The 270591-nt window shown below is 42.7% G+C and overlaps 6 protein-coding genes across 7 annotated transcripts; 2 read left to right on the forward strand and 4 right to left on the reverse strand.

The window, feature by feature from the left end:
* Window positions 1–7521: 7521 nt before the first annotated feature.
* Window positions 7522–35257, reverse strand: LOC120027296 (zinc fingers and homeoboxes protein 2-like). Its single transcript, XM_038972216.1, has 4 exons — window positions 35144–35257; window positions 25681–25816; window positions 8833–11829; window positions 7522–8539 (listed from the first exon to the last, which is right to left on the reverse strand). Exon 3 carries the CDS (start codon window positions 11656–11658, stop codon window positions 8836–8838), a length of 2823 nt encoding a protein of 940 aa, XP_038828144.1. The 5' UTR covers window positions 11659–11829; window positions 25681–25816; window positions 35144–35257; the 3' UTR covers window positions 7522–8539; window positions 8833–8835.
* A 7391-nt stretch (window positions 35258–42648) lies between these two features.
* On the reverse strand, window positions 42649–118222 carry LOC120026807 (collagen alpha-1(XIV) chain-like). Its single transcript, XM_038971521.1, has 43 exons — window positions 118210–118222; window positions 110119–110271; window positions 109678–109797; window positions 109237–109401; window positions 108756–108932; window positions 107879–108148; window positions 106073–106218; window positions 104380–104509; window positions 99210–99349; window positions 98724–98850; window positions 98211–98350; window positions 97553–97685; window positions 96578–96720; window positions 93600–93729; window positions 92079–92201; window positions 89808–89957; window positions 87188–87304; window positions 77975–78121; window positions 75627–75701; window positions 73752–73891; window positions 73089–73212; window positions 71868–72011; window positions 71540–71704; window positions 71395–71433; window positions 70857–70995; window positions 70116–70258; window positions 69678–69787; window positions 67696–67854; window positions 66840–66917; window positions 66479–66565; window positions 66176–66229; window positions 64738–64833; window positions 63090–63143; window positions 62194–62247; window positions 60600–60653; window positions 60243–60314; window positions 59196–59231; window positions 58457–58523; window positions 58055–58243; window positions 56854–56931; window positions 55437–55607; window positions 49291–49301; window positions 42649–42927 (listed from the first exon to the last, which is right to left on the reverse strand). The coding sequence occupies exons 1-43, from the start codon at window positions 118220–118222 to the stop codon at window positions 42649–42651; spliced, it is 5142 nt and encodes a 1713-aa protein (XP_038827449.1).
* A 7939-nt stretch (window positions 118223–126161) lies between these two features.
* On the reverse strand, window positions 126162–138985 carry LOC120026809 (collagen alpha-1(XIV) chain-like). The gene is made up of 5 exons (XM_038971522.1): window positions 138895–138985; window positions 132034–132150; window positions 128183–128322; window positions 127916–128021; window positions 126162–126229 (listed from the first exon to the last, which is right to left on the reverse strand). Exons 1-5 carry the CDS (start codon window positions 138983–138985, stop codon window positions 126162–126164), a joined length of 522 nt encoding a protein of 173 aa, XP_038827450.1.
* Window positions 138986–144552: 5567 nt separating this feature from the next.
* On the reverse strand, window positions 144553–147655 carry LOC120027326 (DEP domain-containing mTOR-interacting protein-like). Its single transcript, XM_038972246.1, has 5 exons — window positions 147413–147655; window positions 146457–146588; window positions 146260–146330; window positions 146004–146108; window positions 144553–145823 (listed from the first exon to the last, which is right to left on the reverse strand). The coding sequence occupies exons 1-5, from the start codon at window positions 147429–147431 to the stop codon at window positions 145695–145697; spliced, it is 456 nt and encodes a 151-aa protein (XP_038828174.1). The 5' UTR covers window positions 147432–147655; the 3' UTR covers window positions 144553–145694.
* Window positions 147656–162439: 14784 nt separating this feature from the next.
* LOC120027499 (ectonucleotide pyrophosphatase/phosphodiesterase family member 2-like) lies at window positions 162440–199594 on the forward strand. 2 transcript variants are annotated; one of them, XM_038972450.1, is made up of 25 exons: window positions 162441–162715; window positions 164146–164251; window positions 164695–164850; window positions 165414–165539; window positions 165962–166022; window positions 166295–166392; window positions 166764–166843; window positions 167106–167225; window positions 167461–167516; window positions 168181–168246; window positions 168835–168907; window positions 169247–169355; window positions 169817–169942; window positions 170079–170110; window positions 170242–170369; window positions 170502–170586; window positions 170693–170780; window positions 170950–171119; window positions 176479–176524; window positions 177953–178092; window positions 178774–178915; window positions 179150–179227; window positions 180096–180228; window positions 191115–191268; window positions 198765–199594. In XM_038972450.1, exons 1-25 carry the CDS (start codon window positions 162698–162700, stop codon window positions 198933–198935), a joined length of 2562 nt encoding a protein of 853 aa, XP_038828378.1. In that variant the 5' UTR covers window positions 162441–162697; the 3' UTR covers window positions 198936–199594. The 2 variants fall into 2 exon arrangements, with proteins under 2 accessions (XP_038828379.1, XP_038828378.1); XM_038972451.1 differs by lacking the exons at window positions 191115–191268; window positions 198765–199594 and adding an exon at window positions 184635–184939 and having other exon boundaries at window positions 162440–162715.
* A 50356-nt stretch (window positions 199595–249950) lies between these two features.
* On the forward strand, window positions 249951–255383 carry LOC120026810 (tumor necrosis factor receptor superfamily member 6B-like). The gene is made up of 4 exons (XM_038971523.1): window positions 249951–250058; window positions 253881–254262; window positions 254768–254950; window positions 255046–255383. The coding sequence occupies exons 1-4, from the start codon at window positions 249951–249953 to the stop codon at window positions 255381–255383; spliced, it is 1011 nt and encodes a 336-aa protein (XP_038827451.1).
* Window positions 255384–270591: the final 15208 nt, after the last annotated feature.

Below are 270591 nucleotides of genomic sequence, written 5' to 3' on the forward strand. Positions count from 1 at the left end.
TGATGCGGCACGCTGCAAATAAAGCATTCCCAACGTCTGTCGCACAGCGGTCTGCAGTGCACACAGTTTTTTTATCCAGTTAATCCCCGATCGCCCCCACCTGGGATGTAGCCTATATGTTACGAATACAGAACACAGTTCTTTTTTTTCTTTCTTTTTTTCAGGGGGTAGATCAGCTTAAATATTGCAGATAGATTGTGGATTCCATCAATGTAATTGTCTACATCATTTCTAATCCCACATATATATTTTGGTGTCAATATATATATATATATATATTTTGGTGTCAATATATATATATATATTTTGGTGTCAATATATATATATATATATATATATATATATATATATATATATATATATATATATATAGTACCAGTCAAAAGTTTGAACACACCTACTCATTCCAGGGTTTTTCTTTAATTTGACCATTTTCTACATTGCAGAATAATAGTGAAGACATCTATGAAATAACACATGTAGCAACCAAAAAAGTGTTAAACAAATCAAAATATATTTTATATTTGAGATTCATCAAAGTAGCCACCCTTTGCTTTCCACAAGCTTGGTATTCTCTCAACCAGCTTCATGAGGTAATTACCTGGAATGCATTTAAATTAACAGGTGTGCCTCGTTAAAAGGTAAGTGGAATTTATTTCCTTAATACGTTAGAGCCAATCAGTTTTGCTGTGACAAGGTAGGGGTGGTATACAGAAGATAGCCCTATTTAGTAAAATACCAAGTCCATAATATGGCAAGAACAGCTAAAATAAGCAAAGAAAAACGACAGTCCATCATTACTTTAAGACATGATGGTCAGTCAATCTGGAAAATTTCAAGAACTTTGAAAGTTTCATCAAGTGCAGTCGCAAAAACCATCAAGCGCTATGATGAAACTGGCTCTCATGAGGACCGCCACAGGAAAGGAAGACCCAGAGTTAACTCTGCTGCAGAGAATAAGTTCATTAGTGTTACCAGCCTCAATAAATGCTTCACAGAGTTCAAGTAATAGACACATCTCAACATCAACAGTGCAGAGGAGACTGCGTGAATCAGGCCTTCATGGTCAAATTGCTGCAAAAAAAACATTACTAAGGGACACCAATAATAAGACTTGCTTGGGCCAAGAAACACAAGCAATGGACATTAGACCAGTGGAAATCTGTCCTTTGGTCTGATGAGTCCAAATTTCAGACATTTGGTTCCAACCGCCGTGTCTATGTGAAACAAAGAGTAGGTGAACGGATGATCTAAGCGTGTGTGGTTCCAACCGTGAAGCATGGAGGAGGAGGTGATGGTGCTTTGCTGGTGACACTGTCAGTGATGTATTTAGAATTCAAGGCACACTTAACCAGCATGGCTACCACAGCATTCTGCATCGATACACCATCCCTTCTGGTTTCGCTTAGTGGGACTATCATTTGTTTTTTAACAGGACAATGACCCAATACACCTCCAGGCTGTGGAAGCGCTATTTGACAAAGAAGGAGAGTGATGGAGTGCTGCATCAGATGACCTGGCCTCCACAATCACCCGACCTCAATCCAATTGAGATGGTTTGGGATGAGTCGGCCCGCAGAGTGTCAGAAAAGCAGCCAACAAGTGCTCAGCATATGTGGGAACCCCTTCAAGACTATTGGAAAAGCATTCCTCATGAAGCTGGTTGAGAGAATGCCAAGAGTGTGCAAAGCTGTCATCAAGGCAAAGGTTGGCTACTTTGAAGAATCCAAAATATATTTAGATTTGTTTAACACTTTTTTGGTTACTAAATGATTACGTGTGTGTTATTTCATAGTTTTGATGTATTCACTATTATTCTACAATGTAGAAAATAGTAATATTAAAGAAAAACCCTGGAATGAGTAGGTGTGTTCAAACTTTTGACTGGTACTGTATATATATATAAAATATATATATGTTTTTAGATATTTTCCTTTATTATTTTCTCCTAACCCTACCACCCCTCCCCTAATTAGAGTAAACTTATGGACAACAACACTTTAGGCTTTTACTTCCAGTTTATACATACTATATGCATTTTACGGACACAGTATATTTTACAATAGTTATCTCTTGTTTGTTTTTAGTTCCATCCTTCAGCTACCCTCAACCACTCCCATCTATCTCTGAAGACCATTCAGTTTTGCTTTCTATTTGTCATATAATTTTCAACTGTGCTGTTTCACAAAAGTTCTGAACCTATATATATTTTACAGACACTGTATATTGTACATTAGTTATCTTGTTATTTTTAGTCCCACCCTTCAGCTCCCCTCAACCCCTCCCATCTTTCTCAGAACACCATCCAGTTTTGACTTCTATTTGCCATATATCTTTCAACTGTGCTGTGATGTTTTACAAAAGTTCTGAACCTTTCTATTCTCATAGTTTCTACAGATTGTAAATTAAAAATAAATATTTTTGCTAAGAGTTTTATTATATTATTGTTCGATTGATTATGACTTTTCAAATCACCCAGCAGTGCTATTTGCAGAGTTAGCTCCAGGTAAATGTTGCAATTCTTCAGCCATTCCTGAACCTGCGACCAAAAACAAGCTACATACGAACAGTACCAAAACAAATTATCTAATGATTCTGTTTCTTCGCAGCTAAATCTGCAGATCTGGGATGGTTGTATCCCCCATAAATATAACATTCTATTGGTTGCAAGAATTTTGTATAATCATTTAAATTGAAAAACTCTTTTATGTTTTGATGCCGGCATCGTTTTGTGTATCAGTTCATAAATCATGTGCCATGGAATTGGTACATCCAAAATATCTTCCCCAACTATTTTGCAATCTATATGGCACATCTGTAAATGTTTTGGTCCTTAAATGAAACGTGTATACTTTTTTATCTATCACAACTATCTTTAACCAATTTTGGTCTTTAATGCAGGGCCGACAAACAAGTTCCTTACTTTCAGTTCTTTACTGGGCTGACTCAAACCACAACGTGAGTGACACAGCTATGGCAGTGTCCAGAGATGCCCCTCCCCTGCACTTGTCCTCACAATACCCTGATTCACAAGGCAAAGGGAATTCATGCTCTATAGCTGTTAACAGATATACCATTAGGCCACCATCTCTAGACTCCCGAACAGTTCTGCCCACGCACGCCACTCATCAGACCGAATCCAGTCTGTCGTCTCATATTTGCCTTTGTCTTCTGAGTTTGAAACTGGGGTATGATCCAGGGTAGAGGGTTCACTGCTGAACAGAGGTCTGTTCTCAATGTACTGCGCAGCACTGCTGAGCCGAGCCTAAAAAAACTGGGCTGAAGACACCACAGATGGATCTCCCTGTCTGAAAAGGGGGCTGTTACACAATTGAGGGCATTGAAGTCTGAAGTGTACAAAGAACGTATTCAAGCAGTGCGTTATTTTTCGGCCAGAATGTTCTGTTTAAAATCACATTTGCCATCTGGTGGCTGATGGACATTGTTCTCGGCTGCATCAGTTTCTTACCTGAATAAGGCTGCATGGCGATCCCATTCAAATCGGTAGGAGACCCCCCTTCAATGTATCGCAGTGGAACGGTCTTGAAAATGACTTGGCTGAACGAATAAATGTGTTGTTACTGTAATGACTGTACTGTTGTGTAATGATGTAATGTTTTTGTGACTCTTGCACAAGCTTTACAGTTGGACACAGGAAGCAGGTATTTTCATCTCACCATTTATAGTTTGGGACATTGTCTCTGTTATGGTTCCACTAGTCTCAAATATTCATGTTGAAACCAATGTAAAGAGTACAAAGACAAAAATAAAAGTAATCCTGACCAGGGTAGTGACCCAATTTCAAGTTCATGTCTAGCTTTAACTTTGTCTTCTCTCTGCTCACAACGTCATATCCCATTCTTCATCGATATACTGACTGACTGACATGTATGCATTCATTGCCCCAGTGATACAATCCAATAATATTGATGTTCATATGCTGAAGTCATGATACACTATATATACATATAAGTACGAGGACACCCCTTCAAATGAGTGGATTCGGTTATTTCTGCAACACCGTTGCTGACAGGCAGGTGTATAAAATCGAGCACACAGCCATGCAATCTCCATAGCCATACATTGGCAGTAGAATGGCCATACTGAAGAGCTCAGTGACTTTCAACGTGGCACCGCCATAGGACGCCACCTTTCCAATACGTCAGTTCGTCAAATTTCTGCCCTGCTAGAGCTGCCCCTGTCAACTGTAAGTGCTGTTAAGCCTAAGTTCACTATGCGCAATGCCAAGTGTTGGCTGGTGTGGTGTAAAGTTTGCCACCATTGGACTCTGGAGCAGTGGAAACACGTTCTCTGGAGTGATGAATCGCGCTTCACCTTCTGGTAGTCCGACGGACAAATGTGGGTTTGGCAGAGGCCAGGAGAACGCTACCTGCCCCAATGCATAGTGCCAACTGTAAAGTTTGGTGGAGGAGGAATAATGGTCTGGGGCTGTTTTTCATGGATCGGGCTAGACTCCTTAGTTCTAGTGAAGGGAAATCTTAATGCTACAGCATACATGACATTCTGTGCTTCCAACTTTGTGATAAGAGCTTGGGGAAAGCCCTTTCCTGTTTCAGCATGATAAGGTCCCCATGCACGAAGTGAGGTCATACAGAAATGGTTTGTCCAGATTGGTGTGGAGGAACTTGACTGGCCTGCACAGAGCCCTGACCTCAACCACATCAAACACTTTTGGGATGAATTGGAACACCTGGCCAACATCAGTGCCTGACCTCACTAATGCTCTTGTGGCTGAATGAAAGCAAGTCCCTGCAGCAATGTCCCAACATCTAGTGGAAACCCTTCCCAGAAGAGTGGAGGCTGTTATAGCAGCAAAGGGAGGATCAACTCCATATTAATGCCAATGATTTTGGAATGAGATGTTTGACGAGCAGGTGTCCACATATTTTTGGTCATGTAGTGTATGTTCTGAATAGTTTGTGTTGCGTCTGACGTGTTCTTTCAATGCAGTCAGTGCTGACAGCAAAGTTCCTCTTGGGGTTAGAGAAATGCCACACCCTAACCCTCCTGGTTCCGGTAGTCCACCCTGCATTGCTACCTGTACACGTTAGTCTGCCTGACGTTTGTGTTGTGTCAGTGAGGTACCTTGCCAATCCCACCAAGTCACACCACACAGTGTGCAGGTTTATGTACAGACATTTTAATCACACTCGCTGTAACCAATCCTTCAATGCCAGTTTTAATAAACTGTTCCCAGACGTTTGAACAATGTCGTACCGCCCTCTTAGTTTCGATGTCGATGCATTTCCTGCACGGCCACCGATAGTAAAGTCAGCCATTTGGTCCTCAAGAAAGCAGTGTCCTCAAAGCGCCTTTGACATTCTCCGGTGCAGTTTCCTCCTGTGGTGCATCTGTTTACGGTCAACTATATATTTTTTCTCTCATTTTGATCAAAGTCACTAGTCCCTGAGTTTTTCTTTGACATTGTAGATTGTTTCCTGACTTCAGAAGCCCCGTTTATACCTGCAGCTTACATGTGTCCTCATCTTTCCAGTTTACACTTGTAAGATCTGATCAAAATAAGTTCACAATGCGTTGGTCTACACCGGTCTAAAAATTTGGGCACAAACAACATGAGGACAAGATCATGACAAAGAGTGCATGTTAGAAGCAGGTATAAACGTGGATAGAGACCCGACAAATACATGTATACTTTGTCCCTCATGTCTCAGGTCAATACAAATATTTAGATTGATTTTCAGCAAGTCACACGAATTAGTCTGTGACATCTGAAAAATGGACCAAGAGATCCATAGCCAGATCAATGATTATGTGCCACTCCTAGGATCCTTTAGCTGTGTCGATGACAGATGTACTTGGTTATTAGTCCATTAACTCTAATCATCAACAAATTCATACCCTTATCGTTCACTTTCAGACGTTGGACCAAAACATTACGATAGGGGTTTAAGTATCAATTCTTCCAGTTTTGTTTGGGAGCCGATGAGGGACCACCTGCTCACCTTCCTAATGTTTGAGTAGACATGGGCGGCAGCGCCTTTTTGTTGACACCGAAGTTCCTGTGAGCTCATTATCACTTACTCCTGTTAAGCACTTCGCAGTGTTGGCCGACCTTGGCTCGGAGGCCCAACAGTGAGCAGCCTGGAGGGGTATCTGATTTCTGTTCCACCTGGCCCATTATTCCTGTGTTTGACCAGCCGAAATATAGGCCTGTAGGTATTGCAGACGATTTTGCTGGATCCCTTTTCTTCTTCTTGATATCGTGGCAAAATAACAAGTGAAGCACACTTCAAAACTAAGGTTTTGCTAACTTTGTGTACTCACTGGGACAACTTGTGGTGTAACGTATGAGAATACTATAAACAGGAGGCTTGCTGTTTGCCTAAACGAATCACACTGGTGTATTGGGTTCTGTTGGTGGGCCCATGGCCAGTCAGTCCATAGGGATTAGCTCTGTACTGTACCATTCACATCTCCAGCTAAACCTCCCGAGACACATTAAATCTGCCAAGAGTAGAGGAGAGAATGCCAGGCCAGTGCACTCTGTGCCCCATTACAGCTGTTACTCTCCTCTCTAAGCCTCTCATGACATACTTTAAAATTAGGTTGGTAGATGGTATACCGACATCCCAAAAAGATTTTTGTTAAAAAAATGGTCCTGGCCATCAGGAAGTGGAAGATTTCCAGGAGGCGAAACACCACTATATTGGATGTCAAAAAAATTTCCCCCCAGAAGTAGTTGGCAAAGGCCAGAAATCACATTCCCGTCCAATAGTGGCACCAGATTAAAAGCTGAGCGGAGTTATATGTATCATCATTGTGAAGTACAGGCTAAATAGTCCCCTCTCGTGCCATGAGATTGGCAAAGTGGTTAATTTAGAGCAGGAAGCTGTGTTTTGGAAATCAAATAAACAATCTGCAGATTAGCGCATTAGCACTGAAACAGTACAAGTTTCCTGCAATAACAGTAAAGTCCCATATGGTCTGAAGTGGTAAAATGTGTTATGGGTAAAAGCTTAAAAAAATAAGTCCTCATTGATACACCCCATACAAGCTTGTTCGATCCAAAAGGAGAATGCACACTTCCAATATGCATGAATTACTTAATTCACACAGTATGTTTAGGTAACATTACAAGGTGGAGCTTGTACAAGTTTAAATTATTTTGTTTAGATATGACCACATTACACTTTTCCCCCCAAAATAAATGCAATAGATCAATTACGTAATGATAATTGCATACGAACTAGACTGTTGGCTCACAAGCTTTGTTGTGGGCTACATGGAAAGATGGCCACTATTAACAGCCCTCTCAATTATAACCACACAAATAAGATGGTTACATAATGGTTTTCACACAGGACTAATAGTGAAAGGTTAGTGAGCCATGGGTAATTTGATTGGTAGTCCAGCCGAAAGCACTCACAGGATTTAACACAAGATCCAAATTTAGCTGATCTCAAAGTTTTTACAATACACCGCATCCAAGAAACCTCATGACTTGCTGCATACATATGACAAAGAGTAAACACTGTCTGCTACCTTTAAAAAAAGGCTTCTGTTTTATTAGATTACAGCAGACAACTGGTTTTTGAAAAGAGTAAGCAGGACCTTGGAATAAATACAGTATTTATTGATACAGTATGTCTTGACCATGACACTACGGCGGAAGCAGTACATAAAGAGTTTGTATTGGTTTGTTTCTACTGTCTGAATAGAACTAGCACTAATTCTATTAAGCCAACATGTATAAAGGCTATTACACATGTGTATGTTCATCTGCAGAAACAACAAATAAATCAAATAGAGAAAGATATTAGAATATGATGCAGGCAGCATGATTCCGGATTTGTTTCAATGTGATTATTTCTTTCTGGATTTGCCACTGACCGTTCTTTTCCTCTAACGTAGGTCCACAACATCACATGGTCAAACAAGCATGTTCCTTACAAGAGTGCAGGTTGGCTTTGAGGCCAAAAATAGCACTTCAGAACAGTAAATAGTTTGATTTGATGTGAAGTAAGTCCACTTGACAAGAGGGAACTGCAACGGAAGTTCAGCATTAGAAAACTGACTGAAGTATTGCCAACAATTGTAGTGGTTCATTGTGTTTCATTACAAAATGTAAGACAGACCACTAAGACCAACTGGAGCGAAAAAAAGGGACGAGTTGCTCCCATTATAAAATGTAACAAAATTCCCCCAAAATTTTACAAATCTGTAGCAATACAGAAAAAATATTTACAATAACCTTTTTTTAAAAGTGTAATAATGCAGCAAATCCAGCTTTGGCACTCTACGATCACCACCTGGTCAGTGCTTCAGGCACACATTCAGTGCTCTGTGTCTTCTACTTCATCCTAAATCACGCACAACATTACCACCATGTTTCTTTTTAAACGTTCTACGAAGTTAGCTCAACCTTGAGGAAATGTTGGGCACAAACTGGGATGGAACAAGCAAGAAATAATTTGTTCAGAAAATACAATATTCAATAATTAAACTCTTTCCTTTTCTTCTCAGCTCCTGTGTGCAACTGAGTGGCAACTTTTCTCACCTGCAAGGAAGAAAAATTGTACAGTCATTACATTTTACACAGTTGGAATAACACTTTTACAAGAGCTCTGATAATTCCCAAAAGGGATTAAAAAGCTATTCTACTGCCAACAGTCAGGGCTTTCAATGCCTTGGTCCCATTGGTAACTAGGACATGTTGTGAAATGCAGCTACTATGGTAAAAAACATGCACCATTCTATAAAACCTGTGACTACTCCCAGACATCTATTAGTAAGAGACTGATTTCTATGTTTTGGGAATGTTATTTAATCAAGTTTGATACACTTTCTTACCCTTTATCCAGTCACCCTTCCAGAAGCATCCTCCATCACCCTGTCTTTGTCCGAGACCAGTTCCTTAGCACCCATGAGTGCATCCATCCCCTTGGTTTCATCCATCCAGCTCCCGAACCCCTCTCGAAAGCCTCCATTTTGGCCACCATCAGATGTGTTTTGTTTAAATTTTCCAGCAAACCATTCTTTGATCTCTTGGCTGCCAAGACTGGCATGCTCTGCTAGCCTCCCAATATCCTCCACCTTGGGTGCTTTTACTTCCTGGTAGCGCTTGATTATGCTGAAAGCATTCTCTGTGCTCAGTAGCACCCCCTCTCCATTTTGCCCACTGCTGTTCAGTTTATGGAAAAGCTCCATCCACTCCAAGGTCCCACTCTTCAGGGCTGACCTGCTGTCCTTGAACCAGCGGACGATTTCTGTGCGAGCCAGGCCTGTCTGGTCCTCAAGCTGATTGTATTCTTCAGGGGAAGGCCACTGAGTTTGTGCAAAAACATCCTTGAGAAGCCCCAAGGATTTGCTGTCTAGAGGCACTGAGCAAGTGGTGGTTGGGGCAATGATGGCAAGGGGAGAGCTTCTTGGATGGCCACCTTGTTTACACACACCATTCAGCAGTCCATGTTGTTGCTGCCGCTTATCAATGTACAGTCTCTTTGAGCCCATGGAGTTTAGAAGGGCTTGGTCAAGGTTGTCACGCAGCGCCCGGCGCTCTAAAAACCAACTGTCAATTTCCTCCCGTGACAGTCGGGATGCATTTACCAGATTGTCAACGTCATTGTATGTTGGAGAGCTGTTTCTCTGGAAGTTCTCTTCTAGAATCTTCAGCTGCTCAGAGGTCTTTCCTTTCATTCTCTCCAAGAGTGGAAATTGAGTGGGGACTGATTTTTGCTGCTCTGGCTTCGATGCTAGCTCATTGTCCAACTGTAGAATGCCGTTGTCTGCATGAGGCCCTTGGTCATGAACCCACTTTGCATCCCCTCGAGAGACACCATTGGCTTCCCCAAGAGGGGTGAGCACTTTGTCCTCTGAGAGACGTCCTCTGATATATCCGGCTTTCAGCTCTGTTAGTTGCACTTTTGTTTCCTTGCTGTCGGGGCAAAGGCTAGGGAGCTGGAACGGGCCCTTGAGGGAAGTCCGTGCTGACTTGATTATGGTTGGCCTCCTCACTTGAGGGGCAATGAGAGGGTGTGAGATTGGTAACTTTAAGTCTAAAGCCAATAGAGAGTGGGTGATCGGAAGCTTGTCTTTAGAGACTAATGAAGGAGGCAGCATGTAACTCTTGAATTGAGGGGCGACAATAGGGGACACAATAGATCTCTTCATCTCGGGGAAGACTGGAGAAGGTGCCATTGGCAGCTTGTTTTTGGGGTTCACATGTGGAGGTGCCATGGACAGTTTTCCTTTAGATGCCATGAGAGGTGCTGCCGAGGACCTCTTCATCTCAGAGGCAATAATAGGAAGAGCTACAGATCTCTTCAGTTCAGGTGGGACTGGGGGTGGGGCCATGTGAAGTTTCTCTTTTCGGGGAACTGGAGGAGGGGCCATTAGTATCTTCTCTTTTGGGTCTTCTGCAGGGGCCGCCATGGGGCGCTTTAAATCTGGGGCGAATGAAGCAGTTGTCAAGGGTCGCTTGAGAGGTTGCACATAACTGGCTACAGTCACTGCAACAGGAGCACAGGTCATGGTTGATCCATTAGCAATACTTGTCAGTACTAGACTAGACTGCCCAAAGCTAGTCTGAATAAGGGGCTGGGTGGCTTTGGCAGGCTGAGAGATTGGGGTAGGCAGAACGGTGAAAGTCTGATGCTTGGGTGGGATGGAGCCATTGAACATTTTCTTCCTGGCTTCCTCAACTTCCTCTGGTGACCAGGTGATGCCTTGCTTTAGCCGTTGGGTAGTGAACCACACCTTTATTTGCTCTTCTGGGTGCTTGGACGCAGCAGTGAGCCAGGACAGCTCAGCATGGGTTGGGTAAGGGAATTTGTTAAACGATGTCATTAGGGTTGTATTATTGTCCAATGAAGTATTATATTGGGTGGAGTTCAGAGGAACAGCAATTGTTGGTACAGAACTGAAGTTGGGTGGTCGTTGGAGTAATGGCATTACATATGAGAGACCTTGAATGATCGTTGGTTCAGGGATGATCATCGTGCCGTTTATGTTCACAGCTGTGATTTGATCTTTTGGGATAAGGTTTTCCAATGGGTTCTCCAAATCATTCCCTTGGTAGAGGGACTGTATGTTGTCCATTTTTGGCTTGCTGTTCTTCACCGTAGTTGGTTTTCTCGGTGGAAAAGTGACAAAGCCGTTACCACCTTGTCCGTCTGCAGTATCGCAGACAACTGAATTGGTCTTGCCTTCGATTGTCTGCTCCAAGATGGTCTGGTTACTTACTTTTACCCTCTTGAACTTGAAGTTGGTTTCTCCAGGGTGTTGGGTCTCATTGTGGTCTGTTAGAGAGTCAAACTTTTTGGTGCTGAAGTTGCACACGGCACACAGGTAGAGGGGGTTGAGTATAACATTGGGGTGACTAGAGTCTACGTGCTCTTTAAAGTCATTCAGGTTCTGGGTGGAGAAGGTACAGTATTTGCACTCATAACCTCCATGCTGCCTCCGCCGGGGCATAGGATCAGCTTCAGCCACAACCTTTGCTTCTATAGTGTCTTGGAATGTCTGGTCCTGATTTTCAACAGACTCTGAAGACCCATTTTTAGTCACATTTTTAGTCACAATGTCAGTGGACACTTCCATTTCTTCCGAGTCATCCTGCTCCATCATGTCACTTACCCGGATCATGCAGGGGGTGGAGGATTTCCTGCGTCTGGACATTGCTGGTGACTGCTATGGGATGTTATTTGGGTCAAGGGGAGGGTAAGACTCCAGTGTTTGAGGAAGACCCTGCTCCACTACTGTCCTGGGTTTGCAGTGGTGTCTCCTGCTGACTGTGGCCGTCAGCTCCCGTGTGCGGCTTCATTAGAGTTCATCACAGATGGCATTCACCTGGAATAAAAGTGGAAAAAATGAAATGTTAAAGGGGAAATCCACAGTTCAAAAAAGCTGACATCAAAATGATAGTTTTAGACATGTTGAGGCTATACAGTGTTTGTTTCAATTTACTTTGTATACAAACATTGGAGTTAACAAGCTTATATTTTGGGTTCTGTTGGGGTACGACAGTAAAAGTTAGTTCATGAAGTATTTATAAGTTATATTCTTCATGAATCAAATGAGTACATATCATTCATTGATAAGTCCAAAAATGTATATAGCAATGCAGATTGGCCCTGACATCACCTTCTAATCTCACTCTTGTAAAACTAGTTCAAAACTACAGCTATACAATAGCTCTATAAATTCTACATATCATTAAATATCTACAGAGAGTGGGCCTAAACTGCAGTGCTGAGGTGTGACTTTCAATACAAAGTGTAACTTCAAAGAATATCCTTGTGTCATTTTATGGTAGACTCTTCTGACATTCACACAAAATCAAACGTTTTTGAGTGCCGAAAGAGTCATATTTAGGCATTCTGAAGCGTAACATGTGCGCCAATGTTAGCACAAAGCAGAAAAACTAGGCCAGGGCCTGAGTGAGACTTGTGATGGGGGGGGGGGAGGGAGAGAAGTAAAATCTAAGACAACTTACTTATCTAATAATGACAGTATCCGAAACCTTAGTGTATTAGCCATTTTAAGTTATTGAACTTGTAGCTTTATCATTTTAATTAAATTTGTAGGCTACATGCAATGGTTCTACCCAAGCTAGCCTACAGTAACTAAATAACATTAATTAGGCCTATAGTATAAGTATATTTTATTACCAACAAATTGAATTGCCCCTAGCAAAACCGCGAACGTTTTTTGTTCAGGTTAATAGACAAAAGGTATCATTATGCCACAGCGTGGTTTTATCAATTGCATACCTAAGTCTGTCTTGACAAACTTTACATCTAGTTTAAAATACTCAACTTAAAAGACGCCTAAAACTTTCAACACCAGTCTGAAAATAGCATGACTATGCTCTGTAGGAAAACAACCATGTTAAATATTCATTAGCACCATGAGACGCGTGTCTAAAAAGCATTCATTAATCAATCATTCATTCATTATCCACACAGGGCCTGAAACAGTAAATAGGCTACATAGTGTCAATGTGCCTAAAGGCACATGACACACCAAGAAATTGACCATATGACTTCCTTCCTGAAGTTTGCATACAGTATTGACTATTCATGTGACGCAGAAAAACACAGCATGTTTTTAAAGCAAAACTGACAGCTCTAGGCCAATATTCTGTAATCAAAGTAATATTGTATAAAAAGTTTGGCAACAGTGTCCTCCACTCTATGTCTGTCAACATGCTGGGCTGCAGGGATCATGTTTACTTGCAGTTTAAGAATGCAACATGCCATGCATCTCGTCACTTCTACCTGAACAACAGTCTATGGCATGACCACAAAAGATTCTCCTTAAAATATGGAAGATTATTCAAACACACTTGCCTCAAACATTATTCAGCCTCATCAAGGCAGGCTGAATTCTACTCAAACTTTATTTTTCATGCCCATATTGCCCAGAACTGAATAATAAACTCAAAGATTAATAAATAATTCTTATATTCGTATTTTATGGGCACATCCTCCTTCCTAAATGAAATAGATTCAGTGGCTCCTTATAAAACGTACAAAATTAAGACTGCCTTAATTTCCATGGTGTCACTATGGCAACAGCAGAGAAAGCGAGGTGCCCTTCTGCTACCTCACCGCTGCATATTAACGATTTCTTCTCACAGGTGCTAATTAGGCGAGGAGGGCTTGCTGTCGAGCAGAGCTCGGGCCAGCCACAGTGAACAGCGTGTGGCGAAGGGTCCTCTGCAAACCCCGTCGGGACGATCCGTTCCGGCTGATCAGTGATGCTCGCCTGGGCAGGCCTTCACCACGCCACGGAGGCAGCAGGACTGGGCTGATCAAACATGCATGAGCCTGTCTGTCTCGTGTCCTCGGGTAACTCTCAAAGCGCCAGTCAGCCAAGGGGGGACATAAGCCGGCCTCCAGACTGCCTGGGATATGACTTAAACCTCATCTGTGCATACTGGCAGATTAACTCACTTCATAAATGGTGGCAACACCGACTGCCTAAAATCAAGGCAATTCCCTCTAAAGAAGACTGACAGTGACATATGCCAGGGATGTTCAGGGATCTATACAGTGCAAAAGGGTGCTGAAGATTCCTAAGTGGTGCAGGGAACTCCTCCGGTGCCAGTTGAGAGAACAAATGCAATGAATCATCGTGGATGATCAATGTCCTGTGCAGCCAGAGCCGACTGGGTAAAACCCCTGAGGCAGCCTCTACTGAGTCACATACACACAGCCCTGCTCCGCAGTCAGCTCTCCATCACAACAAAGAGAGAAAGTAAGAGGGGAGAAGAGGGGACAGAGAAAAACAAGAGACTGAGCATGTTATGTAGGGTCCAAACCAATTCTACAACTGGATAACGGTATTTGTGATCAGACTGTAAGCTAATTACTAACACAAAAAGGAACTTCCTATTTACTATGAAACTATGATTATATCCTCGGAATATTAACACCAGTAAGGATACCTGTAGGATTTTAGACTACACCCCCTAAAGACAATGAAGCATCATTTTTTCTCTCAAATGAAAACAGGTTTTCATTTGTTGTCCTCAAACACCGATAGCCGAGTTCATTCAGCATCATGCAATCCAAACAAGCAGTTCTAGAAAGGATCATGTTCTCTTTTCCCCCTGTAGAGTCATTTCCAGATCAAAAGGTGGTGACTGACTGACATTCAATATCAAAGTCTTCAAATAGTGCAGTGCACTGAGGAAACATTGCATGGGTCTGATTTCAAAAGCATGTTAAATATAAGCTCATTGGCTAAATCTTGCTCCATTTGGTTAAACGTTTTGTTAAGAAGTGCTTTGCCAGTGAGAGGAAACTAAACCCAAATAATACAGCAGCTCATCTCAATGAGACAGGAAAATTTGAATGAGCACAGAATTAATTTAAATCTCATCAGGCCGCCCTTTAATACCTTATCAGTTCTGCATGGAGACAACAGACGTTATCGCATTAGTCCCCCTTTGGTGTTTCGTAAGTCAGTGTAGCCTAATTGAAGTGGTTAGACCGTTACCTTTTAGGGGAATAGCTCATGGGAAGTTATGCACTGTGCTGTTGTCTTTGGCAACATAGGTCGGTTTAATATCTTCAGTGTAGAACTGTACAACATACACTACATGACCAAAAGTGTGTGGACACCAGCTCGCCGAACATCTCATTCCAAAATCATGGCCATTAATATGGAGTTGGTCCCCCCCTTGCTGCTATAAAAACAGCCTCCACTTCTGGGAAGGCTTTCCAAAAGATGGTAGAACATTGCTGCGGAAACTTGCTTCCATTCAGCCATTAGTAAGGTCGGGCACTGATGTTGGGCGATTAGGCCTGGCTCGCAGTCGCCATTCCAATTCTTTCCAAAGGTGTTCGATGGGGTTGCAGTCAGGGCTCTGTGCAGGCCAGTCAAGTTCTTACACACACCAATCGACAAACCATTTCTGTATGGACCTCGCTTTGACCATGGGTGCTCGACTATGGAAACCCATTTCATGAAGCTCCCGACGAACAGCTCGTGCTGACATTGCTTCCAGAGGTAGTTTGGAACTCAGTAGTGAGTGTTGCAATCAAGGAAATTTTTAAGCGCAGTGCACTTCAGCGGTCCCATTCTTTGAGCTTGTGTGGCTTACCACTTTGCAGCTGAGCTGTTGTTGCTCCTAGACCTTTATACTTCACAAAAACAGCAGATCTAGCAGGGCAGAAATTTGACAAACTGACTTGCTGGAAAGGTGGCATCCTCTTCAGTAAGACCATTCTACTGCCAATGTTTGTCTATGGAGATTGCATGGCGGTGTGCTCAATTTTACACACCTGTCAGCAACGGGTGTGGCTGAAATAGCCAAATCCACTAATTTGAAGGGGTCTCAACATACTTTTGTATATATAGTGTCTTCAAATTCTTACAAAACCAATGTGCTACAAGTCAATAAATACAACTAAACACACACAACAAATGATACAAAACAAATGCAGTCATACAATGTACACCACACAAAGTGTAGGCTATTCCATACTATTATATAGGGATGTAATAAAACACATTTTTTAACTTGCTACTAGATAAGTATTTCCCCTAGAAAATGTTATTTTTTGGGGGGGGGGGGGGGGACATATCCATATAATGATAGGGAAAAGATCGTAGTAGCATCATTGTGCAAGGGTTCATTCCAAACAACTCTTACCATGTTCAATCGTTATGCTCAGTTTGATGCCCCTGAAACTTTGATGGCAGATTTGGGTCCAGGCTACAGGGGTGAATTCTCTTCAGACGGCCATGGGACTGGCATGTTGCTATGGAAACCGCCAAACCGGAGATAAGAGTGATTCAATCTACTCCAAGACCTTTTGATGGAAATTGTTTCGTTCCGATTAAATTCAGCAACGCGAGGGGCTTCTTTTTTATACTGTTGAAGGACATTCATTTATATTTTGGTTCGGAGTGTAACTGTCAATTTTTTGGCCAACAATTGTGATTAATATTCCTATTGCTTCTTGTCCCTTGTGTTTCTTCACGTTTATTCTCCTGCGACTATATCACAAACTGATGTTTGACGTTTTTATGATCTAAGAGACAATCTCTAAACTTAGTCTTTGAAATGAAAAGTACCAACACAACCACAGCCAAACACACACGAACAGACAAAGGATTAGAACCGTTTAGGCAGAATCCCGTCCCGCCCACCTGTGAATAAAAAGGACCAGACCACATGACATCCACAGGGACTGCTGTTCTCAGAGAACTGAGGACTCCATCTTGTCCACAAACTCCACACATTAAAAGAAGTTTATTTAAAAAACACCAGCCAAGCAGGAAAATAGTTTGGCTGCACATTCTGTGCTGCTTGTTTAAGCTCCGATATGGAAAACTGCAACATTTTTTTTTTTTTTTCGTGCTTTCCTGCTTACACCCCTGCAGACAAAGAAACAATTGATCCTTACATTGTGGTAAAGCAGGGTTTGTGGTCACTAAACAATGGCAAAAACGCAGTAAACAGTTTTCTGCTGACCACTGACCTGCGGATGAAAGGCTAAAACGTCAACCCACTCAAATTTGGAGCTTGCTTATGAAAAGTTATGAAACAATACATTAGCCCATTACAGTGTGATGCTGTAATCTGTGGTGGAGAAACCATTCATTTGTAAGTGCAAACAGACTGGGAAAAGGGCTACGTAGAGGAGAGGCACTCGTGTGTGTGTGTGTGTGTGTGTGTGTGAGAGAGCACGCGCTGGAAGGGGTGTGTGCTGAATCACTCTGTGTGGTAGCCAGCTGCTTCTCTACATGTGGGGATGTCCAGCAGGAACTGGAGCCAGTGAAGCGGCAGACTCCATGGCTTCTTTCCCAGAGAGTTTAGAGGGGATGTCTGGGGGGAGAGAGAGAGGGGGACATGGGGGTCTGATGGAGACAAGGCGGAAGGAGTGGGCAGAGTTTTCGGCTGTTGTTCGACAGCAAATACATATATTTTGCCAGACATGGTCTAGGGAGTAAAACGGTATCAGAACTCGTAGCAAGGGGCCTCCTGAGTGGCGCAGTGGTCTAAAGCACTGCATCGCAGTGCAACTAGCGATTCTGGGTTCGAGTCCAGGCTCTGTCGCAGCTGGCCGCGACCGGGAGACCCAATCGGGCGGCGCACAATTGTTCCAGCGTCGTCCAGGTTAGGGGAGGGTTTGGCTGGCAGGGATGTCCTTGTCCCATCGCGCAGCGACTCCTGTGTCAGGCCGGGCGCAGTGCATGCTGACACGGTAGCCAGGTGTACGGTGTTTCCTCCGACACATTGGTGCGGCTGGCTTACGGGTTAAGTGGGCACTGTGTCAAGAAGCTTCGGAGGATGCACGGCTCTCGACCTTCGCATCTCCCAAGACCGTACAGGAGTTGCAGCGATAAGACAAGACTAACTACCGATTGGATACCACAAAATTGGAGAAAAATAAAATAAAAATAACAGGGACAGATTCTCCTGGCAGGTCTTTTTGTCTTTATAGACAAATGAAGGAGACTGATGTATGTCTGAAATATAATGTTCATCCAACAATGTATGCATGTAGGATACATGCGAGATCAATTTTCTAACACTGTCCACGCAAGGTGTAAGTGAATTATGAGAGCAGCCAAAAATATGGTTAAACATAGGCAAACAAAGTATGGGAGTTGAATTAAGCCTCCCATGTACCAAGGACAAGCACACAGGTGAGATTCAAGGAGAATGACATAGATCACTTGATGCCAGAGAACACATTGGGGAGAGCATCTGCCATTAAGGTGTGCTTGTCATCAGGTATGAGATATACATTGTGTGTGAGTGTTTACATTGCAGTTCCTTGCATGGCTTTTAACATTGGGCATTCTTCATGGTTGTATGTGAAGCTGTTGAATGACCTAGTCTAAATCTGCACCAGAATCACTGTTTTCTTGACAGATATGAATTATTCTATTACCACTGGCAGGGTAGGATACATCACTTGGGTGAACTGTTTTAATGGCGGAGGTCGAGGAGAACTAACGTAGTGAAGTGTGAGACGGATCAAAGACTGTCATGACCCTTGGTGACACGCCATTGCACAAATAAACAAACCCCAGATGGGTCTCGCTCCAACATTCAAATAAATACTGAAAAGTGCAATTTGTTACACGGCCCATTAATTCCAGACACAATATTCACTTAAATGTACCAAAAATCATTATTTATAGTAGATGGAAAAACAGACTAAATGCGGTATATTGTATGCTTGTTTCCCTGAAAAAGTCTGAGGCATCTACAATGAACTTGAACCAGATGGGAGAAACAAAGAGGTGTTGTCAAATTTTAGGTTAATGAAGCATCTACTACACTTTAATAAACCCTGAATGAACCCTTTGAGACACATTCATCTTGAAAGAAATTACTGAAAAATGTCATCCATGTGTGTAGTGATTACTGTGTACAGTATTCGAGAGGTAACACTGAAATTCCCTTTGCTGCATGTTCAACCATCTGACTAACCATCACAGGGATTTTTCTGTTATTGAAATCTTTGGGTGGGAAACCTAGGCTTTTTTTTTTTTTTCCTTCTCAGGCCACCTCAGTCCAAAAAAAAAAATATTTTTCAGGATGGAAAAACACTGTGTAAACTTAAAAGACCCCCCCAAAAAAAAACGTAGAAAGTATGTAGAAAATACAATGGACACACAAATTTTGGGTCACTTGAAATGAGTTGCAAAATGAATAGTCAAGACATTGACAAGGTTATAAATAATGATTTTTTATTGAAATAATTGTGTCCTTCAAACTTTGCTTTCGTCAAAAAATCCTCAATTTGCAGCAATTACAGCCTTGCAGACCTTCGACATTCTAGTTGTCAATTTGTTGAGGTAATCTAAAGCGATTTCGCCCCATGCTTCCTGAAGCACCTCCCACAAGTTGGATTGGCTTGATGGGCACTTCTTACGTACTATACGGTCAAGCTGCTCCCACAACAGCTCAATAGGGTTGAGATCAGGTGACTGTGCTGGTCACTCCAATAGACAGAATACGAGCGCTGCTTCTTCCCTAAATAGTTGTTGCATAGTTTGGAGCTGTGCTTTGGGTCATTGTCCTGTTGTAGGAGGAAATTGGCTCCAATTAAGAACTGTCCACAGGGTATGGTGATAGCCTTCCTTTAAGATCCCTTTAACCCTGTACAAATCTCCCACTTTACCACCACCAAAGCACCCCCAGACCATCACATTGCCTCCACCATGCTTGACAGATGGCGTCAAGCACTCCTCCAGCATCTTACATTTTTTCTGCATCCCATGAATGTTCTTCTTTGTGATCCGAACACCTCAAACTTAGATTAGTCTGTCCACATAACACCCCCCCAATCTTCCTCTGTCCAGTGTCTGTTCTTTTGCCTATCTTAATATTTTATTTTTATTGGCCAGTCTGAGATATGGCTTTTCTTTGCAACTCTGCCTAGAAGGCCAGCATCCCGGAGTCACTTCTTCACAGTTGACGTTGAGACTGGTGTTTTGCGGGTACTATTTAATGAAGCTGCCAGTTGAGGACTTGTGAGGCGTCTGTTTCTCAAACTAGACACTAATGTACTTGTCCTCTTGCTCAGATGTGCACCGGGGCCTCCCACTCCTCTTTCTAGTCTGGTTAGACCAGTTTGCACTGTTCTGTGAAGGGAGTAGTACACAGCATTGTACGAGATCTTCAGTTTCTTGGCAATTTCTCGCATGGAATAGCCTTCATTTCGCAGAACACGAATAGACTGACGAGTTTCAGAAGAAAGTTTTGTTTCTGGCCATTTTGAGCCTGTAATTGAACCCACAAATTTCCACGTTACATCACTCCAGATACTCAACTAGTCTAAAGGCCAGTTTTATTGCTTCTTTAATAAGGACAACAGTTTTCAGCTGTGCTAACATAATTGCAAAAGGGTTTTCTAATGATCAATTAGCCTTTTAAAATGATAAACTTGGATTAGCTAACACAACGTGCCATTGGAACACAGGAGTGATGGTTGCTGATAATGGGCCTCTGTACACCTATGTAGATATTCCATAAATTATTTTAAAAAAGACATTTCCAGCTAAAATAGTCATTTACAACATTAACAATGTCTACACTGTATTTCAGATCAATTTGATGTTTTTATAAATGGACAAAAAAAGTGCTTTTCTTTCAAAAACAAGGACATTTAAGTGACAAACATTTGAACGGTATTGTAAATATTTTAAAATACTATCATCGTTGAGAACTAACAATTACAAAATAAAATGCTAGCCAGTCAGGGAGAATTGAAAATTCCCAAAACAATGAATTTGGCAGTTTATAGTTATCATGTTTGAGCTATGGCTAAATGCATAGAATCAGTGGAAATTTGCTTTAAAAACTGCCAAATTCTCTCAGCTCCATGCCAGAATACGTAGAATCGCAGTAAATTAGCTTTAAAACCGCAACATTTTCTCTCTGGTCCATGGAAATATGTGTAGAATTGCAGGAAATTAGATGTAACACTGTAAACATCTCAGCTCAATGGATACATTTGTAGAATTGCAGGAAAAATTGGCTTAAAATGCTAAAATGTCTCTACACCGCCAATACGGGGGCCTCTAAAATGATATATAAATTCAGCCGCACCGACCATTGCCATACCCCTCCCGTCACACCCACCACCTAAACCTCTTTTTGACCCCACTCTGTTAGAATGTAGTTTGATAGTTATGTATTAGAATAAATAGCCTGCCCTACTCAATGCATGACTAAGAAGATTAAAGCAGCAGGCTAACGTTAACTATGCTAGTTAGCATTAGTAGCTAGTAATCAACTTTGTGATGTGCATTGTGTTAAGTTTGCTGAATGGAAAATGTTAGATTTTCAAATTACGACAAGCTTCTGAATCGTTGCATATACAGTGCATTTGGAAAGCATTCAGACCTTCACTTTTTCCACGTTACAGCCTTATTATTTAAATCGATTAAATACACCCCCCCCCACCCCCATCAATGTATACACAATACCCCATAATGACAAAGCGAAAACGTTTTTTTCTCGAAATGTTGGCAAATACATAAAAAATTAACTTTAGTCCATCTGTGCTAAATTCAACTTACTGGAAATTATTTGGAACGGCACATACCTGTCTATATAAGGTCCCACAGTTGACAGTGCATGTCAGAGCAAAAACCAAGGCGTGAGGTTGAAGGAATTATTATTATGTTTAGGCACAGATTTGGGGAAGGGTAGCAAAACATTTCTGCAGCTTTGAAGGTCCCCAAGAACACAGTGGACCATCATTCTTAAATGGAAGAAGTTTGGAACCACCAAGACTCTTCCTGGCCGCCTGGCCAAACTGAGCAATCGGGGGAGATGGGCCTTAGTCAGCGAGGTGACCAAAAAACCTGATGGTCACACTGATAGAGCTCCAGAGTTCCTCTGTGGAGATGGGAGAACCTTCCAGAAGGACAACCATCTCTGCAGCACTCCACCAATCAGGCCTTCGTGGTAGAGGGGCCAGACGGAAGCAACTCCTCAGTAAAATGCACGACAGCTCGCTTGGAGTTTGCCAAAAGGCACCTTAAACAAATCAACATATATATATTTTTGAATTTCTTAAAGTAGCCACCCTTTGCCAGCTATGCACACTTGCCACTCTCTCAACCAGCTTCATGATGTAGTCACCTGGAATGCATTTCAATTAACAGGTGTGCCAATCAGTTGTATTGTGACAAGGTATGGGTCGTATACAGAAGATAGCCCTATTTGGTGAAGACCATGTCCATATTATGGCAAGAACAGCTCAAATAAGCATTTCTATAACTTTAAAAGTTTCTTCAAGTGCAGTCGCAAAAACCAAGCGCTATTATGAAACTGGCTGTCATGAGGACCGCCACAGGAAAGGAAGACCCAGAGTTACCTCTGCTACAGAGGATAAGTTCATTAGAGTTTACTGCACCTCAAATTGCAGCCTAAATAAATGCTTCAGAGTTCAAGTAAGACACATCTCAACATCAACTGTTCAGAGGAGACAGCGTGAATCAGGATTTCATGGTCGAATTGCTGCAAATAAACCACTACTAAGGGACACCAATAAGAAGAAGACTTGCTTGGGCCAAGAAAACAGGAGCAATGAACATTTTACCGGTGGAAAACTATCCTTTGGTAGAATGAGTCCAAATTTGAGATTTTTGGTTCCAACCACCGTGTCTTTGTAAGACGCAGGTGAACGGATGATCTCTGCATGTGTGGTTCCCTCTGTGAAGCATGGAGGAGGAGGTGTGATTGTGGGGGTGCTTTGCTGTTGACACTGTCAGTGATTTATTCAGATTTCAAGGCACACATGACAAGCATGACTACCACAGCATTCTACAGCGATAACCCAAACCAGATGGGATGGTGTAAATGGGATTATCATTTTGTTTTTCAACAGGACAATGACCCAACACACCTCCAGGCTGTGTAAAGGCTATTTGACCAAGAATGAGAGTGATGGAGTGCTGCATCAGATGACCTGGCCCCCACTGTCACCCGACCTCAATCCAATTGTGATGGTTTGGGATGAGTTGGACCGCAGAGAGAAGGAAAAGCAGCCAACAAGTGCTCACCATATGTGGGAATTCCTTCAAGACTGTTGGAAAAGCATTCCAGGTGAAGCTGGTTGAGAGAATGCCAAGAGTGTGCAAAGCTGTTATCAAGGCAAAGGGTGGCTACTTTGAAGAATCTAAAATATATTTTGATTTAACACTTTTTTTTTGGTTACTACATGATTCCATATGTGTTATTTGATCGTTTTGATGTCTTCACTGTTATTCTACAATGTAGAAAATAAACACTTGAATGAGTAGGTGTCCAAACTTTTTTGACTGGTACTGTATAAGGGTAAAATAACTAAAGCGTGATGTTAGCTAGGTAAGCTAACGTTAGCTGGCTGGCTCGCTAGCTAACCTTACAAATAATATTGCTACACAGATCATACACGCATCTCGGAGCCATTTGCGTTACTAGTTGTAATGTTAGCTACCTAGCAAACATTGAACCTGGTTGGTTAGCTACCTGCAGATTCATGCAGGGTAGTAACGTTATGAGTTGGGATTTTGGTTAATTGTTTAGCTAGCTAGGGGGCCTCCCGGGTGACGCAGTGGTCTAAGGTTACTACCCTGTGCCACCAGAGATTCTGGGTTCGAGCCCAGGCTCTGTCGCAGCCGGCCGTGACCGGGAGGCCCATGGGGCGGTGCACAAATTGGCCCAGCGTCATCCGGGTTAGGGAGTGTTTGGCCTGCAGGGATATCCTTGTCTCATCGCGCACTAGCGACTCCTGTGGCAGGCCGGGTGCAGTGCACGCTGACCAGGTCGCCAGGTGTACGGTGTTTCCTCCGACACATTGGTGCGGCTGGCTTCCGGGTTGGATGTGCGTTGTGTCAAGAAGCAGTGCGGCTTGGTTGGGTTGTGTTTTTGGAGGACGCATGGCTCTCGACCTTCGCCTCTCCCGAGTCCATACGGGAGTTGCAGCGATGAGACAAGACTGTAACTACTACCAATTGGATACCACGAAATTGGGGGGGGGGGGGGTAAAAATAAATAACTGTTTAGCTAGCTAGCTGTCTAAACAAAAGACTACTATGCAAGTAACCATTTCACGACACCTGTATCCTTTGCATGTGACAAATCAACTTTGATTTGATGTAGTATGGGTTTACCAGAGACAGTAATGTGAAGAACATGACCTGCACTAAAGTCAAATAGGATATGACATTAGGCCACAAAGACCGTGTCAAAGTTCTAAAATTCTCAGGTAGAATGCCCTGCTTTTATTTCGTCGCACTCACAATCGTAAGCTATTTTCTGTAATTGGCTCGCCATTAACTTGTAAATAATGATCTTGTTGTGAGTTTATTTTCTTGTAATAATGAAGACAAATGAACTAAAGCTAAAATGTTTTCAGCTACAGTGCCTTCGGAAAGTATTCAGACCCCTTTACTTTTTCCACATTTTGTTACGTTATAGCCTTATCCTAAATTTGATTTAAAAATATATATTTATATATTTTTTTACTTGATCAGTCTACTCATAATACCCCAAAATGACAAAGCAAAAACAGGTTTTTAGAAATGTTCGCAAATTTATATACATCTCATTTACATAAGTATTCAGACCTTTTTCTCAGTATAGCCTCAAGTCTTCTTGGGTATGATGCTACAAGCTTGGCACACCTGTATTTGGGGAATTTCTCCCATTTCTTCTCTGCAGATCCTCTCAAGCTCCGTCAGGTTGGATGGGGAGCATTGCTGCACAGCTATTTTCAGGTCTCCAGGAATGTTCAATTGGGTTCAAGTCCGGGCTATGGCTAGGCCATTCTAGGACATTCATAGACTTGTCCCGAAGCCACTCCTGCTTTGTCTTGGCTGTGTGCTTAGGGTCGGTGTCCTGTTGGAAGGTGAACCTCACCCCAGTCTGAGGTCCTGAGGGCTCTGGAGCAGGTTTTCATCAAGGATCTCTAACTTTCTCCGTTCATCTTTCCCTCGATCCTGACTAGTCTCCCAGTCCCTGCCACTGAAAAAACAGCCCCACAGCATGATGCTGCCACCACCATGCTTCACCGTAGTGATGGTGCCAGGTTTCCTCCAGACATGACGGTTGGCATTCAGGCCAAAGAGTTCATTTTGTGTTTCATCACACCAGAGAATCTTGTTTCTCATGGTCTGAGAGTCCTTCACTTCTTATGGCTGCAGGGGCAGTACTGATTTCAAAACTCAGTCCTCCAGAAAGTGGAGAGCAACACCTTTGCAGTTCCACTACGTGATATTTTTCAAAAAAGCTGAGTTAGAAAGGACCACCTACACATGCTGACCAGCTCATGTTATAGACAGAAGCCTGCTACATGGCAGACCAATCTATGGCTAAACCAACTAGGCTCATAATTTAACAATTTTATTAATATTTACAGATGGCATACAAATTGTTATTAAGGCAAATGAAAGTTCACATGTTCCAGAAGGCAAAAAAAGTAAATTTAAAATGCCTCTCCTAGGAAGTAGTGACACGTGACAAACACCTAGTTTCCTGAAACGAGTCATATATAAAATTGAAAAAGTGCACATCTTATGTCAATGAAAGGCAGAGCCGATTGTAATCGCTAAGTCTAAAGAGGGCCTATTTGAGCAAGCATAGACAATACAATTGTACTAGACTGGTACCGGTTTCCCCCCTGTGCATCCCACCCCCACCTGAGTGTTGCCCCGTGGTGAAAAGGTACTCACTGCACTTCCGCAGTAGGGTGGGGCTTCCCTGGGTGGAGGTGTCCTATCTGGCTCCAGTTCCGCCTCCACTCTCTTCCCTCTCCAGCTCTCCTTTGGTCTCCGGTCCAGCGGCACTCTGGGTAGCCTCTTCTGGAATCTGAGACGAGAAAAGAATGTCAGCAGCGGAGAATGGTCGGGGGGGGGGGGGGGGGGGCAGCTCGGAGGCAGAGCCCCACAAAGGCCCGGAAAACTGCACCGCTTTGTGTTTGCCGAAAAATAGAAGGTTGTTACCTTGGAAACATGTTCCAAAAGAAAGAGACAGACAGCTTCGGAAGGTTATTTGAATGACAAACACCACCTGGGATGTATCATTTCATTGTGCTTCACTTATTAGAATTAATCACATTACGACTTGTCAATGAATGCTGTTACAAATTAAAACTCATCGTCGATACAGTTAGGCTACTTTAAAGAGTGTGCAAAAGTGGGATAAAACCAGGACCAGAAAGTTCCGTTTTATAACAAACAAATCAGCCTAAAGGGATGATGATGGAATGTGTGTAAAATGGTGCTAGGCAGCAAGCCACATTATCCTACTAGGAGGGAACCATCTTGTTTTTGCTGCTTGTTCGAAGATAGCAATTACAATACACAGTACATGTAGGCCTATGTTCTAGAAAATATACTGTAAGTTACAGGGTATCTATGACAAACAAAAACATCATAACAAAATGGAGTCATCCACCTAGGGCCAGGATGATACCAGTATCTCAAATGTTTTTTCCATGGAAAAAATTAAAACACGAAGCAGACCAATATTTGGTCCTTTAAATACCTGCTGAATGTTAAATACTTTGTGTGCTATAGCTTGGAAAATAAACAACTGACTCTGGATGACAACATAATGATTTGTTTCCAACATTAGTTCTCCTAAAAGTTAAATCTGCTTCATCTGCTTTTTGTTGCCTTGCCACGATACTAACGATATCGCGATACTGGTTTTGTTCCGGCCTATGATCCACCCCACATACTGCACTTGTGACGAAAGGGGTTGTAGACTGTACAGTACAACCAGACAGCCACTGAGAAGCTCCCCCTCAGGATGAGATCATCGCTACAGACGACAGAGTACAACAACGTGGCTTTCAAGGGAGCTTAAACCCACAGGAGTAACATCATCCGTCCACCTGAAAATGCTGCTTAGTCACCAAAAGCATAGCATCCACATGAGAACCGTAGCAAGTAGTTGCCACATAGAACTACCAACTACTCCCATTCAATGTATTGATAAACAAGTAGGTCATGTAGATGGTCATGTAGATGCACTGAAATACATTTTCATATGTTTTGCATATCTTAAAAATCAGCACAATGCGCAATATGCATTTTTTTTGTTCTGGCAATTAATGGACTATGGTATTCAAAGGGGGTGAGCAGACTAGCTGATTATTTTTCTGTAAACAGGGCTAACTATGCCATGAATGATGTTTGTGAACCTGCGGTAGATGGCTCTACACTACAGACTCCATGGCTACAGTAGCTCCCACATGCAGCTCTCTGGAAAGAAACAGACACTTGATTCAGTGAGAACTGAATGCAAATACATTACCTGGAGCATTAAATATTAATCTAATGCAGCATGCAGAAGTTGTCTATTCTATATTCTACATTTAATTATTTAACTAGGCAAGTCATTTAAGAACAAATTCTTATTTAAATTGACGGCCTACACCGGCCAAACCCCGACGACGCTGGGCCAATTGTGTGCCGTCCTATGGGACTCCCAATCACGGCCGGTTGTGATACAGCCTGGATTCGAACCAGGGTGTCTGTAGTGACGCTTCAAGCACTGAGAGGCAGTGCCTTAGACCACTGCGCCACTCGGGAGCCGTAGTCTTATGAAGTACATTATATGTACAAAAGTATTTCAGTCACACCCCTTGCTGACAGGTCTATAAAATCGAGCACACAGCCATGCAATCTCCATAGACAAACACTGGCAGTAGGCATTACTGAAGAGCTCAGTGACTTTCAACATGGCACCGTCATAGGATGCCTCCTTTCCAAAAAGTCATATCAAATTTCTGCCCTTCTAGAGCTGCCTCGGTCAACTGTAAGTGCTGTTATTGTGATGTGGAAACGTCTAGGAGGAACAACGGCTCAGTCGCGAAGTGGTAGGCCACACAAGCTCACAGAATGGGGCCGCCAAGTGTGTAGCGCATAAAAACCGTCTGTCCTCGGTTGCAACAATCACTACCGAGTTGCATTGTCACTTGTGTACATACTACCTCGACTAACCGGTGCCCCCGCATATTGACTCTGTACCGGTACCCCCTGTATATAGCCTCGCTATTGTTGCTTTACTGCTGCTGTTTAATTAGTTGGTACTTTTATTTTATTTTTATTTATTTTTTATTTTATTTTTACTTAAGAAAAATTTGTGTTAAAGCATTGTTGGTTAAGGGCTTGTAAGTTAGCATTTCACTGTAAGGTCTACACCTGTTGTATTCGGCGCATGTGACAAAGACAATTTGATTTGAGTTCCAAACTGCCTCTGGAAGCAACAACAGCACAAGAACTGTTCGTCTGGGGCTTCGTGAAATGGGTTTCAACGACGAGCACCATTGGACTCTGGAGCAGTGGAGTGATGAATCACCATCTGGCAGTCCGACGGACTAATCTGGGTTTGGCGGATGCCAGGAGAACGCTACCTGCCCCAACGCATAGAGGCAACTGTAAAGTTTGGTGGAAGAGGAATAATGGTGGTTTCATGGTTCAGGCTAGGCCCCTTAGTTCCAGTGAAGGGAAATCTTAACGCAACAGCATACAATGACATTCTAGACGATTCTGTGCTTCCACCTTTGTGGCAAGAGTTTGGGTAAGGCCCTTTCCTGTTTCAGCATGACAATGCCCCCGTGCACAAAGCGAGATCCATACAGAAATGGTTTGTCAAGATGGGTGTGGAAGAACTTGACTGGCCTTCACAAAGCCCTGACTTCAACCCCATCGAACACCTTTGGGATGAATTGGAACGCCGACTGTGAGCCAGGCCTAAAGGGCCATCATCACTAAAGCTTGAGGCTGAATGGAAGCAAGTCCCCGCAGCAATGTTCCAACATTCAGTGGAAAGCCTTCCCAGAAGAGTTGCAGCTGTTACAGCAGCAAGGGGAGGGGGGGGCAACTCCATATTAATGTCCATGATTTTGGAATGAGATGTTTTATGAGCAGGTGTCCACATACTTTTGGTCATGTAGTGTATTTACAGGCTAGGTATACTACACCTTGCTTGGTCTGATTATTACAAAATGGAGTAGCCTATGCATGTTAAAATCCAAATTAGGCAAGCCTGGCACAGCGGAGGAAAGAGGGTAAGAACCAAGCTGCCGAATTTGGGCTTGGGGGGGGGGCGTCGGAGCACATTGTTTGTATTTGCACCACATGACTTTCACATTTTTGGCACAAATGCATGCTTGCCAAGCAGCCCTCTGTAGCTCACATTAACCCAGAATTATGCAAGCAGGAAATCCAAATAAGATGCAGATGAATTAATTCCTTGAGCTGGAACCAGAAATCGAGTAGCACCAGATTTTGCAGCAAAATGTTCAGTAAGGGCTAGTCTGAAGACAAAATGGAAGCATCAGTGTTTTTCTGATTATTGCTGAGCACCACTGATAAGAATAGTACAATACTTATATCACTCAAAACTAACAAGTAACTGATCACCATAATATTACATTTTAAAATGATTAACACCATTTTGCATAATTTATCCATGAACCGAGAATCTCTCGCATGGAACACGATACTTGGAAATGACAGGTATTACTTTTGTTTTGGCACAGAGACTCCGAGGCTTTAAAAACTAGTCGGCAATCAGCCTAGCTCCAATTGTAATTTCTCCACATTGTTGCCATTTTAGAAATATCTTTCAGCAGAATGGATTTGTTTAACACCTTGTATTGAAATAAGGGGAATGAGTGACAGAACAGTGTAGGCCTACGGTATGTTGCAATGGCTTAAGGAAATGGGGTCCTGTCAAGAACCCTTACATTTCTATTATTTGGCCTACATAATTAAGGCTACAAAACATGACACCAAACTACAACAACGTAGACTTACTACTAGCCTCTTACCATATCTGGCCATGGCTATAAGAGTGTTGAGCCTACTTTTGAGTGAAGGGACAGTGATACCGATAATTCAAAGCGGGCCTTAGAGATACAGCATAAAAGTAGCCTGAGCCTGACAACCCTAGTGCTTTGTTTACTCGCAAACGGGAAAGCATGTTTGACCATTTCCAGCTAAACCTTCCCATACAGTAAGCCTTATCAGTAAAATAGAATGAGCTGTGGGCATTGAACTCCACAGAGTGACATCAGCTTCTGTGTTGTGCTTGTGTCAAAGGAGCATTGTCATTCTGAAAAAGGCAGTATGATACATGTCGGCTCCCCTCTGACTAGCCTATAGCAGGGATAATCTTTTAGATTTCTCTGACATCATTAACTAACGTCATGACCAAAAGGTACATCAAGACCAGTGGATGTTCCTCTGTTTCCCCTAGGATTTTCTTCAGCAGTGGCAGCAAAGGTAGTGGAGGGGGTGTTTCTGCCAAGATGCTCAATTCAAAAGAGCATCTCGGCAGAAACATCTATATACATACACACACCATTGGGCAGTATTAGGGACACATCCAATAAGTGGATTTAACATTATATATCTTTTTTTATAGCCCTACCCAATGGCATTCACCTTATTTTTACATTCTAAAATGTCAGAATAATGATGGCCATTGCCTGACTAAATAGACAGCATGCTCCCGACAAACACACGTGGTAGATAGTGTCCACGTGGTAGATAGTCTCACCATTTGAGATGTTGAAGAGTTATTGTATCATGTTTTAAAACGAGAAAGTGACCAAAAACCAGGTTCCCTTTGTATGGAAATCAAGTTGATGCCAACATTCAATGTTGTCTTGCTCCTAATAACTGCACGTGGTTTTACCGCAACAGACAAGTGCAACACAAATCAAATCAAAGTTTTCAAATCAACGTTAATTTGTCACGTGCGCCGAATACAACAGGTGTAGACCTTAAAGTGAAATGCTTACTTACAGGCTCTAACCAACAATGCAAAAAAGGTTTTAGGTTAACAACACCCTTCAATTGAAACGGCAGGAAACAAACGAAAGCGGCTACATCTCTCATAAAATCGGATCAGAAATTAAATCACAGAATAATTATATTGGAGCAGTAGAAGGTATAAATATACTATCATAATTTCAATGACTTTTCAAGAACCAAATAGCCTAGAGGAAAAGTCTGATTTTCAATGTATGCTAATCCATGATGACTGAATTGTGCATCGCATATATTCAACCAAGACTATGAACTTTTGAAATACCTGGTTTGCATACCCATTATTGACTTTGCATTTACTGGTAGATGACTTGAAACATCTTTCCTACCCCTATTGGTCTTCAGTGAGCTGCTCCACATAACAACCAGCTGTTTGAGAGCTGCGCACTCTCTGCACAACAGATTATTTATTGGATGTATGTGTGCAGCGTGCAATAAATAATCAACACAAGGAATGGATTCAGGAATCCATCCGTTTATTAATCAATTATATAGCTTAGATTAAAAATTGCATTAATATACAGAACAAAATTATAAACTCAACATGTGAATAAGTGTTGGTCCGATGTTTCATGAGCTGAAATAAAACATCCCAAAAATGTTCCATATGCAAAAAATAGCTTATTTCTCTCAAATATTGTGCACAAATGTGTTGACATCCCTGTTAGTGAATATTCCTCCTTCGCCAAGATAATCCATCCACCTGACAGGTGTGGCATATCACGAAGCTGATTCAACAGCATGATTATTACACAGGTGCATCTTGTTCTGGGGACACAACACAATGCCACTGATGTCTCGAGTTGCGGGAGCGTGCAATTGGCATGCTGACTGCAAGAATGTACATCAGAGCTGTTGCCAGAGAATTTGATGTTAATTTCTTTACCATAAGCCACCTTCAACACCGTTTTAGAGAATTCGGCAGCACGTCTAACCGGCCTCACAACCGTAGACCATGTGTAACCAGGCCAGCCTAGGACCACCACATCCGGCTTCTTCACAAGCGGGTTCGTCTGAGACCAGCCCCCCGATCAGCTGATAGAAATTATTTGGTTGTACAAACCCACAGTTTTATCAGAAACCGTCTGACAGGCATCTCAGGGAAAATCTGCATGCTTGTTGTCCTCACCAGGGTCTAGACATGGCTGCAGTTCGGCGTCGTAACAGACTTCAGTGGGCAAATGCTCTCCTTTGATGGCCACTGGCACACTGGAGAAGTGTGCTCTTCACGGATGAATCCCGGTTTCAACTGTACCAGGCAGATGGCAGACAGCGTGTATGGCGTTGTATGGGCGATGTCAATGTTGTGAACAGTGTGCCCCATGGTGGGGTTATGGTACAGGCAGGCATAAGCTACGGACAAAGAAACACAATTGCATTTTATCGATGGCAATTTGAATGCACAGATACCGTGACAAGATCCTGAGGCCCATTGTCGTGCCATTCATCCGCCGCCATCACCTCATGTTTCAACATGATAATGCACGGGCCCACGTCGGAAGGATCAGTACACAATTGCTGGAAGCTGAAAATGTCCCAGTTCTTCCATGGCCTGCATACTCACCAGACATGTCACCCATTGAGCATGTTTGGGATGCTCTGGATCGACGTGTACGACAGCATGTTCCAGATCCCACCAATACCCAGCAACTTCGCACAGCCATTGAAGCAGAGTGGGACAACATTCCACAGGCCACAATCAACAGCCTGGTCAACTCAATGCAAAGGAAATATGTCGTGCTGCATGAGGCAAATGGTGGTCACATACTGACTGGTTTTCTGAACCACGCCCCTACTTTTTTTAAAGGTATCTGTGAGCAACAGATGCATATCTGTATTCCCAGTCATGTGAAATCCATAGATTAGGGCCTAATGAATTTATTTCAATTGACTGATTTTCTTATTTGAACTGTAACTCAGTAAAATCGTTGAAGTTGTTGCCTGCTGCGTTTTTATTTTTGTTCAGTGTACAGGGATGATCGACTGGCCAGGAAATTCCCAAAACCTCCCCAGGCCAGCCCTGAATGACTTTAAAAGATGATTACTCATGATTTGGATCCAACCAAATCATGGACTGGTGTCACCAACAGTAAAAGTTAGTGGCACCAGTGACTCCAGGGAAAAATGTTAGTCTGGAACTCTCTAATAGTAATAGGTGTTGATTCAGAGGAACATATGACAGGCACTGATTTGCAATATAGCTTAAGTCGTAGGCTTGGCTTTTATAACTTAAGGCTTAAGCAGACAAGCAGACAGACAGAGAGAGAACAAGAAGCACAGAGTGACACAGAGAAGATGCTGAGACAGATAGACAGCGCAACAGGGAGTTAAACAAAATGGCTAGGGCAGAGGCACAGTTATAGTGTTGAGTTGTATCTCTAGCGTAGGGCCGTGCACAGACCTATGGGGGGCGGGCAGGTGCAAAAAGAAAAAAAAGACACCCCTCTTTTTTAACATTGGCCTATTTATTTTCTGCAACACACTCATCACTCATTATAAGGAAGCTAGTGCTAGTGACTTCTAGTAGGCTACTAACTAGAGATGAGTGACATCAAGAAAAAAGGGGCTATCAGCTGATAGCAAATTAATAATGAGGTAAATCTGCTAGTTTTTCACTTGATTGGAGTTTGTTCTGCTGCTGACATCTGCCTCTTACTAAAAACACTTGAATTTCCCCCTTCTCCGTCTATAACAGTTTTACAAACATTACAGGTCCAACTCATATGTAGCCTACCAGTATTCAAAATCACTGCCCGGCACCCATAGCCAGCACAAGGCACTAGCATGCAGAAGTCAGGAGAGTGCGCGCTTGAGGCAGGAGGGCGGGTATTTTCCAAGATTCAAGGGAAATTAAATGAGCTTGTTTGACATGAAATTTGTTACATTTAAAATATATATATTTAAAAAGAGACTAAATAAAATTAAGTCATAAAATTAACAAAATCCAGAGCCGATAGGAGGCTAAAAGGGAACTTTCTCATAGGAGGGAAAACAGGAAGGTGTTTGCGCACTGGTTGAGCTCCATCTGTGAAGTGCATGCTCCAGTTGTTTTTATTTTATACATATAGTACTTATTTTAAAACACGAGCCTCTTAAAAAAAAAGAGGAAAAAGAGGACAGTGTCTCCCCAGTCACTTCTACAACAACGGTTGAAAAACGCAGTACTGTAAACTGACAATGTTGTGTGTCAGCACTTCTGCCTGTGTCTAAATTGGGTGTGTAGGGTCAGGGTGTATGTGGTGTGTGTGCATGGCTGGTGGCCCACCAGGGGGGTGGGGTGAGTTGGCAGTGATGTAGGCTGGTGTGGATAAAATGCCAAGGCCGAATTCTTATCCCAGTCCGCCACTGCTGGTGGAACTTACCACACTGCTGTCACTGGGCAGCATAGCCGCGCGCGCTGCCTGTGCCAACACCAATCCATACCGCGGAAGGCTTCACCTCATTTAACCTATCTGCCTGGCTGGCTAACTGCTATAGCCAGGCTGCTAACATGCTAGCGTCAACCAGCTACGCAACAAAAAACAAAGCTATATAGCAACAATTAACATTTACAATAACTAAATTAGCTACCTAATTGTGCCTCTTCATACACATGACTTTAGTTCAATTAAACTATCTCGAGACAAAACGAATGCACTTCGTGACAAAAGACGAGAAAATATTCACATAGCTAGTTAGGTACGTTTCGCCGGTGATAAGATAAAGGCAATGGCTGGGCTGTCTAATATGTAGGATGGTTCCCATTACTGTCCTATAGCTTGCTACCAGTAGCTAGTATAAACTCAAAACTAGTCAACAAGCTCGACAAACGTAGGCCAACTCTTCAAATAATTATGGGACTATTTAACTATGTAAAACAGACAATGTATAACTAACCAGTTCGGAAGCAGTTTTAAAGTACGAGTCTTTAACACGTTTTCAAACTTCAGAAGTGAGCTGGGTCGCGAACTAGCAAACTAGCTAGCCAGCTAGGTGACACGGCAAGCTAAATGTCTTGCAACGATACATTCAGGTGCCCATTTCAAATGGGCACAAAAGTTAAACGCCTAACTATTTTTTTTTACCAAAAAAAAGTATATTTACCTAAACGTCAAGTTAGTGTAGTTAGTTAAAGAATAAACTAGACGTTAAGGTTTTCTTGGCATGATTTGATGCCAAGCTGATTCTAAATCAAGTGTGACAACAACGCGCGAGTAGTGATGGAAGGGACGTCGCTAGCACAGCCACGCGAGCTGGGCAAGCCAGGCGGCTAGTCTCGCTTGCTACCAAACCGGTTATAACTTAATCTTTGAAATTTGTTTTGTCCAATATTCTTCACCATTCTTGAAAAGGTATATAGTATTCTTACCTGCCTAGAGCCTTTCGGTGCTGGGACGATAAACTAGCAGTAAAATTCCCAATTTTAAGAAGTCTGTGGTGACGCGCATATAGCGCTGGTAATTCTAAAGATTCTGGCATAACCTAAAGACAACAGTAGGAAAAAAAAAAGGTCGACGTTCATAGATCTACGACAAAAACCACATGATCTTTTACGTCAGCATATATTTGCATACGACGCCAAAAATATGTTTAATTCAAGTGCCATGAAAATGTACTTCAAAGTTATATATGGCAATATACATTTGCCAATTTAAGACAAGAGAAATTGACAAAATGTGCGAATTACTCTGGTGAGCAGATTATATTCGCATGCATCTTCAAACATTGTCTATACTACATATCAACAAACTTAGTGTGTATATAACATAACATACATAAGAAATAACACGCTGAAATACACAATCTGAATTCAAGTCATTTTCACATTAACTCCAGTGATTGGTTTTATCCAATAAATCTTCATAAATCATGTTTTATTCATTGGATTCTATGGGCATAGATTGTGCCAAAACCCTGTTAATTCATAATGTAGACTACGATGAACTGAAATAAGATATAACAAATAAATATAAGGAAAAATAGACTATTTAGACATAATATTAATATTATAAACCTAGCATAAAAAATATTATTGGGCATCAATCACATTATAGATATGTTATATTAAATGTATAGACCTCCTATGGAAAATTGATTGGCATATATGGTTATCAATGCAATTGACTTTGATGGGAGAAAGGCATCAGCCTATAGCTCAGTGTATCTCAACGTTTCAAATATCTACTTTTACAATTTCTATTGTCTGTGAACAGGAACTTAATGTACATGACCAAATTCAACATAATAATACGACGTCAACGTAGCCACTGTCCCGCTCTAGTACAAACATGACTGACAGCGACATCTTCTGTCCATATGGAGAACAGCAACCAATATGTATATACATGTATACAATACACGCAGCCAAGTCTAGGGATACCACCATACCATAATATTTTAACTCTTAAAAGGCTTATTTTTATATGAACACATTGAAGAGGAGTATGTAGCTGCTTGTCACTGATGATTAGGCATTGATACTACAATAGCAACGTGACAAACATGCTACACCCCTTAGAACACCTACAACTGCTGCACACCTACAGTCAGTCTTAGGCTACTCCTCTGGATTCAGTGACCGTAGGACCAGGGGTGACATTGAATAAGCAGAGAGAGGTGGATGACTACACTTTTGATGAAGTACAGTGAGTTGGCCTCTAACTCTTTCTGTTATGAGCCGATGAATTACAAGTGGGGGGGAAATACACATGATAAATTGTGAGAAAAAGTTATTTGCACTCCACTGCAGCATGCTCGCCTCATGCATTATTCATGAGGCAAAACTGGACCGCCATGGTGTCTGGGCACATTTACATACAAATGAGCTGTGAATTCATTATTAATACACCCCTCTGCTGCTGTCTTTGGCCCGGCGTTTCCACGTCTTTTCTTCGGCGCCACTGATGTAGTGGATGCCAATTATAAATGTCACTACCCAATACAGCATCGGTGTTATTGTAAGGCAAAGGAGTATGCACTCCGCTAGTGTTTTTTGAGCACTTCATCAAGTTTGTTGAAGTGATCATTTGTCTTCTTGCTTACGTTACCCTTGTAAATGTGTTGGTGCATGGAGCAGGTTGAAGGCACTGTGTATTTTCTGCACTGTTGCATCATTAGTCTTTTGATATTGTGTTTATTCAAATTCTTTCATGGATCCACCTGGTCTGTATAATACGGCCTCCCTCACCAGGCACACACACACACACACACACACACACACACACACACACACACACACACACACACACACACACACACACACACACAATCAAGTGCTGTTTAAATGTTTATGATTGCATGCACTGTGTAGGGTCTATCAATATTTAATCTATACAGTGATACCAGACCAAAGAGAAAGTTTTGCTTTGTAACTTATTTTTTCTATGTATGTTACATCACATTCACATGCAAGTACATTTGGCACATCAAGCATGTTCTCTCCTTTTTGGAATATCTGAAAATAGACTATTTATCTTGATATATCAATCACAACCTTCTGATATTTAGTGATCTGAGATAATGAAGCTCTTCAAAATGTACGTCACCCATACACATCCAATATATATCAAATAGAATAATATAATATATACAGTATGTATGTATAGCGCAGACATTTCTTTCCAGATCATGCATCATCTGAAAATACACACTAGGTGGGGCACTAGGTCCAAACTTTCCAATCCTTTCTCAAGCTGATTTTCAAGGCTGCACGTTTCTTACGTTCTCTCACAGTGAAAGTAGAACAATAACATTTACATTTACAAGATACTTCTCTACAACCGGACAACACAAGTGACAAATATTGGTGTAAAACAGGGTGATTGTGGCATCTTTATGTAACGCCGTGACTAAATATGTCCTCGGAATGTACCTGTAAATTACCTGGTTGTTTGCTTTGACAGCTCGCACAGTAGAGAGCGAAACATCTGCCACTCTATATTCTTCCCCCGGATGATACTTCTCTTCCTTCACTTGACCTAAATACTTAGTAACCTAGAGGTGATCGTGACATAACTTGTCTGAAATCAGATAAAACATTCCTTATAGGGTGTGTATGTTTTTTGCGTGTTTGAGTTTGTGAAAGTGAAAGAGGGAGAGGGGGAGAAGAGAACAGGGGAGAGAGAGCAGGAGAAAGTGATTTGTAACTTTGCCTTTAGGGGATCCTTTTTTTGTGTATGGAGGCAGTTATGTAGGCAGGCTCCTCTTCACATTATCGGTGTTTGTATTACGTTTCAAACGCCCTTATATCCCACAAGTTACTGAATGAAGTCTAAGGTTAGACATTAGTCAGGCATTCTCTCTTGAGATGAAGTTCACAGGTACACTTTGACAATAATGTTATTTTATTGCCAGAGGTGTGTTATGATGAACCCAAAGCCTACATTATGCATTGATAGACCAACGTTGAGCTATCTGAATTTCTATCTGAACTATTACAGCCTGTAAATAGCACATTGCAGTAGTCTACACTTGTATCCAAACTCCAAAACTGTAATTGCACTTACATCCACCAAAAGGAAGACATTTAACCATGATCTTTCCCAAAAATTAGCCAGATGAATGATCTACCATCTACAGTTGAAGTCGGAATTTTACATACACTTAGGTTGCAGTCATTAAAACTCGTTTTTCAACCACTCCACACATTTCTTGTTAACAAACTATAGTTTTGGCAAGTCGGTTAGGACATCTACTTTGTGGATGACACAAGTCATTTTTCCAACAATTGTTTACAGACAGATTTTTTTCACTTATAATTCACTGTAACACAATTCCAGTGGGTCAGAAGTTTACATACACTAAGTTGGCTATGCCTTTAAACAGCTTGGAAAATTCCAGAAAATGATATCATGGCTTTAGAAGCTTCTGATAGGCTAATTGACATAATTTGAGTCAATTGGAGGTGTACCTGTGGATGTATTGCAAGGCCTACCTTCAAACTCAGTGCCTTTTTGCTTGACGTCATGGGAAAATCAAAAGAAATCAGCCAAGACCTCAGAAAAAAAATTGTAGACCTCCACAGGTCTGGTTCATCTTTGGGAACAATTTCCAAATGCCTGAAGGTACAACGTTTATCTATACAAACAATAGTACACAAGTATAAACACCATGGGACCACACAGCCGTCATACCACTCAGGAAGGAGACATGTTCTGTCTCCTAGTGATGAACGTACTTTGTTTGCGAAAAGTGCAAATCAATCCCAGAACAACAGCAAAGGACCTTGTGAAGATGCTGGAGGAAACAGGTACAAAAGTATCTATATCCACAGTAAAACGAGTCCTATATCGACACAACCTGAAAGGCCGCTCAGCAAGGAAGAAGCCACTGCTCCAAAACCGCCATAAAAAAGTCAGACTACGGTTTGCAACTGCACATGGGGACAAAGATTGTACTTTTTGGAGAAATGTCCTCTGGTCTGATGAAACAAAAATATAACTGTTTAGCCATAATGACCATTGTTATGTTTGGAGGAAAAAGGGGGAGGCTTGCAAGCCAAAGAACACCATCCCAACCGTGAAGCACGGGGATGGCAGCATCATGTTGTGGGGGTGCTTTGCTGCAGGAGGGTCTGGTGCACTTCACAAAATAGATGGCATCATGAGGTAGGAAAATTATGTGGATATATTGAAGCAACATCTCAAGACATCAGTCAGGAAATTAAAGCTTGGTCGCAAATGGGTCTTCCAAATGGACAATGACCCCAAGCATACTTCCAAAGTTGTGGCAAAATGGCTTAAGGACAACAAAGTCAAGGTATTGGAGTGGCCATCACAATCCTACAGAAAATTTGTGGTCAGAACTGAAAAAGAGTGTGCGAGCAAGGAGGCCTGCAAACGTGACTCAGTTACACCAGCTGTCAAGGGGAATGGGCCAAAATTCACCCAATTTATTGTGGGAAGCTTGTGAAAGGCTACCCAAAATGTTTGACCCAAGTTAAACAATTTCAAGGCAATAATACCAAATACTAATTGAGTGTATGTAAACTTCTGACCCACTGGGAATGTGATGAAAGAAATAAAAGCTGAAATAAATCATTCTCTCTACTATTATTCTGACATTTCACATTCTTAAAATAAAGTGGTGATCCTAACTGACCTAAAACAGGGAATTGTTACTTGGATTAAATGTCAGGAATTGTGAAAAACTGAGTTTAAATGTATTTGGCTAAGGTGTATGTAAACTTCTGACTTCAACTGTACCTGTCACATGGTATATAAGGGGGCTGTTTGCTTGTTATTGGGATGGTGGAGGCCTGTTTGTTATTGGGATGGTGGAGACCTGTTTGTTATTGGGATGGTGGAGGCCTGTTTGTTATTGGGATGGTGGAGGCCTGTTTGTTATTGGGATGGTGGAGGCCTGTTTGTTATTGGGATGGTGGAGGCCTGTTTGTTATTGGGATGGTGGAGGCCTGTTTGTTATTGGGATGGTGGAGGCCTGTTTGTTATTGGGATGGTGGAGGCCTCCAGAGAAGATAAGTACTTCCGCCTTTGTTTCAGAAGCAGCCGCAGAGATTCTCACACCAAGGGACAACAGAACACACAGGAGGAGTGTGACACCCGTTTCTTGATGCCATCTCTGTGATTGTGCTTTTCTTTTGATGGCCTCAAAGCTCCATTGTAAAGCCAAGTGTCATCACCTACTGTAGTTTTCCTTAAGGCATGGTAGTGGTTCCCCTATGGCTATGAAGCACTTGAATGGAGGTAAATGTAGTAAATGCCTGGGCTGGGCTAATCATCTGGAAATTAAGCTTTGTCCCAAGGTGGGTTTGAGGGCAAGTTGCTCAATCTGGGCTCTGGCTGGATGTTGGGAAGCAGCAGGATGAAATGGAGGAAGAGCATGATTGGAGATCGTAGAGGAAGAGGAGTGCGATTTTATCAGATACTACTTACCGAAAGCCTTGCACACTTAATTGCACATATTTCGGTGTGTATTTTTCATGACTCTGGCAATTACATTCAGTCCATGGTGTTCACAGCAACGATCTTTCATCACCTGGAGAAAAAAGGCAGACCTGTGTACAGGGGCACCTGTCTGTCTGTCACTAGGCCCCACTTAGCAGCGTGATCCCAGGGGATCTAACATCTGGCCTGGAGACTTCCTGGGTGCAGATCATTTAATTACACCTCCCCTCGGGAGGCGGCAGAAATAATAGCGAGGCAGACTCTACTCTCACTCTGCAATTAGACAGAGGGAGAACGTTTCTGGCGTCACACCGTTTCGGTGTGTGTCAGTTCCATCAGTTCATTTGGTTGTAAGTCCTATGTGGAGTGCAAGATGCTGATGACAAAGATAGACAAGGGAAAAAGGCAATGTACTAAAAAAGCTGTGATAGTGTATAGTTTAATGATTCAAAATAAGAAAGTATTGCACACTGCTTGCTTGCAAAGTTTCAGTGCATCCCTTTTCAAGTGCCGATTGCTAAGAAAACCACGACAAGGATTAAGGATGTCATCTAGAAGACTCTCAGCTATAGCAAGTACACATTGCTTTGGAGTTGCCATCTGTGTGGGTCCTTTAGTAATGAAAAGTATTTTAACTGAAAATGTAATTTAAGTTCTACCATTGGTTCAATTGAAGTGCATGCTATTAGGCCTGCTAGTCGGAGAAAACAAACACATCCATATGAACAAAGAAGCAGTGTTGAGAGTACCCACCGTGACTAATGGTTATACTTCAATTTTATTGTTTGAAAAATCAATACCAAGTAAAAAATAAATTACTTCCTTGATAGAACCATGTTCTGATGAGAGGGGCCACAGTGGCCAGTTCCACATAGTTTATCTCTTGATCTCTGCCAGGCTAATAGACCACAGGCCTAACAACTCATCACAATACTTTAGGGGTTCTGGAGACCATAGTCCGAGACACTTGCAATAAAACAAACATTTATTCAAAAATAATTTAACTAATAATCTTGTTATATTACATGTTTAGCGCCTTCTCAAACACCCTTTGAAGACATATCCTAAAAATACAAAGAGAGAAATGTTTGTAGCGAACACGGCAATGGAGGTATTAGTTGGGATATATGGCTTGACCCTGTCAAGATATGAACGCATATATGTGGTATCCTTTGGCTGGGGACAAAATAGCACTATAAATTGATATGGAATGATTAGATGATAAACAAACACACATGCAAATATTACAATATGGGACATTTCATCAAAATAAATAATAATAATTGGAGAATAACTGGTCATACTGAGTCTATTTATAATGTTAGTTGGGTAGTTATCAATATAGGTAGTTATATTCACTACTAATATGACCAGTAGTAGATCGTTAATATTCTATTCTATTTTCAAAATGTTCAAATAGCACTTGCTATCCATTCTTGAGTAATATTCTAGCCATAAAAGCTCCCACTGAACTGAAATATTACTACTATACTATAACATACTAAACTATATTATATTATACTACACTACACTGTAGGCCTTCCAGTATTTACTAAGATCATAAACGAGCACTTGAAGTAAACCGCGACCAGGAAATTGATAAATTGCATTAAATGAGATTAGGTGGTATGCTGAAAACGAAAAGAAAACAACAATACAAATGTATCTCTTGATGTAACTGATTTACACACACAAAAATCTGACCACACTGGGACCAACAGTACATAACCCCTATCTACACCACCAACCACAACACTTCCAGAGAGAAGAAAAGGAGAAGATGGTCCCTCCCACTCTCTCCTCCAACCTCCGCCACCCTTCCCCTCCTATATGTCCCTTTGACATTGACATCAGGCACTTTATGATAGTCCTTAGACCCCCCTTTGGATATTTCTCACTCCAACTGAACAGTCCCAACTCCTGTCGTGTATCCCCGACTTCCGCAAGGCTCTCCTTAGCTTGCTCTCCCTCATGGGACGACCATCTTCCTCTCCCCCGGCCCTTCTTCTTCTTTCTTATCATTCTTGTCAGCCAGGCTCCTGTAGGAGCGGTGGATCCCGGGGGACCTCAGCACTTCGTCGCCCTGGGTGAGGGCTGGGTCCTCGGGCACGACCGGTCGAGGCGCCGGGTAGTTGGGCTGATAGTACTCGGAGGGGTAGCCCCCCTCGCCATACCTATAGGGGTCCTCCTCCTCCACCTCGTCATAGTTCTGGTAGGTGTTGGGGGGCAATTGGACTAAGGGAAGATTGTGGCGGTCAGAAGTGTCACCACCGATGCCACCCTCTATAGCCACCGTGGCCACCCCCGAAGTGTGCATGTGTTTGTTTGTTTTTGATTGGGTTAGCGGGACAGGACAGGAAGGAGGCAGAGACACACAGGAAGAACAGTGTTAGCGACGACATCAAAGCGGCCAGAAGAGTTAAAGAGGGGTAGGGAGGAGCAACACTGACAGGGTAAGGAGATCTAAGTGGTTCTCTTATTAAATATACACTGCTCAAAAAAATAAAGGGAACACTTAAACAACACAATGTAACTCCAAGTCAATCACACTTCTGTGAAATCAAACTGTCCACTTAGGAAGCAACACTGATTGACAATAAATTTCACATGCTGTTGTGCAAATGGAATAGACAAAAGGTGGAAATTATAGGCAATTAGCAAGACACCCCCAAAAAAGGAGTGATTCTGCAGGTGGTGACCACAGACCACTTCTCAGTTCCTATGCTTCCTGGCTGATGTTTTGGTCACTTTTGAATGCTGGCGGTGCTCTCACTCTAGTGGTAGCATGAGACAGAGTCTACAACCCACACAAGTGGCTCAGGTAGTGCAGTTCATCCAGGATGGCACATCAATGCGAGCTGTGGCAAAAAGGTTTGCTGTGTCTGTCAGCGTAGTGTCCAGAGCATGGAGGCGCTACCAGGAGACAGGCCAGTACATCAGGAGACGTGGAGGAGGCCGTAGGAGGGCAACAACCCAGCAGCAGGACCGCTACCTCCGCCTTTGTGCAAGGAGGTGCACTGCCAGCGCCCTGCAAAATGACCTCCAGCAGGCCACAAATGTGCATGTGTCTGCATATGGTCTCACAAGGGGTCTGAGGATCTCATCTCGGTACCTATTGGCAGTCAGGCTACCTCTGGCGAGCACATGGAGGGCTGTGCGGCCCCACAAAGAAATGCCACCCCACACCATGACTGACCCATCGCCAAACCGGTCATGCTGGAGGATGTTGCAGGCAGCAGAACGTTCTCCACGGCGTCTCCAGACTCTGTCACGTCTGTCACATGTGCTCATGTGCTCAGTGTGAACCTGCTTTCATCTGTGAAGAGCACAGGGCGCCAGTGGCGAATTTGCCAATCTTGGTGTTCTCTGGCAAATGCCAAACGTCCTGCACGGTGTTGGGCTGTAAGCACAACCCCCACCTGTGGACGTCGGGCCCTCATACCACCCTCATGGAGTCTGTTTCTGACCGTTTGAGCAGACACATGCACATTTGTGGCCTGCTGGAGGTCATTTTGCAGGGCGCTGGCAGTGCACCTCCTTGCATAAAGGCGGAGGTAGCGGTCCTGCTGCTGGGTTGTTGCCCTCCTACGGCCTCCTCCACGTCTCCTGATGTACTGGCCTGTCTCCTGGTAGCGCCTGCATGCTCTGGACACTACGCTGACAGACACAGCAAACCTTTTTGCCACAGCTCGCATTGATGTGCCATCCTGGATGAACTGCACTACCTGAGCCACTTGTGTGGGTTGTAGACTCCGTCTCATGCTACCACTAGAGTGAGAGCACCGCCAGCATTCAAAAGTGACCAAAACATCAGCCAGGAAGCATAGGAACTGAGAAGTGGTCTGTGGTCACCACCTGCAGAATCACTCCTTTTTTGGGGGTGTCTTGCTAATTGCCTATAATTTCCACCTTTTGTCTATTCCATTTGCACAACAGCATGTGAAATTTATTGTCAATCAGTGTTGCTTCCTAAGTGGACAGTTTGATTTCATAGAAGTGTGATTGACTTGGAGTTACATTGTGTTGTTTAAGTGTTCCCTTTATTTTTTTGAGCAGTGTATGAGAAAGCTCAACTGAATAACGCATCAAATGACAATCAGTATTAGTCAACCACTGGCTCCTTTTGGAATATAAAAACTGTACACATTCACTGCAGAAGCAAAGAGAAGCCTTGGATAAAATATATACTAAACTCAGCAAAAAAAGAAACGTCTCTTTTTCAGGACCCTGTCTTTCAAAGATAATTCGTAAAAATCCAAATGACTTCACAGATTTTCATTGTAAAGGGTTTAAACACTGTTTCCCATGCTTGTTCAATGAACCATAAACAATTAATGAACATGCACCTGTGGAACGGTCGTTAAGACACTAACAGCTTTCAGACGGTAGGCAATTAAGGTCACAGTTATGAAAACTTAGGACACTAAAGAGGCCTTTCTACTGACTGCCTTTCTAAAAGGGCATTGCAGGCAATCTCAACGCTGTGCGTTACAGGCAAGACATCCCCCTCCCTCATGTGGTACCCTTCCTGCAAGCTCATCCTGACATGACCCTCCAGCATGACAATGCCACCAGCCATACTGCTCGTTCTGTGCATGATTTCCTGCAAGACAGGAATGTCAGTGTTCTGCCATGGCCAGCGAAGAGCCCGGATCTCAATCCCATTGAGCACGCCTGGGACCTGTTGGATTGGAGGTTGAGGGCTAGGGCCATTCCCCCCAGAAATGTCCAGGAACTTGCAGGTACCTTGGTGGAATAGTGGGGTAACATCTCACAGCAAGAACTGGCAAATCTGGTGCAGTCCATGAGGAGGAGATGCACTGCAGTACTTAATGCAGCTGGTGGCCACACCAGATACTGACCGTTACTTTTGATTTTGACCCCCCCTTTGTTCAGGGACACATTATTCCATTTCTGTTAGTCACATCTGTAGAACTTGTTCAGTTTATGTCTCAGTTGTTGAATCTTGTTATGTTCATACAAATATATACACATGTTAAGTTTGCTGAAAATAAACGCAGTTGACAGTGAGAGGACGTTTCTTTTTTTGCTGAGTTTAGCTTGTATGCGCTGAAACATAACAATGCATTTATGGCTAAATGAGTTATTGTCTCAGGCTCAGGTAGAATGTGTTTCTACAAAGAGAGGGACTTTGAACATCTTTATAGGAAACAAAGCAGTAGTTGTTGTTGACCGAAAAAAAACAGGGGATATTGCAAGGGGGTAGAATCAAGCGACAAGCCCGTCTAGCCTCACACCTCCACTACAACCCTTTTTGAATGCTGCTCGCTACCAATACTTTTGTTGGACTTCAGTAAGAGAAAGTAGAGGGAGAGAGAGGGAGACACACACATACCACAGGTCAGACAGACGAGACAAAATCACATGCTGGTATTACTCACACCGTGGAGTACATGGAGAACACCGCCGGCCTTTCTAGCCGTACAGTGTGCTCAACGTACCGTCTTTTCCTCAGAGAAAAGGGTGATAGAGACAGACATCATCGATGGTCTAGGTGTCCATGCACACATGCATTTACAGTTAGGGCGCTACAGATTGTATTCACACTCACAATATCCAGTATATTAGATGATGAACCATCTAAGAAATAAGGCAGAGAGGGTGTGGTATATGGCCAATATACCACAGCTAAGGGCTGTTCTTATGTACGACAAACGCGGAGTGCCTGGATACAGCCCTTAGCCGTGGTATATTGGCCATATACCACAAACCCGAGGTGCCTTATTGCTATTATAAATTGGTTATCAACGTAATTAGAGCAGTAAAAATACATGTTTCTTCATACCCGTGCTATACGGTCTGATATACCACGGCTGTCAACCAATCAGCATTCAGGGCTCGAACCACCCAGTTTATAATGTTGAATAAATCATGATCACATGACTGTAAAGATGCAGAATTTTCTTTTTGAAACTTGGTAAAATGTGGCCATACTTGATGCAATAGAGTGGTCTGTACATGAACATACTGAAATAAGACTTATCGTGATAAGGCTTTAAAAGTTGATAGATATTTTGTCGGAATAACTATATTTTACATAAATACATGTCACAGGCATTTACAAATATCTATAAGGTCTATAGAACTTTAAACAAGCAAGATTATTTGAATTCAATTCCACAAGCTAAGATACTGGGATAATGACATGGCGGCAAAACATTTTTTTTCTCACATACCATTGTATGAATTCATTGTTTCCAAGCTGAATTCTGCATCTTGGGTGCATTTTGTATTTCAAGGTGCTTAAATGACAACAAGAACTACTGGATTCATAAATAAACCATATGCTCACAGACATCTTACTGTAAAACCATCAGATAATAGAATGGGACATTTCTTTATCCACTCATTTATTTTAATGAGGTTCAGTCCTGAGGTTAATCAAGTGAGTCTCAATTGATATGAATTCGAAGTCTATTAAGTATAAAGTAAATCAGAAAACAAATGCCAATTACTTAAATATATCTCAGTATGGGCATACAAATGAAATTTGGGTAACTGGTAAGTTAGTACTACAATAGAGTAGATGATTCTGAGAACTTTCTTTTCAAGATATGTCATGTTTAGGGTTGAATATTTTCCCGGTATTTTACAAATGTTCCATTGCGAGAATAAATCAATTTTCTCCCGGGTAACCCGGTATTTCCCACCAAAACCGTACGTGTCATTCTAAAGCATATAAATATGTCTGGATTTGATTAGAGCGTTGATCAGCATGAACATTCAAGCCTGATGCTACCTGAGCCTGATGAGCCATACATTAAATACATGTTATGAACCCAAGCCCCAAAAAGCCCAAATGACAGTGCCATTATCAAATCAAATCAAATTGTATCTGTCACATACAAATGGTTAGCAGATGTTAATGCAAGTGTAGCGAAATGCTTGTGCTTCTAGTTCCGACAGTGCAGTAGTATCTAACAAGTAATCTAACAATTCCCCAACAACTACCTAATACACACAAATCTAAAGGGGTGAATGAGAATATGTACATGTCAGTATATGGATGAGCGATGGCCGAGCGGCATAGGTGCAATAGATGGTATAAAATACAGTATATACAGTTGAAATTCGGAAGTTTAAATATACCTTAGCCAAATACATTTAAACTCAGTTTTTCACAATTTCTGACATTTAATCCTAGTAAATATTCCCTGTCTTAGGTCAGTTAGGATCACCACTTTATTTTAAGAATGTGAAATGTCAGAATAATAGTAGAGAGAATGATTTATTTCAGCTTTTATTTCTTTCATCACATTCCCAGTGGGTCAGAAGTTTACATACACTCAATTAGTATTTGGTAGCATTGCCTTGAAATTGTTTAACTTGGGTCAAACATTTTGGGTAGCCTTTCACAACCTTCCCACAATAAGTTGGGTGAATTTTGGCCCATTCCTCCTGACAGAGCTGGTATAACTGAGTCAGGTTTGTAGGCCTCCTTGCTCGCACACGCTTTTTCAGTTCTGCCCACAAATTTTCTATAGGGTTGAGGTCAGGGCTTTGTGATGGCCACTCCAATACCTTGACTTTGTTGTCCTTAAGCCATTTTGCCACAACTTTGGAAGTATGCTTGGGGTCATTGTCCATTTGGAAGACCCATTTGCAACCAAGCTTTAACTTCCTGACTGATGTCTTGAGATGTTGCTTCAATATATCCACATAACTTTCCTACCTCATGATGCCATCTATTTTGTGAACTGCACCAGTCCCTCCTGCAGCAAAGCACCCCCACAACATGATGCTGCCACCCCTGTGCTTCACGGTTGGGATGGTGTTCTTCGGCTTGCAAGCGCCCCCCTTTTTCCTCCAAACACAACAATGGTCATTATGGCCAAACAGTTCTATTTTTGTTTCATCAGACCAGAGGACATTTCTCCAAAAAGTACAATCTTTGTCCCCATGTGCAGTTGCAAACTGCTTTTTTTATGCCGGTTTTGGAACAGTGGCTTCTTCCTTGCTGAACGGCCTTTCAGGTTATGTCGATATAGGACTTGTTTTACTGTGGATATAGATACTTTTGTACCTGTTTCCTCCAGCATCTTCACAAGGTCCTTTGCTGTTGTTCTGGGATTGATTTGCACTTTTCGCACCAAAGTACGTTCATCTCTAGGAGACAGAACGCGTCTCCTTCCTGAGCGGTATGACGGCTGCGTAGTGCCATGGTGTTTATACTTGTGTACTATTGTTTATACAGATGAGCGTGGTACCTTCAAGCTTTTGGAAATTGCTCACAAGGATGAACCAGACTTGTGGAGGTCTACAATTCTTTTTCTAAGGTCTTGGCTGATATCTTTTGATTTTCCTATGATGTCAAGCAAAAAGGCACTGAGTTTAAAGGTAGGCCATGAAATACATCCACGGGTACACCTCCAATTGACTCAAATGTTGTCAGTTAGCCTATAATTTTCCAATCTGTTTAACGGCACAGTCAACTTAGTGTATGTAAACTTCTGACCCACTGGAATTGTGATACAGTTAGTTATAAGTGAAATAATCTGTTTGTAAACAATTGTTGGAAAAATTACTTGTGTCATGCACAAAGTAGGTGTCTTAACCGACTTGCCAAAACTATAGTTTGTTAACAAGACATTTGTGGAGTGGCTGAAAAACGAGTTTTAATGACTACAACCTAAGTGCATGTAAACTTCCGACTTCAACTGTACATGTGATATGAGTAATGTAAGATATATAAACATTATTAATGTGTCATTATTTAGAGTGGCATTGTATAAAGTGACTAGTGATTCATTTATTGAAGTGGCCAGTGATTGGGTCTCCATGTAGACAGCAGCCTCTCTGAGTTAGTGATTGCTGTTTAGCAGTCTGATGGCCTTGAGATAGAAGCTGTTTTTCAGTCTCAGGGTCCAAGCTTTGATGCACCTGTACTGACCTCACCTTCTGGATGGTAGCGGTGTGAACAGGCAGTGGCTCGGGTGGTTGATGTCGTTGATGATCTTTTTGGCCTTCCTGTGACATCGGGTGCTGTAGGTGTCATGGAGGGCAGGTAGTTTGCCCCCGGTGATGCGTTGTGCAGACCGTACCACCCTCTGGAGAGCCTTGCGGTTGAGGGTGGTGCAGTTGTCGTACCAGGCTGTGATACAGCCCGACAGGATGCTCTCGATTGTGCATCTGTAAAAGTTTGTCAGGGTTTTGGGTGACAAGCCACATTTCTTCAGCCTCCGGAGGTTGAAGAGGCGCTGTTGAGCCTTCTTCACTACACTGTCTGTGTGGGTGGACCATTTCAGTTGGTCTGTGATGTGTATGCTGAGGAACTTAAAACTTTCCACCTTCTCCACTGCTGTCCCTTCGATGTGGATAGGGGGGTGCTCCCTCTGCTGTTTCCTGAAGTCCACGATCATCTCCTTTGTTTTGTTGACGTTGAGAGAGAGGTTGTTTTCCTGACACCGCACTCCGAATGCCCTCATCTCCTCCCTGTAGGCTGTCTTGTCGTTGTTGGTAATCAAGCCCACTACTGTTGTGTCGTCTGCAAACTTGATGATTGAGTTGGAGGCCTGGGGGCGGCCCGTCAGAAAGTCCAGGACCCAATTGCACAGGGCGGGGTTGAGACCCAGGGCCTCCAGCTTGATGATCAGCTTGGAGGGTACTATGGTGTTGAATGCTGAGCTGAGGTCAATGAACAGCATTCTTACATAGGTATTCCTTTGGTCCAGATGGGATAGGGCAGTGTGATGGCACAGTGCATCATCTGTGGAACTGTTGGGGCGGTATGCAAACTGAAGTGGGTCTAGGGTGGCCGGTAAGGTGGAGGTGATATGATCCTTGACTAGTCTCTCAAAGCACTTCATGATGACAGTAGTGAGTGCTACAGGGCAGTAGTAATTTAGTTCAGTTATCTTTGCCTTCTTGAGTACAGGAACAATGGTAGCCATCTTGAAGCATGTGGGGACAACAGACTGGGATAGGGAACGATTGAATATGTCCGAAAACACACCAGCCAGCTGGTCTGCGCATGCTCTGAGGACGCGGCTAGGGATGCCGTCTGGGCCAGCAGCCTTGCGAGGGTCAACACGTTTAAATGTTTTACTCACATCAGGCCACGGAGGAGAGGGGGAAGCGCAGTCCTTGTTACCGGGCCACAGAGAAGGAGCTGGGGAGGCGTAGTCCTTGGCACTGTATTATCCTAAAAATAATTATATTATAACATAACTCAAAAGAAAGGAGTTTGCATTTTGGCGCAGTCCAGGCAGTGCTGAGAGGGATATTTTGGCCTGCTCTTTGTTCGGGGAGCCGCGACGGTGGCACTATATTATCCTCAAAGCGGGCAAAGAAGGTGTTTAGTTTGTCTGGAAGTGTGACGTCGGTGTTCATGACGTGGCTGGTTTTCTTTTTGTAGTCCCTGATTTACTGTAGATAATGCCACATACGTCTCGTGTCTGAGCCGTTGAATTGCGACTCTACCTTGTCCCTGTACTGGCATTTCGCTTGTTTGATTGCCTTGCCGAGGAAATAACTACACTATTTATATTCAGTCATATTCCCATTATCCAATACATACAGTGCATTCGGGAAAGTATTCAGACCCCTTCCCTATTTCCACATTTTGTTAAGTTACAGCCTTTTTTCCTCTTCAATCTATACACAATAACAGGTTTTTAGACATTTTTGCAAAAATAAAAAATGTATTTACATAAGTATTCAGACCCTTTGCTATAAGACTCAAAATTGAAGGGCCTTGGTCAGGGAGGTGACCAAGAACCCAATGGTCCCTCTGACAGAGCCCCAGAGTTCCTCTGTGGAGAACCTTCCAGAAGGACAATGATTTCTGCAGCACCCCACCAATCAGACCTTTATGGTAGAGTGGTCAGATGGCAGCCACTCCTCAGTAAAAGGCACATGACAGGTCGCTTGAAGTTTGCCAAAAGGCATCTAAAGGACTCTCAGACCATGAGAAACAAGATTCTCTGGTCTGATGAAACCAAGATTGAACTCTTTGGCCTGAATGCCAAGCGTCACGTCTGGAGGAAACCTGGCACCATCCCTTCGGTGAAGCATGGTGGTGGCAGCATCATGCTGTGGGGATGTTTTTCAGCGGCAGGGGCTGGGAGACTAGTCAGGATCGAGGGAAAGCTGAACGGAGCAAAGTACAGAGAGATCATTGATGAAAACCTGCTCCAGAGTGCTTAGGACCTCAGACTGGAGAGAAGGTTCACCTTCCAACAGGACAACGAGCCTAAGCACACAGCTAAGTCTCTGAAAGTCCTTGAGTCGCCCAGCCAGAGCACGGACTTGAACCCAATCAAACATCTCTGGAGAGACCTGAAAATAGATGCTCCCCATCCAACCTGACAGAGCTTGAGAGGCTCTGCAAAAATGAATGGAAGAAACTCCCCAAATAACACAACTGACTAGGTTTCCCAGTGCCAAGCTTGTAGCGTCATACCCAAGAAGACTTGAGGCTGCCAAAGGTGCTTCAACAAAGTACTGAGTAAAGTGTCTGAATACTTATGTAAATCTGATACTTAATTAATTTTTTGGCAAAAAAATTAAGTAAAAACAGTTTTTGCTTCGTCATATTGGGGTATTGTGTGTAGATTTATGAGGGGAAAAAACGATTTAATCCATTTTAGAATAAGACTGTAACGTAACAACAAAAAGTCAAGGGGTCTGAATCCTTTCCAAATGCACTGATATATTTTATTTTATTTAACCTAACTAAGCAAGTCAGTTAAGAACAAATTCTTATTTACAATGGCAGCTTACCCCGGCCATACCCGGCTATGATATACTGTAGACTACTGCACATTATGCACGGCAGAAAAATATAAAAGCACATAGATGTAGCTAGCTATAGGCTATGCTCTCTTGGGGAAATAAATGTAACTAGCTCCAGTAGGCTAATCTTTTTGAGTGTGTATTGTACTGTAATATACTGAATTACACACATCGTTCAAACCATGGTAAAGCAGAAGAGAACATGCGATTCTGGTGCGAAACATGAGGCCTACAAAGTTACAAGTATAGGCTAGCAAATTTGATTTTAATTTTGAAATATAAATCAAATCAAATGTTATTTGTCACATGCGCCAAATACAACAGGTGTAGTAGACCTTACAGTGAAATGCTTAAAAAAAGGCCAGATTCAGAAAAGGCCAGACAAGCCCTTAATTAAAAAAAGGCCAGATTCAGAAAAGGCCAGACAAGCCCTTAACCAACAATGCAGTTTTAAGAATAAAAAAATAAAAAAATAATACATTTGTATAATTAGTAGGTTGACGCATATATAGCGTCAGAGGAAGGCCCCAAAAATTGTCAAAAACTCCAGTCACCCAAGTCATAGAGTGTTGTCTCTGCTACCGCACAGCAAGCGGTACTAGACCGCTAAGTCTAGGACCTAAAGGCTCCTTAACAGCTTCTACCCCCAAGCCATAAGACTGCTGAACAATTAATCAAATGGCCAGCCGGACTATTTACATTGACCCCCCCTTTGTTTTTACACTGCTGTTACTCACTGTTTATTATCTCTGCATAGTCATTTTACCCTTACCTACATGTACAAATTACCTCGACTAACCTGTACCCCTGGCGCACATTGTCTCGGTACCGGTACCCCTTGTATATAGCCTTGTTATTGTTATTTTATTGTGTTACTTTTTATTTAATTTGTAATTTTATTTATTTAGTAAATATTATCTTAACTCTATTTCTTGAACTGCATTGTTGGTTAAGGGCTTGTAAGTAAGCATTTCACGATAAGGTCTATACTTGTTGTATGTGCATGTGACAAATAAAATTTGATTTGATATATCTTTCATAATATTTCCCCTAATGTTATTAGCCTACATACTCTTTCTCACTCTATTTTTGCTTCATTCCTTCCTCGCTTTCAACAGTTAAATGAAAAACGTTTCGTTGTCATAATCTTCATCATTCTAATGTCATCCTTGAATAATATAGGACTAGAATTAGATGCAGAAGGCTAAATAACTGCTATAGCCTACCACCATCGCGCGTTCGCTCTTCTTTCAAACTACCCGTGTGTCACGCCCTGACCGTAGAGAGCTTTTTATGTCTATATTTTGGTTTGGTCAGGGTGTGATTTGGGTGGGCATTCTATGTTCTTTTTTCTATGTTTTGTATTTCTTTGTTTTGGCCGGGTATGGTTCTCAATCAGGGACAGCTGTCTATCGTTGTCTCTGATTGGGAACCATACTTAGGTAGCTTTTTCCCACATGGTTTTTGTGGGTAGTTATTTTCTGTTTAGTGTTTTGCACCTTACAGGACTGTTTCGGTTTTATTTATTCTCTTGTTATTTTGTGTTCAGTGTAAATAAAAAACATGAACACTTACCACGCTGCGTTTTGGTCCGACTACTCTTCTTCAGACGACGAAAACCGTTACACCGTGAGTTCTATCGGTTGGAGGTTTTTATCATTCAGCAAAAAAGAGCTTGCGCCCCTCTTCGAATAGTCTATTGGTATAAGAAATGCTAAAAAAGTTACGTCCAGCAAGCTATTTAGTCTAGCTTTTCCTGCATGGGACTCCAAGAGCTAAGGAGCGTTTATTAAGGAGAGGTCAGCGGAGCACAGGTGCTTGCGTACTGCGCAAGAGACAGAGGCTATAAGTTAGAAGCTTATTATGCATAACCCATCACTAATTAGCTAAATATAAGGCTAATAATGTATTGAATTTATTACCTGAAAGAGGTAGGCTAGAACATATATATAGGGCTATGTATCAAATCTAGGAGAGGATTATCTATTTTGTATGCAATTTGAATGGAATTGATGGAGAGAGAGAAAGACTGCGAGAGACTGCTTACACATGTTTTGATTTAAAGCAAAGATATTCGAGTGATAGGCTTTTTTTTCTGCAGCTGCAAAAAATAAATACAAATCTTTACAATTACAAAACAAGGTGACACCCGAAAAGTCAGATGGAGATGGGTAAATTAGAGGCGCATTCGGTCTTTATATTACTGTAGCATAGGCTATGCTGCAGCAAATGTAGGCCTACCTGTCTCACGAAAAAAAGTGACCATGATGAGATGATACAGTAGGTCTACATGCACTGTGAATTGCGCTCCATACAGAGATGGGATGTCTGTCCCCACCCTGAGCGTTGATTCATCATGCAGAGGCTGTAGAGAGGCCAGATTTAGACATTGCATATCCTTTAACAGTTCCATTTCACGCCATGCTGTTCAGACAAATAATTTATAATAATTTACAGTTTTCTCAGTTATTTATCCCGGGAAAAGGGAGTGATTTTGGGAGGTAACCGGGTTCCCGCCATTCAACCCTAGTCATGTTGTCTTAGCTTCACCTTGAAATACAGTGAGTGTGGATAAAGGTGTGATTCGGGTCAACCCTCTGGCGGATTTAACCCAATGAGAGCTCTTTGCTCAGGTCTCCCTGTCAAAGAACTTCTGATGGATTAAATTCGTTAGTGATTGTTTGACAGGGTATGATACAATACATCAGATATAAAGACATAAAAAAAGGCCAGATTCAGTCCGAACCCTTTGACTCTGATTACAAACCCTCAGCCTTGCTCAAGACTTTAGGCTTTTTAAAGCATTCTCAGAGAGTGTATCCCCAGGTAAGTGTTATCTACAAAACAACATGATGGGAATGACATTGGAATTCTCTATATATGGCAAAAACATTTAGATCTAATGTATTGGACTTTGTATTTTATATAATTTTATATAATTTATAAATATAATTTTATGTTGCCTTGTTGTGTTTTGGTGTGTTTACAGTGGTAGGGGATGACGATTGCCATAATTACCTCCTACGTTGTAGCCCACACAGGAGTTCTGGTCACAGTATCCAGGAGGTCCAGCCGACCCCACTGGTCCAGGGATACCCGGCCGCCCAGGTGTTCCAGGGTTCCCCGGCCGACCAGATGGACCCTGGCTACCTGTCCGGCCCTGACCCGTTGGTCCTGGAGGAGAGAAAAATGTGGTGAGGAGAAGGCGGAGAAAGGGAGGAGTGTGTTTTAATACAACAAATACATTTTCAATTAACAATGAAGGTTTTAACTTTGAGCTACATTCCGAAGTGAAATCATCATGTGAAATGTTAAGGCAAACCTTTGAAACATGATGGCATTATTATTGTCTTCATTGTGACTAAGAACACTGCATATTGAGGTAGAATTCACCAAGTTAAAGGGGTAGTTCACCCAAATTACACATTGGTTTCCTTACCCATTTGTGGCGCAAATCCCAAACAAGTCACGGGACCGATATTAGCATCATGTCCAAATCATACGAAAGTATCTAAAATGTATTATAAAGCTCAACAAAGTCATTTATAGATGTTTTGAAGATAATGTGCGAAAAATGCTAATATCGGTCCCATGACTTGAATGCGATTTGTGCCGCAAATGATAAAACATTAGCATGTGGAAACAGTGCCAGAGAAACTAAACCAAAGTATGGATTGCTGTCATATCTTATCCATAGACTGCTTACAGGGTAAGGGAACCAATATATAATTTTATAATTTGTGTGAACTATCCCTATAAATCTAGTAGTGTGCTTAGAATCCATGATTAGTCCACTGATTGGCCAGACTTCCACAACTCTCCACAAAAGGAAGATAATCAGCACATTTATCATTACCCAGCAGTCTGTACCAATAAGCATAAGCTTTTGTGTTTTTTCCTCAGACCCAAAATGCTATTATTACTGAGCTGTCTCCATCAGGAAATGCTATGAATATCCTTTTTCAAATATCCTTGGGGACACTCATCTCCCGCATGCCAGATTCCGAAGTGTTCTCTCAGAGTTCTCTCCTGTGGCCCAACCTGGCAACTGCTTCAGGATTTCAATCAACACACTGTATCAGCTAGACTACAATCAATACAGGAGTCAATAGCTATGCCCTCTAATAAGGTTTCATTAAACCAGTAAGGGAAGCTTAATGAATAACAACCAAAGTAAATTAAATAAAACTCAAGCTACCTTCTCCATTTCATATGTTACCCTTGAATCAAGACGGGAGCGCTTAATCAAAAACAGATCGTATGACTTCCTATTTTCTAATCCACCCGCTCAACAGATGTTGATTTCCCCTGCAGAGGCTCGGTAGCAAAGGAAGTCCCTCGAGGAAAATTGAAGTTGGAACTGTGCATTTTTTTTGGGGGGGGGGGGGGGGGGGGTTTCAGCGGGCATTGTTTTGGTTACCTGGGGGTCCGACAGGGCCTCTGGGACCCTGGACTCCTGTGCCTGGGCTTCCCTTGTCGCCCTTCTCTCCTGACAAACCTGGACAGACAGAGACCAAGGGGACACACACTTTGAAAAAATGCAGAGAAGTGGGCATGCTTATCTCCTTTCCGTATTATATCACCATCAGCACTAAAAGTGTCATGAACAATATTGTTGATCTACCTGTGTAATCATTTTATTCTGATTATATTAGTGTGTCACAACCTTATCTTTTCACCTGTCTTTGTGCTTGTCTCCACCCCCTCCAGGTGTCACCCATCTTCCCCATTATCCCCTGTGTATTTATACCTGTGTTCTCTGTTTGTTTGTTGCCAGTTCGTTTTGTTTCATGAAACCTACCAGCGTTTGTTCCCCTGCTCCTGTCTGTGCTTGCTCCTGTTTTCTAGTCCTTCCCGGTTTTGACCGTTCTGCCTACCCTGCCCCTGCCTGCCATTCTATACCTTGCCCCACCTCACTGGATAAATGTTTTTTGTTATTTTAATATTTTTTTTTACCTCTTTCGTGGTATCCAATTGGTAGTTACAGTCTTGTCCCATTGCGGCAACTCCCATATGGACTCAGGAGAGGCGAAGGTCGAGAGCCGTGCGTCCTCCCAAACACAACCCAACTGAGCCGCACTGCTTCTTGACACAATTCCCGCTTAAACCGTAAGCCAGCCGCACCCTTTGTGTCGGAAGAAACACCGTACACCTGGCGACTGTATCAGCGTGCATTGCGCCTGGCCCGCCACAGAAGTCGCTAGAGCTGCGACCGAGCCTGGACTTGAACCAGGATCTCTAGTGGCACAGCTAGCACTGCGGTGCAGTGCCTTAGACTAATGTGTCACTCGGGAGGCCCTGCCTCACTGGATTATTGACCCCTGCCTGCCCTGTCCCTGAGACTGCCTGCCGTTCTGGACCTTTTGCACCTTCTCTGGATTACTGACCTCTGCCTGCCTTTGACCTGTCGTTTGCCTGCCCCTGTACTAGAAATACATTTTTGTTTCTTCGACACTGTCTGCATCTGGGTCATACCTGAAACCTGATAAATGATGTTTTCTCACGTTACCTGGCAGTATCATTTACTGTAATATCGTCTCCCACAAGCTTATGGCATAAGTTACATGACTATATCTTCACTTGAAAGCTTAAATTAAATCAGAGTCTTCTCTATACAGTACCTCTGGCTCCTGGTTGTCCATTTTCTCCGTTGGACCCGGGGAACCCTGGTCTGCCCGGGGGCCCCTGCTCTCCCTGTGGTCCTGGGCCGCCCTGCCGCCCGGGCTCTCCTGGGGGACCTGGAACGGTGCGGACAGAGACGGGTGCGCTGGGGATGTGGTTAAGGATGGAGCTGTAGCGAGCCATGTGACCTGTGGGACAGACGTCAGACAGAGGTCAGTGGTGCATGAATGGATGCCAACGGCAAAATACCCTTACACTTTCATAGACAACACTCACATTTTCATGTACTGTATACCCCTTCCACAGAATACACTTACACTCAAAGACACAAGACCTGTGCAATCACACATCCACACACACACAGGAAGAGAGCCAGATGGAGGATTAAAAAAATGACTCACTCTGTATCAGCTGCTCACAGACCTGCCGGGCGATTGCTTGGACCGATGCCTGGGATTGCAGGTCACCCTGGAGAGGAAAAAACACATGGTGACACCAAGTCCATGGCTACACTCCAACCTGTTTTATCGTCCCCACAGGTAAAATATCCTCCACCATTACTTAGGTAGAAATCCTGCCAGCCATGAATTTGACATCAACTCTTTTAATTGGAAAACATAGCTGTTGTGGCCAAGCCTAGATGTTGCCTTTTGAGCCTTGTCTAAAAACCTTATTAGCAATTCAATGTTTGCTGTTACGTGCGACACCAATCCGTAAAGTACTTAACACTAGAACAATAGCTCTTTAAAATAGAACTGCTGTGAAGTAGAAACCCTTTTTCTACAGCTGAGTAACACGGCTCTAAAGCTTTAGCTTATAAGGTATGCAAAATGTGTTCTGGTTGCAGTACAACGTGTGATACTTCTCTTCAGAATATTTGTTGTAATGGCAATTGTTTACTGTCAGACTTTCAGAGAACCCCTATAACCAAAAGCTGAGGAACAACAATTACTTGAAAGGAGGGCATTACTTGTTTTGAACATTGATGTTAAGAACAGTACTTACCCCACATAATTATATTATACAGAACAAGGTAAGTATCATAAGATATCTCAATTCAATTTAATAAATGCTGTTTTGGCATGAATGGGTGGGTGCCACTGCTGCCAAAGCAATATGTTTGGTATCTCTATGACTTACTCTTTCTCCCTTCTCTCCTTTGTTTCCGGCAGGACCCTGCAACAGAACAAAAGGCAGAATGACAATGGACAGAAAAGAATGAAGTAAAACTGTACAAATTGTTTGAGTTGTCAATTGCTGTTGTCATCTTTTTCCTTTTTGCTAAGGTCATTATTTGAACCCTGGCATAACCATTTATCTGCAAAGGTCATATAATAACTATGCAGTACCAGTAATTACATAGAGGCACTACTATGTAATAACTGCTAACCTTCTCTGGCTCTTGGTCTTTGGTTGGACGATAAGCTGTCCTACAAAATTCATGTCGATAATCTTGCGAGGAAGTTGACTGAAATTGTGATTTTATTCTCGTAACAAGGCTTGCTTCCCATTTGAGGCTAGAAAGATGCTTGTTCAAGACACCTTTCTTTCTGAAATTGATTATGGTGACTTAATATACAGTGCATTTGGAAAGTATTCAGACCCCTTGACTTTTTCAACCAATTTTTTTCATGTTACAGCCTTATTCTAAAATTGATTAAATTATGTTTTCCTCATCAATCTACACACAACACCCCATTATGACAAAGTGAAAACAGGTTTTTACTTCACTGTATAGTTCCTTAAATGATTTTCCCTGTCTCTAAATATCCACATCGAACTGTTACCCTCTCTCCCAGATCCTTACACATACACATAGAAATATGGCATATTCCTGACCATGTGACCTGCCCTAGAATAATGCCTTGTGTTCGTTATAGTGTGTAACTTTCATTGGTCAAGACATGCAGTCAGGAAAAACTCTGGGTCTAATTATGATAGATACACTGTACTGTAGGACTATGTACAATATATTTATATACTATATGGCTTTGCTGTCTCTCAAGACCTCCCTCCCTAATCCTACACAAAGCGGGCAAAGCTGATTGAAATGACATCATACTGACGTATCTTGTTGTAATGATGCAATTTCAATCAGTTCCGCTTGCTGGGTATTTCCTCAGCTAGTGGGTCAGCTCTGCTTCAGTAGTAGTAACATGCATGGACATAGAGGTTCAGATAACTCACAGGAGGTCCCTGGTTTCCCAGTGACCCTGGAGGTCCACTTGACCCTGGTGACCCAGGAGCTCCTGGAGTGCCCTGTGGGTGAAACACAAACAAACAAATTGTTTGAGCAATCACTCAAACGTACAACGTGTAACTTTAGTTTTTCCAGTGGTAACTTGAGGTACTACAAAACATTTGGCCAAGAAGCAAAAAAGAAAACAGTCACATTCGCCAAGGAGCAGAAACAATTAACCTACAGGGACAATACCTTTGACAAGGACGTATTGTAAATTGCAGATTTAATTTTACAATTCATTTACATTAAATCAAATTAATTAATTAGTTCCTGATGCTAAATCCACAAACAATCATACTCACTATAGTCCCTGGAGGTCCTGTTCGCCCCTGGGGTCCATCTTTACCAGGAAGTCCCTGTGGAAAGGTGTTACAAGTACATATTCATGCCTATGAGACTGTGCTATTATGGCAGCTCATATACCACGACTTCATATTCACATAAATCTATTCCTTTTGATTACAATGCTTTCAGAAAGTATTCAAACCCCTTGACTTTATCCACATTTTGTTACGTTACAGTCTTATTCTAAAATGGATTAAACTTTTTTACCCTTCGTCAATCTTCACACAATACCCTATCATGACAAAGCAAAAACAGGTTTTTATACATTTTTACAAATTTATGAAAAATAAGAAACTGAAATATCACATTTACATAAGTATTCAGACCCTTTACTCAGTACTTCGTTGAAGCACTTTTGCCAGTTATTACAGCCTTGAGTCTTCGTGGGTATGACGCTACAAGCTTGGCACACCTGTATTTGGGGAGTTTTTCCCATTCTTCTCTGTAGATCCTCTCAAGCTCTGTCAGGTTGGATGGGGAGCGTCGCTGCACAGCTATTTCCAGGTCTTTCTAGAGATGTTAGATCGGGTTCAAGTCCGGGCTCTGGCTGAGCCACTCAAGGGCATTCAGAGACTTGTCCCAAAGCCACTCTTGTGTTGTCTTGGCTGTGTGCTTAGGGTCGGTGTCCTGTTGGAAGGTAAACCTTTGCCCCAGTCTGGGGTCCTGAACGCCCTGGAGCAGGTTTTCATCAAGGATCTCTCTGTACTTTGCTCCGTTTATCTTTGCCTCGATCCTGACTAGTCTCTCAGTCTCTGCCGCTGAAAAACATCACCACAGAATGATGCTGCCACCACCATGCTTCACCGAAGGGATGGTGCCAGGTTTCCTCCAGACGTGATGCTTAGCATTCAGGCCAAAGAGTTCAATCTTGGTTTCATCAGACCAGAGAATCTTGTTTCTCATGGTCTGAGAGTATTTTAGGTGGCTTTTGGCAAACTCCAAGCGGGCTGTCATGAGCCTTTTACTGAGGAGTGGCTTCCGTCTGGCCACTTTACCATAAAGGCCTGATTAGTGGAGTGCTGGAGAGATGGTTGTCCTTCTGGAAGGTTCTCTCACCTCCACAGAGGAACTCTAGAACTCTGTCAGAGTGACCACCGATTGCTCAGTTTGGCCGAACGGCCAGCTATAGGAATAGTCTTGGTGGTTACAAACTTCTTCTCTTTAAGAATGATGGAGGCCAATGTGTTCTTAGGGACCTTCAATGCTGCAGATATTTTTTTATACCTTTCCCCAGATCTGTGCCTCGACACAATCCTGTCTCAGAGCTCTACAGACAATTCCTTCGACCTCATGGCTTGGTTTTTGCTCTGACATGCACTGTCAACTGTGGGACCTTATATGTCCAATCAATTGAATTTACCACAGGTGGACTCTAATCCAGTTGTAGAAACATCTCAAGAATGATCAATGGAAACAGGATGCACCTGAGCTCAATTTCGAGTCTCATAACAAAGGGTCTGAAAACTTATGTAAATAATAACAAAATGTGGAAAAAGGAAAGAGGTCTGAATACTTTCCGAATGCACTGTAAACAGACCGACAAGACCTTACCCTTGTTCCTGTTTGTCCCGCTCGACCTGGTGACCCAGGAGACCCAGGAATGCCCTACAACCGTAGAGAGAGAAAACAAAAAGGTGAAAACAAAAAGGCCAGTTAAGGGTGTCAGCATGAATACATTTGTATTGACAGGCTCGGATGGTTGGACCATTATCCTAACTCATTACAGATAATTAATGTTGTGAAGCCGGAGCTGTTTGTAATACACAGTCTCTTGTATGACCTTCACAGCCGTCAAAGTCAAATTCCCTCACTCAGACACAACGAGTACTGAATGCCAATGGCATGGCTCAAAGCCTATTACAAACAAAAGTATACATCTCCCAACCTCTACAGTTATTGACAGGATCCATCTTAATTGGCTCAGAGATTGATTATAATGAAAGTGTATTGCATCTTAGGCATGAGTCATTACAACAGAGGGGAAATAGCTATTGTTTTGTAAAAACTGCTGTGATGTCTTGTTACAGTCCAGGCAGGCGCTGCCCATATCCACAGATCTAGGATCAGATTACCCTACCGCCAATGCTCAGATTTACCATTAGGAGGATGGAAAGATATCTGACCCTGTATCAGTGGTTAAGACCAACTTCTACCTTCTCCTCTTATTACCTGTGCAAATCCTTTAATGCATTGAAATAAATCTGACATCACATCAACCAAATGGTAGCAGAAGCTTTCACTCAAATTATGCAGCAACTCTCTTACCAGAATTCAGAATGACATGTTCCCATTAACAGCTACCTTACAGAGATAGATATTCAATATGCCATTCAAAAGATCTCCCTTTGGTGCAATGGTGTCATTTGAATGTCATTTGAAGACTGAATGCCATTTTGTGATGAGGGTAAGTGTATCTGAAAGGGCAGGAAGTGAATGGTGGTCTTTACCTGTATTCCTGGAGTGCCAGCTGCACCCTTCTCACCTCTTTCTCCTGGACCACCCTGAAGTTGGAAAAAACAACAATAAATATCAACAGCAAATATCAAGCTTATTTGGAGGCTATTTCATAAGTTGGGGTCGTCACTATCTGGTCACAGTGTGCGTTCTAACTACAAATGCCATTTGTTTCCCAAACTCTTCCAGTAGCTGTACCTTTACTTATCCCCTACCTGTCACCATAATCCTGAATTAACAACAAATAGATCATGTCTTCAATATAGCACTTCTGTATGTTATACCATCGAATACTTTACCATAGGCTAGCTTAAACATGGCCTTAGTAAAGTTAAGACATCTGGGCGTATCCTTTAATGTTTTACCTGTCATTCATTAGTCATTGATCTGTTAATGGGTTGGCGCCCCCCCTTGGGTTGTGCCGTGGCGGAGATCTTTGTGGGCTATACTCGGCCTTGTCTCAGGATGGTAAGTTGGTGGTTGAAGATATCCTTCTAGTGGTGTGGGGGCTGTGCCTTGGCAAAGTGGGTGGGGTTATATCCTTCCTGTTAGGCCCTGTCCGGGGGTATCATCGGATGGGGCCACAGTGTCTCCTGACCCCTCCTGTCTCAGCCTCCAGTATTTATGCTGCAGTAGTTTATGTGTCGGGGGGCTAGGGTCAGTTTGTTATATCTGGAGTACTTCTCCTGTCTTATCCGGTGTCCTGTGTGAATTTAAGTATGCTCTCTCTAATTCTCTCTTTCTCTCTTTCTTTCTCTCTCTCGGAGGACCTGAGCCCTAGGACCATGCCTCAGGACGACCTGACATGATGACTCCTTGCTGTCCCCAGTCCACCTGGCCGTGCTGCTGCTCCAGTTTCAACTGTTCTGCCTGCGGCTATGGAACCCTGACCTGTTCACCGGACGTGCTACCTGTCCCAGACCTGCTGTTTTCAACTCTCTAGAGACTGCAGGAGCGGTAGAGATACTCCTAATGATCGGCTATGAAAAGCCAACTGACATTTACTCTTGAGGTGCTGACTTGCTGCACCCTCGACAACTACTGTGATTATTATTATTTGACCATGCTGGTCATTTATGAACATTTGAACATCATGGCCATGTTCTGTTATAATCTCCACCCGGCACAGCCAGAAGAGGACATAGCCTGGTTCCTCTCTAGGTTTCTTCCTAGGTTTCGGCCTTTCTAGGGAGTTTTTCCTAGCCACCGTGCTTCTACACCTGCATTGCTTGCCGTTTGGGGTTTTAGGCTGGGTTTCTGTACAGCACTTTGAAATATCAGCTGATGTACGAAGGGCTATATAAATAAATTAGATTTTGATTTGATTTAATACCAATGCAGGTGTAACCCAGTACTTCATATTTGACTGTTCTGTTTACAGTCTATTAGGTTAAGATACATCCTCCCACCTTTACGGCTTACGTTTAACAACATCCCTTGGGCGAGAAAGAATCAACATCTGAGTATTACAACAGCTTTTAAAAGGTAGACTTTATAGCATGCCTAGGTAAATCGGGGACTGTAGCTACTGTATGTTATGTGTGTTGGGATACTAGACTCCTCTAATATGTGCAGTATTAGATGGTGTGTGTCTGAACTAATGTATGTGAATGAATGTGTGTGTGTGTATGCGTGTTTTACCGGAGGGCCCATGATGGTACGTCCGCTGGGCCCCTGGGGTCCAGGAGGCCCCTGCAGCCCAGGAGTACCAGCGTCCCCAACTGGACCTATCGGTCCCTATCACAGAGACAGAAGAACACATTGATAAAGTAGATTAGAATATAGTTAACATTTTACTGTAGTTCTAGTTAAATTCCCTGCTTTCTACAGTTATTACAACAATCTAGTATCACTGGAACAAACAGAGGAAATTCACACCAAATTACAAAGTACAATCTCACTGAACAGTAGAACTGTAAAAAAAAATGTATTTACATATAGGCCAATAATAAGATAAGATCGTCACCAGACAACATTTTAATCCACCATCTCCCTGACCACCTTCCTCTGATCAAGCCATAAACTGTCCCTCTCCATCTTTGGAGGATGCATGCACTCACATGATCTGGCCACTATTGGTTAACCTAGCCAGTGGTGGAAAAAGTACCCAATTATCATACTTGAGATAAAGTAAAGATACCTTAATAGAAAATGACTCAAGTAAAAGTGAAAGTCACCCAGTAAAATACTACTTGAGTAAAAGTCTAAAAGTATTTGGTTTTAAATATACTTAAGTATCAAAAGTAAATGTCATTGCTAAAATATACTTAAGTATCAGTAAAAGTAAAAGTATAAATCATTTCAAATTTGCTTATATTAAGCAAACCAGACGGCATCATTATTATTATTTTTTATGGATAGCCAGGGGTACACTCCAACACTCAGACATAATTTTATACACCTGTCAGCAACGGATGTGGCTGAAATAGCCTAATCCACAAAATGGTATATATTTTATTCCATACAACTGCCTTCATCCTTTACATTACCTGACCCAGGTCTGGGTGTCTGAGAGGGGGCTTTAGTCTAACTCAGTGATTTAACTGCAAATCAGAGACCCGCGAGGCTGCTCTCTGTCTGTCTTGTCGTGAGCCTACCAGTCGCAGGTCATTGACTTTCATGGGGGCACGTTGCATCTCCAATGAATATGAAATTCATGAGAGTAGAAAGACCGCATGGGTGCACTGCGAGGACGGCTGCATTACAAAGACCTTTACATGCTATAATAACACCCCATTCAAACACCAGTACAATTTTCTGGGACTTTCAAGACCCATGCAATCCAAGTCTAATAGCATGAGAGAGTGAGAAATGAATAAAAGATTAGAACTTTGCAAAGGGCATTTACAGAAAGAGTGGGTTTTCAGCCTAGCAGTATACAAGGGATATTTTATGGAAGAGAGGTATCCAAGAGGGTATGTGTCTGGTATCCATCAATGAGGGTATGTGTCTGTCCCCCCACCCACCCACCCACCCACTGAGTGCTTGTGGAATTGTTACAAGCTGCATTGACTTTCATTGTGTTTTTATTTACATGAGTATGTGTGTGTGTGTGTGTGTGTGTGTGTATACACTGTACCACAGCTCCTGGTTCTCCACGGTCCCCTCTCCCTCCTCTGATCCCAGGTCCTCCCTGTTGATAACACAAACACCCATACACCCTCTGTCACACTCCATCAACATAAGGACCACAGACCTTAAAGACACACACTATCAACACATCCTAAACACACTATCACACATCGGGTGTATGTACTCTCCATCCCCATATGTCACACTGTGTTCTGTTCATCAGCCACTGAATGCAATGAATGAATTCCTAGCTCAACAACAGCTGTAAGTAACACATGATGCTGATTAAGGAGAGAAGGAGGGTCCTCACAGGGGGTCCAGTGGGGCCAGGGGGACCTTTGCTTTCCTGGCTGCAGGTGCAGGCACGGGGCATGGCAGGACAGTCCTCCTCCTTCCTCTTAGAGATGAGACAAATACCACCATGACATGACAATACATGCAACACAAGAGTACAATGGCCTAATGATTATGATAATGACCAAAGCATAATGATAAGGACGATAATGCTAAAACAAATAATAGGATAAGGAACTTATGATAACACAATAACAAGATGACACAATATGACATCTATGACACGATCCTACAACATCCTACGACACATTACAACAAAGGTTAAGGTCATCCCACGTCAGTCAGTAGATGAGATCAGTAGTGAGGCGTGAACTCACCAAACCAGGAAGCTCACAGCACTTGTCTCGGCTGGCCCAGGACGTGCTGCAGACGATGTCAAACGACTGCAGTTGAAACTGAGGACAAAAAGAGCAACAAACACACATACATCTTTTTTTACATTCACTACAAACATGTTGTTACTTGACTAATAGTATCTTGATAGAACTAGCAGCAAGCTGTGAATCTCCTAAATAAGACCTGAGAGAAAGTATGATAATCATTCAGTATTACGCATTGCTAACAGAATTGTTGCACATCTCTTATTGAGGAGGAAGAATCTATCAATAATTGGTCTCTCAAAACAGATTGCTCTGTTTTCTCCTGTGCTGAAAAGTGTGAAGAGTTTTTGTCTAAGAAAGAAAATGATCAAGCCTATCAGAGAGTACTATTACTACTAGAGAGCTATTAGAGTACTACTAGAGAGCTATTCCTGTATGAGGATATCTGGGCTATTTATGGAACTGGGAGATTGGATATGAAAAGTACAGTTGTTTATTTGACTTGTTTCTATTTAGTGGAAAATAGATCTTGACATGCTGATGTGATTATACTTCATTCAAACTCTCTGTCTTAATGCTGTTATAAGAATTCATAACCTAGGTCATAGGTAGTTTATCACCACTCTATTGAATACTCCATGACACTAAACACCATACTGTATGTTAGAATTCACCCCGACTGCACATAAAATAAGAAGAATCAAGGGGTAAAATACATAGAAATCTAATTACGGAATATTGACATGGATATTGAATGGGGATGTCCAAAGAACTACAGTATATTCTAGTAATTCTACATCGATGTCAAAACATCTTCTTGTATACCCTCTCTGATCTATCTGTCACAGCTTACCGGTGCAGAGCTGTCCTTCTTCCCCCTGGAGCGCACCATGCGTCCCAGCACCTCCAGGCCATCCGTGGTGATGTTGCCCGCCGCGTTGATGGCCTTCTCCCCTACTAGCTTACAGTCAATGACAGCCTTGGCGCTGGTCTTGCTAATAGCCATGTGTAGCTACAGGGAAAATGAAGAACCAGGCCTGGGTTCAAATACTATTTTAAATTTTTCAAATACTTCGAGCATTTGCCAAAGCCTGCCTGGTGTGCCAGTTCGGCAGGGTTTACACTTTTGCGGCTATTCTATTGGTTCCATGGTGCCAGGCAAGCTCAATCCTAAACACAGCTAAATTATCCTAAATGATTTGAAATAGTATTTGAACCCATGTCTGTTTGGAACACAGACGCAGTGCGATTGAAACATCTTATATGCGCGTCTCAATAAATCACTGGGGAGCATTAAAGAGTTACGGTTTCAGAAAACAGACTGAGGTTCAAAGAGACACAGGCTGTAAAATAAGGACAGATTTCTGTGCGAGCATTCCACTAGTCACCCGAAACAAAAGAGTCAGTTTTGAAGTCGGGGGATTTCAGATGTTTTTCTACCTTTGACACGTCAAGCTTCTACTGTATGCTTCGTTGGAAATGGGATGTCTCGTGGGGGAAATATATGGGGGAATTTCAAGACATTACTCTAGCAAATATCTATTCATACCTGATTATCAACTGTGAACGTGTGTCTTTATGAAACAGCACTTTCAGCTTTGTTTGACATTGGTGCATTACTATGTTAAAGCGCTGATAAGGATGGAACTGTAGCATTTCCTTTGTATTTACCTATTTTTTTCGACAAAAACAGATTCCCGATGAATCATTTGAATTAAGCGTCTTTAAAAAAACACCCACTGCAATGCAAGGAGTCAGAGAAGTATCTAGCCGTTAGTCAAGTCTTCTTGAGAGGTAATCTAAAATATTACCACATTATCACCAAGCCTGATGGGCGAAGTGCTGACAAGATGACACATGAGAATACTTATGGATTGGCAGGGGAAAGAATTGCAGTAATCACTGGTGATAATTTGCTGAGGAAAAAGGCAACAGTGGGTTACATGAATTCAGGCCATAGTCACTTTCAGTCACATCAAGTTCCTCCTCTCTGCATAGTTTAGTTTGTTTAGCTTGTTTGAAAGTGGCTATGATTCAAATTTGCATTCATTATCCTGGCAATATTTCGGGTGCCAGCTTCATTCCACATGGTTAGCATTTTTTTAAATATGTTATTTTATTTCAGCAGATAGCAAGTGAAATATGATGGCCATTTCTTATGAACATCATAATGGCACAGTACTACCCACACTATATATTAATGCTACAGCTACACACTGTTTAGTGGTCCTGTGTGGCTCAGTTGGTAGAGCACAGTGCATGCACCACTAACGGTTGTGGGTTCAATTCCCACTGGGGGAACCCATATGCATGAATAAAAGCATCTGCTAAATGGAATATTATATTATTATTGTGCAGCAAAAAAGTTGAAACTATTTGAATACTCAAAACATAAGTGATTTAAAAACGGCATCAAAAAAGGTAGGTGTTTGTTTCAGGTGCTACGTCTCACTCATGGATGATAATGTAAGTTGCCAAGCAAAGTTTTGGCATCAATAGAAAGAGGATGATTATGACATTGGCAAGTGGGTGAATATCCTCATTCACTTAAGCAGCAGGCCATGGATGTGGGCAAAGGTATTGTTAGAACATAGGAGTCTACAGGCATGTCTCAGGCCTAAGGTATTGTTAGCCCTGATAACATTGGAGTCTACAGCCATGTATCAGGGCAAAGGTATTGTAAGCTCCACTGATAGCCAGACAAGAGTGACTTAACATCACTCAACAAGCTGGCTTACAGCCAGGAAGCAGGACATCCCCTGAGGTGTTAGGGTGATGTTGCAGCAGCGTTGCACTGAGGAAGTGAGATAACAAAGAGTGTTTTTGAACTTTGACCTTGTGGAAACTGCCGTAGAAGAGCTTCTTGATCTCAGGTCCCTCGAAGGTCACAGTCTGAAACTGTCCTTTGTAGTCATGGTTGAAGAAGGTGAGGGTCTTGCCACCGTCTAGCGTTGGAAAGAGAACGTTTGCCTAACTTTCTGCAGTTCCATAACATATTCAGTACAAACTCGAAAATAGTGAGGAATGTTCTCGTTTCAAATAGAGGAGGCATGGACGGTTTACTAGACATGTAGCCTACTATACATAAAGAAAATGTTTCAACATACGAATGATTTACACACAAATCATTGTGCTGCTCACAATTGATATATTAGCAGAGACACCATACAAAATGTCCATTGCTTTGCCTATCTTATGACAGCAACCAAACAATGGGAACTTGACACACGGTCCCAGCTAAGACCCAGCCCCGTCCCCCGGCATCCTACTCACTGTCCAGAATGAGGCCCACCAGGGGCTCGTTGTCCTTGTTGAGGATCTCCCACAATGCAAAGGGCTCCTTGGGCGTTTCAGGCAGCAGGCGGAACAGCATAGTGATGGTGTAATCGGAGGGCAAACCCTCGGGGTGGATAAACCTGGGGTGGAAAGTTCCCAGAACAATAGGCTCTAGTCTGAACATACAGTGGCTTTTGTTGTAGCACCTTCACAGAGTTCAACTGCTATCAAACACCATTTCAAAAGCTGTTTCAACTTGCCAATTCAATTCTTTCAATAGTGTCATTCAATTCTAAAAAGAGGTTAAGCGCAGGAAGCTATTGTTTCTTCATACTGTATATGTACCACATTTGCTGCATTATAATTTGAGAATGAGACACAAAATGACTATGTTTTCTGTGATGTGGGATTGTTGCAGAAATACACCAGGTGAGGGCAGCTGTCTGTCATTATCACCATCTCTTCATTGTAATAACAGCATTTTCAGGCCAAGTGACAGGAAAAGAGGATTCAATTCAGGGGAGTAGAGTAAGTTGTATGTTGTAAGGTGTTGTTTATGTTATCATTGGGTAAGTGGTGCCAATACTTACCGCTGTCATAGAGTAGCTTTACCTGTATCATGCTCATTGTACTCACTGACGTTTTGTCGCTTTGGACAAGAGTGTCTACTAAATTCTACATGATTGATAGAAGGCAATGTACTGTTATGCCTTTTAGTTAAGATGCTAGTGTCCATACTTGGTGGGCTGGGCAAGGAGGGAGTTGTTGTGCAGGCGGAAGCAGGGGAAGCTGTTGAAGGTGCCAGGCTCCATGGACACTCCTGATACATGTCCATACATACCCTCCACCAGGCCAAACATCTCCATCATCCTGAAACCTGCAGCCACAACATAAACAACCATGAGTTGGTTTAAAAGCAGACATGTCCATGCACAGTACTACTGACAAGTAAAAATAATCCGTTTTTTAATTGTGACTGGCTGTTTTCATCATGACTTCTCAATTCTGAGCTTCTACTTCTTATCATTAAGATATTCTGACTTACATGTGCACTCAGAAAGAGGCCATTTTACGTAGTCTTAAGTCCAGAGTTTGCACTTATCTGATGTGCAATTAGCAGGAGTCAACTGTACTGTACCTGTTCAGTTTACAGTGATTTTGTGCATAACAGTTATACTGGGGTCATAACTAGTCAACGGGTCTGAGAGTAGAGAGGCCTTGACTGTGCCCTGTGTGCCAGGACACATGAATAAGTAAGTATGCTCCAGTCTCTAACCTGGCAAGGTACTGCCACTCATCGCCACCGAAGGACAAGCTGAAAGACAAAACATTTATGTCACTGCATGGATAAAAATACACACAATAATATGCCCCCTGTGCTTTTAAATAACAGATTTAGATTTTGCTCCTGTAGGACTCACTGGCAGTGGCAGCCTCACAAACAAAAGTGACCAGCTTTTCCTCAATTTTCTTGAAGGCGTCTAAATCATCCACAAAGAAAACGTGTCTCCCGCTAGGCTTGCTGGCGATGCTCACCAGCTCCCCGTAGTCCGCATCCGCAAAACCAATGGCAAAAACAATGTACCCTGTGAAGAAGGTAAGCATACAGTATTGCCAATAGTGTGTTATGTACATGCCTAACTAAAACATTTTGTTGGATTAACATATACAGATACTTTTTTGTGTTGTAGAATGTTCTTTTCATGTACCACAATCTATTCAATTAAATTATTGCATCATGTGCCTCACCTTCCATCTGCATCTCTTTGGAGACCTTGTTGACATCGTCCTGAGAGCGCCCGTCAGTCAACACCACCAGCACTTTGGGGATGCCCCTCCGGATACCACCTCCCACTGTGAAGATGGTGTCTTTCACATGCCGGATGGCTAGCCCTACAGTAAGAGAATTAGAGGGAGGGATGGAGGGAGAGAAAGAGAGAGGGAAGAAAGGAGGGGAAGATAAAGAAAGGAGTTACACTCACAGCGATATCGACAGCAGGATATAGCCAGGTTCCTTGGTAGAGGATCGTGGTGTTGGGTTATCACTATCACTGCAAAAATATTCAGCAACAACACATTTTCTTCGTTATTATTCCCACCCCACCTGCAACAATACACATTACACACAAATACAGCATATTCAAAGGAGAACACAATGCAACAATTAGCATTACCAAGCGGACTTCTTCGTTGCACCCGTTTGAGAAAAAAAACATTGTTAGATGAATGCATTATCGTTCCCCTTGGGGATCCACTGATTAATGACAGCATCTCACTGTTCTTCGGAAGCCGGGCTTGATTACTCTGGCCTGCTTGATTACAATGACTGATTATTTTTCAGCAGGTTACAAAAGGAAAGTCAATAAAGGGTATTTCTGTTCATCTGGCATCTACAGCTGTCTCAATGGGATTCAGTCATCCTGTTACTTTACTGTTATGGTAGTCCATTTAGACATACAAAAAAAAAAGAAAAGAAAAAGAAACTTAAAGGGAAACTCCAAAATATTTCTACTTCATATTCATCATCTCCAGCACCACCCCAACATCAACATACTATGTCAAAATGGTGCGTTTCTATGTTTTGTCGAAAAGAAGATAAGTGTTTCCAATGACTTCATCGGTGTGCGTCGTGTGATTTTGACCAATTGTGAGTAGGCATGTACTACTAATAACCTACTAATTGTCTACTAATTGGTTGATGATGTCATTGGAAGCACTTACCTTCCTCTATTTTTTTTACTACAAAACATAGAAAAGTGCCATTTTCACATATGTTGATGTTGGGGTGGTGCTGGAGATGTTGAATATGAAGTAGAATTTTTTTAAATTTTAATTTCCCTTTAATGTATGCTTCAGAGTAATAGTATGAAACTCTACATTGGTAGAGAGTGAATAAGGTTTGACAAAGGTTTGCCTTGATGGTCAAAACATTGTTTTTAATATAGTGAATAAGGCCCGTTGTCCACTTGCCTGTCTTGGTGTTCCCTCCCTTATAGGAGATGCGGTTAATGGCCTCTAGCAGCCTCTCCTTGTTGTCGTACGAGTTAAGTTTGAACTCGGTTCTGGCATCGTCACTGAACTGGACAATGGCAACCTGATAGGAGAAAGATATTTTGAGTTCAATTGAAAATGTGGCATTTCAGAGTTTTGTGCGTGTGTGTGTGTGGGGGGGGGGGGGGGTTGTAAATGAGTGGACTAATAATGGACAGCATAAATGTATTGTTCATAAAAGCACACATGACAAATAGTCAAACATAGGTGTTCCAAGACCATTTATGACAACTTATTTGAGTATATCACTTCCAAGATAAAGTAAAATACTGTACAGATGTAGGATCGTAATTTGAGCCAGTTTGGTACAGCAGGAAAATAATCCTGCAGCAACAGGAAATAGGAAGTATTATGTGGATTATAATTAATGGACATTTTTGTAGAGATTGGTACAATTTACAAGGGAAAATAAAGTCTGAAATGTCAAACTTCAGAAGCCTTTTTAAACCTCAAATACACTACAAGTTTTATATTTCCTGGATTGCAGGAATGTTCTCCTGCAACAGGGGGATCCAATTAAGATCCTACATCTGTAAGTGCTAGCTGGCCACAGAACCATTGGTTGGTCTAGTCAATATTTACCTGAGTACCATCTGGTCCAATGATGTCGAGGGCTCCTGTGGTGCTGTACAGGAAGCGGATGATTTTCAGGAAGTTGTCATCCCCGATGCTCCAGGAGCCGTCCACTAGGAATGCTAGGTCTGCCTTGGCCGCCTTGCAAACTGTCAGGAGAGAAAAAGGGAGAGAGAGGAGAGAGAAAGAGAGAAGTACATAAAAGTAGGCGCAGGGAGGAGGAGGAATGTTGAGATGAGGAAAGAGGGGAGAGGGATGAGGAGTGAGAAAAGGAGAAGAGGAGAGGGTAGAGATTGGAAGAGTGAGAGAAAGTAGTACACAAACAGAGAAAGAGACAGAGGGAGACAAAAAAGGACATTTACATTTCCAAGCCAATTAGAACATGCTCTTATCAAGGGCAATTTAAATTCAGTGCATACAATAAGAGTTCTGATAGACAGCATATATTGAGGTAATACAAACGGACACTAGCCTCAGCAGGCAGCAGTGGAAGAATCACAATGGAGAGTGGAGAGAGCGTTCTCTTTCTCCACAGGTTACGAGAGAGGAGCTGTGATGATTGGCAATTATCTCAACAACTTCCCTCTCATACCAGGGCCAGCCAGGGTCAGATTGACCAGTATAACACCTAAGTTCCTGTTGTTTGCTTTCTTTTTTTGTTCTGTTCTGCTCTGTGATTTTCAAAGGAACCAAAGATAATAACCAAGTTGCTAGTAGGTGGGATGCAAAGTGAACTAAAAGTTGCATTTGTTGATATTTCCCATGCCAACAATAACAATAACAAAAAAAATACGAATTACAGGCTTTAAAATGGACTTGGGCTAAGTTCCAACAGAAAGGGGAGTGAGTTTTCAATTCACTTTTACAAAACTCATCCCAGAAAACTGTGTAGGAAGAAAGGAAACTGCTAAGATTATTGTTGTCAAAAACAGCAAATAAAGGTAAACTTTTACTTATTTTCTACACGTTATATCTTCAGATAATATTATGTTGAATGTGTTCGTTGGAGAATTGTAAACTCTGAAATATTCTGACTTGATACAAGACTGTAACACAAGTTCCGGCTTACAGTATTATCTCAGACTCAAAAGCTCATAATGGGACCATTTTTGGAAGTCTGAAAAGATTTGTGATTATTCCAAAAGCACATTAAACAGCTTTACTATCATTTCAGACGTCTGTAGTCATGACTGCAATAGACACTGCGTATATGAACTTGTATTAGATACACAAATTTGTGTCAGGAGTCATTTGACGTTTGAATGTCAGTCAGGGACCGGTTGAAAATTGACCCAGCAACTTGACAGAGTGATTTCCATGGTAACTGCCTGTTCTGAGGGCTCTCTGATTTCCCTTCAATATCTTTAGTCCTGACTCCGCTAGTGCTAGTTATTCCATTGGGGGCATTGCCTGGAAGTCAAAGCCCTTCGAATTTCCTTGAGCACCAAACAAAATGATGTTAAGGTTAATGCCACTCAAAGTGAGTTGCACACAAATACATGTGTAGATAATCTACCATAGGGGATATCTCTACAGTATATATTCGCCAATGCCTAGTGACTTGTGAGCATTCGGGTGCAAAATGGCTACGATACACCACCCAGGTAGATGTTTACAGTGGTGGTGTACAGTATGAGTTCCCTTTACCCTATTTATGTACATGAAGTGATTTTGAGACAAAGCAAAAAGCACTATAGCTTACTAAATAAAATACAGACCTAAAGTATTTCTCTCCAGCAGCCCACCCAAGATATTACTAGGGAAAACACTGATGACATAAGTACTGGTCACCAGATAGGAATGGAGTGGAAATACCCTCTTATTAGAAGAGTGCACCACAATAGGACCCACAGGTATTTGTTAACAACAGGTCTTTTGTCTTACCTTCCTTGACTGAGGGTATACTGGGAGGAGCGGTCGTAGTGGGTGGTCTGGTGGGTGCCGGGGTGGGAACAGGGACTGCATGAAAGCAATGACATAAGACACACACACATCATTATAACATCCTTATTACATGTCTATGTCACCTCACCTGACAAACATGCTTGGTGATGCTTTCATTTACAGTATAAAAAAATATCTTCACACAGAAGATACCTCATTGATACTACCATCAAACATAATATATATAATCAGTCGGATGATAGAAGAATCAGAAGGAATTAAGAGAGTAAATCCGAGATGGTAACTTATGCTTAGCAGCATGTTGAGTTTATGATTAAGTTACCCATGTAATTTTCTAGCTTGATCACTACCAACAGCGGCAGTCAAATTGAAATGAATTGTACCGTTTTTTTCTAGCTCAGAAAAACCCTGCTGAAAACCACATAGACTTTATCGCCGTAGTAATTCAGCTACCTCAAACTGGGAATTACTTTTGATGGCAGCTTGGGGAAACGCAGGGCAATTTAAAAAGGCCTTTAAGCTGTAATCTGTATCAAAACAAAGCTATAAATCGGTGTCTAAACTCAACGTAAATCAACTCAATGCAAACAAATGCCTGGTCGAGAGTGCCTTGATTACTGTTGTGAGTTGGCCACACACCCAATCACAATTCACTCTTAATCAAATCAAATCAAATATTATTGGTCACATACACATGGTTAGCAGATGTTAATGCGAGTGTAGCGAAATGCTTGTGCTTCTAGTTCAGACAGTGCAGGGAGGCATTAAAGTGCCTCCCAGGAGGCTAATAATGTTGTGAAAATGTTGTGATTGTCTGTAAATCATGCGGCTGTATGTTTGGTTTGGATAATGTTCTAAGAATGTTGCTACAGTCTTGAGGGAATCATTTTTAGTACAAGTATGTTCTCAGTGTTTTGTCCATGTTGAGAAATGTGTAAATTGTTCTTAGGCTTCTTATCAGCTCCCTGTGGACTGATGTTGTAACTAATGTTGTCACAACATTGTGACAATGTTGTAACTATGCTGTGAGAATAGTATGTCTCAAGTTGGTTGTAGTAGTACTGTATGTCGCATGTAGAGTAAAGAATACTAAGCATCTAGACCAGGGGTAGGCAACTAGATTCAGACACTGGCCGTTTTTTGTCGGAAAGAATGGTCGGAGGGCCGGAACACAATTCTAATAATTTGTACACTGCAAATTGACCACAACTAAGCCCAAAAAGAGATTGTATTTCAAAATAACAATCATTTCATACCGAGATTACATTGAGACACGATCACATACGTCTATGTTTTTATGTGTAGTGATGGGGGTCATGATATGGGCTGCACCAAATGATTGATATATTATAATAATTGATAATGCGTATGTTGTATTAATAGAAGGGGAAGGGCTATAAGACCCTTCCCACTACATGTATAGGGTCCTGGACCACAGATTAGCAATATATGCATTATAAGGTTTAATACTGTTCCAAAGTTCTTTTCTAGTCTCTGCCTCTTATAGAAACGGTCTGAGCAGATGTGTGAGCCATTGCGGTCAAAACTGGGTGTCTGTGAGAAAGCGCGTCAAGGCTAAAAGAGATAGACACAGACCCCTGCAGGGGAGTAAATAGATAAGAGACAGGTCAGACATACCACTGTAAGCCACACGTGAATGAAAAATTACCGCTGAGCCCTTAGTAGTCCCACTGGACTATTGTTTTCTCCTGCAAGTTTGTATAACTGTATATGCATGGGCTTGGTCTCATGAGTTGAAGGTGTTGACGTAGGCAGTTACATCACTAGGGGTTGACTGCAAGTATATTAAAGCAACTTTGACCTGTTTTATTTTGCAGAACTTACTCTGAAACATACGTGCTGTGTTTCCGTTGTCAACTTCTGTCTGCAATTGCATTAATAAAGGTTTGATTGATTTACTTAAAGAAGATATTGTCTGACTGCTGATTTCACCAATAAGCCAATGATTGACAAGAAATAAGGAACCTACCCCGACAGTGGGGATACTTAGGAATAGATTTCGTAAATTAAACACATTTTTAGCTAGTGATTTTACAGTCTTTATTTTTTTTTACTAAAAACTTTGGGGGGGGGGGACAAAATACATTTTGGGTGCCAGTTATGGCCCGCGAGCTGCCTGTTACCAACCCATAAGCTAGAATGTTGAGGCCGGGCGACAGCGACAGGTCTTTACAGTGGTGATGTTGGAACTTATGTTGTCACAATATTGTCACAATATCGTAAGAAACCTTTCTGAGAATAGTAGCAAGTCGGTTGTAGGGCTATCGTAGAGTGTACACTAAGCAGCTGTTGAGGAGGACACCTACAGGTCTTCTCTGTGGTGGAGACTGCAGGTCCCTCTGTGTCCTGGAGTTGGGCGTACACACTGATCTTGTACTGCGTGTTAGCTGTCAGGTCATTGAAGCAGTGCCGGGTGGTTCCTCCTCCCAGCCTTGCCTCCTGCTTATATCCATCTAAAATGAAGACAGAATTACCATCACATACTGTACATAGTTTACCACTAGTTACCATCACAATCAATGCTGTTGTCATCAGCAGGAGCATGTTCACCATAGAAATGTATGTAATGAATTCCAATTCCTAGATTTCCAATTCAAAGATGTCCACATTCTATTGTACAACCTCTCTTCCAGGGTTTGGGTCTACCATATTTCTTTAAAGGGATACTCCGGGATTTTGGTAGAGGCCCTTTATCAATTTACCTAGAGTCAGATGAACTCGTGGATAAAAAATGTGTGTCTCTGTGTCCAGTATGAAGGAAGTTAGACATAGTTTCGCGAGCCAATGCTAACTAGCGTTAACAAAATTAGTGGAAGTCTATGGGTATCTAGCAAAGCAAGCTAGTAGATACACATATACATTTCAGTCATTGCACTAATGCTAGCTAGCATTGGCTCGGAAAACTACCTCTAACTTCCTTCATACTATACACAGAGACATAACATCTGACAGTGCATTCGGAAAGTATTCAGACCCCTTGACTTTTTTCTAAATTTTGTTACATTACAGCCTTATTCTAAAACGGATTACATTTTAGTTTTTTTCTCATCAATCTACACACATTACCCCATAATGACAAAGCAAATACAGGTTTTTAGACATTTTTACAAATAAAAATTTGGGCAGCGATTACAGCCTCGAATCTTCTTGGGTATCTAAGATGGCGCCGACAGAGAGGGCTGCCTCGCTTCTTGCTCTTAGGAAACTTTGCAGTATTTAGTTTTTTTATGTATTATTTCTTACATTGTTAGCCAGGAAAATGTTTTGTGTTATTTCATACAGCTGGGAAGAACTATTGGATATCAGAGCGGTGGTAACTCACCAGCACTACCAGCATTATGACCAGGAATACGACTTTCCCGAAGCAGATCCTTTGTTCACACCCCCCAGGGCAATTGAACTGATTCCAGAAACCGACCAAAAACGATGCCGGCGGAGGAGAGGTACTCGAAGTGGTCTTCTAGTCTGATTTAGGAGGCGCACACACCACCCACCGCTTCCGAGTATATTACTCGCTAATGTTTAGTCTCTGGATAATAAAGTTGACGAGCTCAGGGCGAGGATCTCTTTCCAGAGAGACATCAGGGATTGTAACATACTTTGCTTCATGGAAACATGGCTCTTTCGGGATATACTGTCTGAAGGGCGGGGGTGTATGTTTCATGATTAACGACTCATGGTGTAATTGTGATAACATACCTCACAAGCAAATGCAGACCGTATTATCACCGTATTATCTTTGGTTATAGTCACGGCCGTGTATATCACCCCTCAAGCTGATACCACGACGGCCCTCAAAGAACTCCACTGGACTTTATGCAAACTGGAAACCACATAACCTGAGGCTGCATTTATTGTAGCTGGGGATTTTAACAAAGCAAATTTGAGAAAAAGGCTGCCGTAGTTCTATCAACATATCGACTGTAGTACTCGCGCTGCCACAACACTCGACCACTGTTACTCCAACTTCTGAGATGCCTACAAGGCCCTCCCCCGACCTCCTTTCGGCAAATCAACCTACCCTAACCAGAAACCGTGGATAGATGGAAGCATTCGTGCAAAACTAAAAGCGCGAACCACCACATTTAACCTCTCTGACCAAGGTCCTTCTCCCCCGATCGCTCAGTTTGGTCAGGTGGTCAGCTCTAGGAAGAGTCTTGGTGGTTCCAAACTTCTTCCATTTAAGAATGATCCAATCAAGTAGAAACATCTCAATGATGGAAACAGGATGCACCTGAGCTCAATTTCGAGTCTCATAGCAAATGGTCTGAATAAATATGTAAATAATTTCAGTAAAAAAAATTATATACATTTACAAAAAAAATTTAAAACCTGTTTGCCCTTTGTCATTATGGGATATTGTGTGTAGATTGATGAGATTTTGTATTTTATTTAATCCAGTTTAGAATAAGGCTGCAACGTAAACAAAATGTGAAAAAAAGTGAAGGGGTCTGAATACCTTCAGAATGCACTGTAGATAAAGGGCCTCGTTGCCAAAATCCCGAAGTATCCCTTTAAGCATCAAGTAAATATCAATATCTGAGCGTGACACAAGTGAAGCATCTTCTGAATTGGAGGACTAGTATTATTACAGCCATAATGACAGATGATACCAGGGGTACAGTTGGCATATTTTGTAATCACTGACAATGTAGCCGAGTAATACATAGAACTTGAAGGTGGGGAGATTCTGACAAAGTAACAGCCTCATATCAAACACATCCTATACAGTCATTTCCAATGACTACTGTCTCTAACACTGTATTAAGTCATCAAAAAGCACAGAGCTGAATATGCACACAGTATTAGCACCTATTGAACATACTAAAGCTGTGTCTTAAACATGTATCAAGACCTGTGCCTCTTACACAAACTGTGGGGGTTATTCAAATATCTGGCAACCCAAGCGGTGGCCTTAATCTGAATAGAATCTCATTATTAGGTCTCCTGTATAGGTGGCGGGCTCATTTCTCACCCCATACATTTTTTCCCGGAACATTCCCCTTAAGGCCTCAATTCAAGCCATTTTCCCACATACACCGAGGTGGTATTTTCTCTGGGTAATTATATATTTATCTAGCCATCATAAATCCTAATTTGGGCCTAATGCCGGCTGATAGATCTAATATTTCAGGAGCTCCCAAAGGTAATACTGCGAAATTGCAATTTGCGAAACGCTACATGATAATAATGAAATTTAGGTCTCAGTGTTAAACTTGATGAATTGCTTGCATTATTTCCCTATCTGACAGATTATACTCATATTTGGATTGACACAGCATTGATGTGACATTGACATTTTAAATGTTCTATAATTGAAATATTCCACCTGTTGCATAAATCCCACTAAATGCTAACTGTATATTAGGAGAAATTGTTAATTGGATGTCATTAATTGGCTAGAATTAGATTAATGCCAGGTTATCTCATTAATTCAGGATTTATTTCGTATAATCCTATGGAAGGGCATACAATATGGAATTTAGACCAATTTGAGGGCATTAAAACTTCTCATAAACTTTAACTATCTATTTAGGACTACGGCACTGACTGAGCAGCAAACTCTCACTTTGACATCAGGTTTAATTTCACTTCCAGACACCCACCCACACTGACTTCACGTCTGTGAAGTGATAATTATGACTTAGAAGGTAAAAGGCTCCTAGAATCTTTTCCTGAATATAATTGTTTTGCCTAATAATGTGCTGCTTCGATGCAAATTCAGTATCTAGTTAACTACAATCTGGAACAAAAGTGTCTGGAACTCCCTGTCAGAGCACGTTGAACAAGAAACCCAATTGTTTTTCTTTCTCATCCTCACTTGTTTTTAAATTAGGTGCAATTACGGTCATCCGCCTAACAAGTACAGTGCCTTGGGAAAGTATTCAGACCCCTTGACATTTTTCACATTTTGTTATGTAACAGCCTTATTCTAAAATTGATTAAATAAATACAAATCCTCAGCAATCTACACACAACACCCTATAATGACAAAGTGAAAACAGGTTTTAGAAATGTGTGGCAAATCTATTAAAAATAAAAAACAAAAATACCTTATTTACATACGTATTCAGACCCTTTGCTATGAGACTCGAAACTGAGCTCAGGTGCATCCTCTTTCCATTAATCATTCTTGAGATGTTTCTACAACATGATTGAAGTCCACCTGTGGTAAATTCAATTAATGGGACATGATTTGGAAAGGCACATACCTGTCTATATAAGGTCCCACAGTTGACAGTGCATGTCAGAGCAAAAACCAAGTCATGAGTCAAAGGAATTGTCCGTAGAGCTCTGAGACAGGATTGTGTCGAGGCACAGATCTGGGGAAGGGTACAAAAAAATGTCTGCAGCATTGAAGGTCCCCAAGAACACAGTGGCCTCCATCATTCTTAAATGGAAGAAGTCTGGAACCACCAAGACTCTTCCTAGAGCTTGCCGCCCGGCTAAACTGAGCAATAGGGGGAGAAGGGCCTTGGTCAGGGAGGTGACCAAGACCCGATGGTCACTCTGACAGAGCTCTAGAGTTCCTCTGTGGAGATGGGAGAACCTTCAAGAAGGACAACAATCTCTCCAGCACTCCACCAATCAGACCTTTATTGTAGAGTGGCCAGACAAAAGCCACTCCTCAGTAAAAGGCACATGACAGCCCGCTTGGAGCTTGCCAAAAGGCACCTAAAGACTCTCAGACCATGAGAAAAAAGAATCTCTGGTCTGATGAAACCAAGATTGAACTCTTTGGCCTGAAAGCCAAGCGTCATGTCTGGAGGAAACCTGGCACCATCCCTACGGTGAAGCATGGTGGTGGCAGCATCATGCTGTGGGGATGTAAGCACACTGCCAAGACAACGCAGGAGTGGCTTCGGGACAAATCTCTGAATGTCCTTCAGTGGCCCAGCCAAAGCCCGGACTTGAACCCGATCTAACATCTCTGGAGAGACCTGAAAATAGCTGTGCAGCAACGCTCCCCATCCAATCTGACAGAGCTTGAGAGGATCTACAGAGAAGAATGGGAAAAACTCCCCAAATACAGGTGTGCCAAGCTTGTAGCGTCATACCCAAGAAGACTCGAGGCTGTAACCACTGCCAAAGGTGCTTCAACAAAGTACTGTGTAAAGGGTCTGAATACTTATGTAAATGTGATTTCAGTTTTTTATTTTTAATACATTTGCAAAAAATTCTAAAATACTGTTTTTGCTTCGTCATTATGGGGTATCGTGTGTAGATTAATGAGGGAAACAAACAATTTAAACAATTTTAGAAATAGGCTCTAACGTAACAAAAAATCAAGGGCCTGAATAGTTTCGAATGCACTGTATATCTTGTCCCCACTCACACTTGGCTAGCCATTGTTCACTCTTTTAACTATAGGATATGTAAACATCAAATCAGCTCACCTTTTAAAAAGCCTTGTAGGCCTACTGTACTGTATATGATTCTAAACCAAAACTCTAACCCCAAATACTAACCCTGTCACACCCTGGCCTTAGTTATCTTTGTTTTCATTATTATTTTAGTTAGGTCAGGGTGTGACATGGGGAAGTTTGTGTGTTTTTGTATTGTCTAGGGTGTTGTATGGTTTAGGGGGTGAAGTAGAGTAGATGGGTTAGTGTTCAGTGTAGGTGTCTAGGAAAGTCTATGGTTGCCTGAATTGGTTCTCAATCAGAGACAGCTAGTTATTGTTGTCTCTGATTGGGAGCCATATTTAAGGCAGCCATAGGCTTTAGCTGTTTGTGGGTAATTGTCTATGTGTAGTGTTTGTGTCAGCACTATCTGTCTTTATAGCTTCACGGTCGTCAGTTTTGTTATTTTGTTAGTTCGTGATTAGTTGTTCGTTTCTTGTTTGTTTTTTCTCTCTTCTTAAAATAAAGAAGATGTATTTTGCACATGCTGCGCCTTGGTCCAATCTCTCACAGCAAGACGATCGTGACAGAATTACCCACCAATCTAGGACCAAGCGGCGTGTCAAGCGGCAACAGGACCCACCTACACAGGATTCATGGACATGGGAGGAGATACTGGATGGTAAGGGACCTTGGGCACAACCGGGAGAATATCGCCTCCCTCGTGAAGAGCTGGAGGCAGCTAAAGCCGAGAGGAGGCGATATGAGGAGGCAGCACGGAAGCAAGGCTGGAAGCCCGTGAGTACAACCCAAAAATTTCTTGGGGGGGGCCTTAAAGGGAGTGTGGCGAAGTCAGGTAGGAGACCTGCGCCTACTCCCTGTACTTACCGTGGAGAGCGAGAGTACGGGCAGACACCGTGTTACGCAGTAGAGCGCATGGTGTCTCCTGTACGCGTGCATAGCCCGGTTCGGTACATTCCAGCTCCACATATCGGCCGGGCTAGATTGAGCGTTGAGCCGGATGTCATGAAGCCGGCCCAATGCATCTGGCCACCAGTGCGTGTCCTCGGGCCGGCTTACATGGCACCAGCCTTACGCATGGTGTCCCCGGTTCGCCTACATAGCCCGGTGCGGGTTATTCCACCTCCCCGCACTGGTCGGGCGACGGGGAGCATACAACCAGGTAAGGTTGGACAGGCTCAGTGCTCAAGGGAGCCAGTACGCCTGCACGGTCCGGTATTTCCGGCGCCACCTCCCCGCTCCAGCCCAGTACCACCAGTGCCTACACCACGCACCAGGCTTCCAGTGCGTCTTCAGAGCCCTGTGCCTCCTCCACGCACTAGCTCTATGGTGCGTGTCTCCAGCCTTTTACCACCAGTGCCTACACCACGCACCAAGCCTCCTGTGTGTCCCCAGAGTCCTGTGCGTCCTGTTGCTGCTCCCCGCACTAGCCCTGAGATGCGTGTCCTCAGCCCGGTACCACCAGTTCCGGCACCACGCACTAGGCCCAATGTGCGTTCCCAGGGTCCAGCATGCCCTGTTCCTTCTCCCCGCACTAGCCCTGAGATGCGTGTCCTCAGCCCGGTACCTCCAGTTCCGGCACCACGCACCAGGCCTACAGTGCGTCTCAGCCGGCCAGAGTCTGCCGTCTGCCTGAACTGCCCGTCTGCCCAACGGCGCCTGAACTGCCCGTCTGCCCAACGGCGTCTGAACTGCCCGTCTGCCCAACGGCGTCTGAACTGCCCGTCTGCCCAACGCCGTCTGAACTGTCCGTCTGCCAAGCGCCGCATGAACTGCCCGTCTGTACTGAGTATTCAAAGCCGCCCGTCTGTACTGAGCCTGCAAAGCCGCCCGTCTGCCATGAGCCTTCAGAGCCGTCCGCCAGACAGGAGCCGCTAGAGCCTTCCGCCAGACAGGAGCCGCTAGAGCCTTCCGCCAGACAGGAGCCGCTAGAGCCTTCCGCCAGACAGGATCAGCCAGAGCCTTCCGCCAGACAGGATCAGCCAGAGCCTTCCGCCAGACAGGATCAGCCAGAGCCTTCCGCCAGACAGGATCAGCCAGAGCCTTCCGCCAGACAGGATCAGCCAGAGCCTTTCGCCAGCCATGAGCAGCCAGATCCGTCAGCCAGCCATGAGCAGCCAGATCCGTCAGCCAGCCATGAGCAGCCAGATCCGTCAGCCAGCCATGAGCAGCCAGATCCGTCAGCCAGCCATGAGCAGCTAGATCCGTCAGCCAGCCATGAGCAGCCAGATCCGTCAGCCAGCCATGAGCAGCCAGATCCGTCAGCCAGCCATGAGCCGTCCAGCCAGGATCCGCCAGAGCCGTCCAGCCAGGATCCGCCAGAGCCGTCCAGCCAGGATCCGCCAGAGCCGTCCAGCCAGGATCCGCCAGAGCCGTCCAGCCAGGATCCGCCAGAGCCAGCCAGCCAGGATCCGCCAGCCAGCCAGGATCCGCCAGAGCCAGCCAGCCAGGATCCGCCATTCAGTCCGGTGCTGCCCCTCAGTCCGGTGCTGTCCCTCAGTCCGGAGCTGCCCCTTATCCTGGTGCTGCCCCTTATCCTGGTGCTGCCCCTTATCCTGGTGCTGCCCCTTATCCTGGTGCTGCCCCTTATCCTGGTGCTGCCCCTTAGTCCGGTGCTGCCCCTTAGTCCGGTGCTGCCCCTTAGTCCGGTGCTGCCCCTTAGTCCGGTGCTGCCACTTAGTCCGGTGCTGCCCCTTATTCCAGTGGGGTTAAGTTGGCGGGTGGTCAGTTGGAGGAGGCTACGAAAGCGGGTAGTGACTATGGTGGGGTGGGGACCACGACCAGTGCCAGAGCCGCCACCGTGGACAGACGCCCACCCAGACCCTCCCCTAGACTTTATGCTGGTGCGCCCGGAGTTCGCACCTTAAGGGGGGGGTTATGTCACACCCTGGCCTTAGTTATCTTTGTTTTCATTATTATTTTAGTTAGGTCAGGGTGTGACATGGGGAAGTTTGTGTGTTTTTGTATTGTCTAGGGTGTTGTATGGTTTAGGGGGTGAAGTAGAGTAGATGGGTTAGTGTTCAGTGTAGGTGTCTAGGAAAGTCTATGGTTGCCTGAATTGGTTCTCAATCAGAGACAGCTAGTTATTGTTGTCTCTGATTGGGAGCCATATTTAAGGCAGCCATAGGCTTTAGCTGTTTGTGGGTAATTGTCTATGTGTAGTGTTTGTGTCAGCACTATCTGTCTTTATAGCTTCACGGTCGTCAGTTTTGTTATTTTGTTAGTTCGTGATTAGTTGTTCGTTTCTTGTTTGTTTTTTCTCTCTTCTTAAAATAAAGAAGATGTATTTTGCACACGCTGCGCCTTGGTCCAATCTCTCACAGCAAGACGATCGTGACAAACCCCCTGTACCAAACCTGTACAGTCTGTCCTACTGATGTTATATCTTATGCTTTATACTGTATATAATATAGCATAATATAACATGGTATATCATAGCATTTGAATACTGTTACAAATGACTATCCCCCAGTTCCTTATTCAGTTCTGTTGGGATGTGTGAAATCTCTGTCAGGATTACAAGTGAATCCTCCTCCTGGCAGGCTTCTGTGTCCCGACCGAGATTCCCTGCCAGGAGCATAATTCCTGACCGGGATCACATGTGGATTTTAGGGAGGAGCTGACAGCCTTATCCACATGGAGACGTGTGGCCGCATGGTAATCACCTCCTTCCACTAGAGTGGCTGTGTCAGTGTGTGGGAATACCAATGTGGATTTGGTTGCATATACTGTACAGTGTAAGTCTGCACACAGCATTGTTAATGCTAAATTATAATTATTTAGCCTCTATGGCCTATTTATTGCCTTACCTCCCTACTCTTCTACATTTGCACACACTGTACATAGATTTTTCTATTGTGTTATACTGTACGTTTGTTTATGTGTAACTCTGTGTTGTTGTTTTTGTCGCACTGCTTTGCTTTATCTTGGCCAGGTCGCAGTTGTAAATGAGAACTTGTTCTCAACTGGCCTACCTGGTTAAATAAAGGTGAAATAAAAAAATAAAATACTGTCAAGGAGAGGGTGTGGATATTTTCCTGCCATGACAAATGACTTGCTTTTAGTAACCTCAATACTGTAAACAAACTGTTGTTGGTTCAAAAGGCACAGGGCAAGTTGATAATAGTGTATGTTTGTGTGGTGCTCGGTACTCACTGAGCAGCGACTCGATGACCACACGGTATAGAGTGGCATGGCGGTGGGCACCCCACTGGGCACACACGCTGGTCATCCTCACCTGGTAGGTGTTCAGATTGGTCACTCCAAGGTACACTGTGACAGAGAGAGACAGGCACATTATTACTGTAATAGATCCACCACATCACACTGGAAACCATATCACTCCTCTGAAGGAGATACATAGTGTGAGCATGGATGCCAGATCTGCCTCTGCTTGAGCCAACTCCTTTGTTGTTGTCCTGCATGTGGCAGATCCACCATATCATACTGGAACCCATTTCACAATGGGCCTAAGACTGAAAAGCATGTCTATGGATCAGTATCTTGTCATCATGACTTGACTTTAACCAGAGCAGCGAGGGTAAAAACACCAGTGATAAAATGATACAGCACAAGACCTGCATATCCTTAACGATACTGAGCAGACATTTACCGTCAGGCAGTACATCTATCGCCACACAGCATATGTCTCCATTTGGGTTGGACTCTAAACATATGGAGCCTTGGCTTCCGTAACCCACGCATGCATTTTTCATTGCGTAAAAGTTATTTTGGGAGTTGAAATATGGTGCCGGTATGTTACTCCTAACGATCGACAGTACAAACCATTTATGCAAATATATGCATACATTTCTTAATCTCATTATTGCGTGCTGCTATGGGTTTGAATATTTCAGTGGGACATAGTACAGTTTCATTCCAAAATGCTACATATCCATTTTCAGAAATATTAGTAAATTAGGTTTTATTGTTTAAAGAAATATGAAACCGTGGATAGATTGGTATGTTTTTTCACTATTTAATCATGGCATGGAGTTGTTCAATGACAGACAGATATTCGTTTAAAATCTATCACTTGATGGTTTCATTACAGAGAGACAAATAATTATGTTTTTTTGCAAAATGCTATATATCCGCCTCACTCTCAGAGAAATAAGTAGTACAGCTATGTTTACTAGAGTCAAATGTAACAAATAACTCAATTTTTAACAAAAATGTACAAATTATACATTTGTGACATCAATATTAAAATGTTAAACTAATAATAATAACTCAATACAGTAATATGAGATTTGTATGTATAACATTTGCATTTGACATTGTTGTCGTTTAACAGACGCTCTTATCGAGATCGACTTACAGTAAGTGCATTTATCTTACAATAGCATACATATATAGCATACCTACATATCACAGTCAAATATACAGGATACGAACATTGCATCCAGCTAAACAATGGATATATAGCGTTTTGCAAAAATAACACATTTTACTACACATCTAAAATATATGCATACAAAATCTGAGAACAGCTATATTTTACACACACATGAAAGTACCCATAAGCAATAATTTCTGAGGAAAAAACACAAATGTGAAAAATTGGTGGATATAGTGTTTTGGGGAGTTTTGAGTAAATTATGTCCATGTTTTGTACTGAGAGTCACAAAAACAAATTTACCCACAAATGTTTGGTAAATAATCTCATCTGCATATCTTAGAACATGCAAATTTCACAATGCATATGAATAAATTCATAATGTTTAAGGTAGACTGCGTTACATACTACATAACATTAAATATAGCCATTCATTAACTTTCACAACACAACTATATTTAAAAATAACAGTAAGACAAGGAGATCTTGAACATGACATTGAGCCATCCCCATTTTCTCTTATTATAGTGCCGTGTTCATTAACATGCTCACTGTATGTCAGTCAGGCATCAAACTCCACCCAAGAGACACCCTATCCTGATGGCTATATTGCTATCTATGCCCTTCAAAATCATGCGCTACCCAAGCGTGCTTTGCTTAATTATTATGCACAAGGTGATATCATAGTCTTAACGCAAACAAATGCGAGTCTCTAGTCTCCACTCCTCCCTACAATCTGATTATCTGGGAGCTGCCAGCTCTAATAAGACAATGATCTCTGTTACAGTGCTGAGTCGCTGACACTGGTACTACATTAGGCACGTCTGCCTGGCCACTTGATATCATTGTGGCGTCTTCAGTCTCTGATGGAGTGAAGCTGTGCTACTCAATAATTCACACTGACTCAGACAGTTCCAGTCAACCTACAGGGGCGGCAGGTGGTCTAGAGGTTAGGAGCTTTGGCCCAGTAACTGAAAGGTTGCTGGTTCGAATCCCTGAGCCAAATAGGTGAAAATTGTGTTGACGTGCCCTTGAGCAAGGCACTGAACCCTAATCACTCTGGGTAAATGTAGAGAGGGGTCTAACTCAACCTTACATATGCATGGAAAAAAGATGATGACTAACGAAAGTGGTATAATATCTAAAAATGTCTATATTTTATGTAAATTGTCTTGTTTCTGATGAGCGATCAATGTGACCAAAAATCTTGTAGTAAGTATTAAACTGTTTAGTATAAAGATTTGTTATGTTCTGTAGGCACGAAGAGGGTAAGTAATTATGTAGTTACAGTATACACAGTGTCCATTCTGGAGTCCCGTTCTACCTGGAGGCGCTGAGTTAAATAAGTTAAATAAGTTGAATAATCGATTCATTAACTGTTTATTATGCAAAGTATCCATTCTCAAGTCCCATTCTACCTGGGGCTAGTCTACTCACATGTCCTGGCCTTGCCGGTGAGGGTCTCGCTGGAGCCGGTAGTGTAGGAGGCGATGACCCTAACGCCGTACTCAGTACCGCTCATCAGGTTCAGGATCAGCATGGTGTTCACGTCCTCGCCCACAAAGGTCTCCAAAGCAGGTCCCGGAGCTGTGGAGAAGAGAGGTATGTGTGTGTGTGTGTATATGTGTGAGAGAGAGAGACAGCTCACATTCACCACCACACATACTACCGCACACTGCTTGCAGAACTCGTAGGCTACTCTCGCCTAAGGAGCATTTAAAACATTATTGATTTTTTTTCAGCTGTCCGTGATTGCTTGAATTTCATGAATACTGCATCGTATTAAGGGTGAAGTGGAGTTGAGTGTAGTGGCTTGTCAGTCAGAAACCAGCTTTAGACATAATTGTGTGGAAAGTTTTAAACATGTTTTGTGTCAATGCGGTTTTGCCCTCTACCAGAGGGCATCCTAACAATAGCATGATAGGTATTTCTCTGTTAATAAGCATGTTGTGCTTAGAAGGTGATGAATTGGACAGATCACATGTGAATAGGATCACAAGCGTAGAAGGGGGCCCAGAAGATCATCCTTTGTAGTTAACAAAATATATTGAATGAGGATTCATGCACTTTTCCACTGTGTGTGTGCAGTAGTAGTAATATTAGTAATAGTAGTAGTAGTGATAGTAGTAGTAATAATAGTAGTACTAGTAGTAGTAGTAGTAATAGTAGTAGTAGTGGGAGTACTGATAGTAGTAGTAATAGTAGTAGTAGTGATATTAGTAGTAATAATAGTAGTACTAGTAGTAGTAGCAGTAGTAATAGTAGTAGTAGGAGTACTGATAGTAGTAGTAATATTAGTAATAGTACTAATAGTTGTAGTAGTAGTAGTGGGAGTACTGATAGTAGTAGTAATAGTGGTACTAGTAGTAGTAGTAGTGATAGTAGTAGTAATAAAAGTAGTAGTACTATACTAATAGTATTAGTAGTAATATTAATAGTACCAGTAATAGTAGTAGTAGGAGGAGTACCGCTAGTAGTGGTAATATTAGTAGTAGTGATAGTAGTAGTAGTAATATACTAATAGTAGTAATAGTACTATTAGTAATAGTAATAGTAGTAGGAGTACTGATAGTAGTAGTAGTACTAGTATTAGTAGTGATAGTAGTAATAATAGTAGTAGTAGTAATATACTAATGGTAGTAGTAGTAATAATAGTAGTAATAATAGCAATACTGTAGCAGTAGTAGTAAAATTAGTAGCAGTAATAGTAATAGTAGTATTAATAGTATTATTAGTTGTAATAGTAGTAGTAGTAGTGATAGTAGTAGTAATAGCAATATTAGTAATAGTGGTATTAGTAATAGCAGTAGTACTAGCAGTAGTAGTGGTAGTAATAGTAGTAGTAGGAGTACTGATAGTAGTAGTAATATTAGTAATATTACTCGTGGTAGTGATCGTAGTAGTAGTAGTAGTAGTAGTAATATTAGTAGGAGTACTGGTAGTAGTAGTAATAGTAGTATTAGTACTAGTAGTGACAGTAGTAGTAATAAAAGTAGTAGTAATATACTAATAGTTGTAGTAGTAATATTAATAGTAGTAGTAATAGTAGTAGTAGTGATGGTAATAGTTGTAGTAGTAGTAATAGTAGTAGTAGTACTAGTGGTGATAGTAGTAGTAGTAAAATACTAATGGTAGTAGTAGTAATAGTAATAGTAATAGTAGAAGGAGTACTGATAGTAGTAGTAACAGTAGTAGTGGTACTAGTAGTAGTAGTAGTAGTAGTGATAGTAGTAATAATAGTAGTAGTAGTAATAGACCAACGGTAGTAGCAGCAATAATAGTAGTAATAACAGCAATATCAGTAGTAGTAATAGTAGTACTATTAATAGTACTATTAATAGTATTAGTAGTATTAGTAATAGTAGTAGTAGCAGTAATAGTAATAGTAATAGTAGTAGTAGTAACAATAGTAGTAGTAGCAGTAATAGTAGCAGTAGTAGAGTAATAGTAGTAGTAATGGTTGTGGTAATAGTGGTAGTAGCAATAGTAGTAGTAATATTAGTAGTAATAGTAGTAATAGCAGTAGTAGTAGTAATATTAGTAGTAGTAGTAGTAAAAGGAAGAGATGGACTGTGTAATATATGCTTTTAATAGGCAGTATAGATAATGTTGGGTTTATGTGGGTAAGATGGGCTATCTTTAGAAATAATCAGTACTGTGTGTGTGTGTGTGTGGGGGGGGGGGGGGCATGAATGTGTGTGTACATACCAGAGATGGGGTTGTAGACGACCCTATAGCCCATAGTGGGGGATGGGGGCGTGTCCCAGGTGATACGGAAGCGGTTGTACCATTCCTCCGACACTCTCAGGTTCCTAGGAGCGGACAGTGGCACTGCAGGATGAATGAAAGAAGAGATGGATAGATGGGAAATAAGTATTGAGACATGAGACAGATAGATATAGAGAGAGTTAAATGGAAAAAGAACAAAAGAGACAGACAGACAGAAAGTTAGAGGGAGAGAGAGATAGAGGTATAGAGTGAGTGAGCGATGGACAGAGAGAGAGAGAACAGAACTCACTCAGTAATAAGGTACATTTTCATCAAGCACAGTTATGAATTGTAGATGAGAAACTCTGCGTACATATGAGTCACGCCGTCTCCTGTCCTAAAAAGAGAAGCACACTGGGGAGTTCTTAAATTAAACACGATACATGTCTGATGGGCTTTAAGACGACTAACTTTGAGTCAGACTCACAGCGTTGGACTGAATTACAACTGGATTCAGTAGAGTTAGCATGACTTCTCCAGACCTCAGACCTGTTCCATACAGTACAAATCATTCACACACACACGTATACACACACACACATTCAATGTGACATGTTGTTTGAGGGATTGCCTCATTTTTCATTCTTAAAGTGGACAATACATTTCAAATTGGTGTCCAGGGACTGTTCTTTTCAGAGCAGGGAAAATAATCAGTAACTACTCATGTAAGCTTTTGAGGAAGATAAAGAATGAAAATGTGAATTCCATTCAAAAATGTTTGTTAATGATGTGAGTGCTTTCAGCTTCTGACAAGCACCGGGGGCGGGCTGCTGGCCATGTTGACTCCAATGCTTCCCACAGTTGTGTCAAGTTGGCTGGATGTCCTTTGGGTGGTGGACCATTCTTGATACACATGGGAGACTGTTAAGCGTTAAGAACCCAGCAGCATTTAAGTTCTTGACACACTCAAACCGGTGCGCCTGGCACCTACTACCATACCCCGTTCAAAGACACTTACATTTTTTGTCTTGCACATTCACGCTATGAATGGCACACATACACAACCCATGTCTCAATTGTCTCAAGGCTTAAAAATCATTCTTTAACCTGTCTCCTCCTATTAATCTACACTGATTGAAGTGGATTTAACAGGTGACATCAATAACGGATCATAGCTTTCACCTGGATTCATTTAGTCAGTCTATGTCATGGAAATAGCAGGTGTTCTTAATGTTTTGTACACTCAGTGTGCAAAGAGCGTACAAAGCTGTCATCAAAGCAAAGGGTGGCTATTTTGAAGAATCTCAAATATTTTGATTTGTATAACACTTATTTGGTTACTACATGATTCCATATGTGTTATTTCATAGTTTTGATGTCTTCACTATTATTCTACAATGTAGAAAATAGTAAAAATAAAGAAAAACCCTGGAATGAGTAGGTGTATCCAAACTTTTGACTGGTACTGTATATCTCAGAGTCAGTGTCACCATGGAGAGAAGGTCATGCAGACAGACTTACAGGTGCGTCCCATGCGGCTGACACCGGGGCCGTCTCCGTCGGCGTAGACCGGGGTGACCGTCACCTTGTACTCCATGTCAGACAGCAGTGGCTGCAGCAGGAGGCTGTTCTGACCACCTGGGACCATTTTCTAGAACACACACACACAGTTGCCAATCACAATATGAGGACGACAAGGTTCTGGTATTGTCTGGAGTGGAGGTCGGTGAAGGGACATGCTGGGTCAATGTGACTGGTGATTAAATGTACTGGAGTTGTATCAGAGGAACAGATACAACTAGTAGGTAGCCTTGTAGCAGACCTGTCTGTGCGTCATTGCTTGGTCATTGTGAACATGTGAACACTGTGAATTCGTAATGTAGGCTGTCTAATTTCAGAATCACCTAGAATGTCTGTCATTTCTGGACTGCAGCCACTCCTCCTCCTCTTCCCTCTCTCTCTGTCTCTGTTTCTCTCTCATCCACTCTCCATTCCTCCTCTCATTCCTGTTTGCATTCCGAGCGTCTAGCCTCGCCTCCATCCCCAAAAGTTCCACAGCCGTGACAAGTGGCGAGTTTGATAAATCAATTTCAGGCCAACTGGATGAAAATAGCAGCTATCTTTTTGAAGGGGGGGACCGCAGGACGGAGTGTGACCCAAGTAGCCAAGTCCCAGTGCCACCGCCGTTGCCAAAAGAAATTATAACTTGGTCGCTCCCTCAAACTATTTATAATTTATCCGGTTCAAACTAGTTGGGAATGAAGTATCTGTGAAGAATGCAAACTCTCAATCCCCTTGACTTTACTACAAAGTAGGGCTGTGGGTTCCACTCTACTGCTCCTATTCCTTGGCTGGCCTTCAATAACCTGTGTTCGGATGGGAGCTGTTCAGGCTGTGGTGCTGAAAGTTGCCAGTGAATTCAGAAACCAAATGCGAGGCTTCAGTGGCTTTTCCCAGTTTTCCTGTACTACTAGCAGTGGACTAGGAATGAATTGGTGTTTTGTCATTGAAAGTCATGATTGCATTGTATAGTTATCTTTCAATGAGGCTGTAACATTGGTTTGGGATGCCGCATTACAAAACCAGCAAGGTTTATACAAGAGATAAGTATTACTTATCGACTACATTCCCACCACCAGTTTTCAAATACAAAGCGGACTACAACATTCTGATATCAATAGATAAGGAATCTGATTAAACACTAAATCACTATGCATCTGGCACAAACGCTTAAAGACTACCATACAACCCCAATTTCTCCCATACATACATATCTAATCATTGGAAGGTCACCAAGAGCAGTGCGTTCTCAAGAGACACTGGCTGAATGACTGGCGTCAATACAACACTAATCCATTCAGACAATGTAAGCTTATCGCTAATGGAAGAGCGAGGGGCTGGTTTTATTGTAGTGGCCGTATAAGACGGTCATACTAGTGTCATGACGCTGGCCTGGGGGTAGTCATAAATACCTCTCCCCCCCTTTTTTCCTCTCGCTACCTTACTGATGTGATTATTGAAAATCCCTTGGTTAACATAGAGATTCTGGGAACATCAGAAGGTGGGGGGAAATGAACCATATTTTGGTAATCCGACCAGTTGAACATATGCGTTGGTACTTAATTAATATGATGTCAGTTCGGTTGTCATCTGAGACATTCTCATCAATGATAGGATGACATAAACAGTACAGTGGAAAGTCTACACATTATAGTTATCAGATTCACATGGAATTGTTGTGCAATTCAAATGTTTAAATATACAATTATTGGTGAAAAGATTAAATGTAATTTTAGCTTCCAAATGAGAGAATTGGGTTTTCATAAGGTTAGGGCTCTGCTCAATCAGTGGCCCGCCCCTGTGAAGAGACATGGGTTATAAAACTATGAAAACACACCCTTCTCCCTCCACTATATAAGCCCTTGACGAAAATGTAACCTTCTGTTCCAGGTACATTAGGATGACGATCCGATGTCAGAAGGGTTCAGATAATAACTACAGAACGAAGCCAACCTCAGCGTGAGCTTTGGTTGCGAATGGTATGAACTTTGAACTTTTATTCACTACAGAAGTGATACCTCCTAGCCGTTGAGTTAGCAACAGCAGCTGCAAACGTGGGCTAGGAAAGAACAGACCGAGTATCCCGTCTACCACACAACGACGTTACTACAACGTATCCAATTTACCACCAGAGACATTCTTCAAAGGACAAAGGACTCTGTTGGGCAACACGGCCTTCCATCTACCACCAACCTATTGAAGCGCAGCTCAGAGTAAATATTTATTGCATTTTCCTTTTCCAAATGGGCGGTAATTTAGAATGCATAGGATATTGTATTTACAATAGCACAGCTTCTCCCTTTGTTCCTCAGTCTTCCCGCTCTTTCACTCAAACCCAACCCACTTTCCTTTGTGTAACCCGCTGTCATATCTGCTCCGTCCACCAGGGACGTTTTCCTTTATGACATAATTGGTAATCAAGGTATGATTCATTCTGTGTATATGTAATTCTGTGTGATTAGTTAGGTATTTAGTAAATACATAATTAAACCCAATTTTGTATTGCTGATTCAACTTGTTAGCCAGGGTTCATGAAGATAACCAAGAATTTACAACTTTCAGATGAGACTGAAATAAGGTGACGATTAATATTGACTGCTATTGATGTAATATATTACTAGGTCTTTAAGAGTTTATTTGGAAGATAACAGCTCTATAAATATTATTTTGTGGTGTCCCGACTTTCTAGTTAATTACATTTACATGATTAGCTCAATCAGGTAATATTAATTACAGAGAAAGGATTTTATAGAATAGCATGTCATATCACTTAATCCGGCATAGCCAAAGACACGACACTAGGAAGCATGGGGGGGTCATACTCTGTTTATCTTAAATATGAATTAGAGGAAGGGCTGACATTGTAAAGAGCTAGGCTGTGGAGATATTGGAAATCATACTAACGGAGAAGAAAGGAATTCTTCTTGTTCGCGTCTTACCGTCTCCTCGGCACGATCGCCCCTGGCGGTGACATAGGCGACGCGGTACTGACGCACTTTGCGGTCCTGCAGCTCCCAGGACACCTCCATGCTGAAGGTGGTGTGATCGCTGAGCAGGAGTTTCCTCACACCCAGACGCACAACTGGGTGAAGGAGGGAGGGAGGAAGGGAGGGAGGGAGAGAGGGTACAGGAGGTTGGAGGAAGGTAGAAAAGAGGGTAGTGAGGGAGAGTAAGGGTGGAGGGAGGGGGAGGTTGAAAAAGGATGAGTTGAGAAAGGGAGGTGGAAAATGGGGCGAGGAGAGAGACACCAGGTGGCTTTACTATGCAGACGGTGTGGGTGGATGCATACATTTGAATAAACACAATATCATTAGACTAATGATGCAACAGTGCAGAAAGAGACAGCAAACAAAAACACAGAGGTCATTACCATCACTATTATAATCAACAGGATAAGTTGGGGGAAAATACTATTAAAAGCTCCCACAAAAATCACTTTATAAAAATCTTTACAGTACATGACTGAAAAAATCTAATTTACCTGCTTTGGTGGTAGCTTGTGTGGTAGTTGTGGTAGTAGTAGCTTTTGTGGTAGTCGTTGTTCTTGCAACTGAAAAACAGACAAAATGGTCAGATCAATTAAGTAAATGTGTATATTGAGCCTTCAAAAGAAGAATAAGAGGGGAGCCTATAGTTTAGACTGTTTAATGACAATGTTTCAGCACCAAGGTCTTTCTCAAGACCAGTCTCACTGTAGCAAACATACAAGACATGGGTATGTATCTAAGCTGTGTGTGGTGGACATGCACGATTTTAACAAATGCATTGAAAGTCACAAAGTGCTTAATCGTAACCCGCCTCAAAGCGCCCAAAGAGCAAGCAGTAGCACAGTGGCAACACTAAATCAATACAATAATCAATACAATCCCCAATGTTCAATTAACCCTGATTGGAGTGGAGTTTTCTTTAATTACCTGTTGACTCTGTGAGGGTCACGGCGTTGCTTTCTTCCTCGTTTCTGAAGACAGCAATCAGAGAGACCTCGTACTCAGTGATGGGCCTCAGTCCAGTCAGCAGGTGGCTATTCATTTTACCGTTCACTAGCATCTTCACCACAGAGGGAGGGAGGGGAATGTAGAGTGAAGTTGAGTCAACGTCAGATATTTCTGCTGCTACCAAATACACTTACGGACTGGAATTCTACAGTCACCAAAAGAGCTTCAAAATAACACTTCAAAACACATACTGTAGAAGGTAAGTAAGCAATCCATATTTGTATCTAGCATGACTGGCTTTGTGTCAATATCCAATGAGTGCCTGATAAATGGTCAATCTTTAACTGCTCAGGGATGTGATAGAAAGTATGCCAAGCATTGTGGGAGGTGAGTCGTACAACTTCCAATACAGCATGCATAACCTGAGAAAAATCACGTAGCTGAAAACTCTTCTAGCAGAGACAATTCAATTGCAGTCATAGATTCTTTAGCTGATGTGAGACACCAGAATGAAACATAATTGCAGTAACAGACAGAAAGAGAACTGTACATCCATTCAACCAGCCAGCCAGCCAGCCAGTCAGTCAGTCAGTCAGTCAGTCAGTCAGTCAGCTAGATAAGACAGCCAGACACAGACCTCTTTAGTGTCTCCTCCTCTGATGGGGGTCCATGTGAGTCTGTAAAGGACCACGTCGTGGGCTGAGTGTTCCCAGGTGATCCTGAAGCTCTCTGTGGAGACTTCACTGCTCCTCAGGTTCAGAGGCTCTGGGACCGTCTCTGGTTTAGACACAAAGGGTTAAGAAGCCTCAAAATAATGGAAGGAGTTCCACATCATTTTGGCATCCCACATATGAGTGGTCATATTCAGTCAGCACTCTCTTTTAGATACACTTTATCACATGTAAGAAAGTGTTCATGACTTACATCAGTGTTTCCTCTTCAAATGCAGCTAGATAATTTGGTAGCACTTTCCAGAATGCCCATCCATCACGGAACGTTGAATTGAATGGTAACGTCCGTTTTAGTAATTATATTTCTATGGCACCTTCTACAAGCCACAGCATGTATGGCCTTTTTTGTATTATAAAGGCTGTTGTTGAAAGCCAAGAGCTGCCAATATCATTGCTTATACAAGTAGAGGCAGTCTTACTAGTGGTGAAGCTGTCAGTCAAGGGCTCTGCCTGGCCCTCGTCATAGATAGCAAAGATGGCCACCGTGTACTCGGTCAATGACGTCAGGTTCCTTAGCAACAGGGTGGTGATGCGGCCAACGTCCATCTACGGCCACCGAAGAGAGAGGTCAGGGTTAACGGTCAGTGTGAGTCCCTCTATGTGACAATAAAACATATATACTGTATATAAATATATTTCTTTATTGCATTTATCTCATCTCATAAAGGTGGTATCCTTCTAGTGATGCCTACTTTTCTATACATCAGGCAAAATCATATATCAGATTATATATCACATTCTATAAGGTTTATATGTTAGCAAGATGCTAACTGTTTTTTGAAAGTTATTTATTTAGGGGGAAAGTCTGCGACATTAACATTAACACATTAATTGTGTTAATGTGCCCATCTATTCATGGGCTTAAAGTCCAGCTACATTATTGGCCAAGTGCCGTGAGCACTAACCTCATTGGTCTGCACTCCATTGGTCTTGACGTACATGATGCGGTAACCGTTGGCCTTCTTGGACGTCGCCTCCCAGGTGAGTCTGGCCGAGCTGTGGTCGACGTTGGAGAAGCGCAGGTTCCGCGCCGGGGTCAGGGGTACTGGGAGAAGAGGGGGGCAGAGAACAGGAACACGGCTCACAGGTCAACCCTAATACGGTTCCAATTAAACGCAAGAACCTGAGTCACCCTCCCGCCGGTGCATGACATGACTCTTTTTGTTGGAGAGTTCCTCTCCGAGGAACAAAAGGGCAGAAGAATGGCCTTTTGCGCTCAAAACTCTGGCAAAGTTAAAATTTAACAAGGAGCTTTACTTTAGGTAGGGCTAGAAGTCCTGCTTAGAATTACTCCCTGGATTTTCTTGCTGTGCTTCATTCACCTTAATTTAAATCAGGGTCAGCGTTTAGTTTTAGACGCAGGGAGCATGAAAATAATGCAGTGAAGGTGAACTGGGTTCATGAGGGAATTGGAAATAAAGTTGGAGAGAAAGGTTTTAAAGTTTGGCAAGGATCTACACTACCATTCAAAAGTTTGGGGTCACTTAAATATGTCCTTGTTTTTGAAAGAAAAGCACATTTTTTGTCCATTAAAATAACATCCTAGAAGGCCAGCATCCGGAGTCACCTCTTCACTGTTGACATTGAGACTGGTATTTTGCGGGTACTATTTAATGAAGCTGCCAGTTGAGGACTTGTGAGGCGTCTGTTTCTCAAACTAGACACTCTAATGTACTTGTCCTCTTGCTCAGTTGTGCACCGGGGCCTCCCACTCCTCTTTCTATTCTGGTTAGAGCCAGTTTTCTCTGTCCTGTGAAGGGAGTAGTACACAGCGTTGTACGAGATCTTCAGTTTCTTGGCAATTTCTCACATGGAATAGCCTTCATTTCTCAGAACAAGAATAGACTGATGAGTTTCAGAAGAAAGTTCTTTGTTTCTGGCCGTTTTGAGCCTGTAACTGAACCCACAAATGCTGATGCTCCAGATACTCAACTAGTCTAAAGAAGGCCAGTTTTATTGCTTCTTTAATCGGACAACAGTTTTCAGCTGTGCTAACATAATTGCAAAAGGGTTTTCTAATGATCAATTATCCTTTTAAAATTATAATCTTGGATCAGCTAAAACAACGTGCCATTGGAACACAGGAGTGATGGTTGCTGATAATGGGCATCTGTACGCCTATGTATATATTCCATAAAAAATCTGCAGTTTCCAGCTACAATAGTCATTTACAACATTAACAATGTCTACACTGTATTTCTGATCAATTTGATGTTATTTTAATGGACAAAAAATGTGCTTTTCTTTCAAAAAACAGGACATTTCTAAGTGACCCCAAACTTTTGAACGGTAGTGTATTCCAATGCAGTTTGCATACAGGAAGAGCAGTTCAGTGGAGGATGCAGTCCTGACGTTGTTGCACAGTGCCATGACACACCTGGAGAGGGCTCACTCTTATGTGTGCATCCTTTTCCTAGACTTCTACTCTGCTTTTAACTGCATGCAGCCTCACCTTCTCTCCTACCTATAGATTGACCCCAGCATTACCTTGCGGGTGCTGGTCTTCCTGCTGAACAGGGGGCAGTATGCCAAGTTCAACAACACAACATCCCTTCCTCTGTGTTCATCTACCGGTTCCACCCAAGGAACTAGCATCTCTCCAGTCTTATTCTCCATATACACCAATGACCTGAGTGTCACCGACAGGGACTGCTTGGCAGTGAAATATGTAGGTGACAGCGCCCTTGTCGACCTCTCAGATGACTGCATTTCCCAACAGAAGTAAACAGGGTTCATGACTGGTGCAATAACAACTACCTCACACTCACACTCAACATCAACAAAACAAAATAATTGCTCATTGATTTCAGGAGGAAGGCAGACCCAGTGAGCCACCTAGTCCTGGGTGCTAAACAGGTAGAGAGAGTGGGGAGTTTACCTGGCCACTGGGCACATAAGTCAGTTCAGTGTCTAGTTTTGATGTACATTTGGTTGAATTGTCAACTAGTGTGAATTCAATGTCAAATCAATAACAAGTTTCACTATGTCATTGGATTTAGATTAAAAGTAGTGTGAAAAAAATATGAAATTCCCTTACGTTGATGACTTTTCTCAAATCCAATCAGTTTTCCACGTTGATTCAACGTCATCACATTGCATTTTTGGGTTGAAATGACGTGGAAACAACATTGATTCAAACAGTTTTTCCCCAGTGGCTGGGAATCATCATGGACAGCACACTCTCGTTTAATGCCAACACCCAGAACATCAATAAAAAGTGGCAACAACTCCTGCGCAGACTGAGACAACTGAAATGTCAACACCCGGAAACTCTCCAACTACTACACTTGTCATATAGAGAGTGTGCTGACTTTCTGTTCCTGGTCTGGTACAGAGGGCTGTCAGTGGCTCATAAAGGTGTCCCCCGGAAGACTATGAACCTGGGTTCCAAGCTCTGCGGGCTGCAGTGCAAGGGGCTTCAGGGCCTCTACGATAAATGTGCAAGGGCCAATGCCAAGCGCATCAGAGAGGACCCCACCAACAATCTTGCCCAATGTTTCGAGGCGCTGTCCTCTGGAAGGAGATTAAGGGTCCCCACTGTTCACCCCACTGTTCATCAGGCTGCTGAACAGTGGGACATAGGACAGATGTTGAGATGAGTTGAGAATACACAATATGTTATTTAGATCATGTTACGTACCTCAATTCTAACAGTGTTTAAGACAGTGTTTATCTTTCCCATTCTATTAGGATTGAGACATATAGGCTGGATCTACACCACATCCAACAAAGTTTTATTTTGAGTGAACTATCCCTTTAAGGCACTATCCTGTAGCCTTAAAACAGACAAAACGTGTAAGGACAACTACTTTCTAAACTGTTTTTAAGTCTCTGTATGGGTCGTTCCACCAATTCCGTGCCTTTTGAGAAGTATAACTTGGTCCAAAAAAAACGTTTGATTATACTATATTTTAACATTCTGTCATAAAGAGCACATGTTCAACTTAATAAAAAACATGTTTTCCCATCTCAAGAGGTTACATACAAAAAATGACTATAGTAAGTGCCTATTAAGTGCCAAATAATGTAACTGGGTTGACCGTAACAAGGTTGACAATTTCATCTTAACTCAGCCATAAATCCTATTGTGACAGGTGGAATGGAAACTTGATGTGTGAAACAGGGAGTGGCAATTGAATGTAAGTTTTACAAAACAAATGAAATTGTTAAAACATTTCTTGCCAGTCTATCTAGGGTTGATGTGTTATGCTCGACCGGCTGTTTTCCACCACAAAACACAAAAAAATTGACAAAAACAATAGATCCAGCTCACCTCCTTTAACACACAAAATTAAGGAATAGTTTCACAATATTAAAACGAGACTTCAGTTCACGTAACAGGGTTGAAATGAAGGGCACACGTAAATGAATCACTAATCACATTAAATAAATAATAGTCTTCAGAAATGACTTTGTCAAATCAACAAAATATCTAGGGCTTTACAATGATGGTGAAACGTGGAGGAATTCTGGTGTTAAGTGGGTTTACATCTTCCTAGAAGTGACAGAGGGTGCATGGAGGGACATGTCAGAATGCTGAATATTGGCACTTTAGCAAGTCTTTATTCATATAAAAAAATCTGATTGATTGAATTCTCCATGTGGTCTATATTAAAGGACACTTCATTTAATATAACAGTTTTGTGGGCCTCCCGGGTGGCGCAGTGGTCTAGGGCACTGCATCGCAGCGCTAGCTGTGCCACCAGAGATTCTGGGTTCGCGCCCAGGTCTGTGGGGCGACGCACAATTGGCCTAGCGTCGTCCGGGTTAGGGAGGGTTTGGCCGGTAGGGATATCCTTGTCCCATCGCGCACCAGCGACTCCTGTGGCGGGCCAGGTGCAGTACGCGCACCTGGCCTGCCAAGGTTGCCAGGTGCACGGTGTTTCCTCCGACACATTGGTGTGGCTGGCTTCCGGGTTGGATGCGCGCTGTGTTGAGAAGCAGTGCGGCTTGGTTGGGTTGTGTTTCGGAGGACGCATGGCTTTCGACCTTCGTCTCTCCCGAGCCCGTACGGGAGTTGTAGCGATGAGACAAGATAGTAATTACTAACAATTGGAAACCACGAAAAAGGGGGTAAAAATTCAACAATTTCTTTTTTTTATATATATAACAGTTTTGTAAAATGTAATATGGGTGCACAATTTCTACTTAAAATACCAAAGGGACGCAAAAGGCGCTCATTTCGTGGAACGACACATACAGTTGAAGTCGGAAGTTTACATACACCTTAGCCAAATACATTTAAACTCAGTTTTTCACAATTCCTGACATTTAATCCAAGTAAAAATTCCCTGTCTTAGGTCAATTAGGATCACCACTTTATTTTAGGAATGTGTCAGAAGTTTACATAGACTCAATTAGTATTTGGTAGCATTGCCTTGAAATTGTTTCACTTGGGTCAAACGTTTTGGGTAGCCTTCCACAAGCTTCCCACAATAAATTGGGTGAATTTTGGCTCATTCCTCCTGACAGAGCTGGTGTAACTGAATCAGGTTTGCAGGCCTCCTTGCTCGCACATGCTTTTTCAGTTCTGCCCACAAATCTTCTATGGGATTGAGGTCCGGTCTTTGTGATGGCCACTCCAATACCTTGACTTTGTTGTCCTTAAGCCATTTTGCCACAACTTTGGAAGTATGCTTGGGGTCATTGTCCATTTGGACCAAGCTTTAGACCCATTTGCGACCAAGCTGTAACTTCCTGATGTCTTGAGATGTTGCTTCAATATATCCACCTAATTTTCCTTCCTCATGATGCCATCTATTTTGTGAAGTGCACCAGTCCCTCCTGCAGCAAAGAACCCCCACAACATGATGCTGCCACCCCCGTGCTTCACGGTTGGAATGGTGTTCTTCGGCTTGCAAGCCTCCCCCTTTTTCCTCCAAACATTACGATGGTCATTACGACAGCTTTATCTACTAATGTTGTTACAAGCGACACACCTGTTTTCTTACGGGTAGCTCAGTGTTTCTGGAATTCTCATGTGTGTGTATGTGTGTGTGTGTGCCTGCTTATGCATGCGTGTGTGAATCTGTGCATGCACGTGCATGAGTACGAGTGTATGGGGCGGTTACTCACGCGTGGTCTCCTGACTGGTCATAGGATCACTGGCCTCCTCTCCGTACATGGCGTACACGGTCACTGTGTACTCTGTGTCTGGGGTCAGGTTCTCCAGTTCCACTTCGTTCACGGTCTCAGCCACTTTCACCTGTACAAACATTCATCAGAGACCTTAGACGAGGTGACAGACAGGTACTCAGAGAAGTTTGCAAAGGAGCAAGATATATACAGGGGGTTGATGGAGACAGAATCAAGCATCAAACAGACGAGGGCAAGGCGGTCAGACAGCCAGATAAAGTGGCAGCGAGCCAGCCAGCCAGACGTGATACATAAGAGTGTGAAATAACTGCTTTTCCTGGTTTTTAGAGAATGGAGCATTCTGCCCTAGAATTACTTTTGTTTTATGCTAATCTAGCTAGAGGCTGCAGCATTTAACTAAACAACCGAGATATGCACTTAAAACCTGTCTGAATCGATCGACAACAGCCAGTGTAACTTTATTTGAAAAAGGATTCAAGTGTTGTGCCCCTACAGGCTGAGCAAGTGAAACTGTGAACCTGAACTGATGACTGTGCCTGGAGAGTGTTATTTTTTAATGAGCACTAACAGGATGGGTGGAATTTGTTGGGTGGCAGAACTTCTCTCTCCATCTCACCTCCCCCCTTTCCATTGCACTAGTTAGAGCAGTGGTCACCAACTGATCGATCTCCAAGCCATTCCTAGTCGATCACCAAACATTTCTGTAAAAAAAACAACGATAAAGCCTTGCGTTCCTATTTTTTTCTTTGTTTTGTGCTGTTGGTGGTAGGTGCACTTGATTCAGCAGCCCTAGCAAGAGAAAAAGGTTATGAACCATTTCATGTGTCTGAAGGTAGAACTCCGCCTACCTGGCAGGCCCAGAGAGTAAAGCAAGTGCACCTATAGGCCTACACCTGGCCAATCAGATAGCTCAGATCACTGTGTCTGCACAGTTTCCTTGCACCATAGACTGTAAAAAGAAGCATCGAACGCACAGCGATGTTGATCATGTGAGATTTCTAAACTTTTAAAATCATGACTAGAGACTTGCTGTCTTTATGACTAAGTTCATGATTAAGTTGGTATTCAGCACTGTCAACACTTTGTTCAACAGTTTTATAAGCCATAAAATGCCTGCTACTTCCTCACTAAGCTGTGCCTCACAAGTAATAAAACACATTATCTATTACCAGTGTGATCATATACCTACAATTTATTTTAGATAATTTCCAAATGTCTGAGAAGAACAACATTGGCAGGGCAATTCAAGTATAGTCAATATGCAGTGATAATGTATTGGGCCTATAGTCTACTGCACAAACCTCATTCCTACAAAACTGTTTTTAGTTGGTTAATGTTGCATAGGGTTACGTTTTTTAAGTAATGTAAAGAAAATAATTGGAGCGGTAAATCTCGGCTTGCATTTTGACTGAGAAAAGGTTGGTGACCACTGAGTTAGAGTGTATTCTAAGAGTGAGTCTAAATTCCCTCTCTTACTACTTCTTTACTTTCCTCTGTATTTAAATGTAACCACTCTTTCTTACATCCTCTTCTCTCTCCATCTGTCTTCTCTCCTTTTATTTTTGACAGTCTTTTCTCCTACCCACTGTCTTTATTTTACCATCTCATTCCTCTTCCCTCTCATTTTCTCATCCTCCTTTCTCTATCCTCCCTTCTGTCTCCTTTTTTTCACCTCCTTCTCATCGGCGTCGTTTCCCTCGGTCAGTGGGGCATAGAGGATCATGTAGCCAGAAGCCCCCTCTGCGACCCTCCAGCGGGCCCTCATGGTGTTGTGGGTGATGTCAAACAGCTCCAGGTTGTTCACCATGGGCAGGGCCACTGTAACACACAAGGGTCACATAGGTCATACATGGGTCACACCATAGAATTACTAGAACAGGCAACAACATTCAAGTCAACGTTCAGGATTACAATTCCATATCAGTCAAATTGAGTGTACCCATGAGGGTGCAGTCAAATTGCTGAGGTCAGAGGGGCTTTAGCCTGTTCTAGTAATTTTATTTCTATGGGTCACACAGAGGTCACACACAGTTCACGCAGGGTTAAGACTAGGACATGACTTAAACCAGTAGACCAGGGTTAGCAAATCCTCCTTATGGAGAGCTCAAATAAAATCACATTTTATTCATCACATGCTTTGTAAACAACAGGTGCAGACTAACAATGAATGTTTACCTACTGCATATGCAGGTTTTTGCTCCAGCCCTGTTCTGTCTAATCAGGGGTTAGAGGTAGGGAGGAGGTTAGGACACAGTTAGCAGTCCATTTTCCCTCTTCACATCCCAGCAGCAGCCTTGCCAGGTGCTTGGAGTGCCGGTAGGGAGTGATTGCTCACAGGTGGGAGTGATTACCTAGCTGAGACGCTGATTGAGAGTGGCCTCCTGACCAGGAAGGGTTTTACCATTTGTGTCTGAATCCTTTTCCTTAGTTTGGCATGCCTTTTTGTTTTTCTTTTAGTAAACTATTATCTTTGTCACCATTTGAACATAATAACCTGCTTGGGCTGGCCGACTACAGAGTCCCAACTGAGCTCTCCCTGGACCCTGGTGAGTAGGCTATGCTGTCTCCACTAGGGACAAAGACATAAAACACCATGTTCGCTTACCTCGACTCAAAGGTTACAGACTTGTTAGTATGTCCTAGCTTCCCTTGATTGGCCAGAGTTTATAAATAAGGTGCTATCCAGAACCTAAAATGGTTCTTCAGCTGTCCCCATAGGATAACCCTTTGAAAACCCTTTTTGGTTCCAGGTATAACCCTTTTTGGTTCCAGGTATAACCCTTTTGGTTCCAGGTATAACCTTTTTGGTTCCAGGCATAACCCTTCTGGTTCCAGGCATAACCCTTCTGGTTCCAGGTAGAACCCTTTTGGGTTCCAGGTAGAACCCTTTTGGGTTCCATGAAGAACCCTTTCACAGAGCGTTCTACATGGAACCCAAAAGGGTTCTACCTGAAACCAAAAAGTGTTTTTCAAAGGGTTCTCCTATGGGGACAGCTAAAGAACCCTTTTGGAACCCTTTTTTCTAAGAGAGTAGGTTTGCTAACCAGTTTTGTAACATGGTAAATGGAGAAACAAAAGTAAAATTGTAAACAATTAAATCAACAGGCATAACTCATAATTCACACAGTAAAGTAATCTTCATTTCCATTAACCTGTTTGGCCGAGAGTGGCCACATCCCCTCCTTTAAATTACCGGTCTATAGAAATACATAAATATAGGCCTAAATGCAATAAGGGATACTTAAGCCCTCCAAAAGTGAGAGCATTTACAGCATCACTGGATGGCGTAAATTGTCTTTCTTCTCCCTCCATCTGTATGTCAGTCTGACAGCGGTAGGTTACTCACCACCCCCTTTAACCCCTTTAAGGTCAATTGTGTACTTAGTATTCACAGATATCCAAGGGGGATTTCATTGTCCTTCATCAACTTCTATCCCTCACTAAATCAGATGAGATTCAGTTTTGTAACTAGACTTACATGTGGTGGCACTGCCTCGGAGGGCCTCGCTAGCTGAGCTGGCGTAGATGGCGAACACGGCCATCTGGTACTCAGTCAGGGAGAGGAGGTAGTTGAGCACCACCGTGTCCACTGTGCCCTGCACCATCTTCTCCTCGGGCTGGCCCCCGCTGGCAGGGTAGTACACCACCCGATACTTCTCCACCGTCCCTGGGGCGTGGGTCCACGACACCCGGAAACTCCTGGCTGTCACCTCTGAGGTCACCAGGTCTCTGGGAGAGGCCATGGTGACTTCTGGGCCTCTGTCGCCTGAGAGGATGTAGGGTGTGTGAAGAAAGAGAAAGGGTGAGAGGATGGATTTGTTTGCTTTCATGTGGATTTTTCCAAAATGACTGAAGTGACACATTTCAAACACTGTTTGTTTGTAAAAAGGGATACTATATGACTAAATGTCTATAATGCTCACCTGTGATGTAACCAGACCTGGGTTCAAATACTGTTTCAAATATCTTAATTACTTTCACATACATTCGAAGTAGGTATTCAGATAGATGTTTGTTGAAAAGACAAGTAGTTGAATATTTTAATGTATTTGGAAATAAACTTGAAAAGTATTTGAAAATACTCAAATACACTCCCATGCATTTAACCCGGGTATTTGAAAATAGTATTTGAAATAAGTATTTGAAAATACTGTCAAATACAATTTGGTAGACTATTTGGTTTTTACAAATAACCATTCAATTAATGACTCAAATGGAAGTACTTGTTTTGGGTTGTGCATTTGAAAATACTCATAACCACAGATTTTAAATACCAGATACTGAAATACACATGTACTTGAACCCAGGTCTGGATTTAACCTTCTCAATTCTCTTTTCTGAATCTACTACTCTACTTGAATCGGACTCACCTTTGATGGCCTTGTCGAGCTGTTCGACCCGGTCGCAGACGGTCCTGGTCAGACGCTCCACGATAGAGCTCATGGCGCTGAAGTCGGCCACGTTGTAGACATGCGTCTCCTCTGGAGGCGAGCCGATGGCCTTCAGCTCTTTCTCATCGGCGTTCTTCACACCTTTGCAGAGAAAGAGGTAGAGAGCGTGAAGGAGGAAAAGGGGGAGAGAGAGAGCGCGTGAGAGAGAGAGATACCGACATTAAGAGAGGGAAAGCTGAGTAGAATGAGACATCTCTAGATTACATATCACTACACTGAACAGGTGTCAGAACACGTGGCTTCACACTCAAACCAGTTTTCCTAAATATAAATGTTGAAGGTGAAAAAATGTCCTCCATCTGTCAAGAAAAGTGCATCTGCATCCCTTTAACTACAGAAATATATGAGCATTTAGAGAGAACTAAGATGAGGCTTTGTCTCATACCAATGGCAAACAGCTCTATTCCCGCCTCTCTCAGACTCTGAGCCGGGGGTTTGACATCGTCTTGAGACTTCCCATCTGTGATCAGGATTCCAATTTTGGGAACGCCGGCCCGGGATCCGGACTCAGGTTTATAACTGTTCTCCAGGATGTACGTTAATGCAAGACCTAGAGAGAAAAAGATCAGCATACTGTCTAACTCCTGCATACACAGCAGTTGTTGAGGAGTGTCACATACAGTATTAGCATCTTTGTTAGATTATTGGGTTACCTGTCTAAATCTCAAAATGTCATGGAAAACAGATGAATCATGTTATCGGGACATCTAATACAATGTGGTAGAATAACATAATGAATGTAATTTGTGCCGGGTGTGTAATGTGTATTATGTGGAGTTAAGTAGTATTACAGAGTACAGAGTACGAAAGGATTATTTTCTAGTACCCGTCAGTGTGTTCCCCCCTTTGTAGGGCAGGTTCTTCACAGCGTCGATGACTGCTTCTTTGGTGGTGAAAGTGTTCAGGTGCCACTCAATCCTGGGGTCACCACTGTACTGGGCCAGACCTGTGCACAGGGTAACACTATGAGCTTCTCTCAACACACTTTCACACTCCATTATTGTACTGACGATAATCATTTATTACCCAGATGAAACACAGCAACACAACAACACAGAAACTACAGTACCTGTGACTCCAGTGGGTGGAATAGACAGGATATGGCCATGGCCATATGGCTAATTGGCTATCACCATCTAATCATGAGCGCTTTAGCAATACTGCTTTCTCATAATTATAATGATAATGACAATGATAGGGAACAAACATCACCGATGATGATGATGATAAAGAAACCAGTAAAATAGATGACAGATTGTTTCCTTACCTATCCGTGTCTTGTCAAACTCCACATGGAAGGCGCTAACCAGATTCTCCAGGAACATGCGGACCAGACGGAAGTTTATCCGTCCGATACTCCATGATCCGTCCACCAGGATCACAATATCCGCTATGGCCGGGGTCTTACACATGAACTGCTCTGTAAAGGAAAGAAATACAGACCAAATATGTTTATACCAACATACTAATGACAAAGCATTAAAACATTAGCCTAGATAAAACACAAGAATGCACAACACACCACTACTGTCGCATAAAAGGGGAAGTAAGGTCACCGAAGAGAGTAACTTATCAAATAGAGGTAAACTGAATCAAACAATTAAAATGTTATCATGATTTTTTTTAAATTAGTTTTTCATTATTTGAAGTGCAGCTTAGGTCCAAAGCATTTGTTAATTCAGTTCAAACCATCTTCCCACAACATTCCCTGAAGGACAATTTAGAGTATAATTAATGCTAAATTATTCTGGTGCTTACGAATACACCCAGTCAATGAAAGAAAATATGCCTTAATTAGGTGACATTTTATTTCAACACTATGCTACATAGCCTTTCACATAATAATATATCTCATTATGCCTCCTCTCACAATCTGTGCCAATCCATTAAAGTAGAGACAGGGCTGTCATTAGAGCACAAACAGACATGACAGCAATGCGCTATTATCCTGATCCAACACACTCAGTGTGAGGGAAAAGCATTGACCCAGAACTCCCTGTGTGGATTCAGAAGGTTTCTGCAGGATATGCACAAACCTGCATTGAATATGCTTATGTCTCTTAAGTTCAGGAAAAAACTCTTGACTTTCACAGTTCAGAAAACTGTCAGACTTTCAGTCTACGCAATAAATAATATACCCGGAATCAAGATTATAATTGTTTTGTACAGTATATTTCTCCTATACCAATTGGTGTGTGTGTGTGAAAATTGTGAAATTGTGTGACCAGCAAAGACACAAATAAGAAAAGGGCAGCAGTTTATTGATTAAAAGCAAAATACTGTAAAAGTGATCCAACATTCCATAACCCTTTATGGTGGATTACAATGATTGATGTCAGATTCTGAATGAGCTGTAGGTGGTATAGTGCCTTCAGAAAGTATTCACACCCCTTTACCTTTTCCACATTTTGTTGTTACAGCCTGAATTTGAAAATTGATTAAATTTAGATTTATTTTGTCACTGGCCTACAAACAATACCCCATCATTTCAAAGTGTATTTATGTTTTTTTTTTTTTTTTTTTTTTACAAATTTGATTAGAAAAGAAAAGCTTAAATGTCTTGAGTCAATAAGTATTCAACCCCTTTGTTATGTCAAGCCTAAACAAGGTCAGGAGTAAAAACGTGCTTAACAAGTCACATAATAAGTTCCATGGACTCAATCTGTGTGCAATAATAGTGTTTAACATGATTTTTTTAATGACTACCTCATCGCTGTACCCCACACATACAATTATCTGTAAGGTCCCTCAGTCGAGCAGTGAATTTCAACCACAAAGACCAGGAAGGTTTCCAATGCCTCGCAAAGAAAGGCACCTATTGGTAGATGGGTAAAAAATAAATAAAAGCAGACATTGAATATCCCTTTGAGCATGGTGAAGTTATTATTCACACTTTGGATGGTGTATCATAACACCCAGTCACTACAAAGATACAGGTGTAATTCCTAACTAAGTTACCGGAAATTAAGAAAACCACTCATTGATTTCACCATGAGGCCAATGGTGACTTTAAAATAGTTAGTTAAACAATGGCTGTGATAGGGAAAAAAAGGATTGATCAACAACAGTATAGTTACTCTACAAAACTAACCTAATTGACAGTGAAAAGAAAGAAGACTTATACGGAATAAAAATATTCCAAAACATGCATCCTGTTTGTAACAAGGCACTAAAGTAATACTGACAAAAATGACTTTTGTCCTGAATATAAAGTGTTATTGTAACGGTCGTTCTCCTCGTCTGAGGAGGAGCAAGGATCGGACCAATATGCAGCGAGGTATGAAGACATAATGATTTATTTAAAGAAAGACGAACACGAAGCACACTTGATAAATGACAAAACAACAAAACGACGTAAACAGACCTGAACTTGAGAACATATAACAATGAACGCACGAACAGGAAAGAACGAACGAAACGAAACAGTACCGTGTGGTGCAACAAACACAGACACAGCAACAATCACCCACAAACAAACAGTGTGAACAGCCTACCTTAATATGGTTCTCAATCAGAGGAAACATAAAACACCTGCCCCTGATTGAGAACCATATCAGGCTAATTGAAAAGAACCCAACATAGAAACACATAACATAGAATGCCCAACCAGCTCACGTCCTGACCATACTAAACAAAGACAAAATAAAGGAAATAAGGTCAGGAACGTGACAGTACACCCCCACCCCCCCCCCCCCCCCCCCCCAGGTGCGGACTCCGGCCGCAAAACCTGAACCTATAGGGGAGGGTCTGGGTGGGCATCTGTCCACGGTGGTGGCTCTGGCTCTGGACGTTGTCCCCACCCCACCATAGTCAATCCCCGCTTCCGTGGCCTCCTCCTAACGGCCACCCTCCATATTAACCCCACTGGATTAAGGGGCAGCACCGGACTGAGGGGCAGCACCGGACTGAGGGGCAGCTCCGGACCGAGGGGCAGCTCCAGACTGGCTGACGGCTCTGGCAGGTCATGGCTGGCTGACGGCTCTTGCTGGTCATGGCTGGCTGACGGCTCTGGCTGGTCATGGCTGGCTGACGGCTCTGGCTGCTCCTGTCTGGCGGGCGGCTCTGGCTGCTCCTGTCTGGCGGGCGGCTCTGGCGGCTCCTGTCTGGCGGACGGCTCTGGCGGCTCCTGACTGACGGACGGCTCTAGCGGCTCAGGACAGACGGGCGGCTCTGAAGGCTCAGGACAGACGGGCGGCTCTGAAGGCTCAGGGCAGACGGGCGGTTCAGGCGGCTCTGGGCAGACGGGCGGTGCAGGCGGCTCTGGGCAGACGGGCAGTGCAGGCGGCTCTGGGCAGACGGGCAGTGCAAGCTCTGGCCGGCTGAGGCGCACAGTAGGCCTGGTGCGTGGTGCCGGAACTGGTGGTACCGGGCTAAGGACACGCACCTTAAGGCTAGTGCGGGGAGCAGCAACAGGGCGCACAGGACTCTGGAGACGCACAGGAGGCTTGGTGCGTGGTGCCGGAACTGGTGGTACTGGGCTGGAGACACGCACCACAGGGCGAGTGCGTGGAGGAGGAACAGGGCTCTGGAGACACACTGGAAGCCTGGTGCGTGGTGTTGGCACTGGTAGTACTGGGCTGGGGCGGGGAGGTGGCGCCGGATATACCGGACCGTGCAGGCGTACTGGCTCCCTTGAGCACCGAGCCTGCCCAACCTTACCTGGTTGAATGCTCCCCGTAGCCCGACCAGTGCGGGGAGGTGGAATAACCCGCACTGGGCTGTGTTGGCGAACCGGGGACACCATGCGTAAGGCTGGTGCCGAACCGAGGAGACGCACTGGAGACCAGACGCGTTGAGCCGGCTTCATGGCACCTGGCTCAATGCTCAATCTAGCCCGGCCAGTGCGGGGAGGTGGAATAACCCGCACCGGGCTAAGCACACGTACAGGAGACACCGTGCGCTTTACCGCATAACACGGTGTCTGCCCGTACTTTCGCTCTCCACGGTAAGCTCGGGGAGTTGGCGCAGGTCTCCTACCTGACTTCGCCACACTCCCTTGTAGCCCCCCCCCCCCAAGAAATTTTTGGGCTTGACTCACAGGCTTCCAGCTTCGCTTCCGTGCTGCCTCCTCATACCACCGTCTCTCGGCTTTAGCTGCCTCCAGCTCTTCACGAGGGCGGCGATATTCTCCAGGTTGTGCCCAGGGTCCCTTACCGTCCAGAATTTCCTCCCATGTCCAGAAATCCTGCGATCGCTGCTGCTGCTTTTTCCCACGCTGCTTGGTCCTTGGTTGGTGGGTGATTTTGTAACGGTCGTTCTCCTCCTCGTCTGAGGAGGAGCAAGGATCGGACCAATATGCAGCGAGGTATGAAGACATAATGATTTATTTAAAGAAAGACGAACACGAAGCACACTTGATAAATGACAAAACGACGTAAACAGACCTGAACTTGAGAACATATAACAATGAACGCACGAACAGGAAAGAACGAACGAACGAAACGAAACAGTACCGTGTGGTGCAACAAACACAGACACAGCAACAATCACTCACAAACAAACAGTGTGAACAGCCTACCTTAATATGGTTCTCAATCAGAGGAAACGTAAAACACCTGCCCCTGATTGAGAACCATATCAGGCTAATTGAAAAGAACCCAACATAGAAACACATAACATAGAATGCCCACCCAGCTCACGTCCTGACCATACTAAACAAAGACAAAATAAAGGAAATAAGGTCAGGAACGTGACAGTTATGGGGTAAATCCAATACAACACATTACTGAGTAAAACTCTGCATAGTTCAAGTATAGTGAAGGCTGCATCATGTTATCGGTATGCTTGTAATCGTTAAGGACTGGGGAGTTTTTCAGGATAAAAAATAAACGTAATAGAGCTAAGCACAGGCAAAATCATAGAGGAAAACCTGGTTCAGTCTGCTTTCCACCAGACACTGGGAGATTAATTTACCTTTCAGCAGGTCAATAACTTAAAACACATGGCCAAATATACACTAGAGTTTTTACCAAGAAGACAATGAATGTTCCAGTGGCCGAGTTACTGTTTTGACTTAAATCTACTTGAAAATCTATGGCAAGACCTAAATGTGGTTGTCTAGCAATGATCAACAACCAATTGACAGAGCTTGACAATTTGGGGAAATAATAATGGGCAAATGCTACACAATCCAGGTGTGGAAAGCTCTAATGCCGTGTTCACATTGGCAGTTTGAAGTGACTCAAATCCTATTTATTTGCATATCCAATTTGAATGTGTTACTTTTCCTGCAGTCTGAATAGCCAGAAAGCACATGGAATCTGGACACATTTCAAACCACCCATGAAGGTCAGGTACAAATCTGATTCCTGGCCATCTGATTATTTGCCCTCAAGTGGTTTTTAGACTGTTATTTGGCATATCTTGTTGCTTGCTAGCTAGGTTACTGTGTTGACAGTTAGACAAAAACATGTGGTAGCTAAAGAGCTTGTTAATTTTTTACAAACAAATTAGTGAATGTGCTAGAAAGCTAAATAGTTAACTAGCTAGGACTCGTTTTGAAAGTTGGATCCTCTTATCCTTTTGAGGCTTTAAAAGTGGCCTTTTCTCCCCAATTTTCCATCTTGTCTCATCGCTGCAACTCCCCAACAGGCTCAGGAGAGGCGAAGGTTGAGTCATGCATCCTCCGAAACATGAACCACCTAACTGCGCACCTTAAAACCCGCCAGCTTAACCCGGAAGCCAGCTGCACCAATGTGTCGGAGGAAACACCGTACAACTGGCGACCGGGGTCAGCCCACAGGCACTCGGCCCGCCACAAGGAGTCACTAGAGCGCAATGAGCCAAGTAAAGCCCCATCGGCCTAACCCTCCCCTAACCCGGACAATTGTGCACCGTCCTATGGGACTGCCGGCCACGGCCGGTTGTGGCACTACCCGGGAATGAACCCAGGTCTGTAGTAATGCCTCTAGCAGTGCGATGCAGTGCCACTCAGGAAGCCCCGCTGCATAACTTCTGAGTGACAGGAAGCATGAGCACCACCACCAATCAACCTACACCACTGTACACACACCCGTTACTATGACAAGTAGCATAGCCAAATCCGATTTGGTCACTTGTAACTTGCTGTTTGGATAGCCAGTAGTCCAAAACGGATTTGAAAAACAAAACTGATTTGAGCATTAAGGCCTGAACAAGGCTTTAGAGACTTACCCAGAAAGACTCACTGCTGTAAACGCTGCCAAAGGTGATCCTACAAAGTTTTGACTCAGGGGTGTGACTACTTATGTAAGTGAGACATTTCTGTATTTCATTTTCAATAAATGTGAGAAAAAAATAACTTTGTCATTATGGGGTATTGTAAGTAGATGGGTGAGAAAAATAGATTTAATCGATTTTGAATTCAGGCTGTAACACATCAAATTGTGGAATAAGTCAAGTGGTATGAATACTTTCTGAAGGCACTGTATATGCCACTGTTCTCGTTGAGCATTCCATGCACACAGCTGCAGTGGTACACAGATTCAGTCTCAGAGTTCAGTGAACAGATATCTTCTGGAAGTTTTGCTCATTATCTCTGGGGAGAGAGAACGTACAGAACATCAAGGCAATGTAGAGATCATCACTTAAACATTGTTTGAATCAAAAAGGTGTTGTTTCAGTTATCAAATCCATGCAAAACATATACAAATTAAACAGTTGTACATACTTTTTTCGTTGGAAAAGAGAGAATATAACTCTATAAAAATATTATCCCCCAGATAAAAAGACTGCTTATCAGGCTGGAACATTTTACGAAACCAAGAGTGGAACTGCATTTTTTTTAGAGTAATTACATTAGCCATTGACAGAAACTGAGTGGTCTACCTACAAGTCTGTACAACCCTTCAATTTCAGTTTCCAGATTATACCAGAAAACCAATCAATATCTCAGCATAATAGACCTTAGTAAAGGAAAACGCCAAATAACTTTACAGTATGAAGTGCTTTGTGTGTCAACCTCATAAAATAACCTTCCACAATTGAATTCTGTTTTCTGAACATTCAATTGAAGGGAACAATTTTGGACTGAGTGAAAGAGCATTGTCTGAGTGCCTTTAATAGCAGGGCAACAAACATAGCCAGGTGGATAGATAGGGGGGAGAGCGAGAGAGAAGGATACTGAAAACTAGAGAGTTGGATAGTAAGAATGGGGTGAGGGAGAGATTATTTTAGAACATAGCTATTAGTGGAGAACCTCAGGCACTTGTGGCTCTGACGGGTCACAGTGTCAACAGTCAAGGCCAAGGCGGGGTCAGGGTTAAGGCGACTGCGGTAACGCCTAGGGGGAGAGAGAGCCAAGAGTTCCCATTTCTCCATGTCAAAGCTGGTCCATGCACCTTTCTCTCATCCCATCCAGATTTATAACGTGTGTAATTTACACATACAGAGGAGAGAAGACACCATAACCTCAAGCTAAGGGCCTAACATTCCTCTCCAAAGACATGAAAGGGCAAAATAGTTGTGTGCAGAAGCCAGTTGCAGATTCCACACGTGTGTGTGTCCACTAGGCAGGTACCCTCAAAGGTCTGCTCATTCATCTACAGTATGAACAAATTGCAGCGTTAAAGTGATGGATTAGTGAAAGCTACATATGACAAAAGTGACACGTGCACACACATACGCACACACATATTTATTCCTATAAATAATCAAATAAGAAGAATATAAAATCCTGTCACATATACCATGAATATATGCAACTACAACTACTGCAACGACTCCAAACAAACTACTGTAGCTCCCTCTGACAATAATAGATGTGATCAGCCAGTGGAGCTCAACACCAACCCTCCCCCCATACCCAAGTAGCAAATCAAACTCTAATCATCTCATAGGGTTGACATTATTCACAGGAGCTGTCTTCGAGGAGCTCCACCATACAGGAGAATAATTCAATCATGAGGAATCTCCATGCTTCCCTCCCACAGGCATCTCACAGACAAGAGGCAATAATACAAGCCTCAATATAGCAAAGCTAGTTGTCTCTTAATTCTATACTAATATATGGAATATTGGAATATGTGGCTGAAATATGTAAGGGTTTAGATACGGGCAGTGCCTTATTAATAGTGATGGGATGGTGTATGGTTCATAGTGGTCCAATGATATTAGATTATGAAAGGTCTCTATGGCATTCATTATTCCGTAAGGGGTCGAGGTGGATTTTCCCTCACGCATTTCTATAAACAATGCAGGTATAGGCTAATGTCTTTCGATGGGTAATTTTAAAAAGAATCAACTTAAAATCTACTTCATCATCTGTCTGATAAAGGTTGTTGTGACAGAAAAATCACCTTGTTTAAAGCGTTTTGTCCAATAAAATCCAAAATGTGTCTACAGAATGTATGGCCTTCTGTCTGCATATTTTCCACCATACCTCCTCGTACCATAAGCCTATTTGTGAAGATGTTAAGCTGAGAGGCCATACGGCCCCACTCCCAGTGAGTGATGGGACTACAGCGACTGGGGCAGAGTGGAACAGGTAAAACCTCACCTCTGGGTATTGGCTTTGTGATTGTGAGGCGATGCGACATATGGAGAAAGGGCCACGCTGTCGATCGAGCGAAGATTAACAAGTAACATCTGTCAGCATCATCCGGCAGAGAACAAACAATGAACAGATAATGTGACAACGTTCAGACGTTGTCGTGGGAACCCGGGGGAAATTACTGTAAGTCAGATGCATCCTGTGAATATTCAAATGCACTTCTGTCGCTAGAAACAATTAACAACAGACTGGAAGAGTTGGGTGATGTGACAGGAACTGTGTGTGTGTGTGTGTTTAAGAGTGAGAGAATGTGTGTGTGTGTGTGTGCGAGTGTGTGTGTGTGTGTGTGTGTGTGTGTGTGTGAGACCTCTCAGAAAGTGTAATGAATGATGAATGATGCTGGTCAATAGAGGCCAATTCCTCCTGACCATATGGACGTAATCACGTGGGATCTTCTCTATGGCGGGGGTTAACTAGGTGCCTTTAAACTGGTGCCTGCCTACCTGCCTGAGAGCATCCGTCACCTGTCACATTCCTATCCCCTCCAAATGACTCTGTTTCAATGTCAAGTTACATTGATGGAGCTTTTGCTCAATGCTTCATAACTCAGTAAAGCCTGCACTTACATTAATGGAATCCCAGACTCTCTCTGGCTAGGCTACAGCCCTATTTTGCTCACTTTCAATTTGGCTATATGAACAGTGCATCCATCTGCGATGAGGCATGCTTTGTTGATTCATCATGGTTTTGTAGCATGGGGAAATTAAATTGCGTTGAGTTGTTTATTTATTGCTGATTTTGTACATGATGAATGCTGTACGTTTGCAGTGGTCTGCAATGTATCCATCAGCTAGAGCGGGGATGGGCAACTGGAGGCCCGCGGCTCCCCTTTTGTAAGCCCGCGGATCAATAGTAGAATACACGAGGTGCAATTTTGAAAATTGGTTGTGCATCAGCAGTTTTTCTCTTGTTATGTCAGTCACTGACAGTCACTCAAATAGCCCGACAAAATTTAGTTTAGAGCCCCCAAAAGGCTACGGCCGACTCTGACTGCATGTGTTGGTATGGATGTGGGTACGCAGCCCCCCACGAGCCACTGCGGCCCCTCAAGATGAGTTCAGAATTTTTTGTGGCCTCCAACCCCATCAAAGTTGCCCATCCCTGATCTAGAGCCATGTACAGTAAACGGGTTCCTGTCACCACAAGCTGACTGACCGAGCCAGCCAGGTATTTTTTGTTTTGCCATGAAACTGTTATAAAACCTGTTATAACACCATCCTATGAATGACACAATGCCTGTCACTCAATAGGAAGCAGTATCCCTATCTCACTCATAATTTTTTGACTGATCGCTGTCATACGTGTCATTTCCGGTCACAACTTGCAGACTTGTTTACGTGCTGCTGTGCGTTTTGTTGCTAGCCTTACTTTGCTATCTGACAACTTTACGGTTTTTACTTTTTAATTACCGTGTATATTTTTAGTTTTCCCCTCACTCAACTTTTTTTCATTCAACTTTTTTACTCCGGACGCTTTATCTGGACATGGTTCGTCAGGACCTCCAACAGCCGAAGCTAAGTAGTAACATTAACATGATGCCTTCTAATTGCAATCGCTGTACTCATAATATACAGGAGAACGATCGCCTTACGGCGAGGATAGCTGTGCTGCAAGCCCAGCTTCAGACGCAATCGTTAGGCAAGGGTAATTTCAGTGTAGGAAAGGATGAAACAGCGCCTGTGCCACCAGTAAGTACAGATTGTAGTATAAATCCCCTCGCAAGGTCCCCGCAGCCGGGCAACATTCTCATGCTTTCTGGAGGGAAATGTCACTCATTCAGCCGACAGAAGCTTTCAACCGGTTCTCCCCATTAAGCAGCGAGTCGGAGTCAGAGGCTGAGCCTTCTCTGGTCTCTACTCCTCCCGTTACGGGGTCTGAGACACCGAAGTCTCCCACCATTAGCTCTGACAAATTGAAAACCCTTGTCATTGGCGACTCCATTACCCACAGTATTAGACTTAAAACGAATCATCCAGCGATCATACACTGTTTACCAGGGGGCAGGGCTACCGACGTTAAGGCTAATCTGAAGATGGTGCTGGCTAAAGCTAAAACTGGCGAGTGTAGAGAGTATTCGGGATATTGTTATCCACGTCGGCACCAACGATGTTAGGATGAAACAGTCAGATGTCACCAAGCGCAACATTGCTTCAGCGTGTAAATCAGCTAGAAAGATGCGTCGGCATCGAGTAATTGTCTCTGGCCCCCTCCCAGTTAGGGCGAGTGATGAGCTCTACAGCAGAGTCTCACAATTCAATCGCTGGTTGAAAATTGTTTTCTGCCCCTCCCAAAAGATAGAATTTGTAGATAATTGGTCCTCTTTCTGGGACTCACCCACAAACAGGACCAAGCCTGGCCTGTTGAGGAGTGACGGACCCCATCCTAGCTGGAGGGGTGCTCTCATCTTATCTACGAACATAGACAGGGCTCTAACTCCCCTAGCTCCACAATGAAATGGGGTACAGGCCAGCCTGCCAGCTTAGTGGAGTCTGCCACTAGCACAGTCAGTGTAGTCAGCTCAGCTCTCCCAATTGAGACCTTGTCTGTGCCTTGACCTAGGTTGGGCAAAACTAAACATGGCGGTTTTCGCCTTAGCAATGTCACTAGAATAAAGACCTCCTCCATTCCTGCCATTATTGAAAGAGATCGTGATACCTCACATCTCAAAATAGGGCTACTTAATGTTAGATCCCTCACTTCCAAGGCAGTTATAGTCAATGAACTAATCACTGATCATAATCTTGATGTGATTGGCCTGACTGAAACATGGCTTAAGCCTGATGAATTTAATGTGTTAAATGAGGCCTCCCCTCCTGGTTACACTAGTGACCATATCCCCCGCGCATCCCGCAAAGGCGGAGGTGTTGCTAGCATTCATGATAGCAAATTTCAATTGACAAAAAAAACTGCTGAGTTTTTGTCTTTTGAGCTTCTAGTCATGAAATCTATGTAGCCTACTCAATCACTTTTTATAGCTACTGTTTACAGGCCTCCTGGGCCATATACAGCGTTCCTCACTGAGTTCCCTGAATTGAGGTCATGGCAGATAATATTCACATTTTTGGTGACTTTAATATTCACATGGAAAAGTCCACAGACCCACTCCAAAAGGATTTCGGAGCCATCATCGACTCAGTGGGTTTTGTCCAACATGTCTCCGGACCTACTCACTGCCAAAGTCATACTCTGGACCTAGTTTTGTCCCGTGGAATATATGTTGTGGATCTGAATGTTTTTCTTCATAATCCTGGACTATCGGACCACCATTTTATTACGTTTGCAATCACAACAAATAATCTGCTCAGACCCCAACCAAGGAGCAACAAAAGCCGTGCTATAAATTCCCGGACAACTCAAAGATTCCTAGATGCCCTTCCAGACTCCCTCCACCTACCCAAGGACGTCAGAGGACAAAAATCAGTTAACCACCTAACTGAGGAACTCAATTTAACCTTGCGTAATACCCTAGATGCAGTCGCGCCCCTAAAAACAAAAAACATTTGTCATAAGAAACTAGCTCCCTGGTATACAGAAAATATCCGAGCTCTGAAGCAAGCTTCCAGAAAATTGGAACGGAAATGGCACTACACCAAACAGGAAGTTCCGACTTGCTTGGAAAGACAGTACCGTGCAGTATCGAAGAGCCCTCACTGCTGCTCGATCATCCTATTTTTCCAACTTAATTGAGGAAAATAAGAACAATCCGAAATTTATTTTTGATACGGTCGCAAAGTTAACTAAAAAGCAGCATTCCCCAAGAGAGGATGGCTTTCACTTCAGCAGTGATACATTTATGAACTTCTTTGAAGAAAAGATCATGATCATTAGAAAGCAAATTACGGACTCCTCTTTAAATCTGCGTATTCCTCCAAAGCTCAGTTGTCCTGAGTCTGCACAGCTCTGCCGGGACCTAGAATCAAAGGAGACACTCAAGTGTTTTAGTACTATATCTCTTGACACATTGATGAAAATAATCATGGCCTCTAAACCTTCAAGCTGCATACTGGACCCTATTCCAACTGAACTACTGAAAGAGCTGCTTCCTGTGCTTGGCCCTCCTGTGCTTGGCCCGCCTCTCTTGAAAAAGCCAAACCTTGAACTCCTATAACCTATAAAAAAAAACTATCGGCCTATATCGAATCTCCCATTCCTCTCAAAAACAAACTGAAAAAGCTGTTGCGCAGCAACTCACTGCCTTCCTGAAGACAAACAATGTATACAAAATGCTTCAGTCCGGTTTTAGACCCCATCATAACACTGAGACTGCACTTGTGAATCGTGGTAAATTACCTTTTAATGGCGTCAGACCGAGGCTCTGCATCTGTCCTCATTCTCCTAGACCTTAGTGCTGCTTTTGATACCATTGATCACCACATTCTTTAGGAGAGATTGGAAACCCAAATTGGTCTACACGGACAAGTTCTGGCCTGGTTTAGATCTTATCTGTCGGAAAGATATCAGTTTGTCTCTGTGAATGGTTTGTCCTCTGACAAATCAACTGTAAATTTCGGTGTTCCTCAAGGTTCTGTTTTAGGACCACTATTGTTTTCAATATATTTTACCTCTTGGGGATGTCATTCGAAAACATAATGTTAACTTTTACTGCTATGCGGATGACACACAGCTGTACATTTCAATGAAACATGGTGAAGCCCCAAAATTGCCCTCGCTGGAAGCCTGTGTTTCAGACATAAGGAAGTGGATGGCTGCAAACTTTCTACTTTTAAACTCGGACAAAACAGAGATGCTTGTTCTAGGTCCCAAGAAACAAAGATATCTTCTGTTGAATCTGACAATTAATCTTGATGGTTGTACAGTCGTCTCAAATAAAACTGTGAAGGACCTCGGCGTCACTCTGGACCCTGATCTCTCTTTTGACGAACATATCAAGACTGTTTCAAGGACAGCGTTTTTCCATTTATGTAACATTGCAAAAATCAGAAATTGTCTGTCCATAAAAGATGCAGAAAAATGAATCCATGCTTTTGTTACTTCTAGGTTAGACTACTGCAATGCTCTACTTTCCGGCTACCCGGATAAAGCACTAAATAAACTTCAGTTAGTGCTAAATACGGCTGCTAGAATCTTGACTAGAACCAAAAAATGTGATCATATTACTTCAGTGCTAGCCTCCCTACACTGGCTTCCTGTTAAGGCAAGGGCTGATTTCAAGGTTTTACTGCTAACCTACAAAGCATTACATGGGCTTGCTCTTACCTATCTTTCCGATTTGGTCCTGCCGTACATACCTAAACGTACGCTACGGTCACAAGACGCAGGCCTCCTAATTGTCCCTAGAATTTCTAAGCAAACAGCTGGAGGCAGGGCTTTCTCCTATAGAGCTCCATTTTTATGGAATGGTCTGCCTACCCATGTGAGAGACGCAGACTCGGTCTCAACCTTCAAGTCTTTATTGAAGACTCATCTCTTCAGTAGGTCCTATGATTGAGTGTAGTCTGGCCCAGGAGTGTGAAGGTGAACGGAAAGGCACTGGAGCAACGAACCGCCCTTGCTGTCGCTGCCTGGCCGATTCCCCTCCCTCCACTGGGATTCTCTGCCTCTAACCCTATTACAGGGGCTGAGTCACTGGCTTACTGGTGCTCTTCCATGCCGTCCCTAGGAGGGGGGCCCCCCCCCCCCCTGGGTTGTGCCGTGGCTGAGATCTTTGTGGGCTATACTCGGCCTTGTCTCAGGATGGTAAGTTGGTGGTTGAAGATATCCCTCTAGTGGTGTGGGGGCTGTGCTTTGGAAAAGTGGGTGGGGTTATATCCTGCCTGTTTGGCCTTGTCCGGGGGTATCATCGGATGGGGCCACAGTGTCTCCCGACCCCTCCTGTCTCAGCCTCCAGTATTTATGCTGCAGTAGTTTATGTGTCAGGGGGCTAGGGTCAGTCTGTTATATCTGGAGTATTTCTCCTGTCTTATCCGGTGTCCTGTGTGAATTTAAGTATGCTCTCTCTAATTCTCTCTCTATCTCTTTCTTTCTTTCTCTCTCTCTGAGGACCTGAGCCCTAGGGCCATGCCTCAGGACTACCTGGCATGATGACTCCTTGTTGTCCCCAGTCCACCTGGCTGTGCTGCTGCTCCAGTTTCAACTGTTCTGCCTGCGGCTATAGAACCCTGACCTGTTCACTGTGATTACTATTATTTGACCATGCTGGTCATCTATGAACATTTGAACATCTTGGCCATGTTCTGTTATAATCTCCACCCGGCACAGCCAGAAGAGGACTGGCCACCCCTCATAGCCTGGTTCCTCTTTCGGTTTCTTCCTAGGTTTTGGCCTTTCTAGGGAGTTTTTCCTAGCCACCGTGCTTCTACACCTGCATTGATGCTGTTTGGGGTTTTAGACTGGGTTTCTGTACAGCACTTTGATATATCAGCTGATGTAAGAAGGGCTATATAAATACATTTGATTTGATTTAGTGTCCAGCATAAAAGTTCCAATGCTCCATTTGTCCATCAAATTATTTTCACTTCATAACAGTTTTCCTGCAAGTCTTAAATGGACAGCATTATGGCTGGATATCAAAGGTACTGTACAGCCTGTTACCAAACAAATTAATTAGAAGGAATTATAAATGAACATTGATGGAATCCTGTGCCTTTGACACCGAACAGAGGAGTCCAACAGTTGTACTTGTTCAGCCTTCAAAACCATGTCTGTGACTGTGCCCATGGTTACAGAGATACTGTAGCTATATTATTTTACCTTGGGTTGCTCTTATGTCTTATGAAAACACTGTGTTTTCCAGACAGCCAAGATAATTAGGAAAGTAATCCATGCCTGTTAGTGCTGAATTAGTGCAAACTGTCACATTTTTATCCACTATTGCACAGATATTCAATTACATCTTAACCAACAGAAAGGCAAGATAACGACCTCCTCCTTCACTAAACATTGCCTCAAACGATACCACTACCATTACATCTTCTGTCCAGATCTCTTAGCTGTTATTCGTAAGCCTAGAGAGAACCTCTCTGTCCTCTAAGCAGCCCTGTCTGGCTACCGGAGACCACTAAAAGTCTTTCATGCTTAAAATATAACCTGTGGTTCCTGGGGGCGACACTACAGCTCGTTAGGGTACCCTGATGAGTGGGGGACATCAGGAGCAAGCTGTGATCTCATTATCTCGCCGGCCTCTCCGGATACGGTCCAATTGCCTTCGTGTTAACAAATGACCGTGTAATTAAAGTTAAACAAATGGGACATGTCATCGCAGCGTAATACTGTCTGGTTGTACCACTTCTCCAACCACCTGCTAGTTAAGGGACATTGAGGAGGCGTAATATTTTCCTTGACCCTAACGCGACAGGGCAGATAAGCTAATGCTAACTTGAGCAGGTAGCAGGAACTGAAAGCAGTCTAGCTAAAAGGTAAAGGATATGGTCTGGTACTGGTTGCGGTTATCGGTTCAGATATACTGGTAACTGCTTATGCTGCTACATATAGAATATACCTAAAAGCTGGCATGGGAAGCACAAACTGAAATGAAATTAAGAGGTTAAGTAATGCCTATGATAATGTTATGGCACTGTAATATACCACACAGCACAAGCCCATAACCGTCTATTCCTCTTGAGCCAAAAGGGGCTGAAAATCAATTTGTCATACATAAACTACTCCATTTTATCCTTTAACTGACTGACACCAATAATTTTCCAGCTCCATAATGTGTCAATGAACCCCGAGTCTCGGTCCCAAACCCCGGCCCCTGTACAACAAAAGCGCTGCCATGGTGACGCATGAGTCATCTGGCCTTAATCACCTGTATATGTCCCTTATGACACCACCGCCACGCCGGATGTGGCCCCAGAAGATTCATCAATATCAGGGTCCAATATCCTTCCTGGGACCAGTTCAGAGAGGATATACATGGAGCTAAGTGCTAGGTTGTGTGGGACTGAGGTGTCTGCCAGGCCTTGGGCACACCTGTATGCCCTCTGGCATCCCTGCACACCCAGGCAGGTAGGCAAGCAGGCAGGGAGCTACAGGGGGTTTACTTACCAAGGCTGGAGACATCCTTGAATGGGCCCCACGATAACATAGCAACGGTATTCTGCAAGTGTGGGCAAGGAGATAGCTGTCTATGTCAATTGTCTACATGCAATGGATAGAGTGAGGGAGAGTGCAGAGGGAGAAAGAGAAAAAGGAGAGAAACAGCGAGGAGGAATAAATGAGAGCTTGAGAGGAAAAGAGAGAAAGAAGATGGAGTGAGGGAGAAACCAAAGCAGCATCATTATATCTGAGTTAGTTTCCCCCTTCTGTCTTTTACCCATAGGCATTTTAAGAGACGGCAGGTGATCCATCGCAGATCTCAAAGCACCACAGGGATCCTTACACCACATTCCATAACTGCAAAGCCTTCCCTCAAATACTTTTTGACACCTCGGCCAAATCATAGCTCTTTATGCCAGAAACACAGACGAGGTCCAAATCGCCATGAGACACACACACCACAGGAGTTTTATAAACACTGTTACGCTCTTTGTCTGAAAACAAACTCCTAAATCTCCCACTAATAGCCTGTTTCAGCCCACCAACAGCTCTTACAAAATCCCTGTTTTTTTTAAATAACGCTGAATACAGGCAAGTTGCAATAATGTGGCAGAAAATAGTTTTCTTGCAGACAACTCTTATGTTCAGACACTTTGAGATCAATCCGTTGCAAATAATCAATACTTAGTCCCTTACGTCTCTTTTACCTGTTTGAATGCGTGTTAAAACACCTCTGCAACTATTGCATATATAACATCTGTAAGGGTAAAGGTTATTTCAGTTGGGGCTGAATCCTCCTATTCAGTATTAGCCCTGAGACATAGCTGTAGACTCCTATGACACTACAGCTTTCTATCAGGGTTAATGCACTATTTATTTGATGTAATGTATGTGTGTATTCTACTGTTGTATCTTCTCTGAACATTGTATAGACATCTACAACCATGTTTGGTGGTTCGTGATGACTGTTGGTAAACTTCCGTCATTCCTGTTTTTAGATCCTGGGCGATCATTGGTCATGACAGATTTATAACAACGTCATGCTCATTTTAAAAGGAAAATAGTTAAGGTTTACCTTGGTTTTGCTCAACACAGCATTCACAAGTAGATCATTGCTCCAAAATGCTTTGAAATGTCCAGTGCTTATTTTTGACCATTTTCCAACCCTGAACTTTCCTTCAAAGTCTACTTGAAATGAAGCACATTGCAGTTGTTTCTCCAAAGAGCGAGTGGGAATGAGGATCACATTCAAGGCCTTTCTTCTTCAGAAAAGTTCAAACAAAAATATCACAAGGGCAATGTTTTCTAATTGTCGCATCCACTCCCAATGACAAATGTACAGCAGTCCACTCCACCGCCAGGGATAGCCTCAGCACCAACCAAGAGGCCTCTGGAGCTCCAACTTACCTGTGTGTCGTCAAGTGAATCTTCTATATGCTGAAATCCTGGTTGAAATCCAGGTTTTGAATTGCGATTTGAAGACAGCCACAGCAATTTCCAGATTTCAGAGGTTGGTCACTCATACCTTCGACCTTACCTTCAGATATCTCATTGTTCTCCTCAGTGACACTGGTGTCTTTCTGGTTTTTGGGTCGTACATTCTGGGGCTGTACGTTCTCATTGTCAGGCTCTGAAAGTTGGGCAGAAACAAACCAAACACATTTCCATTGACACATTATACTGTAGAATACATTTTGTCAAAGATGTTAGAACAATGTCAATCACACAGATCAACTATTTCCTTTGATAAACAACCTCATGAAATCATAGAATAAGTTGTAAAAGTTAAAAGGCTCTTCTCACTCTTAAATGTTCCTTGAAGTGGCTTGCTCTTCTGAGCACCTTTCACAGCAGTGACCTTGACTATGTACAACTTTCTGGGGTCAAAGTCTATGATCACTTTGGCTTCCTTCTTTGTCACCTCTAGTTCAGTCTCCTCTGCATCTGTAATTGGAAGAAAGTAACAAACAAGACCAAACTTAGAAATTGGTTTCACTTGTGTTCTGATTTGTTTATTAAATGCATTCTATTGAAAATTAGTTTATCATAATAAAAGTAGTTTAAAAAAATAAAATTTAAATTAGACTTTTTTGAAATCTCCTTTCCAGGTGAAATGTCAGGAATGACAATGATGTTGAGTTGACGTGCTAGTCGCAATGAAGGATACTACTGCTACGGGGGTATATTGGCAGTAAACGAACTAGTCAGCGGCTAAACGGGTGCTGCAGGACAAGTAAAGAGAGGCCTCCGTGATCCAACACACCTGAATTATTTTAAGCAGTACCCACAGCACATGAAGAACCTCAGTTGGACTCACTCAACTGTCTCTCTCTTCAAAAACAACTTAACAGGGCTGTTTGTAAAAAAAAAACATGAGAATGCACTCACTGTGTTGCCTACTGATTCAAAATCCATTTAGATCAATTGACACTGGTTGAGCATTGAAGCACTTAAGGTAATGTAGCTAAGTAGCTCAAATGTACTATTTATGCATTGACCTTAGGTTTCATCATTCTTGTTCTGCATATCAGAACAGAACTACGGAATTACAATTATCATGACATTTAACACTCATATTTCACGGTTTCACTGACACGTACAGTTCCTCCTTTATTACAATGATGGTACATCTGCTTTGCATGGCCTGAAGGCAACACGTTGCAAATGGAAGTGAGTGGGCATGTTGTAGAAATGGGGGTGTCATACCTTGTCAGATCTTGTTTAAAGATGATTCAAAAAATGATGTAGTGGGGGGGTGTGTCCATCATAGGTCATTCATAGGCATTATTGACCAATACTTCCGAATGTACCACAGCATACTTGAAAACCACTGATTGTTTTATATTTTTCAGCAAAATGTCTGTGTTGATACAGCACACTCCGTATACATGATACATAATCCATCAGAAACGCACAGTGGTCACACTTACCTTACCCTGTATCTTATAACGGTCAAGTCAATGTGCATTTTGAAACCTGATGAAGATGGGAGTGTAAGGGCTCTATTTTGGCTGGTGTTAAGCCAGCGCAATGTCAAAATCACGCTCATTGGCAATTTGGACCGGTGCTCGGCAACTTTCAAACACTTGCGCCAGGATTGGTAATTTACCTTTCTTATATGAGCTCTCCTGCGCTGAGGTGGGAGGGGTGGCAATATCTGGTGTGTCCTTAAAAACGTGCACCAAAGTGCCAATTTCAGGCAGCGCTGGTGGGGATATTTAAGACCAACCAAAAGCTGGTCTTAGCAGTAACGACATGGATTTTGACAGCGGAAGCGCAGCCTATTCTTCCGTGATGTACAGAGCCCATATGCGCAAATATGCACATGGAACAAGAGAGGTGTTCTTTTTGTGTCCCTAAACCTCAACCTCATTTCCTTTCATTTGATTAAAATCCAACCATTGCCTCCCCTCCGCTCAATGAAGGCTGTTTTTTTTCTGTCCTGCCCAATGCATTCAGCAAGTACTCAAGACTATTGATTAAGGGTTTGGCCCGTGAGATCGCTTTGAAATACATCTTAATCACCAAAGCTGTATTAAAAGATAATATTTGGGAGCAGCAAAAATGTGAGCGGATATCCCCTTTTTATTTGTATTTCTTATCCTGGCCATGCATTAGCCAAGGAGACTATCGATTAAGGGTTTCTAAAAATAATGGTCTACTTGTGAGGCTTTTGCCATCATGCTTTTGCATTATTCACAATTCACATAGGCCTAACTGCAGTGAGACTCCATTCAGCTTGTATTCATCCCCATTTCCAAAGAGCGCCTCTTGTCTGGCTACCAAAGACGTGCTCCGCCAAACATATTCAAATTATTCAGTCAGTCCTATAACACCATATCAAGGGTAGGCCTAGGCTATATCTTGCTTATTAAGAACATGCCTCACACATACAAAACAATTTATGGGATGCATAAATACATTTAGGCCTATGCTTGTTGAAGCCAATTTCAACAATGTTGACTGTCAATTACTCATTACTGTAGCCTATGCTATTTAATAAATGTAATATCAATCCACAATAGATTAGGATGAGAATATTTCGTGCCCCCTGCCAAATTGACAACAACGCAAAGACTGTCAATAACCTATAGAACTTGTCACTGCATGCAGTATTAGGTGGCCAAGCCCACGTCACACCTCCAATTTATGTATTAATCAAACCCTACCCCTTTCGTGCCACTACCAGCTACTACGCCTATAATTCTGGTTGTGAAAATAGCAAAAATATTTCTGACACACCCCTAAACCTATAGAGCTACTGCCAGCGCTAAGATTTACCATTGCATTGGGTTTGTTAAAATAGAGCCCTAAGTGTTGGAGAAGGGAGTAAGAGTTACTACCCACAATCCAGTGCTGCATTCAATTCCACCCCAATCATGATGATTTGTGTATGTCTGCGGGTGTCACCCTCTGTCAAAGTAACTCTTCTTCAACGAACAAAGGCTCACTGACTAGCCTCTCTCAGGAGCTCCCATTTCAACCCACACGTAATATAAAAACTCTGACTGACTCCGCAATTGGAATGCCATTCTGAGCAATGACAAACACTGAACTGCAGGGGTGGAGAGAAAGAGAGAAGAGGGAAATCATACCTGGTTTCAAATAGCATTAGTTTTCTTTAAAATACGAAAATACTTCAGCTGCGCAAGATTGAGCTTGCCTGGTGCAAAGGAACCAAAGGAATAGCCCCAAAAGGGCAAACCTCGCCACCCGTACTCCAGGTAGGCTCGATCAAAAGCTCATAGCATTTAAAAAGACAAACAAATACTATTTGAACCCAGGTCTGGAAGAAAAGGTTGAAATATCCTCCATTCTGCAGCTGGCATGAAGAGAAGTTCACCAGAGGAAGCCAGCTTGTGGGGGAAATGTGCTCGTTCAGCAGGGTGCCAGGGGTGGGATGAGATTGTGTCCCATGCCCTGGCTGGCCTCAGGCAGTTTAGATACAGCTGCTTCTGCTCTGCTCACTGAGTCTTATCTGATGAGTACTCCATTATCTTGATCAACACCAGCTCAAGGCCAGGCAAGCCACTGAAGCTACAGCTTCAAGTAAGGACAAAGTAAAAGCCATGGTGGAATGTCATGGAGTCTATCTATACATTGAGAATGGGCCATGTATTAATATGTTTCCTTAAGAACAACTTGAGAAGCGAAATGGTAGGCTGTACTACACAGTGAGTCAATCGCCTAATAGGTGTATCAATCATAGTGATTATTATAGATTACAAAATGGATGTTTGGAGTTCATTTCTCATCATGACTATAAAATACAGGAAAATCACACACTCTGAAGTACTCCTATTTCTTTACTGCAAGTGCACGCCAAAAACATTGGCTCTCTCACTGCAATAAGAAAATGGGTGTACAAAAGTGTGTGCCACTCTCCTCTTTTCTTCATGATTATTACCCATCAGTCTGTGTGTTCTTCAACTCCTACTCCAATTGTCATGACTATAGTCAAACCTCCAGAAGACATTCATGTCATAGGAGACGAGTAATAACCCGATTACATTATCATCTGATGTTTAGTTGATATGTAATTATGTTTTCTACACTGCAAGTATAAAGCTGTTGTGAAACACGCAACATAAGTTAGACAGCCTCCTTCAGGGCCGAATCGTAACTTGATCGTTCGTTCTCATTGCTGGACCTTACCTGATTGTGTGCTATAAATAAATCTGTAGCTTTCAAAGTCTCCTTTCGGTTCTTTCCATGACACATGCAGCTGGGTTGCGCTCAGGACTTTGAAACGAAGTCTTCGTGGGGTGGCAACTAGACAAAAAAAGACAGAAAACACAGTTTTACAATAACTGACTAACTCAAGAAGCGTTTGTATATAGTATTCAATAGTAATATTGAATGCATGGTTAATGACACCAAGACAGTGGTTGGAGTTCAATGAGGCGTAAAAACCAATTGTCACGTTCCTGACCTATTTCTGTTAGTTTGTTGTATGTGTTAGTTGGTCAGGACGTGAGTTTGGGTGGGCATTCTATGTTTTCTGTTTCTATGTTGGTTTAAGGGTTGCCTGGTATGGCTCTTAATTAGAGGCAGGTGTTTGGCGTTCCTCTAATTGAGAGTCATATTTAGGTAGGTTGTTTCACAGTGTTCGTTGTGGGTGGTTGTCTCCTGTGTCAGTGTTTGTCGCACCATACGGGACTGTTCGGTTTGTTTGTGAGTTCGGTCTTTTGTGTAGTCATTTTCCTGTTCGTGAGTTCTGCGTTTTATGTAAGTTCACATGTCCAGGTTTGTCTACTCCGTTTTGTTGTTTTGTTAGTTTTTAGTCAAGTTCGTGTTTTCGTTGTCCTAATTAAATCATGTCATTCCAAAACGCTGCGCCTTGGTTCCGTCACTACTCCTCCTTTTCGGTTGAAGAGGAGGAGAACAACCGTTACAGAACCACCCACCAAATTACCAGAACCAAGCAGCGTAATACACAGGACTACTGGACTTGGGAGGACGAGCTGGATGGAAAAGGACCTTGGGCTCAACCAGGGGAATATCGCCGCCCCAAAGCTGAGCTGGAGGCAGCGAAAGCAGAGAGGCGGCGATATGAGGAGGCAGCAAGGAAGCAAGGCTGGAGACCGGAGAATCAAGCCCAAAACTGCAGATATGAGGGGACGCGTCTGGCACGGAAGCCCGAAAAGCCCGTGAGTACTACCCAAAAATTTCTTGGGGGGGGGGCTAAGAGGTAGTGGGCCAAGGGCAGGTAGGAGACCTGCGCCCACTTCCCAGGCTAACCGTGGAGAGCGGGAGTACGGGCAGACACCGTGTTACGCAGTTGAGCGCACGGTGTCTCCTGTACGTGTGCATAGCCCAGTGCGGGTTATTCCACCTCCCCGCACTGGTAGGGCTAGATTGGGCATTGAGCCAAATGTCATGAAGCCGGCCCTTCATATCTGGCCACCAGTACGTCTCCTCGGGCCGGCTTACATGGCACCAGCCTTACGCATGGTGTCCCCGGTTCGCCTACATAGCCCGGTGCGGGTTATTCCACCTCTCCGCACTGGTCGGGCGACGGGGAGCATTCAACCAGGTAAGGTTGGGCAGGCTCAATGCTCAAGGGAGCCAGTACGCTTGCACGGTCCGGTATTTCCGGCACTACCTCCCCGCCCCAGCCCAGTACCACCAGTGCCTACACCACGCACCAGGCTTCCAGTGCGTTTCCAGAGCCCTGTTCCTCCTCCACGCACTCTCTCTATGGTGCGTGCCTCCAGTCCGGTGCCTCCAGTTCCGGCACCACGCACTAAGCCACATGTGCGTCTCCAGAGCCCTGTACACACTGTTCCTTCTCCCCGTACTCGTCCTGATGTGTGTGCACTCAGCCCGGTGCCACCAGTGCCGGTACCACGCACCAGGCATATAGTACGCTTTGAGAGTCCAGTGTGCCCTGTCCCTGCTCCCCGCAATAGGCTTGAAGTGCGTGTCTCCAGTCCGGTGCCTCCAGTTCCGGCACCACGCACCAGGCCTACAGTGCGTCTCAGCCGGCCAGAGTCTGCCGTCTGCCCAACGGCGCCTGAACTGTCCGTCTGCCAAGCACCGCATGAACTGCCCGTCTGCCATGAGCCTACAGAGCCTTCCGCCAGACAGGAGCAGCCAAAGCCTTCCGCCAGACAGGATCAGTCTGAGCCATCCGTCTCCGCAGCGCCATCTGAGCCATCCGTCTCCGCAGCGCCATCTGAGCCATCCGTCTCCTCAGCGCCATCTGAGCCATCCGTCTCCCCAGCGCCATCTGAGCCATCCGTCTCCCCAGCGCCGTCTGAGCCATCCGTCTGTCCCGAGCCATTAGAGCCGCCCGTCTGTCCCGAGCCGTCAGAGCCGTTAGTCAGTCAGGAGCCGCTAGAGCCATTCGTCAGTCAGGATCTGCCAGAGCCGCCAACCAGACAGGATCTGCCAGAGCCGCCAACCAGACAGGATCTGCCAGGGCCGCCAACCAGACAGGATCTGCCAGAGCCGCCAACCAGACAGGATCTGCCAGAGCCGCCAACCAGACAGGATCTGCCAGAGCCGTCAGTGAGCCATGAGCGTCCAGAGCCGTCAGCCAGCCATGAGCGTCCAGAGCCGTCAGCCAGCCATGAGCGTCCAGAGCCGTCAGCCAGCCATGAGCGTCCAGAGCCGTCAGCCAGCCATGAGCGTCCAGAGCCGTCAGCCAGCCATGAGCGTCCAGAGCCGTCAGCCAGCCATGAGCGTCCAGAGCCGTCAGCCAGCCATGAGCGTCCAGAGCCGTCAGCCAGTCATGAGCTGTCCCTCAGCCCAGAGCGGCTATTTATCCAGAACTGCCCCTCAGTCCAGAGCTGTCTCTCTGTCCGGAGCTGCCTTTCAGTCCGGAGTTGCCCCTCTATCCTGAGCTACCTCTCTATCCTGAGCTATCCCTATGTCCTGAGCTATCCCTCTGTCCTGAGCTATCCCTCTATCCCGGTGCTGCCCCTTGTCTCGATGTTACCCAAAAGATTAAGTGGGTGTAATATGAGGGTGGTCATTTGTAGGGGGAGATGTAAGCTGGGATTGACTATGGTGGGGTGGGGAACTCGCCCAGAGCCTGAGCCACCACCGTGGTCAGATGCCCACCCAGACCCTCCCCTAGACTTTGTGCTGGTGCGCCCGGAGTTCGCACCTTAAGGGGGGGGTTATGTCACGTTCCTGACCTATTTCTGTTAGTTTGTTGTATGTGTTAGTTGGTCAGGACGTGAGTTTGGGTGGGCATTCTATGTTTTCTGTTTCTATGTTGGTTTAAGGGTTGCCTGGTATGGCTCTTAATTAGAGGCAGGTGTTTGGCGTTCCTCTAATTGAGAGTCATATTTAGGTAGGTTGTTTCACAGTGTTCGTTGTGGGTGGTTGTCTCCTGTGTCAGTGTTTGTCGCACCATACGGGACTGTTCGGTTTGTTTTTGTACATCGTCATTTTGTGTAGTCTATTTTTCCCTGTTCGTGCGTTCTTCGTGTTTAATGTAAGTTCGTCGTCCAGGTCTGTCTACTCCGTTTGTTGTTTTGTTAGTTATAGTGAAGTTCGTGTTTTTTCGTCTTGTCTTTAAATAAATTATGTGTTCACAACCCGCTGCGCCTTGGTTCCCTCACTACTCCTCCTTTTCGGTTGAAGAGGAGGAGGACCACCGTTACACCAATGTTCTTTGAAAAAAACTCTCCAAATTCAGTAACTAGCAGAGTGTGAAGGGTTTGGGGATTTTTTTTGCCAATGGAAATGCATGAAACTCGAGATTCCCCAGTTAAAAGTGATTATGAAACAGTTAGATTGAACTCCAGCCAGTGTTTGGCGAGGTAACAGGCACTCTCCATCTGTGTTTCAACAGTCCTAAAAGATTGAATCTTGGCCAATTAAAAAGATACAGATTCAAAGAGTACCACAGATGTCACAAAAAAGCAAAGTCACATTCTCTCCCTTCCTTTGCCATTGATAGCTCTCATATCTCTTTTGGCGGGGGGTCTTTTGTGCAGCACTTATCTCAGCACCAAAGTACCATCCCCGATCTCATCATGATTGCATTTCGCCGGAGCAGTCGAATTGAGATTGTATTACAAAGAGTGTGCTCTTTACTTTGAGGCCTTTTCAGAGTAGAATGTGCCTTTTTTTTTTCAATTGCAGCAGCGACAAATTGAAAGGCACTGGAATAGCATTTATTCCTGTCTTCAAGAAGATATCTATCTGCAAGTAGAGCGATATACCACTTTCACCACTTCCTCCTGGGTCAACATCCCATCAGCTCTGCACATCAGGCAGAAATAGGCATTACCAAATCCCAGAGAAAAACAAACAAACCAACAAAAAAAAACATTCCCATCCAATTTGGTAACAACGGAAAAGACTGCAAACAGTCACACAAACTTGTCTTGTTAGTGTCCTCATTAAGAGCAGGCAAGATATATTTTGCCAATGTATTCTTTAAATACCTTCAGACATTAATGTAGGTATGGAAACAATACAATCAAGCGCATAGAAAGGGTTAACTCATTAGAAGGTAAAGAGACCGGAGATGGTGCATGGTGCAAACAGGCAAATTATAATACTGTACCGAGCTCACCAACCTGAAAATGGGGGGTGGGTATTCAGCAGGGCTTATTGCTCTCTGAAAAAAAGATACCTCTTCTCTGAAGAATGTCGCTTCCCCGAGTGAGAGAATTAGAAAGTGTGTTGTTTGTGAGTGTGTTTTTTTAAACCTTCAGAGACTTGGTGCATTCATTTGCACATTTCCAAAACAAACTAGTAGTACAACATCTCCAAGACAAAGGACTTGCCTGTGTGAAGATAGGCTTAAGTTCTTATATATATTTTTCATAGCTGTCTTTTTAAAACAGCCAGAAGGCTGGTGAGGGTTTATGAGGCCTCAAGCACCCATGGGAAGTTTGGAACAAGTCAGACATGGAAAGTGTAATGCATTTTAAATAATCTGTGAAAATGTGTTACTCCAGTGCCAGCCTCTCTACACTGGCTTCCTGTTAAGGCTAGGGCTGATTTCAAGATTTTACTGCTAACCTACAAAGCATTACATGGGCTTGCTCCTACCTATCTTTCCGATTTGGTCCTGCCGCACATACCTACACGTACGCTACGGTCACATGACACAGGCCTCCTTATTGTCCCTAGAATTTCTAAGCAAACAGCTGGAGGCAGGGCTTTCTCCTATAGAGCTCCATTTTTATAGAATGGTCTGCCTATCCATGTGAGAGACGCAGACTCGGTCTCGACCTTTAAGTCTTTATTGAAGACTCATCTCTTCAGTAGGTCCTATGATTGAGTGTAGTCTGGCCCAGGGGTGTGAAGGTGAACGGAAAGGCACTAGAGAGACGAACCTCCCTTGCTGTCTCTGCCTGACCGGTTCCCCTCTCTCCACTGGGATTCTCTGCCTCTAACCCTACTACAGGGGCTTACTGGTGCTCTTCCATGCCGTCCCTAGGAGGGGTGTGTCAATCCTTGAGTGGATTGAGTCACTGACGTGATCTTCCTGTCCGGGTTGCCGCCCCCCCTCGGGTTCGTGCCGTGGTGGAGATCTTTGTGGACTATACTCTGCCTTGTCTCAGGGTAGTAAGTTGGTAGTTTGAAGATATCCCTCTAGTGGTGTGGGGGCTGTGCTTTGGCAAAGTGGGTGGGGTTATATCCTGCCTGGTTGGCCCTGTCCGGGGGTATTGTCGGACGGGGCCACAGTGTCTCCCGACCCCTCCTGTCTCAGCCTCCAGTAATTATGCTGCAATACTTTGTGTCGGGGGGCTAGGGTCAGTCTGTTATATCTGGAGTATTTATCCTATCTTATCCGGTGTCCTGTGTGAAGTATGCTCCCTCTAATTCTCTCTCTCTCTTTCTCTCTTCTCTCGCAGGACCTGAGCCCTAGGACCATGACTCAGGACTACCTGGCCTGATGACTCCTTGCTGTCCCCAGTCCACCTGGTCGTGCTGCTGCTCCAGTTTCAACTGTTCTGCCTGAGGCTATGGAACCCTGACCTGTTCACCGGACGTGCTACCTGTCCTGGACCTGCTGTTTTCGACTCTCTCTCTCTCTACCGCACCTGCTGTCTCTAACTCTGAATGATCGACTATGAAAAGCCAACTGACATTTACTCCTGAGGTGCTGACCTGTTGAGCCCTCTACAACCACTGTGATTATTATTATTTGAACCTGCTGGTCATCTATGAACCTTTTGAACATCTTGGCCATGTACTGTTATAATCTCCACCTGGCACAACCAGAAGAGGACTGGCCACCCCTCAGAGCCTGGTTCCTTTCTAGGTTTCTTCCTAGGTTCCTGCCTTTCTAGGGAGTTTTTCCTAGCCACCGTGCTTCTACATCTGCATTGAATTCTGTTTGAGGTTTTAGGCTGGGTTTCTGTATAGCAGTTTGTGACATCGGCTGATGTAAAAAGGGCTATATAAATACATTTGATTGATTGATTATAAGGAGGGCCATATTGGGTGATGGGCATGGAAGCCAACTGACCGCCCACCCAGACCTGTAAAAGGGACAGGTTGTTTATCTTAAACCAGAGGGCAGCTCTTCAGAACAGAAGGCTTCTGCCGACAACCAATGGATGCTGTCCAAGGTGTAATGCTACAATACAACTCAAAGCGACACTATACTGTAGCCCAGGTTAGCATAGCGCAGAGTCCACTCTTAGCACAGGAATGCTGTGGTTTGTTTCACTTGAGGACTGGGCAACGGTGTCAAGACAAGCCCAGATAAACAAACGGCAGCTGTTTGAGGATGCAGTTCTTGTTCTTCTTCACATCAACAAGGTTAAGGTCAAAGGCAGATATATACAGTAAGGGTAGGTAGTTCATGTCAAAGCATATTCTGAAAGCACTTGAGTCGACTGCAAATGGAATGTTAATGATGTGATATTATACACAAAAATGTGCCAATATACCAGAAAATAGTGACCTTTCCCTTTGAAGTAAAATAATCACAAAGTGACAGTGACACAAAGACAAATGCTTCGACAAAAGCTGCACATCAAAAAGACACACACCAGATGACAGAGGATAAGGAGCAGCCTATACGATTGTGTTTACCTTGACCCTGAGCTTGCACAGGTAAGAGAGAGATAAGAACCAGACAGAGTAGAGGACTCCATACCCACGTCTTCAGTCCTATAGCTTGCATCCTTCACACTGGTAAAGGAGAGGAGCTCAGAAAACCTGAGGAGACATTAAAGGGAATGACAATGCTTGATGCTATTGAAAAAAAATTACTTCCATTATTAAAGGGATAATTTGGGGTTTTCACAATTATCTATACCTTCCCAGAGTCAGATGAACTTGTGGATACCATTTTTATGTATCTGCGTCCAGTACGAAGTAAGTTAGAGGTAGTTTCGCGAGCCAATGCTAACTAGCGTTAGCGCAATAACTGGAATAACTGAAACTATCCCTTTAATGCATTTTCAAAATAAGGGATGGAATTATAAAAGTTCTTATGGATGTAACAATTCACCGATATGCATAGGTCCCCGATTAAGTGCGTAGGTTTGTGGACCCCAAACAGATCCAAATGTAACAATGTTACAAGTCGCCGGTTCACAATTTTTTTCTTCTCGTATTACATTCTTTCTACCTTCCAAAAACCTCATATTTTGTGACAACTGATGCGTCCTCTCCTTCACTGTCGAACTACATGTAACTGTGTTGACAGTCATTGATCTAAATGTCATTTTGCATGCCGAACAACCCCAGGCAATATCAGTAGTCTAGTCAAACAGCGCATTGTGCCTAGATTCGCATGCTGACCAACGCGAGGTATGCGGCCTGTTCCTGATCTTGCACATCTGCGTGGCACCTTCAGAATTCAAACGTTAAAATGGCTTGCGTGTGTGATATTAGGCATTATTAGTTGAGTGACAACCTATGTCATTTGCTAGGTTATTGTTATCTATGTGCTTTTGAAAATTGTGTTTTACTGGTATTAAATTAAGCTACCTGAGACACAACCCAGTGTTGTTTCCTCATAATTTCAACCCCAAAAAATCTATGTGATGACGTTGAATCAACGTGGAAAACTGTTTGGATTTGCTAAAAGTCATCAACGTAAGGACATTTGGTCTTTTTTTAACCCGTCTTTTAAACGTAATCCAATGACGTTGAATTCACGTTAGTTGAAAACTCAACCAAATGTAAATCAAAACTAGATGTTGAACTGATGTCTGTGCCCAGTGGAAACTCTCATCTGGCTATACCAGCTGAACAGGGATTACTAATATATTTTATTTGTATTGTTCAGGTTCACCATCAGCAATAGTTTTGGTAGTTTTACTTTAAACAATCAGTGTATATAATTATTTGTAGATACACAGGGTAAAGTTAATCATTTCACAATGAGGACAGTAAACACACGAGGCGCACTGCATGGCCAAAGCAAGAGGTGAAGAGAAGATCCCTCAGTAAAAACTTACAAATGGTCAAAACAATTCCATTTTGAGATGGGGGTGTAATCCAAAGTTGTGCTATATATTCATTGGCTATGTCATAACTAATTTGTAAGCAACTAATATTGATACATTAGTAGCTCAAACACATAATCTGCAAAAATGACAAGATAATTAGTGGGTGACAATTTCAGAACCAAAGTGGGGGGATGGACAAAAAACCTTGGCTACATTGCCCCCAATCTGATAGTGGTATTGGGATGGTAGATGCCTTGTCTCCCTTATGGCTCAGCTAAGGTGCCTAGATAGTACATACACCATATACATACATCATTTACACACACCACACACACACACACACACACACACAAATCCAGCTCAGAGAGGCCCATTTCATGAGCTCCATCAGCATCAGATTTGAATTTAGAATGGAAAATGTACGTGTTTACGCAACAAATGTTAGTGCATCGTATCGTATTACATCAAACCAAATCGCTTCGACGCGTTCTCTAATCAAACCGATTCGCACGGAATCATTTCAAACTAAAACGTATTGTTCCTGTATCGTATTGGAGCTCATGTATCTAGCACGGGAGGAGGTTGGTGGCACCTTATTTGGGGAGGTCAGGCTCGTGGTAATGGCTGGAGCGGAATAGTTGGAATGGTATCAAATACATCAAACACATGGTTGAATCGCCTTGAAAGGGAAAGATGCACATCCCTATAAGTTATAGAGCAATACAATAAATATTATTAATAAACTTCTAAGAATGTAGATACAAAAGTGCATTCCCATTTAAATTTCAAATAACTTTGGAAACAACGAACTCATCAAAGCCTTTAAACTTTGACATAACCATACTGACACCCATAAACCATTCAAAGGATCTTTGAAACGTGGCATGATCCTGCAGAGTACCGTGGCAGGAATCAAATGCATGCAATTATGCAAAATTAATTAGTCTTTTTTTTTTTTATTGAAGATGTAAAAAAAAAAGATGATGTCACACCTTTACCTTTATATCAAACTTATGCAAACATTTCAACAGGAATACTTCATCATTAGGCTCGCTGACACTTCAAAGCAGCACTTCAATTCGCCATGCCTAATCATTCTCCTCGGCTAAAAAAATAGCATTCTAATCTTTGCATTATGAGAAATTGCAGGAGTAACCTACAGGCAAACCACAGCAGTAGTCAACTATCCTCGATAATGGTTCGTGTAGGCCTACAGATTTAGGAAAACATTGAAAACGACTGTACATTATATTTTAATTATAAATGAGATAAACAAACAGTATCGACGAAATACGACAGATAAAGTAAATTGACTAAACCAAATTTGCATAAATTGTCAAACGCGCCCCCACGACCACCACTGACAGGTGACGTTCCACTTCCTACCACTTCTACTTTGAATGTGTAGAAATAAAACACTGACTTTATCCCAAACCAAAGAAGATATATCATACCTTTTTCAAAACATTTGTTTACAGGTAGTATTGCTCCAAATGGACCCTTCATGCGTGTCTTCCTTCGCCGGCTGTTGGCAAACTATCTTCAGCTCGCGCTCCTTCAGTGTCAGATTTGCGAAGGTGGGTGTATCCCGCGTTGCTATTCATTCACCCATCCCATGAGCTATTCGTTCACCCATCCTTTGAGCTATTCATTCACCCATCCTTTGAGCTATTCATTCACCCATCCTTTGAGCTATTCATTCACCCATCCCTTGAGCTATTCATTCACCCATCCCGTGAGGTACTCATTCACCCATCCCTTGAGCTATTCATTCCTTCCCCTCGTTAAATCTCGATAGAGGCAGATAAATGTCTGACCGCCGGCGGGGCAGACTACCTGTTTTTAACATTCGTCTGCGAGCTTTTTTTCAGGTATGTATTTTTCGCGCGCTTCTGGTCAGCACGAGCGCGTGCAATTGTTCGTTCCTCAGGGGAGAATTTACTGATTTGGCTGAAACATTTAGGTAGCTTAATCAGCCAGCCATATGGCATCTTGGCATAATGTATATTATTATTATATTACATACACACACACATACATACGTGTTGTTACGTAGGCCTATAACAACAATATTTACCTGTGAACCTGCTACATGCATGGTTTCTGAGTAGCCTAGTCCTCTCAAAATCTGAATATGTCAACAATTTTAGGTTTCAATTTATAATATCTCCATCCACATCTCTGCTCTATTATTTGTTTGCATTCCATCTATCTGGCTATCATTATCATCAGGGTGCAGCAAGTTGTTCTTGGCTAAATATGAAATGGGACATGTATGAAAGTGTCTATCAATCTTATGCTTATGTAACCAAAATATGTACCATCAGGGTGCGTTTTATTTTTATTGGTTGGGTAAGGGCTAAAATAATTTCTGGAAAGTGAATTTGTTAAAAAATACCTTTCTTGACCACATCAAATGTGTTCATGCCTGTGGAAGTAAGCCCAGTGGAATCCAGGATCCTTGGGACATCCCTAACTGAAAACACTAACCTTAACCTCTGCCCTAATCTTAACCCTTACCTTAACCTTTTTAAATGTCAACTTCAATGGGTTAGGGGCGTCCCAAGGATCTGTATAGCACGCACCCAAGCTAAGATACTATTAACTTTGAACATATAGCAGCAAACTTAGTACAACCTAGCAACTGCTTCAAGAGGTTTGGACCTCTTGGAATAATGGTTAAGGTGTTGAACTGATGGTCAGAGTCCCTGGCAGGTTACCCCCGAATTTGCCACATTGGTGTTATGAGTAGGATGGCACTCCAGTGCAGCCTAATTTTTTTTTTAAATGAATATCCAATCAAGTTTAATGTTTCACACAATTCATTTTTTTATTAAATGGCTCCAAACACACAGGCTCTACCCTTGCTGTTGAAAAATATATATTTTTTAAACTTATTTGAGTAACTTCGGGATAGCTGTTTTGATTAGACTATCTCACATCAAACTACTACTCATTTATCAATGGACAGTTAACACGTCATTGACTAAAGGATGGCTGTGACTGAATGCAGTACAGTTAGCATGGGTAACCCCATGCAGTCTTAGGCTACGCACCTTTCCCAGTTGGCCCAATGTCAAATGCTTCTCTATAAGCTCAGAGGGGTAGTTAGGAACGCCATGTTTTAGGCATAGCCATGACACCAAGGTCATGGTCATGACAGAGGTGATAAAGAATAATATTTTCAAAATCTATTGTGCATTTATAATGCTGAGCCCCCCACTAGATGGAGTTTGAAATAGCTCACAATTTCTGCCCTTGACACATGCCCTGACCCATCTAAAGAGCATTCCATGCTACTGCACTTAAACCCTTGAGCCCTTAACCTCTGCAATGCCCTCAAGAGAGTTATCTTAACCTACATTTCCTAAACTAACTGGAGCGAAGCTGGATATGTTTGTATCCCTCTATTACTCTGTAGTGATAGCAGCCCTAATAATAATGCAGGAAAAAATATATAATGCAGGGAAAAAGCTTGTAGTTTGTTATTGGCCATGTACTCTTATAATCTCCACTGGGCACAGCCAGAAGAGGACTGGCCACCCCTCAGAGGCTGGTTCCCCTCTAGGTTTCTTCCTAGGTTCCTGCCTTTCCACAGAGTTTTTTTCTAGCCACCTTGCTTCTACATCTGCATTGCTTGCTCTTTGGGGTTTTAGCCTGGGTTTCTATATAAGCACTTTGTGACATAAGCTGATGTAAAAAGGGCTTTATAAAAAATGTGATCGATTGATTGTAATATTATTGTGGCAAATGTGACATCAAACAAACATGATGACAAAACCAAAAAACATATTAAAGTACTGAAAAAGCCTGTAAAAGAGATTTGGATATTCATTCAATGAGATCCAATTTGCGAATATGAGTTGTATATGTGGTACATACTGCCACCTGGTGGTCAGAGCCATATGGAATCTATGGCTCTGTTTACGTTTTTGAATGTTGTTCCATGTACTGTATGGAATTATCCCATCTACGATATTATAGCACCATGCTCTCCTTGACCAGATATTATGTCCACTTAATCTATGAATGCCAATGTGATCCTGTCGATCATGATCTTCAAGGTCATTTCTTATTTTATTGCAGTTTAAACTACCTGTCATGGTTCAATACATGCTGTTACTTTATTGCCATTAGATTGAAGCAGAGTAAAAATTCTAGCCATAATCTTGATGTTGCTAAAATAATTTGCTTAATTTGATGTGATTCCTTTTTTTTAAAGATTATAAAATGTATTATTTGCAAGTGATTAATCATATCATAAACATTGATACATTGAAATACACATTTGCTGATATTTTGAATTGAATTACTTTATTTTATTAATTCATTGGCTAATTGAAATATTTACACACTGATCAAACACTAACACAAATGTAGATACTCCTTGCTGGCCTGGCTGCACTAATACCCTCTAAAGATCAGTTGATCATAGCAAATGTATAGGGTCAGGCTACAGTATATGGCTATATACTAGTACACATCCTTAGTGCTTTTGGTCCTTCATACCTTATGTTGGACCATGTGATCATGCATTACACTTGAAGTATTCTACAAAATCCACAATATCGCTGCTATAATCTATCTATTTCACTTTGACATAATACATTCATTTGTTATTTCAAAAATAAAAAATGAATAACATATTGATAGGCTACTACTGATTGATTATTTGAACTTTTGTCAGTATTGTGGGTTTCCAAAAACATTGCAATGGAATCAGATTTGTTTTATTTGATTTGAGAAACCAAGATGACATCCAGGCCTTTTTATGCTGCTCGACAGTATGTGGTCTGCAGTTTGACAGTATTGTGCTATTTTCAGGCCAATATAAATACAATGGTTAAATTGCTCCTGCTACCAAACTTAAGAATTCAATGCCAAACATATTCAAAGCAAAATGCCAAGATAATTCAACAAAACAACTTATATTTAAAAACACTGCCATGTCAGAAAGCATGGAGTTGTTTACAATATGTGCCACCTCACTTATCAACAACACCCTAAATACTTGTCTTTCTAGGAAGGAACCCTCCATTGGAGCATAGGAGGGAGTGGATGGAAAAGCAAACAGCAGGGGGATGGCAATGAGTAGGCGCACAGGTCAAAAGTCTAAACCGCCTCAAGAGAACAAAAGCACAAGCTGGAACCATGTTAACCACGGAACACTGGTCAGTCTCGGACTGATGATGTAAACACACGTCTTCACAGTGGGGCTCATCAGGTTTCTGTGGGGTCGCTGTTTCTGTGACCCTCGTCTCAGGTCGATGATGTAGCTAAGTCCATTTCGCTCCATATCAAGGTCATAAGGTTTCTATGGATTTATTTGGGCCAATACAGTCCACATTCTTACTCTAAGCTTTCCGCCTCCAAGAGCCAATGGGTGACTGAGACCTTAAGCTGACTGTAACCGAATACAATACAACCTCATCCTCAACAATCAGACTCCTCCATAATCTCCATGACCACGGTTCGTTTTCCAGTGAGGATGAGGTTTCTGACCATCTTGTAGTCCAGAGACAGGACGTTCAGACCATTGACAGAGACCACAAACTGGCGCACCTGGAAAACAGACTTCGGTCAAATATTGTATGTACTGAAGATCATTTATGAGAGCTGCATACAGCAGAGGAAGACGTTTATTGCGTACCCATCTAACAATATTGATTTGACAAAGCTATCAACCCGGAGGCACTGGAGCTGCTCTTTACACTACATGTCCCACAATGCCATGGTACTCACCTTCACTCCTACTACTGCTGCAGGCCCACTGGGGTCCACTGCCTGGATGTGACATGGCCTACTCCCCCTGACCACAAATCCCCAGCCCACCGCATCACCCACAATCTGGATATAGATTGATCAGATTACTTAAAAAGAAAATAGTCAGTAAAATCACAAATATAATGTACTCGTGAAAAACGTTATGGATTTGAATGATATTTGGTTGAGTTTCATGCTTTTGGCATGAATAAGAGATAACACTATGGTAACGTACTGTAAACGTCCTCTTTATGTATGGGCTTCCTGGTCTCTGCAGCTCCTCTGGACTCACTTGTCTCTTCAGCACTGTCAATGGAACAAACACTTAATTAGCAGGTTCTCAGTGTAATCATGAACAGTGGTGTTTATATTGAATCTGTACAGTAGAGAGGACATGATACAGCTTTAGATTAAGACCAAAGAGACTCTTACCTGATTTGGGGTTTGACAGCACAGGTGAGGTAGGGGTAAGCGTGGGGCCTCTGTTATAATACCCAATGTTGCCACTACTAAGACTGTTATCATGCGCCCCAGACACCATCTTTCTTTCCTTGGATGGAGTGACTGAGAGGAGAAGAAGAATATATAGAGATATCGCACGGAGAGAACATAGACATGTTGTATAATTGAGAGTGATTGACAAAGTGTACTGAGAGGAAAAAACACTAATAACAAAAGGAAGCCATGTTATTCATTATGAAATTTCACACACACATTCAGAACTGTTTACTGTGCTGTAGTATCTACAGTAGAACACATCAAACACACACCACATACCTGCCTCCCATTTCATATATGAGTGTTTTGAAAGAACTAAGCGTCTGCTGTTAATCAAATATAGCCACACAATGTGCTGTATCAACACTCCCTGACCTGATTGATATCACAATAACACTTCCTGACAAGCTAATATTTATGTACCAGCCTATCCATGTAGCTATGGATACTGCACTTAGCTACATAACAATCACCAGCATACCATTATGATGGCACATAAAATAAAGGTAGAATTCACCCCCAGTCAAACTCAATGCAATAGTGCTTTCATCTATGTTCTGTATCTCTTCTAATTTATAGTTTACTATAATTGGACTGATCTATCATTTGTCATCAATAAAATTGTTCTCAATCTCTCCAAAATAACAAATAAATGTGATAATTTAAAAATACTTAGTAAGAGCCCAAGTACAAGTGAAAACAGTTCCACATTTACTTGTTATACCATTGTATTCACAACACTCATAAAGGTGAACTCAACACCAATGTTTATGATTTAACAAGAGACACAATAATATATAGCAAGTAGCAAGTAAACCTAAAACAATTTCAGTATACCTAAAATCAACACTTTTCACATATTTGCCTCACATAATAAAAGTAGCCCTTACCAGCTGTCCGAGGTCCCATAATACAATTAAATCCACTTCAAAGTGCCAAGTAACTTGGGAAGTTGCTGTCTACTATTTCTGATGCTGCAGTCAGCTATGGTGCTCCGGTGTAAATGTTAAATGTTAACCCCCAGAAAGAGTAAACATTCTAGGCTGGCTTGGAGGGAGAGGGAGGAGTTGAGGGATGCCTTGTTGCCAGGCTATCCCAGGGTAGGAGATAAGAGCTGAGAAAGGCATTGGGATCACTAATGTTCTAATGGAGGTAGGGACAGACACAGTGTAGTTTTCCACTGGTCACTGTCAGGCAAGATGGGGTGGAATGACTGGATATTCTCTGTTACACATACACATACGCACACATAAACACACACATACACACACATTCTCTGTCATGGTAAATGTATGAGAGACGTGGACAGCGGGAAGGTTCAACAACATCAACAACATCCACAATGACAAATAGACAAACAAACTGCTGATAATGACCTAGTGATAATGGCATTCTGTGAGATAAATCAAGAACATTCCTAGCTGTTGACAGCATGAGGTATTTGCTTCTACAAATACAATATTCAACGTATTTACCCAATTATATAACAGGCCTATATAATACCATTGGTCATTTGAAAACAAAGAACCTACAGGAAATTTAAGAGCAGTAGCAAATAGAACAAAATAGGATCAAACATACTTGTTTCTAGAAACAAAAGCGTCCATGTGTTTGCTGATTGTCATTGAGGTCAATGAACCTGTTCAACACTTTTTTAAACAATATGATACAGTCATCCTGCTGTATAGTTTACTATCACTGTCCTAGATTATGTGGACTATATCCAAGAGAAAGTTTATTGTATAATTCAATGACAAACCAAGATGATCATCAAACCAAGATGATCATTGACCACACACCAACACTGAGTGCACCATAATCCGTAGTATAACATTAATGACTTCTATTCTGTGGTTCCTTTGCCTGGTTACCTGGCCAGAGAGCAATATGCAATAGCAATGTCTCTTTCCTCTCACATTGCTAAAAGGTAGAGACATCCTCAAATCAAATGTTATTAGTGTTATTAGTGACTATGCATAGATAATAAACAGTGAGTAACAACAGTGTAAAAACAAAGGGGGGGGGGGGGGGTCATTTGATTAATTGCCCGGGTGGCCATTTGATGAATTGTTCAGCAGTCTTATGGCTTGGGGGTAGAAGCTGTTAAGGAGCCTTTTTGGTCTTAGACTTGGCGTGCGGTAGCAGAGAGAACAGTCACTTGGGTGACTGGAGTCTTTGACAATTTTTTGGGCCTTCCTCTGACACCGCCTAGTATATAGGTCCTGGATGTCAGGAAGCTTGGCCCCAGTGATGTACGCACTACCCTTTGTAGCGCCTTATGGTCAGATGCCGAGTCGTTGCCATAGCGGTGATGCAACCGGTCAGGATGCTCTTGATCAGGCCTGGGCAATTCCAATCCTCGGGAGCCTGATTGGTGTCACACTTTTGCCCCAGCCCCAGCTAACACACCTGACTCCAATAATCAACTAATCATGATCTTCAGTTAAAAATGAAATTAGTGGGCCTCCCGGGTGGCGCAGTGGTCTAGGGCACTGCATCGCAGTGCTAGCTGCGCCACCAGAGACTCTGGGTTTGCGCCCAGGCTCTGTCGCAGCCGGCCACGACCGGGAGGTCCGATTGTTAGTAGTTACTATCTTGTCTCATCGCTACAACTCCCGTACGGGCTCGGGAGAGACGAAGGTCGAAAGCCATGCGTCCTCCAAAGCACAACCCAACCAAGCCGCACTGCTTCTTAACACAGCGCGCATCCAACCCGGAAGCCAGCCGCACCAATGTGTCAGGGGAAACAGCGTGCACCTGGCGACCGACCTGAGCCCGGCCCGCCACAGGAGTCGCTAGTGCGTAATGAGACAAGGATATTCCTACCGGCCAAACCCTCCCTAACCCGGATGACGCTTGGCCACATTGGCCTAGCGTCGTCCGGGTTAGGGAGGGTTTGGGCGCAGTGCGGCTTGGTTGGGTTGTGTTTCGGAGGACGCATGGCTTTCGACCTTCGTCTCTCCCGAGCCCATACGGGAGTTGTAGCGATGAGACAAGATAGTTGGATACCACGAAAATGGGGAGAAAAGGGTGCTAAAATTCCCATTTTTTTTTTTACAATTGTGTGACATCAATCAGGCCCCCAAGGACTGGAATTGCCCAGGCCTGCTCTTGATGGTGCAGCTGTAGAACTTTTTGAGGGTCTGGGGACCCATACCAAATATTTTCAGTCTCCTGAAGGGGAGACTTGTTGTTGTGCCTTCTTCACAACTGTCTTGGTGTGTTTGGACCATGATAGTTTGTTGGTGATGTGGACACCAAGGAACTTGAAACTCTCAATCAGCTCCACTTCAGCCCCATCGATGTTAATGGTGGCCGGTCCTCCTTTCCTATAGAACACAATCAGCTCCTTTGTCTTGCTCACATTGAGAGGTTTTTGTCCTGGCACCCCACTGTATAGATGTGAGTCATGATCAATAGGCTGATAAAGTCTGATATGGATGACACACTACCTCTGGTATTTAGAAAACATACACCTCAATAACTTTATATAGGCCTTATCTTACATACAGATGTACGATCTTCCTTTGATCACTATTCTGTTGCCTCAGCAGGAAATGCAAACTTGTAGGCTATTCAATGCAAACTTGTAGGGTATTGTCCTAACGAAAAATGCATCAACCCCTACAAAAACCTGTCCATGAATTATAAACCACATGATTCACATTTCTTGTTGCTGCAGGATTATTTTCCTTCTGTAGCAAACTAGTACAAATTAAGCTCCTACATCTGTAGACTTAGGGCTCAATTCAATAAAACCCACATGTAGTGCAAAGCTCTTTCCCATATGTCCCCAAATAAAATAACAGAATGTTCCTGGATATTATACTACTAATACTAACAGTTAGGCTCTGCTCAAAGATAGATGCCTCCGGATTTCCAGAAAAGGTAGTGTGTGAGTCACATAAGGCCTCTGTTATATAAAGCGCAGTAAGCTGTAAAGTATGTACTATGCTGTATGTGGACTAATGTCCTTCAAAACATGTCTCCGCATGTCAAGATGACCATAAAAGCCTGCACTGAACAGTGACAAAAAATATAGAAGATAAGCTAAGTTTAGAGAATTGCAAGATGACAGTACAGTCAACATGATAGTATTACCACATGACTTACTGTTTATCAGCACATGTAATACATTTGAACCACAAATGTAGTTTAAATTTGTCCTTGCTTTGTATCAAGTGTAACAGAGTCCACCCTTGCTATAGGCCTACATGATAGCAATGGCAGGCACACAGTGTCATTTCACAGTCCTTTTTTTAACCATTGCCATTTCAAGTCAGTTGACAGATGGTTGAAGGAATGACACACTTTTCAAGAGACAATGGTTGGTCAGCTGGGTGTAGTGTTGCAGTGTAGTGTTAACAATACCAGGGTTGGTGACCACTGTTACGGTGCTTTTTGTATTAGCCCCATGTGGCTCACTTGGTAGAGTACTTGCAATGCCAGGGTTGTGGGTTGTGGGTTTGATTCCCACGGGGGACCAGTATAAAAATGTATGCACGCACTACTGTAAGTTTCTCTGGATAAGAGTTGTCTGCTAAATGACTAAAATGGGCATGTATTATAGATAACATTGCCATCTACTGGCCATAGACTGACTACCAAACCACAACCATTTTGTTGATCATGATTATTGAGGACATCTAAATTTGTTTCTAACAATGGACAAGTTAAATAACAAGCAGTCATGATCCAGCCAGACTCATATTTGTAGTCGTACATAATCAACAGTGCTGTAACAAAGAGCATATGACTGTAGGTTACGCAGAAGTAGAAATTATGACAGTACCACTATTCACCAGCAGAGACAGTATGTTTCAGCATGAGAAGTTCAAGAGTCCCAATGCAGATGGTAGTAGATCATACTGTATTTTTCTGTAAATTCAAATCAATGTCAGATTTAGACTTGGTAAATTATTTGGAAAAATACAAATTTTTAATCAAGCTGTCGACGCTACAGCACCAAAGTGCAAATTTGTTTAAAACGGAAATTTGCAGTTGCTACATTTTTTACTTAAAAATTGATCATACAGTTGAAGTCGGAAGTTTACATACACCTTAGCCAAATACATTTAAACTCCGTTTTTTACAATTCCTGACATTTAATCCGTGGAAAAATTCCCTGTCTTGGGTCAGTTAGGATCACCACTTTATTTTAAGAATGTGAAATGTCAGAATAATAGTAGAGAGAATAATTTATTTCAGCTTTTATTTCTTTCATCACATTCCCAGAAGTTTACATACACTCAATTAGAATTTGGTAGCATTGCCTTGAAATTGTTTAACTTGGGTCAAACGTTTCGGGTAGCCTTCCACATGCTTCCCACAATAAGTTGGGTAAATTTTGGCCCATTCCTCCTAACAGAGCTGGTGTAACTAAGTCAGGTTTGTAGGCCTCCTTGCTCGCACACGCTTTTTCAGTTCTGCCCACACATTTTCTATGGGATTGAGGTCAGGGCTTTGTGATGGCCACTCCAATACCTTGACTTTGTTGTCCTAAGCCATTTTGCCTCAACTTTGGAAGTATGCTTGGGGTCATTGTCCATTTGGAAGACCCATTTGCAACCAAGCTTTAACTTCCTGACTGATGTCTTGAGATATATCCACATAATTTTCCTGCCTCATGATGCCATCTATTTTGTGAAGTGAACCAGTCCCTGCTGCAGCAAAGCACCCCCACAACATGATGCTGCCACCCCCGTGCTTCACGGTTGGGATGGTGTTCTTCGGCTTGCAAGCGTCCCCCTTTTTCCTCCAAACATATCGATGGTCATTATGGCCAAACAGTTCTAAATCAAATAAAATGTATTTATAAAGCCCTTCTTACATCAGCTGATATCTCAAAGTGCTGTACAGAAACCCAGCCTAAAACCCCAAACAGCAAGCAATGCAGATGTAGAAGCACGGTGGCTAGGAAGAACTCCCTAGAAAGGCCAGAACCTAGGAAGAAACCTAAAGCATAACCAGGCTATGAGGGGTGGCCAGTCTTCTGGCTGTGCCGGGTGGAGATTATAACAGAACATGGCCAAGATGTTAAAATGTCCATAGATGACCATCAGGGTCAAATAATAATAATCACAGTGGATGTCGAGGGTGCAAAGAGAGAGAATTAGAGAGAGCATACTTAAATTCACACAGGACACCGGATAAGACAGGAGAAATACTCCAGATATAACAGACTGACCCTAGCCCCCCGACACAAACTACTGCAGCATAAATACTGGAGGCTGAGACAGGAGGGGTCGGGAGACACTGTGGCCCCATCCAACGATACCCCCGGACAGGGCCAAACAGGCAGGATATAACCCCACCCACTTTGCCAAAGCACAGCCTCCACACCACTAGAGGGATATCTTCAACCACCAACTTACCATCCTGAGACAAGGCCGAGTATAGGCCACAAAGATCTCCGCCACGGCACAACCCAAGGGGGGGGCGCCAACCCAGACAGGAAAATCACGTCAGTGACTCAACCCACTCAAGTGACGCACCCCTCCTAGGGATGGCATGGAAGAGCACCAGTAAGCCAGTGACTCAGCCCCTGTAATAGGGTTAGAGGCAGAGAATCCCAGTGGAGAGAGGGGAACCGGCCAGGCAGAGACAGCAAGGGTGGTTCGTTGCTTCAGTGCCTTTCCGTTCACCTTCACACTCCTGGGCCAGACTACACTCAATCCTAGGACCTACTGAAGAGATGAGTCTTCAATAAAGACTTAAAGGTTGAGACCGAGTCTGCGTCTCTCACATGGGTAGGCAGAGCATCCCATAAAAATGGAGCTCTATAGGAGAAAGCCCTGCCTCCAGCTGTTTGCTTAGAAATTCTAGGGACAATTACGAGGCCTGCGTCTTGTGACCGTAGCGTACGTGTAGGTATGTACGGCAGGACCAAATCGGAAAGATAGGTAGGAGCAAGTCCATGTAATGCTTTGTAGGTTAGCAGTAAAACCTTGAAATCAGCCCTTGCCTTAACAGGAAGCCAGTGTAGAGCACTGGAGTAATATGATCAAATTTTTGGTTTCTAGTCAAGATTCTAGCAGCCGTGTTTAGCACTAACTGAAGTTTATTTAGTGCTTTATCCGGGTAGCCGGAAAGTAGAGCATGACAGTAGTCTAACCTAGAAGTGACAAAAGCATGGATTCATTTTTCTGCATAATTTTTGGACAGAAATTTTCAGATTTTTGCAATGTTACGTAGATGGAAAAAAGCTGTCCTTGAAACAGTCTTAATATGTTCGTCAAAAGAGAGATCAGTGTCCAGAGTAACGCCGAGGTCCTTCACAGTTTTATTTGAGACGATTGTACAACCATCAAGATTAATTGTCAGATTCAACAGAAGATCTCCTTGTTTCTTGGGACCTAGAACAAGCATCTCTTTTGTCCGAGTTTAAAAGTAGAAAGTTTGCAGCCATCCACTTCCTTATGTCTGAAACACGGGCTTCCAGGTAGGGCAATTTTGGGGCTTCACCATGTTTCATCGAAATGTACAGCTGTGTGTCATCCGCATAGCAGTGAAATTTAACATTATGTTTCCGAATGACATCACCAAGAGGTAAAATATATAGTGAAAACAATAGTGGTCCAAAACGTAACCTTGAGGAACACCGAAATTTACAGTTGATTTGTCAGAGGACAAACCATCCACAGAGACAAACTGATATGATACTGATGAGACTGATACTTCAATTTTTCTTTCATCAGACCAGAGGACATTTATCCAAAAAGGACAATCTTTGTCCCTATGTGCAGTTGCAAATCATAGTCTGGCTTTTTAATGGCAGTTTTGGAGCAGTGGCTTCTTCCTTGCCTTTCAGGTTATGTCGATATAGGACTTGTTTTACTGTGGATATAGATACTTTTGTACCTGTTTCCTCCAGCATCTTCACAAGGTCCTTTGCTGTTGTTCTGGGGTTGATTTGCATTTTTTGCACCAAAGTACGTTCATCTCTAGGAGACAGAACACACTTCCTTCCTGAGCGGTATGACGGCTGCGTGGTCCCATGGTGTTTATACTTGCATACTATTGTTTGTACAGATGAACGTGGTACCTGCAGGCATTTGGAAATTGCTCCCAAGGATGAACCAGACTGGTGGAGGTCTACACAATTTTTTCTCAGGTATTGGCTGATTACTTTTGATTTTCCCATGATGTCAAGCAAAGAGGCACTGATTTTGAAGGTAGGCCTTGAAATACATCAACAGGTACACCTCCAATTGACTCAAATTATGTCAATTAGCCTATCAGAAGCTTCTAAAGCCATGACATCCTTTTCGGGAATTTTCCAAGCTGTTTAAAGGCACAGTCAAATTAGTGTGTGTAAACTTCTGACCCACTGGAATTGTGATACAGTGAATTATAAGTGAAATAATCTATCTGTAAACAATTGTTGGAAAAATTACTTGTGTCGTGCACAAAGTAGATGTCCTAACCGACTTGCCAAAACTATAGTTTGTTAACAAGAAATGTGTGGAGTGGTTGAAAAACAAGTTTTAATGACCCCAACCTAAGTGTATGTAAACTTCCGACTTCAACTGTAGGTCAATGGTCTTACATTAGTGGGCTGTGTGGTCAAAATTCTATGCAACTCGCCACTACACACTGAGCAATAAACAACATGAATAAGGTAAAACAGCCAAATGTTACATCTGTCCATAGGCTATGTGGTATTAGTATTATGAGGAACAATTCTACTGGTGCTCTGGTTTTTGTGTCACTGTTTCCTTGGACAAATCACAATTTTGTATGAGTGCACCTACACCTGGTTGGCATCTTTTGGATTTTGGAAAGAGGAGGGGTTCTTTTGGCTCTTAGACTTGGCCGAGGCTTTAAGAAGGGAGGGGATGTTGATTTGTCTGCTACCGACTTGTCTGCCGTGGTTCTGCCACTTGTACTAGGCGAAACATCTCAGACTTTCCCCGCAGACCCAAATCTAGAAGCTGGCGGGAAGCTAGCAGTCAAGCAAGATTTAGTTCTGGATTGCCGAGATTACCTTTAATATGATTAGTCTTCTGTAAACATTACATGGAATACATATTCCAAGAAAAGGGTAACATACACAAATATACAATGATGTCTTTAAAGGGACAGTCCACTTCGAAATCATAATGTTTTCAGACCTCAAAAGTAGTCTGTCATTATGATTCCAATGTTTGTGTAGATCCAGCTACATGCCCCAAATTAATAGATGGATAAGCACCAAATAAAATCATATATTTTCCATTCACTTTAATTGAGGCATATAGACCTAGCTGAATTGTCCGGTTAACCTTTGCTGGGATTAGCTGACAGACACCATCATTGTCACGATCGTCTTTGGGTGAGATAGAGGACCAAGGCGCAGCGTGTGCAAAATACATCTTCTTTTATTTTAGAAGAGAGAAAAACCAAGAAACGAACAACTATACACAAACTAACAAAATAACAAACTGACGACCGTGAAGCTATACAGACAAATAGTGCTGACACAAACACTACACATAGACAATTACCCACAAACAGCTAAAGCCTATGGCTGCCTTAAATATGGCTCCCAATCAGAGACAACAATAACCAGCTGTCTCTGATTGAGAACCAATTCAGGCAACCATAGACTTTCCTAGACACCTACACTGAACACTAACCCATCTACTCTACTTAACCCCCTAAACCATACAACACCCTAGACAATACAAAAACACACAAAGACAACCCACCCCAACTCACGCCCTGACCAACTAAATAAATAAAAGAAAAAGGAACAATAGGTCAGGAACGTGACATAACCCCCCCCTTAAGGTGCGAACTCCGGGCGCACCAGCATAAAGTCTAGGGGAGGGTCTGGGTGGGCGTCTGTCCACGGTGGCGGCTCTGGCACTGGTCGTGGTCCCCACCCCACCATAGTCACTACCCGCTTTCGTAGCCTCCTCCAAATGGCCACCCTCCACATTAACCCCACTGGATTAAGGGGCAGCACCGGACTAAGGGGCAGCACCGGACTGAGGGGCAGCACCGGACTGAGGGGCAGCACCGGACTGAGGGGCAGCACCGGACTGAGGGGCAGCACCGGACTGAGGGGCAGCACCGGACTGAGGGGCAGCACCGGACTGAATGGCGGATCCTGGCTGGCCGGCTCTGGCGGATCCTGGCTGGCCGGCTCTGGCGGATCCTGGCTGGACGGCTCTGGCGGATCCTGGCTGGACGGCTCTGGCGGATCCTGGCTGGACGGCTCTGGCGGATCCTGGCTGGACGGCTCTGGCGGATCTTGGCTGGACGGCTCATGGCTGGCTGACGGATCTGGCTGCTCATGGCTGGCTGACGGATCTGGCTGCTCATGGCTGGCTGACGGATCTGGCTGCTCATGGCTGGCTGACGGATCTGGCTGCTCATGGCTGGCTGACGGATCTGGCTGCTCATGGCTGGCTGACGGATCTGGCTGCTCATGGCTGGCTGACGGATCTGGCTGCTCATGGCTGGCTGACGGATCTGGCTGCTCATGGCTGGCTGACGGCTCTGGCTGCTCATGGCTGGCTGACGGCTCTGGCTGCTCATGGCTGGCGGACGGCTCTGGCTGCTCATGGCTGGCGGACGGCTCTGGCTGCTCATGGCTGGCGGACGGCTCTGGCTGCTCATGGCTGGCGGACGGCTCTGGCTGCTCATGGCTGGCGGAAGGCTCTGGCTGATCCCGTCTGGTGGAAGGCTCTGGCTGATCCCGTCTGGCGGAAGGCTCTGGCTGATCCCGTCTGGCGGAAGGCTCTGGCTGATCCCGTCTGGCGGAAGGCTTTGGCGGCTCCGGTCTGGCGGAAGGCTCTAGCGGCTCCGGTCTGGCGGAAGGCTCTAGCGGCTCCCGTCTGGCGGAAGGCTCTAGCGGCTCCGGTCTGGCGGACGGCTTTGAAGGCTCATGGCAGACGGGCGGCTTTGCAGGCTCAGTACAGACGGGCGGCTTTGAATACTCAGTACAGACGGGCAGTTCATGCGGCGCTTGGCAGACGGACAGTTCAGACGGCGTTGGGCAGACGGGCAGTTCAGGCGCCGTTGGGCAGACGGGCAGTTCAGGCGCCGTTGGGCAGACGGCAGACTCTGGCCGGCTGAGACGCACTGTAGGCCTGGTGCGTGGTGCCGGAACTGGAGGTACCGGGCTGAGGACACACATCTCAGGGCTAGTGCGGGGAGAAGGAACAGGGCATGCTGGTCCCTGGGGACGCACATTAGGCCTAGTGTGTGGTGCCGGAACTGGTGGTACCGGGCTGAGGACACGCATCTCAGGGCTAGTGCGGGGAGCAGCAACAGGACGCACAGGACTCTGGGGACACACAGGAGGCTTGGTGCGTGGTGTAGGCACTGGTGGTAAAGGGCTGGAGACACGCACCATAGAACTAGTGCGTGGAGGAGGCACAGGGCTCTGAAGACGCACAGGAAGCCTGGTGCGTGGTGTAGGCACTGGTGGTACTGGGCTGGAGCGGGGAGGTGGCGCCGGAAATACCGGACCGTGCAGGCGTACTGGCTCCCTTGAGCACTGAGCCTGTCCAACCTTACCTGGTTGTATGCTCCCCGTCGCCCGACCAGTGCGGGGAGGTGGAATAACCCGCACCGGGCTATGTAGGCGAACCGGGGACACCATGCGTAAGGCTGGTGCCATGTAAGCCGGCCCGAGGAGACGCACTGGTGGCCAGATGCGTTGGGCCGGCTTCATGACATCCGGCTCAACGCTCAATCTAGCCCGGCCGATACGTGGAGCTGGAATGTACCGAACCGGGCTATGCACGCGTACAGGAGACACCATGCGCTCTACTGCGTAACACGGTGTCTGCCCGTACTCTCGCTCTCCACGGTAAGTACAGGGAGTAGGCGCAGGTCTCCTACCTGACTTCGCCACACTCCCTTTAAGGCCCCCCCCAAGAAATTTTTGGGTTGTACTCACGGGCTTCCAGCCTTGCTTCCGTGCTGCCTCCTCATATCGCCTCCTCTCGGCTTTAGCTGCCTCCAGCTCTTCACGAGGGAGGAGATATTCTCCCGGTTGTGCCCAAGGTCCCTTACCATCCAGTATCTCCTCCCATGTCCATGAATCCTGTGTAGGTGGGTCCTGTTGCCGCTTGACACGCCGCTTGGTCCCAGATTGGTGGGTAATTCTGTCACGATCGTCTTTGGGTGAGATAGAGGACCAAGGCGCAGCGTGTGCAAAATACATCTTCTTTTATTTTAGAAGAGAGAAAAATCCAAGAAACGAACAACTATACACAAACTAACAAAATAACAAACTGACGACCGTGAAGCTATACAGACAAATAGTGCTGACACAAACACTACACATAGACAATTACCCACAAACAGCTAAAGCCTATGGCTGCCTTAAATATGGCTCCCAATCAGAGACAACAATAACCAGCTGTCTCTGATTGAGAACCAATTCAGGCAACCATAGACTTTCCTAGACACCTACACTGAACACTAACCCATCTACTCTACTAAACCCCCTAAACCATACAACACCCTAGACAATACAAAAACACACAAAGACAACCCACCCCAACTCACGCCCTGACCAACTAAATAAATAAAAGAAAAAGGAACAATAGGTCAGGAACGTGACAATCATTGTCAGAAAGAAACCCAATGGCATCAATAAGGTACACTGGCTAATAAAGATCAGAGAAATGCCTCATAGGCTGACAAGTAATCTTTACGTTGTTACAGGTGAATACTCTCTGTGTGTGTGTGTGGTAGGGCAAATATTTACAAACTTTGTCCAAAGTGCAGTGGTGTGCTCTTTCACATTCCTCTCAAGCAATGTCATCACAAGCTTATTTGAGTATACTCTTGACCTCACTTCCTATAACCATATTACTGTCAATTTTATTCCTGGGAAATTCTTAATATGTTCAATTAATCTAGAGTGGAAACAATGTTTCCTTTTAGGTCTGTCATAGTGGTTGACACTTTTGACTGTACAAAGACTGAAGCAGGGTGGGTCTCAAGCAATACTGCATGTGGAGCAGTGATAAACTCACAAATTCATGATATTCTTCTTTGTCTAATGTATTTTCTTTAACCATTTCAACTTGTGGTGTGTGTGGAGTTTGAAAAAAAAAAACTCCAGGGCTCTTACATGCAGTATTCTCTGGTCAAAAATTGCAAGATAACGTTGTTAGAAACCATATCCAATAAGTGTCCTTATAGTAAAGTTAGCCAACCAGAGCCTGAGGGGGAACGAGACTGTGTCCAATCCAAGACAGTCTGTCATTTTAGTCCGTGTCGGAAGTTGAATGAAGCCCTTTTTCAGAGAGAGAGAGAAAGAGAGAAAGAAAATGTTTAATTAATCTGGTCCCCAGGTGACATGGAAGTTGAAACCCTATCCAATCCAACTTCCTGTAGGATCAGAGAGGTAAGCATAGCTCCAGGTAGCAGAGGTTCACGGCCCAATCAAATTGTTCCATGGCCATGCCAGATAATCTGCTCCAGAGGCCTAATAGCTCAATTAGACAGGACAAGGTTTAACTCTTAATGCTGTGTCATTCAACAGCTACCCATGACTCCCTAAGCCTCCAACGGCTGAATAAAAAAACATTGTTTCATAAATATTTCATAACATCAGTGTACATTTTAGGAAGTGGATACCCTCAAGCAAAGGTTGTCCTGATTAATTTCAAAACAGTAAAGCAGCGACAGAGAGGCTCCTGTAAAGAGCTTGACTGCCAGAATAAAAATACAGATTTCGGAGTATTGGTAACATTGGCATCTTTATAATTCTGTGAATAAGAGCCCCTGCAAAATGAATGGAATATAACATTGTGTACTGTACTATATATCAGCATGCACTGAAAGATGCCCATGTGGGCGGGTTGAACCCTCTATACTTCTGGGACAGCCTTGAGAGGAGCATTGAGTAACAGTTCCCTTTGCATTGTGACATCCCCCTTTGACTCAGTAACCAGAACAGAATGATCGGTAAACTATACAGAATGGGGAGTATTTGTTGTAGTAAATGAAATCGAGGACTCATACCTAAAAAAGTATGTGTTACCGTGTCAAAATCACACAGGCAATTACAAAGGGCAAGAGGAGTGCTTTTCCATGCATTCTCAAAACATATTTCAATATGGTGTCAATTTCAAGTCAAATCCTTAGCATCACAAGTAGAGGTCGACAAGAGGACACATGCCATATCTGACATACAGTAGAGGCCTATCTGTTATCTGAATAACTCTGTGCGCTCACCTCCCATGCAAGGGTGTAGATATTTTGAGGGGTATATGGAGGGGTATTGTGAAAACACAGTATAAGTGGAAGGATAAGTGAAATTTGTTGCACCCTCGACAACTACTGTGATTATTATTATTTGACCATGCTGGTCATTTATGAACATTTGAACATCTTGGCCATGTTCTGTTATAATCACCACCCGTCACAGCCAGAAGAGGACTGGCCACCCCTCATAGCCTGGTTCCTCTCTAGGTTTCTTCCTAGGTTTTGGCCTTTCTAGGGAGTTTTTCCTAGCCACCGTGCTTCTACACCTGCATTGCTTGCTGTTTGGGGTTTTAGGCTGGGTTTCTGTACAGCACTTTGAGATATCAGCTGATGTAAACAGGGCTTTATAAATAAATTTGATTTGATTTGATTTGAAAGGCCCCCCATCATGAAAACAGCTTACTTCCTGCATTTCAACACATTTTGCCATGGGGCAGAGAGAAACATTTGCAGTTTAATAATGCTATTCTACACATTGTGTCATGAATCTGAGAGACAATTTTGCAGTTTTAAAGCAACTTCTGGGGCAGGGATTAAAATCTGCTGTTTTATAGCTCATCTCATGCTATTCTTCCCATATTGCTAAGAGGATGAGAGAAAATGTTGCAGTTTTAAAGTAACTGTCCAGTGAAAATCTCACTTTTAGAAGTTACTATTCTGTTCATTCATACCCAAGTAATGTTGTTGACTCATCCTATACTCATATTTGTGGCCAAAGTATAAATAGGAGAAAAAACACTTCAAAAACCCCACCTCAAATTTGTATCTCAAATATACTGTTCAAAAAAATGCTTGCTATTTCCTTATAGAGGAGGATGATCTGGCCAATCAACGTTCTACTCGCAGGAATATTTTGTATGACCGGTATATGCTCACACCATTCTGTTGTTGGGGTACGCCCACACCATTCCAACACAGAAAAGCTGCTGTAATTAATTATAGGTCATATTTCATAGAAATCTGCAAACACTGGACAGTTACTTTAAAGGTTGACAAAAATAACAGCTTTAAACTGTATAACTGATCAATGCACCATCATACCAGGTCATTTAATGCTTAGAAATCTAAATAAATGAATGAATAAGATATTTGGCTACAGAAGTGCCATTTCTTACCAATCTCTACAGCTTCCGTCCAAAAACAAATCCTGTGAAATGACATCATGACATACTGGAGGAGTTACTGGCTAGCTACAAGTGACTAGCTTAGTTAACAAACTAGCTACGTTGGTCGTGGTACACATGACCAAAATCACACATCGATGAACCACCAAAGGCACACCCCATTTCTTTTGTTCGTGCCCAAAGTCAACTGTTAAAGCAAATTTCCCGCAATTCTATACATGTTGACATTGCTAATGACATGTCCATATACTATCTGGGTTGTTCTGACCTCCAGGGGGCTCCCAACCCCCCCAAATAATATAGGATATACATATAATTGGGGGGGGGGGGGGGGGGGGGGGGGCAGTCGACCTTTTCAGAATATTGGGGGGGACACCCATCCCCGTGGCAATTTCATCTATGCTCCCAAGGCCTTTTCCAAGCAAGTTCTTGGTGTGGTGTTTTCTCAAATTTGGCAGCTACATGATTTTACAGCTGTCATTTCAACATACACTGTAGTAGAGAAAGTTGTTTTTATAAAAACCCACCCCCTTCTCTCTCGGGGCGCCTCTCTCTCCCTCTCCCTCTGTCATTGCGCGAGTCGAGTTGACCCACAGTTTAGTGCTGACTATGGTTTACAGAACATCTGCCAGCAGCACCATTGTACCACAGTGCAGCTGTCACCATTACTTAATCCGCATTGGTTTGCAGCAAAAAGACAATTGAGCAAGACAACTCAACAGCGCTGAACCCCTGCGCCCTGGTCATCGATTCAGAACGGTCAGAGGTGGACTTTGCCCACAATTTTTGGACTCTTTTGGGGAATGCTAAAGAGGAGGATACGCTATTTGGAACATGTTACTGGGAAAATTGGTACGGTAAAGTTGTTGCATAATTGTTGTATTCTGAAATGTAGTCTTGAAATTCTTGGATTTCTTTTGGACAACCTGACAAAATGCAAAATGCGTCCTTGCAACATATTGATAGGTGTAGGGAATAAATTGTACTTTGAATCGTATTGACAGGCGTCCAGATCTTGCAAGCGAGCTATTAGTAAACGTATGTAATTATTCATCCTATTCATTAATATATTGTCTTCAACGAAAATAAACAATTAATTAATAGCCAAATTTTCGGTAGGCTACAGTCTGCAAATAGTGGCACACGGACTTGTTTACCCGGGCAAGTAAACAAGCTAATTGGCTAATGATTAATATTTTGAAGTCATGTACTGTAAGGCTCCATTATGTTCTGTGACGAATTGTTCTTCATTCATCTTAAATGATGCCAGCTATTATTTGAACGTTTCAACTGAAACGGAATAGGCAGGCCTGTGTCAGATGTATCAGTTTAACTGCAACAGTTCAGGTGAACTTGAAACAATATTGTCGCAAATGAGTGACAGGAATCGTCTGTTCAGATTGATTAGCCTATAATTAATCACATTCATTTAAGTCTTCTCTTAATTTACTTAAATATCAGCCTCTTATTGAGATGTTTATTTATTTATCCCCCCCAGAAAATGTCACATATAAAAAGATTTGTTTCAATAGCCCAGCAAACTTGTACAAAATAAATAATCATCTAAATAAATACACTTGGGGGTCTATTCAGGGATCAAATTACCTCGTTCGAAATACAATGAACATGGGGGTAGTTTTTAAAAAGCAACATTTGTGTAGGAAATATTTTGCCATGATAATTAAGTTATTATACATAAATTCAGATTTTCTGTTCTCCATTAGGAAAACAAACCTCTCTTCAAACTGCGTCAATCCGTGGGCTGTTTATGGAATAACAAAAGACAACCACTTGTTGTGATGAATTTAAAGGAGTATTTCAAGCTAAACAAATATTATGTTCCTCTCTTCAATGATTGTTGAATCATATTTGAAGCTCAACACATACAGTACATACACTAGTAACACAATATTTGTCAAAATGATGGTGCTATGGTTAGACCAGAGTCAAATATGGGCTGTAGGTCAAATACTTATTAGCCTATTTGAGGTGCACTTGATTTTGCTGTAAATGTGCACTTTTGGGACTATTCCATTGGTTCCATTGTACAGTGTAAGCTAAATCATGCTCAGCTTGAGTATTTGAATGTAGTTGACATCAACCAGTATACAAATACTAAGTTGTCACAGTACCTACCTATAACTGGTATTTTCGCACTAGTAGAAAATTATTTTGGGATTTGTTTGAATTCATCAGGTGGATTACCTCATGGTCTAGGCTTGACTCCTTGATTCTGATGTTGTGTGAACAGCTTTAGGATGACGTGTATCTCTTCTTCTCAGTTAGTTGTTCTCTTCGCACTCCTTGCGGGATCCAGTGTTAGTGTGGCATATGTCTTTCAAGCAAGTCGACCTGGAGAAGATGCAGGATCTCCGCCACAAACCAAAAGTGAGAAATTAATCTCTGTGTTGACATCTGGCCTTTCCTGCCCTGACACTCAATTGGCTTATAATGGTTTTATTACAGTAGAGTAAAATAGAGAATAATATAACTGTTTTGTCCCTTCGAGGATGGAAATTGTTCTTTGGCATCACCACTGTTCATTTTCTTCCATATTGCACCTTTTTTCTGGAACTGTAGTAACCCAATATTTAAGATTGACGTTACATTTTCTGCAGCTTGATCGCCTTTAGCCCTTGTCTTGTCATAATCCCATAGTTTTTTATGTGCAACACACAAACTGGGTTTACCAGGCTACATTTTCAATGCACTGAAGTATTTTCTAGTGAATATGGTATCCATACTAGGACACGTCCATGGGAAGTTGAGTCAGAGTCACTTGGAGTTGGCGTGTCTCCTTAGCATTGTGTAATGGTGTTCTCTTGTCCCAGCTATCTCAGACTCCCTGTGGGTTAGCTCAGCAGGATCATGTAAGGGCAGATGTTTCGAATTGGAAGAAGCTTTACCGCCAGGTTGCAGATGTGACAACTTGTGCAAAACCTACTACAGCTGCTGCTCAGATTTCGATGAGCACTGTTTAAAAACAGGTTTGTGTACCAGCTTGTCTTTGAACTATTTTCTCTTACGGTGTCTCTTACTGTGGTGCCATGGTATAATTGCACAATAGGCCCGATGGGGTGTGGTATATGGCCGTATACCACTAACACCCGAGGTGCATTATTGCTATTATACCATGGCTAAGGGCTGTTCTTAAGCATCACGCAACAAGGAGTGCCTGTATACAGCCCTTAGCCGTGGTATATTGGCCGTATACCACAAACACCCGAGGTGCCTTAATGCTATTATCAACTGGTTACCAACGTAATTATAGCAGTAAAAATAAATGTTTTGTCATACCCATGGTATACGGTCTGATGTACCATGGGTTTTAGCCAATCAGCATTCAGGGCTCGAACCACCAAGTTTACAATCCCCAATATGAACAGATTATAACCATCCACTACTTTTGAAAATAATTAAACCAAATAAAAAAATGGCTGATATTGAATTTGCTTTCTGATTGATTTGTGTGCATGAGTCATGACTATGGTCCTGTTGTAGCTAGTTGTTGATGCTGAATACAGACTCTTATGTCCCTTCCCTGGTGCAGCGGGTGGCTTTGAGTGCAGTGAAGATCGCTGTGGAGAGACGAGGAATGATGAGCATGCATGCCACTGCTCAGAAGATTGTCTGGAGAAAGGAGACTGCTGCACCAACTACAAAGCCCTCTGCAAAGGTACACACTCAAACTTGGGATGTATGAAAGGCTGTTGAAGAAAGTTAATTTAGGTCAGTTCATTCCATATTGAGACACAAATGGGAAGGCAGTTGGTTAGAAGGTGACATAGGATGTGGGCTTTGGGTTCTTGTCTTGCATTTTCCTTTGGACAGAAGTGCATTAGCTTCACATATGTTGTTTGCTCTACAATGAACCGATAGAAAGTGCAAGCTGTGAGTAACTTTCACATTCTTCATGTATTATACGTATCATCCTCATACTCTGACAACCCTTGCTAATCTGCATATTTTCGAAATGAAGAAGTGAAACATTGCAACAAGCAGTGTGAAGAAAATTCTTATTTTGAATCAAATTCCAATGTACCGGCAACAGACTTTTACTAGATCATGTGCTAGACTTTTCCAATTCTCCTATTGCAGGAGACACTAAATGGGTGGACGGTGAGTGTGAGGACATCACAGGCCCTGAATGTCCTGCAGGGTAGGTTTGAATCAAAAACTCAAGAATGTTTTCTTATTATTTATGATTTTATCCTCAGAAACAGCGACAATGGCTTCATGGTCTGGGGAAAGTGGCAGCAGTTGAGCAGTCACCTCCAACTTGGACTGGAACCAGTAGCCCTGTTGGCACTTTTTGACCTAACACTGCTAGGCCATATGGTTCCCATATAATTTGTGTAAACTAAAGAAGTGACATCTTATCAACATGAAATTTTCCATGACAGCTTTTGAGTATTTGATCATTCTTCCCAGTTTTATCCGCCCTCCTCTGATCATGCTGTCGGTGGATGGGTTCCGGGCCTCCTACATGAAGAAGGGCAAAGCGGTGATCCCCAACATGGAGAAACTGAGTAAGTCACTCCCACTCACATCCTGACACTAGATAGGCCATACTGTAGCTAATGGCGTTGAAAGCAGAAAAGGTGAAGTACCCAGGCAACTTGCATGTCAATCACATTTATTTTATAAGGTCGTTTTTATGTTAGCAGTTGTCATAAAGTAGCTTACAGATACCCAGCCTAAAACTCCAAAGAGCAAGCCATGCAGAGGCAGAAGCACAGTGGCTAGGAAAAACTGCATAGAAGGCATAGGGGTGTCTAGGAAAAAAACACCCGCTACTCTACTCTATTATGTTTTAGATCAGAATGGATGTGTTTAGTTATCATGCAGTGTGATGAAATATTCTAGGCTACTGATCATTGGCTAATTTATTTCCATATAGGAACATGTGGCACTCATGCACCCTACATGCGACCAGTGTACCCCTCCAAAACTTTTCCCAATTTGTATACTCTTGCCACGGTATGTTTACTTATTCCGATGCATGTCCATATGAATTTCCACTGTTTTATTGAAACTTGAAATAAAATATGTTTTCAATTAGATGGTTTCCAATACATGTCCATGTACATTTAAGTCATTTGTACATTGTCATGTACATTAAGTCATGTACATTGTAACAACATGTAACAACATTATAATAACATTGTAACAACTTTTAAACAGATCATTTATGTTTCAATGATGTTTCTCTGGTAACTCTGTGAGTTGTGATGTTTTCAAGGGGCTTTATCCTGAGTCTCATGGAATAGTGGGAAACTCCATGCATGACCCCGTGTTCGACGCCAATTTCCACTTGAGGGGGAGGGAGAAACTGAACCACCGCTGGTGGGGTGGCCAACCTGTGAGTGTATAGATACTGTCCAATTCTTCACACTTACACGGTTTTTAAACTTAGGGAAATACACCAATACGTTTGCAGAAGCACAATGACATTTCTAGTGTAAGATAGCAACTTGGAGCAGCATCAAGTGGTTAGGAATGGATAAGATAATAAGTGAATGGGTTTTTTGCATACTGTATGCCTCATGTTTTATATTTGTGCTTGGAACAATGCTTGTTTCCCTGTATGTCTGTAGATCTGGATCACTGCAGAGAAGCAAGGGGTGAAGGCAGGCACCTTCTTCTGGCCGTGGTGTGTTAACTCTCTTTGTCAATTACTTTTTGTTTTTTGAATGTCAGTTTTGCCCTTTATGAATGTGTTATTCAGTGCGTTTCTATGGGCTATAGCAGTAAAGGCCAAATTCAATATTGTATCAAATAATTTTTATATATATTTTTTATACCTACAGGGGTCCAAATATTCCAAATCAAATAGCTAAAGGATCCATGGTATTACCATCTTTAAACCCCCCCCCCCCCCCTCCATTGAGTGGTGAAACTTGGTATAAAGATGATGATAAGGGTCAATATACATACAAATAAGTTGTGATTTTACTTGTGAAATGACACAAACATTTGCATATCTATGACCTAATAAGCACGAGGGAGCTGGTCCATCCTACAGCACATCTTTACAAACAATACCCCCCATACAAGCAGACACATTGGCCATTGAGCTCTCAAAGCATGGTAGCGTAGAGCCCAGCTTGTTTTGCTAGCAAGTTTCCCTAATTAGTATACAAACATGAGAGCCACGTTAGACTGCCAGACGAACACTTTGGTTGATATTTCTACGTTTTGGCACCCTTTTGGATTTTTTCAAAAATGTTTTACCCCCATAACATGCAGTTATTCTAGAACTAAACCATGAGATACCTTGGTCAGTATACTTGACTGACATGTCTGTGTCGTTGCAGGGTGATTCCACTGGAGAGGAGAATCCTGACCATCTTGCGTTGGCTAAGTCTTCCTGACGATGAGAGGTTAGATATTCATCCCAAATGCTCATTTCATGTTAACATCAACCTGTGCCAACCTCACTTCCACCAATTTGTCCAACCAAATTTCCCCAAGACACTCAGATGGACTAATTTGTGAGGGGGCGGGAGCATTAATATATATAAGAGTATTAATAGATACTGAATAGAGAAGCAAGCTACTGTACTGATTATGGGTCAGTGGTTGAGCTGTGTGTCTGTACTGGGGTCAGTGGTTGAGCTGTGTGTCTGTACTGGGGTCAGTGGTTGAGCTGTGTGTCTGTACTGAGGTCAGAGGTTGAGCTGTGTGTCTGTACTGAGGCCAGTGGTTGAGCTGTGTCTGTACTGAGGTCAGTGGTTGAGCTGTGTGTCTGTACTGAGTATGGGTCAGTGGTTGAGCTGTGTGTCTGTACTGAGGTCAGTGGTTGAGCTGTGTGTCTGTACTGAGGTCAGTGGTTGAGCTGTGTGTCTGTACTGAGTATGGGTCAGTGGTTGAGATGTGTGGCTGTACTGAGTATGGGTCAGTGGTTGAGATGTGTGTCTGTACTGAGTATGGGTCAGTGGTTGAGATGTGTGTCTGTGTGCTATTTCTAGGCCCTATGTGTACGCTGTCCACTCAGAGCAGCCTGACACCTTCGGACACAGACTGGGGCCCTTCAGCACTGAGGTGAGCTCCTCTGATTGGGCCAGAAATAACCTCATCCCCAGGCTCAAATTGGTTCGACAGAGAGAGCGAGAGCTGGCTGGTGGACGAAATTAGGCCAAAGATGGTTAATGGTTGCTATGGGGTTGTGTGGGTGTGGTGGGGGAAGTTTCACGTAAGAGCAACTCATTTTAAGGGGCTAAAGAGCTAAATCATGTTGCGCTCTCTAACTACGGTGATAATTACGCATCGATACTGTAAATACAGGTAAAATGTTATCATGAACCACAATTGACAAATTCCAGAGATTGTTCTTCAGGCATGACTTACTGTAGTAACCTTGGTGTGTTTTGTATGCTGTAGTTGGACAACCCCCTGAGGGAGATTGATAATGTCATTGGACAGCTGATGAACGGCCTGAAGCAGATGAACCTACACCGCTGTGTCAACATCATCGTCGTTGGAGACCATGGTATGGAAGAATAGACCACAATTTTGAATTGTATCTGCACTAGCCTATGTCTACTCTGGTTAACTGACTTAATATTTTGTTAATTTAACTAGGCAAGTCAGTTAAGAACACATTCTTATTTACAATGATGCCCTACCGGGGAACAGTGGGTTAACTGCCTTGTTCAGGGGTAGAACAACAGATTTTTACATTGTCAGCTCAGGGATTCAATCCAGCAACCTTTTGGTTACTGGCCCAACACTCTAACCACTTGGCTACCTGCCACTCCTGAATAACACCCAAACCAGATGTCTTTCCCTGATGTCTTGATAACATTGTGAAAATATCCATATTTACCTTGTTGTAATCTGGTTATTTGATGTCTCTACAACCAGAAAACCATTTTACAAGCATAAAATCATGTTTAAAAAAAAATGTTTATTAACCTTGGCTTATGTTAACTTGTCTCTTTCTCCCCATAGGAATGGAGGAGGCCCACTGTGATAGGACTGAGTTCCTCAGTACCTATCCTGTGAACGTGGATGAGATCAATCTGATCCCTGGATCTCTTGGGAGAATCCGGGCCCGGGATCCCAAATCAACCACCTGTGAGTTACACAGTACTGTAAGAGAATGGATGTAGCAGGCTAGATGTGTGAACTAGAATGTGTTCACACATATTTCTTTCTTTCTAGTTTATTTTCCTATGTATCTGTTTTACTTTTTTATGTTTACTTTTTTCAGATGACCCAAAAGTAGTTGTGGCAAATCTTACAGTAAGTGCACATGGGGGGGGGGAATAAAAAATAATTATGTTTTTGTTAGATATTTTGCTGGCTGTGTAGAACTTACAGTAAGTCATCTACATGTGTGATCACAGAGTCCATGTAATTACCTTGTTTTTCAGTGTAAAATGCCAACCCAGCACTTTAAGCCTTACTTGAAACAACACCTCCCGAAACGGCTTCACTACGCCAACAACCGCAGAATTGAGGCTGTCCACTTACTCATGGAGAGAAAGTGGCACGTTGCTTGGTATTGTATTTTTCTACACTACTAGTACTATCAACTCAACTAGATTAAGTTAAAAGCATTATATGGAATTTGTGGACTAATTGGTTTTTGTGTAATGCTTTTTATTTTATATATTCTTTCTATGTGATGCAGGAAAGTACCTGAAAACAGGAGGCATCCTGGGAGATGTGGTTTCTTTGGTGACCACGGATTTGACAATAAGATCACCAGTATGCGGGTAAACACTTAAATTAACATCCTATCAGTGCAACATTTTTCAGATACTGTACTGTATTCTTAGCTGCTTGTGCTTACATTGTTTCCAATGTTTGTTCCCTATATAGACAATCTTTTTGGGCTATGGACCAAGCTTTATGTTCCAGACCAAAGTGGCAGAATTTGAAAATATCGAGTTGTACAATGTCATGTGCGGTACGATTTCTTTCTGTACTTATTAAGTGCTAGTACGAGCTTATTTGTTGGCACCCCTTATTACTCTGAAACCAATATTTACAAGAGTTATTTCATAACCAGGAAATATAAAGTCTCTGTGGAAACTTTGTTGCATACCAAATCCATCTCATATGCCCTTCTTTCCCAGACCTCCTGGGCTTAGTCCCTGCCCCTAACAATGGAACCCATGGCAGTCTGAATGACATGCTGAAAGCTCCTCCTTTCACACCGATCATGCCAGAGGAAGTGACCGCACCCACCACCTCTGACACCACCTCTGCCACAACCTACGACTTGGGATGTAGCTGTGACAATGAGGTCAGTGGTGAGGTCATGACTGGAAACCAACTCAAAGAGTTTCATAGAGTAACAGGGTTGGGGTACATTCCATTTTCATTTCAGGTCATTTGGGAGCTACATTGAGATTCCAATTCCTTTCCATTTATTACAACTTAATGACACATACATTCTTGAAATCACTTCTTAAAGGTAACAATTAAGTACCTTACTGTTAGTTTCAATTAAAATGGTCAAAAAGAAACAAAAATAGCTTCTTAGCAAAGAGCAATTTCTCAAGCAAGAATTTAGCTAGGACTGTCTGGGACTGGTCTGATTAGGGAGGTAAAACTGAAAACTAGCTGGTATTGGCAGAGAGGTTTGGAACTCTCTTTCTTATAATGACGCCGGAGGGGATGGCTGCCGTTTTACGGGCTCCTAACCAACTGTTCAATTTTGTTTGTTTTTTCGCATTGTTTGTAACTCATTTTGTACATAATGTTGCTGCTACCGTCTCTTATGACCGAAATGAGCTTCTGGACATCAGAATTGCGATTAATCAACTCGAACTGGACAAAGATTTTATTTTAATGAATCCGACGCGAAGGATTTACTGCTTTGTCAAGACAATGCCCAAAACCCCATCATCAGCGTGAAGAAAACACGGAGGAAAAGGTGGAGGAGGGCGGGGTGCCTTGTAAGAATTTGCCGACGAGTAGGTAAAGCACCACTTCCCTCCGTATTATTGGCCAACGTGCAATCATTGGAAACAAACTGGACGATCTACGATTGAGACTATCCTACCAACGGGACATTAAAAACTGTAATATCTTATGTTTCACCGAGATGTGGCTGAATGACGACACGCATAATATAGAGCTGGCTGGCTTCTCCGTGCATCGGCAGGACAGAGCAGCTACATCTTGTAAGACGAGGGGCGGAGGTGTGTGTCTATTTGTCAATAACTGCTGGTGCGCGATGTCTAATATCAAAGAAGTCTCAAGGTATTGCTTGCCTGAGGTAGAATACCTCATGATAAGCATTAGACCACACTGTCTACCAAGAGAGTTCTCATCTATATTATTCGTAGCCGTCTATGTACCACCACAAACCGATGCTGGCACTAAGACTGCACTCAACGAGCTGTATAAGGCCATAAGAAAACCAGAAAATGCTCATCCAGAAGCGGTGCTCCTAGTGGCCGGGAACTTTAATGCAGGCTAACTTAAATCAGTTTTACCTCATTTCTACCAGCATGTCACATGTGCAACCAGAGGAAAAATAAATCTAGACCACCTTTACTCCATACACAGAGACGCGTACAAAGCTCTCCCTCGCCCTCCATTTGGAAAATCTGACCATAATTATATCCTCCTGATTCCTGCTTACATGCAAAAATTAAAGCAGGAAGTACCAGTGACTCACTTAATACGGAAGTGGTCAGATGACGTGGATGCTATGCTACAGGACTGTTTTGCTAGCACAGACTGGAATATGTTCCAAGATTCATCCAATGGTATTGAGGAGTATTCCACCTCAGTCACCTGCTTCATCAATAAGTGCATCGACGACGTTGTCCTCACAGTGACCGTACATACATTTCCCAACCAGAAGCTATAGATTACAGGCAACATCTGCACCGAGTTAAAGGCTAGAGCTGCCGCTTTCCAAGAGCGGGACACTAATCTGGACGCTTATGAGAAATCCCGCTATGCCGTCAAATTAACCATCGAACAGGCAAAGCGTCAATACAGGACTAAGATTGAATCCTACTACACCGGCTCTGATGCTCGTCGGATGTGGCAGGGCTTGAAAAATGTTACGCACTACAAAGGGAAACACAGCCGCAAGCTGCCCAGTCAAGCGAGCCTACCAGTCGAGCGAAATGCCTTTTATGCTCGCTTTGAGCCAAGAAACACTGAAGTATGCATGAGAGCACCAGCTGTTCCGGACGACTGTGTGATCACGCTCTCGGTAGCCGATGTGAGCAAGACCTTTAAACAGGTCAACATTCACAAAGCCGCGGAGCCAGATGGATTACCAGGACGTGTACTCAAAGCATGCGCGGACCAACTGGCCAGTGTCTTCACTGACATTTTCAACCTCTCCCTGACCTAATCTGTAATACCTACATGTTTCAAACAGACCACCATAGTCCCTGTGCCCAAGGAAGCGAAGGTAACCTGCCTAAATGATTACCGCCCCGTAGCACTCATGTCGGTGGCCATGAAGTGCTTTGAAAGGCTAGTCATGGCACACATCAACACCATCATGCAGGAAACCCTTGACCCACTCCAATTTGCGTACTGTCACGCCCTGACCGTAGATTGCTTTGTATGTTTCTATTTTTAGTTTGGTCAGGGTGTGATGTGGGTGGGTATTCTATGTTGTAGGTCTAGGTTTTCTGTTTCTATGTGTTTGGCCTGGTATGGTTCTCAATCAGAGGCAGCTGTCTATCGTTGTCTCTGATTGAGAGCCATACTTAGGTAGCCTGTTTTCCCACTTGTGTTTGTGGGTGGTTATTTTCTGGTTAGTGTTTGTTGCACCTGTCAGAACTGTTAGTTGGTCGTTTTGTTGTTTTTGTTCGTGTATTCATTTTGATTAAAAGTATTATGGATACGTACCACGCTGCACTTTGGTCCTCCTCTCCTTCTCCCGACGACGTTCGTTACACGTACTGCCCCAACAGTTCCACAAATGACGCAATCTCAATCGCACACTCAATCCACACTGCCCTTTCCCACCTGGACAAAAGGAACACCTATGTGAGAATGCTGTTCATTGACTACAGCTCAGCGTTCAACACCATAGTGCCCACAAAGCTCATCAATAAGCTAAGGACCCTGGGACTAAACACCCCCCTCTGCAACTGGATCCTGGACTTCCTGACCGGCCTCCCTCAAGTGGTAAGGGTAGGCAACAACACATCTGCCACACTGATCCTCAACACTGGGGCCCCTCAGGGCTGTGGCTTAGTCCTCTCCTGTACTCCCTGTTTACCCACGACTGGGTGGCCAAGCACGACTCCAACACCATCATTAAGTTTGCTGACGACACAACAGTGCTAGGCCTATCATCGACAACGATGAGACGGCCTATAGGGAGGAGGTCAGAGACCTGGCAGTGTCGTGCCAGGGCAACAACCTCTCCCTCAATGTGAGCAAGACAAAGGAGCTGATCGTGGACTATAGGAAAAGGCGGGCCGAACAGGCTCCCATTAACATCAACGGGGCTGAAGTGGACCAGGTCAAGAGTTCCTTAGTGTCCACATCACCAACAAACGATCATGGTCCAAACATAACAAGACAGTTGTGAAAAGGGCACAACAACACCTCAGGAGACTGAAAAGACCGTAATCTGTAAGACCGGCATCTGACCGTAAAGCGCTACAGAGCGTAGTGCGTACGACCCAGTGCATCACTGATGCCAAGCTTCCTGCTATCCAGGACCTATATACTAGGTGGTGTCAGAGGAAGGCCCAATAAATTGTCAAAGACTCCAGTCACCCAAGTCATAGACTGTTCTCCCTGCTACAGCACGGCAAGTGGTACTGGAGCGCCAAGTTTAAAACCAAAAGGCTCCTTAACAGCTTCAGCCCCAAGCCATAAGAATGCTGAACAATTGATCAAATGGCCACTCGGACTATTTACATTGAACTCCCCCCGCTTTGTTTTTACATTGCTGCTACTCGCTGTTTATGAACTATGCATAGTCACTTTACAAATTACCTCGACTAACCTGTAACACCGCACATTGACTCGGTACCGGTACCCCCTGTATATAGCCTCATTATTGTTATGTAATTTTCTTGTGTTACTTTTTTTTAAACTTTAGTTTATTTAGTAAATATTTTCTTAACTCTATTTCTTGAACTGCATTGTTGGTTGAGGGCTTTAAAGTAAGCATTTCACGGCAAGGTCTACCTACACCTGTTGTATTCGGCACATGTGACAAATAACATTTGATTTGATTTGATGAACTAATTTACCGCCTGGTGATGTCACCGGGCAGGCCAAAACTCCATCCCACTTAAACAGGCTGAAATTTCCGGTGGTCTTTTCAAACAACACTAAAAGTGCATTATCATAATTTTCGCAATTTCACAGTATTATTCAAACCTTATAGTGTGGAAATATATATAAACTCAGCAAAAAAAGAAACGTCCCTTTTTCAGGACCCGGTCTTTCAAAGATAATTCGTAAAAATCCAAATATCTTCACAGATCTTCATTGTAAAGGGTTTAAACACTGTTTCCCATGTTTGTTCAATGTAAACAATTAATGAACATGCATCTGTGGAACGGTCGTTAAGACACTAACAGCTTACAGACGGTAGGCAATTAAGGTCACCATTATGAAAACCTAGGACACTAAAGAGGCCTTTATACTGACTCTGGAAAAACACCAAAAGAAAGATGCCCAGGGTCCCATGCCTTAGGCATGCTGCAAGGAGGCATGAGGACTGCAGATGTGGCCAGGGCAATAAATTACAATGTCCGTACTGTGAGACGCCTAAGACAGCGCTACAGGGAGACAGGACGGACAGCTGATTGTCCTCGCAGTGGCAGACCTGCACAGGATCGGTACATCCGAACATCACACCTGCGGGACAGGTACAGGGTGGCAACAACAACTGCTCGAGTTACACCAGGAACGCACTGTTACGGCTCTCGTTTGTGGAATGACCGGACCAAGGTGCAGCGTGGTAGGCGTACATCGTTCTTTTTATTGATGACACCAAAAGCAAAAGCAAAATAACAACGACAAAAACGAAAGCGTCCCTTTTTCAAGACAAATAAACTATACAGAAAACAAGATCCCACAAAACCCAAAAGGAAACCCAAAAGGATCCCCAATCAGAGACAACGATAGACAACAACAGCCAAAAACACAAAGAAATAGAAAACATAGATTTTCCCACCCGATTCACCCTGAGAATAATAAGGTCAGGGCGTGACACGCACAATCACTCCATCAGTGCTCAGACTGTCCACAATAGGCTGAGAGAGGCTGGACTGAGGGCTTGTAGGCCTGAGGGCTTGTAGGCCTGAGGGCTTGTAGGCCTAGCAATTAAATGTCACAGGTGGTGATATTTCAAGCTGAAGAGTGAGCTTTACCAACTCAACTCGGTTACAGACACACCATGACAATGTGACACAACATCACCTATGGGCACTAACTAGGCAAGTCAGTTAAGACCAAATTCTTATTTACAATGATGGCCTACCCCAGCCAACCACTGGGCCAATTGTGCACTGCCCAATTGGACTCCCAATCACTGCCAGATGTGAGACAGCCTGGATTTGAACCAGGGACTGTAGTGACACTTCTTGCACTGAGATGCAGTGCCTTAGACCACTGTGCCACTCAGGAGCCCTGAAGGTCTCTGTCTTCTGTTACAGAACAAAGTGGAGGAGAACAATCAGAGATTCAGCCCAGCAGCAGATGGTAAGTGACTATCTTCTAGAGTGTGGTCGGTTACAGTTTACTTAAAGTGATAGTTCTCATTTTTGACGTTTTAGCTTATTTTTCACTTACCTAGGGTGTTGTGGAGACATCCAAACCATTTTTAAGTTTGTTAGCAGGTTATTTATCAACTTCCAGAATCTCCTGGCTAACAGTTTTTGTGAAATATTGTATCAGTTAGCGGTGCATTCAAAAGTATTATAACTGGCCTAGTCTCTCTTGACAAGGTATGACATGAAACGTGAAAAATGCTAATATGGGGAGATTGACTTGCATTGGATTTTGGACACAAATGGCCAGGTAAACAAAACCAAAGCATGGATTGCTGTCTTACCTTGTCCATAAACTGTTCACAGGGTAAGGAAACTATGTCATTTTGTAATTTGAGTGAACTATCCCTTTAACTATTCTGAAACTCATACCCTGACATTCTCCTTTTACTGAGTGACTAAGAGCTTAGCAATCACCTGACGTGTAACCGGTGGCATTGTGTGGCTTAACAGCTTTGCTTCCTCGCTCACACGTTCGCAACTGGGATTGATCTTATGTCTTCTGTATCCCAAACACATGTGACCACCCTCTTGTATCACATCCATGACGCTGTTGGGGGTATTTCAAGCTGAGGTGTGAGCTTTATCAACTCAACTTGGTTACACTCGCTCCTCTCAGTCCACAGCAACCCCAGCCGTTGAGCTGAGCGCAGCTGCAGATCTGGGGCACGACACCACTTTAACCGGCGGCATGCTACTTGCTTAACAGCTTTGCTTCCTCGCTCACAAGTCCACTGCTGAGAGGGATTGACCTTGCGTCCTCTGTCTCGCAAATACACGTGACCGTCCTCTTGAAACACCTTAGCCAGCTTAGCCACGAAAAGCAATTAAATGGCACAGGTGGTGGTATTTCAAGCTGAAGAGTGAGCTTTACCAATTTAACTCGGTTACAGACACACCATGACAATGTGAATGTGATTGGTCGAGAACCCGTAGTGCAGAGCGTTTACACATTGTACGCACATGTTCATTTTCCACTCCTGAGTGTCTCCAGCCAGCTCCAACACATTTTCCCCATGGTTTTGAATGCGTTAACTAATGCAAATGCTAATGCTAACCCTAATGCTAATGCTAACCCTAATATAAATGCTAATGCTAACCCTAATACTAATGCTAATGTGATAACTGTATTTATTATCGCAAGCATCATATCAGTGTCTACATGTGAAAACATAGTTTTTACATTCTGTAATTAAAAAGATGAGAACAACCAGAAAATCGTAGTATGCATGAAACATGCAATATTCAGACAATATAACATGAAAAGAGTGCTATACTGTAGAATTCAAATACAAAGTGTCTGATTTCGAACCTAGGTTTACTACTGCCCTCCTTGCTTGATTAACTGGTGTTTTCACAGAAGCCACACACCTCCCCTTCGGTCGACCAGCGGTTATTTTTCAAACGACGTACAGCCTCCTCCTCCACAGTGATTTCATCAGTGGATACAGCCAGGAGCTCTCCATGCCCCTATGGACGTCATTCACAGTGCCCAAACAAGTAGGGTATTCATCACATGGAACACAACAAATGAAACTGACCTCAAGTCATTTAATGACTCGATCCATATGATTTGAGAGTTTGTCCTCAGACCTGGGTCATGTTGATTAGTTGATTAGTGGTTTCCGAATGTTTTTTTACTTGTGACCCACATAAGGCTATTCTAGTTTTCTTGTTACCCACAGAATAGACACACAATTTTTTTTTTATAGCCACAGGCCAGTCTTTGGTCAGGGACCTACCAGTATGTCTGGAGCCACCATTTGGGAAACATTGCATTAGGTCATATCTTTCCAAAGCTCTTTTGAAATGTCTCTGTTTACTTGAATGGTTGCAGGGAGTAGCATGCATGAAAACAATTAGTAGTCCTGTTAGGAGATCGTAAATGTAATTTTGGTCTTTGACTCAACTGGTTAATTGTATTTTGTATTAGAATGAGCCTGGTTTTGATTTATTGGGGGGAGAGAGCCTGGATAGGGACTTGCGTAACACTAACCTAACAGAACCCTATACAGATTTAGAAACGATACAGCACACAAATCAACTAATGACATGGCCCCAATCACATACAGAAACACTGTATTGGGTGTTTGTAAACAATGGGTGTTTGTATACCACTTCTATCTCATTTTACGATGGGATTTCACAATGTGTTACCAATGACAACATGTTCCCTTCCAGGAAGAAGTCACGCCCCTCCCTGAGCCTGAGCCAGTGAGTGAGTGTGTGAGAGCAGACCTGCGGGTCCCTCCTGAACACAGCCAGGCCTGCACCACCTACAGCCAGGATACAGACGTCTCCTATGGCTTCCTCTATCCACCAGGTGAGTTGCACACTAGTCCACCCTGGGTCATGTTCATTAAGGCACACTGAAGCAAAACATGTTGCAATGCAAAATAAAAACAAACGTATCTTATTGGACAAGTTCAGACATTATCTCCCGTTTCACTCAGTTTGGTACCTAATGGAGATGACCCTGGTCTTGGGGGTGTGCAGGCTTTTTTCCAGGCCTAAATGGGAGGTAAATTAAAGTATATATTTACATTTTTTATGCTAGAGCTGGCCCTGTCTCCTGAATCAAAATATGATGCATCACTGATCACAAACACCGTTCCCATGTACCCTGCATTCAAAAGTGAGTATTCATTTATTTATATCTACATATTACATTTTTATTTGTATATTTCCAACCCATTTGAAAATACTGGTTCAAATGCTTTATAAATCTGCCACTGTGTTTTGTTAAGCAGGTTGTTGTTATAGATTCTCTAAGGAGATCCTTGTTGCTCAATTTTAGTTTTTCTCTGGTAGATGCTTCCCTCCAAAGCTATTACAGTTACCAATCACATAGTATATAGTACATGTGGCCCTCTGTGAGTGTTGTGCTGTATCTTTGCTTGGACTGGCCATGCAAATGTGTGGAGGGAGAGGTAGGAGGGGGAGTGAGGAGGGAGGCTAGTCTGATGACCTCAGGTCTGGGAGAGAAGGGACAGGCTGACACCCATTGTCCTCTCACTGGAGAGAGACGTCCAGTACCCACCACGCACTGACTCACACACACACACACACACTCACACACACACACACGCGCACTCACACATACACACAAAGAGAGAGCCTCAGTGAAGCCTGGTGTGGTGAATGATTGTAGAGATGGATATGAAGAGCAGTTCCCTTGTCTGGGGACTTTTAGAGCAGGGCATGACTTTTACTTCTTCTTGAAGGAATGTGCATCAAGATTAAACCAGCCTTTGGCTTTTGAAATGCTTACAAGGTGCCCTGCTATAATTTAAAAGGTGTAAGACCACATTAATAACATCTATTCACAAAATGCTATACACAGATGCAGTATAGAGAGTATTTTTCAAGGCTGGCTATAAGAATTAATTTCAGTTCATGAGTCCTTATAACGTCCTAAATGCATTCATGCAACAGGTGTTATACAGACAATGTTAGAACCACATTTGCTTGTACCTTGTTCTCTTTTCCCTTCAACTCTGCAGAAGTATGGAGCTACCTCCAGGGGACTCTTCTCAAGCGCTACGCAGAGGAGAATAACGGCATCAATGTGGTCACCGGTCCCATCTTTGACTACAACTACGATGGCCTCCGGGACACCACCGTGAAGATCAAAGAGTAAGAGCTCAGAACAATAGCGTTTGCTGGCCGAGAGCACTTAGCACCTCTGAACGTAATTTGCGAACCGAGTGCATACCGATTTTACATGTTGAATCCCATGAAAAATGTCGGCAGTCAAACGTCTACAGTAGATTCACATTACTGCAGTGAGCTAAATCAGGGTCACACAGAGTGATTCTTTGAAACAAAAGTATACACCTCACACACATGGCTATGGGCTTAAAAAAAGAAGACACCTGTACCATGTCAGATACAGAGTTGAAATGTATTCAATTTTGAGTTTGCATCCCAAAATTACACTTTTTAAACAGTACCAGTCAAACGTTTGGACACACCTACTCATTCAAGGGTTTTTCTTTATTTTTACTATTTCTACATTGTAGAATTATAGTGAAGACATCACAACTATGAAATAACAAATATGGAATCATGTAGTAACCAAAAGTGTTAAAATTCTTCAAAGTAGTTGAGGAGGCAGGTAGCCTAGTGGTTAGAGCGTTGGACCAGTAACCGAAAGGTTGCTAGATTGAATCTCTGAGCTGACAAGGTAAAAATCTGTCGTTCTGCCCCTGAACAAGGTAATCAGCCCACTTTTCCTAGGCTGTCATTGTAAATAAGAATTTGTTCTTAACTGACTTGCTTAGTTCAATAAAGGTTAAATTAAAAAAATATTTTAAAAAGTCACCCTTTCCCTTGATGACAGCTTTGCACACTCTTGGCATTCTGTCAACCAAATCATCCCTAACCATCTCAATTGGGTTGAGGTTGTGTGATTGTGGAGGCCAGGTCATCTGATGTCAGCACTCCATCACTCTCCTTCTTGGTCAAATGGCCCTTACACAGCCTCAAGGTGTGTTGGGTCATTTTCCTGTTGAAAAACAAATGATAGTCCCACTAAGTGAAAACCAGATGGGATGGCGTATCGCTGCAGAATGCTGTGGTAGCCATGCTGGTTAAGTGTGCCTTGAATTCTGAGTAAATAACTGACAGTGTCACCAGCAAAGCACCCCCACACCGTCACAACTCCTCCTCCATGCTTCATGGTGGGAACCACACATGCGGAGATCATCCGTTCATCTACTCTGCATCTCACAAAGACATGGCGGTTGGAACCAAAAATCTCAAATTTTTACTCATCAGACCAAAGCACAGATTTCCACCGGTCCAATGTCCATTGCTCGTGTTTCTTGGCCTAAGCAAGTCTCTTCTTATTATTGGTGTGTTGTAGCATTTGCTGTCATTAAATGTGAAGACTGTAATATTATCAAATCAATTCTCTATGTAATTATTCCATAATTCAATGAATCATGGAATAGTAATTAACTAGGAAGTCGGGGCACCACAGGAAAAGGTTTTTTTAGAGTTTCAATTTCCCGAATATAACGCTTCAGATATTTTATTATCTTATCAATTAGTCTTCTATTAATGTATTGTTATCTCATCAGGCTCATTTCTGAACATCGCAAACCCTTGGATATCTGCACGAACCCTAGCATCAAATCATGAATCAGCGATATACAAATTGGCTTTATTAGTTATTTAATTAACTAATCAATCCCAAAATTACATAAACACACACACAATTAGTTATACAATGGGTACTAACATGACACAAGGAAAAGTCCCTAGTGGATGAAACCGATATGACGGCTTGGTAGACAAAGGAAAGGGGTGGGGACAGCTCAAGAGCGGGAAACTCAGAGTGGACCCACTGTATTACAGTTCATAACTACATGCATGTAAATGCTAATACTTTGAACATGAACAGCCGCTCATTAGAAAATAAATAGCAATTTACATATTTGCGGGTGTATGCCTTTGTTGTCCCTCTCTGTGATCGCCGGTCCGTCTGCTGGATAATAGTTCATCAGAGAGTCTCTGGTTGCGTTCCCCAGAAGTCCCAAGGTCTTTTGTGGTTGTAGGTTGTTAGAATGGATACGTCAGAATACCATTCGAAAATGTTCTTAAATCGGATGCATTTACCAGACTAAAGTATTTAAACAGCTGCAGCCTGAATAATCGATCTTAAGTTTTAGATTTCTTCACAATTTTAGGGTGGGGAGGATCTCCATGTTCTCTGGTCTTGTGCTTTTGTAGTTGGAGTTTAAACCACTTCACACACCAGCATCACCCGGCGTTTTGGTCTAGAGTAGTAGCCATTTCAACGTGGGGACCCTGTTATCTTGACTAAATGTACATTTTGTCACAAGTCATTTTATTCTGGAGTAGAAAAGGGGGCGTTCCATGACGCTGATGTAAATGTCTGTGCTCACGGGGTGTGGTCACTGACTAGTTATAACTTTATATAAAAAAACACACTCTCATTTAGAAGGCTAACATTATCTTCTCACAAATAGTTTCATATTTTATCATAGATTTTATACAACACTCAGAAGCAACCCCCAAAATTGAGAAGTGTACAGTCATGGCCAAAAGTTTTGAGAATGACACAAATATAAATTTTCACTATGTCTGCTGCCTCAGTTTGTATGTTGGCAAATTCCATATAATCCAGAATGTTCTGAAGAGTGATCAGATGAATTGCAATTAATTGCAAAGTCCCTCTTTGCCATGCAAATGAACTGAATCCCCCAAAAACATTTCCACTGCATTTCAGCCCTGCCACAAAAGGACCAGCTGACATCATGTCAGTGATTCTCTCGTTAACACAGGTGTTAGTGTTGACGAGGACAAGGCTGGAGATCACTCTGTCATGCTGATTGAGTTCGAATAACAGACTGGAAGCTTCAAAAGGAGGGTGGTGCTTGGAATTATTGTTCTTCCTCTGTCATCCATGGTTACCTGCAAAGAAACACGTGCCGTCATCATTGCTTTGCACAAAAGGGCTTCACAGGCAAGGATATTGCTGCCAGTAAGATTGCACCTAAATCAACCATTTATCGGATCATCAAGAACTTCAAGGAAAGCGGTTCAATTGTTGTGAAGAAGGCTTCAGGGCGCCCAAGAAAGTCCAGCAAGCGTGAGGACCGTCTCCAAAAGTTGATTCAGCTGCGGGATCAGGGCACCACCAGTACAGAGCTTGCTCAGGAATGGCAGCAGGCAGGTGTGCGTGCATCTGCACACACAGTGAGGCGAAGACTTTTGGAGGATGCCTGGTGTCAAGAAGGGCAGCAAAGAAGCCACTTCTCTTCAGGAAAAACATCAGGGACAGACTGATATTCTGCAAAAGGTACAGGGATTGGACTGCTGAGGACTGGGGTAAAGTCATTATCTCTGATGAATCCCCTTTCCGATTGTTTGGCGCATCCGGAAAAAAGCTTGTCCGGAAAAGACAAGGTGAGCTCTACCATCAGTCCTGTGTCATGCCAACAGTAAAGCATCCTGAGACCATTCATGTGTGGGGTTGCTTCTCAGCCAAGGGAGTGGGCTCCCTCACAATTTTGCCTAAGAACACAGCCATGAATAAAGAATGGTACCAACACATCCTCCGAGAGCAACTTCTCCCAACCATCCAGGAACAGTTTGGTGACGAACAATGCCTTTTCCAGCATGATGGAGCACCTTGCCATAAGGCAAAAGTGATAACTAAGTGGCTCGGGGAACAAAACATCGATATTTTGGGTCCATAGCCAGGAAACTCCCCAGACCTTAATCCCATTGAGAACTTGTGGTCAATCCTCAAGAGGCGGGTGGACAAACAAAAACACACAAATTCTGACAAACTCCAAGCATTGATTATGCAAGAATGGGCTGCCATCAGTCAGGATGTGGCCCAGAAGTTAATTGACAGCATGCCAGGGCGGATTGCAGAGGTCTTGAAAAAGAAGGGTCAACACTGCAGATATTGACTCTTTGCATCAACTTCATGTAATTGTCAATAAAAGCCTTTGACACTTATGAAATGCTTGTAATAATACTTCAGTATTCCATAGTAACATCTGACAAAAATATCTAAAGATACTGAAGCAGCAAACTTTGTGGAAGTTAATATTTGTGTCATTCTCAACATTTTTGGCCACGACTGTACACAACCAAAGACACAGTAATGTGTGTTTCCTGTCCTTCATGACATGACCAAATGAAACAAACTCAACATGACTGTTCCTTAAGTGTCCACGGACCACTCCAACTGGTTGGAGTAGAGAAATATTGTTACATGATTCAACCTTTTGACGTTACCGTACTGCAAAGTCTTTCTGTGTTAACAAAGGGATTCTCAACTTTAATTTTGGCAGAGTGTGGAAATGAGTTTCGGTATTTACGACCGTCATAAACCTGTGGTGGGAGAGAGAGAGGGAGAGGGGGGGCTATGTACTTCCCCCAAAAAGGCGCGTCGTGAAAGTCCGTCTTTGGTGGGTTCAATCTTGTGATTATCCTACAAGTTGCAAGCCAACACAAAAATAACGATCACGTGATGTCCTGGTTGTGTTTCATCGTTGCAGTCCCCCTCTGGTGGTTGACCTTGGTAGGCACTCTGAGAGCGGAGCAGTCCACCACAAGGTTGGGCAGTGGATGTCCAGTTGGTGATCGTTGTTGCAGTCCCCCTCTGGTGGTCGACCCGGGCAGGATTTCTGCAAATGAAGCAGGCTGCCACAAGGATAGGCAGTGGATGTCCGGATTGGGATTGCCGTTGGGACCCGTCGTCTGGTCGTCCAGGCTGGTGGATCTAGGCAGTAACTTAGGCAGATGTTAACAACGCACGCACACACACTCATGAAATACATAATTAAATTTCTTCCCAAATGAGCAGCGTTGTGGCACTAAGTGAAGGTTGTATGGGGAACTTGTTTATGGCTCTATCACTTCCTAAGTGTCAAAGGAAATGAAACAAAAAGGGAAGAAAGCATAAACAAAATATACACAAAATATAGTTATCACACCTTCATCTAATTGGACCGTATTCTATATATGTCCAAGGTCTTGGCAAAATGACCCTATCATGACATTGTCTAATGTCATATCTAGGGTGTTCCTAATTTCCAGTGTGTTGCTTAGGGCACTATCCTAAGTTGATAACTACATGATAAATCTACAGCTGTAAGTCACCAGCTTCAGGTAGTCTACAGGGATGACCTATGGACCTCTGTGGAGAAACTGGTGAGTACTGTAACTGTGGTCAAAAGGCCTAAGAGTACATTTTCAACTTTACTAAAGCTGGTATGTTGTTCGAACCCTTAAGCGATCCGAGCATAAAACCTCATTAAATGTTCCGTTGCACGTGTGCGTTTGTGCTTACACAAGCGCACATACCAAGGGAAAGAAACCAAGTATCCGGGTAGGCTAAAACCTGTTCAGAATGAGTCTGATGTCGTCAGATAATTTCTAGGTCAATGCCTGGAGGTCAGTAAGAATTGATGTCGACCTCAAGACGTGTTAAAGGGACCTGTAGTAGTTTTACTACACGTCAATGCGTCTTACACCATTGTAGTGGTGATAGGTATGAAAGAGTCTATTTCATGACGGAAGTACTCTCTAAGCACTGAACCAGTCGTACGTGGTGTGATCATGTTTCATAACTTCTAATAACTTTTCTCCTGAATGGAGGGTTTTGTTTATTAGTGGCATGTGTGTTAACCATCAGAAGAGTGTTCTGGAGATTCCCTTACACGTGTTGCACTCTGAGTGACTACCAACTCCTCTGTCGCTATTATCAATAGCAATTTGACTTGTGAGGTCTCTAATCCTCTTACTGATAGTTACTGGACTGACTGTGGCATTGGTACTGGTACTCAAGGAGACCAGTTATCCTAACGATTTATTCTGAAATGTTATCCTACTGGAACACATGATTAGAGCATTTTACTAGTTGCGTTGTTGTTGAAACTACACATGGCAAGGCATGATTATTTTTGCCGTTTGTTTTGGAGGTGGAACGTCCACTGGACTTCTTTTACGACCAGTGTGGTACACCTCAGTAATATCTTAGATGTGTTCTAAGGTTATCCCCGTCTATGGGCCTGTCCGCTCCTCTCTGTTCTCATAGGGGAGTTCACAACTAGATTTGTTTTCTGCTCTGGCCCCTCTCCCCCTTTGTGTCACAGGACCCCCCCCCCCACCAGCGGTTGGTGTTGGTGTCCGAGGCACAAAGGAAAAGTTCGGACCCTATGTACGAGTTGTTAGCGGCCGCGTTATTATGAGAATGGCTGTAACCTTTCCACCAAATCTCCTGGTGTTTGTGCATCAAAACGCTCAGTGGCTGTCGAGGCTTGTCAGTCACCACAGCGTCCACGTGTGGCAACCTCTTCAGTACCTGCGAACTAAGACGAGGATATCTGTCTGTGACATTGTAAGGTGCTTCACCAGTGGGAGTCATCGGGTCAGGTGCGGGACTGACGCCATTAGTGTCATTGTAACGGGTGACAGTCCCCCACAAAGCGGAAGATGTATCATCGGAAGCAGAGTACACTGCGCATCTATGTTTTTCCTGCTGAGACGGCCGCAGTGCTTGCGGAAGTGTCCGTAGGGCAAGAGAAGTTCATCTCAACCACAGTATTGCATGACTTCAAGGAGAAGGGAAGTTGCTCATTCACAGAGACTGCTGGCTCAAAATCATGAAAAGAATGGTCAATCAGGTTTGCTGATTGAATGTGATGAGCTATCGTAATATCTCCTTGGATCGGATTCTGCACCAAGAGGTTTCGAGGTCTTTTCCCAAGGGGTGCTTTCGACAGACACCCCTCGTGGATGACTGCATTGCAGTGGAGAAGGCACTTTGACCTGTGACCATGGTTGGTTTTCCATCAAGTCAGCTCCTAGTAGCAGGGGTTCAGATTCGAGGATGGTCACATACAAGCGAACAAGCAATACGTCCTAGAAGTCTAGTTTCAGCATGATTCTCAATGTGAGAGGCGAGGTAGTCTGAGTGAAACCTCGAAGTGTAGTGTCGCATTGTTCCACTTTTAACCCACGTTTAGTTGGCTTCAACGCCATTTTGAGATCATTGAACAATGTTTGAGAGATGAGTGATATTGTCGTGTCCGAATCAATTAGCGCATGACAAGTTAAGCAGTCCTCCAGGACTGTTTCCAGGTATGGCCGTTTAGAGTGGCGTTTAGTGGACATATTCCCCACAAAGTGGAGTGGTCGTTTGCAACGACATGATGTGCCATTTTAGTTCAAGGTGAAAGGAGATCGACTTTTCGGATTTTGAGTGGGCTTGGCTTTAGCGAAGCTTTAGACCTTTTTCTTTGCAACCTTTGTATCAGAGTCTATAGACAACGTGTAACGTTCTTTGCTTCACGGAAACATGGCTCACTCGAGAGACGCTAACGGAGTCGGTGCAGCCAGCTGGTTTCTTCACGCATCGCGCCGACAGAAACAAACATCTTTCTGGTAAGAAGAGGGGCGGGGGGTATGCCTTATGATTAACGAGACGTGGTGTGATCATAACAACATACAGGAACTCAAGTCATTCTGTTCACCTGACTTAGAATTCCTCACAATCAAATGTCGACCACATTATCTACCAAGGGAATTCTCTTCGATTATAATCACAGCCGTATGTATTCCCCCCCAAGCAGACACATCGATGGCCCTGAACGAACTTTATCTGACTCTATGTAAACTGGAAACCACACACCCTGAGGCTGCATTCATCATAGCTGGGGATTTTAACAAGGCTAATCTGAAAACAAAACTCCCTAAATTCTATCAGCATATCGATTGTGCTACCAGGGCTGGTAAAACCCTGGATCATTGTTATTCTAACTTCCGCGACGCATATAAGGCCCTCCCCCGCTCTCCTTTCGGAAAGCTGACCACGACTCCATTTCGTTGCTTCCAGCCTACAAACAGAAACTAAAACAAGAAGCTCCAGCGCACAGGTCTGTTCAAGGCTGGTCCGACCAATCTGATTCCACGCTTCAAGACTGCTTCGATCACGTGGATTGGGATATGTTCCGCATTGCGTCCAACAACAACATTGACGAATACGCTGATTCGGTGAGCGAGTTCATTAGAAAGTGCATCGGCGACGTAATACCCACAGCAACGATTAAAACATTCTCAAACCAGAAACCGTGGATTGATGGCAGCATTCGCGTGAAACTGAAAGCGCGAACCACTGCTTTTAACCGGGGCAAGGTGACCGGAAACATGACCGAATAAAAACAGTGCAGCTATTCCCTCCGCAAGGCAATCAAACAAGCTAAGTGCCAGTATAGAGACAAAGTAGAGTCGCAATTCAACAGCTCAGACACAAGAGGTATGTGGCAGGGTCTACAGTCAATCACGGATTACAAAAAGAAAACCAGCCCCGTCGCGGACCAGGATGTCTTGCTCCCAGACAGACTAAATAACTTTTTTGCTCGCTTTGAGGACAATACAGTGCCACTGACACGGCCCGCTACCAAAACCTGTGGGCTCTCCATCACTGCAGCCGAGGTGAGTAAAACATTTAAACGTGTTAACCCTCGCAAGGCTGCAGGCCCAGACGGCATTCCCAGCCGCATCCTCAGAGCATGCGCAGACCAGCTGGCTGGTGTGTTTACGGACATATTCAATCAATCCTTATCCCAGTCTGCTGTTCCCACATGCTTCAAGAGGGCCACCATTGTTCCTGTTCCCAAGAAAGCTAAGGTAACTGAGCTAAACGACTACCGCCCGTAGCACTCACTTCCGTCATCATGAAGTGCTTTGAGAGACTAGTCAAGGACCATATCACCTCCACCCTACCTGACACCCTAGACCCACTCCAATTTGCTTACCGACCCAATAGGTCCACAGACGACGCAATCGCAACCACACTGCACACTGCCCTAACCCATCTGGACAAGAGGAATACCTATGTGAGAATGCTGTTCATCGACTACAGCTCAGCATTTAACACCATAGTACCTTCCAAACTCGTCATCAAGCTCGAGACCCTGGGTCTCGACCCCGCCCTGTGCAACTGGGTACTGGACTTCCTGACGGGCCGCCCCCAGGTGGTGAGGGTAGGTAACAACATCTCCACCCCGCTGATCCTCAACACTGGGGCCCCACAAGGGTGCGTTCTGAGCCCTGTCCTGTACTCCCTGTTCACCCACGACTGCGTGGCCATGCACGCCTCCAACTCAATCATCAAGTTTGCGGACAACACTACAGTGGTAGGCTTGATTACCAACAACGACGAGACAGCCTACAGGGAGGAGGTGAGGGCCCTCGGAGTGTGGTGTCAGGAAAATAACCTCACACTCAACGTCAACAAAACAAAGGAGATGATTGTGGACTTCAGGAAACAGCAGAGGGAGCACCCCCCTATCCACATCAACGGGACAGTAGTGGAGAGGGTAGTAAGTTTTAAGTTCCTCGGTGTACACATCACGGACAAACTGAATTGGTCCACCCACACAGACAGCGTTGTGAAGAAGGCGCAGCGGCGCCTCTTCAACCTCAGGAGGCTGAAGAAATTCGGCTTGTCACCAAAAGCACTCACAAAAAAAAAGCCACTGCCTGTTCACCCCGCTATCATCCAGAAGGCGAGGTCAGTACAGGTGCATCAAAGCAGGGACCGAGAGACTGAAAAACAGCTTCTATCTCAAGGTCATCAGACTGTTAAACAGCCACCACTAACATTTAGTGGCCGTTGCCAACATACTGACTCAACTCCAGCCACTTTAATAATGGGAATTGATGGAAATTTATGTAAAAATGTATCACTAGCCACTTTAAACAATGCCACTTAATATAATGTTTACATACCCTACATTACTCATCTCATATGTATATGTATATACTGTACTCTATATCATCTACTGCATCTTGCCATCTTTATGTAATACATGTATCACTAGCCACTTTAAACTATGCCACTTTATGTTTATATACCCTACATTACTCATCTCATATGTATATACTGTACTCTATACCATCTACTGCATCTTGCCTATGCCGTTCTGTACCATCACTCATTCATATATCTTTATGTACATATTCTTTATCCCTTTACACTTGTGTGTATAAGGTAGTAGTTGTGGAATTGTTAGGTTAGATTACTCATTTACATTTACATTTAAGTCATTTAGCAGACGCTCTTATCCAGAGCGACTTACAAATTGGTGCATTCACCTTATGATATCCAGTGGAACAACCTCTTTACAATAGTGCATCTAACTCTTTTAGGGGGGGGGGGGGTTAGAAGGATTACTTTATCCTATCCTAGGTATTGGTTATTACTGCATTATCGGAACTAGAAGCACAAGCATTTCGCTACACTCGCATTAACATCTGCTAACCATGTATATGTGACAAATAAAATTTGATTTGATTTGATTAAACCAATGTACTCATTATATTTCACAGTAAACTTACATTTTGGATCAATGGCTGTGTGGTGAAAGATGTCTACAAACAAAATGAATGCCCAATAAAAAGTGTTGGATGTAAGACTGGCTGTGTTACAAGTGTTACCAATTTGGAGTTTTGTTCTAAGATTTAGAAAATTCACCAAATATTTGTGAAAATAGTAGCAAAGCTATAAAAAAAACGAAGACCTACCAGGTCAGGTTCCTCTGGTCATGTTTGTTTTTGTGTCTGCAACAGTGCGTCTTTCTGTGTAAAAAGAAAGGGTAATACCTAGTCAGTTGCACAACTCAGTGCATTAAATCGAAATGTGTCTCCCGCTGAATCAGAGAGTTGCAAAGGGCTGCCTAAATGAACACTTCAGCAGTTCTTGTTGCGGGTTAATTGCTTTGTTCATTAACGGCAGATTTTTCCACTTTGCCAGCTCAGGGAATTGAACCAGCAACCTTTCTGTTACTGGCCCAACGCTCTTAACAGCTAGGCTACCTGCCACCCTTCCGTGTGTGTGTGTGTGTGTGTGTGTGTGTGTGTGTGTGTGTGTGTGTGTGTGTGTGTGTGTGTGTGTGTGTGTGTGTGTGTGTGCTTGCCTGTATCTTCATTAAAGTGACTACTTATGACTGTGACCCACATATGACCCCCAGATACGCCGCAGTCTCGGCTCCGGTCCCCACACACTACTATGTAGTGATCACCAGCTGTCAGGATGTCAACCAGACGGCCGGGGTGTGTGACGGCCCCCTCAATGTCTTCTCCTTCCTCCTACCCCACCGCTCAGACAACGACGAGAGCTGCAAGGTAATTCTCTCACCACATGGGGGCACTATGTCTATGACTGTCTCTGCTTGAAGAAGCCTACGCAAGAAATTGTCGTAAACCACAGATCTAGAATCTAGAACCCATAGAAATAGAATCCCACATTTATTTTCTGAATGTGTATGTATTTCACCACACACCATTACAAGGTATTTACTTAGAAATTACATAGCAAAACTAATTCAACTGACGTTATTCCCTTGACAAATTCTTGGCACCACATGGTACTTTGTTGCTAATTAATTGTTCATAATTCTTAGAAAAATTGCTGGCATGACTTTATTTAATCATTTCAAGGGAACAGTTAAATGGTGTAGACAGAGGAAGTACTTAGTTCATTCCCATGCACAGTCCTTCAGTCAACTTTGCATCTAACAGCCTTTACCACACTTTTGTATTTCCGGACTTCTATTGCACTACTGAATTATTGGAGTGGCCATTATAATGAATATAGGTCACTCTTCCCACTAACCTTTTGCTGCACTAACTCATAAAGGCCTGATTCAGGGCCGAGATAAGCGCACACAACTCTGACCTTTGCATTAATCTTACATTGATCTCAATGGGACACTTCCACGAAAGTTGGAGTTAAGGGCACAGAGATCTCAAGTCAGAATACAACCTCTTTTCATTGTCGGCAGAAGATGGCATTTAATTGCAGCCTTCTGTATCAGTTCAAATTTCACAATACAACTGTGGATTTCAAAATGGAGTGCTATGATAAATATAACTTGTTCACTATGACCCTCTGGTCTCATGATGATAACGATAATGACCTTTCATTGCAGACTCTTGAGGCTGTATCTCTTAAAGTTGTGTAGGCCTACTGTTTGAGCCATTGGTCTTTCATTAGTTCTACTGTTTATGACCATGACCACTTATTTGTCTGTGACCTTTACTGAACTTACTGTAATTGCTCGTCTGAGGCTACCTGACCCCTCTTCGGAGGACAAATATCTTCGTTTTTTTTTTACACCTTTTTTCTACATATACATACATTTAACATATACATTTTACATACATGGTACTTTTATATATAACAACAATACATTACCAAACAAACTCTTTAATCCCAACCCTCAGCCACTCTCAGCCCATCCCACCTACCACCACAGACCGCCCTTGTTTGGTTTCCATGTGCCATATATTTTTCAATTGTATTGTGATGTTTGACAACATTTTTTTATCTTTCTAATCGTATATTATGCACAGATTGTGAGCTAAAGATGAAAACCTTTCTTACGATTATTATTATATTATTTATTGACTGGCTATGGCTTTCCACATCGCCCAGCTTTCCAGATCGCCCAACACTGCTATTTGTAAGGTTAATTTTGTTGTTGTGATGTTGTGATTTTTTAACCATTCCTGAACCTGTGACCAGAAACAAATTAAATAGGGGCAATACCAGAATAAGTGATCTATTGATTCTGTCTCTTCGCAACAAAATCTACAAACTTGAGATTGTTGTATGCCCCATATATATTGCATTCTGTTGGTGGCAAGAATTTGATAGAATAATTGAAATTGAAAAACTCTAATTGTTGAGTCAAGTGTATTTTTTTGTACCAGTTCATAAACCATGTGCCATGGAATTGGTACATCAAAAATCTCCGCCCATTTACTTTGCAACCTGTATGGCGCAGCTGTCAACATTTCTGTCCTCAGATGAAACTTATATATTTTTCTATTTATGCCAGTTCCTTTCAGCCAATTTGTATCTTTAATAAATGGCAGGCAAACAAGTTCCCTTCCTTCTGCCTTTTCCACTTGCCTCCTCCATTTTTGTGGTAGTTGTCACGCCCTGACCATAGATAGCTTTTATTCTCTATGTTGGTGAGGTCGGGGTGTGATTTAGGGTGGGTCAACTAGGCGTTCATATGTCGATGTTGGCCTGTTATGGTTCCCAATCAGAGGCAGCTGTTTATTGTTGTCTCTGATTGGGGATCATATTTAGGCAGCCATTTCCCCTTTGTGCTTTGTGGGATCTTGTGTTTGTGTAGCTGCCTGTGAGTAGTCCAGAACGTCACGTTTCGTTTGTGCATGTTTGTTTTGTTTGGTGAGTTTCGATTTATTAAAATATGTGGAACTCTACGCATGCTGCGCCTTGGTCCATTCCTTATGACGAACGTGACAGAAGATCCCACCACCTCAACTGGACCAAGCAGCGTGCTCGGGAGGAGATGGCATCCTGGTCTATAGAGGAGGTTGAGGAGAGAATAGACTGGACTTGGGAGGAGGTATTGGAGAGATATGAACGCCTACCGGGGAAGCAGACGGAGGCAGCGAAGGAGGATCAACGACAACTCCTGGGTTCGCAACCAAGACGCAAGCACGAGAGGCAGCACCCCCCCAAAAAAATTGGGGGGCACACCGGGTGGTTGGCGGAGCCAGGTTTCAGACCAGAGCCAACTCCCCGCACTCGCTTTAAGGAGCGTGTGACTGTTCAGGCACCATGTTATGCAGTAATACGCACTGTGTCTCCATTCACAGCCCGATGCGCTTGGTGTCAGCTCTCCGCACTTGCCGTGCGAAAATGAGCATCCAGCCAGGACGGGTTGTGCCGGCTCAGCGCTCCTGGTCTCCAGTACACCTCCTCGGACCAGAATATCCTGCGCTGGCTCTACGCGCTATAGCCCCAGTGCGTCTTCACAGCCCAGTGCGTTCTGTGCCAGCTTCCCGCACATGCCGGGCTGGAGTGAGCATCCAGCCAGGACGGGTTGTGCCAGCTCTGCGCTCTAGACCTCCAGTGCGCCTCCACAGTCCTGTGCCTCCTCCCCGCACTCGCCCTGAGGTGTGCGTCATCAGCCTGGTGCTACCTGTACCGGTCCCACGCATCAGGTCTCCAGTGCGCCTCCACAGTCCAGTACGTTCTGTGCCTCCTCCCCGCACTCGCCCTGAGGTGCGTGTCATCAACCCGGTGCCACCTGTACCAGTCCCACGCATCAGGCCTCCAGTGCGCCTCCACAGTCCAGAACGTCTTGTGCCTCCTCCCCGCACTCGCCCTGAGGTGCGTGTCATCAGCCCGGTACCACCTGTACCGGTCCCACGCATCAGGCCTCCAGTGCGCCTCCACAGTCCAGAGCGTCTTGTGCCTCCTCCCCGCACTCGCCCTTAGGTGCGTGTCATCAGCCCGGTACCACCTGTACCGGTCCCACGCATCAGGCCTCCAGTGCGCCTCCACAGTCCAGAGCTTCCGGCGACAGTTCCCAGTCCAGAGCTTCTGGCGACAGTTCCCAGTCCAGAGCTTCTGGCGACAGTTCCTAGTCCAGAGCTTCTGGCGACAGTTCCCCGTCCAGAGCTTCCGGCGACAGTTCCCAGTCCAGAGCTTCCGGCGACGGTTCCCAGTCCAGAGCTTCCGGCGACGGTTCCCAGTCCAGAGCTTCCGGCGACGGTTCCCAGTCCAGAACCTCCTGAGACGGTCCGCGGTCCGGAACCTCCTGAGACAGTCCGCGGTCCGGAACCACCTGAGACGATCGGCGGTCCGGAACCTCCAGCGACGGTCTGCGGTCCGGAGCCTCCTGCGACGGTCTGCGGTCCGGAGCCTCCTGCGACGGTCTGCGGTCCGGAGCCTCCAGCGGGGGTTCCCGGTCCGGAGCCCTCGGCAACGATCCACGGCCCCGGAGCCCTCGGCGACAATCCACGATCCGGAGTATTCGGCGACAATTCACGGTCCGGTTCCTCCGGCGACGATCCACAGTCCGGAGCATCCGGCGATGATTCACGGTCCGGTTCCTCTGGCGACAACCCACGATCCGGTTCTTCTGGGCGACAAGCCACGGTCCAATTCCTCCGATGATGTGTCCACGAGCGGAGTGGGTACTTCGCCTCGCACCGGAGCCGCCCCCGACGGTAGATGCCCACCCGTACCCTCCCCTATTGAGTCAGGTTTTGCGGCCGGAGTCTGCACCTTTGGGGGGGGGGGGTACTGTCACGCCCTGACCATAGAGAGCTTTTATTCTCTATGTTGGTGAGGTCGGGGTGTGATTTAGGGTGGGTCATCTAGGCGTTTATATGTCGATGTTGGCCTGTTATCACCTGTTTATCGTTGTCTCTGATTGGGGATCATATTTAGGCAGCCATTTCCCCTTTGTGCTTTGTGGGATCTTGTGTTTGTGTAGCTGCCTGTGAGTAGTCCAGAACGTCACGTTTCGTTTGTGCATGTTTGTTTTGTTTGGTGAGTTTCTATTTATTAAAATATGTGGAACTCTACGCACGCTGCGCCTTGGTCCATTCCTTATGACGAACGTGACAGTAGTGCTGCAATCAGTTGGTTGTAAGTGTGGATTGAGCAGATATTCCCATATATTTTCAATAACTGCGTATGTGACATACTGTAACTCCTCCATTTCTATTCATAATATCATTTATAAATATAATTTTAAAACATTTCTTCCATAAAGAATGTTTTTTTATTAATCAATATATTTGAGTTTAACCATAACATTTGTTGTAATATTTGTTATTTTCTGGAGGATAAAACTGAAATTCTAACCAGCTTTGTATGGCTTGTTTAAGAAAGGGCGATACTTTAAAAGTAAATCATTTTCAATTAGTTGGAAATGAGAAGTTGTAATCTATATACATGAATGCTCATATTTGAAAGTCCTAGCAGGCTATAAGCATGTCAGTCTAGCCTGCTCAGTTCATTGGATTCAGTTGTTCGTAAAAAAAAAAAAAAAGAAGAAGAAGAGAAACAACCTAAATATATCGCAAGAGCAGTCCTTTTTTTATGTCCATTACATGCAAGACATATTTCACGTCGTCTTCATTATATCCTGTTATATTCCGACAAAAAAAGGAACAAGGAACGTAGATTCTAACGGCCGCTAATGACTGCCAGTAAAAATGTGTCTTAGGCATCAAATTATATCCTGTTGTATCATACAATGACTGTCAGCAAGCCAACACTTGTCACTCTCTTATGGGAAGGCATACTCAAATTCCAACTCACAATCGATTCCGACACAGCCACGGCCTGACAGCCAAGAATACATGCAGTACTGACAATCCGGAGTGAGTAAACTTGTAAAACCAACCCTCTCTCCACCCTACACATTGTTTTTTATTCCAGGGTCGTTTCTCTATCACCTCAGCTGTTTTACACCTAGGCCTATATCATTAGGATCAAGAATATAAAAGGTAGCATAAATAGCTTATATAGAAATATATAATATACCTTTTTCTCGCTAAGAGAAGTTCTTCCATAAGCCAATTATTGTATTAGTTCTACCGTTAACTTTAATCACTTTATCCCAGTGTCAACCAGCCCACACACACTAGAGACAACAACCCTGTTGACAATACCTAATCCATCCATTTGCCAGTGTGTATCGGAAGAATAATCATCCTTTATATTTTTCATACTTACTGTAATTGATGGATTAGGTACTGAATTTACTGTAATTGCTCGTCTGAGGCTACATGACCATGACCACTTATCGGTCTGTAACTTTTACTGAACTTACTGTAATTAATCGTCTGAGGCTACATGACCATGACCACTTATCGGTCTGTAACTTTTACTGAACTTACTGTAATTAATCGTCTGAGGCTACATGACCATGACCACTTATCCCACGATGTCAGTGGTGCTGCATTGTGCCCTTCTCCCTGAGTGTGCTGTGCAATCCGAAGCGTCTTTCACTCGCATTGCTCTACGTCACGTGAACGGGTCTTTCTCACAGGTTACAAGTGAAGACAGACACATCTGGGACGCAACTGCGCACGTCCTTATTCAATTCCAAGGTGCATATTGAAGATATTGGAAGAACTGTCCACATTTACTTTTTGTCAACCAACAAGATGAGTAGGCCTAACGAACAGCGAAAGCACTAGCCTATGTCAATCTACTATCCCCCCTAGTACAAAAGTCAACCTATTCTATTCTGTGGGAGAAATAAATATTCCAAACATAGTCTGGGACAGTTGTGGAATGTGATAGATCCCAAATTAATAGAACCACTAGCATCAAAAAAACTTTTTTATGCAATGTGGCTGAAGCAACAGATCAGGAAGTATAGCGTAAAATGTTGGTAAACTATTAGGCTATTTTTTCACATTATAAGCGCAGCAATGTGCACATGGTAGTAGGCTGTAAGCGTGAATGTTCCATTAGCGGAAAACACCATTATCAAAAGTGATTGCAAATGCAATTATGCATGTAATGCTTTAATTATAAAGGTTTTTATGGTGAAATGTATCTTCTACAAACTTGAAATTCACGCACTGCTTATACTGTATATATATGCCAGTTAGGCTCTACACCCCTTGTAAAGCGGATTCATGTGCTTAATTTTAAGAAGTTATTTGGCCACCTTAGTTGTGCTACTAACCTTATTAAATAATATAGGCCTATGGGCTGGGCTACATGAGGTGTAGACTGCCACTATGATTAGAAAAAAGTTTTACAAAAAAAGCCATTGTTTCTTATGCTGGGTCCCACGCATCAGGTCTCCAGTGCGCCTCCACAGTCCAGTACGTTCTGTGCCTCCTCCCCGCACTCGCCCTGAGGTGCGTGTCATCAACCCGGTGCCACCTGTACCAGTCCCACGCATCACAAGTGATAATATATAATTCCCAAGTGATAGGCTAATATTGTCACCCATCAGACTATTCTTGATTTAATCCTGTCTTTACATATACTAAATAATATATGTGTGACATTTGTATTGATTTAGAATGGACCATTATCATGCACCTGTATCAAAACAGGGGCAGCGGCAAATCTTTTATTTAATCTATGCACTTAAATAGTAAATGAAGGACGCTTTTCCCCGTGGTTTATTTTCATGCCAGTCAGGTAGGCTATACTCCTGTTGTAAATATAAGCAATGTGCTTAATATTAGGAAAGTTGAGAAATAAATATAGTAGGCCTAGCCTATAGAAAGCTGATGAGATCCTCCTCTTTTTATTAGTGGCAATCACTCTGTTTTCTCTCGCAATTGCATAGCCTATAGAAAAGTTGCACAACATGAGCTCATGGGCTCCCATGAAGTGTTTGATTAGATTTTCGAATACATATGCATTGATGTCAGAATGATTACAGGGACAATAGAGTGCTGAATATCAGGCAGTTAGCAAGTTTAGTAGGCTACTAATGACCAGCAGCAGCATCAGAGTTTGGAGAAGACTAATTACCGTGACTAAACGGTCATGTGGAATTTGACTGCCTTCATGACTCGTGACCGCCGGTGTGGTGATAATACCGTCACTGCAACAGCCCTACTTGTGACGGTCATATAGGGGGTTTCCTATGACTGCAGCTATGTTTTTTTCTGGTATCGTCATTGTAATTTCCGCTCTATCAATATTGATGACCTTGTAACGCTGTGTGTAGTCTTTTGAAATGCTTTCTATAAATAATACAGAGATTGAATGAGCCAGCTGATGATCATAATAATGTCCAAATTAGATATGATTTATATGTAACACACATACAAAAAAAAATTCATCTTGTCTTGTGGTGGTCCTGCAGAGCTCAGAGGACGAGTCGCAGTGGGTGGAGGAGCTGCTGAAGCTGCACACAGCGCGGGTCAGAGACGTGGAGATCCTCACAGGCCTGGACTTGTACCGCTCCACCACCCTGAACTACACCCAGACCCTCTCCCTCAAGACCTACCTGCACACCTTCGAGAGTGACACCTAAAACAGACACACACAAACTCCCTCTCACTGTATCTCTGTATCGTTTTCCCTCTCTTCTCAATTTTCATACTGTGTTTCACTTACCCTCTTTGTCTCTCCCCTCTTTGTCCCACTGGGCACAGATGTAAATTCAACGTCTATTACACGTTGGTTCAACGTAATTTCATTGAAATGACGTGAAAAACAACTTTGATTCAACCCGTGTGTGCCCAGTGGGGTCTTTCTCTTTCTCTCTCCCCAGTACATGTCTGATCCTTAGGTGTATATTTTTTATAGTATTTGTCATATTTATTATGTAGGGGATAAAAATGCTGCCACTTCGTCACACTAATCCAGAGAGCTCTTGTGTTCGAAATAGGAGTGGAATTAGACTTTTGTTGTGTATGGTTTGAGAGAAAGTGTTGTGTTGTGAATTAAGTGTTTGTTTGGGGAAGTGGAGGAATGGGTTGGATTAGGTTAATGGAAGCTTTTGGTTGCAGGAAGATTATGTCATATCCAGTGGTGGAAAAAGTACCCAATTGTCATACTTGAGTAAAAGTAAAGATATCTTTAATAGAAAATTGAAAGTCCCCTAGTAAAATACTACTTGAGTAAAAGTCTAAAAGTATTTGGTTTTAAATATACCTAAGTATCAAAAGTAAATGTAATTGTTAAAATATACTTAAGTATCAAAAGTAAAAGTATAAATCATTTCAAATTCTTTATATTAAGCAAACCAGATGGCACCAAAATTTACGGATAGCTAGGGGTACACCAACACTCAGACATCATTTACAAATGAAGCATGTGTGATTAGTGAGTACGCCATATCAGAGGCAGTAGGGATGACCAGGGATGTTGTAACGGTTGTCCTCCTCCTCTTCGTCCGAAGAGGAGGAGTAGGGATTGGACCAAAGCGCAGCGTTGTTATACGACATGATGATATTTATTAAAGTAAAGACGAAACACGAAAATACTTCAACAAACTACAAAAACAAATAAACGATGTAGACAGACCTGAACGAGAGAACTTACATATACACGAAGAACGCATGAACAGGTACAGACTACACAAACGAACGAACAAACGAAACAGTCCCGTGTGGTGCACAGACACAGACACGGAAGACAACCACCCACAAACAAACAGTGTGAACAACCTACCTTAATATGGTTCTCAATCAGAGGAAACGTAAAACACCTGTCCCTGATTGAGAACCATATCAGGCTAAATGACAATGAACCTAAACATAGAAACACATAACATAGAATGCCCACCCCAACTCACGCCCTGACCAACTAAACACATACAAAAACAAGAGAAAACAGGTCAGGAACGTGACAGATGTTCTCTTGATAAGTGCGTGAATTTGACCATTTTCCTGTCCTGCTAAGTATTCAAAATGTAACCAGTACTTTTGGGTGTCAGGGAAAATATATGGAGTAAAAAAGTACATTATTTTCTTTAGGAAAAAAATGAAGAGTAAAAGTTGTCAAAAATATTAATAGTGAATTAAAGCACAGGTACCCCAAAAAAACGACTTAAGTAGTAATTTGAAGAATTTTTACGTAAGTACTTTACACCACTGGTCATATCTATTAATACTGCAGAGTGATGATCTACTATAGCCTGACGTGTCTTTGTAATTGGTGTGAAGACTTTATTGCCACCTCCTACACTTACATAAGGTTTAAATAAGGATGACATAGCAAATGTTGAAAACAGTCGAGACACCAATGACAACTTTCTGTAATACTTTATTGGTGACACAAAGTGTTGTTCGGGTTAGCTAACAGACTAGTGGTGTGCGTTGGTATTATGGGTGTTAAAAGTGCTAAGTCAGTTGTTATAAGCTCTTATAACTGTGTTATAACGTAACTTTAACAACTGGTATATGATGTTTATGACAGTGGAGTCAAGTGCAGTGTTTGGCTGTTTGGCTTTGAGCGTACTGTACTAAATCTACTACTGATAACGGCCCTGCTTGCAGAACACTTGACTCGTTGAAAGTCCTACAGATTCAGCACAATTAACAAACATTTTCATGTCACTTAATACAACCTCCATTGATGGCCTCAGATGTTATGTTGATGGTATCTGGTTATATTTTTCCCTTCTAAATTGTGTATTATTAACATGTGGCAAGGTTCTGATCAGAATAAATTCTTATAATGTTGCAGATGAGCATTTGAGTAATTTTTGTTTCAATAACCATGAAATCAAAATAACTGGTTATACAGTAGGAAGCCTGGCACACCAAAAATAGTTCAGAATTTATGTTATGTAAAGAGACATTTGAGGGAATCATCTAGTCAATATTTGAACCTTGACTGTAGTATTTGGAGTAAAACCAAAACGCAAAGTTTAGGAAGTGTGTTTTCTTATGCTATACTTAAGCAATAAGGCACGAGGGGGTGTGGTATATGGCTAATATACCACACCCCCTCGTGCTTAATTGCTATTATAAACTGGTTACCAACGTAATTAGTATTTCTTGGCTCAAACCACCCAGTCTATAATTGGCTGTTTATCCATGAGGAATGATTGTGCAAGCTACCCACTAAAATCTGGGTGGTTGTTATTTCAGATTTAGATGACAGTGGCTTTGCAAAGTCCAGATAATGTACGAAGCGCCGTTCCCTCCTTCAGTGAAAGTGTTGATTTCCTTCAAAGAGCCATGAGGCTTTGTATTTGGTGCCAGCAAATCGTGGTAGTCCTGGTTCATAAATCAATTTGTGGATGATATCGACACTAGTCCGCCGGGTGTCAAAGTGTGTCCCTTTTTATTGTATAAAGCACTCAGGCCCGTCCGATAATGTCTGGATTGTCTTCCACAAAATGCTATCAAACAGTCAGGGAGTCAGGAAGTCAGGGCTGCGGTCACCCCCTCTTCAAAGGGGGAGACACTCTAGACCCAAACTGTTACAGACCTATATCCATCCTGCCCTGCCTTTCTAAAGTCTTCGAAAGCCAAATGAACAAACAGATCACCGACCATTTCGAATCCCATCGTACCTTCTCCGCTATGCAATCTGGTTTCCGAGCTGGTCATGGGTGCACCTCAGCCAAGCTCAAGGTCCTAAACGATATCATAACCATCATCAATAAAAGATAGTACTGTGCAGCCATCTTCATTGACCTGGCCAAGGCTTTCGACTCTGTCAATCACCGTATTCTTATCGGCAGACACAACAGCCTTGGTTTCTCTAATGACTGCCTCGCCTGGTTCACTAACTACTTCTCAGATAGAGTTCAGAGTGTCAAATCGGAGGGCCTGTTGTCTGGACCTCTGGCAGTCTCTATGGGGTTGCCACAGGGTTCAATTCTCGGGCCGACTCTTTTCTCTGTATATATCAATGATGTCGCTCTTGCTGCGGGTGATTCTTTGATCCACATCTACGCAGACGACACCATTCTGTATACATCTGGCCCTTCTTTGGACACTGTGTTAACTAACCTCCAGACGAGCTTCAATGCCATACAACACTCCTTCCGTGGCCTCCAACGGCTCTTAAATGCTAGTAAAACGAAATGCATGCTCTTCAACCGATCGCTGCACGCACCTGCCCGCCCGACTAGCATCACTACTCTGGACGGTTCTGACTTAGAATATGTGGACAACTATAAATACCTAGGTGTCTGGCTAGACTGTAAACTCTCCTTCCAGACTCACGTTAAGCATCTCCAATCCAAAGTTAAATCTAGAATCAGCTTCCTATTACGCAACAAAGCCTCCTTCACTCATGCTGCCAAACATACCCTTGTAAAACTGACTATCCTACCGATCCTTGACTTCGGCGATGTAATTTACTAAGTAGCCTCCAATACTCTACTCAGCAAATTGGATGCGGTCTATCACAGTGCTATCCGTTTTGTCACCAAAGCCCCATATACTACCCACCACTGCGACCTGTATGCTCTCGTTGGCTGGTCCTCGCTACATATTCGTAGCCAAACCCAATGGCTCCAGATCAGCTATAAGTCTTTGCTAGGTAAAGCTCCGCCTTATCTTAGCTCACTGTTCACCATAGCATCAAAACATTTTTTGTTTTGAGATGCCTGAAAACATACGCATGCTCACTGAATGTCATCCAATGCCAAATACACTGAACGTACAAAACATTGTAACAGATATTTTTGTGCTGTCTTGCCAACTTTGGGGCAGCAGGTAGCCTAGTGGTTAGAGCGTTGGACTAGTAACTGAAAGGTTGCAAGATCAAATCCCTGAGCTGATCAAGGTAAAAAAAAATGTTGTTCTGACAATGATCAAGGCAGTTAACCCACTGTTCCCCACGTGCGGAGACATGGATGTGTATCAAGGCACAAGGCAAGACCCAGATGCAGACACAGATGGATGGAGTCTTACAATGTAGGCTGTCATTGAAAATAAGAATTTGTTCTTAACTGACTTGCCTAGTAAAATAAAAAACTCAGGAGTTGTCATGACAGCACAGACAGGTCTGCTACCTACTAGCTGTATCTGTTCCTCTGATACAACTCCAGTACATTTAATCACCAGTCACATTGACCCAGCATGTCCCTTCATTGACCTTCACTCCAGACAATACCAGAACCTTGTTGTCCTCATATTGTTATTGGGAGCTGTGTGTGTTCTAGAAAATGGTCCCCGGTGGTCAGAACAGCCGCCTGCTGCAGCCACTGCTGACTGACATGGAGTACAAGGTGACGGTCACCCCGGTCTACGCCGATGGAGACGGCCCCGGTGTCAGCCGCATGGGACCATCTCTCCATGGTGACACGGACTCTGAGATATATGTCCTGTTCTGTTCAGGACAATGGAACCCTCTGTGCTTCTGTATTCTTCTTTCAGGTGGAATATGAACTTTAAATATATACACTGAGTGTACAAAACATTAAGAACACCTGCTCATTCCATGACATAGACTGACTAGGTGAATGCCATGATCCCTTATTGATGTCACCTGTTAAATCCACTTCAATCAGTGTAGTTGAAGGGGATGAGACAGGTTTAAGAATGATTTTTAAGCCTTGAGACAATTGAGACATGGATTGTATATGTGTTCCATTCACAGTTCGGATGGGCGAGACAAAATAATTATATAAGTGACTTTGAACGGGTTATGGTAGTAGGTGTCAAGCGCATTGGTTTGAGGGTGTCAAGAACTGCAATGCTGCTGGGTTTCACACACTAAACAGTTTCCTGTGTGTATCAAGAATGGTCCACCAATTTTCTGTCATAGACAAAGGAACTCAAAGGGTGTGATGATATTAATTAACAAAAATGTTGATCTGAATGTGCAAATAGTCAGGAATGATTCACAAGGAAGGTGGATACTTTTGAATATGAAAGTGGACGAAAAAGAGATTTGGCTCATTAATCTATATGGTCCAAATCAGGATGATCCATACTTATTCAAAAACATTTATACCAATTTATTGAACTTACAGGCAACAAATGATCTAATCATTATGGTAGGAGACTATAACACAGTGTTAAGTACCTCAATGGGCCGTAAAGGTAATCACTCTAGAAACTATCATCACCGTGCCCTTAAGGAAATCCCATTTTAATAGGAGACAGAATGCGATCGGATTATCATCTAATTGGCATTCACATAACTCTTATAGATTTTCTACGTGAACGGGGATATTGGAAATGTAACAACAAATGTAAGGACAACTTATTTTTAACTAAGACAAAATAATTTATAACAGAATTTTTCCAGTATAATATAGGTTCAGCAAATCCCCTTATTGTTTGGGATACCTTTAAATGTACCTTCAGGGGTCATTCAATTCAATATTCATCAATAATAAAAAAGCAGTTTCTGGCTAAAGAGACAAGACTAACAAGGGAAATCCATGAACTAATAGTACAGGTAGAAAGCAATAAAAACGATACTACAGAGATACAAAATATGTTAGAGGGAAAACAAAAAGAACTTGAGGAACTTATCCAAGAACGATCTAATGTAATCTATTACAAAAATAAATCAAATTGGATGGAATATGCAGAAAAATGCTAAACATTCTTCCTGAATCTCCAATACAGGAATGCTAACAAAAAGAATTTGCAGAAACTCGTTACTGAAGACGGAGTCATCTATGATTCTCCGAATTATATTTTAAAAGAGGAGGCTAATTATTTTAGGCAGATGTTCTCTTTTCCGTCTCATCCTCTCCCACTGAATGAAGATTATGGTAAGAAATTCTTTCCAAATAATATAAAAAATGGAAAATTAACAAATGTACAGAAAGACCTATCAACACTCACAATGATAAAGTGAAAACATGTTTATTTTTTTTGCAATTTTATTGAAAATGAAATACAGAAATATCAAATTTACATAAGTTTTCACACCCCTGAGTCAATAGTTTGTAAAACCACCTTTGGCAGCAATTACAGCTGTGAATCTTTCTATGTACATCTCTAAGAGCTTTCCACACCTGGATCATTCTTTTCAAAAATTATTCAAGCTCTGTCAAATTGGTTGTTGATCATTGCTAGACAACCATTTTCAGGTCAAGCCATAGATTTTTAACTTGGACACTCAGGAACATCCACTGTCTTCTTGGTAAGCAACTCCAGTGTAGATTTGGCCTTGTGTTTTAGGTTGAACTCTGTAACTGTTGTAACGTCACCATTGGCCTCATGTTGAAATCGCTGAGCAGTTTCCTTCCTCTACGGCAACTCAGTTAGGAAGGACTGTTGTATCTTTATAGTGACTGGGTGTATTGATGCACCATCCAAACTGCAATTAATAACCGCATCATGCTCAAAGGGATATTTAATATTTGCTTTTTTATTTTTACCCATATACCAATGGGTGCCCTTCTTTGCGAGGCATTGGAAAATCTCCCTGGACTTTGAGGGACCTTACAGATATTTGTATGTGTGGGGTACAGAGATTATGTAATTCAAAAATCATGTTAAACACTTATTGCATGCAATTTATTATGTGACTTGTTAAGCACATTTTTACTCGTGAACTTTTTTAGGCTTTCCATAACAAAGGGTTTGAATACTTGACTCAAGACATTTCAGCATTTATTTTTTTACATTTCTAAAAACATAATTCCACTTTGACATTATGGTATACTGTGTGTAGGCCAGTGACCAAAACATCTTAATTTAATCAATTTTAAATTCATGCTGTAACACCACAAAAATCTGAAAAAGTTAAATGGTGTCGTCTGTCAACTCACTTTCAGTGACCGCTGTTGAGCAGAAGCACACATTGTTGGGGAGACCAAAAATGCTGTAACCCAGCAATGACTACTGCCTACTGTATCATCCAGTCTTTGTCAATGCAATAGCAAGAGATCCCTCATGCATGCCAGTGTGGAACTCATTCACTGTGGACAAACCTGTAAGAGTTCCATGTCATTTCATCTAAAGGCCATCATTTTTACAAATCAAGTGTAACTGATCAAGTGTAATTTGTTTGACATTCATTTGAACTCTCGGTTAGAAGGTCTAACTTTATGTGAATGTCATGATATTTGTGCACCCACAAGTGTTTACATGATCTATTCTTTACATGAGTTATGATGAGTAAACAACGCCTCTCAGAAATCAACTTTGATTGAAGTCTCTCACTGCATGACAGGCGCCAAATGTGAGTTGACTTGGGGGTGAGGTTTAATGTGGATGTTTCTTGGGTGTGTCTTGGTGGTGGCAAGGAAACAGCCATCTGTCAGAATGTTGCCTGCAGCTGTTTCCCCCCACTCAATTACAACAAAAACCTCCCGCAGGTTGAGTTCAATAACTACAGGTAGCTGTATGGTGAGATGCCAGAGGTTTCTGGTGGTAATGGGGCTACCTTGGCAAACATGTCAGCGTGGTCATACCTTACTGTGTGGTGTCTTGTATACAACAGCAGTTCCCAGATCCTGGTGCATAATACACAGGGTTTCTCCCTCCCAATATTGACTGATACCATTCAATTTAATTTAAAAAAAAACACATTACAAGTAAAAGTTGTGTCTAGTAAAATGTTAATGCCGAGTGGCAGGTCTCTCTCCATTTATAAACATCAGTATAAAGCCTGTCTGTCGTTCAGGACTCCATCACATCATCTTGCAAGTCTCCAAGTGCCGGCTCCATAGATGCATCTATGAACACATACAGTCACTGTTCCACTGTTCTATTACCAATGGTAGTTAGAATAGGTTAAACAGTATCTGACAAAGAAACATATACTATGTTGAAGTTTGAACAGGTGAGACTAAACTTACTTTATTCTGGTCTCCCCATCGACGACCATTGGTGTGCAGGCAAGAGGAGAGGCTGGGGGTGAGGTTTTAGCCTGTGCGCCGTTGATGGGCATGGCAGCATAGATCAGCTCCTGGCCCCTCATCAAAGATACTGGTCGGTCACACACAGAGCACAGATTACATTATCAATGGTGGTTATGATTAGTATGGTGGAACCAACATGATCGCTGCATTCACCTTTATTTCACTTCAGATATCACGAAATGTGATGTGAAATAGAATGGTAAATGCAGTGTTCAGGCTAGTTCCACCAGCCTGGTTATGAAGGTGAATTGGGACAAAACTCAAAACTGTTTTGACCTTAGACCAGGTCAAATGTCACCAACCTGATTCAAGTGTCCTCCCTGTTCAATTTATAGAAATTCTCACAGCGAGGCATGTCTGCTTGATGCTAAGGGTCCCCTTGCTGGTCTTCTCTATGTTGCATGTTTAGCTTCAAACTGGACATCTCGATCAACTGCAGCAGGCAATCCTCATAAACAATGTACTTCCTCATCTGATGAGGTGGTGTTGACTGATGCGGTGACAGGGTGATACAATTTTATTATAAAAAGGACAAAGCTTTTTGATAATGCACATCACAACCAAAATGACTACCACTTGTATCTGCTTGTCTGGGTAATTACCCTACTAGTTTATCAAACCAGGTATTTTTTTTACACAACTTTTCACATTACACACATTACCGTTGTCGATGAAGACGTCTGTGTCATTCAGGTAGTAACTCGGGTCAAGCTAATTCTAGGTCGTCACTAGTTACCACAAAAACAAAGTCACAAAGGCCGCCGATTTCTACAGTTTCCCTTCTTAAAATGTGATTATAAACATAACCCTTGCCTTAACCACACTGCTAACCTTATGCCTAACACCTAAATTAAGTACATGTTTGTTTTCATAAGTTTTTGTTTTCATACATTTTTACAATATAACCAATTTTGACTTTGTGGCTGTGGTAACTAGTGGAAACCCTAATTCTATGTTTTACAGATGAAGATTGACTGTGGCTCCAGATTGGATTAGATTTAGGCCGATGACGCCGTTACATTTGGTTGCTCATAGTTCACTGTATTAGTCAGACTCAGACATAAATTAGCTACCACCATATCTGCATCTATTATTTAGTTTTGCCCTAGACCAATGGTTCCCAACTCTGGTCCTCGAGTACCCTCCACAGTACACTTTTTTAAATTTAATTTTAACCCCTTTTCTCCCCAATTTTCGTGGTATCCAATTGCTAGTAATTACTATCTTGTCTCATCGCTACAACTCCCGTCTGCGCCACCCGGGAGGCCCAACAGTACACATTTTTATTGTAGCCCCAGACAAGCACCCCTAATTCAATTTGTCAGCTAATCATCAGGCCCTCAATTAGTTGAATCAGGATTGTTTGTCCGAGACTAGAACAAAAATGTGTGTACTTGAGGACCGGAGTTGGGAACCACTGCCCTAGACAATACAGATTACACTTGTATGAGCTTTGAACTAACATTAACTTGCAAATTCGACGTGTAAACTAACGTTAGTTAGCCTGCATCTGGCTAGCCTGCCTCGCTAGCATTATCTAATTAGAATGTTACATAACCAGCAGTATCTTTGTCATTATCTAGGGAGCAAACTACGCAAACGTTAGCTAGCCTGCCTCGCTTTATTAAAAGATAGCTACCTAGCTAACGTACATAACCACATCGTTAACTAAATTATACCAGAGAGGTCAATATATTCCAATATATCTGGTTATACTCACCACCACCGGTTGTTGCACACACACAATGCTAGCGTTACTGGTACAAACTTGGGGACCGACAAACTCCAAGCGCCTATTCCGATCATTCAGCAGGGCATGCAAACTGCATAATTTTGGCTCTGGGGGCATGGTCAATCCATATATGGCCATGATTCTTCTTTGAAAGCATTGGGGGCGATGAACCCCCTCACTAAAATAACAATCTACTTCTTCCAGGCATCCAACTGTCAAAATAATGAGGAATATATTGTTACTGATGTACGTCATTGTTTGTGTTATTTCAGATCTCATCAATACGTCAGAGGAGTATGAGTTTAAGAGTGCGTACACACTTCACAGTCTGAGACAACTCTCTCTTGCTTCCTTTTAAACATGTTTTTCCTCTCTAGTTCACTCACTGCATTCTTAATTTAGCAGGTCTTTGTATATTGTGCATTCGGAAAGTATTCAGACCCCCTTCCCCTTTTTGTTACGTTACAGCCTTATTTTAAATTGGATAAAATAAAATAAAATCCTCATCACTCTACACACAATACCTCATAATGACGAAGTGAAAACAAGTTATCAATTTTAGCAAATTTATAAAACATAAATAGAAGTACCTTATTTACATAAGTATTCAGACCCTTTGCTATGAGACTCGAAGTTGAGCTCAGGTTCATCCTGTTTCCATTGATCATCTTTGAGATGGTTCTACATCTTGATTGGAGTCCACTTGGGGTAAATTCAATTGACTGGACATGATTTGGAAAGGCACACACCCGTCTATATAAGGTCCCACAGTTGACAGTGCATGTCAGAGCAAAAACCAAACCATGAGGTCGAAGGAATTGTCCGTAGAGCTCCAAGACAGGATTGTGTTGAGGCACAGATCTGGGAAAGGGTACCAAAACATTTATGCAGCATTGAAGGTCCCGAAGAACACAGTGGCCTCCATCATTCTTAAATGGAAGACGTTTGGAACCACCGAGGCTCTTCCTAGGGCTGACTGCCCAGCCTAACTAATCGGGTGAGAAGAGCCTTGGTCTGGGAGGTGACCAAGAACCCGATGGTCACCCTGACAGAGCTCCAGAATTCCTCTGTGGAGATGGGAGAACCTTCCAGAAGGACAAACATCTCTGCAGCACTCCACCAACCAGGCCTTTATGGTAGAGCGGCCAGACGGAAGCCACACCTCAGTAAAAGGCACATGACAGCCCGGTTGGAGTTTGCCAAAAGGCACCTAAAGGACTCTCAGACCATGACAAACAAGATTCTCTGGTCTGATGAAACCAAGATTTAACTATTTGGCCTGATTTCCAAGCGTCACATCTGGAGGAAACTGGGAGACTAGTCAGAATTGAGGGAAATATGAACAGAGCAAAGTACAGAGAGATCCTTGATGAAAAACTACTCCAGAGCGCACGGACCTCAGACTGGGGCAAAGATTCACCTTCCAACATGACAACGACCCTAAGCACACAGCCAAGACAATGCAGGAGTGGCTTCGGGACAAGCCTCTGAATTTCCTGGAATGGCCCAGCCAGAGCCAGGACTTGAACCCGATCGAACATCTCTGGAGACACCTGAAATTAGCTGTACAGCGACGCTCCCCATCCAACCTGACAGAGCTTGAGAGGATCTGCAGAGAAGAATTGTAGAAACTCCCCAAATATAGGTGTGCCAAGCTTGTAGCGTCATACTCAAGAAGACTTGAGGCTATAATCGCTGCCAAAGGTGCTTCAACAAAGTACTGAGTAAAGGGTCTGAATATTTATGTAAATGTGAATTTATAATAACCTGTTTTTGCTTTGTCATTATGGGGTATTGTCTGTAGATTGATGAGGGGGAAAAAACAATTGAATCAATTTTAGATTAAGGCTGTAATGTAACAAAATGTGGAAAAAGTGAAGGGGTCTGAATACTTTCCGTATGCACTGTATGTGAGCTTTTCTCTATCATACAAGAAAATCTTAGAAATCTCACAAAAGGGAATCATGAAACACAGTGTAGCAGAGCGCTTTGGGTGGGGCACAGAGGATTGCAGTGAAATCATATTGTTCAGTCTTAACCCGTGTTTTATTTCTTGCTTTCATTAAGGTTTGTAACAGGTACACAGATTCCAATCCCAACCCATTAATCTGTGCTCAAGAGCTGTACGGCAACCAGTGAGCAGCTGTAACAATGAGCTACAGACCGTTTCCTTCATGATACCACACAAAGCAGACAACTCAGAGAGCTGTATTGTAAAGCAACCATATCACTTCCAAAGCACTGGACTATTTATTTGTAAAAACAGCAAAATACAAGAAAAACTGTACAGGTCTAAGAATTGAAAGTACAGAGAGTTTTGGAATGATGTAGATTCTGTATTCTCTTTCTCCTACCACTGACAAACACATAGGGAAATACAAAAAAAAGTATTATAACATTGAGAAAACACCTATATTTTAATGTGTTTTGAAGACAGTATCACCTTTTGCATGACCCTTTCCCAGCACTTGTCAACAATTTTGGTGGATACCCCTGGTTCACACCTTGATGTGGATTGTGTTTAGTCTGTACTGCAGATTGGATTAGATTTAGGCCGGTGTTAGTGGAATTATATCATTCCTCTAATGTACTCATTAATTAAATTCAATCTGTCTATTTATAAGAATTTGTAAGATACTTATTAACATAAAATAGACAGGATACAGTCTTATTAAAATTAGATAATAGAGTTTATTCTCGGAGCAAGCTCCCATTTGATCATAAACACAGGTTTATATACAAGATATGACGTCATAGATTACAGAATGAGTCTCATTGTCCTGACAAATAGAAAACAGGTTCAAAAGTTCATTTTAACCTCACAGGGCACTCACATGAAACACCATATAATCATTTATCCTGAAGGCTCACTATAATTGATTACCACTTTAGCAGACAACTCAAGATAATGGAAAACCTAAAAAGTTTATCTAAACACCTCAGGGCTAAGTTTGGTCAGTTCAACCATAGTTTAACGACCCTTTCTGCTTATTTTATGACCCACAACACAAATCTCTTTTCACCAGGCATGCAGAGTTCAATTTGTTATAGTTTTATCTAAAGCTAGAATTTGTTTTAACTATTTATTAACAAAATTCCTAACAATCCACCCTAAATAACAAAACAATTCATAGCTACATATTAAATATCATATAGAAACATAAATGTATATACAAGAATAAAACCAAACCAATATATGTATTTACACTCCATCAACATCAATGACTGTTCTAACCTACATCAGAAACATAACTCCATATTTAGGATTTTCGTTACAGTCTTCATTAAAGAAACAGTTTATCCATTGAAACATGTAACCGTCTAAATTCTCTAAACGTCAAATACAGTCTCGTCCAATCTCGGTTCCTCATAATTAAAAGATCCGGAATCGTTCTCCACTAGATCCGGCCCCATACATTCATCCTTCCACTGGTCAGAGCTTAGAATTGGTCCGTACTTCATCATCTGTTGTGTCATCGATTTCTCCAGAATCCTGGAAATGAGAACTTTCACACACGGAATCAAACCACATCCACACAAACCTAACACAGTCACACAGGTGAAGGTAGCCCATAACACAGTAATCATGACATTTTTCCATTTCCCAAACATACTGTTAAACCAATTAGTCAGAGAAGTATCCACCCCTGAGTTCACTGCCAACTCGTGAGCTAGGGTGGTTAAACCTCCAAGGCCTTAGTCACAGATCCATCCGGAGCTGTGTTACTTGGGATAAACGTACAGCACATCGACCCGAATAACACACAAACCCCACCCTTTTCTGCCAATAACATATCTATCTCGATTCTATTCTATTCTGCCAAGCCATTCATTACATCTCTGGTATAATTGATCTAGTCCACATTCTTATTGAGAGTGGACCACTAGAAAATACTTGACTCTAATCCTGCTAAGATCTAATTCCTCGCTTTGAATTGGATCTGAGTAAGGGTAAAGAGCATGCCTAACTGCACTAGTGCACAACTACCGTTCCAATTGGTAGGCAGGTTAGGTCACAGCTTCATACCTCCACACTCTAAACCTTTTCATCTGCCAGTCAGGTCCCTCATTGTCTTCTCGGTTGTAACATTCTCAGTCCTATTGCATGTACTGACTCCCCCTACTTCCCATCCGTGTGTTATGTAGCGATCCATAAAATCCTGTCACTGTGAAAGAGAAAATCTGGATGTAATCGGCACCTGGGGACACATATCACAGATCAATGCAACTGTCATAGTTCAGCTTCCTGCCCTCTTGAACCGCTTTATCATACAGGCCATTTCATGGGTGTAGCAATTCCATCAAATGGAAAGGAAATGGTTATGAACTGAGGTTTTGCTGAGGCATGCCTAACCATAGGTTAGAATCCCATAACAGTTTCCACCTCAATCACTTCCTTAAAATCTTTCATCTGAACCATCCACATCGGCCTTGGCTCTGGACAACTCTACGGTCAGTATCTGCTTTGTCTGGGGCTCTGCTTGTATTCTGGCTGACTATCATCTGCTCTAACTTCTCGTACTCGGAATGGCACTAGGTTGTCAACTGAAACCCTTACTTTCACTACTCACCATCTTCCATACTGGGTATGTAGATTTATGTAGCCCTCTCTCATGATGTGAGCTATAACCTGTTTCCATGAGCTACACAGGGACTTGCATAAATGTCTTCCACAATGGCTGCTCTTAGTCCTAAACTGCCAAGGAGTCAGAGGCCCCATTTGGTCTACATAGAACTCCACTGAGACTTCCTTCCCAATCCCACTCTCACTTCCTGTTTATCCAGATCAAGTGATCTCTTATGCTTGGTTAATACAAAATCCTCTCTAACTATGGGTCAATATTACCCTCTGGCCTTCTTGGGGTTCATGGTGTATCAGGAATATGGCTCCCACGACCAGACAGCTCAGGATGGACCACCTATAAAGCCCCACCCTCTCCCAGAGAAAACATCAAGCCAGACACACTTTCACTTCTATGAACAAACACAGGAATGGAATGACGGGAAAAGGAAATCTTCATCCGAGAGATGGCCCCCGGAATTCTGTTAATTCCAGTTCTCCTCTCGGACACTGTGCTTGTTCGACAGTGTCAATGTGTCTTACCCTCCCGCAGTGTGATATGAATCCGGGTAGCTCTTTCAGCTAGCTGTTACCAGGAGTCTTGGTATGGTCCCCCCAACAGGCCTCAGGGACTGGATTGAGTGCCTTCACCTGTAATTCACCTGTAGTGCATAAAATCTTGGACATACAGGTTTGGTTAAACAAACAACCTTTTCATGTAATTAACAATACTTCTTTCTATTTCTATATCTGCTTGTTTAGCTAGAAATTTTTTATTTATTAGTTTATCATCCAATAGGCCACATCCTATCCTAGACCACAACTTACCCATCCCCCCTTTGTTACCTGGCTCTGCCAGTTAACAACCTTGCCTAACCTAACCAATGACTTAGGTAAAATTAGTTTAAATTATCCTTATGTTTGACATTATCATGTAGGAACGCCCCTTTCATTCGCCGCATGTCCAATTCTCCCTTGGCCGTCCATTCATATCTATCCTTTTCCAATTCTCTGTCAAGTGACTTATCTACTTTAAAAGGTATCTGTGCTGCTTATATATGTTCTTAAATATATATATATTTATTGATTTAAACCGTATCCCTCTTCTCACCTATCTTATTTCACAGCCTACCTTGCTCATGTCCTGGTCCCCCCTCTCCACTCTGCTCTCAAACCTTCAAGATCTCAACAGTGCGTGGCGGACCCCTCTGTATGCCTTTTTCTCATAATAGTCAATAACAACTATGTGTTTCATCCAAATATTAACTAAGTGTCTCACTGTTTTGGCTTTATCTAAAATCATGGATTTAAAAAAAAAACATGTCTTATAGTGTCAATCTCTAAAATCCTTACATAACCTTAATCAACCTATCAATAATCCCAAATCATCACACATGTCATATACCCCTGTCAATTTTAATACTATTTAAATAAAAATCTTCTAATGGCCAAAACAAATGGTAACCATATCAAATCCTTTTTTTACTAATAAGCTCTCTCCCCCAGGAGTCCACTGTTTTTTATTAAATAATAATATTGGTTAAACTTAAACTCAGTCTCATAAATAATTAATATATGTTTTACAGTGTGGATACCTTATCCACAGTAAATTACCACTCCTAAGAACTAAAACTTATTTCTTCTCATAAATAATTTTAATGCTTATGTATTTTCCTGCCCTATTGGCTTAAAATATCTCCTGTCCAAACCTCAATGTATCATATCTTCCCTCATTTATTATTGATGACAAAGGGGATTTTTCCAGTTGTAATACCAAATCAATAATAGTCAATTAATTTACCTCAAAACTAGTATCCCAAATGACCACAAATGCATTATCTTCATGGCCCTCCCCCGAAGCTGATCAGACTTCAAGAGACAGCCATGATAAAGGTCAAAGGTTATACCACCCTTGTATAGTCATGTTCCTAGACATTTTAAAGAACCCTTTATCCTTAAAATCAAAAAAATTCACTTGTGTAATTAAAACTCAGAAAATAAAAACTCAGAAAACTCCATATGTGAGCATGCCCCTTTAAAATACCTTTGCACTAAAACAAATAGTCCTAACAAATGTTTTATGTGTGTATATTTGCAAACCTTAATGAAAAAACAAAAACCTTTCAGGCCCTTTCCAATTTGGTCGTTTATGGCCTCAATCTCACTCCTCAATCTCAAACTCAATTTCTCCCCAAGATAATAGTCCCTTTAAACATTCAAGAAGACAATAAAACTCGCACTCTCCCAGGAAAAACACAAAGCGCCTAACTAGCATTCACTGTGCTACATCGATTCAGAAACTCAAAAGTGAACTATTAACCAAACCTAATGATAATTTCCAATTTACCTCAAATCATTAATCATAAGTTTTAAACAACGTCCATGTATATGCCTACTTAAGTGAACATGCTAGCCTTAGATGCAATTAACCTGATATTTATTATCTAACCGTATTACTTTTTTCCTCTGTCGCAAATGTCGTACATTTCTCAGTTTAAGAAATCAGTAATTTAATCCCAGGTATTTAATAAAAATGTAAACGTATTTTCCCATGGCTCCTTCAACTTACATATTTTAGATAACTTCCATCCGTCCCGGAAGAAGGAATCCTACTTAAACACACCAGAATACAATGTTTATAATCAATAACCATCAGAATCCATTATTACTATGTTTTACGATTCAGACATTCAGATCTCCCTTTCTCACAGCCTAATATAGTCCAATAAACACCATAAATCAATGATGCCCACCTAGCGAATCTGTTGCTAGTTTTTAGCATCTTTCCTAACTACCCTGACGATTTACAGCTACTTTTAAAAATGTATCTGGAAATGTTTATCTTCTGAAAAGTGACTCAAAACCATATTGGACGCATTTTCCTTCTAAATGACACAAACACTTTTCTCTGCCACACCCCAGTCACAACATCATTGCCGTGGCGACAAAAGTGCCTTGTGAGTGATGTCATCAACAGGCGCTCAACCCAGACCCAAGCCGCAACGACTTTCAATGAATTGTAAATAATTGTTGGCTGTCTGCAGCAACAGTAGTACGGGTTCGATAAACCAAACCTAATTTATCATATCTGTTGAATCAGAACTTACAACATCTCTCAATCAAAATTGTACTGCCAGAAGTACAGAAAAGAGTGTACCTGAACAACGGTCAAACCAATTTAAATAACGTTATTGTTTATCAAACGTAATGATGCAGTTTTACGTTATTCCATAACGAACCTCTAACAACTTACTCTGAAAATTAGTAGCCTACACAGCAACTAACTCTCTTCCTTACTCACACCTAAATCACTGTCAACTTTACATATTCTATTCCTTTTTCCCAATGGGCAAAAATATATATAACCCCTCTCATTTCCACTTTTTTCCTTACCCCTATCGTAAGCTTAAAAACCAAACTTTATAACTTCCTCTTCTCTTTGCTCTTCACACTTATGAAATGTATCCTATTTCTTTAAAAATAACACACGCAGCGCCAAAATTATAACATATGTCAGTCAATCTATAAGAATGAAAACATTTCGGTAATCACTTTCTATCGCCATTATCTCTCCGCTATGGTTTAGAATTTCTTTAATTTAGGCAACTGTCTCTTCCTTGATTCAGCATTTTAATTACGACTATATCCCCAATACATTATTCAAACATATAATTTAGGCAACAGACATCGTCTTGCATCGAAATTCGCTTCGTTATTATTTTAAGTGGAACGAATTAGTCTATTAATTTAACCTATACAATCTATTAAAACGTTCAGTTTATATCTTATACAAACACTAGCAACTATAACTTTCTAGGCAAAACATACAAATAGTTTAATTAGAATCAAAAACTCTGATTCTAGTCAAAGCATTTACCAGGAACCAAACCCGAGACTCTCGCGTTCCAGGCGAGAATTCTACCACTGCTCTACCAAAGCCATGTAAATAACAAAACATTATCCGTATTTAAACCCACTTTACATTTATCTGTATTCTTGGTGACAACAGAGACTACAAAAATAGCCCTAATTTAAAAGCTACAAGCCTTATTCCGGCTATATTTCCCCCATGCCAAATTACTAGATTAGCAGTCAAACAATAAAATCAACATTTATAGACTAGGAAACAGATCTCGTGCCTTTTAATAAATTTAGATTATGTTTACTCATGTAACATATTTCTTCCAGCACCGCCATCAAGAACTCAACTCTTTTTCTCCCGATAGCCGCGCCTTACCTTTCCCTTATGTAACGGATGTGAAATGGCTAGCTAGTTAGCGGGTACGCGCTAGTAGCGTTTCAATCAGTTACGTCACTTGCTCTGAAAACCTAGATATAGTGTTGCCCCTTGCTCTGCAAGGGCCGCGGCTTTTGTGGAGCGATGGGTAACGATGCTTCGTGGGTGTCAGTTGTTGATGTGTGCAGAGGGTCCCTGGTTCGCGCCCGTGTCGGGGCGAGGGGACGACGTAAAGTTATACTGTTACACTTAGTTAAATTACAATCTCGGTGATTGTGTCCAATCCTGTCACAATGTTTGCAGGGAGTGTTACACTCCCGGGCGAAATGTCCAATTTCATTACAATTAAAACATTTTCTCTTTTTCTTTGGACTCGCATTTCCCACTTTTCTCGACTTATTTTCTTTCTCTACACCGACTATTCCTCCTTCGGCTTCAGCAGACTCCACAATTTTGGGTGGTGGTTGTACCGTTATCTCCTGCAGCCGTATTCTCACCACTACTATCTCATCAACAGTATTACCTCTGTATATCTGGTCTACTAGAGAAGGACATAGTATTTGACTCCCACCCCCGCCCATTCGGCTAACTTTTTCATCTGTGGGAGCGGAGTGCAGCGTATTTTGGCTCTCTTTAGATTTCTTTCTGTTATCACCCTTTACTCTTTTCCTAGCTTCCGAAAGCCAGACTCTAGCTGTGTATAACCCCTGTTTATTCTGCTTCTTCTCATCCTTACCACACTTCTTATGTATCTGTTTGATAAGTAATTCTAGTTTTTCAACATGCAGCCTACCATCAAATCCATAATGCTTACTCCAATTTGGACAGAATTCTAAATTCCTTTTATCTTTCAGTTCCATAAAACGCTGGTCTCCCGTTAATACCGGGACCTCTTTGGAGGATTTACTACCCATGTTTGTTAAATCCTTGCCTTTACTAGTAGTTATGGTATTATCACCTATCTATGTCTTTCTATTTATTTATTTATTTCTCTATGTGTGTGTTTTACCATTACCTAGTTATAATCTATGTGTATGAATTTATATGATTCTCTTCCCTGGAAACTTTATCTATAGCGTTGTTATTGATCGGACATTAGATCTCACTTTAAACTATCAGTTATTAGCCAGGGGACTTACTTCCCTGGTCAAACTCTGGTTGTATTTATCCAATCTCACTTCGCTATATTAAGTTTCCCTCCCACCCTTTTGGATATTAATTTCTTTCAGTATTGAATAGTTCAGTTATTCCGTTCGCCTAGGATTACCCTGCCTTCTCACCAAACCGAATTTATCCTCACCTGTTTTAATATCCCTATCCGCTATATTTCATAGTCAGACTACGTCCCCCAGACAGATAGACTATTTAGGTTAAAACTTTATTTAGGTATGTCTTTTGAATTAATGGCTGTCCTATTTGTACAAAACGACCGTCCTAACAACACGTACTATACCCCACCCTCAATAATCCTCACAGTTTGCAAGACTCGGATTATTCAAGCTCATCATTATTTTTTTTACGGTAATGCACCTACCAAGGTCTTTTCGGACCTTTTCATCCATCCATCTTGTATTTCGGTCATACAAGTAATGTCACGACTTCCGCCGAAGTCGGCCCTTCTCCTTGTTCGGGTGGTGTTCGGCGGTCGACGTCACCGGCTTTCTAGTCACCATCGATCCATTTTTCAGTTTCGTTTTGTTTTGTCTGTATTATACACACCTGGTTTCAATTCCCCCATCATGTTCCCTATTTAACCCTCTGGCTTTCATTTCTGTTTTGTCCGTGATTGTTTGTGCGTTAGGTGTTGTAGTTGATACGTGTATGTATCTGTTTATTTTCCAGTTGTGGAATTGTGCATTTATTTTGAGTAAAACACTGTGGTTTCGCTCAACACCTGTGTCCTGCGTTTGACTCCAAAATTCTCCGCACACAACCCTGACAGAATCACGGACCTAACTTCAAATGGAGTCAGCAGGCGCAGCCAGCCCTTCTCTCCCAGTAGAGGAGCAGGTTCAACAGCATGCGACTATGTTGCATAGTTTAGGGACAGCCATGGATCGCGTGCTGCAAACTATGGAAAGATGGGAGAGAGGAGGTCTCCCGGTAAATCATAACCCAGCACCCACACCCGCACCTCAACCTACACCACCATCCATCCCTCCACCGGTCGGAACCAGTGGAATTCGGCTCTCGCTCCCGGGAGCGTATGACGGAACAGCAGCCGGGTGTCAGGGTTTCCTCCTACAGCTGGAGCTATACCTGGCATCTGTTCATCCGTTCCCTTCGGGACACGAGAAGGTGGGCGCTCTCATCTCCTGTCTGACTGGTAAAGCCCTGGAGTGGGCCAACGCCATCTGGGGAAGAGAGGGATCTACCCTGGATAATTATGATGACTTCTCTCGCCGCTTCCGGGCAGTCTTTGACCATCCACCTGAAGGGAGAGCGGCGGGAGAGCGATTATTCCATCTCAGGCAGGGGATGAGGAGCGCTCAAGATTTCGCTTTGGACTTCCGTACTCTGGCCGCTGGTGCGGGATGGAATGAGCGGGCCCTGATCGACCACTACAGGTGTAGTCTACGAGAGGACGTTCGTAGGGAGCTAGCCTGCAGGGACACCACTCTCAACCTGGACCAGCTGGTGGATTTATCTATCCGGCTGGATAACCTGTTGGCCTCCCGCGGGCGTCTAGATCGGGGTCCGCCCATTCCATTACCCAGCTCCTTGGATCCAACCCCTATGGAGTTGGGAGGGGCTGCTAGGAGGGAGACCGGAGGGGGAACCACTCCATGTACCAACTGTGGACGCAGAGGGCACACTGCTGTCCGGTGCTGGGGTGTTTCTCCTGGGAGTCGAGGTAGCAGGCGGAGCACTGGTGGGTCGTCTCAGGTGAGTAGGCACATATCTCACCCAGAGCCTTCTGTTGCACTCATGTGGTTATCTATAGAATTTCCTGGGTTTTCCCCACATTCCCAGCATAAGGCGCTAGTAGATTCAGGCGCAGCTGGGAACTTTATTGACCGCTCTTTGGCTCATAGCTTAGGGATCCCTATTATTCCGGTTGATGTTCCCTTCCCTGTACATGCCTTAGATAGTCGTCCTTTGGGGTCGGGGCTGGTTGGGGAGGTCACAGTGCCCATCGCTATGAGAACGCGGGAGGATCACGAGGAGAGAATTAGTCTCTTCCTGATCGACTCTCCTGCGTTTCCTGTTGTGTTGGGTCTTCCCTGGTTGGCCTCTCATGATCCGATTATTTCGTGGCAACAGAGGGCTCTCAAGGGATGGTCCTGTCAGTGTTCAGGGAGGTGTGTAGGTGTTTCCTTAGGTGCCACTACGGTGGAAAGTCCAAACCAGGTTTCCACCATGCACATTCCTCCCGAATATGCCGATTTGGCACTCGCCTTCTGTAAGAAGAAGGCGACTCAATTACCACCCTATCGACCGGGGGATTGTGTGATAGATCTCTTGGTAGACGCTACACTTCCCAGGAGTCACGTGTATCCCCTGTCACAGGAGGAGACGGTGGCTATGGAGACATATGTCACCGAATCTCTGGGACAGGGATACATTCGGCCTTCCATCTCACCTGTCTCCTCGAGTTTCTTTTTTGTGAAGAAGAAGGATGGAGGTTTGCGCCCGTGTATTGATTATCGCGGATTAAATAAGATCACGGTAAAATACAGTTACCCGCTACCACTTATAGCGAGTATGACCGAGTCATTACACGGGGCGCGCTTCTTCACAAAATTGGACCTCAGGAGCGCTTACAACCTGGTGCGTATCAAGGGGGGAGATGAGTGGAAGACAGCATTTAGCACCACTTCTGGGCATTATGAGTACCTCGTCATGCCGTACGGGTTAATGAATGCTCCATCAGTCTTCCAATCCTTTGTGGATGAGATCTTTAGGGACCTGCACGGTCAGGGTGTAGTGGTGTATATAGATGACATTCTAATATATTCCGCTACACGCGCCGAGCATGTGTCCCTAGTGCGCAGGGTGCTTGGTCGACTGTTGGAGCATGACCTGTACGTCAAGGCTGAGAAATGTCTGTTCTTCCAACAGTCCATCTCCTTCCTAGGGTACCGCTTTTCAGCGTCAGGGGTAGAGATGGAGAATGATCGCATTTCAGCCGTGCGTAATTGGCCGACTCCAACCACGGTAAAGGAAGTGCAGCGGTTTTTAGGGTTTGCCAACTACTACCGGAGATTTATCCAGGGTTTTGGTCAGGTAGCGGCTCCCATTACCTCACTGCTGAAGGGAGGACCGGTGCAACTGCAGTGGACAGCTGGAGCGGACAGGGCGTTTGGTCACCTGAAGGCTCTGTTTACCTCAGCTCCCGTGCTGGCTCATCCTGATCCTTCCTTAGCATTCATAGTTGAGGTGGACGCGTCCGAGGCGGGGATAGGGGCTGTGCTGTCTCAGCGCTCGGGTACGCCACTAAAACTCCGCCCCTGTGCATTCTTTTCGAAGAAGCTCAGCCCGGCGGAGCGAAACTATGATGTGGGGGACCGGGAGTTGCTGGCTGTTGTCATGGCTCTGAAAGCGTGGAGACATTGGCTTGAGGGGGCAAGACACCCTTTTCTCATTTGGACTGACCACCGCAATCTGGAGTACATCCGGGCGGCGAGGAGAATGAACCCTCGCCAGGCAAGGTGGGCCATGTTTTTCCCCCGTTTTGATTTCACCCTTTCCTACAAACCAGGTTCCCAGAACGTTAAGGCAGACGCACTGTCCCGGCTGTATGATACAGAGGAGAGGTCCTCAGATCCCACTCCCATCATTCCAGCCTCTCGCCTGGTGGCACCGGTGGTATGGGAGGTGGACGCGGACATCGAACGGGCGTCACGTTCAGAGCCCATTCCACCTGACTGTCCAGCTGGGCGTATGTACGTTCCGTTTGATGTCCGCGATCGTTTGATCTGTTGGGCTCATACGTCACCCTCCTCTGGTCATCCTGGTATCGGTCGGACGGTGCGCTGCCTTGCTGGGAAGTACTGGTGGCCCACTTTAGCTAAGGACGTGCGGGTTTATGTGTCCTCCTGTTCGGTATGTGCACAGTGCAAGGCACCTAGACATCTGCCCAGAGGGAAATTACAACCCCTTCCCGTTCCACAGCGACCGTGGTCACACCTATCGGTCGATTTTGTGACGGATCTTCCGCCGTCGCAGGGTAACACCACGATCCTGGTCGTTGTGGATCGGTTTTCTAAGTCCTGCCGTCTCCTTCCTTTGCCCGGTCTCCCTACGGCTCTACAAACTGCGGAGGCTCTGTTCACCCACGTATTCCGGCACTACGGGGTGCCGGAGGATATAGTTTCTGATCGGGGTCCCCAATTTACGTCTAGAGTCTGGAGGGCGTTTATGGAACGCCTGGGGATCTCGGTCAGCCTTACCTCAGGTTTCCACCCCGAGAGTAACGGGCAGGTGGAAAGAGTCAACCAGGATGTGGGTACGTTTCTGAGGTCCTATTGCCAGGACCGGCCGGGGGAGTGGGCAGCTTACATCCCCTGGGCGGAGATGGCCCAAAACTCCCTCCGCCACTCCTCTACCAACCTATCACCGTTTCAGTGTGTGCTAGGTTACCAGCCGGTCCTGGCACCATGGCATCAGAGCCAGATTGAGGCTCCTGCGGTGGATGAATGGTTTCGGCACTCAGAGGAGACTTGGAACGCTGCCCATGTGCGGTTACAACGGGCCATCAGGAGACAAAAGGCGAGTGCCGACCGCCACCGCAGTGAGGCCCCGGTGTATGCACCCAGGGGATCGGGTCTGGCTCTCGACCCGGAACCTACCCCTTCACCTGCCCTGCCGGAAGCTGGGTCCGCGGTTTGTGGGGCCATTTAAAGTCCTGAGGAGACTGAACGAGGTTTGTTATAGGTTACAACTCCCCCCTGATTACCGTATTAATCCCTCGTTCCATGTGTCTCTCCTCAGGCCGGTGGTGGCTGGTCCGCTCCAGCAGTCTGAGGTGCGGGAGGTCCCTCCGCCCCCTCTTGACATCGAGGGGGTCCCGGCGTATATCGTAAGGGCCATCATGGATTCTAGACGTCGGGCGAGGGGCCTTCAGTACCTCGTGGAGTGGGAGGGGTACGGTCCGGAGGAGAGATGCTGGGTACCGGTGGAGGACATTCTAGATCCATCCATGTTACAAGAGTTTCACCGTCTCCACCCGGATCGCCCTGCACCTCGCCCTCCGGGTCGTCCCCGAGGCCGGTGTCGTCGCGCTGCTGGAGCCGCGCGTCAGGGGAGGGGTACTGTCACGACTTCCGCCGAAGTCGGCCCTTCTCCTTGTTCGGGTGGTGTTCGGCGGTCGACGTCACCGGCTTTCTAGTCACCATCGATCCATTTTTCAGTTTCGTTTTGTTTTGTCTGTATTATACACACCTGGTTTCAATTCCCCCATCATGTTCCCTATTTAACCCTCTGGCTTTCATTTCTGTTTTGTCCGTGATTGTTTGTGCGTTAGGTGTTGTAGTTGATACGTGTATGTATCTGTTTATTTTCCAGTTGTGGAATTGTGCATTTATTTTGAGTAAAACACTGTGGTTTCGCTCAACACCTGTGTCCTGCGTTTGACTCAAATTCTCCGCACACAACCCTGACAAGTAACCCACAATCTGTTTGGAATATCCGAAGCTACTATTATTGATAAATGCTAAACATGTTTAGAATTTAAAATCAAAGATAACTTACATCATACCCCCCACATTCGAGAATAAAGACTATTTACCTTCGTCTTGCAGACTGGAAAAACAATGCCGGTTTGATTCCGTCACCGTCTCTGTCGACCTCAGATATATATATACCGGCCTGTTTTTTAACCTCAATTCAGAGGCCAGGACTTTAAATAACGGGTCTAGACCCGCCCGTGCACGGTTTTCGGCTAATATCTTCGGATGACAGAGGCAAAGTTTGGAAATCCACTCGAAGGACCAATTGTTAGTGGAATTAAATCATTCCTCTAATGTACTCATTAATTAAATTCAATCTGTCTATTTATAAGAATTTGTAAGATACTTATTGACATAAAATAGACAGGATACAGTCTTATTAAAATTAGATAATAGAGTTTATTCTCGGAGCAAGCTCCCATTTGATCATAAACACAGGTTTATATACAAGATATGACGTCATAGATTACAGAATGAGTCTCATTGTCCTGACAAATAGAAAACAGGTTCAAAAGTTCATTTTAACCTCACAGGGCACTCACATGAAACACCATATAATCATTTATCCTGAAGGCTCACTATAATTGATTACCACTTTAGCAGACAACTCAAGATAATGGAAAACCTAAAAAGTTTATCTAAACACCTCAGGGCTAAGTTGGGTCAGTTCAACCATAGTTTAACGACCCTTTCTGCTTATTTTATGACCCACAACACAAATCTCTTTTCACCAGGCATGCAGAGTTCAATTTGTTATAGTTTTATCTAAAGCTAGAATTTGTTTTAACTATTTATTAACAAAATTCCTAACAGCCGGTGACGCCATTACGGTTTGTTGTTCCTAGTTCATTGTGCTAATCAGACTCAGACATGAGTACCACCATAGCTGCATCCATTATTTAGTTTTGCTTTAGACAATACGGAATACACTTGTATGATCTACGAACTAACTTGCAAATCCAACTTGTAGGCTAACATCACCTAGCCTGTAATTAGCTAGCCTGCCTCGCTAGCCTCATCAAATGATAACTTTGCACAACCAGAAGTATCTAGAAAATACACAATACACTTGTATGAACTATGATAACTAAGGTGTAATGAGGTAGCTACGCTAATGTTAGCTAAAAAAGTGTTATATAGTTGAGAAAACATCTATACTTTCATGTGTTTTGAAGACAGAGTCACATTTTGGCATGACCCTTTCCTAATACCTGTCAACTATCATGATGTTTTGGTGGAAAACCCCTGGTTCGTAACTTGTGTGGAATTCGCATTGTTTTTGTCTGTACCTCAGTCTTGTTGTGTCTACACCTCTGTAGTCATAATTAGGGTCTGTGTCACTGATCTGCTTATTCTTATACTTCCATAGAATGGTGACACGGCATCTCTATGGGTTGAACACCACCCGTGGTTCCACCAATCACGTGTCAGAGATGTAGAGTGGATCACAGGACTGGATTTTTATCAAGGTTACACAAGACCTATTCCGGAACTTCTAAGAATAAAGACTCTCCCAACTGCTGCCATTCACAGAAGGCCTTGAAATGAATGATCTTTTGAAATATACCTGTATTGATAAAGGCATTTGATAATTATGATGGACATGTTTTGTATAATATATGTATATACAGTGAGTGTACAAAACATTAAGAACTCTTTCCATGACAGACTGACCAGGTGAATCCAGGTGAAAGCTATGATCCCTTATTGATGTCACTTGTTAAATCCACTTCAATCAGTGTATTTGAAGGGAAGGAGACAGGTTAAAGAAGGATTTTTAAGCCTTGAGACAATTGAGACATGGATTGTGTATGTGTGCCATTCAGAAGGTGAATGGGCAAAACAAAAGATTTAAGTACCTTCAAACGGGGTATGGTAGTAGGTGCCAGGCGCACCGGTTTGTGTCAAGAACCACAACGCTGCTGAGTTTTTCACGATCAACAGTTTGCCGTGTGTATCAAGAATGGTCCAACACGCAAAGGACATTCAGTCAACTTTGGGGAAGCATTAGGGGAACAAAAACAGGATTTTATATTTTTTTTGTCTAGTGTGGCTATTTATGATTAAAAATCAATGCAAGGAGTTTTTTAAATCTATTAATTAATGCTGGTTCTGTCCTGTAAGAAATATAATGTGTAATGATGAGCTATATATTTGTGTAATACTGCCATAACATTTTCGAATGATGCTGAAGAGCAGTATCACCATAAGTCTTTTCCCCATTAATAAATTCCAGTGTAGAGATGATCCCCTAATCTTACATTTTAGTAATTTAGCAGCTCTCGTATCCAGAGTGACTTACAGTACAGTAGTGTGTGCATACATCTTCATACTTTTTTTCATACTGCTCCCCAGTGGGAATCAAATCCACAACCTTGGTGTTGCAAGCGCCATGCTCTACCAACTGAGCCACACTGGCAACAGAAAGACCTGTTTGACAATTACAGGAAGCGTATGAGCTAATGCAGTATTTCCACTCAGCCAAACCTTCCCATGGCTTTACTGTTATCTGCTGGCATAGAGACAGCAGATAACAGGAGACCTTCTGACCTCTTCCTCTTTTTTATTTGAGATATTAATAATGCAGCATGATTTATATGTATTACTGCAAAATGTCTTCATGAAAAGGTGTGGTTCTCCTAAGTAATGAGCATTTGGCCTTATGTCCCCCAGTCACTCTGGTGGGTAATAAGTTGTTCAGTAGCATTGTGGATCATTGGTTATTGGAAGTGCAGTGTAACATATTGACTATTCTATCGAGGATATATCGATTTTCCTTTTTACTCATACTCCTGACATCACATTTCCAGAAAATAAATTTACCCAATGTACTTTATGCGCATGTAGAAGGCTGAGCAACAAATTGTTATCAATTCATCACCATTCATACAAAATGGGTTTTTAATGGCTCAATACTGTGGGAAAGGAGGCTGTGGGGGGAATTTCCTTCCAAGCAACACTTATTCTTCCAACTCCAGCTTTTAGATTATTTATTTGGATGTGATTCATATACCATTGCCAAAGCAAGGAAAGTTGGAACAATCTAGTGTATGTGTGTGTGTGTGTGTGTGTGTGTGTGTGTGTGTGTGTGTGTGTGTAAGAGAGCGATAGTATGAAGCTTGTGGAACTATAGCTTGATCTGGTGGATGTTGAGCCGAAAGTTATATTTAGTCTTGCCAAATCTCATTTGGTGTAAGTCAACTACAGTTACTAATGATCACGAATGTGACAGCAATACAGTAGACATAATAATAGTGTGTGTGTGAAGATACAGTTGAAGTCGGAAGTTTACATACACCTTAGCCAAATACATTTAAACTCAGTTTTTCACAAATCCTGACATTTAATTCTAGTAAAAATGTCCCGTCTTAGGTCAGTTAGGATCACCACTTTATTTTAAGAATGTGAAATGTCAGAATAATAGTGCAGAGAATGATTTATTTCAGCTTTTATTTCTTTCATCACATTCCCAGTGGGTCAGAAGTTTACATTCACTCAATTAGTATTTAGTAGCATTGCCTTTAAATGGTTTAACTTGGGTCAAACGTTTCAGGTAGCCTTCCACAAGCTTCCCACAATAAGTTGGGTGAATTTTGGCCCATTCCTCTTTACAGAGCTGGTGTAACTGAGTCAGGTTTGTAGGCCTCCTTGCTTGCAATCTTTTTCAGTTCAGCCCACACATTTTCTGTAGGATTGAGGTCAGGACAATGTAATGGCCACTCCAATACCTTGACTTTGTTGTCCTTAAGCCATTTTGCCACAACTTTGGAAGTATGCTTGGGGCTATTGTCCATTTGGAAGAGCCATTTGTGACCAAGCTTGATGTCTTGAGATGTTGCTTCAATATATCCACATCATTTTAATTCCTCATGATGCCATCTATTTTGTGAGGTGAACCAGTCCCTCCTGCAGCAAAGCACCCCCACAACTCACTTCTGTCATCATTTAGAGCTTTGAGAGACTAGTCAAGGATCATATCACCTCCAGCCTAACTGTTATCTTAGACCCACTTCAATTTGCCTACCGCCCCAATAGGTCCACCGACGATGCACTCGCCATCACACTGCACCCTGCCCTATCCCATCTGGACAAGATGAATACCTATGTAAGAATGCTGTTCGTTGACTACAGCTCAGCATTCCACACCATAGTACTGTTGTGTCTCTGACTATGATTAAATGAGATGACAGGCTATTTTATCAAATTGATTACCTACTGTTTAATTGATTACGTAACTGAATTATACTATGAAACAATTAACTCATTCGTAACCTGGGGCACCACGGAAGAGTGTTCATAGAGCTGCTGTATTCTGAGAGATCGCCATTGTCCTTTGAAGAATCTTTCTGGTCGTCGTGTTGTAGAGCGGACATGTTTAAGTACCCTCAGTTCTTAGGAGATTGTCTGTCCTTTCCTAGGCCACATACATTTACAGCTGATAACTCGACGTCTAGGATGTATCACTTCTTTAGTGAATAAAAGTTCAAAGTTCATACCAAGTTACCAAAATCAACTCGTGCTGTATTCTGGCTGGTGTAGTCGAAATTCACCATTCCAGCGTGGTGATCGTCACCTGCACGTTGAAATTCGCCCTTCTAAACGTTAGGACAGTAGTCCTCACATTTCTGGAACTATATGTTAATGATCGTTACGGGAGCTTTGTACTAGGGAGGAGAAGGGGCGTGTATCATCCTTCTAACCAATGTCTGTGCTCCTGTGGGTGGGGTTACTGATTGAGCACAAGTTTACTTAGGAAACATTTATTTTATTTAGGAGGCTAAAATTACATTTAATCTTTTCTCAAATAGTTTCATATTTAGACATTTAAATTGCACAACAGTTCCATGTGAATCTGATAACTAGAGTGTGTCGACTTTCCAACATACAATTTATGTCTTTAAGTACCAATGGACTATTCTTTAAGTACCAATGGACACTTTCAACTGGTTGAGAAAGGGAAATATTGTTCCATTTCCCAATCTTTTGATGTTACCATACTTTCTCTGTGGTAACAAAGGGCTTTCCAAGAGTCCATTCTGTAGAGTGGAGAGAGAAGGGGTTAAGGTATTTATAGGGGGGGTCATAAACCTCTCCGAATAGGGCAACGTCATGACAGTACCCTCCAAACTCATCATTAAGCTTGAGACCCTGGGTCTCGACCCCGTCCTGTGCAACTGGGTCCTGGACGTCCTGACGGGCCACCCCCAGGTGGTAAAGGTAGGTAACAATATCTCCACTCCGCTGATCCACAACACTGGGGCCCCACAAGGGTGCGTTCTCAGCCCTCTCTTGTACTCCCTGTTCACCTACGACTGCGTGGCCATGCACGCCTCTAACTGAATCATCAAGTTTGCAGATGACACTACAGTGGTAGGCTTGATTACCAACAACGACGAGACAGCCTACAGGGAGGAGGTGAGGGCCCTCGGAGTGTGGTGTCAGGAAAATAACCTCTCACTCAATGTCAGCAAAACAAAAGAGATGATCGTGGACTTCAGGAAACAGCAGAGGGAGCACCTACCTATCCACATCGACGGGACAGCAGTGGAGAAGTTGGAAAGTTTTAAGTTCCTCGGTGTACATATCACTGACAAACGGAAATGGTCCACGCACACAGACAGTGTGGTGAAGGCGCGACACCGCCTCTTCAACCTCAAGAGGCTGAAAAAATGTGGCTTGTCACCGAAAACCCTTACTAACTTTTACAGGTGCACAACGAGAGCATCCTGTCGGGCTGTATCACAGCCCGGTACGGCAACTGCACCATCCTCAACCGCAAGGCTCTCCAGAGGGTGGTGCGGTCTGCACAACGCATCACCGGGGGCAAACTACCTGGCCTCCAGGACACCTACAACACCGATGTCACAGTAAGGCAAAAAAGATCATCAAGGACAATAACCACCCGAGCCACTACCTGTTCACCCCGCTTCCATCCAGAAGGCGAGGTCAGTACAGGTGCATCAAAGCTGGGACAGAGAGATTGAAAAACAGCTTCTATCTCAATGCCATCAGATTGTTAAACAGCCACCACTAGCACAGTGAGGCGGCTGCCTACCTACAGACTTGATATCATTGGCCACTTGAATAAATGGAACACTAGTCACTTTAATAATGCCACTTTAAGAATGTTTACATATCTCGCATTACTCATCTCATATGTACTATATACGGTATACTGTATCCTTTACTATCTATTGCATCTTAGCCGCTCTGTCACTGCTCATCCATATATTTTATACTTATATATTCTCATCTCATTCCTTTACTAGATTGTGTGTATTAGGTTTTGTTAGATATTAGGTTTTGTTGTGGAATTGTTAGATATTACCTGTTAGATACCGCTGCACTGTCGGATCTAGAAGCATAAGCATTTCGCTACACTCACAGTAACATCTGCTAACCATGTGTGTGACGAATAACATTTGATTTGAAGGAAAGTTAAGCTGCAGCTGGCCCAGAACATAGCGACATGTCTTGCTCTTCATTGTAATCAGAGGGATGATATAAATGCTATGCATGCCAGGCTCTCTTGGCTAAGAGTTGTGGAGAGACTGACTGCATCACTTCTTCGTTTTATAAGAAACATTCATGTGTTGAAAATTACAAATTGTTTGCATATTCAACTTACACACAGCTCTGATACACACACTTACCCCACCAGACATGCCACTAGGGGTCTTTTCACAGTCCCCAAATCCAGAACAAATTCAAGAAAGCATTCAGTATTATATAGAGCCATTATTGCATGGAACTCCGTTCCATCTCATATCGTATTGCACAAATAAACAACAAACCTGGTTTCAAAAAACAGATAATGCTATACCTCACGGCACAACCTCTCCCCTATTTGACCTAGGTAGTTTGTGTGTATGCATTTATACGTAGGCTATGTGTGCATTTAAAAGAAAATATATGTAGTTCTGTCTTTGAGCTGTTCTTGTCTATTAATGTTTTGTATTATGTCATGTTTCATGTTAAGTGTGGACCCCAGCAAGAGTAGCTGCTGCTTTTCAAATCAAATCAAATTGTACTAGTCACATGCGCCAAATACAACAAGTGTAGACGTCAGGAAGTCCAGGATCCAGTTGCAGAGGGAGGTGTTTAGTCCCAGGGACCTTAGCTTATTGATGAGCTTTGAGGGCACTATGGTGTTGAATGCTGAGCTGTAGTCAATGAATAGCATTCTCACATATGTGTTCCTTTTGTCCACGTGGGAAAGAGCAGTGTGGAGTGCAACGGCGATTGCATCATCTGTGGATCTGTTGGGGCGGTATGCAAATTGGAGTGGGTCTAGCGTTTCTGGGAAGATGGTGTTGATGTGAGCCATGACCAGCTTTTCAAGGCACTTCATGGCTACAGACGTGAGTGCTATGGGTCAGTAGTCTTTTAGGCAGGTTACCTTAGTGATCTTGGGCACAGGGACAATGGTGGTCTGCTTAAAACCTCTCTGGGATATGTGGGACGCTACCTCGCCAACAGCCAGTGAAATTGCAGGGCGCCAAATTCAAACAGAAATCTCATAATAGAAATTCCTCAAACATACAAGTATTATACACCATTTTAAAGATAATCTTCTTGTTAATCCAACCACAGTGTCCGATTTCAAAAGGCTTTACGGCGAAAGCATACCATGCGATTATCTGAGGACAGCGCCTAGTCACAAAAAAAACATACAGCCATTTTCCAGCCAAAGAGAGGAGTCACAAAAAGCATAAATAGAGATAATATTAATCACTAACCTTTGATGATCTTCATCAGATGGCACTCATAGGACTTCATGTTACACAATACATGTATGTTTTGTTCGATAAAGTTAATATATATATCCAAAAATCTCAGTTTACATTGGCGTGTTATGTTCAGTAATGTTTTGCCTCCAAAACATCCGGTGATTTTGCAGAGAGCCGCATCAATTTACAGAAATACTCATCATAAACATTGATGAAAGATACAAGTGTTTTACATAGAATTAAAGATAAACTTCTCCTTAATGCAACCGCTGTGTCAGATTTAAAAAAAGCTTTACAGCTAAAGCACACCATGCGATTATCTGAGTACAGCGCTCAGCCACCAAAACAAGCCATACAGATACCCGCCATGTTGTGGAGTCAACAAAAGTCAGAAATAGCGTTATAAATATTCACTTATCTTTGATGATCTTCATCGGAATGCACTCCCAGGAATCCCAGTTCCACAATAAATGTTTGTTTTGTTAAAACAAAGTCCATCTTTATGTCCAAATACCTCCTTTTTGTTAGCGCGTTTAGTTCACTAATCCAAATGCACAAGGTGTGGGCACAAAGTCCAGACGAAAAGTCAAAAAAGTTCCATTACAGGTCGTAGAAACATGTCAAACGATGTATATAATCAATTTTTAGGATGTTTTTATCATAAATCTTCAATAATGTTTCAACCAGACAATTCCTTTGTCATTAGAAAGGAAACGGAACGGAGCTCGTGCTCGATCAACAACTAAAGGCTTTCAGCTGAGCCATCTACTGTGACTGGTCTTATTCTCTCCCCTTTCACAATAGAAGCCTGAAACAACGTTCTAAAGACTGTTGACATCTAGTGGAAGCCTTAGGAAGTGCAATTTGACCCCATTTACACTGTATATTGGATAGGCAATCACTTGAAAAACTACAAACCTCAGATTTCCCACTTCCTGGTTGGATTTTTCTCAGGTTTTCGCCTGCCATATGAGTTCTGTTATACTCACAGACATCTTTCAAACAGTTTTAGAAACTTCAGAGTGTGTTCTATCCTACTAATAATATGCATATCCTATCTTCTGGGCCTGAGTAGCAGGCAGTTTACTCTGGGCACGCTTTTCATCCGGACGTGATAAATACTGCCCCCTATCCCAAAGAAGTTTTAAAACATGTATTACAGACTCCGACAGGGAGAGGTTGAAAATGTCCGTGAAGACACTTGCCAGTTGGTCAGTGCATGCTCACAGTACATGTCCTGGTAACCTGTCTGCGGCCTTGTGAACAGTCTTGTAGCTTAGCATCTGCTTCCTCTGACCACTTTTTTATTGATCTAGTGACTGGTGCTTCCTGCTTAAATTTTGGCTTGTAAGCAGGAATCAGGAGGATAGAATTATGGTCAGATTTTCCAAATGGAGGGCGAGGGAGAGCTTTGTATGCGTCTCTGTGTTTGGAGCATAGGTGGTCCAGAGTTCTTTTTCCTCTGGTTGCACATTTAACATGCTGATAGAAATTTGGTAAAACTGATTTAAGTTTCCCTGCATTAAAGTCCCCGGCTACTAGGAAAACTGCCTGGGTGAGCGTTTTCTTGTTTGCTTATGGCGGAATACAGCTCATTCAATGCTGTCTTAGTGCCAGCCTCAGTCTGTGGTGGTATGTAAACAGCTACAAAGAATACAGATGAAAACTCTCTCGGTAGATAGAGTATCTCATGATAAGCTGTAGATTACACTACCTCAGGCGAGCGATAGCTCGAGACTTCCTTAGATATCGTGCACCAGCTGTTGTTTACAAAAACACATAGACCGCCGCCCCTTGTCTTACCAGACGCCGCTGTTCTATCCTGCCGGGACATCGTATAACCAGCCAGCTGTATGTTGATGTTGTCGTCGTTTAGCCACGACTCCGTGAAGCATAAGATGTTACAGTTTTTTATGTCCCGTTGGTAGTTTAATCTTCCGCGTAAATCTGCGATTTTATTGTCCAAGGTTTGCAAGTTTTCTAGCAGAATTGAGGGAAGTGGGGGTTTATTCGATCACCTACGAATTCTCAGAAGGCAGCCCGACCTTTGCCCCCTCTTTCTCCGCCTTTTCTTCACGCAGATCACAGGGGTCGGTGTCACGTTCTGACCTTAGTTCCTTTTTTATGTCTTTATTTTAGTTTGGTCAGGGCGTGAGTTGGGGTGGGCATTCTATGTTGTTTTTCTATGTCTTGTTCTGTTCGTTGTATTTCTATGTGTTTGGCCTAGTATGGGTCTCAATCAGAGGCAGGTGTCAGTTGTTGTCTCTGATTGGGAGCCATATTTAGGTAGCCTGATTTTCATTGTGTTTTGTGGGTGATTGTTTCCTGTTTCCTGTGTTAGTGTTTGCACCATACGGTACTGTTTCGGTTTTCATTTATTCTCTTGTTATTTTGTATTTTGGTATTCATTCTTGATTAAATTATATTATGGATACGTACCACGCTGCATTTTGGTCCTCCTCTCCTTCCACCAACGAAAGCCGTTACAGTCGTGGCCTGTTCCGGAGGAAGCAGTGTATCCTTCGCGTCTTGAAAGGAAAAAGAGGATTCTGTTAATCCGTGGTGAGTAATCGCAGTCCTGATGTCTAGAAGTTATTTTCAGTCATAAGAGACGGTAGCGGCAAAATTATGTACAAAATAAGTTACAAAATAAGTTACAAACAATGCAAATAAACAAACAAAAAAACAATCGGCTGGGGGCACGTAAAACGTCTGCCATCTCCTCCGGCACCATCTTACTTTTGCAATAGCTAATGGGGATCCTAATAAAATACCAAACCCTTATGGTCGGTCGCAAATCAACAGAAACCTCACAAAGCACAAAAGTTTGGGTACACCTGTCTTAGGCTCTTCACTCTCCTGGTTTGCTGTCCTAGATGGCAGATTGACCCCTCTGTATGTCATATGGCAGGAGCTATGTCGGTACCCCATGGCTTGGTACTAGGTTGTTCTCTTGTTCATGCCAAAAGAGGTAAACCGCTTGGCAGAGATTGGTGTGCTTCTTTCAGGCAGGTTCCCAACAAGTTTAAAGCTGGGTGGTTTGTATCATCAGTAAATGGTTCTAATCTTGGCTGTACTGGAATGAACGGATGTCAGGTCAGTGGAAAGGGTATACTAACTCATTCCACTTGTGAATGATCCTAGCCATAACATTCTTAGATCGGCAGTTCACTCCCAGTTTTTATGGTTATCTAAATGTTGATAAAACCTTGAGTTTATGCGGGGGTCAGTTCCTTGGCCCTGTCTCCAAATGCTGATTAGAGAAACTCCATGTGATAGTCATGCTAGTCATGCTGAGCAGATGGGAAATTGTGGCATTGTGGATGCTTGCCATATGTCAACTTGACACATTGCACTTGAAAGAGCTGGATTGCAGTGTTCTCATTTAGACTGGACACAATCATTCAGATAAACAACTGGTGAAATGATGTACTTAAAAACAAAATGTGTACTTAGTCATGCAATTTCAAAAATCATACACTTGAAGTTAATGTATGTCAATATTCTGTTATTGGTATTATTATGACATAGGACTAATATAATCATCTTTTTAAAAAATGAGCAAAAAAGAAGCTTCTATGAACTTTGTCAGTTTGGAGGGAGTGAAAAAGTCTTAGACTTGATCTTAGCTTGTAGTTAGGTTAAGTGCTGCAGAGAATGATACTGTAGAGCAGTATCAAGCAGGGTCCTGTCTACCAAACAACATGACCTTGACTTTAGTGGTGTTTAGTATGTACTTAGTATTTGTGCTCCATGACTGGATATATTTAGCAGTTAATAAGTGAGTATTACAGTAGCAGGACACTGATGCACGACAGGCCTAAATAGGCTGGATTTCTAATGGGTTAATGTTTAGTCAATACCGTTATGGCATGTGTATGGAGTTGTCATGGTACAAAGATGCTTCTGTATTAACAAAGCCACAATTTTTTAAAATAAATGTTCAGAATTTGAGCTAAACGGTAGCTGTCATAACTGTCATACCTATCATAAGGTAGAGGAAAGGAAATTGTGTCCCTGATCTAAACACAATACCCCATAATGTCAAACGGAGTGAATGGAATGACATCAAAACACATGGAAACCATGAAACCATGTTTCAATATTAGGCTACATATAATTCAATGAAAGAAAAAGAGACCTTAATGTCTGGGCTGTATAATACAGTCAATTGCTAAATTAAGGAACTGGCAGTCTCCCTCTCTCTCTGTTTTCTTCTATTGAATTCAGTATACAACCTTTTGGGTTTGTCAAAGAACAATGCTGGGACTAGTTTATGTGGATGCAGATAGATTTACAGTGTTGTGCTTCGTTTGACAATGCTGCTCCCGTATGCGTATCTCTCTGCCAAGAAGTGATGGGCCTTTCAGAGAATGAAATAAACGGGAGATAGGCGGACATTCCAGCCTTCAGTGGCAGTGACTATGTAATGTAATCCAACACCAGAATCACTTGTTACTACAGCTCATAAATCCACTCACTTGGCTGAAGAGACAGACAATTAAAATACATTGACCTTTATTTAAATACATGATGACTTGTGTTTAGTAAATAGCACTGTATAAATATCTAGTAGATGTCTATTGCCTTAGCTATGTGTTAAAGCCAATCTAACATCTTGTTAGGCTATATTGGAAGTAGCCTAGTGACTAAATATTTCCCCGAATCCCCCTTCCCTAATTAGCCTACTGTAGTAGGTATGAAATACATTTCATACAATATACAGCTTCCATTGGCATTCATGAATACACGCCACTGGTATGCTACATGACTTGTGTCAGTGTGCGTGAGTGTGTCTTTCTCTGTTTACTTCCTATCTCAACAGCACCACAGCAGCTGATCTGTCATTTATCACAGAACCAGCACTTGGACCAGCAGAACCAGAACTTTTAGCAAATAAGTAGGGTAATTTCACACATTTAACAGCGTAGCCCTCAAGAGCCCTTTTTTATGGCATCACCTTTCCGTTTTTCTGTTTCGACTGAGTGACTGACAGAGAGTAAGAGCGGGTCACATGCCACGTTCAAATCAACTGGGAACTGGGAAATCTCAAATTTCCAACTGCAGTGCGTTCAAGACTCCTGGGAACTCGGAAATAAACAAGCTCTGACTGGGGGGGGAAATAAATAAATAAATACAACATTCGGTCGTCCAGCTCAGAATTCCAACTCAGAATCTCGGGCCTCTTTCTAGAGCTCCGACTTTTCAACCTGAAGATCACTGATGTCATGATTTGACCTTGTAGTTCCCATTTGTATTGAAAGCACCATCACTCTCGCTGATAATGTGCACTTGACTTTGAATGTGAATTTGCACCACCTCAGCTCAGCCAATCAGAAAACCGTCCGCCTATGGCTAAACTGACCAAGACGCACCTCCAACAGCACATAAAATCTTGCATAATTCTGGCCAAAAACAAGGACAATTTCTCTCAAACAGTGGCATTATTATGTGCTTTTTAGGTGAGCGCTGATGCCGCTTTGTCAAAGGCAGGGACGCAAAATATTTCTTGTCCATTGATCTCAGCACGCTTCTCCAGAGAATACCATGAGTGTAAGGCTGTCATCAAGACAAAGCGTGGCTACTTTGAAGAATCTAAAATCTAAAATCTATTTTGATTTGTTTAACACTGTTTTGGTTACTACATGTGTTATTTCATAGTTTTGACGTCTTCACTATTATTCTACAATGTAGAAAATAGTAAAAATAAAGAAAAACCCTTGAATGAGTAGGTGTGTCCAAACTTTTGACTGGTACTGTATATATATATATTTATTTTTTTAATGTGATTTTCGAAAAGCCCACCCCAGTAAAAGATGGTCCGGCCCTTCTGGCATTTGCCAGAATTGCCAGACGGCCAATCTGCCCATGATACATCCAGTCACTACAAAGATACAGGTGTCCTTTTTAACTTAGTTGCAGGAGAGGAAGGAAACTGCTAAGAGATTTCAACAACGTTGCAGTTATTCCACAATACTAACCAGACAACAGAGTGAAAAGAAGGAACCCTGTACAGAATCATTTTTTTCTCCAAAACATGCATCCTGTTAAGGCACTTAAATATTGCTGCAAAAAAATATGGCAAATAAATGAATGTTTTTTCCTGGATATAAAGCGTTAAGTTTGGGGCAAATCCAACAACACATCACTGAGTACCACTCTTCATATTTTCAAGCATGGTGGTGGCTGCATCATGTTATGGGGATGCTTGTCATCGGCAAGGACTAGGGCGTTTTTTAGGAAATGGAATACAGCTAAGCACAGGTAAAATCTTGCAAGAAAACCTGGTTCAGTCTGCTTTCCAACAGGCACTGGGAGACAAATTCAACTTTGAGCTGGACAATAATCTAAATCACAAGGCCAAATCTACACTGGAGTTGCTAACCACGACGACGATGAAAGTTCTTGAGTGGCCTACTTACAGTTTTGATTTAAATCAACTTGACAATCTATGGCAAGAACTGAAACTGGCTGTCTATTAATGATCAACAACCAAATTGTCGCCAATTTATTAATGCACAATTCATTTGCCTAATTGGATAATGGAAACATTAAACCATTTCATTTTTATCCTACACTATGTTATTTTTTTTGGTGTGACATTATTACGTCCAGCCGTTTTTATCGACACAAGACAGTTTAATGGAAATGCACCGTAGCAGGCAATTATTGCATCTATTTCTATGCCACATTTCCAAATGCCAAAAAAAATAAAAAATTACTGGACAAGTTAATGGAAACATAGTTAGTGACAACCTCTGAGGAAAACAACAAGCACTTTTAGCACCTTCAAGGCCAGTGTTTCCCTACTCTGGTCCTCGAGTACCCTCAACAGCACACATTTTAGTTGTAGCCCGGGACAAAAACACCTGATTGAGGGCTTGATAATTATTTGACAAGTAGAATCATGTGTGCTTGTCTGGAGCTACAACAAAAATGTGTTCTGTTGGGGGTACTCGAGGACTGGAGTTGGGTAACTGTGTGTCACCAGTTCTTATGACTGTTTCTTTATATTCTTGACAACTTTGCAACAGCTTTCTTGTGAATTTCTCAATTAATGTTTTGAGGCAAAGTGATTCAGTCAGTTGATTATGCAACAGGTAATCCATAAAGTCCTTCGGTCATCCTCCATTATTCTAAAGTGTACACGTTGGATCCAATTTGTTCAGGGACAGAAGTTCAAGGTATTGCATGTGGATAGATACAACTAGCAGGTGAAGATTGAGTTGTATTCCGTAAATAGAAAGTCACAGGAGTGAACTGACCTGTGGTGGAGGTGCAGTGATTACAAATGGTTGACTGTGCTGTCTTTACAAAACAAAAAAACATCACAATAACCGATATCTAGGCACATGTCCTATGCGTGTATACACAGTTCTGTATCATTCCTTGTAATGATTTGTATTTCTTACATATAGGCATATAGCTAAGTGACAGTGTGTCAAGGAAGAGTGTACAGAGGGCTATTTTCTCCAGTTTGACTTCCCCACAACAATTGTACCAGATTGGGCCTGACAACTGTCCGTAACAGGGCCACCAACCAGAACGCACTGTGTAGGAGAATGGGCAGAAGCCTCACCTCGGACTGCCTCAAGCCTCATCAATGGTGTCAGACAGGTAAATATGTACCAACATTATCCAGAGTACATTGCTCATACTCTAAACGTCATGTGTAGGTATTTGCTTAGTTCCTCTGATGAAGAACATCCTGAATAAAGTAATTACAAAACAATTGGGTTGTATCAGACTTAACTCCCAAACATCATGTCATTGAATGAATGACTGAAGTCATAGTCACATAAATCAGTTGTTTATCCATGTATAATCATGAATAATTTTGGTCAATCGACCCACTAGACACAGACATCAATGCAACGCAATTTAATTGAAATAACGTGGAAACAAAATTGACTCAACCAATGTGTTTAACCAGGGAAGTTAGTCAGTGCATCATCATTTTTTCCCTCTAGGGTGTACCATTGTATATGTTATATCCACAACTAGAGTGACTGAAGATAATGTAATTCAAATGACACAGAGAAAGTGGGCTCAATCTCTTCGAGGCATTCATGAGAATGAGGTGAATCTGTTGTCACGTGACACATCTTTGCGTAATGGACTTGTTCAGCGCTTTTGACAATGTGGGAAAACTGAGTAGAGGGAATGTTAATAAAATTGAGAACAGATGTGGGGATGTGACTTGACCTGTGCTTGAAATCCAATGACCGAATACTGTGGTATTCTGGTTACCTAAAATGGGGAAGGTGTCACGCCAAACATTCCCTCTATAGGGTAAAAGGACAGTCAAGAAGTAGGTTGAACAGTTTGATTAGTTTGATCAACGTAGGGACATTAGTCAATTTTCTTTGCATTACACAGAAATAATGTATGGTAGATATGTGTACTGTAATTGATTTTAGGATATCTTTCATTCTCTGCTGCTGGGATGATTGGCTATGGAGTCCATTCACCAGGGTTGTTTAGAAGGGCACAGCTTGGCAAATGTTTTGCAACAGAAAACTAAAATATATTTTCTTTGTGACAAGTTTAGTAAGTTACACTACCTTGTGGAAAACATTTTCTGTCAACTTAACATGAACCTGATTTCACAGGACAGTTGGTTCTTGTACAATAATATGGTAAACAGCCAAAATGGCTGCACTGAGATGTGTAACAGATATGCATGCTCTTACGGTCACACCTACTCCCGCTCCAGTGTTCGATGGCACCAGTCGAATAACAACCGGTCTGGCAACCATCATTACGCACACCTGCTCCCCATCATTACCTTGATAACTCTCCCTTTATTTAACCCTCAGTAGCCTGTTATCAGAACGCTTCTCCTGTTTTGTTGATCTGCCTTTTTCTTATGATTAAACTCACCTGCTTCCTGACTCCCAGCGTATACGTTATACTTATAGTTCTCTGCCCGCTTTTGTATATAATGCTTGATCATGTGACATGGAATTATCCATGAAATAGAAGCCAGGTGTGTGTGCTGACGTTTACACTTTTGTGTTTTGTTTTCACCTTTCATTTATGCACTTACTATACTTTCACTATGATTTTTTGGGTACCATGATGTTTTAATAAAAATCTTTATTTTGCATTCAAGCCTCAAATTTAGATTTATAATAATCTCCATCTCTTCCAGTATTCTTATTTTGACTCCTACTCACCTGGAACAGACACTATTAGGTAGTAAGGACATTAAAAGAGTGTAGACGGCCTCTTATGTGGGATGCATGCCAGCAAAGCCACAACACAACACTAAATAATACATTGATTGCACTATAACGGTGACAAATGGTGGCCACAAACTGTTTGGGCCCACATAAAGCTGTCCCAATAGCAGTCCCAATATCTTACCACTGGCTATCAGTGGAGCCTTGTCTGGCAGCGAAACAGTTCATTCAGCCTTATTTACTGCCTTTAAAAAAAAACAAGTCAGCTGATATGGCTGACTTGCTTAAACAAATGTGGTTTCTAATGACAATTGAGATGCACAAAACTATGGCATAAGGGGAAGACAAGCGGATAAGCAGCAATCCGTAATCTCGATTAAGACAATGAGCTAGCTAGGACGGACGTAACGTTAGTCAATATAACTATTTGTTTAGCACTTTTGAAATGTACAGCGACAGAATTCAACACATGGGCCGTTCTTACAGTGTTCTCCCTGTACATCAAGTCAGAACTGTAGAATAAATAAAGGGGGCATATACGCAGACAATAAAAGCTCTTACAATATTCAATGATTACATTTCTCTAAAACAGGTTATAGGCTACATGTGCACCACCAAGTCAGAACAGTAGGCGAAATAAAGAGGGGTAAATAGACCAAATTATTAGGGTGAAGCACATGGTATACTAACATATTACTACACAACATACACTTAGTATTACTTTCTTAGCTACAGTATACAATACTATATACAATAAGTTGGGTGAATTTTGGTCCATTCCTCCTGACAGAGCTGGTGTAACTAAGTCAGGTTTGTAGGCCTCTTCTGGAGGCTCCGGACTGGAGACCGTCGCTGGAGGCTCCGGACTGGGGAACGTCGCTGGAGGCTCCGGACTGGGGAACGTCGCTGGAGGCTTTGTGCCGGGGAACGTCGCTGGAGGCTTCGTGCCATGGATCATCACTGGAGGCTTCTTGCCATGGATCACCACTGGAGGCTTCGTGCCATGGATCACCACTGGAGGCTTCGTGCCATGGATCACCACTGGAGGCTTTGTGCCATGGATCATCACTGGAGGCTTCGTGCCATGGATCATCACTGGAGGCTTCGTGCCATGGATCATCACTGGAGGCTTCGTGCCATGGATCATCACTGGAGGCTTCGTGCCATGGATGATCACTGGAGTGAGGAGACGTATGGGCAGTCTGGTATGTGGAGCTGCCACAGGGCTCACCAGGCTGGGGAGACATACAGGAGGCCTGGTTCTGACAGCAGGTACAGGACTCACCAGGCTGGGGAGACATACTGGAGGCTTGGTTCTTGGCGGAGGCACCGGATACACTGGGACGTGGAGGCGCACTGGAGGTCTCGAGCGTAGAGCCTGCACAACCCGTCCTGGCTGGATGGTTATCTTCGCCCTGCACATGCGGGGTCCTGGCACAGGACGCACTGGGCTGTGCAGACGCACCGGAGACACTGTGCGTAGAGAAGGCGCAGGATATACTGGGCCGAGGAGGCGCACTGGAGTTCTGGAGAGCAGGGCTGCGGGGTGCTGGCACAGGACGTACTGGGCTGTGGATGCGCACTGGAGACACTTTGCGCTTCACGCATAACACGGTGCCTGACCAGTACCACGCTCCTCAAAGTGACTATCTTGCTCCAGACTCCAACCCCTCAACTTTTTCGTCCCTCTCCACTGCCAACCACTCCTCGCTCAAACGGTCCAAGAATCCCTCCTCGGTCTCGGACTCACCCCTCACCCCCCCCAAAAAAATTGGGGGCTGCCTCTCGGGTTTCTGTCCTCTCCTCCTGACCACGCTGCTTGGTCCGTTTGTGGTGGGTAGTTCTGTCACGGCCGTCAAAGGAAGTGGACCAAAGTGCAGCGTGGTGAGCGTACATTATCCTTTATTTTGGAATGACGCCAACAAAACAAGAAACACAAATAAACAACCATGAAGCTTAAGAGGGCATAGTGCCACAAACACAAGTCAACTACCCACAACCAAAGGAGGGAAAAAGGGATACCTAAGTATGGTTCTCAATCAGAGACAACGATAGACAGCTGTCCCTGATTGAGAACCATACCCGGCCAAAACATAGAACCACAAAATCATAGAAAACAAAACATAGAATGCCCACCAAATCACACCCTGACCAAACCACATAGACATAAAAAGGCTCTCTAAGGTCAGGGCGTGACAAGATGGAAAAAAGCTGTCTTTGAAACAGTCTTGATATGTTTGTCAAAAGAAAGATCAGGGTCCAGAGTAACGCCGAGGTCCTTCACAGTTTTATTTGAGACGACTGTACAACCATCAAGATTAATTGTCAGATTCAACAGAAGATCTCTTTGTTTCTTGGGATCTAGAACAAGCATCTCTGTTTTGTCCAAGTTTTTAAAAGTTGAAAATTTGCCGCCATCCACTTCCTTATGCCTGAAACATATAGGCTTCCAGGAAGGGCAATTTTGGGGATTCACCATGTTTTATTGAAATATAGAACTGTGTGTCGTCCGCATAGCAGTGAAAGTTAACATTTATATTTCCGAATGACATCACCAAGAGGTAAAATATATAGTGATAACAATAGTAGTCCTAAAACAGAGCCTTGAGGAACACCGAAATGTACAGTTGATTTGTCAGAGGACAAACCATTCACAGAGACAAACTGATATCTTTCCGACAGATAAGATCTAAACCAGGCCAGAACTTGTCCGTGTAAACCAATTTGGGTTTCCAATCTCTCCTAAAGAATGTGGTGATCGATGGTATCAAAAGCAGCACTAAGGTCTAGGAGCATGAGGACAGATGCAGAGCCTCGGTCTGACGCCATTAAAAGGTCAGTTACCACCTTCACAAGTGCAGTCTCTATGATGGGGTCCTGTCCTGTTGACTTGTACCAGTCTGTGGCCCCCCTCCTTCCCATAGTATCCCGATGTCTAACAATAACATGTTCTGACAGTATTTACACATCCTGCCTTCCTCTCTCTCCCTCTGTGACATGATTAAGGATGTTTGAAGTTTATAGGTCGAACCCATCAGTTCCATGTAGAACCCTCTGTGGAAATTGCACTAAGGTCTAGGAGCACGAGGACAGATGCAGAGCCTTGGTCTGACGCCATTAAAAGGTCATTTACCACCTTCACAAGTGCTGTCTCAGTGCTATGATGGGGTCTAAACCAGACTAAAGCATTTCGTATACATTGTTTGTCTTCAGGAAGGCAGTGAGTTGCTGCGCAACAGCTTTTCTAACATTTTTGAGAGGAATGGGAGATTCGATATAGCCGATAGTTTTAAAATATTTTAATGGGTCACGGTTTGGCTTTTTCAATCGAGGCTTTATTACTGCCACTTTTAGTGTGTTTGGTACACATCCGGTGGATAGAGAGCCATTTATTATGTTCAACATAGCACAGGAGGGCCAAGCACAGGAAGCAGCTCTTTCAGTAGTGTCGTGTCTTTGCTATCGTTAAATTGAAGACTTATAGTTTTTATAAAATATTCCTGTAATTAGGGATTACGCTATCACCTGAGTAATAACGTAACTAATTAACTATGACTGAGGGCACCAGGGAAAGTTATTAGATTACAAAGTTATAATTTCCCAATATAACCTTTCAGATATTTTCATATCTGATCAATAGTCTTCTGATTAATGATTTATTTACTGTACCTCACGTCAGTCTCATTCCAAACGTCGTAAATCGTTGATTATCTGCACGAACCCAGTCTTCACTATGAGTCATCCATACATCAATTGTCTTAAATCATTTATTTATTACTAACTAATTAATTCACAGAAATGCATAAACAAACAAACTTAAAATAGTTACATGAAATGATAGGAGAAAATATGCCCTAGTGGGCTAAACCGGCATGGCGGCTGTTAGACAAAGGGAAAGTTGCATTCGACCAAGAATTCACTACAGAGTCCATAATTATAACAATTGACATGCTAATCCTTACACATGAACGCTCACTCATTCGGGAACAATTGCAATCAATATATATATAGTTACGTTCAGTGTGTGTGTCGCCTTGGCCGTTGGAGAGAAGTTCGTTTTGGTTGGAATGAAGTTCTGTCTCGGTTGTGGATTGTTCAGAGTGTCATTCGTTATAGAATGGATGTTTCGGCGGTTGTCTTTCTTCGCGTTCAATGATACCGAATTCCTAGCTGCAGACTAGAAGTCAATATCAAAGACTTGTTATGATTCGTATAAGAGTTTTAACCACGTGGGATGGTTAAAAGATTCAGCAGTCTGGTCTCAAACATTGGCCCTCTCGTTATCGAGGTAAGCTGGTCTGCAACCTTTGTCCTCTCGTGATTGAGAGAAACATGGTCTGGATGGTAATTTCTTAAAGTTGGCTTTTATTCAGATAGCAGAGAGGGGTGGTTCCATGGTCTCTGACCCAACTGGCTCAGGGGCGGTCCTTGGATTTAGTTCAAATACAACAGGGAGTTGTATTTTTCTTCATTAAACAGTTCAAAATCATATTACACAATTATACAAACAGTATCATACTCACTCATTCATTTTATACAACACACAGATGTAAACCTCATATCTGAGGTTATTATATAAACAGCGGTATGGTAATGTGGTCCCACAGTCTCACATGAGTTTCCCACGTGGTGACAAATGGACCGGTTCATAGCTGGACTGTCCACCGGTCTTTCATACTTTTGCAGGAATATGAAATATGTTCGTACCCCAAGTTCTGTGAGGTGGAAGAGAATTCCTTTGTCCTGAAAGTTTACCCTCTCTCTTAATACTGTTTGTTTGTGGTGGGGGGATTCTCAGGAATTTACGACATCTCTCTGATCACCGCATGGGTTGTGGTAGGAAAGGGAGAGGCAGAGAGAGGGGGATGGGGTTTGAAGTACCCAAGCAGGCAACATCATGACAGTAGTTTAGTTGGAATAGGGTCCAGTATGCAGCTTGAAGGTTTAGAGGCCATGATTATTTTCATCAATGTGTCAAGAGATATAGTATTTTTTTTTTACTTGAGTGTCTCCCTTGATCCTAGGTCCTGGCAGAGTTGTGCAGACTCAGGACAACTGAGCTTTGGAGGAATGTGCAGATTTAAAGAGGAGTCCGAAATATGCTTTCTAATGATCATGATCTTTTCGTCAAAGAAGTTCATGAATTTATTACTGCTGAAGTGAAAGCCATCCTCTCTTGGGGAATGCTGCTTATTAGTTAACTTTGCAACGGTATCAAAAATAAATGTGGGATTGTTCTTATTTTCCTCAATTAAGTTAGGAAAATTGGATGATCGAGCAGCAGTGAGGGCTCTTCGATACTGCACGGTACTGTCTTTCCAAGCTAGTCGGAACTTCCAGTTTGGTGTAGTGCCATTTCCGTTCCAATTCTCTGGAAGCTTGCTTCAGAGCTCGGATATTTTCTGTATACCAGGTAGCTAGTTTCTTATGACAAATGTTTTTGTTTTTAGGGGCGCGACTGCATCTAGGGTATTACGCAAGGTTAAATTGAGTTCCAATATAGTTAGGTGGTTAACTGATTTTTGTCCTCTGACGTCCTTGGGTAGGTGGAGGGAGTCTGGAAGGGCATCTAGGAATCTTTGGGTTGTCCGAGAATTTATAGCACGGCTTTTGATGCTCCTTGGTTGGGGTCTGAGCAGATTATTTGTTGTGATTGCAAACATAATAAAATGGTGGTCCGATAGTCCAGGATTATGAAGAAAAACATTCAGATCCACAACATATATTCCACGGGACAAAACTAGGTCCAGAGTATGACTTTGGCAGTGAGTAGGTCCGGAGACATGTTGGACAAAACCCACTGAGTCGATGATGGCTCCGAAATCCTTTTGGAGTGGGTCTGTGGACTTTTCCATGTGAATATTAAAGTGACCAAAAATGTGAATATTATCTGCCATGACCTCAAGGTCCGATAGGAATTCAGGGAACTCAGTGAGGAACGCTGTATATGGCCCAGGAGGCCTGTAAACAGTAGCTATAAAAAGTGATTGAGTAGGCTACATAGATTTCATGACTAGAAGCTCAAAAGACAAAAACTCAGCAGTTTTTTTTTGTCAATTGAAATTTGCTATCATGAATGCTAGCAACACCTCCGCCTTTGCGGGATGCGCGGGGGATATGGTCACTAGTGTAACCAGGAGGGGAGGCCTCATTTAACACATTAAATTCATCAGGCTTAAGCCATGTTTCAGTCAGGCCAATCACATCAAGATTATGATCAGTGATTAGTTCATTGACTATAACTGCCTTGGAAGTGAAGGATCTAACCTATTTTGAGATGTGAGATATCACAGTCTCTTTCAATAATGACAGGAATGGAGGAGGTATTTTTTCCAGTGAGATTGCTAAGGCGATCACCGCCATGTTTAGTTTTGCCCAACCTAGATCGAGGCAAACACAGTCTCAATGGGGATAGCTGAGCTGACTACACTGACTGTGCTAGTGGCAGACTCCACTAAGCTGGCAGGCTGGCTAACAGCCCTCCAGCTAGGATGGAGTCCGTCACTCCTCAGCAGGCCAGGGTTGGTCCTGTTTGTGTGTGAGTCCCAGAAAGAGGGCAAATTATCTACAAATTCTACATTTTGGGAGGGGTAGAAAACAGTTTTCAACTAGCGATTGAGTTGTGAGTTCATCACTCCCCCTAACTGGGAGGGGGCCAGAGACAATTACTCAATGCCGACACGTCTTTCTAGCTGATTTACACGCTGAGGCTATGTTGCGCTTGGTGATCTGACTGTTTCATCCTAACATCGTTGGTGCCGACGTGGAAAACAATAACCCTATACTCGCCAGTTTTAGCTTTAGCCAGCACCATCTTCAGATTAGCCTTAACGTCGGTAGCCCTGTCCCCTGATAAACAGTGTATGATCGCTGGATGATTCGTTTTAAGTCTAATACTGCGGGCAATGGAGTCGCCAATGACTAGGGTTTTCAATTTGTCAGAGCTAATGGTGGGAGGCTTCGGCGTCTCAGACCCCGTAACGGGAGGAGGAGAGACCAGAGAAGGCTCAGCCTCTGACTCCGACTCGCTGCTTAATGGGGAAAACCGGTTGAAAGTTCCTGTCGGCTGAATGAGTGACACCGGTTGAGCATTCCTACAACATTTCCTTCCAGAAGCCATGAGAAAGTTGTCCGGCTGCGGGGACTGTGCGAGGGGATTTATACTACTATCTACTTATTGGTGGCAGAGTCGCTGTTTCATCCTTTCATACACTTAAATTCCCCTTGCCTAACGATTGTGTCTGAAGCTGGGCTTGCAGCACAGCTATCCTCGCTATAAGGCGATCGTTCTCCTGTATAGTATGAGTACAGCGACTGCAATTAGAAGGCATAATGTTAATGTTACTACTTAGCTTCGGCTGGTGGAGGTCCTCACGAACCACATCCAGAGAAAGCGCCCGGGGTGAAAAAGTTGAGGGAAAAACAAAAAATATAAACGGTAATTAAAAAGTAAAAACCGTAAAGTTGGCAGGTAGCAAAGTAAGGTTAGCAACAAGCAGCACGTAAACAAGTCTACAAGTTGTGACCGGAAATTACGAGACAGAGATGCCTGAGGGATGAGACTGAAATGATATTTTCACCAGCCGTGCTTACAGGGGTTCTTCATAAACTTTCCAGCACCTTCCAGGTTTCTTGTAAACCTCGTTATACAGGCTTCTTATTTAATTGGTCAGTTTGTTATCCAAATTAGGGCAATGCACATGTGGGTGTAATCAAATAACGTTAACGGTTAAGTACCTGAGAAGGTCTTTTCCTGAGTCACCAATGGAATCAAATATAGTTGCGTACACAAGGGTATTTTTGCAATAGGAAAGTCTGTTGGGCATACTTGAGGAATGATATGTTAATTATCCCATGCCAAAGGAATGAGCGAATAATTGTTTCCATTCACAGGGGAAATGTACATCAGCACTTTGTTAAATATATACAGCAACAGATTGTTTAAAACAATTTCAATATGAGAACTTAGCACAGTCATACTGTCTGGAACTTCAAATGGTCAGGCATTGCCATGGTATTTGTTTTGTTGTAACGATCGTCCTGGAAAGAAGGAGACCAAAACGCAGCGTTGTAAGTGTTCATTGTAATTTAATAAACTGAACACTGAAACAACAAAAACAACAAAGAGAGTGAACGAAACGAAACAGTTCTGTCTGGTGCAACAACACAAAACAACTACACACAACACACAGGTGGAAAAAGGCTACCTAATTATGGTTCTCAATCAGAGACAACGATAGACAGCTGCCTCTGAGAACCATACCCGGCCAAACACACAGAAAAGAAAACATAGAACACCAGACATAGAATGCCCACCCCAACTCACGCCCTGACCAAACCAAAATAGAGACATAAAAAGGATCTCTAGGGTCAGGGCGTGACAATTGTTTTGCCAAATATGGAATTGTTTTAAGATGGTCATACTATGGATCATTTAGCTATTTGATTTAGAATTTTAGGACAGTTGGGTCATATTAGTTTGTCGACCAAACGGTTCAGATGCTACAGATAGAAGTTGGCGAGAAAAACCGAGAAACACCATTGTGTTCATGAGAGTCTCATCGTTCCATAGAGTGGTCATATTATTTGTTCAGACGCCACAGACGTTTTTGTGAGAAGACCGATTTTGGATGTCTCATGGCCCACTGTAAGAGGATGCAGCCCAAGTATAGCAGCCTGGGCAACATCAGTTGCATCACCCAGATGGACCAGAGAGCTGTGAAGCACTTCCTGTCGAGGGGTCAGGCAAGGAAGACATCCACAGGGGATTTTCATATTGTCATGCTGGTCATTGGCTTTGAGATTGAATTGAACATACATTTACACATTGACATCTTCAAAGGTAGAAATTTTGCATATGGGTGAATAATTATTTTGGTGAGTAATTTACAGGTTTGGTGAGTAACTGATAACGTGTAATCTGATTACAAAAAAATAACTCTAATCAGTCGTTACCAGCTAAAATATTGTAATCAGATGAAAGATACTTTTAAAAAACTAGATGATTACTTATTGGATTACTTTTAAATCAGAAAGGATGTTTGTGAAAAAATACATTATGACACCTTTCTGTTTTCTCAATGACATTCAATTCAGCACTGAACAAAGTTGCAATTTTAAGTTTGTTCCACATGAGCAAGTCTGACCACAAGTCACAGACCATTATTATGACGCACCAAATGTTCTTGATGGATCCATTTTGTCTTCTTCAAATGCTTCTTAAAACCTCTAACACCTCCCAAACCCGGATCCGGGATCCCCCCCATCAAAAAAGCTGACTAGCATAGCCTAGCCTAAAGCCACAGGGATATCATATAATAAAATGTTCATGAAATCACAAGTCCAAGACACCAAATGAAAGATACACATCTTGTGAATCCAGCCATCATTTCTGATTTTTAAAATGTTTTACAGGGAAGACACAATATGTAAATCTATTAGCTAACCACGTTAGCAAAAGACACCACTTTCTTACTCCACCATTTTTTTACTCCATCAGTAGCTATCACAAATTCGACCAAATAAAGATATAAATAGCCACTAACCAAGAAACAACTTCATCAGATGACAGTCTGATAACATATTTATTGTATAGCATATGTTTTGTTAGAAAAATGTGCATATTTCAGGTATAAATCATAGTTTACCATTGCAGCCACCATCACAACTCTCACCAAAGCGACTAGAATAACTACAGAGACCATCGTGTATTACCTAATTACTCATCATAAAACATTTCTTAAAAATACACAGCGTACAGCAGATGAAAGACACAGATCTTGTGAATCCAGCCAATATTTCAGATCTTCTAAGTGTTTTACAGCGAAAACACAATATAGCGTTATATTAGCTTACCACAATAGCAAACATCACAACAGCATTGATTCAAGGCAAAAATAGCGATAACGTATAAACCACCAAAATATATAAATTTTTTCACTAACCTTCTCAGAATTCTTCAGATGACAGTCCTATAACATCATATTACACAATGCATATAGAGTTTGTTCAAAAATGTGCATATTTAGCGGCACAAATCGTGGTTATACAATGTGATTAGTGGCCAAAAATTCAAGCAATCTGTCCGGCGCCATCTTGGAGAGGCACCTATTCTAATCGAAAACTATTCATAAACTTGACTAAAAAATACAAGTTGGACAGCAAATGAAAGATAAATTAGTTCTTAATGCAATCGCTGTGTTAGATTTTTAAAATTAACGTTACTGCGCAATACAGCGTGCGCCAAAGCGAGACCGCACCATAATTCATGGCGGAATTATTATTTGACATTTGTCAACATAAGTACGAATTAACAGCATAAAGACTGCTTACTATTAGCTGAGCTTCCATCAGAATCTTGGGCAAGGTGTCCTTTCTCCAGAACAATCGTCTTTGGGTTGAAAGATGTCCTCTTCTCCTGTCGAAATAGCAGCTAACGATAGCCACCCACTGGAGACATGTCCAACTCGTGAAAGCGCATGACAAAGAAATCCCAGAAAATCGCTATAAACTGCTATAAATCGGTTTAAATTAACTACCTTATGATGTCTTTAACACCTATAACGAATAAAAACATGACCGGAGATATAGAACTACTAAAACGAAAGCGTTTGCAGGACGCCATTGTGATGTCTTCTTGCGCCAGGCGCACCGTTGAAAAGGACGGTACTTCCGTTCCACGGTCTTATATAGGGTCCCAGATTGCGCAATCCACTCCATTCAAATTCTCCCCGCTTACTGACATCTAGAGGAAGACGTATGCAGTGCATGTAGCCCGATGGCTTACATGGGGACTTATAAACTGACCTCAGAACAGGGACCTCGATTTCTGAAATCTCACTCCCTGACAGGAAATGTGCTGCAGAATGAGTTCTGTTTCACTCAGAGAAATAATTCAAACGGTTTTAGAAACTAGAGAGTGTTTTCTATCCAATAGTAATAATAATATGCATATTGTACGAGCAAGAATTGAGTACGAGGCAGTTTAATTTGGGAACTCATTTTTACAAAGTCGAAATGGCGCCCCCATAGGCTCAAGAAGTTAAGGGGTAAAGTAATCAGATTATGTAACTAGTGTAACAGGGTTATATTGGTGATTCCCCTTGCCACTTTATTGTTAAGCCAATGGGTTTTTGGTTTTAGTTTTGTCTTGCCGTCACCTACTCAACATGGCATCTTATTGGCTGGTTTGCGTAGCTTGCTTACGAGGGAGGATGTTTCAGTTAGAATCGTCCCAGTGAACAAGCACCAAACCAGCGGTAAGTTGTTGGTTGCAAAGCACTGTACATCAAAAGTGATTTTTATACTCCCAAGTGATGATTTAAGTGTACAATTTATATAAATTTGTTTGTAAATGTTATTCGAACATCACACATAAGATGCAGTGTTTTTTGGAGAATATTGGTTGTGCATTTTGGTTGTAAAGAATTCCCGCCAGTACTAGCTAGCAACTTACTGTGTCTGGTGGGGGGGGTTCATATATTTTGTACAGTGCGTGAGTGCAGAGTTGGATGGTGAGCCGTGCATTGCATGACGTGCAATTTTGTGCTGTTCCTATCAGGTACATTGTTAAAGATATTATATTGTAATTGTATTATTTTGGTAACTACATGGCCCAGTGAACAAGCACCAAACCAGCGTGCGTGAGTGCAGAGTTGGATGGTGAGCCGTGCATTGCATGACGTGCAATTTTGTGCTGTTCCTATCAGAATAAATCTCCATGACTGGTGCTACACTTTGGAGTTCGTGTCGAGGATTGATTGTACACAACGCAAGAAGAGTACTGTTACACTAGCAACTATAACCGATTACATTTAGAAAGTAACCTACCCAATCCTGTTTGTAGGCTAATAGCAATTATGCATGGTGAGAGCTAATTAATATAGCTAATTAATATATTATTTGATATGTCCTTCCCCAAGGGTTCCTAGTATCTTATAGTGACATTTCCTCCTATGAATAGACTAACGAGAACAATAACTAGTATTTATTATCAGCGCAATTAATACATGATTCCATGAATAGCCTAACATCTCAGGCATTTCTAACAGTCAATTAATATGAGAAGAACTCAGCATAAAATGCATATGCTATTGACGGATAAAATTGTCAATTCAGTAGAATAGGCGCTCTATTCAATCTGCTTCGCGGAGACTAATGTTCCTGCTTTAGCAGAGACTGCATTCACAGTAAACGCTGCACATGTCGGCTCAATCACGAAATTATCTTTATCGGAATTTGTAACGTTTCCGCTTGGTTAAAATTGGTTACTCATACCAACGTCAACACGTTTAACTGACTAATAGGCTATGTTAAAACCAACCTCAGTGACGCCCAATGCGCTTGCATATGCGCGCACTTAAATAGGCGGTCTTCTTTCTGGACCAAATAAATAAAGCATCTATTTGAATCCAAGGAGAGGTGCATTAGCCTACACAATGACGGTATGTAGAAACATATGCTTAGCCTGTATGAAAACTGTCTTTTTAGTTCATTGCAATTAACTGAATATGAACCAAATGCTGTATAAACAAATTGAATGATAACCTGTCTGTTCTATCTCTACAGCTCTTTTTTATGTTGATGCTAGTCAGTGCTGATGCCGGTATGGCACTTCACGCCCGAACTTTCAAAAACGATGATCGCTACTCTGGTCTTTCGATAGTGTGTGACCGCTGTCCACCTGGAACTTACCTCCGCGCGCCCTGCAGTGCCATGCGAAAGAGCGACTGTGCGGAATGTCCCAATGGGGCATACACTGAATTTTGGAACCACATCTCCAAGTGCCTGCGCTGCAGCATGTGCGCCGAGAACCAGGTTGTCAAGCAGGAGTGTTCTCCATCCAACAACTGCGAGTGCGAGTGCAAGGAGGGTTACTACTTCAACAAGAAATACGAAGCATGTATCAAACATAAAGAATGTCCCCCCGGGTATGGAGCGAATACTACAGGTATGGCTAAAATAGAGCCCGCGTTTTACATATAGAAAATGTTATACGCGAAATGACTATTTCCACTTAATCTATTTGATTTAAACACTTTCTTATCATCACCGTTTACAGTCTATAGTTCCATATGCGTAGGTTGCATGTTCAGATGTCTCAGTCTCTCCTGATTGTGTTTCTCTTTGTTTGGATTGTAAAAATGACATTTGGCATCAATAACAAATCTGCGAATTAAGGTGAATTAAAGGGATACTTCAATTATTTCATTTATGTAGATATGGTTTATTACCATGAAAGCAGTCTATAGACATGTAGTGAATGCAATACACACTATGGTTTAGTTAAACTAGCCACGCAAACAATTAGCAAACATGTAAATCAATCCCCCCGTTTAGCATGTATCGAATGTCAAACCCAAATCAAATCTTAAATGGATTGTGTTCCTCATTGAATTGGTGAAAAATGATTTTGAGATAAATATTTTGAAATGTGTGCCACATTATTTCCTCAGGTACACCACACCAAGATACAGAATGTGTGCAGTGTCAGGCCGGATTCTATTCTGAAGTTTCCTCCGCAAAAGCGACCTGTCTAGCGCAATCAAACTGCAAAGTTGGTGGACTTCGCGTGGTTCTGAAAGGCCAGGACTGGCACAATACACTGTGCGCCTCATGCTATGACCTCAAAACTCGTGGTAAAACACATTTTGAATAACAATATTTATAATGAACTAATAATTTGTGGCCTCAGCTGAGTTTAAGTTTCCCAGCCTTGTTTTTTTATTTTCAGATGGAGCTGAATATCTGCATGAAATCCTTCCTACGTTCTTCATTCAACTTCACCAGACGATGGGAATCAAAAGAATGCGTCGGTTAGCAATGAGGCTGCCACAAGAGGGAGGCAAGAAACCGCTCATAGGAACGGTCATGAAGCTTAATAGAAGGGGTCTTCACGACTTTATGAACAGTTGGGACCAAGGTGCAGGGAACGATCATGTTAGGAAACTTCCTGAGGTGTTGAGGAAGACAGGGGCCTTCAACATGGGAGACAAACTAGAGCGTAAACTGGCATATATCGACCAGCAATCCAAACTCTGTGAAGAGTTAGTTGAAGTAGCCCAAAATTAGTTAAAGTAGCCTGTCATCCCCATCTTCTGAATAACATCTTGAGCAGGACAGCAAAAAGTTATTCATTTCAACAGGTGTCCATTCATTTTAAATGGTCCATATAGGGTATGTGGGCTATACAGTCTAGACCAGGGTTCCCCAATAGGTGACCTGTGGGCCAAATTCTGCCCTTGGGTATTTTATTTGGCCACAAGTTTTCTGGGCAAAACAATTATAATGTACAGTATATGTTTTTTTATAGGCCTATATACTTTTCTTTGTTGGACATAAAAGACTGTAAAATCACCAGGGAATCACCTCAAAGTCATTTTAATTTAGGAAATCTGTTCCCAAGTATTCCTACACATACATAGAGGTATATGTGATTGTATCCCAATGTGATCAAGGTTTGAAATTATTCTGTTTTTGTCAAACACTATATCTGTTTGGGATTCTTGCGGTCAATTTGCAGTGTACAAATTATTTATAACTATTCAAAAAACATTCCTTACCCCAGGATATTTCAACTGGTGACTATCCGGCAGAATAAAGAAAAAGGAGCACTCAGTTTCTGCATAAATCTGATAGATTTCTTGATGGGACAAACCAGGTTTTTCTTTTAAGCTGGGCTGAAGCGTGTTTGGGTATACCTTTTTTTCCATTATTTATAACTATGTTCCGGCCCCCCGACCATGCACTCAAGGAAAAATCCTCCCAAGGCTGAATGTAACTGGGGACCCCTTGTCTAGATCTATTGTTTCATTGATTGTTTTACTTAAATGTATCATGTTCCTACCTCTGCAATCAATGGTTACGCCTTCAAACACACACACACACAAAATGTTGCTGTTATGCAAACATGTTTTGTGATTTTGTTGCGTTTTAAGAAGGATTTCAAGATTTAAGTAAAATATATTTTTATTTATTTAAGGCACAGTTTTTGGATATGGAAAATGTTCTAATATAGTATCCATAAAACTGTCCTGAAATGCTTTTTGCAATAATGTTTCTTCCTTTTCATGTACTTTTTCATGTGAGACACAAGGACTTTGGACTACTCTTACATAAATGTCTCTCTACACTTCAAAGTAGCATTTTATTTTATTTGTGAAAAGTTGTCTTTTTTTATTTTGCTTTAGACTTTACACGGCACATGTGTTTGCAGTAATCTTGGCACCCAGAACCAAATAGACTATCTTTCGTACACGTAGATATACTACACAGTACAAGTTTCTGATCTGCTAGAGCCATTTTTCACTGAGTGTTAACCATGGAATGTGTAATCAGTTCAATAGTCAATTAAAACAATTCAACATACACACTTGACTTGCTTGCCCTGCATCGTGAAGACTTTAAATGATTATTTCAGCTGAAAGTTTTCAATTTAATAGCTTGACATAAGCACTGCTGTATCCACTCAAATAACACAAACTCTCAATTTACACAAATAATCTGCAATGAAATAATCCAGTCAATAGCACAATCTTTGTGTGATCTATAGGTCATCGCTTACTTTTAGGCTACAGACAATAAAACTGAGATCTAGATCTAAAGACGTCTGCGTCTGAATGTTTTAAAGAACTGCTCCTCTGTGTTCTCCCCAGTCATCATCACCTAGGAAATACAGACTCAGCACAGTGTTGTACTATTTGCTTAGTCATCACATACTCATCAGTACATTTGACATTTTATCAGGCTTCATCACAACCCCTTTTCATGTGATATACCACATATAGTACATGTCCACACTTTTAAGGAAGTACACCACGTTTTCACCCCTTAAATGCACAGTCATGGCCATCATCATCACTGACTGTGCACAATGTCATCCACGTTACACAGCCTTTTTGTCTGGTTATCTCAGTGATACTGACAGATGCTGCTGGAAGACATACTTGTCTGATGAACGATTAGGGAGCGCATGTTAGGCAAGCAGTGTGTCACACCACCCTTGTTTTTTAAGGCAGATGACCTTCAGATACTTTCTCATTATGTAAACACAGCAAAACACTGAAGGCCTTTTATGAGTAGAAGGAAAAAGGAAATAGTAGCTGAAGGGGAATTTGATAAACAGCATAGAAGTATTCACTTCAATGCATAGCAGCTGGCTCTGGGAAAGTACAGTAAAACTGGATTATCCCCTGCTGAGAAGTGACAAAACAGCTGTTGTGTTTCAGGATACATACCTTGTAGGGACCTGGGATCCGTATTGGCCCCGTTCTGAGTCTGGATCCGGACAGTGGCTAGCATGGAAGTTAGAGTAGAGAGGCGGACCAGTAGCTGGAAGGTTCAAGCCCAGGGCCGGGCGATAAAAGTATGTTCTCTGCTCCCAGGCACCATTCACTGCCATTGTGCCCTTGAGCAAGGCACTTAATAACCCAGCCACACTGATCTGCAACTGACACTATGCTACTCCTAAAAAATAAAGGAGAGCCGCACACTCTAGGAGCTCAAATGCAAAAATGTAATTACCGACGTTTCGACAGCCAAGCTGTCTTCATCAGGGTATTATCACAAACACTGCGGGATGAATCTTGGACTCTTGGCCATGATTAGAGACAGGTGTCTGTAATCATGGCCAAGAATGGCCTAATATCATTGGTTAATTCTCAAATATTAAAATGGCATACAAAGAGCAGCATACAAAAACCAAAAAGATAGCATACGATCATAGATTCATTTTAGACTACACAAGCTTACAAACAATTACAATGGCAAAGTCACAATAATCACAAGAATGGCTTCAGATCAAAGTCTATGTTGAGACCGAAGGGAGCAAGGGTCTTTAAGTTAAAGATCCAGGCAGCCTCTCATTGTAACATTAAATTATCAAGGTCACCTCCTCTCCGAGGGAGGGTGACATGTTCGATGCCAATATAACGCGGAGACGAAATCGAGTGGCCTGCCTCCAAAAAGTGAGCTGCAACTGGGTAAGTCAAGTTTTTGCACCTAATGGTGCTACTATGCTACTCCTATCCATGAAGCCCTGATTCACACAGTCTCCTTTGGACAGTTGATGTTGAGATGTGTCTGTTACTTGAACTCTGTGAAGCATTTATTTGGGCTGCAATTTCTGAGGCTGCTAATTCTAATGAACTTATCCTTTGCAGCAGAGGTAACTCTGGATCTTCCATTCCTGTGGCGGTCCTCATGAGAGCCAGTTTACTCATAGCGCTTGATGGTTTTTGTGACTGCACTTGAAGAAACTTTCAAAGTTCTTGAAATGTTCCATATTGGCTGACCTTCATGTCTTAAAGTAACGATGGACTGTCGTTTCTCTTTACTTATTTTAGCTGTTCTTGCCATAATATGGACTTGGTCTATTATCAAATAGGGCTATCATCTCTATATCCCCCCCCCCCCCCCCACCTAACTTGTCACAACAAAAAAATTGGCTCAAATGCATTAAGAAGGAAAGAAATTCAAGGCACACCTGTTAATTGAAATGCATTCCAGGTGACTACCTCATGAAGCTGGTTGAGAGAATGCCAAGAGTGTGCAAAGCTGTCATCAAGGCAAAGGCTGGCTATTTGAAGAATCTCAAATATAAAATATATTTTGATTTGTTTATCACTTTTTTGGTTACTACATGATTCCATATGTGTTATTTCATAGTTTTGATGTCTTCACTGTTATTCTACAATGTAGAAAATAGTAGAAATAAAGAAAAACCCTTGAATGAGTAGGTGTTCTAAAACTTTTGACCGGTAGTGTGTATATATATATATATATATTTTTTTTTAAACTGCAGCATTGTTGGTTAAGGGCTTGTAAGTAAGCATTTCATTGTTAGGTCTACACCTGTTGAATTCGGTGCCTGTGACGAATACAATTTGATTTGATATAAGCCCTGTGCAAGACCTTCATTTGAATAATTGTATACCTTACAAAGTTGTGTTTTTACATATTGCATCCCATCCCACTGAACTGTGGTGAGAGATACACCCATGTCCTCTTCCCAATTTCCTGTTCCCAACATAACTGAGTAGGGGTGTTGCTGTTTGGGGAAGAGGCCAACCAGCTTGTATAAGGTGGAAACCATTCCTTTCTCAATAGCAGTATTCCTCAGTTTGATGTCTAGATTCCTCAGTTTGATGTCTAGATTCCTCAGTTTGATGTCTAGATTCCTCAGTTTGATGTTTAGATCCCACATCAATACCTTTTGAAGAAAAACACTTTAATATGGGTTATAATTTAGGCATGTAAAATGAATGGCGCCCTACAGGGTTGGGGTTGATTATATTTAGTTTCAGTAAATGAAAGGGTCACTTTTTATGAGGATATTCATTCATTCATTTATTTGTCTGTTCCTAAAATTGAGTTTCACTCCAAGAATTGACTGCACTGATATGGAATTGACTCCATACTGAGTGCCTTAAAGTGCTGCAAAGTGTGTGTCCAGAAAGAAACACACAAGTGTATCATGCAGTGTTCTATTTTGCATTTTGTTAATGTAGCTATTACATAGCCTTGTGCAATTTTGTTTTATCAGCTATGTCTAGTTCTGAAAACAGACACAGCACATAGCCTACCATACATTTGTTTTGTAAACATATGATGAGGATGTTTTCACTATATGTACACAGATAGTACAGTATGATATGCATGCTGCTGTCACGAAAGTTTTTCCCCTGAATGGGGTTGACTGGTTTCTCAGCGCATAACTGACAGTGCATTCAGTGTATGCAAATTACTTTATAAAAGGAAATTTCACTAGAGGTACGTGCTGAGTAGAGGGACATACTGACTAGACGTCAACTCAAATATAGAAAGCACCCTAATAAACAGTACATTATACCAATGTGATCTAAATACAGTATCAACTCACCTGCAGCCCATACAAAGCACAAACCATAACCTTCTAAACAAATAGCATGCTTTGCTTATGTAGAAATTCTATAAAACTATTTAAAACTCAGTGTTTTTACCATCTTGAGTTTCTCAATTTGAAGATGCTGTACTAAACAGAATAATATTGAAAAAAAAGTGTTATTCTGCATGTGAATTGATTGTCTGATCCTACAATCTGGTGGTCAATGATCTTTGAGAAATTCAAGACCACCTTGGCCTAGCAGGAAATAGAGTCACTCAGTTGTGTACAGTACTACAGACTGGTGTATTGTGCCAATTTGAATAGAAAAATCATATGGGCTAAATTTATCCCATCTGATTTGACTGTTGCGTATGCTTATGTCAATGGCTATTCAACCAACCAACGCCCTAGAGATACAGTGCATTCTGAAAGTATTCACACCCCTTGAATTGTTCCACATTTTTTTTGTGTTACAGCCTGAATTTCAAATGGATAAAGTTTAGATTTTTGGTCACTGGCCTACACACAATACCCCATAATGTTGAAGCGGAATTATGTTTTTCGAACTTTTTACAAATGAATTAAAAATTAAAAGCTGAAATGTCTTGAGCTAATATGTAACGGCCGATGCCGGACAGGAGAAGCAGGTACGGGGAGTCAGACATTTATTCGGGAACAGACAAGGAAACAAGACAGGAACAGCGTCGGAACACGGGTAAAACGGACATGAGACAATTAATCCCGAAGCAGGGAACAGAGCTTGGGACAGACAGATATAGGGAAGGTAATGACACAAGTAATTCAGTCCACGTGAGTCCAATGATCTCTGATGCGCGTGACGGGGGGGAAGGCAGGTGTGCGTAATGCTGGGGATCCTCGAGCGCCAGGGGGAGAGAGCGGGAGCAGGCATGACATAATAAGTATTAAACTCCTTTGTTATGGCAAGCTTAAATAAGTTCAGGAGTAAAATTAGCTAAACAAGTCACATAATAAGTTGCATGGACTCACTCTGTGTACAATAATAATGTTTAACGTGATTTTTGAATGACTACCTCATCCCTGTACCCCACACATACAATTATGTAGATGGGTAAGACATTGAAAATCCCTTTGAACATGGTGAAGTTATTAATTACATTTTGGATGGTGTATCAATACACCCAGTCACTACAAAGATACAGGCATCCTTCCTAACTCAGTTGCCGATGAGGAAGGAAACCGCTCAGGGATGTCACCATGTGGCCAGTGGTAACTTGAAAACAGTTACAGAGCTTAATGGCTGTGATAGGAGAAAACTGAGGATGGATCAACAACATTGTAGTTACTCCACAATACTAGAAAAGTTCAAGGAAAGCCGCACACTCTAGGAGCTCAGATGCAATAATTTAATAACCTAATATCCAACGTTTTGACAGACAACCTGTCTTCATCAGGATATAATGACAAACACTGCGGTGTGACTAGTTTATATAGTGTCAAATGACAGACACAGGTGTCTGTAATCATGGTCTGATATCATTGGTTAATTCTCAGATATTACATTTTTTTTAAAACATACCAAAAACATGAATGGGTAGCATACGATCATAGACACAACTTGGCTACATTGGCCTACAAACATTTACAATGGCAAAATCACAAGAATGGCTTCAGATCAAAGTCTACGTTGAGACCGAAGGGAGCAAGGGTCTTTAAATTAGAGATCCAGGCAGCCTCTCGTTTTAATAAATTGTCGAGGTAACCCCCTCTCCTAGGGAGGGTGACATGTTTGATGCCGAAATAACGTAGGGACGAAATCAAGTGGTTTGCTTCAAAAAACTGGATACAATACTAACCCAATTGACAGAGTGACTAGAAGAAAGCCTGTACAGAATAAAAAATATTCCAAAACATGCACCCTGTTTGCAACAAGGCACTAAAGTAATACTGCAAATAATGTGGCAAAGTAATTCACTTTTTGTCCTGAATACAAAGTGTTACGTTTGGGGTAAATCCAATACAACACATTACTGAGTACCACTCTCCATATTTTCAAGCATAGTGGTGGCTGCATCATGTTATCGGTATGCAGAATAAACAGAATGTAGCTAAGCACAGGCTAAATCCTAGGGGAAAACCTGGTTCGGTCTGCTTTCCACCAGACACTGGGACATTAATTCACCTTTCAGTAGGAGAAAAACCTAAAACACAAGGCCAAATCTACACTGGATTTGCTTACCGAGAAGACATTGATTGTTCCTGAGTGGCCGAGTTACAGTTTCGACCTAAATCTACTTGAACATCTATGGAAAGACCTGAAAATGGTTGTCTAGCAATGATCAAATACCAATTTGACAGCTTAAAGAATTTTGAAAAGAATAATGAGCAGTTGTTGCACGATACAGGTGTGGATTAGAGACTTACCCAGAAAGACTCACAGCTGTAATCGCTACCAAAGGTGCACCTAGAAAGTATTGACTCATGGGTGTGAATACTTATGTAAATGACATTTCTGTATTTCATTTTCAATACATTTGCACCAAAAAATACACGTTTTCACTTTGTCATTATGGGCTATTGCGTGTAGATGGGTGAGAATATAAAAAATATATATTTTGAATTCAGGATGTAACACAACAAATGTGGAATAAGTCAACGCTATGAATAATTTCTGAAGGCACTGTATATGGCTCTCAGTCCAAAAAGTATTACATCATATTACAAACACCTTGTATGTTAAGGAGACGGACTCATAGTCATTTATAATAATTGATATGTTCATTCACTTCAGTATTGATTGACTCTGTCAGTAACTTAGAGGCTTGGGTGCCATATCTAGGTCAATATGAGGCGCTGATGTCACAATCGTCTATGGGTGAGAGAGAGGACCAAGGCGCAGCGTGTGCAAAAAACATTCTCTTTTATTTAGAGAAAGGAAAAAACACGAAACGAACACTGAATACAAACTAAACAAAACAACAAACGACGTAAGTGCAATGACAAGCAACAAACGTTCAACATAGACAATTACCCACAAAACCCTAATGCCTATGACTGCCTTAAATATGGCTCTCAGAGACAATGAACCACAGCTGCCTCTAATTGAGAACCAATCTAGGCAGCCATAGACATAACTAGACAACTACACTAGACACTGCCCCATACACATACAACACCCCTAGACACTACAAAAACACATACATTCCCCATGTCACACCCTGACCTAACTAAAAAACATGAAGAAAACAAAGAATACTAAGGCCAGGGCGTGACAGTACCCCCCCCCCCCCCCCCCCCCAAAGGTGCGAACTCCGACCGCACAACCTGACATAGAAAGGGGAGGGTCCGGGGTGGGCCCCATCATGGCGGCGGCTCGGGTGCGGGACGTGGCCCTCACTCCACCATTGTCAATACCCGCTTTGGTAAATCCTGTGTAGGTGGGTCCTGTTGCTGTTTCACACGCCGCTTGGTCCGATTCTGGTGGGTAATTCTGTCACGATCGTCTATGGGTGAGAGAGGACCAAGGCGCAGCGTGTGCAAAAAACATTCTCTTTTATTTAGAGAAAGGAAAAACACGAAACAAACACTGAATACAAACTAAACAAACGACCGTGAAGCTAAATGACATAAGTGCAATGACAAGCAACAAACGTTCAACATAGACAATTACCCACAAAACCCCAATGCCTATGACTGCCTTAAATATGGCTCTCAATCAGAGACAATGAACCACAGCTGCCTCTAATTGAGAAGCAATCTAGGCAGCCATAGAAATAACTAGACAACTATACTAGACACTGCCCCATACACATACAACACCCCTAGACACTACAAAAACACATACATTCCCCATGTCACACCCTGACCTAACTAAAAAACATGAAGAAAACAAAGAATACTAAGGCCAGGGCGTGACAGCTGAACATTCATTTATTGTATAAAACTTTTCGTCTTCACGTTTAAAAAAAACATGCTCTCTTCTAATGTTAGCAGAGTAAAATATAAAAAATATTCTGACATGCTAAACTGAGTGAACTCAACTGTGAATGGTCCTGGCGTACCAAAAAATGTGTTAAGGGAAGCCAGTTTGGATTCTCCCCTATCACATCGCATCAAGAGAATTACGTCATTGACAGAAACAACTTGAAATGTTGCGTCTCATTGTGTTGTTGTCCTCTGGTGGCTAGCTGGCTAAAATAGTCCCTTTCCTAAATTAACCATGGATAGAAATAGGGATTTGGACTTGTGGTTTTACTTAATTCTCAGTACTGGCCAGTGAGTATAACGGCCATGTCTGATCTAACCATAAATGAATACATTGTGCCCCTGGCCTGAGGGAATGGAAATTCAATATGTAGCTAGATGTAGAAGGCGAATGTTAAATAGCTAAAGTTGCCCATGAAAAGAAATTAGGCTAGCGAGCTAGGATTTCTATTCTGCCACTGTGTCTTCTTATTGTCTCGGATTTAGGCCTATATATCACAGTCGCAAGGTATATGAACTAATGGGTTATAGAGCAAACAACACAATTATCATAACACATAGGTTGTAATATGGCTTTTTTTTCAGGCTTGGCTTCCTCAGTAATTTTACCCACGCACTGCTACTGTTTATGTACGTCATCATGGTCCTGAGCGATGTCTTTGAGTCAAGGCTGACTTGGTCACTTTAGTTCAAGCGTAGGCTGCTACACATAAACTTACCCACATATAAAAAATTAAAGAACATTGTATCTTAATTAACCAGCAACGTTTGCCAAGTCAAATACCATTGTAATGACTGTTCATTTTGGTGGTCAACAAAGGAAAGTATTTTCTGGGAAAGAGCACAGGATAGCTTCACTTCTATGTGCTGAATCCAACTACTGTCTGTTCCAGAGAGTTGTTCATTAAAACCAGACCAGGAAAGGCCATGTGCCTAATGATGTTAATTATTAAGAGACTACAAAGTAAACTTCAAATTCACTGGAATTCTTCAAACCACATGGGCCTCCTGTCATCAAATCTACAGAGTTGTTCATTAGCGCACCAGAAAGTATCAAGAATGTTGTAATGAGACCCACTGTGTCATTGCACTTTTGGTCTCCCGAGTGGTGCAGCAGTCTAAGGCACTGCATCTCAGTGCTAGAGGCGCCACTACAGACACCCTAGTTTGAATCTAGGCTGTATCACAACCGGGTGTGATTGGGAATCCCATAGGGTGGCGCACAATTGGCATCGGCCGGTGTAGGCCGTCATCGTGAGAAAGAATTTTTTTTAACTGACTTGCCTCGTTAAGTAAAAAAATATCTCTATATTGAATACTCCTAAATGCTGAGACTCATGTATGGCTTTTGGGGGGGATTGCCAGGAAATTGACTGCAGTGAAATTTGATTATCTTAAAACACTATAAGGATCTGTTGCCATCTTGTGGCCACAAAATGAACAACAATCAAATGACCTATTTGAGTGTGGAAGCACAAGACAGTCAAAGGGGTGAAAATAGTAAAACGTTGGACAAAGCAAGGAAGCGCTTGCTGTGCCAGCAAAGGCAAATTGCTTCCTCCCTCCCTTCTGCCCTCGTTCACTTCCCTCTAATTTTTCCCGAACTAAGTGTCGAAAAAAAAAATGGGGGGGGGGTGAAAGTGAAAGTGTCCATTTTAGGCCCTTTTAGATCTGCTCATGACCCTATTATCTGTGAACTGTAGATGATTCAGACATCTTGGTGTCATTTTACTTCTTATAGTTTTCTCTCAAATATGGAGTATGTCTAGATTTTGAAATAAAATGTTTCACATTCATTTATTCAACATAACAAATACTTATATTAATATAAAAAAATTACCCTTTTAGGTTTTCCTTGTTTTTTTAATATTGTTTATAACAATATACTCTTCAAACACATAACATTTCCAGAGTGGGCTCTCTGGTACTTTTAATGATATGACCCATTGTAAACATAGAAATTGAAATATAGGTAATTAACCAATCACAGCTTTCCTTTAGGAGTGCACATTCAGCAAATCACCAGCAGAGGGAGTTCCCTTTGAAAACATTTTCCGATTCACTGTGTTGGTGGTGCTCATATAATGTATACTTCAGAATTAGCAGAGAGCCCACTCTGGAAATGTGATGTACTTCTAGAGATATTGTTACAAACAATATGTCTTAAATTGAACAACATTAAAAAGGGTACTTTTGAGATATTAATATTAGTATCTTTTCTTTTTTTTAAATTTATTTCAAATGTATAATAAAAAATTGGTATACCATATTTACATAAGTATTCAGACCCTTTACTCAGTACTCTGTTGAAGCGCCTTAGGCAGCGATTACAGTCTTGAGTCTTCTTGTGTATGACGCTACAAGCTTGACACACCTGTATTTGGTGAGTTTCTCCCATTCTTCTCTGCAGATCCTCTCAAGCTCTGTCAGGTTGGAAGGGGAGTGTCACTGCACAGCTATTTTCAGGTCTCCAGAGATGTTTGATCAGGTTCAAGTCTGGGCTCTGGCTGGGCCACTCAAGGACATTCAGAGCCTTGTCCCGAAGCCACTCCTACCTTATCTTGGCTGTGTGCATAGGGCCATTGTCCTGTTAGAAGGTGAACCTTCGCCACTGTCTGAGGTCCTGAGCATCCTGAGCGCATCTTTTTATCAAAGATTTTTCTGTACTTTGCTCTGTTCATCTTTCCCTCGACCCTGACTGGTCTCCAAGTCCCTGCCGCTGAAAAACATCCCCTCAACCTGATGCTGCCACAACCATGCTTCACCATAGAGATGGTGCCAAGTTTCCTCCAGGCGGGATGCTTGGCATTCAGGCCAAAGAGTTCAATCTTGGTTTCATCAGACCAGAGAATCTTGTTTCTCATGGTCTGAGAGTCCTTTAGGTGCCTTTTGGCAAACTCCTAGTGGGCTGTCATGTGCCTTTTACTGAAGAGTGGCTTCCGTCTGGCCCCTCTACCATAAAGGCCTGATTGGTGGAGTGCTGCAGAGATGGTTGTCCTTCTGGAAGGTTCTCCCATCTCCACAGAGGAACACTGGAGCTCTGTCAGAGTGGCCATCGGGTTCTTGGTCACCTCTCTTACCAAGGCCCTTCTCCCCTGATTGCTAAGTTTGGCCAGCTCTAGGAAGAGTCTTGGTGGTTCCAAACTTCTTCCATTTAAGAATGATGGAGGCCACTGTGTTCTTCGGATTAAAGCTGTAACGTAACAAAATGTGGAAAAAGTCAACTGGTCTGAATACTTTCAGAATGCATTGTAAGTCTAAAAAGGGCCTAAAATGGCCACTTACATGAATCAAAATCAAATGTTATTTGTTACATGCTTCATAAGCAACAGGTGTAGACTAACAGTGAAGAGCTAACCTTTGCGGCCTTCCCAACAACGCAGAGAGAGAAAAAGAGAAATCATAGAATTTTTTTACACAAGGCATAAATACACAATGAGTAATGTTAACTTGGCTATATACACATGGTACCAGTACCGAGTCGATGTGCAGGAGTACAAGGTACTGTACAGTGGCAAGAAAAAGTATGTGAACCCTTTGAAAATACCTGGATTTCTGCATAAATTGATCATAAAATGTAGATATGGCCTTCATCTAGGTCACAACAATAGACAAACACAGTGTGCTTAAACTAATAACACACAAACAATTAAACGTTTTCATATCTTTATTGAACACACCATGTAAACATTCACAGTGCAGGGTGGGAAAAGTATGTGAACCCTTGATTTAATAACTGGTTGACCATCCTTTGGCAGCAATAATCTCAACCAAACGTTTTCTGTAGTTACGGATCAGACCTGCACAACGGTCAGGAGGAATTTTGGACCATTCCTCTTTACAAAACTGTTTCAGTTCAGTTATATTATTGGGTTGTCTGGTGTGAACCGCTCTCTTGAGGTCATGCCACAGCATCTCAATCAGGTTGAGGTCAGGACTCTGACTGGGCCACTCCAGAAGGCGTATTTTCTTCTGTTGAAGCCATTCTGTTGTTGATTTAGTTCTGTGTTTTGGGTCTTTGTCCTGTTGCATCACCCAGCTTCTGTTGAGCTTCAATTGGCGGACAGACAGGCTAACATTCTCCTGCAAAATATCTTGATAAACTTGGGAATACATTTTTCTGTCAATGATAGCAAGCTGTTCAGGCCCTGAGGCAGAAAAGCAGCCCCAAACCATGATGCTCCCTCCACCATACTTTACAGTTGGGATGAGGTTTTGATGTTGGTGTGCTGTGCCTTTTTTTCTCCACACATAGTGTTGTGTGTTCCTTCCAAACAACTCAACTGGGGTGGAAGGTAGCCTAGTGGTTAGAGCGTTGGGCCAGTAACTGAAAGGTTGCTAGATTGAATCCCAGAGCTGACAAGGTAAAAATCTGTCGTTCTGCCCCTGAACAAGGCACTTAACCCACTGTTCCTAGGCCGTCATTGTAAATAAGAATTTGTTCTTAACTGACTTGCCTGGTTAAATAAATAAAAAACTGTAGTTTCATCTGTCCACAGAATATTTTGCAAGTAGTGCTGTGGAACATCCAGGAGCACTTTTGCAAACTTCAGACATGCAGCAATGTTTTTTTTGGACAGCAGTGGCTTCTTCCATTGTGTCCTCCCATGAACACCACTCTTGTTTAGTGTTTTACGTATTGTAGACTCGTCAACGGAGATGTTAGCATGTTCCAGAGATTTCTATAAGTCTTTAACTGACACCCTAGGATTCTTCTTAACCTCATTGAGCCTTCCGTCGCTGTGCTCTTGCAGTCATCTTTGCAGGATGGCCACTGCTAAGGAGAGTAGCAACAGTGCTGAACTTTCTCCATTTATAGGCAATTTGTCTTACTGATGAACATCAAGGCTTTTAGAGATACTTTTGTAACCCTTTCCAGCTTTATGCAAGTCAACAATTCTTAATCTTAGGTCTTCTGAGATCTCTTTTGTTCGAGGCATGTTCACATCAGGCAATGCTTCTTGTGAATAGCAAACTCTAATTTTGTTAGTGGTTTTTATAGGACAAGGCAGCTCTAACCAACAGCTCCAATCTCATCTCATTGATTGGATTCCAGGTTAACTGACTCCTGACTCCAATTAGCTTTTGGAGAAGTCATTAGCCTAGGGGTTCACATACTTTTCCCAACTTACACTGTGAATGTTTAAATGACGTATTGAATATAAACAAGAAAAATACAATAATTAGTTTAAGCACACTATGTTTGTCTATTGTTGTGACTTAGATGAAGATCAGATCAAATTTTATGACGAATTTATGCAGAAATCCAGGTAATTCCGAAGGGTTCACATACTTTTTCTTGCCACTGTAATTCAGGTAGATACTGTATGTATATATAGGTAGGGGTAAAGTGACTAGGCAACAGGATAGATAATAAACAGTAGCAGCAGCGTATGTGACGAGCCAAAAGAGTTATTGCAAAAAGGGTCAATGCAGATAGTCCGGGTAGCTTTCTGGTTAACTATTTAGCAGTCTTATTGCTTGGGGGTAGAAGCTGATCAGGGTCCTGCTGGTTCCATACTTGGTTCGTCGGTACCGCTTGTGATGTGGACACCGAGGCACTTAAAGCTCTCAACCCGCTCCACTACATCCGCATAAATGTGGATGGGGGCATGCTCGCCCCTCTGTTTTCTATAGTCTACGATCAGCTCCGTTGTCTAGCTGACGTTGAGGGAGAGGTTGTTGTCCTAGCACCACACTGCCAGGTCATGTCCTGGCACCACACTGCCAGGTCACTGACTTCATCCCTATAGGCTGCCTCATCGTCATCAGTGATCAGGCCTACCACCGTCGTGTTGTCAGTAAACTTAATGATGGTGTTAAAGTCATGCAGTCATTGGTGAACAAGGAATGTTGAGGGTCAGCGTTTATCATGTTTTTCTCAAAAATGGTTTGTGATACAAAGGTAAAAAGCATGTCAAACATCCTTCCTCCTAATGAAGTTTCTATGTGAGAATTGACAGAACAATCTGAGATATAAAAATATATATTTGGGCTACGCTGGCATGGAATCCCCCAAGGACCTTCCTTTAGATACACTATGGAAGTGTATTTACTGTATTTACTTATGTCAAAAATTTGTCTTGAATGTTGTATGGTTATAATAGTTTTGGCTCAAAGCACTCCAAGAGGCAAACGTTCTGTTTAGCTATAGTCAGCAACTGTAGCCTAGAACTTCAAAGACGCATTAAAATGTTGGCTGCATATGACATACATATTGTGTTTTGAGAATTATTACCTGCTTAATAACTAAACTTAGGAAACCATTAATTGAAGTTGTTGAAGTAGTAATCAGCAGCTGTATTAACCTACTGATATGACTTTGCTGTACTTATGGTAGCCTAGGCCTACTCTTTATAGGTTCTTTACCTGCACAGAGTCAGAAAGATGTTGCATAATGCCACCAGGCAGGATCTGGCCATTCTGCCACCCTAGGCTAAACAACAACAAAAA

The sequence above is a fragment of the Salvelinus namaycush genome, chromosome 32 (assembly GCF_016432855.1).
Source record: "Salvelinus namaycush isolate Seneca chromosome 32, SaNama_1.0, whole genome shotgun sequence".
NCBI lineage: Eukaryota > Metazoa > Chordata > Actinopteri > Salmoniformes > Salmonidae > Salvelinus > Salvelinus namaycush.

What these genes read in the sequence shown, in the direction of transcription:
- LOC120026810 (XM_038971523.1), top strand. Translation starts at nt 249,951, where the DNA reads ATGGCCCACTGTAAGAGGATGCAGCCCAAGTATAGCAGCCTGGGCAAC. An exon ending in ACTTCCTGTCGAGGGGTCAG is followed by an intron (nt 250,059 to 253,880) that starts GCAAGGAAGACA and finishes CTATCTCTACAG; the next exon opens with CTCTTTTTTATGTTGATGCT. An exon ending in GTATGGAGCGAATACTACAG is followed by an intron (nt 254,263 to 254,767) that starts GTATGGCTAAAA and finishes TTATTTCCTCAG; the next exon opens with GTACACCACACCAAGATACA.
- LOC120027326 (XM_038972246.1), bottom strand. An exon ending in ACATAAAGAGGACGTTTACA is followed by an intron (nt 146,109 to 146,259) that starts GTACGTTACCAT and finishes ATCTATATCCAG; the next exon opens with ATTGTGGGTGATGCGGTGGG. An exon ending in CAGCAGTAGTAGGAGTGAAG is followed by an intron (nt 145,824 to 146,003) that starts GTGAGTACCATG and finishes TCTGTTTTCCAG; the next exon opens with GTGCGCCAGTTTGTGGTCTC.
- LOC120026809 (XM_038971522.1), bottom strand. Translation starts at nt 138,985, where the DNA reads ATGCAAGCTATAGGACTGAAGACGTGGGTATGGAGTCCTCTACTCTGT. An exon ending in CACTTCAAGGAACATTTAAG is followed by an intron (nt 128,022 to 128,182) that starts AGTGAGAAGAGC and finishes TGGTTTGTTTCT; the next exon opens with GCCCAACTTTCAGAGCCTGA. An exon ending in GAACAATGAGATATCTGAAG is followed by an intron (nt 126,230 to 127,915) that starts GTAAGGTCGAAG and finishes AACTGGTCCCAG; the next exon opens with GAAGGATATTGGACCCTGAT.
- LOC120027499 (XM_038972450.1), top strand. An exon ending in CTACAAAGCCCTCTGCAAAG is followed by an intron (nt 165,540 to 165,961) that starts GTACACACTCAA and finishes CTCCTATTGCAG; the next exon opens with GAGACACTAAATGGGTGGAC. An exon ending in ATTCAGCCCAGCAGCAGATG is followed by an intron (nt 176,525 to 177,952) that starts GTAAGTGACTAT and finishes GTGTTTTCACAG; the next exon opens with AAGCCACACACCTCCCCTTC.
- LOC120026807 (XM_038971521.1), bottom strand. An exon ending in GGTCATCGAGTCGCTGCTCA is followed by an intron (nt 78,122 to 87,187) that starts GTGAGTACCGAG and finishes TCTTCATTTTAG; the next exon opens with ATGGATATAAGCAGGAGGCA. An exon ending in TGGACAACCAGGAGCCAGAG is followed by an intron (nt 56,932 to 58,054) that starts GTACTGTATAGA and finishes CTGTCTGTCCAG; the next exon opens with GTTTGTCAGGAGAGAAGGGC.
- LOC120027296 (XM_038972216.1), bottom strand. Translation starts at nt 11,658, where the DNA reads ATGTCCAGACGCAGGAAATCCTCCACCCCCTGCATGATCCGGGTAAGT.